At 62.1% G+C, this 251,675-nt stretch overlaps 18 protein-coding genes and 1 non-coding gene across 25 annotated transcripts; 9 read left to right on the forward strand and 10 right to left on the reverse strand.

Annotated features, from left to right (window-relative positions):
• The first annotated feature begins 473 nt into the window (after nt 1–473).
• LOC133749418 (complement C3-like) lies at nt 474–27,771 on the forward strand. Its single transcript, XM_062178565.1, has 41 exons — nt 474–624; nt 715–922; nt 1,359–1,539; nt 1,749–1,819; nt 1,914–2,002; nt 2,095–2,177; nt 2,322–2,409; nt 3,196–3,298; nt 3,391–3,511; nt 3,735–3,850; nt 4,100–4,240; nt 4,328–4,534; nt 4,698–4,907; nt 5,183–5,344; nt 5,591–5,720; nt 6,714–6,791; nt 8,005–8,202; nt 8,312–8,426; nt 8,740–8,825; nt 8,930–9,069; nt 10,839–11,045; nt 12,022–12,073; nt 12,178–12,264; nt 12,418–12,621; nt 14,371–14,446; nt 14,731–14,899; nt 16,755–16,850; nt 17,010–17,196; nt 18,144–18,316; nt 18,465–18,623; nt 21,685–21,744; nt 22,083–22,170; nt 23,772–23,817; nt 25,225–25,312; nt 25,577–25,663; nt 25,906–26,011; nt 26,470–26,559; nt 26,744–26,830; nt 26,915–27,004; nt 27,105–27,240; nt 27,572–27,771. The coding sequence occupies exons 1-41, from the start codon at nt 554–556 to the stop codon at nt 27,678–27,680; spliced, it is 4,995 nt and encodes a 1,664-aa protein (XP_062034549.1). The 5' UTR covers nt 474–553; the 3' UTR covers nt 27,681–27,771.
• A 5,631-nt stretch (nt 27,772–33,402) lies between these two features.
• Nucleotides 33,403–37,061, forward strand: SHFL (shiftless antiviral inhibitor of ribosomal frameshifting). Its single transcript, XM_062178950.1, has 8 exons — nt 33,403–33,505; nt 33,990–34,113; nt 34,211–34,260; nt 35,520–35,558; nt 35,723–35,872; nt 36,216–36,319; nt 36,404–36,558; nt 36,794–37,061. Exons 1-8 carry the CDS (start codon nt 33,485–33,487, stop codon nt 37,024–37,026), a joined length of 876 nt encoding a protein of 291 aa, XP_062034934.1. The 5' UTR covers nt 33,403–33,484; the 3' UTR covers nt 37,027–37,061.
• ANGPTL6 (angiopoietin like 6) lies at nt 37,038–49,820 on the reverse strand. The gene is made up of 7 exons (XM_062178949.1): nt 49,732–49,820; nt 47,497–47,588; nt 44,760–45,348; nt 39,190–39,367; nt 38,422–38,609; nt 38,028–38,298; nt 37,038–37,477 (listed from the first exon to the last, which is right to left on the reverse strand). The coding sequence occupies exons 3-7, from the start codon at nt 45,339–45,341 to the stop codon at nt 37,287–37,289; spliced, it is 1,410 nt and encodes a 469-aa protein (XP_062034933.1). The 5' UTR covers nt 45,342–45,348; nt 47,497–47,588; nt 49,732–49,820; the 3' UTR covers nt 37,038–37,286.
• Nucleotides 49,821–50,648: 828 nt separating this feature from the next.
• PPAN (peter pan homolog) lies at nt 50,649–53,679 on the forward strand. Of its 2 annotated transcripts, none has more exons than XM_062178951.1 (12): nt 50,649–50,720; nt 50,820–50,990; nt 51,103–51,204; nt 51,387–51,437; nt 51,574–51,744; nt 52,056–52,132; nt 52,328–52,435; nt 52,512–52,635; nt 52,714–52,792; nt 52,925–53,054; nt 53,120–53,295; nt 53,371–53,679. In XM_062178951.1, the coding sequence occupies exons 1-12, from the start codon at nt 50,703–50,705 to the stop codon at nt 53,571–53,573; spliced, it is 1,410 nt and encodes a 469-aa protein (XP_062034935.1). In that variant the 5' UTR covers nt 50,649–50,702; the 3' UTR covers nt 53,574–53,679. The 2 variants fall into 2 exon arrangements, with proteins under 2 accessions (XP_062034935.1, XP_062034937.1); XM_062178953.1 differs by having other exon boundaries at nt 51,387–51,428.
• LOC133750125 (small nucleolar RNA SNORD105) lies at nt 51,244–51,328 on the forward strand. Its single transcript, XR_009864646.1, has one exon. It is a non-coding gene; the product is annotated as a small nucleolar RNA SNORD105 (small nucleolar RNA).
• A 781-nt stretch (nt 53,680–54,460) lies between the features above and the next one.
• On the forward strand, nt 54,461–55,801 carry P2RY11 (purinergic receptor P2Y11). The gene is made up of 2 exons (XM_062179429.1): nt 54,461–54,638; nt 54,708–55,801. The coding sequence occupies exons 1-2, from the start codon at nt 54,461–54,463 to the stop codon at nt 55,799–55,801; spliced, it is 1,272 nt and encodes a 423-aa protein (XP_062035413.1).
• Nucleotides 55,802–55,826: 25 nt separating this feature from the next.
• EIF3G (eukaryotic translation initiation factor 3 subunit G) lies at nt 55,827–58,936 on the reverse strand. Its single transcript, XM_062178954.1, has 11 exons — nt 58,852–58,936; nt 58,663–58,709; nt 58,266–58,349; nt 58,082–58,170; nt 57,898–57,957; nt 57,248–57,352; nt 56,966–57,155; nt 56,607–56,714; nt 56,385–56,521; nt 56,098–56,204; nt 55,827–55,936 (listed from the first exon to the last, which is right to left on the reverse strand). Exons 1-11 carry the CDS (start codon nt 58,869–58,871, stop codon nt 55,921–55,923), a joined length of 963 nt encoding a protein of 320 aa, XP_062034938.1. The 5' UTR covers nt 58,872–58,936; the 3' UTR covers nt 55,827–55,920.
• Nucleotides 58,937–60,882: 1,946 nt separating this feature from the next.
• DNMT1 (DNA methyltransferase 1) lies at nt 60,883–104,336 on the reverse strand. 3 transcript variants are annotated; one of them, XM_062179238.1, is made up of 39 exons: nt 104,202–104,336; nt 92,473–92,509; nt 90,483–90,590; nt 90,069–90,288; nt 88,960–89,035; nt 87,688–87,766; nt 86,667–86,701; nt 85,941–86,025; nt 83,407–83,441; nt 82,652–82,739; nt 81,348–81,382; nt 80,674–80,755; nt 78,894–78,928; nt 78,549–78,594; nt 78,371–78,451; nt 78,189–78,298; nt 75,233–75,351; nt 74,636–74,728; nt 74,348–74,499; nt 74,063–74,250; nt 73,798–73,981; nt 72,066–72,163; nt 71,754–71,901; nt 70,241–70,356; nt 69,097–69,301; nt 68,879–69,015; nt 67,635–67,808; nt 66,339–66,560; nt 64,799–64,991; nt 64,425–64,509; nt 64,004–64,132; nt 63,627–63,909; nt 63,398–63,539; nt 63,083–63,249; nt 62,194–62,567; nt 61,934–62,100; nt 61,731–61,847; nt 61,410–61,500; nt 60,883–61,186 (listed from the first exon to the last, which is right to left on the reverse strand). In XM_062179238.1, the coding sequence occupies exons 1-39, from the start codon at nt 104,279–104,281 to the stop codon at nt 61,149–61,151; spliced, it is 4,854 nt and encodes a 1,617-aa protein (XP_062035222.1). In that variant the 5' UTR covers nt 104,282–104,336; the 3' UTR covers nt 60,883–61,148. The 3 variants fall into 3 exon arrangements, with proteins under 3 accessions (XP_062035222.1, XP_062035224.1, XP_062035223.1); XM_062179240.1 differs by lacking the exon at nt 104,202–104,336 and adding an exon at nt 102,763–102,807; XM_062179239.1 differs by lacking the exons at nt 92,473–92,509; nt 104,202–104,336 and having other exon boundaries at nt 90,069–90,248; nt 90,483–90,570.
• Nucleotides 104,337–121,689: 17,353 nt separating this feature from the next.
• On the reverse strand, nt 121,690–128,380 carry S1PR2 (sphingosine-1-phosphate receptor 2). The gene is made up of 2 exons (XM_062178269.1): nt 128,282–128,380; nt 121,690–124,033 (listed from the first exon to the last, which is right to left on the reverse strand). Exon 2 carries the CDS (start codon nt 123,989–123,991, stop codon nt 122,930–122,932), a length of 1,062 nt encoding a protein of 353 aa, XP_062034253.1. The 5' UTR covers nt 123,992–124,033; nt 128,282–128,380; the 3' UTR covers nt 121,690–122,929.
• A 14,337-nt stretch (nt 128,381–142,717) lies between these two features.
• Nucleotides 142,718–146,744, forward strand: MRPL4 (mitochondrial ribosomal protein L4). The gene is made up of 9 exons (XM_062178238.1): nt 142,718–142,832; nt 142,919–142,985; nt 143,077–143,227; nt 144,407–144,458; nt 145,060–145,177; nt 145,805–145,911; nt 146,006–146,115; nt 146,198–146,274; nt 146,524–146,744. Exons 1-9 carry the CDS (start codon nt 142,776–142,778, stop codon nt 146,667–146,669), a joined length of 885 nt encoding a protein of 294 aa, XP_062034222.1. The 5' UTR covers nt 142,718–142,775; the 3' UTR covers nt 146,670–146,744.
• A 4,645-nt stretch (nt 146,745–151,389) lies between these two features.
• Nucleotides 151,390–159,933, forward strand: ICAM1 (intercellular adhesion molecule 1). Its single transcript, XM_062178434.1, has 7 exons — nt 151,390–151,480; nt 152,918–153,175; nt 156,804–157,109; nt 157,392–157,682; nt 157,777–158,031; nt 158,153–158,404; nt 159,049–159,933. Exons 1-7 carry the CDS (start codon nt 151,414–151,416, stop codon nt 159,222–159,224), a joined length of 1,605 nt encoding a protein of 534 aa, XP_062034418.1. The 5' UTR covers nt 151,390–151,413; the 3' UTR covers nt 159,225–159,933.
• Nucleotides 159,934–160,454: 521 nt separating this feature from the next.
• ICAM4 (intercellular adhesion molecule 4 (Landsteiner-Wiener blood group)) lies at nt 160,455–161,547 on the forward strand. The gene is made up of 3 exons (XM_062179430.1): nt 160,455–160,836; nt 160,956–161,261; nt 161,429–161,547. The coding sequence occupies exons 1-3, from the start codon at nt 160,455–160,457 to the stop codon at nt 161,545–161,547; spliced, it is 807 nt and encodes a 268-aa protein (XP_062035414.1).
• A 1,649-nt stretch (nt 161,548–163,196) lies between these two features.
• ICAM5 (intercellular adhesion molecule 5) lies at nt 163,197–169,536 on the forward strand. Its single transcript, XM_062178653.1, has 11 exons — nt 163,197–163,278; nt 164,170–164,439; nt 164,647–164,967; nt 165,152–165,433; nt 165,646–165,900; nt 166,029–166,277; nt 166,515–166,757; nt 166,874–167,152; nt 167,246–167,485; nt 168,107–168,373; nt 169,124–169,536. Exons 1-11 carry the CDS (start codon nt 163,197–163,199, stop codon nt 169,390–169,392), a joined length of 2,757 nt encoding a protein of 918 aa, XP_062034637.1. The 3' UTR covers nt 169,393–169,536.
• A 2,349-nt stretch (nt 169,537–171,885) lies between these two features.
• ZGLP1 (zinc finger GATA like protein 1) lies at nt 171,886–175,004 on the reverse strand. Its single transcript, XM_062178588.1, has 5 exons — nt 174,940–175,004; nt 174,034–174,411; nt 172,698–172,795; nt 172,282–172,375; nt 171,886–172,112 (listed from the first exon to the last, which is right to left on the reverse strand). Exons 1-5 carry the CDS (start codon nt 174,969–174,971, stop codon nt 171,983–171,985), a joined length of 732 nt encoding a protein of 243 aa, XP_062034572.1. The 5' UTR covers nt 174,972–175,004; the 3' UTR covers nt 171,886–171,982.
• Nucleotides 175,005–175,464: 460 nt separating this feature from the next.
• On the reverse strand, nt 175,465–179,005 carry FDX2 (ferredoxin 2). The gene is made up of 5 exons (XM_062178670.1): nt 178,858–179,005; nt 178,725–178,779; nt 178,461–178,567; nt 175,930–176,017; nt 175,465–175,850 (listed from the first exon to the last, which is right to left on the reverse strand). Exons 1-5 carry the CDS (start codon nt 178,994–178,996, stop codon nt 175,694–175,696), a joined length of 546 nt encoding a protein of 181 aa, XP_062034654.1. The 5' UTR covers nt 178,997–179,005; the 3' UTR covers nt 175,465–175,693.
• Nucleotides 179,006–179,203: 198 nt separating this feature from the next.
• Nucleotides 179,204–193,727, reverse strand: RAVER1 (ribonucleoprotein, PTB binding 1). Of its 4 annotated transcripts, none has more exons than XM_062178429.1 (13): nt 193,499–193,727; nt 192,220–192,286; nt 189,327–189,796; nt 185,130–185,321; nt 184,920–185,049; nt 184,743–184,837; nt 183,689–183,761; nt 183,290–183,348; nt 182,837–183,127; nt 181,136–181,210; nt 180,818–180,958; nt 180,550–180,633; nt 179,204–180,460 (listed from the first exon to the last, which is right to left on the reverse strand). In XM_062178429.1, the coding sequence occupies exons 1-13, from the start codon at nt 193,715–193,717 to the stop codon at nt 180,314–180,316; spliced, it is 2,043 nt and encodes a 680-aa protein (XP_062034413.1). In that variant the 5' UTR covers nt 193,718–193,727; the 3' UTR covers nt 179,204–180,313. The 4 variants fall into 4 exon arrangements, with proteins under 4 accessions (XP_062034413.1, XP_062034410.1, XP_062034412.1 ...); XM_062178426.1 differs by having other exon boundaries at nt 181,136–181,312; XM_062178428.1 differs by lacking the exon at nt 180,550–180,633 and having other exon boundaries at nt 181,136–181,312.
• Nucleotides 193,728–194,056: 329 nt separating this feature from the next.
• ICAM3 (intercellular adhesion molecule 3) lies at nt 194,057–199,447 on the reverse strand. Its single transcript, XM_062179431.1, has 8 exons — nt 199,317–199,447; nt 198,578–198,657; nt 197,464–197,730; nt 195,707–196,012; nt 195,159–195,446; nt 194,671–194,925; nt 194,334–194,582; nt 194,057–194,250 (listed from the first exon to the last, which is right to left on the reverse strand). The coding sequence occupies exons 1-8, from the start codon at nt 199,445–199,447 to the stop codon at nt 194,057–194,059; spliced, it is 1,770 nt and encodes a 589-aa protein (XP_062035415.1).
• A 1,818-nt stretch (nt 199,448–201,265) lies between these two features.
• TYK2 (tyrosine kinase 2) lies at nt 201,266–220,327 on the reverse strand. Its single transcript, XM_062178689.1, has 25 exons — nt 220,238–220,327; nt 219,621–219,774; nt 218,908–219,114; nt 213,331–213,454; nt 212,940–213,087; nt 212,456–212,619; nt 211,992–212,358; nt 211,669–211,863; nt 210,891–211,048; nt 209,131–209,239; nt 208,848–209,037; nt 208,644–208,747; nt 208,375–208,545; nt 208,187–208,274; nt 207,428–207,555; nt 205,956–206,091; nt 205,717–205,871; nt 205,263–205,413; nt 204,869–204,966; nt 204,444–204,636; nt 203,764–203,882; nt 203,117–203,289; nt 202,598–202,715; nt 201,894–202,004; nt 201,266–201,810 (listed from the first exon to the last, which is right to left on the reverse strand). The coding sequence occupies exons 3-25, from the start codon at nt 219,101–219,103 to the stop codon at nt 201,676–201,678; spliced, it is 3,531 nt and encodes a 1,176-aa protein (XP_062034673.1). The 5' UTR covers nt 219,104–219,114; nt 219,621–219,774; nt 220,238–220,327; the 3' UTR covers nt 201,266–201,675.
• Nucleotides 220,328–226,183: 5,856 nt separating this feature from the next.
• CDC37 (cell division cycle 37, HSP90 cochaperone) lies at nt 226,184–233,558 on the reverse strand. The gene is made up of 8 exons (XM_062178440.1): nt 233,378–233,558; nt 228,288–228,572; nt 227,923–228,031; nt 227,717–227,832; nt 227,493–227,615; nt 226,980–227,162; nt 226,815–226,886; nt 226,184–226,689 (listed from the first exon to the last, which is right to left on the reverse strand). The coding sequence occupies exons 1-8, from the start codon at nt 233,477–233,479 to the stop codon at nt 226,537–226,539; spliced, it is 1,143 nt and encodes a 380-aa protein (XP_062034424.1). The 5' UTR covers nt 233,480–233,558; the 3' UTR covers nt 226,184–226,536.
• Nucleotides 233,559–251,675: the final 18,117 nt, after the last annotated feature.

Consider the following 251,675-nt stretch of genomic DNA (forward strand, 5'->3'; position numbering starts at 1 on the left):
ACAGCCCCAGCCTCAATCAAGTAATTTTCTTTTTTAAAGGCAACCCCAGAGCCCAGTGAGAGGACTTTGAACCACGGAGCTCTCAGAAGGTCCAGTTAGGATGAGTCCCGGCTTGTCCAGGCTTGGGATTGCGAAATGGGATGAAGTCCCTGGGTGCCTGCACAGCCCTTGTTTGAGGAGCTGCCTCCTAAAACTCTGGCCAGTTTCACAAGAGCGGAGGTGCGGGTCAACTCCCCAGAGCTGGGGCAGGTGCTCCCCCCTGCCCCCCTCCCCGCCAACCCCAAACAAGCCCCAACTCCTAGCTGCAGTGGGGGCTGCAGGATGACACCCCCCACCCAGGCTCCAGGTCCCCAAGGAGGGGACTGGGGCTCCCCTGGCATCTGGGCTAAAAAGTGAGCCCCCTACCCCACCCCCGCTGGGTTTATGGGAATTCCCTCCCACAGCTGTTTAGATATTAACTCAGCCAGAACCAGGGGAAGCAAACAGGCTGGGGCTGGGACGGCCAAGGGACAGACACCTACAGGCTGTGGCCCCACCACACCCTTCCACCGCGATGGCCGAGCCCTGGCCCCTGGCCTTGATGCTGCTCCTGTGTGGGAGCCCCTTGCTCCGCGCTGAGCCTCTGTGAGTCTGGGGGCGGGAGGGCGGGGCTGGGGGGGGGGCTCCTGCAGAGCCGGCGTCTGCACAGGTGCCCTTGCGTTTCTCTGCTGGCAGGTACATCCTGGTCACCCCCCGGGTGCTGCGGCTGGGCAGCCCGGAGAACATCCATGTCCAGGCTCACTCCGAGTCCAAGGAGCGCCTCCAGGGGAGCTTCGAGGTGAACTTGACGGTGTGGGACTTCCCCCTGAGGAAGACACTGTTGGCCAGCAGCCGGGTCGTCCTCTCGGCAACAAATGACTTCATGGAGCAGACGCCCGTGACGGTGAGTGGCAGGCCAGGATGGGCAACCCCGAAGGGAGGCCGCAGATCAGCAGGAGGGAGAAAGGCTGACCCTGGGGAGAGATCCCAGGAAGTACTGCAACTACCGGACAGCAGATAGAGGGCCTGGCTGTACTTGCAGCTCTTCTCCCGTCCTGTGCCTTTGGAAATCCAGTGTTCCCGAAGCCCGGACTCCCAGAAGATCCCACCACTAGCCCATCTGATGCCGCTGTGCAAATGACATAGGATGCCCTCTGCTGGTCTCTTGCAGAACTGCACATGCACTAGCTGTTTGTCCTTGTCTTGGCCGAGTGCCACTGTGCAGTGAGTTATCTGCGCAGCTGCTCCCAGAGGGGCCGTGCTCAGCTACTTCTCCTAAGACCCGGCCCAGGCAGGGAGACCCTGGCTGAGCCTGAGGGCTGTGGGCATCTCTCCCCCAGCTTCCTGAGAGCCTGCTGTTCCCCCGACACAAAAAGCCAGGCCAGCACTACGTCATCATCCGAGCAGACTGGAAGCCCACCTCCGTCTCCTCGTTCATGGAAAAGACGGTGCTGGTGGCTCCCCACGCTGGCTACATCTTCATCCAGACGGACAAGACCGTCTACACCCCCGACCACGTGGGTATGGTCCCAGGGTATCTGGTCTGTGGCGCACGCTGACTTGTAACCCGTCCCGGGTCTCCCCCATGGTCTGGCATGCCAAAAATCTCCCAAGGCCTCCCTCTTCCAAGTCTCCCCACCATCCACCACCCTAAAGGCCCTCACCCTCTCTCCAGACCCCCTCGCCCTCCCTGCCTCTGTCCGATGCCCAGAGCCGCCTGTCTCCCGCAGTTCAGTACCGAGTCTTCGCTGTCAACCACAAGATGGATCCTGTGAACAGAGCCATCATCCTGGACATTAAGGTGGCCTCTACTGCCGGGGGCGTGGCTTCTGGGAGGCTGCACGGCCAGAGCCCTCCCCCAGGGCAGCCACCAGCACCACCCTCTGTCCCTGCAGAACCCAGACGGAGTCACTGTGATCAGCCACAGCCGGCAGGTCATCAATGGTCTTTTTGATAACTCCTTCCACCTCCCGGAGCTCGTCAGGTGCCCGTGACAAACCCGGGAGCAGGCGTCGGGGGTGGGGGTGGGGGCTGTGCCCCGTGCAGCCGCACCTCTCCTAACTTGCAGTGTTTCAGTCTGGGGACCTGGACCATCGAAGCCAGTTACCAAAGCGCAGGCAAGCAGAAGTTCAAGGCCACCTTTGATGTGAAGGAATATGGTGAGGAGCGGTGTGGGTGGTGGGCGCTCACGGGGCCGCGGGGGCTGGCTCAGCAGCAGGGTGGGAGCTGAAGGCTGTGGACAGGGAGGGGCTGAGGGGGACGGGAGGAAGGCTGAGGATGCCCACCGCCTGCTCTCTTCCCAGTGCTGCCATCTTTTGAAGTCCAACTCACCCCCAACAAGACTTTTTTCAGCCTCAGTGATGAGGCTCTGGGCGTCGACATCCAAGCGCGGTAAGTCCCTAACCCCCTCCCCCTCCCGCCCAGGCCCTGCTGGAGGGCCAGTGACACCGAGAACCAGAACGGGTGGAGAGGAGCAGGCCACTTCTGTAGCCCTTTTCTGCTACCTACGAGGCATCCCAGGTCTCCCATGAGGTTGTACAGACCGCGCCCTCCCCCATGAGGTTGTAAAGGCCCTCCCTTCAAGTTGACAAGGCTACCCAGGCCGCCCTGTTTCCCTAACGGAGTTGAACCACGTCTCGTCTCGTCTGGCGCCATGTGATCCAAACCATCAATGAGAGTCCCCGAGGTGGCACAGGCCACCGCTGCCAGTCGGAGGTTGTCCCGGTCATCTCTGTAACCCCATGGGATGGCGAACGCCACATGATGACCACCTCCATGGCTCTGTGCTGTCCACCTGAGGCCACGTGGGCGCTGCCTGCCACCTCTGGGCGCTGCACGGATGGCTCCTGTGGGCCCAGCGGGTGATAGGGGCCACCTTGCCCCTCGCACAAGGTTGTCCCGGCCACCTCTGCCAGCTCGTAGGTGCCTCAGATTCTGAAGTGGCTCCACAGGCCTGCATAAGCTCTTTCTACCACCTTCCGAGGTGGCACGGGCCACACCTGCCAGCCATCAAGGTTGCACGGGACGTAACTTGTCACCTGCCAGGGTTGTGCGGGTCAACAAGGAAACCCCCCCTTCCCCGGCACTCCCAAAGTGGCCCAGCTACTGCTGGAGCCTGTGAGCTCACCCAGGCCATCCCTGGAGCCAGCGAGATGACCCTGCACCCCCCCCACCCAGGTACATATTCAACAAGCCGGTGGACGGACACGCTCTGGCCATCTTTGGGCTGAAGGTGGACAACGTCCGGACCACCATCCAAGGGTCTCTGCGGAGGGTGGAGGTGACTGACTCCCAGCCCCTCCCCGACCCCGGGACCCCCTCCCCCACTCAGTCCCCCAGAAACCATCTTCCCCATCCCCTCTCTAAGAACAGGTCTCCGAAGGGCAGGGCCACGTGTCCCTCCAAAAAGACACGCTGCTGGCCGCGTTCCAAGACCCAGAGGGGAACTTCAGCGGGGCCTCCATCTTTGTCAACGTCACCGTGTTCTCCTCAGGTGCCACCCTCCCCCAGGCCGCTGGCTCAAGTCCCGACACAGTCCCTTATCCCAGCCCCGGGGACTGCCCGTGTGATCCCGGGTCCTAGCCTCAGTGTTTTCTTCAAGGGAAACCCTAGAATGGCGGGTGGGAGGGAGCTGAAATCTCACCCGAGGCTTTCTCTGCCTTCCCCACACATCTGTCGTCACCCACCCACACCCCACGGTCCGCCTGTCTCCGCAGGGGGCGAGATGGTCCAGGCCGAGACCTCGGGGGTGAAGATCACCCGGAAGGCCTACAACATCCAGTTCACCAAGACACCGCAGTATTTCAAGCCGGGGATGCCTTTCCACTTTAGGGTCAGGGCCTGAGCTTGCTCCAGGCAGGGACTCAGAGCCCCGCCCCCAAAACGGACTTCCTGGGAACTAAAAACCCAGGTTGTACAGACCACGCCCTCCCCCATGAGGTCAAGACAGCGCCCCCCTGTGGCGTCGGTGTGTCCCTTGAGCAGCTGTGCCGTCCTACCCAGGGCACCTGCCCCGTTCCCACGTCTCGCGTCAGGCCACGCCCAGGCCTGCCCTTCAGCTCAGCCCAGGTTCCTCCCCCAGGTCTTCGTCTCCAATCCTGACGGGTCCCCAGCCGCCAGAGTCCTTGTCCGCTGCCAGAACCACAAAGTGTACACCTCGGACAACGGGATAGCCGCTCTGGCCATCAACACTGACGCGGCTTCCAGCGAGCTCACCGTCCTGGTACCAACTCGACAGGGAAAGGATGGTGGGACTGGGGGTGTAGGAGTGGGAAGGACTGGGGCTTCCCTGACCGGCCCCCTCCTCCAGGTGGAAACCGAGTCTCCCCACCCAGAGCAGCAGGCTTCTGCCAGGATGACAGCTTGGCCCTACTCAACGCAAGAAAACTCGGGGAACTTCCTGCACATCGAGGTGAACACGATGGGTATGGATGTTGGCAACAGCCTACAGCTAAGCTTCAACACACGGCACGGGAATCCTGCAACCAAGGACGAGATCACTCACTTCACCATCATGGTGAGGGGCTGCGGCTCAGGGCCTGGCTTGCTGGGTGGCGGGAACTGTGAACAAAGCTGTGAAGGTGGCAACTGAACCGGGCGGGCTCTTGCCAAGAGGCTAATGGACCGTGTTCATGGCGCCCCCTTGTGGGCCGACTTCTCATCTTCAACCTCCCTCTTAGGTCCTCAGCAAAGGCCGGGTGGTGAGTGCCAAACAGCAGTTAAAGAGCTCGGGGAGCGTCTACACGTCGGCTATCATCGACGTGACCCCAGAGATGCTGCCCTCCTTCCGCATCGTGGCCTTTTACTTACTGCCCAGAGGAATGAGCCAGAACCCCGAACTGGTAGCTGATTCCATATGGATTGACGTGAATGACAGGTGCATGGGCACGGTGAGCCAAACCCTTTGTCGTTGTACATCATCGTCATCAGAGGGGGTCTGTACAAGTTCAGAAGCCCCTTCTCTGGGAGGGGGCAGGAGAGAGGGAGAGGACGAAATGTGGCCTTAGGAGCTCAACATAGAGCAAATCCATGAACCTGTGCACTAGGGATTGTCCTGGTGGAGTTCCCAGAGGGTTCGCCAGAGAACGAGGGACCACGAACCTGGAAGCAGGGTTGGGTCGCCCACGAGTCCCTTTTCCTGACATATTTCTTCTCTTTGACTCAGCTTAAGGTTGGTTTAAAGCGTGATGAGGTCATCCAGCCCTTGGAGCCCCAGAGCCAAGTGGAGCTGAAAGTGACAGGTGATGCAGAGGCCAGGGTGTGGCTGTTGGCTGTGGACAAAGCTGTGTATGCCTTGAACAGCAAACACAAGCTCACTCAGAAGAAGGTGAGAACGTAGGGGCCGCGGTCCAGGGCGCTAACTGGACCCTCAGCTTCTTAGCTGTACAATGGGCAGCATCCCTGGGTGAGGGGATTCGAGGAGATAATGCAGGAAAGGTGGTAAGGGTTCAGTAAACAGAAGAGGGTGTGAGAATTTTTATATTGTTTGAGCCTGAAATTCTGCTGCACCATTTGCTGCCTCCATGGACAGATGAGACAGGTCCCAGAGCCAGGTCCCTCTCTCAACCTCCAGGTCTGGGATGTGGTGGAAGAACATGACATTGGCTGCACAGCAGGAAGTGGGAAAAATAATTTTGCTGTGTTCAAGGATGCTGGACTGGACTTGAAGATCAGCACGGGAATGGACACCCTGGCAAGCTCAGGTGCTGCAGGAGGAGGGCAGGAATGGGGGCAAGGCTGCCACTGGAGTTTGACATCAGACAGACATGGGCTAAGATCCTACCGTGGCTGGCGCCGTGCCTTAACAGGCCAATCCTCCGCCTTGCGGCGCCGGCACACCGGGTTCTAGTCCTGGTCGGGTCGCCGGATTCTATCCCGGTTGCCCCTCTTCCAGGCCAGCTCTCTGCTATGGCCCGGGAAGGCAGTGGAGGATGGCCCAAGTGCTTGGCCTCTGCACCTGCATGGGAGACCAGGAGAAGCACCTGGCTCCTGGCTTCAGATCAGCGTGGTGCGCTGGCCGCAGCGGCCATTGGAGGGTGAACCAACAGCAAAAAGGAAGACCTTTCTCTCTGTCTCTCTCTCTCTCTCTCTCACTATCCACTCTGCCTGTCAAAAAAAAAAAAAAAGATCCTACCGTGCGCCAGTCTCGTTCTCTCTCAAATCTCAGTCGCCACGACCTCATGCCAGGCAGTAGGGTGGAAGGGAGGACATTTCTTTTGCATCTCATTGGCCAGAACTCAGACAGATAGCCCCATCTAAGTGCAGGGAAGGTTGGGAAATGTAGTCTCTATTCTGAGTGACTTCTTAGTGATGGAGATGTAGTTGTCACAGACAAGGCGAGAATGGATTTTGGAGAATACTAGAAGTGTCTTCTCTCTGTCGTAAGCAGTGATGTTAATGGCTGTTTCTGTCTACCACTTGCTGGACCTGGTGCTAAGTAGTTTTATATGCATGAGCTCATTAATAGAAATAGGATCATGTCCGCGTTATGTCACCAGGGAGATCAATACCCAGAAAGGTTAGATTTGCTGAAGGTCACACAGGCTTCAAGTGTTGAATCTGGAGTATACGAGGCTATGAGCTGACAGGTAAGGCATCTAAAGCACTGGGCATACAGCAAGCACCCAACAAATACCATCAGAGACGTTGACAATGACCTTGACAATGATCCTCGTATTCTCCCCTCTCATCCCCAGACTGGCAGTGCCCCCAGAGCCCCCCTCCCAGCCGCCGCCGCCGCTCCCTGAGGAGGCTGGAAGCAAAAAGGGATGCAGGTCAGAACCCAAGCTGGACGCGCCCCTCCCAGCTCCCCAGACTGCTGCCTCCATCAGGCCTTAGAACAGGAAGCCGAGTCCCTGTAGGTGTTTCAGGCAGGGAGGGTTACTAGCGGGAGACTGGCACTTACACACTCGTTGGAAGGGCTGTGAGGGTGGGAGCTGGCAGGCTGTTGGAGGAGTATAAGGTGCACCCCACTTCAGCTCTCATGGTCAAGACCTTAAAATCCCAGGACAGCTTCTGCCTGTTCTCTCACGTGGCTGGTAGAATTGCACCTGTTCCAAAGACACATAGGCTGGAGCCCACTCATCAGCTGCCATGGATACAGGCAAATGAGTTCAGCTTCCCATCTGCCTTCTGGCTCCTACACAACAGCATCTCAGTGGATCTCCTCCCAGCTAGAACCCTAGCAGCAAGGCAGTCTGGGAAGCGTAGTGCATCCAACCCCAGCTAGAACCCTAGCAGCAAGGCAGTCTGGGAAGCGTAGTGCATCCAATCCCAGCTAGAACCCTAGCAGCAAGGCAGTCTGGGAAGTGTTCATCCAACCCCAGCTAGAACACTAGCAGCAAGGCAGTCTGGGAAATGTAGTGCATCCAACCCCAGCTAGAACCCTAGCAGCAAGGCAGTCTGGGAAGCGTAGTGCATCCAACCCCAGCTAGAACCCTAGCAGCAAGGCAGTCTGGGAAGCGTAGTGCATCCAGTCCCAGCTAGAACCCTAGCAGCAAGGCAGTCTGGGAAGCGTAGTGCATCCAACCCCAGCTAGAACCCTAGCAGCAAAGGATTCTGGGAAATGTAGTTTTTAGATGCCTTGCATCTGAATCAAGAGAGAATGCAGACCAAAGTCAAGTGTGTGAGATGTCTAGCTCATGTGCCGTTCCCAAGGCCAGGGTGCAGACTGGAGGAGGAAGCCCTGAGTGTGGAGACCATGGAAGAGGGGAGGCAGCAGTGTGTGGTGTTAGAAGCATGGATTCTAGTCCCATTCCTGCCACTTGGTAGCTGTGTGACCCTGGGCAAGTGAATTCACTTCCCTGTAGCTCCACTCGCCCCATGGGGTCAATGTGAAGTTACAAAGAAAAGCTACAGGCACGAGGACCAGCCTCTGCCACAGAGTGAGGGCTAAGAGGCGAGGTGTGTCTGGCATTTAAGGTGGCTGGAGTCCTGCCTGCTCAGGCCCGCCCAAACCCTCCTGTCTCCCTCTGCTCCGCTCCACAGTGAACAAGTTCAAGACAGAGCTCGAGCGGAAGTGCTGCGAGGCTGGGCTCAAGGAGAACCCGGCGGGGCTGGCGTGTGAGGAGCGGACACGGCATGTCCTCCACGGCCCCGCGTGCGTGGCCGCTTTCCTGCACTGCTGCCAACTGTCCGAGACCCTGACTCGGGAGGCCAGGGAGGAGAGGCTGCTCCTGGGCACAAGTGAGGGAGGGGGTCAGGGCAGGAGACGTGGGGTGGGGCGGGGACCCCCCTGGAGGGGTCCGAATGGGGGAGACGCGAAGGAGGATCCACCGCAGTCCGCTCCCTGCAGCCGATGACGATGACGAATTCTTGGATGACATCTTCCTGGATGATTTGCCCATCCGGACCCTGTTCCCAGAGAGCTGGCTCTGGAGAATGGCTACTCTGCCAGAGAGTGCATCAGGGTAGGGCCCCCGCAGCCCCGCACGCCAGCGCCTGGCCCCCAGCCCTTTCAGCTTTGCCCGGCTGCTCACCACAGCCAAGGACACCAGCAGTGGCATGAAACCTCAGGGCAGACCCAAGATAGGACCCACGTGGGTGGGGGTAAAGTGGATCCCCCGGACTGGTGTCCCTGCAGGGAAGATGTCCTTAGTGGGGTGACCCAGTGGCATCCCATAATATAACCCTGGACAGGGACCTCCCCCCCCCACAACTTCCCAACCCAGAGGCCTGGCCAAGTAGCACAAAAGGGATGCCCCCACCCCCAACTTCCGGCAGGACCTCCCACCTCCTCACCTTGGTGAGCATGCCGGATTCCATCACCACGTGGGAGTTCGTGGCCGTCAGCCTCAAGGCTGGACGAGGTAAGCACAACCATCCCCATGCCAAGGAGATGGGAGGAGGGTGGCCCTGCCCCGCCCCAGGAGACTGGCCTCTGCCCCAACCCAACGCGCCCTCCTGGCCCCAGGTCTCTGCGTGTCGGACCCCTTTGAGCTGACCGTGATGAAGTCGTTCTTTGTGGACCTGAAGTTGCCCTCGTCCGTGGTCAGGAATGAGCAGATCCAGATCCAGGCCGTGCTGTACAATTTCAGGAGCCGGCAGGTCAAGGTGAAGCCGCCCCTCTCCAACAGAGCCCTGTCTGTGTGTTTTATAAAAGGGTATTTGAAAGGCAGAGTGTCAGGTTTCGGGGGAGGGGGAGGGAAGGGGGAGGGGCTACAAGGTTACAAGGAAGGGGAGGTTATGGGGGAAGGGGAGGGGGAGGTTATGGAGGAGGAAGGGGGGGGAGGAGAGAGAGGGAGAGGGAGGAGAGGGATCTTCCATCTGCCGGTTTACTCCCTAAATGGCCGCAACAGCCATGACTGGGCCAGGCTGAATCGGAAGGCAGGAGCTCCATCCTGGTCTCCCCACGTGGGTGTCAGGGACCCAGGCACTGGAGCTCTCTTCTGCTGCTCTCCCAGGCTTATTGGCAGGAAGCTGCATCAGGAGTGGAGCAGCTGGGACTTGAACCAGGGCTCCATTATGTGATGTTTGCTGCACCACAAAGCCAGCCCCAGTCGCAGCCTTTAGGAAATCTTCTGAAATATTTTCTCATCGAAGCCTCAGGAAACCCTCATCTGAGGATTGTCATAATCCTTGGTTTAGAAGTGAAGAGAGGTAGGCCAGCTCGGCGGCTCAATAGGCTAATCCTCCGCCTTGCGGCGCCGGCACACCGGGTTCTAGTCCCGGTCGGGGTGCCAGATTCTGTCCCGGTTGCCCCTCTTCCAGGCCAGCTCTCTGCTATGGCCCAGGAGGGCAGTGGAGGATGGCCCAAGTGCTTGGGCCCTGCACCCGCATGGGAGACCAGGAGGAGTACCTGGCTCCTGGCTTTGGATCAGCGTGGTGCGCCAGCCGCAGTGGCCACTGGGGGGTGAACCAACGGAAAAGGAAGATCTTTCTCTCTGTCTCTCTCTCTCTCTCACTGTCCACTTTGCCTGTCAAAAAAAATTTAGAAATGAAGAAAATGAAGAGAGGTGGGTATTTGGCAACACCATTCAGACACAACTTAGGGGGCCGGAGCAGTGGTGTAGTAGGTAAAGCCACTGCCTACAGTGCCGGCATCCCATATGGGCGCCGGTTCAAGTCTCGGCTGCTCCACTTCCAACCCAGCTCTCTGCTATGGCCTGGGAAAGCAGTGGAGGATGGCCCAAGACCCAGGATAAGCTCCTGGCTCCTTGCCTTGGATCAGCCCAGCTTCAGCTGTTGCTGCCATCTGGGGAGTGAACCAGCGGATGGAAGACCTCTCTCTCTCTCTCTGTCTCTCCCTCTTTCTGTAACTCTGTAAACAAATAAATATTTAAAAAAAAAAAAAAGCAAAAGACACCCTTTGGGAGGCCAGCATCCCATCTCAGGGGGCCTGGGTTCAAGTCCCTGCCCTGCTTCTGGCTCCAGCCCCTGCGCATGCGCACCCTGGGAGGCGGCAGCGATGGCTCAAGGACTTGGGTCCCTGCCACCCACGAGAGAGACCCAGATGGAGCTCCTGGCTTCAGCCTGACCCAGCCCTGGCTATTGTGGCCATTTGGGGAGTGAGCCAGCAGATGGAAGATATCCTTCCCTCCCCCCGCCACTCTGACTTTCAAATTGATAAAAATTAATCAATAAAAACGTGACAAAGGGAAGGAGGACACTGGGGCTCAGAGAGATTAAAGGGGGTTATCTGAGGTCACACAGTACCTGGTAGCAGAGGGACTTCTGACCCGAGCAAAGTCTTTGCTCTCATCCACTGGCCTGTGCTGTCGCCCACTCGGGCAGCCCAGGGCTGGGTGGAGGGAGGGGTTGTGATCTGAGGGTCCTGGGTCACCCCCTGCATCAGGAACCCCTACCAGCCTGTCCTCTCCTAGGTCCGTGTGGAGTTCCCCTACAAGGAGCCTCTCTGCAGTGCTTCGAAGCCGGGAGCCCCGTCCCGCCAGGTGGTGACTGTGCCCCCCACTTCCTCCAAGATAGTAGCGTTTGTGCTTCTCCCTCTGGAGCTAGGCGAAGTGGAGGTGGAGGTCAAGGCCGTGGGCCCCGAGGCCCGGGACCACGTGAAGAAGACCCTGTTGGTTCGGGTAATGGGAACCTCCACCCCTCACCCCTGGGTCCCAGGCCAGGTGATCATGGGAGGTGCAGGTGAACCCCGGGTGGACAAACAGGCCTCCCAGATGGGAGTGAGGGGCCAGAGAATGGGGTTCAAGGTGCAGTCCATGGACAGGCCTGGGGGAACCCCAGTGCTTCGGAGTCAGGCGTAGGCTCATTCTTGTCTCTGCTGTGTGACTTCAGGCAGCTTATGAGCTGGTCTGGTCTTCCATTCCTCCTCTACCTCACACAGATGACTATCATACCCAGGAATAGTCAGACAGCTGTGAGGACTGCCCACAACTAGCATAGGACCCATCGAGCTAAATTATGTTCCCAGATGATTAAGGATTTTTTTTTTTAGAATTTTTTTTTAAAGAATTTTTTTTTTTTGTACGTAACAAACACAAGGTCAGCCCCTAAGATCTAAGTGTTTTAATATTGGGGCAGGCATCCCAGATCAGAACGCTGGTTTGAGTCCCATCTGCCCCGCTTCTGATCCAGCTCCCTGCTAATGCACCTGGGAAAGCAGCGGAAGATGGCTCAAGTGTCTGGGCACCTGTCACCCATGTGGGAGACCCGGATGGAGTTCCAGGCCCCTGAGTTGGCCTGGCTCAGCCTTGACTGCTGTGGTCGTTTGGGGAGTGAACCAGCAGATGGAAGATCCATTCAATCAGTCAGTCTCTCTCCCTGTTCCCTCTCTTCCCCGCCTTTCAAATACATAAAACCTTTTAAAAATTAAAAACGTTAACTCACTGAGCCCTCAGCACAGCCCTAGGGACTATGATGATCCGCTTTTCACAGACGAAAAAAACTGAGCCCCAGGGAGGGCGAATACTTTGCCCAAGGACACACAGCTAGGAAGAGCTGGGATTCTGTGCTCCGTGAGGCTGCCTCCGCCTGTCCCTAGCGTTGCCGTGACTACCATCACTGTGGTTTTTAACCTTGGTTCCTGGTTTCATCCTCCAGGCAGGAGGTCAAGTACAGAGATTATCGCACAGCTTCCTCCTAAACCCGCAAGGTCGGTGGCATCCACAGGGTGGATCCAGAGTCCTGGGGCCGTGCAAGGGAGGAAAAGAGGGGCTCAGATGAGCCCACTTGTCACCGAGAGCTGTGCCTCCTCAGGTCGGACCCAGATGGAGCTGGTGCCAAGGCGGGAGTTGTTGAACAAGGTGCCCGACACGGAGGCAGAAGTGTTTGTCAGCGTCCAAGGTGCTGGAGGGCACAGGTGCTGGGGGTGGGGTCTGCAGCTGTGGCCCCTCCAGAGCCTACCCGGACAGGAGAGCAGCGAAGGCTGGGGACTCTGCAGGTGGCGATCGGGGAGCCTAGGCCACCTCCGAGGTGACCGACTCCCCCACCTGACAGGCGACATCCTGGGTGAGACGATCGTGGGGAGCCTGACCCCCATAGAAACCCAGAAGCTGCTGAAGGTCCCCACCGGCTGCCCCGAGCAGACGCTGAGCAAGCTGGCGCCCGTGATCATCCTGACCAAGTACCTGGACTCCACGGGCCAGTGGGGCAAGGTCGGGGTGGAGCACAGGGAACAGGTGCTGAAGAACCTCGTCATCGGTGAGACGGGGCTCTGGGGGCCTCTCGCGAGCGACTGGGATAACCCTGGGGGTGGGGAGGGTCCCCATAGGACACCCCCAGGAAAAACACCCAACTCCGATTCCCGACCTGATGCCGCTGCCCCCAGGTGACTCCCAATTCCCCAACAGTGACCTCCGGGTCACTCACTCTGCCCCCTGCTTCCCCCAGACAGCAACCCCCCAATCATTGTCCCAGGTTACACCCCCTCAGGGCCACCCCCAGGTGAACACCCAGAATCACCCCGGGAGTGGCTTCCCTGTTGCATCGGAACACTAACACCTCCCCAGGACACAACCAAACCCAGAAGGAAGCCCCTGGCTACACCCAGACAAAGACCACCTCTGACCACTGAGCCGCCAACACGCCACTGGAGTTCTTTGCAGTAACATCCCAGGAGCGCTCATTTAGCCTGGGGCTATGATGCCCGGGGCCCACATCTGGGCTCGATGCCCGGCTCCAGCCCGGCTCCTGCTGATGTAGGCCCTGGGACACAGCGGTGCTGGCTCGAGTGCTTGAGTTCCTGGCTCCCAGCTTTCGTCCAGCTGCTGTGGGGCTATGAGGGAGTGAACCAGCAGATGAGAGTGTATTCCCCTCCCTCCTCTCCCTCTCTCACTTCTGTGTCTCTCAGCTTTCTTATTCTCAAATTAATTTTAGCAAACAGTAACCCCACCCAGGGACACCTAGACACTGCAACCCCCAATACCACACCCACATAGAAACTCCCCACGGAACTTTTGTGCACCCAAGAGGGGCCACTCCGATATATATATTTTTTAAGATTTATTTATTTATTTGAAAGGCAGAGTTACAGAGAGGCAGAAAGAGAGAGAGAGAGAGAGAGAGGTCTTCCATCTGCTGGTTCATTCCCCAGATGGCCACAATGGCCAGAGCTGGGCCGATCCAAAGTCAGGAGCCAGAAGCTTTTTCTGGCTCTCCCACATGGGTGCAGGGGCCCAAGGACTTGGACCATCCTCTGCTGCTTTCCCAGGAGCATTAGCAGGGCACTGGATTGGAATTGGAGCAGCCAGGACTTGAACCGGTGCCCCTATGGGATGCTGGCACCGCAGAGGGCCGTTTTACCCACTGTGCCACAGGGCCAGCCCCACTCTGATATGACGTCCACATGTGGCTGCCCCTGTGTGACGTGATCATGCTGGCTCCCCAGGTTTACATCTAACTAACACCCCCAAGGAAACTCCCAGGTAGGGCCCCACAGGCTGCCCCCTTCTTCCAGGTGGCACCTGGATAAGAACCCCATGATTGCTCCAGGCAGCAGCTCCCAAGTTACACCCTGGCCCGGGGCCTCCGAGGTGGCCAGGTCCCGGCTTAGTCCTAGGCAGTAGAGCCACCTCCTCAGTGCCCAGCAGCTATACCTGGGCCATCATCCAACAGGTCAGGTGTTGACCCCCTCCCAGGTTACACTCAGACTCCAGCACACCACACGGGGAACAGTAACACAAGAATGGCCACTCAGCCTAGCGATTAACATGCCCACGTCCTACATCGGAGTCCTGGGTTCAATTCCTGGCTCCAGCCCCCTGCTGCCGTGCCCTGTGGGAGGCAGCGGTGATGGCTGGAGTAACTGGGCTCTTGCCACCCATGTGGGGGACCTGGGCTCCCTCCTCAATACACCTGGACGATCAGTTGCCTCCTCTGAGTTATGTGACACACGCCCAAGTCACCCCAACACCCAGTCTCCCCCACAAGCTGTGTTCCATGTCTCCCCAGGTCACACGCAGATGCTAAGGTACCGGAGTGCAGATGGCATCTACCGTCTCACAGAGAACTCTCCAGGAAGCACCTGGTGAGGGCGACCCTGCCCCTTTTGCCATCACCCCCTTTGGAAGCCCCAGGGGGCTGGGATGACCCCCAAGAGTTTCCACACTGTAAGGTCTCGGGTGGGAAGGCGTTTAGCTGACACGAGGGTGGCCTTCCATGCTGGTGGACTTGGGGAGTGGGGAGTGCAGGGGGTCGGTCTGAGCAGGCTGGTCTTCGATGTGGATTCCCATGCAGTGTAGACGCCCCTGTCGCAGAGCCCCCTTCGGCTGCCATTCTCACTGATGCCCGTTCCTCTCTCCTGGCCGGTAGGTTCACGAGCTACATGTTCCGGATCTTCGCCCTGGCCTATCCCATCATGACAGACAAGATGCCCAGGCTGTCGGACCTCTGTGCCATGGCCAACTGGGTCATCACCCAGAGGCAGGCGAAGGACGGGCACTTCCTGGAGAATGGCCCGGTGGTCATGAAGTCCATGCAGGTGCCTGTGGCGCCCTCAGAACAGGAAACCCTTGGGGAGACTCAGAACAGGGAAGAGCTAAGGCTCTGGCTCACGTGCCACACCCTGGGCCTGGACCACTTGCGCTCTGTCACTATGTGGATGCAGCTGGCACTTCCGGGGCCCAGTCTCTGCCTCACCCCCACATCCGTCGGGGGCTAGCCCTGGCCCTCCTCCCTCGGGGCCAAGGTCCTCCCTGTCCCCATCCCTCACCACCAACCCTTCCTCCACACCAGTCCCCAGGAACATTTCTCAAATGCAGCCCAGCAAGTCATTCCCCTCCTCAAACACCTGCTATGGCTCACTCTTGCCTTTATCTATGTCCCACCCCAAGCCCCATGCTCACCTGCTCACTGGTCCCTCAGATCCACCTGCGTGTCTCTGCTTATGCCTGCACTCCCTTCAGTGCATGGAGGATCCTCCCTCCAGCCCTTCCTTTTCCGACACTTGGCCAAATCGCATTTGCTCTTGAGGTTTAGCTCGGATGCCACCTCCTTTCAGGAAGTCTCCCCCTGTGAAGCCCAGCCCTGCGCCTGTCTCTATCATTGTACTTGTCATGTTCTTGACTCATTCATTCATTCATTCATTCAACAAACATTTATCCAGGGACTCCAGTGTACAAGGCTTTGTGCTGGACACTTAGGGAGATGCTAAGGTCAACAAAAGAGTTACAGTCCCGTGGGACCCACAAGCTTGCAGGGGTGAAGGGAGACAGATTGTCACTAGAAAATGTGTAAGTCACAATCGTGCTAAGCTCCCTAGGAGAGAGACGCCAGGAGAGAGTAGTGGGCAGAGGCTATGCTTGGCTATGGGAAGCCTTCAAAAGGAAATGTTCAGGGTGAACGTGAACTTGAACTTGGGGACGCTGCTCAACTCAGTACAGGGGGTGAGGGTGGAAGCTGGGAGGTGAAGGAGAAATTTGAAGCCCCTAGCCAATGGGGTGACATTGCCTCTGATCCTCAGTTTTCTTATCAGTAAAATGGGGCCATCACAAGATGCTCTGAGATGGTACAAGGAGCTTGGAGTCGGGGCTGTTCACTTTAGTTAGTAGGGCAGATGCTACATGTGGCACAGTAGGCCACAGTATTGTGACACCAGCGACTCACATTGGAGCACCAGTTCAAGTCTTGACTGTTCGACTTCTGACCCAGCTCCCTGCTGAAGTGTCTGGGCCCCTGCCACCCATATGGGAGACCTGGATGGAGCTCCAGGCTCCTGGCTTCAGCCTGGCTCAGTGACAGTTGTTGAAGCCATTTGCAGAGAGAACCAGCAGACAGGCCTTAACTACTTTATCTATCTATCTTTATTTATTTTTTATTTTTTGACAGGCAGAGTGGACAGTGAGAGAGACAGAGAGAAAGGTCTTCCTTTTGCCGTTGGTTCACCCTCCAAAGGCCGCTGCGGCCGGCACACTGTGGCCGGCGCACCACGCTGACCCGATGGCAGGAGCCAGGTGCTTCTCCTGGTCTCCCATGCAGGTGCAGGGCCTAAGGACTTGGGCCATCCTCCACTGCACTCCCAGGCCACAGCAGAGAGCTGGACTGGAAGAGGGGCAACCGGGACAGAATCCGGCGCCCCAACTGGGACTAGAACCCAGTGTGCCGGTGCCATAGGCGGAGGATTAGCCTAGTGAGCCACAGCACCAGCCTATCATCTATCTATCTACCTATCATCTGTCTGTCTATCTATCTATCAGCTGTCTGACTTCCTGTCTCTCCTACACCCTACCTTTCAAAGTAAATGAATCTTTTTTAAACAAGCAAAGTCAGGCAGGAAAGGTTGGGGAAGGCATTCTCCAAGATTCTCAGAGGATCGCAGGTGTTGCTGTCACCCACAGGGTGGCTACAAAGGCTCCGAGGCAGACATATCCCTCACAGCCCTCGTCCTGATAGCCCTGCACTCGGGCCAAGAACTGTGCAGTCCAACCATGCAGGTAGGACTCTGGTGGGGGGGGCACGGGGTGTGCAGGAGGCTCCCTGCCCCCAGGGAGCTCTCCCACCCACCCTCCTTTCCCTCTGAAGCCCTCCCTTCTAATGCTCAGAGCTGATTCCTCTGATTATCTCCTTCTGGCCTCCTCCCTCTGACCCTCCAGAATTTGGATGCCAGCATCAAGCGAGCCAGCAACTTCCTGGAGACAAAGCTCCCCACCATCCAGACGACCTTTGCCATAGCCATAGTCTCCTACGCACTGGCCCTGGCCAACAGCCCCAAAGCCAACGACCGCCTGGACAGCTTTGCCAACTACAGTCACTGTGGAGACTGTGGGGAGGGGGCAGCAGGTAAGGGAATGACCTCAAACCCAGCCACCTGCAACTCCTCGCTTATTTCCTGAGTACCCATGAAGGGTGAACCCGTTCTTGAACTCAGATCCTGAGAGGTCATTGTGAGCAAGAATGATGTGGTCCCTGCCCTCCGGGGTCAATAACAGAGTCCAGGTGGGAGGGCTGGGGTGGATGATGAAGACACAGCCGTGTGAAGGACCAAAGCATTTCAGGCAAAGGGAATGATGCAACCAAGCACCTTCCAGTGGAAAAGAATGCTTGGGGATCACAAGCCATGGGTTGCTGAGAGGGACCTACCTCCTGTGGCAAATCCTCTGTCAGCCCCACAGGTCTATATCCTGCCTGCTCCCAAGCCAAGGGGTGTGAAGTTAGAGAAACTTGCTGTAAATGGATTGGAGGAGTTTTTTTTTAAAAAAAGATTTATTGTTTGATTGATTGCTGTTAAAGAAGGGGAGAGACAGGGAGAAATTGTCCATCTGCTGTTTCACTCCACAAATGGCAGCAACGGCCGGGGCTGGGCAGAGAAAGCCAGGAGCTGGGAACTCCATCCGGGTCTCCCACGTGGGTGGCAGAAGCCTGAGCACTTGAGCCGTCCTCTGCTGCTTTCCCAGGTGCCTTAGCAGGAAGCTGGATCAGAAGTGGGGCCACCAGGATTCGAGCCGGTGCTCACATGGCATGCTGGCCGTGCAGGTGGCTGCTTAACCTGCTGTGCCACAGTGCCAGTCCCTGGAAGACCTGCTTTGAACCTCAGTTTCCCCATATCGAAGAAGTTAGAGTCCCATCTCCTAGGTGGTCCTAAAAACCTGACAGCCATTCATTTCCTCGGCAAGTAGGCACTCAACAGAGCAGCAGGCGAGAAAGGAGGGTTCAGATGATGCAAGGAGAAGGCAAAGTGAGGTGGATGGGCCCGGCTCGGGGTGACCAGGTGGGCATCCCACTTCTAGACAAAACCTACTGGCCCGTGGGTGAGCCGGACGAGGACTCCCTGTATACCATTGAGGCCACAGCCTACGCGCTGATGCAGAAGCTGCAGTTGGGTCGGTTCAACGAGACGCACGCCATCGCCAACTGGCTACTGGAGAAGCGGGAGCTAGGAGGAGGCTTCAAGTCCACCCAGGTGATGCGGCCCCCGGGAGGTGGGGGTTGGGGGCGCCCGCAGAGATGCGGGTGCACGGGGAGAACCGGAAGGAGCTGTCCGCGGTGCTGACTGTGGGCTGGGCGCTGTCTATGGTGCTGATCTGTGGCACCGCCATCCCAACACGCAGACGACGGTGGTGGCCATCGAAGCCTTGACCTCCTTCCGCGAAACCGTGCCCTTCGAGGGAGAACAGAATCTGGATGTCCATATCAGTGTCCCCAAGAGAGCTGTGCATGTCAACTGGCTCATCAATCATAACAATGCCTACCAGCAGCGATCGGCAAAGGTAGGGGCAGCTGAGGGGCAGACAGAAAGTCCCTGCAGAGGTGGCACTGAGAGTGAGGCCATGCCCCTGCCAATCTTCCTCCTTAGTTGATCTCATAACCATTGAATATTTGTCTACATTGTCAATGCATTCATTCATCTAAGCATTTCCTAAGCATCTACTATGAGCCAATCAGTCTCTTAAACATTAGTGTACACTATCAAAGACCTATACAACTTAGGAAGAAATTAGGATACTAAATATGCTCTATACATGGGTGGCATCCCTTAGATCCAAAATATGGGTGGCCCATCAGTAAGAGAATCTATTTTCTCAAGTTGTCAAAGGGCCCTGTACTGCCTGCCTCCTCTGCTCCATGGGTCCCTTTGTGAGAGGCTCCTGAGCAGGACAATAAACATATATGACTCCAAATATATACACACATATATATACACTAATTCTAAACATTCTGAACACAGGGAAAGATAAATAAATGTGAAAGGGAAGAATTACTTGGGTCTGGGGAGTGATCTTCCTGACATAACTGTATGGACGAGGTATTATTTAAGCTTTAATCATTTAACACAGAGATTCTGCCTCTATAGAATTCTCTCTCTTTTTTTTTGACAGGCAGAGTTAGTGAGACAGAGAGAGAGACAGATATAAAGGTCTTCCTTCCGTTGGTTCACCCCCAAATGGCCGCTACGGCCGGAGCTATGCCGATCCGAAGCCAGGAGCCAGGTGCTTCTCCTGGTCTCCCATGCGGGTGCAGGGCCCAAGCACTTGGGCCATCCTCCACTGCACTCCCGGGCCATAGCAGAAGGCTGGCCTGGAAGAGGAGCAACTGGGACAGAATCTGGTGCCCCAACTGGGACTAGAACCCAGGGTGCCAGAGCCGCAGGCAGAAGATTAGCCTAGTGAGCCATGGCGCTGGCTATAGAATTCTTTTTTTAAAAGATTTATTTATGTATTTGAAAAGCAAAGTTACAGAGAGGCAGAGCGAGTGAGAGAGAGAGAGAGAGAGAGAGAGGTCTTCCTCTGCTGGTTCACTCCCCAGATGGCCACAATAGCCAGAGCTGTGCTGATCCAAAGCCAGGAGCCAGGAGCTTCCTCCAGGTCTCCCAAGTGAGTGCAGGGGCCCAAGGACTTGGGCCATCACCTGCTGCTTTCTCAGGCCATAGCAGAGAATTGGATCGGGAGTGGAGTAGCAGGGACTCTGACCAGTGCCCATAGGGGATGTTGGCACTGTAAGCAGCGGGTTTCCTCTCTATGCCACTGCACTGGCTCCTAGAATTCTTAAATTTTGTTATTTTACTTCAGCAAACATCCCAACAGTTGATTCACTCCCCCAAATGCCTGCAATGGGCGGGGGTGGGCAAAGCCAGGATCCAGGAACTCAATCCAGGTCCTCCATATGATTGGCAGAAACCCAATTACTTGAGCCATCACTACTGTTTCTTGGGTCTGTATTAGCAGGGAACTGGAGTCAGGACCCAGAGCCAAGAGTTGAACTCAGCGTCTCTGATGTGGGATGCAGGCACCCCAACCAGCAGTTTAACCACTCAGCAAAATTCCTTTCTCTCCAAGTTTACATTTCAGTAGGGGAGACAGAGTGAAGAGACGTGAATAAGAGACCATGTAGTGTGTCAGACTGTGGCATGTGTTGTGGAAAAGTGAGTGCGAGGGGAATTGGGGGCATTGGTGACTTACAATTTTAGACAAAGTAAGCTAGGAAGGTCTCACCAAGGAAGAACCAGCTGAGCAAAGACCTTAAGGCGCCAGGCTTGTGGGAATCCAGGCAGAGGAACCATCAGGGGCAAAGGCCTCGAGGCAGGAGCGTGGCAAGGAGGCCAGGGAGTCTGAAAGGAAAGGGACGAAGGGAGGCGAGGGCAGGGACGCGACGGACGAACTATGTAAGAAGAGGTTTTCTCAGGCTCGGCGGGGATGGTAGCTCTTACCCCAAGCGGAGGGTCTGGCACAGGGAAACATTCACTTATTTCATGTATTCATAATGGTTACAAATGGCACTAGACGTGATTCGTATATATGTTGAACTATTCCTTAAAACGACGCTATGAAGTGGGTGCTGTTACTGACCTGGGTTTACAAATGGGGGAAGGAGAAATGGAGAAGTCAAATACCTTGGCTAACATCACACATGTGTTCATCGAAGAGGAATGGGCGTTTTTGAGATCCCGGGAGCACAGGTAGGGAAAGAGTGTTCCTTGTGTAGGAAAAGGGGTACCGCGGAGACCCCGAGGCAGGCACAGGCATGGTTTGAAGGGAAGATGCCAGGTGAGGGGATGGCATGGCTCAGCAATGAGCACTTGGAGGCCACGGCAAGCGCTCAGGAATTGAGTCCACGGACAGCGGGGTTCAAGCCAGGGTGATCTGGCTGACTGCGACTTTTAAACTCTCACTCTGAGCGATGTAAGGAGCACATAACGAGTAAGGCAAGAGTGGATGCAGGCCGGCGCATGGCTCACTAGGCTAATCCTCCGCCTTGCGGTGCTGGCACACCGGGTTCTAGTCCCGGTCGGGGCACCGATCCTGTCCCAGTTGCCCCTCTTCCAGGCCAGCTCTCTGCTATGGCCCGGGGGTGCACTGGAGGATGGCCCAAGTGCTTGGGCCCTGCACCCCTGGGAGACCAGGAGAAGCACCTGGCTCCTGCCATCGGATTAGCGCGGTGCGGCGGCCATTGGAGGGTGAACCAACAGCAAAAAGGAAGACCTTTCTCTCTGTCTCTCTCTCTCACTGTCCACTCTGCCTGTAAAAAAAAAAAAAAGAGTGGATGCAGAGTCCAAGGGACGCGTCCACAAGCTGGGCAGATTCAAGAGAAGCGTGTGACGCTGCGACTGAGTTCACAGATCTGGTAGATCCGTGGCAGTGTAGGCACCACCAAGACTCAGCGAAGAAGGAAAAGCAGAATCATGCCCCTGGGGAATGAATGACCCACCGGCTCCAAGCTGGGCAAAGAACCGGGCACCGAGCGCTCGGGCGTCCCTGTCTCCCAGCCCACATGGCACCTGACCACCCCTCACTGCTTCCTCCACCCTCAGGCCTTTCTCTCCCTTCCCTGCAGTTCTTCGGCCAGGACGACCTCGTGATCACAGCCAGCGGCCACGGAACAGGCACCGTCTCGGTAGGTCCGGAATCTTCACTCTCTCGGTCCACAACAAAACACCACGTGCTGGGGGACTTAGAACCAACACGCATACATTTCTCACAAAGTTCTGGAGGCTGGGGGAGTCCACGACCCAGGCACCAACAGGTTTGGTGTCTGCTGAGGGCCAGTCTTCACTTCCATCATTGCAGAAGGTTCTGCCCCACACGGCTGGATCCTAGAGACGGTGCTGCCCCCGCCCCTGAGGCACCAAGAGCAGAGCTTGGCAGTAGATCCCCCACATGGCCAGATCTGGGTGGAGGAGGAAAGGAAGGAGGGGGGATGGGCTCTGACACCCCGCTTTCTTGCCCTGTTAGATCCTCACCACGTACTACAAGTCCCCAGAGTCCTGGGAGAGCCCCTGCACCAGGTACCACCTGAACGTGACTCTCCACAGCACCGCAGGTGAGCTCGGACCCACGGTGCACCGTCTCCATATTTTTTGGTCAATGTTGTCACTTATCTTGTTTATTTGAATGGCAGAGAGATCTTGCATCCTCTGGGTCACTCCCCATGTGCCTGCAACAGCCAAGACTGGCGAGACTGAAGCCAGGAGCCAGTAACTCCATCCAGGTCTCCCACATGGGTGGCAGGGACCCAGGTACCTGAGCTGTCACCTGCTGCCTCCCAGGGTCTGCATTAGCAGGGAGCTGGAGTCAGGAGCAGAGCTGAGGGTTTCTTTATTTCATTTAAACAGTCATTCCCTAAACACATTTATTGTATTATTCGGTCAATCAGCATATGTTTAGTTAACATTTACTGCCTGCAAGGCCATTTCTTGGCCTGGGAACACCGGCGTGAACAAAAAATCTATCCTGGGGCCGGCGCTGTGGCGTAGCGGGTAAAGCCTCTGCCTGCAGTGCCAGCATCCCATATGGGCGCTGGCTGCTCCACTTCCCATCCAGCTCTCTGCTGTGGCCTGGGAAAGCAGCAGAGGATGGCCCAAGTGCTTGGACCCCTGCACCTGCGTGGGAGACCTGGAGGAAGCTCCTGGCTCCCGGCTTTGGATCAGCCCAGCTCTGGCCATTCCAGAAATTTGGGGAGTGAACCAGCAGAAGGAAGACCTTTCTCTCTCTCTCTCTCTCTCTCTCTCTCTCTCTCTCTCTCTCTCTCTCTCTCCCTGCCTCTGTCTTTCAAATAAATAAATAAATCTTAAAAAATAAAAATAAAAATAACTATCCCTGCTGCTCCTGGACGTGAGGGGAGGGATCAATGATGTACAAATAACAATATAGGAAGGTGCTTCAGAAAGTTTGTGGAAAATCGAACTAAAGAGACTGGCATGGCGCAGCGGGTTAAGCCGCTTTGTGCAATGCTGGCATCCCATGTCAAAGCGCTGGTTCAAGTCCCAGCTGCTCCACTTCCAATTCAGTTTCTTGTTAATGCCCCTGGAAAGGAAGCAGGTGAGGGCTCAAATACTTAGGTCCCTGACACCCATGTAGGAGACCCAGATGGAGTTCCTGGCTCCTGGCTTTGGCCTGGCCCAGCCCTGGCTGTTGTGGGCATTTGGGGAGTGAACCAGTGGATGGAAGATATTCTCTCTCTCTCTCTCTCTCTCTCTCTGCCTTTCAAGTAAATGAATATTTTTTTTTAAATTTTTGACAGGCAGAGTGGACAGTAAGAGAGAAAGAGACAGAGAGGAAGGTCTTCCTTTTGCCGTTGGTTCACCCTCCAATGGCCGCCGCGGTAGCACGCTGTGGCCGGCGCACCGCGCTGATCCGATGGCAGGAGCCAGGTGCTTCTCCTGGTCTCCCATGGGGTGCAGGGCCCAAGTACCTGGGCCATCCTCCACTGCACTCCCTGGCCACAGCAGAGAGCTGGCCTGGAAGAGGGGCAACCGGGACAGGATCAGTGCCCCGACCGGGACTAGAACCCGGTGTGCCGGCGCCGCAAGGTGGAGGATTAGCCTAGTGAGCCGCGGCACCGGCCGTAAATGAATAATTTTTAAGTCCATGATTGTAACCACCTGGCTGCCCAGCCACTAACCTCCTACTTTTTGTCTACAGCAAATAAAAAGGGAGAGGAGACCTTCCAGCTCCGAATGGAAACAAGGTCAGGGCTGGTGCCCTGGGGGCTGGGTGGGAGGGCGGCCCTACCTCCTGGACCCCAGTTCCGTAGCTGCCCTCCTGTGCACTGCACGGAGAATGGGAACCCGTCAGGCCTGCACCTCCACCCTGCCTCCCCCTGTTTGTCCTCCGTTCTGTCTCCATCCTGCCTTCTCCACGGGCCCCAGGGTGTTGCCAACTTGTCTGGAGGTTCAGAGTTGGAGGGGTCGGGTGGACCCTCCATGGTTTGGCCTCTGGCTGTGGCCTTTTTGCTGGCTGGCAGAGTTCCAGGCTGCCGGACATCATGTGGCAAGAGACGAAAGTGCACCTGCCCGTCTGTCTCCGTTTGAAGCCAGCAGGATTCAAACGTGGGGGCTCCATGCTGAGGATCCAATCCCATCTCCTCACTTCCCCACCTCAAGACACTATAACTGGGTTGAATTTCCACTCTCAGTGCCGACAACATAAAACTTCAGGGTCCAAACTCCTGCTGTGGCATCTGGGCTCTGCCTACCACAGCCAGCCTGCCTGTGCCGTGACCCGGGTGTCCCAAGCTAGTTGTACGCCCTGTACACCACCCAGTTCTCATCTCCTCCACACACCTCAGTCCCCCAACCTCCCTTTCCCAGGTCTGCCCCAGATATAAACTTGTAATGAGCACCTGCTGTGTGCCCAGCTCTGTTGTAGGTGCTCCAGGCACAGCCACAAGCAAGGCAGGCTCCCTGCCCTGGGGAAGCTTGCCGTCTGCTAGGAGAGACAGACAGTAGCCAAGGAACCACTAGACATGAAATGAAATAGCAACTTTCTTTAAAAAAATATTTATTTGAGAGGTAGAGTTACAGACAGAGAGAGGGAGAGACTGAGAGAGTGGTCTCCCATTTGCTTGTTCACTCTCCAAATGGCTGCAAAGGCCAGAGCTGAGCCGATCCAGAGCCAGGAGCCAGGAGCTTCCTCTGGGTCTCCCAAGTGGGTGCAGGGGCCCAAGCACTTGGGCCATCTTCCACTGCTTTCCCAGGCCATGGCAGAGAGCTGGATCAGAAGTGGAGCAGCCAGGACTCGAACTGGTGCCCATATGGGATGCTGGCACTGCAGGTGGCAGCTTTACCAGCTACACCACAGTACCAGCCCCTAAAGTCTTAATTAAAAACAAAAAAATTGAGGAGCATCGCAGGATGGAAAAGGGGAAGCGAGCAGGGAAACAGCATGTGCAAAGGTCCAGTGGCAGGAAAGGGACTGGGGCTTCAGAGCAATCAGATGGAGGTGGGGTGTGAGGGGGGAAGCGGAAGAGGCCCCATACGGTCGGGGGCAGGGCGGAGGCCGGGAGGTCTGGGAGAAGGCCCGACAGGCTGGCAGAGGGGAGCGTGGAGGAAGAGGCGGGCAGTGGGGAGCGAGACTGGTGCCGTGAAATCCCCAGGTACCTGGGCGCTCAAGACGCCACCATGACCATCATGGAGGTGTCCCTGCTCACCGGCTTCTACCCCAACCAGGAAGACCTCCAACAGGTAACACAGGCCCCATCTGCCTGCTGCTGGCTGTGTCTCCCTGTCCCCGCGTGGGTGCAGGGCACCATCCACCCAGCGCTAGCCCCTTGGGGTAATGCCCCGTGCTCCATGGCCGTGGTCACTCCCCAAGGACGCCCTGCACGGTCTGAGGCAGGCTCGGTGGGGCTGATCGGACAGAGGCTGGGAGCTGTAGGAGATGCTGCCCCTGAGGGGCTGGGGGCCTTGGAGGGTCTCCACCAGCCCCAATCGCCCCCTCTGCCCCAGCTGACCAACAACGTGGAGCCGTATGCCTTCCAATACGAGACCAAGACAAGCTCCAGCGACAGCTCCGTTGTCCTGTACCTGGAGAAGGTGAGCGAGGCCCGGCACCCTCTGCTGAAGGCCAGTGGGCAGCCCAGTGGGCGGAGGATCCACTTCCGGCCCCCCGGCCTGCGCTGTGTTTGCACTCTCTGAGGTCGGCTCCTCTGATCTGGATGTGTGTTGTCAATCTCGCCTGGTCAGAGGTCACCACCAGTAGTCTGGGCCAAGGCCCTGTGGCCAGTGCCACGAGGTCAGTGCCCCCGGTCGGCTCAGAGAGAAATCCCCTCCCCCAGCTCTCCCACGAGGAAAACACGGTGCTGGGCTTCCACATCCACCAGATGCTGCAAGCCGACTTCCTGCAGGCCGCCATGGTCACCGTGTACGACTACTACGAGCCCTGTGAGCAGAGGTCTGGGGGGGACGGGTGTCCAGCTAGGGCGGGGGCGGGGCGTGGAAGAGGACTGGGGCGTTGCCAAGAGAGGTCAGCACAAGACTGGCTATACCATTGGAGGGTGAACCAACGGCAAAAAGGAAGCCCTTTCTCTCTGTCTCTCTCTCTCACTGTCCACTCTGCCTGTCAAAAAAAAAAAAAAAGACTGGTTATAAGGGGCGTGGTCAAGACGCTGATTGGACAGAAACGAAAGGGTGGCGGTGGGGGAAGGGGGTAGAGCGAGAAGGGAATGGGGTCAAAGGGGCGGAGCTTTCCCAGAGATTGGCAGCGTGGGGCTTGCAGAGGGCAGGGCCAGGAAGAGGGGCCGGTCTGGAGGGGACGGCCCAATGGGGCGGAGCTTCCAGGGCCAAGGGCAGGGACGGGACCTGGAGTGGGCGGAGACTTCCGGCCAGCCTGGCCCCCGCAGCCCACAGGTGCAGCGCCTTCTACAACCTGCCCACGGAGCGCTCGTCCCTGCGGAAGATCTGCCACAAAGACGTCTGCAGATGTGCCGAGGGTGAGGCCCGGGCCGAGGGCGGCCGGGGTCCAGGCGCCCCCTCCACCTCCTGGCCGCCTTCTGGTCCACACTCAGACCCAGGGCTGCCGGTGGGTGGGTGGGGGGCGCAGGGAAGGCTGCCCCTTCCCCACGAGCAGTCAGAGCAGTGGCCTGCCCCCCATCCCCACCCTCTCCCCCACCCCAGGGCAGTGCGCGGCTCTGAGGACCGACGGCAGCCGGCTGAGCAAGGAAGAGCTACAGGTAGCGGCGTGCGAGCCTGGCGTGGACTTCGGTGAGTGTGGGCGCGCCCGGCAGGAGAGCCCTCCCTGCTGGCCAGGTGCCAACCCCACGCCCTCCTGCCCTCTGCCTTCCGCAGTGTACAAGATAAAGCTGGAAGGCGTGGAGGCCTCGGCCACCACCCCCTACGTGTACTACCACATGCGACTGCAAGCCGTCATCAAGAGTGGTATGTGCCGGGCGACAGGGGGCAGTGTGGGGTCCTGCCCTGGGGGGGGGGGGTCTCGGGCCTGTGCACACCCCCTCACCTGCCCCGGGGTCTCTTCCAGGCACCGACCCTGTCATCCCCAATACCATGAAGAAATTTGTCTCCCACGCCACCTGCCACGACTCCCTGGACTTGCAAGAACAGGAGTCGTACTTGGTCATGGGCCAAACGTCAGATTTATGGAAAGTCAGATCTGAGTGCGTAGCAGGGCTCTGGCCGCCCTGGGGCTCCGACCTGGGTGTCCTCCCCTTCCCCAGCCCAGCCCGCAGCTCTGCTGGACTTGTCAGCAGGGAGTTTCGGGGCTGCCCTGTGTGGAGGTGCAGGTTGTGCACTGCACAACTCCAGGGACTCCTACTGGGAATTTCAGTTTTCCAACAGAGGGGAGTACAGAGCCCGAGGGAGGGCTCTATCCCAGTAGTGCGGGCTGGGGGCTGGAGGACGAGGAGGGCAGAGGGGCAAGGCGGGGAGGTCGCCAAGCTCCCAGGGCCGCCAGGCCCTCCTCACTCTCTCTCTCTCTCCCACGCTCAGTTACACCTACGTCCTGGGCAAGGATACGTTCCTCATGCTTTGGCCGGCAGACGTGGCCGAGCTGGAGGAATTCTCCGAATATTTGACCACCCACGGCTGCCAGTCCTGAGACTGCGAGGCCTCGGCTGTCCTCGGTGACGTGTCTCCATGAAGGTCTGGGCCGCCTGGGCTTAACCCCAAATAAAGGACATGGAATCTCACACCCAAACTCCAGACATTTGTTCCTGCTCCAAGTGTGAGTGGGATCCTCCCCCCACCAGGCTGCCCTAACATGGCTTGAATCTGTTCTTCCTCTCTTCCTGTATCTCAACCACACGGGCCACCTCTGTGTCCTGACAACAGCCATTGCATTGCTGCCTCAGGACCTTTGCACGCACTGTCCCTCTGCCAGTGCACCCTCCCCACCCCCACATCTGCCTGGACTGAGCCCTTCCCTGTGTGGAGTCTGCTGAGAGGTCACCTCTTGCTGGGGGTGGGGGTGGGGCTCTAGTTCGAGTCCCGGCTGCTCCACTTCCAACCCAGCGCCCAGCTAACGCACCTGGGAAAGCACTGGAAGATGGCCCAAGTGCTTGGCCCCCTGCACTCATGTGGGAGACCTGGAAGAAGCTCCTGGCTTTGGACCAGCCCAGTTCCAGCTGTTGCAGCCATTTAGGGAGCAAATGGAAGATTTCTCCCCCCCTTCAAATATTTATTTATATTCATTGATATAATTTGAAAGGCAGAGATACAGAGACAGAGCGAGATCTTCCATCTACTCATTCACTCTCCAAATGGCTACAACGGCCAGAGCTGGGCCAGGCTGAAGCCAGGAGCCAGGAGCTTCTTCCAGGTCTTCCATGTGGATGCAGGGGCCCAAGAACTTGAGGGTTTTTTTGTTTTTGTTTTTTTGGTTTTTTTGTTTTGTTTTGTTTTTTGTTTTTTGCTGCTTTCCCAGGCACATTATCAGGGAGCTGGATTGGAAGTGGAACAGCTGGGACTTGAACCAGCATCCATATAGGATGCCGGCACTGCAGACAGAAGCTTAACCTTCTACGCCACAATGCTGGCCCCAGTAAATAAAATCTTTTAAAAAGGGGCTGGGACAAAGCTATTCAAACCCCGACACTGAGCTGCTCCATCCACAACAGGGACAAAGGACACCTAAGGCCCAGGGCACCAGGGCACACCGCACAGAGAACCTGCACCCAGCGAGTGACCGACCTACCTACTGTACCATCCTGGTATTTATTTCAGCCAACAGGGAATTCCTTACTGGCCAAGTTCACTTGAGCAGAGCCCCCAAACAGGTTACTCAACTTTTGCGCAGAACCCGAGCCTGCACTGGGAGCTGACTTCTCAAACCTGCACAAAAGATTTTCTGGGCTATAACATCCATTCCATAGGCACCACCCACCCCATCAAACCCTGCGTTAATTCTCACCTCCTAGGTGCCGTTGTCAAAGATCTATTTGCAGGGTTTTATACCTGTGATTTTTTTAAAAATAATTGCATTAATCTCTCTGGGTCTGTGTTTTCTGATTGTACAATGGTAGATGCTTATTGCAAAAGCAACTCGGTTGTTCCAGAAATGTGAACTATGGAAAATAACGGTGCTGAGGAGGGACACCTGCCGAAATGCACGCATTTGGGTTCTGTCTGCAGACTTCTTCCTGTGTACGCACCAGGATAAATTCCATCAACAAACAGGCTCCCAAAAGTGCGTGAAGAGCATGGAATTCAAAGATAAGCTTAGCCGGTGCCGCGGCTCACTAGGCTAATCCTCCGCCTTGCGGCGCCGGCACACCAGGTTCTAGCCCTGGTCGGGGCGCCAGATTCTGTCCCAGTTGCCCCTCTTCCAGGCCAGCTCTCTGCTATGGCCCGGGAAGGCAGTGGAGGTTGGCCCAAGTCCTTGGGCCCTGCACCCGCATGGGAGACCAGGAGAAGCACCTGGCTCCTGGCTTCGGATCAGCACGATGTGCTGGCCACAGCGGCCATTGGAGGGTGAACCAATGGCAAAAGGAAGACCTTTCTCTCTGTCTCTCTCTCTCACTGTCCACTCTGCCTGTCAAAAAATAAAAAAATAAAAAATAAAAATAACAAAAAAATAAAAGATAAGTTTAGGGAGTGGACATCTGGTGCAGCGGTTAAGACAACACCTAAGGTGCCTGCGTTCGTTCGGGGCCAGTGTCGTGACACAGCGGGTTAAGCCACCACCTGCAAGGCTGGGATTCCATACCCGAGGGTTGATCTGAGTCCTGGCTGCTCTGCTTCCGAGCCAGCTCCCTGCCAATGCACCTGGGAAGGCAGTGGACAATGGCCCAAGTGCTTGGGCCCCTGCAGCCACCTGAGAGATCTGGAGAGAGCTCCTGGCTTCAGCCTGGTCCAGATCTGGCTGCTGAGGCTATATGGGGCGTGAACCAGCAGATAGAAGGGCTCTTGCTCCCTCCCTCTGTGTGTGTGTGTGTGTAAGTGACTCTGCCTTTCAAATAAAGGTTTAAAAAGAAAAGATGCCTGCACCCCAATCACAGTGCCTGGGTTTCAGCCCCAGCTCCGCTTCCAATCCCAGCTTCTTGCTAACGCACACGTCCTGGGAGGCAGCTCAAGGGCTTGGGTCCCACGTGGGGCTGCGTCGGGCTGATCCACACACAACATGACCTGCACCCATACGGCTTTTTTCCTTTGTCACCTGGGTCACTTCTCTTTATCCTTTGCAGTGACTTGGAGTGGGCTCTTAAACCTCTTTTCCCATTTGCAATATTGCCTCCGGCTTCAGAGACTGGCTGTGAGGATTAAATGAGATACACAGTTAAAGCACCTGTAGCACTTCCAGGTGTTACAGTTGCAGCTCGAGGGCACCTCCTTCAGGAAGCCCTCGGTGATCACCCTTCCCGGGTCACGTCCCCATGTGTGCTGCTTTCTCGTGGATCTCTCAGTTATTTTTTAAAATAATTTGCGATATCACCTCCCTGTTTCTCTTTTCCATCAAGACCGTGAGCTGCAGAAGAGCGGAAATGGTGTCCAATGTGGGGACGCAGCCAGGGCCAGGCCTGGTGTACAGCAGGGACTAGGGGCCTGTCCGACAAATTCATGAATGAACGGCTCTCATGAGCTGCATCTTTGACTCAATTCGGAGAGAGAGAGAGAGAGAGGTCTTCCATCCGCTGGTTCACTCCCCAGATGGCAGCAATGGCTGGAGCTGCACCAATCTGAAGCCAGGAGCCAGGAGCTTCTTCCGGGTCTCCCACGTGGGTGCAGGGGCCCAAGGACTTCGGCCATCTTCCACTGCTTTCCCAGGCCACAGCAGAGAGCTGGATGGGAAGTGGAGCAGCCGGGACTCGAACCAGCGCCCATATGGGATGACAGAATGGCAAGTGGCGACTTTACCCACTATGCCACAGCGCCAGCCCCAGGCTTCCCTTCTTATCACTGTTCTCAGCACATGCGTTTCCTCATTTTCCACAATTTTTTATAAAAATGTGCACGGGCGGGCACTTGGCACAGCATCCAGACACCACATGGGCTGCCTCCTCCTGTATCAGGCATGCGCTCCTGACTCCAGCTTCCTGCGGGTGCACGCCCTGGGAGGCGGCAGTGATGGCCGGAGCCCCTGGGCCCCTGCCACCCACGTGGGAGCCCCGGATGGAGTTCCCGACTCCTGGCTCTGAACTGGCTCAGCCCTGGTTGATGCAGGCATTTGGGGAGTGACCCAGCAAATGGAAGATATCTCTCTCTCCCTCTCTCTCTTTCTCTATTTCTGTCTCTCTGCCTTTCAAATAAGTACAAATTTAAAAATAAGTGGAAATAAAGGATATGATGTGGTGATACGCCACCATGCAAACAAGCCTGGTCTGTCCAGGTGGGGACAACGACAAGAACTCAAGTGGAACTCATAGCGGGGAGGCAGTGCCTCCGCCTGGTGGCCGGGTCGGTTCTGTTTCCGCCCAGCTGCAAGTTTGGAGGAAAAGATTGTATCTGCGTTGAACAAATAAAGGCTTCTTCCTTGTGGGTAGTCTGGTAACAAGACAGTGTAACAACTACAGAGCACTTACATTGTATCAAGTCTTGTAAGTCAGCTAGAGATGGCTTCAACTCTAGGGGAGGATCACCATACCACCCAGAGGAATGCCAAAAAAAAAATTATATTTTTATTTTCATTTTATTTGAAAGCAAGAGGGAGAGAGATCTTCCATCTGCTGAATCACTTCCCAGGTACCTGCAACAGCCAGGGCTGGGCCAGGTGGAAGCCAAGAGCTGGGAACTCCAGCCGGGTCTCCTCCATGGGTGACAGGGGCGTGCCTGTTGTAGGACTGACGAATCCTATGGTAGGTGTATTTTTAACTGAATAATTGATTTTATTTATTTGAAAGACAGAGATCTCCCATGCGCTGGTTCCCTCCCCAAATGCCTACAACATCCAACACTGGGCCAGACCAAAGCCAGGAGCCAAGAGTTCCCTCCAGGTCTCCCCCGGAGGTGGCAGGAGCCCCGGGCACCTGAGCCATCTCCTGGTGCCTCCCAGGGTGCGCATCAGCAGGGCGCTGGAGTCAGGAGCTGGGATTCAAACCCTGGCACTCGAAGATGGGATGCCGGCGTCCCAGGCGGCAGCGAAACCTCTGCGCCCAACACTGCCCTGTGTTTTGAAGTGCCTGAGGAACCTCCACGGTCCCCATGAATGCCGCAGTACTTGTATACAATTTCCAAACGCCTGCCCATCTGGGGATGGCGCCTCCCCATTCGCCCTGACAGGGGTGTAAAATTGAAAAAGTAGGGTTTTTTTTTTTTTTTTTTTGGAATCTTTATTTTGCCTGCCCCTGATTCCAGCGCTTCCAGCAGTATCCGGAGGCCACTTCTGAGGAGGCCACGACTCGGGACGGAGATGCCACTGGCATCTAGGGCACTGGCGCCGGGAACAGATCCCCATGGCAAAGAGCTACTGGCCCAAAGTGTCCGCAGCTCCGTGCAGGGGCCTGAGAAAACGCAGGTGCTTGCTTCTCTCGACTCTGAAAATGCAGATTCCAAGGCAAGCATGTGGCTTGAGAGGGTTAACGGGACACTTGAGAGGCCTGCATGGCCTGAGCTGAACTCCTGGGCTCTGATCCAGAAGCCAGCTTCCTACTATAGCACAGCCCCGGGAGGCAGCAGGTGGCGGCTCAAGTACTTGGGTCCCTGCCACCCACGTGGGAGGCCCAGATTGAGTTGCCTGCTCCTGGCTTCGGCCTGGCCCAGGCATTTAGGGAGTCCACCAGCAAATGGGAATGCACACTCTCTCTCTTTATCTCTGCCATCCAAATAAATACAACTTTTAAAAAATAAAATGCACATTTCTAAAGCGCCCCCAAAAAGCTGGGGCCCATCAGCCTGTGTTTTTCACAAGCACCTATGGATCATTCCCATTTTACAGAGCGATAAACTGAGGATCAGAAACGTCACAGTGGCCGGGTCGGGAACTCAAGAGCAGGGGAGGAGGGACCCCCCTCCACACACACACACCCCAGGTCCTAACAAGCGCCCGGTCCGTGGGAGCGCACGCGGGGAGTGGGGGGCGCGGGGACCCGCCGCTGCCTTCGGAGGCGGCCCCGCCCCCACGGGGGACGTGAAGACGCGGCCCCCGCGCAGCGTGGGGACATGTGACCGACTGCAGAGGCCGCGCCGCCTCCCCCGCCCGAGGTGCGCGCGCTCCGCCGCAGGGCGCAGACCCCGCGCGCCCGCCCGGGTTTGGGGCGCAAGTGCAGAGGCGGAGCCGGGGCGGAGCCAGCGCATCCGTTCCCCACTTCGGAATCGAAAGCGAAAGACCCGGCCCGGGCAGAAGGGCGGAGCCGGCCGCGAGACCCCGCCCCCTGCCCTGCGCGGCGGCCGGACCGACGGGCGCGCCCAGCGAGGAGGGCGGCTGAGCCACGCAGTGCGGACCCTCGCGGGGACCTGCGCGCCACCACCATGTCTCAGGAAGGTGTGGAGGTAGGCGATGGCCACGGCCGCGAGCCGAGGGGCCCGCGGCAGGCGCCGAGGAGGGCCCGGGGGCGCCGAGGGGCTCCGCAGTTCCTGGGGGACCCCCATCCGCATCCCATCCCTTGCTCAGGGCGGGCGCCCGGGGCCCCCCTCGGAGAGGAGCGCGCGGCTCACGTCCCCCGCCTCCGGAGCGAAGCGCGGCCTCCCCCGAGGAAAAGCGGGGGCTGCGGGGTCAGGGGTCAGACCCAGGGCTTACCTGTGCGCCCCACCCGTAGGCTGGGACCCGCGCCCGCCGTCCGCTCCCTCCCCCAGACCCTGTAGGGACTTGGAGATTGTGCAGGAAATGTCGTGGAGAGGTGGTGGGAAGGGGGGAGGGGGCGGAGGCCAAAACCAAGGCTAAAGTTCAGGTCCCCGGAATGGTACCTGGAGCTGGGGGAGGGGCGGCGGCTCGTCCCCCCCCCCCCCACCGGAGCCCACCTGTCCCCCGTCCCAGTTGGAGAAGAGCGTCCGGCGCCTCCGGGAGAAGTTTTATGGGAAGGTGTCGCCCAAGAAGGCCGGGGCTCTGATGAGGAAATTCGGCAGCGACCACACCGGCGTGGGTCGCTCCATCGTGTATGGTGAGCGCGGGGGTCCCCGGGCCGGCGCCGAGGGGGCGTGGCGCGGGAGGGTCTGGGCGGCGCAGGCCGCTCAGGGGCCCTGCTCTTATCCCGCCAGGGGTGAAGCAGAAGGACGGACAGGAGCTCAGTAACGACCTGGACGCGCAGGTAACCTGTCCCCTGGTCTCCAAGGTCGGGGTACCGGGCGGCAGAGCCGGGGGGGGACCCTCTGGAGCTAGCAGGGCCAGCCACACACAGCGCCTTCCTCAGTCATCCACTGGGCCAGGGAGCCTGCAAACAGTAGGCGCTCATTAAGTGCTGATTGTGTTCCACTGAGCGGAGCAGCGGGAGGAGCCGAGATTGACACCACCATCATCACCAGGGAGCCCAGGAAGTCAGGGAAGACTCCCTGGAGGAGGTGACGCAAAGGCTTGACAGGCAGGAGTGAGCCCTGGGATGGAAAAGGAGGGGAGAGGTGACAGGTAGCATAGGCTGGGAGGGGAGAGAGGGAACTGACCCCCAGAAGAGGTGGAAAGGCTAGGTTGGGGGAAGGGAGGTGGGTAGGGCAGCCCTTGTGTTGAGCAAATGAATGAGTGATGACTGGCTTGGTGTGGCAAGGGCTGGACCTCTCCTACCCAGAGAGCGGCCGTGAGCTCATAATAAAGTGCGCATCCGAATCTTTATAGGCATAAAGCGTGTGATAGAAACAATCACAGAGGGTAATCATTGACCCGGCACTTCCCCGAGGGGCCAGGTTCCAGGGACTGACTTGTGTGATCACCGCACGAGCCAGGACCTGCTAGTGATCAGCCACTTTACAGACCAGCACTGAGGCACGCTGGTGAAGTCGTGCCTTCTCCGGGGGCCCTGGGGCAATGAGTGGTCTGCCCACGTTCTCACAGCCGAAAGTGCCAAAGCCAGGACTTGAACCTGTGTCTGTTCAAATCCAGAGCCCCAAGCACTAGCCGAAAGCCACGGGGCCTCAAATAGCTGGCGAGCGAGCGGGTGCGGAATGCCTGGTTGGAGTCCAGCTCCGCCTCTTCCTGTCCGGCTTCTTGCCATGCACACGCTGGGAGGTGGCAGGGATGGTTTGAGAGCTTGGGCCCCCGCCGCCCACGTGGGAGACCCGGATGGAGCTCCAGGCTCCTGGCTTCGGCCTGGCCCAGCCCTGGCTTTTGCGGGCGTTTGGGTGATCTCAGGCAAGCTCTCCCCTGCCTCTGGGCCTCAGTTTCCCCACATGAGCAATGGCGAGAACAGGTGCGCCCACCTGTCGGGGCTAACAGAACGGGTAAGGGAAGCCGTGCACCTGCTCCGAGCTCTGGGCAGCCACCTGGGAGCCCAGAACGGAGGCCCCTCCCCCAGCAAAAACGGGTGAAGGGGAGGCCCGAGTGCCTGCCCCAGTTTCTGCCCCTGGCGTCTCCACGCAGGACCCCCCAGAGGACATGAAGCAGGACCGAGACATCCAGGTGAGCTGGCCGCTGGCCAGGGGGACCCGCGTGGGGGTGGCGGCATGTGGGGACATTAGTTACGGACCAGTCCATCCTTGTACGGGTGGACTAAGACCCTGCAGCGGCAGATGTGTGCAAGGCAAAGAACGGTGGCCCCTGACCCCACCCTGCCCGTCCCGCAGGCCGTGGCCACCTCCCTCCTGCCGCTGACGGAGGCCAACCTACGCATGTTCCAGCGGGCCCAGGATGACCTAATCCCTGCCGTAGACAGGCAGTTCGCCTGCTCCTCCTGCGACCACGTCTGGTGGCGCCGTGTGCCCCAGCGGAAGGAGGTGACCGCCTAAAACTTGACCTTGGTTTCTGTCCTGAACACCCCTCCCGACCCCTGACCTCTGACCTCCGAGCTTGACCCGCATCCCACCCGGTGACCCGGAGCTGCACTTCTGACCTCCGACCCCGCTGGTTGCGAGCCACGGCAGAAATCGAACCTGACTCCAAAGCCACGACCCTAAATGGGGCATCCAGGTCCCCTGGGAGAAAGCAGGGGGGACGGGGAGATGGCGGAAGCTGAGGTTTGTACGCTGGCCGGTGACGGGCCAGGTGTCGGTGGTCGGTGTCAGGCTGCCAAGGTCAAGTCGGCGACCTTGACCCCTGTGTGCACCCCCACCACCACAGGTGTCTCGGTGCCGGAAATGCCGCAGGCGCTACGACCCGGTGCCAGCCGACAAGATGTGGGGCCTGGCTGAGTTCCACTGCCCCAAGTGCCGGCACAACTTCCGGTGAGGGTGCTGACCCCGCCCCGCCCCCCACCCTGCCCCAGCCCGGCCCCACCTCCCATCCTCATAGTCCCTGCCCACCACCAGGGGCTGGGCACAGATGGGGTCCCCCTCGCCCTGCTACGGCTGCGGCTTTCCTGTGTACCCCACACGGATCCTCCCTCCACGCTGGGACCGGGACACGGGCCGACGCAGCACGCACACCCACTCCTGCTCGGCCGCCGACTGCTACAACCGTCGAGGTGAGGCCCTGGGCTCCGGCTCCGGGCGGTGTCTCCAGGCTCCTGTGTGCCCTTAGCCTCTCCTCCTCCCGGGAGTCCGCCGTGACTTCAGCCTCAGGCAACACCCCCGTCCCGCATAGCGGGGTCCCTTTCCCACAGCTCCGGCCCCCTCTCCTGTGGCCTCCCCAGAGCTCCCACGTGGCCCCAGCTCCCTTGTCCCCGGAGCCACACGCCCTCAGCACTGCTCTGTCCCCAGAGCCGCACGTGCCCGAGACGTCCTGTGCCCACCCCAAGAGCCGGAAGCAGAACCATCTACCCCAGGTGCTGCACCCCAGCAACCTGCACGTCAGCAGTGGCTCCACGGTGGCCACGTGCCTGAGCCAGTGTGGCCTCCTGGAAGACCTGGACAACCTCATCCTGGAGGACCTCAAGGAAGAGGAGGAAGAGGAGGAGGAGGAGGAGGAGGAGGAAGGCAGACACAAGGAGTGACTCCTGCCCAGTCCAGATACGAACCAGACCCCTTCCGGGGATGCTTTATGTTGTTACAAAACGCGAGCTCCCACCAAGACCTAAGCGCGCTCGGGGAGCCGTGCGGGTCTGAGATACTGGGGGAAGGGCTCCAGGGTCCTTATCTGGGCGGCCACAGCGGGACAGCCCTCAGCACTGAGCCCCGCAGGAGGTGTGAGCAGGAAACTTGGGCTCCTGCTGAGCAGTGTCCCCTGGGCTCCCGGGGACCGAGGCGCGGGGCGTCACAGCCGCAGGGGCCGGATCAGCATGGCGACCTTCTTGAGAGAGTACGCCCCGCCGCGGAACTCCGCCCAGTAGACGCCGTCCTGGTAGCGGCTCCGATAGTGGCCGCCCCGGTGCCATACGCCGTTGAGGTTGGAGTGGGCACAGGCATGGTACCACCAGCCTCCCCGCTGGTATAGGGCACAGTTACCTGGAGGGGGTGGGGGAGAGAGAGAGACCATGTCCCCTCACCAGAATAAAAGCTTCTACCAGCATCTCACTAGGTCAAGGCTTTTGCCAGGCACCCCCTGGCCCTTCCCAATCTTGTTGACTATAAGCCCTGATCCTCCATCTCCTCACCAAAATAGAAGCCCTGGCTTTCCACTTTCTTCAGCCCAGTAGTCTTAATTTCTTCCCTATCTCCTTACCAAAGTATAAGTCACACCTTTTCTGCAAACTAGGAGACTGCCACCCATTGTCAAATAAATAAAAATTTTATTTCCTTTTAGAATAAGAGTCCTAACTCCCACCGCCTGCTGTTCACCAGAGTGAAACGCCTGAGTCTTTTTGCTTCAGCAGAGATAAATCTAGGCTTCCCATCCCCTCATCAGAATAAAAGTTCTTTGTTTATTCTCTTGCTGGACTAAGAGCTTACTTTGATCTATGCCAGAGGGGACTATTACCCCTGCCTCCCTTCATTCCCTCACCAGAATAAGAGCCCCACACCCCCTACCTCCCACCAGAATAAGAGCTCTCCTTACCAGAATAAGAGTCTCGGTCCCTGTCCACGGTGCTGAAGGGCTTGTCATTGTGCCAGGAGAGAGAGTCCCCAGCATCACCGTGGTACTGGCCGAGCCGCAGGCGGTAGTGGTCGTTCTCGGGCTCCAGGGAGAAGCCGTCGTAGTGGGCGCGGGCCCCACGGCCCCCCCAGTCCTCCAGGAGCACCAGCAGCTCATGGTCCCCGCGGCTGGTGAGCTGGTGCACGGGTTCGAGGCCCAGCCAGTACTCGCCGTCTGGCCGCCCAAAACCCACCTGGAGGTGCACGCGGGAAAGTAAAGAGGTCAGCAGGAGGCCCGCTGCCCGCCCGGCCCCACCACTGCCCGCCCGGCCCCACCGCCGCCCGCCTGCTGCCTGTCTGGCCCCGCCCGCGCCCACCTTGTACTGCTGCCAGGTGGTGAAGAAGTTGACGGAGCCGTCCTGGCGCCGCTGGATCACGGTCCAGCCCCCGCCCTCCAGCCGCTGCTCGCACCACGCTGACACCACGTGCCGGCCCGGGCGCAGCTCGTACACCCCGCTCTGCCGCAGGCCTGCGTGGTAGGCCTCTGCACAATCCCGCCATGGGCCTGTGGGCGAACGGATACCGGGGTGGCATGGCCTGGGCCAACCCATCCTTTGCTGGACTCATAGAGTCCTGATTGTCATTGGTCCCCTCGCCAAAATAAGAGTTCTGCCTCGCGCCAAAGAAGCAGCCCTAACTGCCCCCGCCCACCTTCTTACCAAAATAAGACTCTCTCCTCTCCTATTTCCAGTACTGTCCTAAGAACTTTGGTGTTTTTTATTCATTTATTTGAGAGGCAGAGGGACTGAGACCGGGAACTCTCATTCCAGGTTTTCTCCCCAAATGCCTGCAATGGCCAGGACTGGGCCAGGCCAAAGCCAGGAGCCAGAGACTCGATCCAGGTCATATAGCTGGCAGACGCCCAATCGCTTGAGCGGTCACTGCTTCCTCCCAGGGTCTGTGTGGGTGGGATGCTGAGACAGGGGTCTGAACTGGTGTCCCACCCAGACCTGATGCTTCATTGTATTATCAGAATAAGAGTCCTCCTCCCTGTTCTGTTATCAAAACAAAGGAACCCTCCCTGCTCACTCGCACCGCCCTCCCCGCCCTGGGTTTCCCATGGCTCCCTCTCCCCCTGGTCTTACCTGCTGGCTTCGTGGGGACAGCAGGTGGCCCTGCAGCCACGGGAGAGGCCAAGGGCACCTGCTGTCTCAGGGTCTGGTCTCTCTGGGGCTCTGGGGCTGGGTCCAGCCTCCTGGTGTCATTGATGCCACCACCCACCAGGCTGACGGGGACCACGGGCACCAGGGGTGGCGGCAGGACCTGGCGGAGCCGAGAGAGGCAGTAATCAAGCTAGGGGGCGTCTCAGCCCTTCTCCGCCCAAAGCCTAACTAGAGCCGGACATAAAGTCCCACTCCAGCGCCCCCAGAATTTCCATCTGTGCCTCAGCCTCCTTCTCCATAAAGTTAGGAGAAAGTAGCGTCCACGCAACAGGGAGTATTGAACCCCCTGAGTCCCGCCCCCAGCCCTCCCTGGAAGGGAAGGTTCCAGAATCCACCGGAACGCGGCTGGCTTCGGACCCAGTGAGACGCAGGACGTGCTAGGAGGGTGTCTCGTGGAGCGTGGGTGCTTGGCACAGTGGTTAAGTTGCCCCTTGCGATGCCCAAATGCTATATTGGACTGGATGACCCCGTATGGGACTGACTGAGCCCATATCAGACTGGCTGACCCCATATCGGACCGGCTGAGCCCATATCAGACTGGCTGACCCCATATCGGACTGGCTGACCCCATATCAGACTGGCTGACCCCATATCGGACCGGCTGAGCCCGTATGGGACTGGCTGAGCCCGTATCAGACTGGCTGACCCCATATCGGACTGTCTGAGCCCATATGGGACTGGCTGAACCCATATCAGACTGGCTGACCCCATATCGGACCGGCTGACCCCATATCGGACTGGCTGAACCCATATCAGACTGGCTGACCCCATATCAGACTGGCTGACCCCATATCGGACCGGCTGAGCCCGTATGGGACTGGCTGAGCCCATATCAGACTGGCTGACCCCATATCGGACTGGCTGAGCCCGTATCAGACTGGCTGACCCCATATCGGACCGGCTGAGCCCGTATGGGACTGGCTGACCCCATATCAGACTGGCTGACCCCATATCAGACTGGCTGACCCCATATCGGACTGGCTGAGCCCATATCGGACCGGCTGAGCCCATATGGGACTGGCTGAGCCCGTATCAGACTGGCTGACCCCATATCGGACTGGCTGAGCCCATATCGGACTGGCTGAGCCCATATGGGACTGGCTGAGCCCGTATCAGACTGGCTGACCCCATATCGGACTGGCTGAGCCCATATCGGACCGGCTGAGCCCATATGGGACTGGCTGAGCCCGTATCAGACTGGCTGACCCCATATCGGACTGGCTGAGCCCATATCGGACTGGCTGAGCCCATATGGGACTGGCAGAGCCCGTATCAGACTGGCTGACCCCATATCAGACTGGCTGACCCCATATCGGACCGGCTGAGCCCGTATGGGACTGGCTGAGCCCGTATCAGACTGGCTGACCCCATATCGGACCGGCTGAGCCCGTATGGGACTGGCTGAACCCATATCAGACTGGCTGACCCCATATCGGACTGGCTGAGCCCGTATGGGACTGGCTGACCCCATATCGGACTGGCTGAGCCCGTATGGGACTGGCTGAGCCCATATCAGACTGGCTGACCCCATATCGGACCGGCTGAGCCCGTATGGGACTGGCTGAACCCATATCAGACTGGCTGACCCCATATCAGACTGGCTGACCCCATATCGGACCGGCTGAGCCCATATGGGACTGGCTGAGCCCATATCAGACTGGCTGACCCCATATCGGACCGGCTGAGCCCGTATGGGACTGGCTGAGCCCGTATCAGACTGGCTGACCCCATATCGGACTGGCTGAGCCCATATGGGACTGGCTGACCCCATATCGGACTGGCTGAGCCCGTATGGGACTGGCTGAACCCATATCAGACTGGCTGACCCCATATCGGACTGGCTGAGCCCGTATGGGACTGGCTGACCCCATATCGGACTGGCTGAGCCCGTATGGGACTGGCTGAGCCCATATCAGACTGGCTGACCGACCCCATATCAGACTGGCTGACCCCATATCGGACCGGCTGAGCCCGTATCAGACTGGCTGACCCCATATCAGACTGGCTGACCCCATATCGGACCGGCTGAGCCCGTATGGGACTGGCTGAGCCCATATCAGACTGGCTGACCCCATATCGGACTGGCTGAGCCCATATGGGACTGGCTGACCCCATATCAGACTGGCTGAGCCCGTATGGGACTGGCTGAACCCATATCAGACTGGCTGACCCCATATCGGACCGGCTGACCCCATATCGGACTGGCTGAACCCATATCAGACTGGCTGACCCCATATCAGACTGGCTGACCCCATATCGGACCGGCTGAGCCCGTATGGGACTGGCTGAGCCCATATCAGACTGGCTGACCCCATATCGGACCGGCTGAGCCCGTATGGGACTGGCTGAGCCCATATGGGACTGGCTGACCCCATATCGGACTGGCTGAGCCCGTATGGGACTGGCTGAGCCCATATCAGACTGGCTGACCCCATATCGGACCGGCTGAGCCCATATCAGACTGGCTGACCCCATATCGGACTGGCTGAGCCCGTATGGGACTGGCTGAGCCCATATCAGACTGGCTGACCCCATATCGGACCGGCTGAGCCCATATCAGACTGGCTGACCCCATATCGGACCGGCTGAGCCCGTATGGGACTGGCTGAACCCATATCAGACTGGCTGACCCCATATCGGACTGTCTGAGCCCATATGGGACTGGCTGAACCCATATCAGACTGGCTGAGCCCGTATGGGACTGGCTGAACCCATATCAGACTGGCTGACCCCATATCGGACTGGCTGAGCCCGTATGGGACTGGCTGAGCCCATATCAGACTGGCTGACCCCATATCGGACCGGCTGAGCCCGTATGGGACTGGCTGACCCCATATCGGACTGGCTGAGCCCGTATCAGACTGGCTGACCCCATATCGGACCGGCTGAGCCCATATCAGACTGGCTGACCCCATATCGGACTGGCTGAGCCCGTATGGGACTGGCTGACCCCATATCGGACTGGCTGAGCCCGTATCAGACTGGCTGACCCCATATCGGACCGGCTGAGCCCGTATGGGACTGGCTGAACCCATATCAGACTGGCTGACCCCATATCGGACTGGCTGAGCCCGTATGGGACTGGCTGACCCCATATCGGACCGGCTGAGCCCGTATGGGACTGGCTGAGCCCATATCAGACTGGCTGACCCCATATCGGACCGGCTGAGCCCGTATGGGACTGGCTGAACCCATATCAGACTGGCTGACCCCATATCGGACTGGCTGAGCCCGTATGGGACTGGCTGACCCCATATCGGACTGGCTGAGCCCGTATCAGACTGGCTGACCCCATATCGGACCGGCTGAGCCCGTATGGGACTGGCTGAACCCATATCAGACTGGCTGACCCCATATCGGACTGGCTGAGCCCGTATGGGACTGGCTGACCCCATATCGGACTGGCTGAGCCCGTATGGGACTGGCTGAGCCCATATCAGACTGGCTGACCCCATATCAGACCGGCTGAGCCCGTATGGGACTGGCTGAACCCATATCAGACTGGCTGACCCCATATCAGACTGGCTGACCCCATATCGGACCGGCTGAGCCCGTATGGGACTGGCTGAGCCCATATCAGACTGGCTGACCCCATATCGGACCGGCTGAGCCCGTATGGGACTGGCTGAGCCCGTATCAGACTGGCTGACCCCATATCGGACTGGCTGAGCCCATATGGGACTGGCTGACCCCATATCAGACTGGCTGACCCCATATCGGACCGGCTGAGCCCGTATGGGACTGGCTGAACCCATATCAGACTGGCTGACCCCATATCGGACCGGCTGACCCCATATCGGACCGGCTGAGCCCGTATGGGACTGGCTGAACCCATATCAGACTGGCTGACCCCATATCAGACTGGCTGACCCCATATCGGACCGGCTGAGCCCGTATGGGACTGGCTGAGCCCATATCAGACTGGCTGACCCCATATCGGACCGGCTGAGCCCGTATGGGACTGGCTGAACCCGTATCAGACTGGCTGACCCCATATCGGACTGGCTGAGCCCATATGGGACTGGCTGACCCCATATCAGACTGGCTGACCCCATATCGGACTGGCTGAGCCCGTATGGGACTGGCTGAGCCCATATCAGACTGGCTGACCCCATATCGGACCGGCTGAGCCCGTATGGGACTGGCTGAGCCCGTATCAGACTGGCTGACCCCATATCAGACTGGCTGACCCCATATCGGACTGGCTGAGCCCGTATGGGACTGGCTGAGCCCATATGGGACTGGCTGACCCCATATCGGACTGGCTGAGCCCGTATGGGACTGGCTGAACCCATATCAGACTGGCTGACCGACCCCATATCAGACTGGCTGACCCCATATCGGACCGGCTGAGCCCGTATGGGACTGGCTGAGCCCATATCAGACTGGCTGACCCCATATCGGACCGGCTGAGCCCGTATGGGACTGGCTGAGCCCATATCAGACTGGCTGACCCCATATCGGACCGGCTGAGCCCATATGGGACTGGCTGACCCCATATGGGACTGGCTGGTGGCTACTCTGCGTCCAGCCCAGCTCCCGGCTCCTGAGTGTTCTTGGAGGCACCGGGGGGAGGGGGGGCGGGGGGGCGGGGCTTAAGCACTTGTGCCCCTGCCACCCATGTGGGAGACCCAGGTTGAGTTCCAGCCTCTTGGCTTTGGGACCTGGCCCCCAGCCTTAACTGTTGTAGGCATTTGGGGAGTGAACCAGTGGATGGATGGTCTCTCTCCACCTCTCTCTCTCTCTCCTCCTGCCTTTCAAATAAAATGAATTTGTTTTACAACCGTGCATAGAAAGCTTATTATTTTTTTTAAAATTTATTTGACAGATAGAGTTAGACAGTGAGAGAGAGAGACAGAGAGAAAAGTCTTCCGTCCAATGGTTCACTCCCCAAATGGCCGCTACAGCCAGAGCTACGCCGATCTGAAGCCAGGAGGCAGGAGCTTCTTCCAGGTCTCCCTCGTGGTTGCAGGGCCCAAGCACTTGGGCCATCCTCCACTGCCTTTCCGGCCACAGCAGAGAGCTGGACTGGAAGAGGAGCAACCGGGACTCGAACCGGTGCCCATAAGGATGCTGGTGCTGCAGGCGGAGGATTAACCAAGTGAGCCACGGCTTATTTATGTGCGGGTGGGCTCTCACCCACCAGCCCTCTCCCCAAATGCCTGCAACCCAGGGCCCAAGCAGGCACGGGGAATTTCAACCCCGGCATCGCACCTGGAAGGCACGCAGGCCCTGGAGCCACCGCCTGCTGCCCCCCCAGCAGGAGGCTGGAGTGTGGACCAGGAGGAGGCTTGGAGCCTGGCGCTGGGGTGCGGGACGCAAGGGACCCAATAGCGCCCCCTGGGGGCCCTCGGCAGCGCCCGGCGTCGAACTACCTGCTGGCAGCAGCATCCGGATACTTGCACGTGTAGACAGCTGCCAATCACGTGTGGCCTGGGGCTCAGGGGCCCCGGGGCCGTCCGCGGGGAGGCAGCGGCTGCCTGGGCGCTTACCTGCTGCTGCCCGGCCGCGCCGCCCGGGCACAGGCGCTCCAGGCGCGCGATGAGGCCGCTCTGCTGGCTGACCAGCCGCGCCAGCTCGCGGAACTTGACGTCCAGCTGGTGGAAGCGCGCGGCCGCGTGCTGCGCCTCGGCCGACGCGTTGAGCACGCGCTCGCCCAGCAGGGCCAGGGCGGCGGCAGGCTCCGCCCCCGGCCCCGCCCCCGGCCCCGCCCCCGGCCCCGCCTCGTGCTGCAGCTGCGCGCGCAGCTGGCCCAGGCGCGCGCTCAGGCCGCGGCTCTCCTTGCGCAGCGCGCGCACCTCGCCGGCCACGGCGCCGTCGGCCGCGGCCACGCGCTGCAGCTCGCGCAGCAGCTCCTCGTGGCGGCCCACGCGCGTGCGCAGCGCCGCCAGCTCGCTGGCGTTGGCGGCCTCGGGCGCGGGCCGCGCGGGCGCGGGGCCGCTCCAGCAGACGGCGCCCGTGAACTTCTGCGGGGGCAGCACGAAGGTGTAGGTGCAGCGCGGGGCGGCGGCCCGCGCCCGCCACGCGCCCAGCAGGAGCAGCAGCTGCCACGCGCGCAGCCGGGGAGCGGCCATGGCGGACCTGCAGGCGAGAGAAGAGACGGGCAGGAGGCGGCCCCCGGGCTCTCACGCGGTGCAGCGCGCATGGCTGCACCTGCGTGGCTCCGGGTCCTCAGCCCCCGCCCGGCCCACACCCGCCGGATCCCCTGCGTTGGTTCACCAAGCATTCATGGGCCGCCTGCTGTGTACCGGCGTCCTCTTTAAGACTCCAGGAATACGGATAGGGGAGCAAACCAGACCCCAGACACGGCTGCCCCGGTAGGCGGACAGCGTTAAGAGAGTGTGTTCAGGAATAACAGGAAATCGAGGGAGAGGGAGAGGGGGCGAGCAAGGGCATCTTTGAGGCAAGTGCAGACAGGGAAGGCTTCCTGGAGGAGGTGACGCACAGGGAGGAAACCAGAGGGGTGGCAGGGAGAAGGGCCTCCCCGCTGGGGTGGGGGGATGCATTGAAGGAGGCTTGGGGAAGCTGAGGGAGGGAGGGAGGGAGGGAGGGAGGAGGTGGGGTGGGGCGAGTTGCACGGCCGAGTTTCCCCACCTCTCCAGCCCGCAGGGCGGAAGCCCAGAGCCATCGTGTCTGGTCTTCGCAGCAGAGCTAACCCATCCGCCAGACCGGCCCAGACCGGCCGGCTCCTCTGTTTATACCCTGAATTCCTCCACGCCAAACCCCCACCTCCTGCCCCACTCCTGGCTCAGGACGTCTGGATTTCCTTAGGAGAGCTGCTTCCCTCCCTGGCCGCCAGCCTCAGCTCTGTTCCCCCTGCCCAGAGCCCTCCGTGGCTCCCAAGTCCTCCGGTGTCCGTGCAGCCAGCCTCTGCCTGGTCTTCTCCCTCCCCTCCCTTCCCCTCCTCCCACACCAGCCTCTCAGGGTGGGCGTTTGGCTCCGTGGTTCGGGCGCCCCCTTGGATGCCTGCATCCCGCATCAGAGTTCAAGGTTGAAAGCCCAGCTCCGTGCGCATGCGCACCCTGGGAGCCAGCTGGTGATGGTTCAGGTCCTTGGGTGCCCGACACCCACGGGAGACCCAGGTGGAGCTCCAAGCTTCTCACTCCAGCCTGGCGCAGCCCTGGCTGCTGCAGGCGCTGGGGGAGCGAACCAGCAGGTGGACGATTTCGATCTCTGTGCCTTTCCAATACAATGAAAAATACATTTTTAAAAGATTTATTGGAAAAGGAGATCGACAGAGAGAGGGAGAGACGGAGATCTTCCACCACATCCTGGTCCACTCACCGCATGGCCACAATGACCCGGGCTGGCCCAGGCCAAAGTCAGGAGCCAGGAGCTCCATCCGGGTCTTTCACATGGGTGCGGGGACCCAGATACCTGAGCCATCCCCCGCTGCTTTCCCAGGCACATTAGCAGGGAGCTGGATTGGAAAGGGAGCAGCCGGGACTGGAACCTGCGATCCGATATCAGATGCAGGCATTGCCAGGCGCTTAACCCACTGTGTCAAGGTGCCTGTTACTGTGTATCCATTTTCATGTTCTTCACCCCCTCCCCAGGTGGCCCCATGTGTTTCCCATGTTTATGGCCTGAATCCTCCTACCAAAATACTAGCTCCCTGAATTTCCGTTTGCTGATCAGTCTCCAAAACCTTCATGTCCCCGGGGCGGCCAAGGGGTGTTCTGAGGGCCCAGGCGTCTTCATTTGGGGGCTCATCCCCAGCCCAGCCTTGTGGGGTTCATACACAGCTGACGCCCTGGAGCTCACACACTCACCCCCCTCCCCAAGCAGTGGGGACACAGAAAATCCCAGTCTTCGTGCCACTGGGGCTCCAGCTATGAGAAAACAAACAGCCCACAGCCAGGTCAGGGTGACCGTGCCTAGAAGAATGAGGCTGAGAAGGGGGTGGGGGTCCCGAGTTGGAGGGGGGAGCATTTCGCTAGAGGGGCCCTCCCTGGAAAGGTGACGCTTGAACCAAAGCCTGGGGGGGGGGGGGAGAACATTCCAGACACAGAGGCAGCAAGTGCAAAGGCCCAGTGGTTGATCTTTGCCCCGGGCAGGCCCAAGGAACAGCAGGGAGGCCCATGAGGCTGGAGCTGGATGAGCGAGGTGGGGAACATGTGCAGCCTGGGGGCAGAGGGGGGCAGGGGAACCCTCCCACCCCCACCAAGCGCCAGGCAGAAGCGGGGTCCCCGCACAGATGGAATCCAGCCCGCACTTCCACCCTCTCACCTCTCAGCCAAGAGCCCGAATCCGGTGGGGTCTCGTAGCAGGCACAAGTCCAGGATGAGCCCCAGGGTCCAGGAGGGGCTCTGAGCGGGGAGCTGGGGACAGGGACAGGGACAGGCTGGTGGGAGAGGAGGCTGGGGAGGCAGCCCCGGGAGCCTGGGACTGGAGCCCCAACTATAAATATTTAGCATTTCCCACGTGAGAACTGAAGCAGAATCGCCAGACACCCCCCACCCCGCCTTGCCAGGCCCCCAGAGGCTGATAACACAGGTCAGTGCCCTGGACCGCCCTCCGCTTCCTCCCAGCACAGAGCGTGGGAGGCTGCAGGCGCTGGCCGGCCGGCGGGGCTCCCGCCCCAGACACACACACACACACACACACACGATGATGGCGAGCACCAGCGGGCACCTGCAGGGGGTCAGCTTCACCTCTGAGCTCTGCACCATGTTAATCCTCCTACCCTGAGCTGTTGCCTTATTTCCTAGCCCAGAGAGGGTGAGCCACTCGCCCGCAGTCACACAGCTGGAAGGGGAGGAGCTTGGCTCCCGGACTCACACGCATGGCATGCCGCTTCCACACTGGACACGAACACACCAACGCACACATCCCAAGGCCCAACAAGCGTGCGAACCATCGCACGGGGCACACCGAGGAGCAGGTGGAGCTGCCCTGTACATGCGTGTGTCCAGCAATCATGCCTGGTACACACACGTACCGGGGCCCAGGCGCTTGGCACAGTGGTTAAGACCCTCCTTGGGATACCCGTGTCCCAGATCAGTCCCGGGTCCGGCTCTGCTCCTGTTCCAGCTTCCTGCCAACGTGCAGCTTGGGCGGCGCCGGGTACTCGGGGCCCTCCCACGATCACGTTCCTGACTTCTGGTTTTGACCTGGCCCACCGGGGAGATGAACCAACGGCAGGGAAACCTCTGTTTCTGTCTCTCTGTCTCTCCAAAAAAAATTTTTTTAAGGCCGGCGCCACGGCTCACTAGGCTAATCCTCCGCCTTGCGGCACCGGCACACCGGGTTCTAGTCCCGGTTGGGGCACCGCTCCTGTCCCAGATGCCCCTCTTCCAGGCCAGCTCTCTGCTGTGGCCAGGGAGTGCAGTGGAGGATGGCCCAAGTCCTTGGGCCCTGCACCCGCGTGGGAGACCAGGAGAAGCACCTGGCTCCTGCCATGGGATCAGCGCCGTGTGCCGGCCGCAGCACGCCAACCGCGGCGGCCATTGGAGGGTGAACCAACGGCAAAGGAAGACCTTTCTCTCTGTCTCTCTCTCACACTGTCCACTCTGCCTGTCAAAAAAAAAAAAATTTTTTTTAAAGACATCATATAGATTCAGGCAAGAATTGCACATTTGAAACATGGTTGATGGGGCCGGCACTGCGGCGTAGGGGGTAAAGCCAGCATCCCATGTGGGTGCTGGTTCCAGTCCTGGCTGCTCCACTTCCAACCCAGCTCTCTGCTGAGGCCCGGGAAGGCAGTGGAGGATGGCCCAAGTGCTTGGGCCCCTGCACTCGCGTGGGAGACCCCGAGGGAGCTCCTGGCTCCTGACTTCGGATCAGCACAGCTCTGGCCGTTGCAGCCATCTGGGGAGTGAACCAGTGGATGCAAGACCTCTCTCTCTCTCTGCCTCTCTCTCTGTAACTTTCAAATAAATACATAAATCTTTTTTTAAAAAAATGGTAGCAGGGGCTGGCACTGTGCACTACCGGATAAAGCTGCTGCCAGCAGTGCCAGCATCCCGTTTGGGCGCCAGTTCGAGTCCCGGCTGCTCCATTTCTGATCCAGCTCTCTGCTGTGGCCTGGGAAAGCAGCAGAAGACGGCCTAAGTCCTTGGATCCCTGCACCCGCGTGGGAGACCCAGATGGAGCTCCTGGACTTGGTCTGGCATCCGGAGAGTGAACCAGTGGCTGGAAAATCTCTGTTTCCCTCTCTCTCTAACTCTGCCTTTCAAATAAATAAATCTTAAAAAAAAAAAAAAAAAAAAAAAAAACCTAGTCACAACCACACACACACACATGGGTACCCCACAACTTGAAAAGACCAAGTGTGGACCTGGGGTCACACACACACACTCCCCAGGCACACGTGGCCACACAGGGGCCAGCACAGTGACACACAGACCACACGGTGTGGCACCCCCCCCCACTCGGGGGCACTTGCACCCCACTCAGATCACACAGGGACAGAGAAGGTGCAGGGAGAAGCATGCATTCATGTCTTGGGGTACAGAGACTCACGGAGCCCAGGCCCAGGGTCCCCCGTCTGCAGACAGGCACGGCCAGGGGAACCGTCTCCCTCCCCCGTTTGCACTGTGTTGAGCTCCGGAGTAACCCGAGTGGACTCTGGGGTTGAGAGAGGAAATGGCCGTCCCAGATCTCAGAGAGGCTGCACTCCAGGCCTGGGCGGAGCCCCCCCACCCGCAGAGAGAGAGAGGAGAGACATGGAGGGGGGGGCAGGGGATGAGAGATGCAGAGAGGCGGGGGGTGGGTCGGAGTGAGAGAGAGAGAGATGGACATTGATGGACGATGATGGAGACAAGGACAGAGACGGAGCTGGGGGGGACAGGAAGAGGGGGTGGAGGCTGGTGGGGGCAAGCCGGTGAGGGTTTGGAGAAGGAGCCAAAGGCCCGAGGCCAGGGCTGGGGCTCCCAGCCAGCAATAGGAGGGGGTGGATTATTCGCAAAATGCCCGCCTCGCCCTGAGTTTCCAGGAGGTGATGTGGAGTTTCCATCCCTCAGCCTGTCTGCAGAGAGAGGGTCTCCGCGCGGGAGGACCGATGAGCCCCAAGTGCTGCGGGGTGAAAATAAATATCCCCTGGCTGCTCCCCAGGTGCCTGGCGCCAATGTCCTCTGCCAGCTTGCAGGCCAGCGGGGGACCGGTATCATCCTCGCCTTGAGATCCTGTAGGAACCTGGGAGTGGGGGAAGTAATTATGAAAATCGCCACAGCAGGAGGAGAAAAAAAAAAATGCGTCCTGTGGAGGGATTCGAACTAGCGGACCGAGAAGTCCGAAACCGCAGGCCCCGCCGCGGTTTCCGTAGAAACAGGCACCTGGTGTCTCCATGGCAACTCTGCCAAGGCTCCCGCCCCCTTCTCCGGAGGCCGCTGGGTGCGCCGGCCTGCCCGCTGACGTCACCGGCCCCGCGCCGGAAGTGAGGCCCCAGCGCCGGAAGCGGCCGGTAGAGGCGGCCTCGTGGACAGGACGGCGGCATGGGGCAGTCCGGGAGGGTAAAACGCGGCTGGCGGGGAGGCGGGGGGCGCGGGTGGGGGCCCCGCTGAGGCCGCGGCGCTCACCGTTCGCCCCTCGCTCCCCCCCACGCCCCGCAGTCCCGGCACCAGAAGCGCGCGCGCGCCCAGGCGCAGCTCCGCAACCTCGAGGCCTACGCCGCGCAGCCGCACTCGTTCGTGTTCGCGCGAGGCCGCGCGGGCCGCAGCGTCCGGCAGCTGAGCCTGGACGTGCGGCGGGTCATGGAGCCGCTCACCGCCAGCCGCCTGCAGGTGCGCATCGGCGCGCGGGGGCCCCCGGGGGCGGGGCGTGGGGCAGGGCCCCGCGCGGCTTCCCCACCACGGCCGTCTGTGTTCGTTCCCCTTGGCTGCCGGGAACGCGCAGGTTCGGAAGAAGAACTCGCTGAAGGACTGCGTGGCCGTGGCCGGGCCCCTGGGGGTCACCCACTTCCTGGTCCTGAGCAAGACGGACAGCGCCGTCTACTTGGTGAGTGGCCCCGGCCCGCCGCCCGCGCCCCGCACCCCGCGCCCGCCTCTGCTGATGAACCCCCGTGCCCTGAGCCACCCTGATGCTGGCTTCAAAGTAAACGCTCTGAAGAGGTGGGGCGGGGGTCCCCCTGCCCCGGCCCCCCGCGCCCCCACCCTCACGGGCGCCTTCCTGTCCTGCAGAAGCTGATGCGCCTGCCGGGGGGGCCCACCTTGACCTTCCAGGTCAGCAAGGTGAGTGGGGCGGGGGGCGCGGGGCCGGCTGGGGGCAGGAGGTGGCCACGGGGGTCCAGCGGCGAGGTGGGCGGGGCTCAGAGGCGGGAGGTGGGCGGGGCCGGCGGCGGGGTCACGCCCCCGTCTCCGCCCGCAGTACGCGCTGGTGCGGGACGTGGTCTCCTCGCTGCGCCGGCACCGCATGCACGAGCAGCAGTTCAGCCACCCGCCGCTCCTGGTGCTCAGCGGCTTCGGCCCCCAGGGCATGCACGTGAAGCTCACGGCCACCATGTTCCAGAACCTCCTCCCCTCGCTCAACGTGCACAAGGTGGGCGCGGCGGGGCCTGGGGCTCACTCCGCGCGGCTGGGGCGGGGCGGGGCCTGGGGCTCACTCCGCGCGGCGGGGGCGGGGCGGGGCCTGGGGCTCACTCCGCGCGGCTGGGGCGGGGCGGGGCCTGGGGCTCACTCCGCGCGGCTGGGGACAGGGGCGGGGCCTGGGGCTCACTCCGCGCGGCTGGGGACAGGGGCGGGGCGGGGCCCGCCTGGCTCGCCGGCCCCGGTGTCTGCCCGGTGGGAGGCGCCTGGGTGGCGGGGACCCGTTAGCCGGGCCGGCAGGCTCAGCGGCCGCCCCTCTCGCAGGTGAACCTGAACACCATCAAGCGCTGCCTGCTCATCAGCTACAACGCCGACTCGCAGGAGCTGGACTTCCGGCACTAGTGAGGGCCGGGCAGGGGGCGGGGCGGGGCGGGGCACCCGCCGTGCGCGTGATGACCGCACCGAGCCGAAGACTCTGTCTGTGACTTGCCAGTCTCAAAGTAAACGCGCTGACGCCCGGCGGGGCGGGCAGGGGCGGCGGCCCCCCCACCCCCACTGCCCCTCAACGCTCCCCCGCCCCCTCCGCCCCCCCGCAGCAGCATCAAGGTGGTGCCCGTGGGCGCCAGCCGGGGGATGAAGAAGCTGTTGCAGGAGAAGTTCCCCAACATGAGCCGCCTGCAGGACATCAGTGAGCTGCTGGCCACGTGAGCGGGCTGCGAGGGGTGGGCGGGAAGGCGGGGCCCCTTGGGGGGCTCCCCCGCTGAGCCCGTGTCCGCACAGGGGCGCAGGGCTGTCGGAGAGCGAGGCCGAGCCCGACGGCGAGCACAACATCACCGAGCTGCCCCAGGCTGTGGCCGGGCGCGGCAACATGCGGGCCCAGCAGAGCGCCGTGCGGCTCACGGAGGTGAGGCCGGGGGCGGCGGCGGCCTCCGGGCGGCCCCCAGCCCGGGCCGGGCGCTCACTCTCCCCTCTGCACCCCCAGATCGGCCCTCGGATGACGCTGCGGCTCATCAAGATCCAGGAGGGCGTGGGCGAGGGCAACGTGCTGTTCCACAGCTTCGGTGAGGCCGCGGGGTGCGCGCGCGTGGCTGGGGGGCGCCAGGGGGGTGCGCAGGTGCGGGGCTCCGCCGCCAGGGGGCCTGCAGGTGCCGGCCCGGCCGCCCAGCCAGCCCCGCTCTCCACTCGCCGCCCAGTGCACAAGTCCGAGGAGGAGCTGCAGGCCATCCTGGCGGCCAAGGAGGAGAGGCTGCGGCTCAAGGCGCAGAGGCAGGCCCGGCAGGCCCAGGACGTCCAGCGCAAGCGCGAGCAGCGGGAGGCCCACAGGTCAGTGGCCGCCGGGCGGGCCGGCTGCTCGGGCCCGGGCCGGGCTGACGGCGCCCCCTCTCCAGGAAGAAGAGCCTGAAGGGCATGAAGAGGACCCGGGCCGCGGCCGAGGGGGACAGTGACGCTGAGGACCCCGGCGCGCCCCCCGAGGCTGCGCAGGGCGCCGGCCGCAGGCAGGAGGAGGAGGAGGAGGACGATGCCGAGTACTTCCGCCAGGCCGTGGGCGAGGAACCTGACGCAGGTGAGTGCGGCCCGTGTGGCAGAGCTGGGCCCGGGGCCCCGGCTGCGCCCTGACACCGTCTCCCCCTCTCCACAGACCTGTTCCCCAGAGCCGCCCCACGGAGCCGGCCCCCGGGGCCCCCAGGCAAGAAGCGGCGGCGGACGGAGAAGCCAGCCCGGAGCCGGCGGCCGGACGGGGACCGGAGGCCTCCGAAGCACCAGGGCGGGCCACGGGGAGCCCAGGCCAAGCTGGGGCCCCGAGGGCGCAGCCGGGTGCGGCCGCCAAAGAAGGGGGCCTGAGCCCGGGCCGCCGAGCCGGACTGCCCCAGATTGGGGCCCGGGGGCTCCCAGCAGCCCTCGGTTTCCTTTCATAAAGGAGTCTGCACCCCAATAAACGACCTAAGCTGCTCCTGTGTGTCTGCCTCTGCCTTGCACCACCTCCCCCCCACCCCCGGCCTGCAGACGCCGCGCTCACGGCAGGCGCCGCGCAATGAGGAAGGAAGCTGTGGGCCGCGTGGGCCACCCGACTCGCTCTGCAGGCTCGCTCTGCAGGCTCGCTCTGCAGGCCGAGGTTGGAGCTGCCGGCGAGGGAGGGGCCGGCCCGCCGCCTCTGCCGGCCTCTGCCGCTGTGTGGGCCTGGGAGGGGCTCCACACCAGACGTGCGGGCCTGGAGGCTGCACATAGGCCATGGCAGGTGGCTCGGGTGAGGCAGGGAGCAGGGCCGGGTGGTGAGGGTCGCGACCCAGGGCCTGGTGCTGCAGCTCGGCCCAGGGGTGGAGCGCACACACGGGCACAGGCCTCCCAGCGTGGTCCAGTCACTGGGCTCAGGCTGGGTGGTGCTGGGCCCATTGCGCAGGTTGGGAAGCTGAGGCTTGGGGTGTGGGGGGGTGCATGAGAGGGGCCCAGGCCCTGTGGGCTGGGGTTGCTGGCCTCCTGGTCAGGTGGGGGTGCCAGAGTGTGTGAAGCGGGGGGTGTGTGGGGGGGGGCCTCCTTCATCGTAGGGAGGACTCCAGGGTGTGGGTTTGGGGCGGACCCGGGTGTGTGTGGGGTGGGTGAGGGAACCATAGGACCCGGGTGTGTGTGGATGGGTGGGGGCCGAGGGCACGTAGGCCAGTCCGAGGGCAGCTCGGGCAAAGCTCCTGGGCGGCCATGCTCCGGCGGCCACCAGGAAGCCGGCACAGGCGGAGATGAGTCAGAGCCTGCGCGAGGGCCACTGCCAGCCTCGGTGGGAGGCGCCCTCTGGTGGCTGCAGGGAGCCGGGGCCCTCGCAGAGGCGCTGGGTGGTGCTGGCCACTCCTGGGCTCCTGCTCCTCTGGAGCGGCCACTGCTGGCTTCCGTGTGGCCCTCAGGGCAGTGACCCCGGAGGTAAGGAGTGGGGGGAGCCAGGAGCCAGGCTCATGACGATGGGGCTCAGCTGGCCACACCTGCCCACAGGCACCAGGCTCTGCCCGGCCAACTTCTCCGCGGCCGCCGACCTCGTCCTCAGCGGCTTCCAGGAGGACTTCCTCTGGCCCGTGCTGGTGGCCGCGTTCCTGGTGGCTGTGGCCGGCAACGGCCTGGCCCTGCACCGCTTCCGGACCCGGGAGCCGCGGCCCTGGAACCCGGCCGTGGTCTTCTCGGCACAGCTGGCGGTGAGCGACCTGCTCTACGCCCTGACGCTGCCCCCGCTGGCCGCCTACCTGTACCCGCCCAAGAACTGGCGCTACGGCGCCGCGGCCTGCCTGCTGGAGCGCTTCGCCTTCACCTGCAACCTGCTGGGCAGCGTGGCCTTCATCACCTGCATCAGCCTCACGCGCTACCTGGGCGTCGTGCACCCCTTCTTCACCCGCGCCCGCCTGCGGCCCAGGCACGCCTGGGTGCTCAGCGCCGCCGGCTGGGCCCTGGCCGTGCTGCTGGCCGCGCCCACGCTCGCCTTCTCCCGGCTCAAGGGGCCGCCGGGCGCGCCCCGGTGCAGCAGGGCCCAGCCCGAGGCCTGCACCAAGTGCCTGGGCACGGCGGCCGACGAGCAGCTGGAGGCCTACAGAGCCTACAGCCTGGCGCTGGCGGCCCTGGGCGGTGGCCTGCCCCTGCTGCTCACCCTGCTGGCCTACGGCGCGCTGGCCAGGGCGGTGCTGGGCAGCCCCAGCATGGCGGGCGCCGAGAAGCGGCGCGTGCTGGCGCTGGTGGCCAGTGGCGTGGCCCTGTACGCCGGCTCCTACGTGCCCTACCACATCACCCGCGTGCTCAACGTGGACGCCCGGCGGCGCTGGCTCAGCCGCTGCCCGGACTTTGCCAACGCGACCCAGGCCGTGACAGCGCTGGAGCTGGGCCCTTACCTGGGCTTCCAGGTGATGCAGGCACTCACGCCCCTGGCTGTGTGCGTCCACCCCCTGCTCTACATGGCTGTGGCCCCCAGCCTGCGCTGCTGCCCCCGGCGCCCGAGCCCTGGCCCGGACGTGCCTCTCCAGGCCGCGACCACCCCTCGCACCCCCACGCCCAGCCCCCGGAGCTGTGCCCCTGAAGCGGCCGGGTCCGGCGAGCAGGGGTGACAGTGAGTCCACACACACACGAGGGAGCACTTCGAGCCTCTTTACTGCCCCGAGCCCCCTGACCCCCGGGCTGCCGCTCGTCACGAAGGGCGCAGGTGGCGGCCACGGCAGCAGCCAGCTTAGTTGGTGGACGGCCTGGGGAGAGAGAGAGGGAGGGGGGCTGATGTGGCTGGTGCCTTGGACCTTAGGGTGTCCCTGGGCTCCCCGTGGGACCTGCGCGCGAGGGGAGGGCCCTGCTGCAGGCCAATAAAGAGCTGTCGCTGCACACAGGCTTGGTGGCTGGGGCGGGGTCTTACTTGGCCCACTCGACGTTGAGGATGAGGTGGTCGTAGCCGAAGCCCGACACCCCGGCGATGGCGCGTGCGGCGTCCTCCCGGCGGTGGAAGCTGATGAAGGCAAAGCCCTGGCGAGGCAGAGCCAGGGTCACCGCCCAGGACACAGGTCCTCGCCCACCCGCCCACCTTGGACACCGCACACCCTCGCCCAGGCCCCGCCCACCACCCAGGGCGCATGCCCTCGCCCGGCCCTGCCCACCGTCTGGGACGCCCACCCTCGCCCAGCCCCACACCCGCTGCCCGCCCACCTTGGACTGGCCAGTGGTCTTGTCTTTGGCCAAGTAGATGCGGGAGATGGAGCCGAAGGGCCGGAAGAGCTCCTGCAGGTCCGTCTCGCGCGTGTCCTCCGACAGGTTGGTGACGCGGATGGTGGCGTTGTCGTCGGCTGTGTGGGCGCGGCAGCCGGCTGAGCAGGGCGGCCCCGCCCAGTGCCCAGCCCAGCCCCCCACGTGCCCAGGCGCCCGGCTCACCTCGGCGGTTGGGCTGCATGGACTCCCCGCGGCGGCTGGCGCCGTCGCGCAGACTCGGGGGCACGTACTTCCCCGTCTTGTTCTGGGCGGCCTGCACGGGCTCCAGCTCTGCAGGAGGAAGGCACCGCGTGTCAGGCCCGGCGGGCGGCCCCCAGGGCACGTCCCGGACGCTGGCACCATCTGCACGCGCTGCCAGCAACACAGGCACAGCGAGAACCCACGGGGCGCGTGCAGGCCCGCAGCACACGGGCAGGGCACTGCCAGGGCCACCGCGCACCCCACGCCCAAGTGTGCCCGACACAGAGGCGCGGGCTCCCAGCGGGAAGGGCCCGGAGGGGGGAGCGGGCTCCCGGGCCTACCTCCCGGCAGCTTCTCCTTCTCGCCCGTGGACAGCCCCAGCTGCTCGGCCAGCTCCTTCTGCATGGGCCCCAGCGTGTCCTTGTAGGGGCAGCGGGTGGTCCAGTGGTCGCCCTTGCAGATCCGGCAGGACACGATCTTCTGGCCCTTGAGCTTGTTCATCGGGTCCTCCTCCTCCTGGCAGTTCAGGTCCTGGGGGCGGCGGGGGCTCAGCGGGGAGGCGGGGGCTGGTGGCCCCGCGCTGCACCCCCCGCAGCCCCGCCCCCACCCGCGGCCCTGCCCACCTCTTTGCTGGTGATGAACGTCATGGAGACGTCATCGCTGACCGTGGTGGTGGCCACGTTGGGCCCCGGCGGGTCAAACTCCGAGTTCCCAAACTTCTTCCAGTTCTGGGCTCCGGGGGAGGGGGTCAGGTCGGGGGAGGGGGTCAGGTCAGGGCGGGGGAGTGGGGCAGGGGAGGGGAGGGGGTCAGGTCAGGGCAGGGGAGGGGAGGGGGTCAGGTCAGGGCAGGGGAGGGGAGGGGGGCAGGGCAGGGCAGGGGAGGGGGTCAGGGCAGGGCAGGGGCGGGCAACGGCCCACAGCCTGGGGCACCCACACCCCGACGGCAGCCACCCCGGAACAGTGGCGGCTGTGGCTCCGTGCGCCCGCGTAAGGCCCAGGCTGTGGGGGGCAGGCAGGCGTCCCTCCCTGGCGAAGCGCGCACCACCAAAGCTCCCGGCCTCCCTGGGTCTCTCCGGGTGCCAGGGGCTTGGCACGGGGTCCGCCGCCAGCCGGGGGCACAGCGGGGGAAGGCCCTCTAACCCCAGCCGCACCTGCACCCCCAGCTTCTCAAGGCCCCAAGAGACACACAGACACCGCAGCCTCCAAAGCTCAACTCCCCCCAGAACGGGGGTCCCCAGCTCCTGGGTCAGCCCTGCGGGGGCGGGGGTCTCACCTTCCTCCTCGCGACAGCCTTGGAGGCCTTCCGGGTCTCGATCCTGAAGGTGCGCACGATCTGCGGGTGCGAGGGCAGTGGGTGGGCCCCCTGCACCCCAAGCCCCCGCCCAGGGCCCCAGCATGCCCCGCCCCTAGCCCTCCCTGAACTTCCTGCACCCCAGCACGCCCCGCCCCCAGCCCACCTTGAACTTCTTGCCGTCCTCATCGATCTTGTACTCGGTCACCGTCTTGATGTTCCCGTTGATGACCTCCTTGGGGGGCGGCAGTGGGGCTGCGGAGGGGGGCGGGGAGGGGAGCTGAGCCCCGGGAGAGGCGGGCCAGGCGGGGGTGGGGGTGGCCAGGGCCGCGGCGGACGCGGTCACTCACCCCCGGGCAACAGCTCGGGCTCCGGGCTGGCGTCGCCGGTGGCCAGGGAGATGCCCTTGAGCAGCTCGCTGGTGACACATTTGTCTGCAGGAGGGGGCGGGCGGGGGTGAGCCCCGAGCAGCGGCCGGGGCACGGGGGGCCTTGGCGTGAGGGTGGGGCACGGGCCGTGGGACCACCCGGGCGCCACGCCTGGGCCCGGCTCCAGCCCCGAGCAGGACGGGGGGGTGGGGGTCAGTGGGCTGGCCCCGAGGAGGGTGGCGCGGGGCGGGGGGGAGCCCCAGGCCGGCGGGCCCTGAGCAGTGGCCAGGGCAGGGGCCCGAGACCACCGGGCGCCACGCCTGGCCCCGGCCCCGACGGGGCGGCAGTGCCCCGGGCCGGGGGCCGCGCGGGAACTCACCGTCCTCGCCCTCCTCCTCCACCTGGTCGGCCCAGCTGGGCTTCGAGCTGCGGGGACAAGCGTGCGGGGACAAAGTTGGGGCGGCGAGGCCGGACGGCCGCAGCCCCCCGCGCGACCCCGGCCCCCTGCGAGTCCCCCAGGACCCCCCCAAACTGCCTCCCGAGACTCGCTCCGCCACCCCGGACTCACTCAAAGTCTCCCGTCGGCATTGCGAAGTCTTCTCCACGCAGCCCGAGCCCGGGCCAGAGCGCGGAAGTGGGGGAGGAAAGAGACTTCCGGTTCAGCCGCCGCCGCCTAGAGCGACCCGGCCGAGGATGCTCACAGCGCCCCCGTGCGGACGGGCGTGGAGGCGCCGCCGTGTGCGCCGCCGCCCAAAGCGGGTAGAGGCGGCTAGGCACCTCCCAGGGTTGAGCGTAAAAGCAACACGGACGCCGGATCGAGTCCCGGCTACTCCATTTCGGATCCCGCTCTCTGCTAATGCACCAGGGAAAGCAGCGGAGGATGGCTAAAGGGCTCAGGCCCCTGCACCCACGCGGGAGACCCGGAAGAAGCCCCTGGATCCTGGCGTTGGGCTGGCCCACGACTGCTTGTTGTGAACATCTGGGGAGTGGACCAGCAGATGGAAGATCTAACTGCCTTTCGAATAAATCTTTCTTAAAAAGACTTATTTGATAGAGGGAGAATTTCAACAACCCGATTTTAAACGAGTTTTTATTTCAGAGGCACCCCAATGGGATCACCAATGGGATGTCCTATCCACTGTTTACACCCTAAAATGCCCACAGCAGCACGGCCGGGCCAGGCCGAAGCCAGGAGCCGAGCACTCCATCCAGGTCTCCCACGGGGGTGGTGGGAACCCAGTTCCTTGAGCCATCATCACCTCCTGCCTCCCAGGGTGCTGGGCAGTGGACGCAGGAGCTCCGATGTGGGGCCCCGGGGACAGCCACCAGGCTCAGTACCCGCTCCTGGAGTGGCCACGTCTGCTAACGTCCAGTTACGGACGAGCTGTGGAGGCACAGACAACGTAAGCTCTCTGTGTGGACACGGCAAGTGCTGGGCTGGCTGCTGGAGACCACAGCCCAGGGCAGACACAGCCCGGGCAGCAGGGAGCCGAGAGGCACGCCGCGGGGCTCCACTTCCGATCCGGCTCTGCTGTGCTCTGGGAGACCAGTGGAGGATGGCCCAAGTCCTTGGGCCCCTGCACCCACGTGGGAGCCCCAAAAGCGGCCCCTGGCTCCTGGCTTCGGATCGGCTCAGCTCCGGCCGTGACAGCCACTTAGGGCGTGAACCAGCGAATGGAAGACTCTTCTCTCCCCCTCCGTCAAGTAGACCACACTGGGGCGGGCAGCAGTTCAGCGCCGGCTCTGCCCCAGCTCCGCTTCCATCCCAGCTTCCTGTAACACCGCGGCCCCGGAGCCTCCCGTCCAGGCATCTCCCCTAAGGGGAGCAGCGCCGAGTGCGCACGGACGCTCAGGGCCCTGCGGTCAAGGGGCAGAAGTCACGGGTTTTGTAAACCTGGCGTTCCCCTGGGTGAGGCTGCCGCGCAAGCGCCACCACGTGGCCGCTTAGGGAAGTGCAGGTAGCGTTGGTCCACACAGCAGTGACCCCCGTCCCCAGGCCGCTGGGACTCAGGTTCAAGACCCGGCTCCTCCGCTTCCAAGCCAGTTTCCTGCTACTGCATCTGGAAAGCACGGCACGGCTCAGGCTCAGCGAGCAGCGTGGAGCTCCAGGCTCCTGGCTTCCGCCTGGCCCGGCCCTGGCTGCTGTGGGCATTTGGGGAGAGAACCAGCGGGTGGAGGACCTCTCTGCCTCTCCTGACAAGTAAAGGAAAGAATCCAAGAGGCCTGAGCCGGGCTGATGCTGCACAAAGTCCAGCTAACAAACTCGGGCAGGTGAGGGGTTTTGTTTGGGGGTGGGCGGGACGGGGGTCAGAGGGCAGCTCAGGGACAACCCTGTCTCTTGCTGCACTACCCACTGCTTCGGTCGTTAGGTCCTCAAGCTCACAGAATGGCTGCTGCATAACCAAGCCTCGCAGCCCACTCCAGACCCAAAGGGCTAACAAGGCCGTGGAGAAGCCACACCACTGAGTTCCACTTGATGTCACTGACCAAGACTGAGTCGCGAGGTGAGCCCCTTCCCCCAGATACAGACAGCAGGGATCTGGGTGCAGCACGAAGCCCCCACCCCCTGCGTCAGTCACGAGTCGGCACCCAGGGAGGTTTATAGGAGAGATTTATTTGAGGAAATATTACAACATATAAAAACTACATAAAGTCTTAATTTCCACCTGGACAGTGGTCATTTGATATAATGCGTAATAAAAAACTTTTAAAATCCGGAGCGCACGGAGAACTGCACGGAGCGCCTGCCGACGCCGGCAGCCGGGACGCACACCTCGCGACAGCCCCTCGGCGGCCGGGGCCACGCACAGCGCACGGCCCGGACTGGGCACGCGGCTCGAGGACGGCGCGAGCTGGCGGGCGGGGCTAGTCCTGGGCGGCCTGGTCCTCCTGCTTCACCTTGGCTGAAGGGGGAGGGGGGGAGCGAAGTCAGGCGGGGAGCACGGCCCACGTGTGGCCCAGCGCGCCCTGCGGGAAGCTTCTGGAACCAGGCACCTGGGGCAGCACCCGGGGCAGGAGCACCCAGTAGGCAGCCCGGCTGCACACCTACTGCGTGCCAGGGCTCCCGGCAGGGGGAGGGGCAGGCGGCCCACCCGAGTCCCAGAGCACACGGAGGGGGCTGCCTACCTGAGGCGCTCTCGCGCGCTCTGGCCAGCATACACAGCTTGATCTCCAAGCCGATGGCCTTGGCCAGGGGAGGCGGCACGGCGTTGCCCACCTGCGGGAGCGGAGCAGGGCGACACCTGACGGCACAGCCGGGTCGCCGGCCGCCGGGGCAGGCCCAGGGCTCTTCCTGCCCGACGGCCCCATCCCCACGTGTCACTAGCACACAGGGGCCTCCAGCCCGAGGCTCGGGGAGAAGGTGCCGAGCCCGCCGAGACGCGCTACCCCCCCTCCCCGCCGTCCCCGGGGCAGTGGGCGCACGCGGCCGGAGCACGCGCCACCCACCTGCCGGTGCTTGTCCAGGATGTTGCCGAAGAGCCGGTAGGTGTCGGGGAAGCCCTGGGAGCGGGCGCACTCCCGCACGCTCACCACGCGGTGCTGCTCGGGGTGCAGCACGCGGCCCTGCGGGGAGAGGACGGGGGGGGGGCGCTGTGCAGAGGCCCGGGCCGACCGCGCCCCGCCCCACCCCCGCGCAGGCGCAGACCCACCTGCTTGCCCATGGGCTCGGGGTTGGTGACGGTGGTGCTGAAGAAGCCGTCCCACTCGAGCCGCCCGTAGAGGCCGGCCCAGTGGTTGTGCCTGTTGCCCGTGTGGGGCAGGCACCAGGGGATGAGGGTGTTGAACTGCCTGGCCATGGGGTCGCACGCCTTGCCCGCTGCAAGAGAGGGGCGCGGCTGCTGCGGTCAGGGGACGGCCGCCGGCGGCGGGACCCCCTCCCCCCAGCTCCGTGCTCCCGCCGCGAGCCCACCTTCCACGCAGGAGCAGACCCCGCGGAGGGCGCCCGAGATGCTGCGGCCGTTCTTGCGGTCGTGGTGGGTGTAGCGCAGCTTCTTGGCCAGGGTGCCGTCCGACAGGCGCACCTCGATGTTGGGCAGGTCCCGCCAGTCGGAGCCGGGGGCCAGCGGGATGTGGCGCATGCGGGCGGCCACCAGCGCGCTCATGTCCTTGCAGATGTGGTCCCTGAGGATGGGCTGGTACTGCGCGCCCCGCAGCTGCCGCTGGAACCAGGACTGCGGCTCCCCGTTGTAGGAGATCTCGGGCGCCGAGGCGCCGTTCCGGATCTCAGGCAGGTCGGACATGGTGTCCCGCACGGTGATGGTTCGGAACGGCCCGGAGCTCAACCTGCGGCAGAGGGCGCGTCGGCGCCTCTGGGGATGCTCGCCGCCCCGCCCCCCTTCCGGTGGCCATGGCCCACTCGGAGGCCAAGGCCCTGAGGCCGCGTGGGCGGCCTTGTGTGGACTCCCTCTGGCTCTGCCGGGCCTGCAGCCGGACATGTGGCCACGCCCTGTCCAGGAACGAACTCCCGACATGCAGGGGCTGTGGCAGCGAGGGCCCTGCCGGCAGCACCCGCACCCACATGATACGGCTCCCTCTACGCCTGGGAACGCAGGGGGAGACGGCCCAAGTGCTCGGGCCCCTGCGCCCCCGGGGGAGACCCGGATGGAGCTCCAGGCTCCTGGCTTTGGACTGGCACAGCCCTGGCAGTTGCGGCCATCTGGGGAGTGAACCAGTAGGGGAGAATTCTGTGTCACACTTCTAAAGGCTTGAGAGGCAGAGTTAAACAAAAACAACCAGACGACACAGGGTCAGGCCCCGAGACTGGGGGAGACGGAGGGCCCCAGGGGCGGATCCCCCACCTGGTGATGTTGCTGACGAACTTCTTGTCATCCACCACGACGCTCAGCTGGCAGGCCCGGGGCGCAAACACGTGCAGCGGCTCGGGGAACAGGGGCAGCTTCTCGCCGGGCGCCGCGGCCAGGATGATGGCCCGCCTGCGCGTCTGCGCCACGCCGTACTGACCGGCCTAGGGGTCGGCCACGCGGTCAGCCGGGCCCAGGCCGGGAGGGGCCGGCAGGGGCGAGGCTCACGGAGAATCAACCCCCAGCTGACCAGCGAGTGCCGGCCGAGGAAGGGGCCCGCCCACCCCTCCGTGCCCACCCCTCCGTGCCCACCTGCAGCACGCCGAAGGTGCACTGGTAGCCCATGCGGACCAGGCAGCGCAGGGTGAGCTTCAGGACCATGGAGCGCTTGAAGGACACGAAGTTGCGCACGTTCTCCAGCAGGAAGAAGCGCGGCCGGTAGTAGTCGCAGTAGCTGCGGGGCGGGGCACCGGGCGGTCACTCCCGGCCCGGGCTGCTGGCCCGCCCCCTGCCCCCCACCCCGGGGCTGCCCCCCGCCCACCTGAGGAAGGAGACCACCAGGGAGTTCTTGAACTTGGAGTAGGTGCGCGAGTTGAAGCGGTTCATGCCGCTGAAGCCCTGGCACGGTGGCCCGCCGCACAGCATCTCCACGTCGCCCTTCTGCGGCAGCCGCTGGCCCAGGGAGTTGGTCTTCTCGCCGGCCATGACCAGCTTCAGCAGCACGTTGCAGTCCTCCGTGAACACCGTGGAGCCGGGGTTGTTGAGCCGGAACGCCTGGGCCGCCGGCTCCCACATCTCGATGGCCCACAGCGTCTCCGAGATGCCTGGCGGGGTTAAGGAGACCAACACGCGCCCTGAGCCTGGAGCCTCGGGCCTCGGCGGGAGCTCAGCCCGGGGCGGGGCGGTGGGGGGACTCACCCGCCTGATGGAAGCCCTCCGACAGCCCCCCGCAGCCCGAGAAGACGTCCAGCGTCCGTAGCTTGGGCAGCTTGATGTCCAGCTCCGGCTCGCTCGGCTCACTCGTCGGGGACCTGGTCTTGCTTTTCCCTGCAGGAGACGCCGTGGGTTAGACCGAGAGTGGGGGCCTTCCCCCCCAGCTTCTCTCCCAGGAGGGCCTCAGCGGGGCCGGGCGCCCCCCCTCCACGCCTCTCCCAGGAGGGCCTCAGCGGGGCCGGGCGCCCCCCCTCCACGCCTCTCCCAGGAGGGTCTCAGCAGGGCCGGGTGCTCCCAAGGCCTCTTATCCCAGGAGGGCCTCGGCGCCCCCGGGCACCCCCCACGCCTCTCCCTCTCTCCCAGGAGGGCCTCGGCGCCCCCAGGCACCACCCCCCCAAGCACTCACCTTTCCCTTTGCCCTTGCCCTTGTTCCCAGGGCTGCGGGCATGATTCGGGGGGTCCTCGAAGCTCTTGCTCTTGGCATTGTAGGCCTGCAAGGGAGGGAGGCCTACGGTCTGGGAGGGAAACGCACGGGGCCCCTCCCTGCCGCCGCCCACAGAGGGCGCTCGTTCCACACGCGGCCACTCGCTCTGGCCCAGGGTCTCAGCGCGCTAGGCAGAAGTTACAGCTTTCCCAATTTTTTTAAAGCCAGAAACGTTAGACCCCAGAACACTGTGGATGCCGACGCAGGCCGACCGTGTCCTAGGGGCACCGGAGCCCCACTGCCCAGGCCCACTCCGCGGCCGTGGCCGCCCTCCCTGCGGGCGGCAGGGGCAGCACCTCGAGGAAGTAGAAGCGGTCAGGGCCGCCGTCCGAGTAGTCCTGCAGGCACTCGGGCAGGTCCTCCCCGTACTCCACGGTGCAGCGGCCCTGCACGGCCTTGAAGTCCACCACGGCCTCCTCGTTGCTCCAGTACAGCAGGTTGATGTCTGCGTGGTAGCTCGCGGGCGTGGACCTGTGCGTGTTCTCTGGCCTGCGGGCGGGAGGAGGAGAGGCCGCGTTGGGAGCAGCCACAGCCCGAGCGGCCCGGGTTCGAGAGGCCGGGACCGCGGCTATTTCAGACTGGTTCTGGGATACCTGTGTGTGCGGGGCGAGCCGTCTCGGGGCTGACAGCCCAGGCTAGAGGCGAAGCCACGCACACCTCGCACACGCAGCCAGAACAAACCTGCGCCTGGCTGCGACCCGCGACTGAGGTTGAGGGTGCAGTTCTCTACTTGCCCTGCAGGTGGCACAGGAGGTTTGCTTTGGGGCCGGCACGGGAGCAGCAGGTGAAGTCCGGGCTCCCGCGTCTGGGATCAAGGCCCGCCTCTACTTCTGACCCAGTTTCCTGCTAGCACAGCCTGGGAGGCAGCGATCTCACCGAGTCCCCGCCCTGCACCCACGCAGGAGACCCGGATGGAGCTCCAGGCCCTGGCCGTTGGAGCCATGCAGGGAGTGTGAACCAGTGGATGGAAGTTCTCTCCTTCCCCGCTCTGCCCCTGTCACTCTTTCAAGGGAGGTTTCAGGTTCTGAAGCATTTCAGTTTTGGATGAGGGATGTTCAGCCTGTCAACACTGTCACATTCCCGGGGTGCTCTGAGCCCCCTCCCCCAGTCAGTCAGCTCCATCACTGATCCTGGCAGACAGGAACGGGATGGGAATCCCAGCCCAGAACACGGCCCACGGTTCCATGTTCCTTGCCACCCCAGCCCAGCCCAGTCCTGCAGAGCAGGCCTGGCTTGGGACCGCGGTGCCCACCTGCTCCCTTGTGTACCAGGCACATGGGGCCCTTGTTCCCTCCCACCACATCTGGGGACCACAAGGACTTTGAGTCCGCAGTACCCGTCAACCAAGAGCTGGCACGAGGGAACCCCGTTCTGTGTGGGTTCACTTCCTGTTAGCTCCTCATCACCACTAGCTAGGAGGGTCCCCAACAAGGGCTGGGTGAAGCCAAGAGCTTGGGCAAGACAGAGGAGCCCCAGATCCAGGAAGGAGGGGTCAGCATTGGGACCCGGGCAGGGAGGCGGCGGAGCCCGCACAGGTCTATGGGACTTGGACGGTTTGGGGTGGCAGGGGAAGGCGCAGGCAGAGCCTAGTACTCATGTCCCTGCCTGGGTCACTCAGGCATTTACACTGAAGGGCTCCTGCAGATGTAAGGCCTAAGGGCCTAGAAGCCAGGGCTGTAAGACGCACCCCCAGGAGTGCGCAGGAACACGGCCACCTCGGCCCGACTCTAGAACGCGGCAGGGTGGCGGGGCCCGAGGCGCCGTCTGTGTGGGTGCACCTGTGCACGCCACCATCCCCCCCCCCCCCCCCGCAGATCCTTCCGCGGCCCCGCCGACCTGTAGAACTTGTTGACCCGGATCTTGATGTCGGTCTCGTTGGGCCGGCCGTTGCTCTTCTTGGCACAGAAGATCTCCTTTATGCGGCCGATGCGGTAGGGCTCGGGCGCGTCCAGGTTGCTGCCCTTGATGTAGTCCGAGTACTTCCGGTAGTGTTCCGGGTACAGGTCCTCGTCCACGGGCTCCTTCCGCGGCCGCTTCACGGGACTGGACAGCTTGATGCTGCGGGGAAGCGGGCGGGGGGGCCCCCAAGATGGCTGCTCCCGCGAGTCGGACCCAACAACCTCCACCCTCTCATAAGCAGCTTATCAACGACCTCAACACTGCCCCGTGCAGGAAGACGGCTCCGCGTCAGGTTGCTTCCAGGGTGGTGGCCAGCTCTCTGCCTCCCAGCCACACTGCACGGCTGGCTCTGGACACCGAGCATGAGAAGTGACGTGGGCGTGCCCGGCCTGCTCTCGCCACGGGCCGAGGCCACTGCTCCCGAGGTCAGGTCTTTTGAGGGGCATAAGCAGACCAAGCCCTCCCGCTGAGCCGCAGTGGGCGCTACTCTCAAGCCAAGAGAAATTCTGGGGTCTTCAGTTACTGTGACTTGTGGGTGTCACCATGGCGTGTCCAGGGCACTGGATGTGACACAAGAGGAGCCACAGGGCAGGGGACAAGGTGTCTGGGGGACCCAAGTTTGGTCCGAGTGCTGTGGGCAAGCCAGCTGCCTAGCACGCTTCCAGGACGCCAGCTGCCCCCCCTGGCCACCAGACTCCCCAGCAGGCGCTCCAGGCCAAGGACAACGGGGCCAGAGGGGACATGGTCTGGAAGGGCCCCACTTGCCCTTTCAACAGAAATGCAACCGAGCCCAGGGAACGGGTTCCCACCGGGACTCCAGGGAAGCGCAATTCCAGGTCTGGAAACGAAACCGAGCTCGGCAAACGTGGGCTGCGAGTCTCAGCACTCGCTGGGTGAGACTGCAGAATGGCTCGAGCGACAGCGATCTGCTGCTGCGACCGACCCCAGAGAGCCTCAGCCCTGACGGGCAGCGGGCCCGACCCAGAAAGCACCCCATCCCACGTTCCACCGGGCACCGCATCAGGCACCTCACCTCTCCCTTTGCACCGCCGAGCGCCCCCTGCTGTCGAACTGGGAGGCCCCACCCTCAGCCCCCTGGCTGCTCAGAGGCAGGCGGGGAGGGGCCCCATCGACCCCTGCGCCCTCTGGATTCACAGCTGCGCTCTACCGCAGAGCTAGGCAGAGCTAGGCAGAGCCAGCTCAGACACTGCTGGGAGGGGCCGGGGCACTCACTTGAACGTGAAGGCCTCAGGGGGCAGGTACACGCCGTCGCCCACACGGTACAGGACGCCGTTCTTGGTGGCGGAGCTGTAGAGCACCCGGGTGTCCAGGTCTTCGAGCTGCTCCAGGACCCTGGGGATTTCTTTCTGCCGCATTTCGGCCAGGCGGGCACAGCTGGCGCAGAACCTGCGGGAGGGGACAGGGAGTGACCCCGGCGGCAGAGACCAGCGCTCCGCACTTCGTGTTCACTCGTGGAAGGCCCTTGCTTGGACCAAGCCCACAGAGGGCACACAGCACAAGAAAATGACAATGACAGGTCTATGGGGAGCCAGCAAGAGCGGGGTCCCAACACAGGGTCCCAACACGGGGTCCCAACACGGGGTCCCACTAGGAGCAAGAAGGCGAAGAGTGGCTCCAGGAGGGACCCGAGTCCAGGCACTCTGATGTGGGACGCCGGTGTCCCAAGCAGCGGCTTCATGGTGGCACCGAGGCCGCGCTTCACGGAGCGCTCTGAGCACATCTAAGGCAGGCTGAGCGAGGACCATCAGCAGGTTTTCCCCTGAGCATACTTTCAGCCTACGAGGGGTTTCTGGGGAAGCCGCAGGTGCACCTCACTGCACTGCTCTGGAGGTGCTGGCCTGGCCTCCTCCCAACAAGTGAGAGGCAGAGGTCGGCAACAGGCACGGGGGCTAACCAACAAGGGCATCAACAAGGGGTCTGGTTGGAAGAACACGAGGGCAGAGAAGGGACTGGCACTGGCGCAGCGGGTAAAGCTGCTATCTACAGTGCCGGCATCCCGCCGGTTCTAGTCTCGGCTGCTCCACTTCTGATCCAGCTCTCTGCTGTGGCCTGGGAAAGCAGAAGATGGCCCAAGTGCTTGGGCCCCTGCACTGCATGGGAGACCCAGATGGAGCTCCTAGCTCCTGATCGGCTCAGCTCCGGCCATTGCTGCCATCTGGGGATAGAAGACCTTTCTCTGCCTCTGCCTTTCAAATAGATCTTTAACAATTTGCAAAGTTCAGAGGGCAGAGGTGGTCTCGGTCCCAGAGGACGGCGACACCAGGCGCGGCTGCACAAGGGACACGTCCTGAAGGGTGGCGCCTTCCTTACAGCTTGCAGGGGTCTGCCCGTACTTCAGGGGGTTCCCATGGGGTCCAGCTGCTCTGGGGAGGGGGCGGCTGTGCGCCTGCGTGCAGACCCACCCGCACGAAGCACCTGGAAGGCTCCCAGGGCCGGGCCCTCACGCTTGTACTCACTTGTACTTGTTGTCCTCCGTGGGCTGGGTCTTGGGGGGAGACTCGAACCTCGCGTAGTCCTGGTCGTACCACAGCTGGTAGAAGTAGGTCTTGCCGTCGTCATCCCCTGCCAGCATGGACTCGGGGTCCATGCCTCCCTGCGGGGACAAGAGCCGCGTCAGCCGGCCACAGCCGTGCGAAGCGCGGGTGGGCAGGGGCGCGGGGCGGGGGGTGCTCACCTCCATGGCCCAGTTCTCCGAGGGCGCCTTGTAGACCACCTTCACCTTGCTGTGGATGTACGACAGCTGCATGTCCTCACACTCGTCCACCAGGAACAGCTCCCGGGGGTCCGACGTGGCCCCCAGGACCGTGTCGGTGCCGGCGCAGAACCAGTGGGCGTGGAACATCTGCCCGTTGCTGCTGTCCTCCCACAGGGCTGTCACTCTGCAGGCGGACACGGGACCGGGGAAGAGAGCTGGCACCTTGGCCGGCGGACAGGGGCCTGAGCCCTCCTTGGGGCGTTGGGGGGGGGTGCTCGTACGATGCTCCTTCAGTCATGGAGGAGGTTCGAAGATGACCTCGCTTTGTGCAAGAAACTGACAGCCATGCATCGCTTTTCATTCTCTACAGGTTTTTGAGGACTCCCTGTATATGTGAATTTCAAAGTTCTTGCTGGGGCCAGTGCTGTGGTGCAGTGGGTTAATGCCCTGGCCTGAAGCGCCAGTTCGAGACCCAGCTGCTCCGCTTCCGATCCAGCTCTCTGCTATGGCCTGGGAAAGCAGAAGATGGCCCAAGTGCTTGGGCCCCTGCACCGTGTGAGAGACCCGGAAGAAGCTTCTGCTTCCTGGCTTCGGATCAGCGCAGCTCCAGCCGTTGTGGCCATTTGGGGAGTGAACCAACAGACGAAAGACCTGTCTCTGCCTCTCCTCTCTGTGTAACTGACTTTCAAATCAATAAATCAGAAGATTCTTGCACCGGCATCAACCTTGAAGATTTTTATTATTTGAGAGACAGATGAGAGCTCCCTCTGCTGGTTCACTCCTTGAATGCCCACACGGCCGGGGCTGGAGCCAGGAACTCAATCCGGGTCTCACACACATGGGTGCCAGGGGTCCAAGCAGTTGAGCCATCACCTGCTGCCTCCCAGGGTGTGCATTAGCAGGAAACTGAACTCAGGAGCCGGAGCCAGGGATCGAACCCGGGTCCCCGGACGTGGGATGTAAGGCCTCTTGACTACTTGGCTAGAGGCCTGCGGTAGACTTCTCTTTCAGCTCCGTTTCGAGTCTTTGAAGCATGCCGTGAACACTTCGGCTTTGTTCTGGCCAGAAGGGACCCCGCCTCACTCATGAGGAAGCGCCCCGAGGTCAAGGGGGACACACGAACCTGGCCAAGTACAGGGGCTTGGAGGAGTCATCCGGGATCACAGAGACGCAGTCCCCCACCTCCAGGGTCTCCGCGTCGATGCACACCTTCTCGTAGTAACTCTTCTTCCCGTCGACCTGTAAACCAGGTGGCGTTCCAGGGGAGGGCACTGTGACGGCCCTGCCAGGCTGCCCCGAGGGACCCCGCCACTGTCGAGAAAACTAGACTCATCTAGTCCCTTCGGAAGTCAGCCCAGGCGGCGCCCCCACCCCGGCTCTGCACGCCAGCGCCAGCAGCCACCTGGGCTCCAGTATTCGGTTTTTACAGCACCACACCCCGCCCGTCACCGAGGTCCACGGCCACCTTCGGACCCAACTCCTCCTGCCCGCCAGCCCCCTCGCCCCACCTGCTCCAGTCACACACGAGGAGAGCTGGTGGCCACTACAAGGCCATTCTTCCCCAGCTCTTCCTCTGCTGGCTCCCATGAGCCTCCTGGGTCTCAACTCCAAGGTCACCTCGCGGCCCAGCCCCTGGCAGCTGCACCCCAGCCCCCACCCCCACGGCACTCCCACCGCCTGGCAGCACCCATCTGTCCTCCCGCAGGGGCTTGCCACATCTGGGGCCTAGAACAGCAAGGGCTGGGCCCCCATCCTGACCACACCTGTAGTTTGTGGACATCAGTAAGAATGATGGGACACCTGTTCACCCGAGCTTTGGTAAAGGCATTGGCCCTCTGGCTGATGGCCACCAGCACCATAGGCTAGGCTCCCAGCACCTGAACACCCATTCCCTCTAGATGGGGCTGTGACGGCGCTCAAAGGCTAAACTGCCCAACGCCCCACCATGTAGGTCAAAGGCCTCTCCCTGTAAACAGTCACATGAGAGGCGGAGGGGCCAGCACTGTGGTACGCTAGGTTAAGCCACTACCTAGGACACTGGCATCCCATCTGAGGGCCAGTTCCAGTCCTGGCTGCTCTACTTCCGATCCAGCTCCCTGCTAATGCAGCTGGGAAAGCAACAGAAGATGGCCCGAGTCCTTGGGCCCCTGCACCCACATGGGAGACCCGGATGGAGCTCCTGGCTCCGGTCCAGCTGTTGTGGCTGTTTGGGAAGTGAACTAGTGATTCTCAGTAACTTTCAAATAAATAAGTCTTTAAAAAAGAAAAGGCAAAGAGAATTCCCTGCAACAGCTAGGAGCTAGGAACTCCATCCGGGTCTCCACACGGGTGGCAGGGACCCACTTCTGAGCCATCGCTGCTGCCTCCTGGGGTCCGCACTAACAGGAAGCTCGAGTCAGGAGTCGGAGCTGGGACTCACATTCAAGGCCCCAAGGTGGGAAGTGGGCATCCGAGCCACTCGGATACACGCAAATCCCCACTCCTTGGACAATCAGGAAGAGGGAATCACAAACAGGAGCTTCTTGGGCGCGTGGCCCTGCTGCCCCCAGCGGCCGACGGGCAGGTTTCTTGGGGGGCCTGGCTGGCGGGAGGTGGGGCGAGGACTTCCTTGCCCCCAGGAGCGCTCCGAGGCTCACCTTGACCGCGTCCCCACTCCAGGAGATGCGGCTCTTGTTCTGCTTCTTCTTCTTGCCCTGGTGCATCTTCCTGGGGGAGGGCATCTCTGGGATGTTGTCGTCCACCTCCTCGTCGTCATCGGCCTCCTTCATGGCCATGTTCGGGCACCTGCAGAGTCGCCCGTTACAGCTCAGGCCCCTCTGGAGGACGGAGCCAGCTGGGGCTGCTGTGGTCAGGCCTCGGCAGGGCCCCCGCCGGCTCTGCAAGGGAGCGTCCCCCACACCCCGGGCCCCCGGGCCCCGGCGCCCTGACCGCCAGCTGGCTCGACTCACCGCCTCTCCTGGCAGGCCTGCTTGCTCCGGCCACTGCCCCCGAACTTCACCATGTCCTTGCACGCCTTGCACTTCCCACACTCGGGCTGCTGGCAAACCTGGAACAGAGCATTGCACGGGCCAGTCAGCCAGCCACTCCTAACGGAGCCTGTCACTCCTGGGCAAGTGTAGGTTCTTTAAAACTTATCTGAAAGTCAGTTAAAGAGAAAGAGACAGAGAGGTCTTGCAGCTGCTGGTTCATTCCCCAGACGGCTCTAACAGGGCTGCCCAGGAGCTCCATCAGAGTCTCACACGCGGGTGGCAGGGGTCCAAACGTGTGGGCTATCATTTGCAGCGTCTCCTAGGCCATCAGCAGGGAGCTGGATCGGAAGTGGAGCAGCCAGGATAGGAGCAGCTGTCACGGGGGCAGCTTTACCTGCCATGCCACAGTGCTGGCCCCGAATTGTAGTTTTTTGAAGTGTGCACGTTCCACCTCACGAGAAGCATCGTCAGGAAATCCGAAACAAGACCACCACCCCCAGGACAGCAAAGGGAAGAGGCCAGCCAGGCGAAGTGGGGAAGTGAGGAGTGATGCGGCTAGGACGGGGTGGTGAACGCGCAGCGGAGAGCCGCGTCCCGACTCGAGTCAGGTACACCCAGCCGCACCCCAGCCACTCTAAGTGGAGACGCGCATGAGCGGCTTGGCTCGCGATGCTGCCCCATTACTCATCACGCCGAGAAGCTGCCTCCCACGGAGGAGTCGGGTTAGTCACACGGCGAGATCCGGCCAGCGCTGCACCTGCAGCTCCCACAGCCAGCAGCACAGCCAGCCCGGGTCGAGAACGCCAAGAGAAGGCTGCCGAGGACGTGCCGCGAGTCTAGTCACGGCGCACTGCCGGCACCAGGAGAGCTCTGGGGCCCCGGGGGGGGGGTCTGTTCTGTGCCAGCACTGCACCGCTTTAGAGGAGGGACTGGAGCATCGTGGATTTTGGTGTTGGGGGGGGGGGGGCCTGGGCCGAATCCCCTGCAGATGGGGTGCCGCTCACTAGGCCAGTCAAGAGGAGTCGCCTCAACCTGGCCCATCAACACACCACAGGACATCCGTTACAGACAACGGAAACGGGAAGTGAGGACCGTCAGTACATTTGCACCACGTGAGAACACTGAACACCAGGCAGGAATGGCGGGGACACACAGACCCGCAACAGGCACAACGGAGAGCGGGAGGGCAGGCTCTGGGGCAGCGGCTGCGTGTCTGTGTTTGAGCGGCCACCCGAAGTCAGCTCACCTAGCGGAGAACCAGAATCGACCTGACCCCTTGGTCATACGGCTGAGGATTAATTCCTCCAGAGTAGGACACGGACGGACACACGGACGGACACACGGACGGACACACGGACGGACACACGGACGGACACACGGACGGACACACGGACGGACACACGGACGGACACACGGACGGACACACGGAATTCACAAAGGGAAGCTTTCAAAGGCCTCAGCTCCAAGTCCAGCAAACTCCCCCGCAGTCCCGAGGCAGCAGGGAGCTGCCCGCTGGGGGGCGGTCACTCCCGCACACTCCCCCTGGGCAAAGCCAACGCCCCATGGGAGCCAGGCCGTTCGGTGGTGACAGCAGCATTGACAGCGTCCTCCGCGCTTCCGGCTGACGTCCCTCTGTGCCCCAGGGCCTGCGCTCCGAGCGCGAGTACCAGCTCTCCCTCCCCGCTCCCGCTGCCAGGGTCCCGGGCAGTACCTCGCAGACACCACAGCGCCGGCGTTTGAAGGCGTTCTCCTTGTCCTCTCGGTCATCCTTCTCGATCTGCTCAGCAAAGAAGGTGTCGAAGATCTGGTACACCAGCTTCGTGGTGGTGGCCTTCGTGGGCCCCTTGTCCTTCTCCTTGGCGGAGTGCCTGATGGTCTGCCGCCGCTCCGCCCGCCTGTGGGGACAGGGGGCCCGTCTCAGCAGACCAGGAGGCGGCGCAGGCTGCCGGAGCGGCGCGGTTCCTGCCGGGCCTCACCTTTGCCCCAGGGTGACCCCGGCCAGCTTGATCAGGTCTCGCATGCAGGGGGTCAGGAAGATGGGCTGCTCGTCGCTGTCCTTGGCCTCGTCGTAGCTCTCCACCTGTCCCACCACGAACTGGGCATGGCGAAGCAGAGAATCCTCCGTGAAGCGGTTCAGGTTCAGCGAGGAAGGGGGAACGGTGGTCTGGAAGGAAGGACAGACAGCGCAGGTTTCCCGACTGCCTAGGCCAGGCTGTGCCGCGGCGGCGAGGCTGCGCGTCCGGGGGCCCCGAGCCCCACACCTCGATCTTGTTGATGAGGTCCTCGTAGGTGGAGTCGGGATTGCTCTGCAGGAACTCGACCACGATCTTGCTGATGTAGATCTTCTCCTGCATCAGCCCGAAGATGGGCGCGTAGTCGGGGCTGGGGTCCATGAGGATGTACTCGGCGAACGCTGCAGGGAGGCACCAGCTCGTGTTCCACGTGGGCGAGGGTCCCACCACCGTGGCGAGTGTTTCCGTCCACCGTGACGCTCACGGTTGCAGAGAGCACTCTGAACCCAGCCCCGCCCACGGCGGCCATACACTTACAGGTGCTGAAGCCGATGAGGGCCTTCTCCCCGCCGTCGAAGCCCGTGATCCACCACTCATTGATGGGGCCAAGGTTCTTGCCATTGACACCGCCTAGGAGAAGCGGAAAGGTTTCCCAGAAGGCCATGAATTAAGTGCCACAAGGGAGCGGGCGCTTGGGCGCTGGGCCTAGTGGCCGAGACACTGCTCAGGGTGACCACACGTGCATCAGGGTGTCTGGCCCCATTCCCAGCTCCGGCTCGACTCCAGCTTCCTGTCAATGCAGACCCTGTAGGGCAGCAGGTGATGGCTCAGGCCACTGGGCCGCTGCCTCCCATGGCGCAGGCTGGCACTGAGTTCAACTCCTGCTTCAGCCCCCTGGACTGAGGGTACTGGGGAATGCGCTAGTGGTTGGGAGATCTGTCCACCTCTTCAACACACTAAACAAAACCAAACCCAGGAGGCAGTATGCACAGCTCCCTTGACATTTCTTCTGAGTGACTTTACAAACAGCTGCTCATGGCACAGCCTCCAGCCCGACTTCTAAAGGGCACGGCTTTTCTCGTATCGCTTCTTGTCAAAGCGCCTGCCCCAAACCGCCCCGGAACGTCCCCGCACCTTCCTGCGACGGGTTGTCCTCGTAGATCGGCTTCGCGGACCCCGAGAAGCACAGCTCCACGTTCTTCTCGATGAGGCCGGTGTCGATGGGGCACAGGTGGCCGTGCTTACAGTACACGCTAGGGGGGACGAGAGCGCGCTCAGCGGCCAGCGGGGTGGGCGGGCGCAGGGAGCAGGTGCGAGTCTGAGACCCCGCTACCCTTCAGGCTGTGGGGTACCAGGTTAACTCTGGGTCCTGCCACTCGCTCAGTCTCTACCTGGCCTCCCTCCTGCACACCCAGAGTACGCGGGAACCTCACAGCTGGGCGTTCGGTGCAGGGCTTGGGATGCCCACACTGGAGAGCCTGGGATTCCAGCTTCCCCTACGCACCCCCTGGGAGCCAAAGGTGATAGGCCCAGTACTCGGGGCCCAGACACCCACGCAGGAAACGTGGATCAAGTTCTGGGCTCCTGGCTCTAGCCTGACCCAGCCCTTGGCTGTCGTGAACAGTTGGGGAGTGGACAAGTGGATTGAAGAACTGTCTTTGTCCCGATTAAGTACAATGAGAAACTTAGAACAAGATGTGCGTCTGAAGGGGACACTGAGGGACCAGTGACAAGCAGCTGCTTCCAGAGTGGCTCTCTCCATTCTGCGGCCCTCGCCTCTCCCCAGCTCTAGACGGCATCGCCCAAATTAAGCCCCAAAGCCCATCACCCAGGCACCCCTCACCACTCAGCCCCCACCCACCTTCCCACTCATGAATCTGCCTGGCCAGGACACTTCAGATCGGAGTGGCACCTCGTAAAATGTTAATGTGACGCCCCTAGAGCAGACTGCAGGACAGCTTGCAGAGATGTGGGGGCACAGGAAGGAGGGGTTTCTACCTCATTTTCAGGCACGGCCTCCCAAGTTAGGGGACCCCAGTGTCACAGCTCTGATGCTCTAACACGTGGGAGCAGATTCTTTATCAAGAACAGAAGCCCAAGCAGACCAGGCACCTGGGCAGGGGGACTCCGCTCAGGCCAGCCTCAAGGGCTACTCTTGTCCAGAGGTGCCCAGCTACCCCTCGAGTCCCCACATAGGGCCTGGGCAGGTCTCGAGAGGGTACCCCTGACTCGCACAGCACAGCCCCCAAGCCCACAGTGTTCACCCTCAAAGGTCACCAAGTTTCTCAAAATGCATGCCTCGCACCGAGCTCCCCTTGTACGTATTGGGGGGCACAGACAGGTCGCAGGCCGGCCCTCAGGAGGTAGGGTCCAGTGGGAAAGACGGACAGACAGCCTGCGCTGGGGGAGGCCTGGAGAGGAGGTGTCAGGCTCTGAGGGAGCGACATGGGAGAAGCTCCAAGTCACCACAGGCCACACCCCACGTGCTGCCACCAGCCATCAGGGCCAAGCGCAGAGGTACCCGGAGACCCTAGGCAACACAGCGGTCTGGCTCCCGAGCCTCAGGCTTCAGGGCCTGGGACGCCCCGCCCTGCGGGAACGCACCCACAGCACACCCTGGTTCACGAAGAACCGAGGCACCGCACCAGGTGCGGCCCTGGCCCCACTCCTGCTCCGAGCCTGCTGTCCCGAGGATGCTGCAGGGAGGATGCGGGCCCGGCCATCTGCTCTGTGCACCACAGGGTGGCTCACCCGGGCCAGGGGTCAGAGGTCCATGGCCCTGCATGGGGATGGCTGTGGACATGAGTAGACCTGACACCAGTGGTGGCTGTGGGATAGGACAGACACACAACCAACCACCCAGAGATGTGCAGGGTGCAGCACATGGAACCCCCAGCTTGGGTGAGGCATGGTGTCAGAGGCGACCCAGGAGTGCTGCCAACAGGTGCACCTGGGGGAACCCCAGCTCTGTCCTCTCCCCAGGACAGTGAGGCAGGGCTGCTCCCGCCCCTAAGCAGCAGAGGGAGCCTGGGAAGCAAGCAGACCTGGGGACATGGGAGAGCCCGGGGCCTCAGCCCATGCAAGGGGCTCCGCCCACGAGCAGGAGCAAGGGTGCAGCCTGGACACTACAGGCCAGCCCTCAAACGCCAGTCAGTGTGCCTTAGCCTAAGGCCGTGTGACCCAGGCCCGCCCATCCCACCTGGGCTGGAATGTTCCTACCACACCCCTCAGCACAGGCCCACCCTGAGCCCCTGCACCTGCTGTCCCAGCCACCGTGGGGGGCCCTGGCCACGGTGACACCTACATCACTGAGCCTCCGCTTGCCAGGCCTGGGAGACCTGTGGCAGCCGCCCAGCCTGAGCTGCAGGGACCTGGAACCTGAACCGCTCCAAAGTGCAACACTTGGAGCCACAAGTGGAAAACTCTGTACCATGAAACTTCAGCACAAAGTTATCAAAATACTGTGTTCTAATGCTACAGATGTTAACAAATGGTTTGGGGGGATTTGATTTCTAGAACTTGTTTCTAATAAGTCAGGCATGGTACAATAGACGCCAGCTGTGGCATAGCTGGTCGAGCCAGTCTGCAGCACCTGCATCCCATAGGGGCGCAGGTTCGAGTCCCTGGTGCTCCACTTCCCATCCGGTTCCTGGCTAGTGCGCCCGGGAAAGCAGTGGAAGATGGCCCAGGTGCTTGGGCCGCTACACCCACATGAGTAAGAAGCTCCTGGCTTCGGATCAGCCCAGCTCTGGCTGCTGTGGCCACGTGGGGAGTGAAGACCTTTTTCTTGGCCTCTCCTTCTGTAACTCTGCCTCCTCTAAGAGGAGGCCAGAAACATGTCTAGTCCCAAGCGCTTCGGAGAAGGGACACTAGCTGGCCACCTGACAAGGCCACTTGTATGTCTCCAACGAGGCGGGGGCCCGAGACGCTGCATCCACGGCACCCACAGGGCTTCCGGATGGGGACCGGCAGGATTTAACCAGCAGTTTTCACTGCCAAAACACAGGCACAACCGCCAAGGGCAGCTCCGCCAGGGCAGTGCACCCGGCAGCGACACAGGCAGACACGCACGCACACCCATGGCCCTCACCTGAAGCAGGTCAGTTTGTGCTGGGGGAGGGCCTCATAACTCTCAAAGCCAGACTCGTTGGCATCGAAGATGGACAGCTTCTCATTCGTCAGCATCTGCGGCTCCTCCAGCTGCAGGACACGGGACGTCACGCTGGGTCCCACCCCGCAGGAGGGAGAAGGCCGCGGGGAGCGGGAACTTACCGCATCCGGGGGGTGCTGCTCGTACTTGAGATCCGGGTCGTCCAGGTACTGCCCACACTGGACGCACTTGGGAGGCTGGGACTGAGGGAGGGAGCAGGGAGGCGCTCGGACAGGCTGCTCGAGCGGCCCCCACTCGGGGCTGCCCCTCCCGCCTCATTCCCAGAGGCCGGCTCCTTACCTTGGAGCTCACCGCGACTTTGGTTCGAGCCACTTTTTTCTCAGTTCTAGGGGAAAAAAGCACACGAGTGCTTGTTCTTTGATCACTGCAGGATGAGGATCAGCCCTGTCAGGACACCTGGCCCACCCGACAGGAGCACCAGTCGCCACGGGAGGGACACGAGTGGGTCTTTAGCACCCAGAGGATCCTGCCCGACACGGCAGAAGTGGGGCTTCTGGGTCCTGTGCCCGCCCACCCCCATCCAGGAGGCAGCCGCGGCTGCTGCAGCAGTTCCCTTCGTCTTTGATTCTAGAACAATCAGTGCGGTATTATGAAGCTTTCTCCAAGTACAAAAAATGGACTTACGGTTCTTTGGGCGTAGTTTTGCGTCTCTTCTCCTCCTAGGTGGAGAGAAAGAGGAGCACTGGTAAGTATTTTACACGTGCACAGAGCTTCAGAATTAAGAACTCTGCACGTGGGACTGCCACAAAACACAGCAGGGCTCATGGGCGAGAGACCCGATTCACTTAGGATTTTTTGATTCTAAGATTTCAGATACTAACACCATCGACTTCCATAAGAGATTCATGAGAGGCCAATATGAAAGACATGAAACACGATAGCTCCGGTGGCACAGGGGGTTAAGCCGCCACTTGCGATGCCAGCCAGTTCAAGTCCCAGCTGCTCCACTTCCGATCCAGCTTCCTGCCAATGGGCAGCCTGGGAGACAGCAGGTGATGGCGCAAGGGCTTAGGTCCCCAACTCCCTTGGGAAGATGGATGGTGTGCCAGCCTCTAGCCTGGCCCAGCCTAGTGGCTATAGGCTTTTGGGGAGTGAACCAGGAAATCAAAAGCACACTTTCTCTGTACTCCCCTTCCCCTGCATTGCCTTTCAAGTGTATGAAAATAAATTCTCAAAACACATACATACACACACACACACGCAGGGCCAGTACTGTGGCATAGCAGGTTAAGCCTCTGCCTGCAGCACGGGCATCCCATATGGGTGCCAGTTGGAATCCAGGCTGCTCTACTTCCAGTCCAGCTGTCTAATGTACCTGGGAAGGCAGTGGAAGATGGCCCAAGCGCATGGAAGAAGCTCCTGGCTTCAGATCAGCTCAGCTCCAGCCGTTGGAGCCATTTGGGGAGTAAATTAGGGGATAGTAAACCTGTCTCTCCCTAATTCTGCCTCTCAAATCTTAAGAACTTCCAGCGAACAGGGGAAAGACAGACCTAAACTATGCCCGGTCTGCCAACTCCCAGGGAAACACTGGATTTAGGAAGTAACGTCCAAACCAAGGCGAGAGCGCAGGAGGGCTTTGTAACAGACGCAGCGGGCGGCCAGCACCTGAGCCCAGGTCCAGCGCCAACACTGCCCTGTGACTGCCCCTTCCTGGGTGCCCCTAGCAGGAGCCCCGGCACACCCCACAGCTTCTCTAGGACAGTTAGAAGCCCTCTGTCAGGGAGTCTGCGGGAGACAGGCTGGGAGGCAGACTCGACTGGCAAAGATCAAAACCACACCCGCCTCCTACAGCTTCCACTTAAGAGCAGGAAAACCAGAGAACTTGGGACAAGTCAAACGCGAGTAGTCTCACGCACACCACACACGGCAGGCCCGAAGACGCCCCGCCTGGCAACGCCGTCGCTGTCTTAGCTCCTGGCGCAGGCCCATGCCGCCATGTTTACCCAGGGACAAGACTGTGTGACAACACACAACCCAGCCAGCCTCCTCGTCATTTAAGCAATGCCTGACTGATACGGGGACCCTGTATCGGTCCCGACGGCGGTGAGGAACACGTGGCCACAGCCCAGCCTCGTGCCGCCACCATGTCACGCCTGCTCTTGGTGCCGTGGTTTACTGCCAGTCCTTTCCTTTAAGGGCCAGTTCTTCTCTCAATATTCCAGTAACGTCTGGGTTTGTGCAATGGCAGGGTGGGGCGAGGAGGATGGGTAGGGTTTCGCTAGGACAGGCCCGGCCACGAGCTGGTAACTGCGGGGGGATGAGTGCCGGCAGGGTCCAGACCCTACCCTTTGTGCCGCATTTCAGGACCTGTGTAAGTGTCCGTTTTTCCGAGATCACTCGAGTGTGTGCTGGCCGAGGGGCCACTGGAGATAAAGCCAGACTGAACAGGGCCCCAGGCTCTCACCTTCTCATCCTCATCCCGTTCGTCAGAGGTTTGTGGGTTCGCCCGCTCAGGTTCTTTCTCCTCCGGTCTCCGTTTGGCGGCTCTGTTGGGTGAATAGATACAGTAGCTATTCACCCAGAGAAGCCAACTCTGTTGCCAACTCACACCGAAAATGACAAACCGGGGCTGGTGCTGTGGCAGCGGGTTAGACCACTGCAACACCGGCATCCAGACGGGAGTGCCAGTTGAAATCCCAGCTGCTCCACTTCCGATCCAGTTCCCTGCTGATGCGCCTGGGAGGCAGCAGGTGATGTTAAGTGCTTGGGCTCCTGCCACCCACCTGGGAGACCTCGATGGGACTCCCGATTCCAGCCTGGTCCAGCCCAGGTCATCGTGACCATTTGGGGAGTGAACCAGTGAGTGGGAAACCTCACTTCCTTTCAAATAAAATCGTTTGGGGACAGAGGAGAGACAAGCTATACCTACCACAGGGCAGACCATTCCAGGGGCTGTAAAGGAGGGGCACTAACGGGAGGGGCCAAGGGCGGAGCTGGTGTCGGCCCTGCCCTGAGCCATCCAGGTTCCCGGCAGCACCAGCCAGCCCGGGCACTTCTGGGTCACCCCAGCCCCCTCCAACAGGGGCGTGGGCACTTTGGGGACAAGCAGCACGCGACATACATGCGTTGAACACTCACAGATCTTTGGGTTGACTTCTGGGCCTCCTTTCGTCCTGAGGGGAGAGGGAGGGAGGGGAGGAGTCAGCTCCTGGGACAGAGCAACACAGACACCAACACCGAAGCACTGGGACCCCGACGACAGACAGGGGGCCCGGGGCCCAGCCCTGGGTAGGATGAGGCTTCCGACTTTCCCTTCCTTAGGTCCCTGCCCACGAGAGGGTGCTGAAGGGTCCCCAACCAACGGCCTGCCAAGTGTTCCTGCGAAGGGCCAGGCCCCCAGCGCTCACGTCTGTCACCACGGCTCGCCTCTGCCAGCCAGACAGCGGCTCTGTCCCCATAAGGCTTTACTGATAAGCCAGGCAGGAGGCTGGATGTGGCCTTCGGGCAAAGTCGCTGCCCTGCCCTCGAGCAGCTCCCCGGAGCAGGGAATATTTCCCGGACGCTTTTGCGGCTGGAGGCAGGAGGGATTCAACCGAGGACACTGGCAGGGGTCACCAAAAAACGTAGGAACCCCCAAGAACCTGGCAATCTACACGGTTCGTTTGCATGAAGCAACATCTAAGACTGAAGACAGAAATCGGCAACACCAGAAGCCGAATGCTTGGTCCTCAGAGCCCTTCCCGCTGCGGGGCCACAGTGCCGGCTGGGAGGCGAGATCTCTGTAGCCCGAGGGGACCTGGCTAGATGTCTGGACAGGAAAGGCGACAGACAGCACCAGCTGGTTCCTCCGCTGTCAGGATGACAGCCCCTCGCCAACCAAGGCGGAAGGGAGCCGGCGCCCGACCCAGCAGGTCATGACCTGGGGCTCCGAGCTGCGTGTCGGCATCCTGCCATCTCCCTAGCACAGCCTCTCAGCCGGACAGCGGGGAGCTCGTGCCCCTCCCTGGGGTGCAGGACCCTGGCCGGCCTCGCCTCTCCCAGGGCCCCGCCCCCGCCGCAGGTGGTCGGCCCTCCAGCGTCTACATCTGCTGACTCCGCCAATCCCAGACTGAAAACATGTGGAAAACGCATCCATAGTCAACTTTTTCCTTGTCATTATTTCCCCAACAACACAGCGTGACACTGAGGTAGCTCGGACACCACATCCGGTGTTGCAAGTTACCCCGGGGTGACAGTCTACAGGCTGTGCGCGGGTTCCAGAGACAGCACGTCCTTTACAGCAGGGACTCGGGCACCCGCGGATTCCGGTAGCCCAGAGGGGTTCTGGGACCCACGTCCTGTCGGCACGTGGGGCTGGCTCGAACCTGAACTGCACCCCGTGCCATCTCTCCCAGCCCAAGGCGACCAGCAATAAGGGAGAGAGAACAAGGATTCTGCTTTACTTTCTCATCGTCGTCTTCCTCCATCTCGGCCTGAGCTTCTGGTCCGGCTTCCTGGTCCGGCTCCTCCTCGGGTTTCGGTTTGGGTGTCCTGCCACAGGCAAGCACACACGTGCCGGTCAGCCCGGGAGCCGATGCCACCCCTTCCCAGTCCTTCGCAGGGGGCCCAAAGGCACATGTGACGTCCTGCTCTTCAGGAAGACCCTTGACACCGCATGTGACCAGCGGGCACAGATGCCAGGGCTGAACACGAGCCAGGCCACAGGACTGCGCCCATCTGAGCCTGTGTGTGACCACGAGTGCTCCCTGTCACCCACTGCAAAGCCTCCACCTCCCCAGCCCGCGCCCTGCCACTCGGGGCAGGCACTCCGCCCTGCTCGCGACTCGGGCCTGGCCTCAACGTGTCTGGCGGCTGCCCTCGCCAGGGTCGCCAGGGGACGCTGCAGAGTCCCCACCAGCAAGCAGGCCCTCACCGGAGGCACTGTTCAACCCTGGACCGCCCAGGCTCCGCATGCATGAGCTGAGAAAACCTTCTTTGCGAGCTGGGCTGTGGCGTTTGGGACTTCCAGCACCTTCCCTGTCACGTGGCCGTGATGGAGGGTCTGGGGCAAGCTGCACCGTGGCAGTCTGGGCTCCCACAGGCAGCGCTGACCACGTACTCCGAGCGTAGCTAACATGAGGGCTCTGCACCCACCCACTGTTCTCCCAGTCCTGCCGCCATCAAGCCCCCCAGCAGCAAGCGCGCCAGGAATACTCACAGGTCTTTGGCCTGACTCCTGAGCCGCTTTTCTTCCTAGGTAAGGAAACACGAGACGGGTTAGTTCTTTCCCACTTGGCCCTGATCTACTGACAATGTTTTGTGGAAGTGCGATTAACTGGTCCTACAGTCTGGTGGTAGGAATGAAGACCGTCTTCCCAATGGCCCAGGTGCTCGGGCCCCTGCCACGCACACGGAGACCTGGATGGAGTTCCAGGATGCTGGCTCAGCCAGGCCCAGCCCTGGCCATAGCAGCCATCTGGGGAGTAAACCAGCGGGAGAAGGATCTCTCCCCCTTTCTCTAGTTACTCTGCTTTTCAAATAAATAAATCTTTGAGATTTGAGACAGCAACTTTTGCTGTCTGATTAACTTGAAGACATACAGGTGCATATTCCCAAACACGTAGCCATTAGTACTAGAGGACAATCATTTATTTTGGTTGAGTAAGCAGACACAAAGTGAAGGAAAGTCTTACAAAACAGATCTCACAACAGAGGCTCAAGTGCCCTTACAGCAATGTTCCTCTGTCACCCGTGCTGACAACCACACGGAAACATCACCTCTCAAATGAGGACTAAGCAGCAGCTCTGTCTCCAACACGGCCAGCAGCACCCACAGCCTGGGCTTAAAGGGCCACGCACACGGGGCTGGTGTTGCGACACAGCCGGCTGAGCTGCTGCCTGCAACCCCAGCATCCAACACATCCAATATCAGAGCACCATTCAAGTCCTGGCTGCTCCACTTGTGACCCAAGTCTCTGCTACTGTGCCTGGGAAAAGGGCCAAGTACTTGGGCCCTTGCCATCTTCCTGGGAGACCAGGAGCGAGTCCCAGGCTCCCGACTCAGGCCTGCATCACCGCAGCCATCCGGGGAGCGAACCAGCAGATAGACGGAGCTCTCCATCACTCTGCTTTTCCAGGAAAACAAGCACAAACAAACCGAAAACCAGACATACCTCACCTCACGAGACAGTGACTCAGCAAATTTAACCTCAGAAATTGCACACAAGGGAGTTGGTCAAGAGCAGAAAGGCTGGTGGTGCTCGGAGACGAGTGCAGCTTCCTACCGCAAGAGATCCCGAGAGCGGGACCAGGGGAAGCCAAACTAACCCGCCGGAGCCGCCTGCACCGAGATGGCCACAGGCCGTGTAGCTGCAGGGACAGAGGACGAGCCTCCGGCGGCAGCAGGTCCAGGAGCCCCTGCACAGCCTGCTCAGTCCCCCGCGGGGCGCAGCACAGCACGGAGCTCTGCCCTCCCCCAGGTCTCCAGGACCCTGGCTCCACGTGGCACAGGACCTCCAGGGCCGGCTTCACGGCCAGGCCAGAGTTCTGGGGAAACAGCGGGTCTGATCTCAGACAAGAACGCAGCTCTATGTCCAGACCATGCTGCGGGATCTGGCGCCTCCCAGGAGCCCTTTGTGGGGCTCGTGTTGCACACAAGAGTTAAAATGCTGCCTGAGGGCCCGGCGCCGTGGCTCACTTGGTTAATCCTCCGCCTGCGGCACCGGCATCCCATATGGGCGCCTGGTTATAGTCCCGGCTGTTCCTCTTCCAGGCCAGCTCTCTGCTATGGCCCGGGAAGGCAGTGGAGGATGGCCCAAGTGCTTGGGCCCCTGCACCCACATGGGAGACCAGGAGGAAGCACCCGGCTCCTGGCTTCGGATCGGCTCAGCACTGGCCGTAGCAGCTGTTTTAGGGGTGAACCAACAGAAGGAAGACCTGTCTCTAACTCTGTCAAATTAAAAAAAAAAAAGAAAAAAGAAAAGACGCTGCCTGGGAGGTCTGCCTCCCACAGCCAAGCACCTGGGCTGGAGTCCCAGCTCTGCTTCCAATTCCACCTTCCTGCCGATGCACACCCCGGGAGGCAGCAGGCGAGGACAGCTCAAGTACTCTGGACCCTGCCACCCAGTCGGAGACCGGCTCTTGGCTCTGGCCTGGCCTAGACCTGGCTTCTGCAGCCATGCGGGGAATGAGCCAGGAAGTAGGAGCTCTGTCCGTCTATTTCTAGAGAAACTTGAGAATTCTCACGAAGACCTTGTCAGTGACTAAGTAACAGGCCTGCTTGATGCCCACGCCTGCCCCTGAGGTTCTGACCGCCACCACCACCACCACCGAATCTACTTCCTACGTGGAGAATCAGAACAAGGCTGACAAGCTGCAGGTTAGGCCACTGCCTGCACTGCTGGCATCCTACATCAGCACGCCGGCTTGAGCCCCTGCTGCCCCGCTTCCAATTCAGCTCCCTGTTAACGTGCCTGGGGAAGCAGCCGACGTCAGCCCAAGTTCCAGGCTCCCGTCTTCCACCTGGCCCAGCCCTGGTCCTGGTCGCTATTTGGGGAGTGAACCAGCGGACAGAAGAACGTTCTAACTGCCTTTTAAATAAGGCAGTCTTAGAAGCAAACAGTTGTTTTGTTTAAGCTAACTCAGGCCGCTTTGATGATCAGTCATTCTGCTCCTACATATTCTACAGCCCTGCCCCCGTCCCTGGACCCCAACGGGCACTCTGAGATTAAGCGGAAGTTGCCAAGGACTTACTTGTTCATTCCTCTCTCCTTCCTTTACGGCGAGGGCTCCTGGGGTCGTCTTGTCCGGTTCTTCTGCAGGAAGAGGTTCGGTGGCTCTGTTGGACAAAGTGACACAGCCAGGGTGACTGACGGGGGCTCCTTCTCTGGAATCCGTTTTCTCCAACAGTCTCCCTCCCAGCCCAAACACCGTCCCCATCTCCAGAGGCCTCGCTGGACATCCAGGACCGAGCGTGACCTCTGCACCTGCTGCTGGCCACACGGGCCGCTGGTCCGAGTCACTTCTGTCACTTGGCACAAGCCCTGGATCGGAAGGGTCACACTGGGGACAGGCGTCCTCCTGGGACACCGACGTCCCCCACTGGAGTGCCTGGGTTCCAGCTCCCAGCTAACCCACACCCTGGGAAGCAGCATGTGACGGCAGAACTACTCAGGCCCCTCATTCCCACGCGGGAGACCAGTTCAGCTGCGGGCTCCTGGCGTGGGCCCGGCCCAGCCCTGGATGCTGCAGCCATTTCTGTGAAGTGAACCACCCGATGGAAGGTGTCCGTTTCTGCCTCTCTGCCTCCCCAAAAAAATGCAGACTGAAGTTCACAGTCTGACCCCAAACTCAGCATCCTCACGGCAGGGCTGTGGCTCCCACGGAGCACCACAAAGCTCTCGTCTCTGAACCTTGCAGCAAAGGACCTTCCGAAACGAAGTCTGATGCGAACAGAAAGGGCGTGGTAACTGCTCTTACCGTTCTTTGGATCTGACTCTCCGTCTCTTCTCATCCTGTGTGGGGTTGGGAAGAACAAACACCAGATATTGGCTTCCCAGGAAGATACCACCACAGGCGTGAGTCAAGGTAAACACACAGGAAAACAAGGCAGGGAGGAGGGGCAGGGCTGGGGATTTGCAGACCGCTCTGGGCAATGGCCCGCCCACCTTTGATGCGCCGCCACCCCCTAGACCAGGTGAGGCCCAGGAGGGGCCAGCAAGCCTCTGCCCCCTGGAGACTGCCCAGGGACCCAGTGGCAAGAACTAGGCCCCCCGTCTCATGTCAGGAGTTCTAGAACCTCACAGCATCCCAGGTGGCCGTGGGGTGTCCCACCAGGCAGCGACAGCGACAACCCCAACGGGCACTGGCTTTCTCAGCTGAGCATCCCACCCAGCCCACTGCTGTTCAAGCTCACGAGGCTCCCCGGCTAGCTCAGGGGTTCTAGGATGAAAACATTGTGGGCAAACAGACCTGCACCTGCTGACATGGAGGCTACAAGAGCCTGCACACACCTACCTGGGATAGCACCGCAGAGGAACACACACACCCACCCACATACACACACACGCACGTACACATGCACGCCCTGTGAGTAGTCTACAGACTGCACCCGGGTCTGCTGCCGTGTTGCAGTCCCCAGAATGTCACCACTGGGGAGAGCAGGCCAACGGTGCACGGGACCTCTTGTACCAGGCGACACGGAGCCCCTAACAGCTGAGCGCAAATACGAGTACGTGGGACCCAAGACTCCGCGCCTAGATGGGCGTGAGCTGCAGCAGCTGTTCTTCCTGGGGCCCAAGTCCCGGCCCGCCCTGCAGGGTTCAAACTTGCCACGCTCCCCATGCTGCGTGCTGATGCCTTCAAGTCAGGCCCTCTAGAGAAATCCTGCGTTCACACTCCTCCCACTGGCTGTCCCTACAGGTTCCTGGCCACACGACGCTTGCACGTTAGGGCATGGGCAGTGAATCCAGCCCTGCAAGTGGAGCCGAGGCTACCCTACCTGGTCCTTTTCCTCTTCATCAATGGACTCATCCGACTTGGCTTTTTCCGACTCCTCCTCGGGTTTCCGTTTAGCAGGGCTGTCACACACAGAGAGGCCGGCTTAGCTCAGAGACCCCAGACCCCCGGGGGCCCCGTCTGACTTACACTCTTCCTTCAACACTGACTCAGGACCTAGATGGAGGGAGGCCAGTTCCCTCCCAGGGCCTCCCGAGGCCAGGAAGCCCAGAGGCTTCTGCTCGACTTGGGTGTCGCCATCGAGCCAGCCCCGAGCAGTCACGGTGGCTGCTGGTGTCAGGGAAAGGGACCCACAGGCCTGACAGCCACCTAGGAGGAAGTCAGCCTCGCCCAACAGACCCGAGTCCAACCAGGCCTCCAGCCCCAGCTGCCTGTCTGCTACGTGGCTTGCTTATCACAAATGGGTCAATAGGAACGTGAATTATGTATCTCATAGTAAGAAGTCCTTACGTTTTACCTGGTACAAGAAGTGTTAACATTCTCTAACTCTGCCTTTAAAAAAGAAAGACATTTTCCACCTGCTGGTTCACTCCCCAGATGGCCACAACAGCCGGAGCTGGGCCAATCTGAAGCCAGGAGCTCCCTCCAGCTCTCCTGCTCTCCCACATGGGTGCGGGGACCCAAAGTTGGGTCATCTCAGCTGCCCTCCCAGGTGTGCTTAGCCAGAAGCCAGATCGGAAGTGGAGCAGCCGGGGAGCAAACCCGTTCCTTTATGGGATGTACTGGCGCCACAGGTGGTGGCCTTACCTGCTATTCCACAACACTGGGCCCTCTGTTCTGCACTTTATGGGAGAGCCTGCTAAGGGACAGCTATTTGGTACAGCAGTAGAGCCACGTGAGATACTAGCATCCCGTATCAGAGGGCCTGGTTTGAGTCCTGGCGTGTGGCTTCCTGCTCACACACACCCTGGGAGGCAGCAGGGGAGGGCACAAGTACTTGGGTTCCTGCCACTCAGGTGGGGGACTTAAAGTTCCAAGCTCCTGGCTTTGACCTGGTCAGCCCCAGCTGTAGTGAGCCTTTAGGAAAGGAACCAGCAAGCGGAATCTGTCTCTCTGCCAAGTCATTAGAGAGAAGCCATGATCTTTAGGGTAAAGACAAGGGAATAGAGGACGTCTTCAGAAGTGCTACTCACGGATGTCTCGTCAAAGCCTGGTAAAAACCCATGTGGTATAGGAGTCCCGACTGCCAAGTCACACCCCACCAACTCCATCCCACTCGACCAAAAGGCAGCTGGCCCATCCGCTACATACTGACCCCTTGGCAAAGTGAGACGTGATGGTGGTCTGCCTGGTGATCCTCCTTGTCACCATGGGGCCCGGTAAGTCTTCCACTGTTTCAGGGGAAAGAGAAAGCCGTCATGAGCAGCCGGGCCCGGAGCCGGCGTGCAGTCCTTCAGTGCTACCCAGGTGCCGCGGGGAGCCAGCAGCTGTAGGCCAGAGCCCTTCAGTTTCTGTCCCAGCCAGTAGCCAGCCTGCCGGCACCAGCATCGGCACCGGCGGCTCGCTGAGCCGTTTCCCGCGAGTTCTAGGAGGCACCTGAGCCAGACAAAGAAACAGAACATCCCCTCTGCCATCACGGGATGAAGTGCTGAGAACCAGACCCGAGCCAGTCCTAGGCCCCTCCGCCTGCCTGCCTCATGTGCTTGGCACACTTAAGTAAGCCTACAGCTGGAAAACAGGCTTTGTGCCAGGTGACTGGTGAACAAGCGTGGACTATCTCACATGATACTGAACGCTGAGGGGCCAGCACCGGGGCACCGCGGGTTACGCTGCTGCTGGGACCCCGGCGTCCCTGTCAGCACGGCTTCGAGTCTCGGCTGCTCTCTCCTGTGCAGCTGCCGGGGGAAGCAGCAGGTCATGGTCCAAGGGCTCGGGTCCCTGCCACCTACATGAAGACCGGGATGAAGTCCCTGGCTTCTGGCTTTGGCCTGACCCAACCCTGCCTATTGCAGCCACTTGGGATGCACCGTTAGCTAGAAGCGCTCGCTCTCTAACCCCCTCTAGGACACTCTGCCTTTGGAATGAGTAAGCAAATCTTGAAAAGGAAACACACTGAGTACATGGCACTGTCCGTTTACCCTAGTGATCGTGGGGCTGACCAGGAGCCACGACCGCCGCCACAGCATCGTGCCGGCTGTCACCAGCCCAAGGAGAAACCGAAATGCCCAGTGTGCTTTCTCCCAAGAGCCTATCACTTCCATACCACCCAAAAGCAAAAATGAGACTAAAGTTACCTAGCCACCCCGCCCCAAAAAGAAAAACCTGAACTGGGGACCACCCACACAGGCCTAGGTTAGAAGTCTACATGAATCCTGCCCCGGGGCACGACTGGGTGCAGGTCGGCCACAAGCCCAGGGTCCTTACGCTTGGGCTCGCCGTCGGCCTTGCTTCTCCTGGGCGTGCGAGCCTTGGCGCTGGCTCTGGGGGGGCTGCTGGGTTCCGCCATGCCCGCTCTCCGCTCTTCGCCGCTTGCCTGGCTCCCGTTTCCCACACAGCCGTTGGCGTCTCGGCTCAAGGCGTGAGCTCCGTTCTCCAAGGACAAATCTTTATTTAAAAGGGATTTGACTTTAGCCAGGTAGCCCTCCTACAGCAGGAAAGGATAATTTAGGTAGCAGTGAATGTAAACAAGTGGCAGCGAGAGAACAGGGAAACGCACGTTTCCCTCACAATCATCAGGCAACAAGCAGAGCTGGGGGTTCCGCTCCCCTGGGCAGCCGGGGCACCGGGGAGGGGGAGCGGACGTCCTTCTAGAAGCCCAGGTGCCGAGCACCGACTTACCTCGGAGAGCTCTTCCTTATGCAACTTGGTTTCCAAGTCACACAACTGATTCTTTATTTCCGTTTGCAGAAATTCATGCAAGAGATTCAACTTCTCCCTCACGCACTCCTAAGGGGAGGGACACAGCGTTAGTCCCCAACCCGCCACGCTGCTAACTCCCGGGTGAGGGCACACGGCGCACGAAGCTGCCTGGTCATGTCTCAGCGACGGAACGGCAGGCAGTGCCGTCTCGGTCCCAGAAACTCAACATTTTGTACAACAGGGCTTAGTGACGTTTCTGTTGAGGTCACATCACTCCCATCTCCAAAGTGGAGAAAACAGGAAGATTAGAAGGGCTGGGCCGGTGCTGTGGCACAATGGGTAAAGCTACTCCCTGTGACGCCAGCATCCATGTGGAGAGCCAGTGGGAGTCCCAGCGGCTCCGCTTCTGATCCAGCTCCGTGCCAAGGTTCCTGGGAATGCAGCAAGAGATGCCCCAAAACCCTGGGGCCCTGCATCCGCATGGGAGACCCGGAAGAAGCTTCTGGCTTCAATCTGGCCCAGCCATGGCAGTTGCAACCATCTGGGCTGTGAACCAGAGGGTGCAAGATTTCTCCATTTTTCCTTCTCTTTATATGTAAACTCTGCCTTTCAAATAAAATGAATCTTAAAAAAAAAAAAAGCCAGATGAGAGTCAGCTTTGTGGTGCAGTGGGTTAGACAGCTGCCTGCAAGTCCAGCATCCCATATGGCACTGCCCCAAGACCCGGCTGCTCCACTTGAGATGGTGTGCCTGGGAAAGCAGAAGATGGTCCAGGTCCATGGGCCCCTGTCACCCACATGGGAGAGCCAGATGAAGATCCTGGCTCCTGGTTCCAGTGTGGTCCAGCACTGGCTACCGGGGCCATTAGGGAGTGAACTGGCAGAATCTGTCACTCTGCCTTTCAAACAAGATAAATAAAGGGGTGGGGGGCAAGATGGAGGGTCAGTGCTGTGGTACAGCAGATTAAGCACGGCACAGACGTGAGCCCCGGCTGCCATGCCGTGCTTCCGATCCAGCTCCCTGCTGATGCTCCTGGGAGGGCAGCGGGTGATGGTCCAAGTGCTTGGGCCCCTGCACCCACATGGGAGACCCCAATGGAGTTCCTGGCTCCAGCCTGGCCCAGACCAGGTTGTTGTGGCCATCTGGGCAGTGAAACAGGGGACAGAAGATTGTCATTCTGCCTTTGAAATGACTAAATCTAAAAAGCAAGATGGAGACAGACACAGGTTGAGCATGCGTAACCCAAGAATCTGAAGTGCTCAGCAATCCGGCACCGGGTGCTAGCATGCCCACGCAGGCGGGAAGCTGCACCCTGACCTCGTGGTGCGTCAGTCGGAGTCCACATGTACTGACGTTGTGGAAGACTACCTTTAGGCCATGTGTAGAAGGTACATGGAACAAAGCTTCTACAAACAGCCCAAAACACTAAACAGCACACTTGCGGCCCCAGGCATTCTGGGTAAGAAACTCCATCTGTCCCAGCGTGGATCAGAATAGAAGTGTGCCTTTGAAGACTGTTACCCAGACAGGCTGGTCCATCTGCAGCACAGCGTGTAGACACTGGACAAGACCTTCCATCTTCCAAACCTCACGGGAGAGGCCAGCGTCGTGGCACCGCAGGTTAAGCTGCCCCCCTCCCCCCGCAACGCTGGCCTCCCACATGAGCACTGGTTGGAGCCCCAACTGGTCAGCTTTCCACCCAGCTGCCTGCTACTGTGCCTGGGACAACAGAGGATGGCTGGAGTGCTTGGGCCCCTGCACCCACGACCTGGCCCAGCCCTGGCTGTTGTGACCATTTGGGCAGTGAACCCACACATGAAGACCTCCTGTCTCTGTAACTCCACCTCTGAGATTTTAAGAGGAACTATTGGAAAAGGAGCCAGTTCCACTTGGGCAAGTTTCTTCAGGAGCTACAACACCTGGGAACAGTCACCTCAGGAGTGAGCAAGTATTTGAAGGCAGGCATTACCTTCTCTGTCAAGCTGTCTCTTTCCAAATCTTTGAGCCTGGAACAAGAACAGAACAAAGACAAGGCTTGTTAACCAACTTTGTTCACCTCAGAGTCATTGCCACAGTTTAAGAATTGTAAGAGATGCGTTTCACACATAGTTACCAAAAAGTGGCTTTTTTTCTCCCCTGATGTCTAGAATGTTCCACACGAATGCCCACATGTTAAAGTCATTTGCGGGGCCAGCTACTCTCCAACACCAGAATCCCATATGAGCAAAGGTTTGAGTCCCAGCTGCTCTACTTCCCATCCAGCTCCCTGCTGGTGTGTCTGGAAAGGTAATAGGGAAATGGCCCCAGCACCCAGGTGGGAGACCTGGAATGGAGCTCTTGGCTCCCGGCTTTGGCCTGGCCCAGTTCCAGTCATTACGGCCATTAGGGGAATGAACCAGTGGATGGAAGATTGTTTTTCCTCTATCGCCCCCACCCCCCATGACTGCCTTGAGTAAATTTCAACAAAAAGTCATCTGTGATCCAGACAAGGTGCCCTTTCGGGGGTCACTTTTCTGATGGCAAGAGGCTACGGTGCTTCCTGGTAGAATAAGCACTGTTTCTAAAGATCCCGGGAGGGAGCAGCAGGTCAGCTTGGGGCTTTCTGTAAATTAGAGACCTTCAGCTGGTCTCTCTCCAGCCAGGGCTGACAGGGGCCTGTGGCCGTGTCAGGAGCCCGGGACCAGGGCCATGCTGTGGGGCCCAGCCAGCACCTGTTCCCAGAGATGTGCGGGGGCACTAGAGAGGGCGAGAAGAGCCGGCTGCACCTCGGAGCCCCGAGACCTCATCCTCTGGGACGCGTGTCCCTAGTCGCTCTCGGGGCGGGTCTGGCTGGAAGACCAGGCCCCATTTGATGACCGAGAATTAGCAACTCCCTCTCCGGAGGCACAGGGTGGGAGACGAAAAGACACCAGAGAAAGAGGCGATTGGCCAGGCGGCCGTTCCTGGCCTGGGGTCGACTACTGGCTGCAGGGCGACAACAGCTCCCACAGCGGAGGCGCGTCCGTCTGTGCTGTGAGGATGCTCTGGGCAGGGACCAGGAGGCCCCATCATCTCCAGAAGCTCCCATCGGACACCTGATCTGTGCGTGCCGGAAGGGCAGGAGGAACTCGCCCCGCTGGCCTTCAGGGGCCACGCGCTAGCAGCAAGGCCGGGGATGGGAGTGGTGGGCTTTGCCAGACCCAACGTCACACCCCCAAGTGCTGCAGGGGAGCCTGGTCCCTAGTTCCTACTTCCAACACCACTCTCAACTGCGGGCATGTACTGTGCGCCAGGCCACAGGAGCTGGGTGACCAGACGTGGGCGCCACCAGGCAGGCAGTGGCAGGCAAGGCCTTTCTGAACAAAGGACACTTGGCAGATAGCATCGTGACAGTGCATGTCACAGCTGTAACGAGGAGCTTCAAGATCAAGACTTCCAGAACGAAGCAAAGCCCCTCCCAAGCCAGTCATGCCACCCTGGCAGTGACAGGTCCCTTGGTGGTCACAGTGGCACAGCAGGCACTTCCAGCCAGAGGCACACATGCCACTGCCACAGTGGTACCTCCCGCCCCTTGGTCATCCCTCAAACCTGTGGCCAGGACACAGTTCCTCCCTCCCCCAGCTGCACAGTCCCGATTCTAGGCTACCCCAGGGCTCCTCCCGCATTGGGGCTCGGGACACACCCGCGGGTGTGAGTGCTTCCAACCCAGCCCAGCGAGGACCGAAACAAAGGGAGCTTCAAGAGACATCGAATGCCTGCCCGGGAAGACTGGATTTAACCTGCCTGGCCTCAGAACCGAGGTGGGGAAGCCGGGCGGGCACGAGGAGCTCCGTGGGCCTGCCCTCCCCGCCTGCTGGAGGGAGCTTGAATCCAGCCTTTCCCCGGAACACTGGGCACGCCGCCGCCTACCTGCGAGAGGACTGGACGTGGACGGCAGGGACCCAGCAGAGGCCTCGGAGGACACACGCTCGGCTCCCTGCCAGCCCCGATCCCGTGACTCACTCCTCGTTGCTTCCCTCAGAGATTAGTCATGGATTTACAGGAGGGCACTTCACAAAGTGCGTGGAAACGCTGAATGGGAGTTCGCTGGAGCGCGAGGAGACAGACCCACGCATTTCCCTCGAACTCTGGGATGTGTCCTCGTACAGGTAGCGCACGGCAGAGACCAGGAGGTCCGGGCTGAGCAGGCCCTGAACCAGGCAGAGGAAGAGCTCAGAGCAGCCAACTACGAAGGCCGCCCCACAAGTCGGTCGGGGGCTGGCGTCTGGGCGAGCCGTGGAGACGCCCGCACCCTACATCAGGGCGCCTGGGTTCCTGGCTCCTGCTTCCGCCTGGCCCAGCCCTGACTGTTTAGGGAGTGAGCCACAATGGACTCTATCTCCAGGGCAGGTGCGGAAGGACCACCCAAGATGCTATCTGAGGACAATAGAAGACAATAGATCCAAGATGTCACACCTGACACCTGCCGGCCCTCTCTAAGAAGCCTGGGCAGATGTGATCAAGGTTATAGCCATTGAGATGGGGAGATTATCCGGATGATCCCTGGAGGCCCAGCCTAATCACTGGAGTCCTTAAGAGCACAGAACCTTTCCAGCTGCCCTTCTAGGGAGGTGCAAGGACTCAGCATACGGCCTTGGGCTTTGAAGCCGGAGCAGGGAGGCCAGGATCCAAGGACGGGGCAGCCTCGTGGGAACCTGGGACGCCTGGGAATGGCCCTCAGCTTACAACCAGCAAGAACGCGGGCAAGAGGGGCAGCGGGTCAAGCAACTGCTTTGGATGCCTGCATCCCCCGTCAGGGCGCCAGCTCAAGTCCCAGCTGCTGTTTCCAATCCAGCGCCCTGACGCACCAGGGAGGGCAGCACGTGGTGGGCCCCTGCCACCCACGAGGGAGACCCAGAGGAAGTTCTGGGATCCTGGTTTCAGCCAGACTCAGCCCTAGTTAGCACAGGCATTGGGGAGAGAACCAGCAGATCGAAGATTTCTCCCCATTACTCTTCCACAAAATAAAAACTTTAAGAAAATGGAGACCTCTTTGTTATTCTGCCTTTCAGATGAAGCCAAATTAAAAAAAAAAAACAAAAAAACCCAGGATTCGAATAGCAGTTACGATGCCACTGGGGACACCCACCCAGCTCCACTTCTATTTGTAATGACTCATTGATTTCTCTGAAAGGCAGAGTCAGAGTGCGAGGTCTTCCATCCACCTGCTCACTCCCCAGATGGCTGCGGAAGGCTGCAACTCCATCAGGGTCTCCCGCACGGGGGGCAGGAGTACAAGCATTCGGGCTGCTTTTCCAGGCATGGGCCACGTTCCTGGAGGACGCCGGCATCGCTGACAACAGCTTAACCTGCCTGCAGCGCCACGATGCCGGCTCCCTAGCTCCACGTCTGGCTCTAGCTTCCTGCTGAGCAGCACCCTGGGAAGCAGCATGGGCTCAAGGAGTTGGGTCCCTGCCACTCCCATAGGAGACTCAGTAGGTTCTGGGCTCCTGGCTTCCACTTGGCCCCGTCTACGCTATTACAGGCATTTAGGAAGTGAATCAGCATATGGAAGATCTCTCCTTCTCTGTCTTAAAGCAAGATGAAAATAAGCTAAGAGTGGGACCCAAGTCTGACAACCACAGGAAACCGATTCCTGCTCACACCCTGGAAGAACAGGAAACGGATGCCACTAGAAACCTCCAGAACGGAGTGGCGCCTGCAGATACTTCCATTTGTCTGGGGAGACCCTACCAGGCTCCTGACCCACAGGACCCTAAGATAGCAAACACGTGCTACTGACCTAAGCCACGGAGTCCATGCAGCCTCAAACCCCTAACGTCTGGGTGGGAAGGAAGGAGACAAGACAGCCCTTGAGTTTTAGGGGCAAAAAGCCAGTACCTCGATGGTTATTCAGCAGCTAGAAATTAGAACTGGCGGGAGAGGCCTCTAAATCGCAGAGAAGGGCTGGTGTCACGGCACAGGATCAGCCACTGCCTGGGAGGCCAGCGTCGCACACTGGAGCCCCAGTTTGAGTCCAGGCTACCCCGCTGCCGACTCCGCTCCCCAAGACAGGTGACGGCCCAAGTGCTTGGGTCCCTGCCACCCATGTGGGACTATGGAATCCTAGGCTCCTTGTTTTGAACTGGCCCCGTTCTGATCATCCGGGGAGTGAACAAGCAGATAAAGATCTGTCTCTCCTCTCTGTCCCTCTGCCTTTCAAATAAGTAAACTTTTAAAGAGAAAAAATAAGAAACCGCAGGGAACCCTCTCCCAACACCCCGATCACTGAGCGCAAGTTCTCGGACTGGAGGAGATGAGAGCCAGGAGCACAAGAGGAGGAGGTTCAGGACGTCAGGGAAGAAAGAGGCCTCCTGAGAGTACACAGCTCACGAAAACCAAGCATGCGCAGAGCGACGAAGCGTGACGAGACCAAGGGGACGGGTCGTGCTACCAGAAGGCAGCTGGAGGGCAAGGCTGGGAAGAGCAGCAAACCCACACCTCGTCCGCACAGGGATGAGTCACCACGTCAGCATCTGCCCGGTGCCAGAGTCGCGCCCTCGGAGGTTAAGTCACGTACTCCCAACAGGATGCGCTACGAGGGCACTGCCAAAGGTTCGCGCAAGCAGCCGGCATAGTGCTGCAGGTGGAGCTGCCACCTGCACGGCTGGCATCCCGTTCGAGTCTCGGCTGCTCTACCTCCCAACCAGCTCCTTGCCGATGTGCCTGCGAAAAAGGCAGTAGATGGCCTGATGGCTTGGTCCCTGCCACCCACGTGGGAGACCAGGCTTCCGGCTTAACCTGGCCCAGCCTCAGCAGTTGAAGCCATTTGAGGGAGTGAATCAGACGTTGGAAGCTCTCTCCTTCTGTCTCTGCCATCACTAACTCTGCCTTTCAAGTAAATAGATCTTTTAATGAAAACGTTCATGAGAAACAGGATTAAACGTTCTAGGGGCTGGCACGGTGGCCCTGCAGGTTCAGCTGTGGCCTGCAATGCTGGCATCCCATGTGAGCACCAGTTTGAGCCCTGGCGGCTCCACTTCTGATCCAGCTTCCTGCTAGTGCTCCTAGGAAAGCACTGCAAGATGGGCCGCGTCCTCGGGCCCCTGCCGCCCACGTGGCGGCCCCGGATGGGGGCTCAAGCTCCTGGCTCTGGCCTGGGCTGTGGCCATTTGGAGAGTGAACAGTGACGGAGGATCTGTCTCTTCCCTTCTCCCTGTAACTCTGCCTTTCAAACAAACCTTTAAGTATATATGTATGTTCATTTTGGTGCAAAAAAAGTATCATACTATGTACATGTCATCTAAGTACAGAAAATTTCTTATGAACTATGGATTTCAAAAATTCCTGTATTAAAGTAAACGTACCCTTTAAAAGATTTACTTGAAAGGCAGAGAGTGAAAGACCTTCCACCCGCTAGTTCACTGCTCAAATGGTCTCAGTCAGGTCTGGACCAGGAACTCCACCCTGGTCTCCCACAGGGGTGGCAGGGACCCAAGTACTTGGGCCATCCCCTGCTGCCTCCCAGGCCCATTAGTAGGAAGTGGATTGGAAGCAGAGCAGCCAGGACTCCAACTGGTGCTCCGATTTGGGACCCAGGCATTGCCAGCAGCAGCTTAGCTCGACTTGCTGGACCACAATGCTCGCCCCACCCTCCTTTTAAGATCTGAAAGGAAGAGTCCCAGAGAGGAGAGAGAGATCTTCCATCCACTGGTTCACTCCCCAAATGGCCACAGTAGTGGAGATGGGCCAGTCCAAAGCCGGCAGCTTCCTCCAGGTCTCCCATGTGGGTGCAGGGACCCAAGCACTTGGATCACCTTCCGGTGCTTTCCCAAGGGCATTAGCCGGGAGCTGGCCCAGAAATGGAGTAGCTGGGACTTGAACCAGTGCCCATATGGGATGGTGTTGCAGGCGGCAGTTTTACCTGCTGCGCTACAACACCGGCCCCTCGTTCCTTTCAATTCCATCCCCCACCCCCGCCCCCGCCAGCCCAGAACATTAAAGTATCCCGGTGCACTGCTCCACCAACAGCTCCCTTGGTGTCAGAGCCGCACACTGTTCACGCGTGAACCAGTGAAGACCTCTGGAAACACACCTGACATACGCACTCAGACGCGCTCAGGCAGTCCCCGTAACGCCCCCGTAGCCCCATCCCCGCTTCACGGATGAAGCGCCGAGGCGCCAAGAGCTTAGAGAAGTTAGCTACAAGGCCAGCTGGGGCAGCATCTGACCGCCGTGGTCCACACCCCTAGGACCCCACAGCAGGAGAACAGGAAAGGCCAGGCTAGCTTCATCCCATTCAAGGCAGCGGCAGAATCAGACTTAGGGCCCCGCGGTGCAGTGTAATCTTATCACAGAAGGGCTGGCGGATAACCAAGCGATGATAATTACAAAGGCTAATCAGCTGTAGGAGGCAGGCTGCCGCAATCCGTGTGCAAACCCAGGCTTCTTTACAAGGCAAAAGTCCGGCCTGCAAACATCTCAAAGTCTACCGGGCATCAGCCACAGCCCGAGATCAGCACCAGCTTGCACGCCGCAAAGGCATAGATGGGGTGCGCTGAGGAGACCCACCCCCTTCTCATGCAGGTCCGAGTACGGGCTGAGGACCCGCGGCCAGCAGCCTGCCGGGGGCAGAACAGAGAAGCCAGCCTCATGCGGGTTTGCTCCGCGTGCTCTGGAAGATGGCCTCCACCGCTGTGAGCAGAGTGCAGGCTGGGGCTGTGGATGGGAATTCTGTCCCCAGGCTCCGTGCACCACGCAGAGCCTGTGGCAGGAAGCCACCAGCCCCCACTCGCGTTTTAAAGCGATTACACTTCCACTTCAGAGATCTGAGCGGCAGCAAGGAGACAAAGGAGGAAGACACTTTCACCGTGCAAATGGCGGCAGCTTGAACAAAACAAGCTGAGAAACGGGCTTGCTGGGGCCGGCCGCGTGGCGCAGCAGGTCAAGTCACCGCTTGCAACACCAGCATCCCATCCCAGACGGCCAGTACGAGTCCCCGCTCCTCTGCTTCCGACGTCGTTCCCTGCCAATGCACCCGAGAAGGCAGAAGACGGCCTGAAGTGCTTGGGGCCCTGCCACCCACATAGGAGACCCCGATGGAGCTTCTGGCTCCTGGATTCAGCCTGCCCCAGCCCCAGCTGCTGTGGCCACTTAGGGAGCAAATCAGCAGTTAGAAAATCTGTCAGTCTTTCAAGTAAGATTAAAAAAAAAAAAAAAAGGACCAGCACTGTAGGCTACGCCTCCGCCCACGGCACCAGCATGCTATATGGACCCGCCTCATGTCCCGGCTGCTCCTCTTCAGATCCAGCTCTCAGCTACGGCCTGGGAAAGCAGTGGAAGACGGCCCAAACGCCTGGGCCCCTGCACTCACATGGGAGACCTGGAAGAAGCTCCTGGCTCCGGATCAGCCCAGCTCTGGCCATTGGGCATTTGGGGAGTGAACCAGTGGATTGAAAACTTTCTCTGCCTCTGAAGTAAATAAAATCTTAGAGAAACAAAAACAAAAAACAAAGAACAGGCTTGCCTATAAAGGCACGAAATATAAAAGACTTGAGGTATATTTTACTTAAAATTACAAGACTTAGAAATCCAGGTGTTGAAAATACTTTCTAGTAACCTTATCCATCTGATAGAACTACAAGGGAACTTCAGAACGTTTATAGAAAACGGAATTAAGATTTTGGTAGATACAAAATCTGAAACCCATATTTGTAATACACCAGAGCTTTGAGAAGCCGGGGGCCGGCGCTGCGGCATAGCGGGTGGGGCCGCCGCCTGACCCCGGCCTCCCTGCTCACACGGACTCCGGGAAGCAGAGGCGATGGCTCCAGGCACCGGGTTCCTGCCACGCACCCAGGAGACCTGGATGGAGTCCCCAGCTTCCTGCTTCTGCTGGGCCCAGGCTAGCATTTCAAGCATCAGGGAGTGAACCAGCCGATAGGTGCCGTCTCCCACATACAAAAGAAGCTGCCGTAGAGATACAAGTTAAGAGAGGTCACCGAAGCTGTCCGAGGGAGGACCGGGTCTAACCCAGCTCCTAGCTTATTTATTCAACCGGATAGTAGAACCTCTTGGATTACACTTACTTCTAGCTTTCCCTCCACCAAGAAAAGTTATACCTTTACTTACAAACCTAGGTTTCAGGGACTATCGGATGCACCTTTGTGTATGTACTTTTTAATCCAATGAAACATTTCAAAGCACAAAACAATCAGTTGAGAGGCTCAAACAGAACGACTAAAGCCTGTGGTACAAGGGGGCTAAGCAGCCACTAAGGATGCCCACACCCCATGTCGCAGAGCCGGCTCCCGTCCTGGCTACTCGGCACTTCCTGCCCACCTTCTTGCATCAAGAGGCACCTGGGAGGCAGCGCACGACAGCCCAAGTACTTGGGGTCCTGACTCCTGGCCACCTGGCCTAGGCCTGGCTGCTGCGGCCATCTGGGGAATGAGCCAGCAGGTAGAAGCTCACTTTCTCCTTGTCTCTCTCCCGCACTCTGCCTTCAAATAAGTCTTCAAGAAAGTAAAACAGGCCGACCGAGGGTCAAACACATACCAAACAAGGGAATATGGGCTGATGCTCGGCACGGCAGTTAAGACGTGGCTTGGGGTGCTAACTAGCGTCCTGTACCCGAGTGTCCGAGTTCCGATTCCAGCTTCTTGCTAACGCACACCCTGGGAAGTTGGGTTCCTGCCACTCACGTGGCAGAGCGGAACTCAATTCCACACTTGGACGAATCCCAGTTGTTGCTGGCATTGGAGTACTGACCGAGTAGATGGAATCTCTACCTTTCCAACAAGGATTTAAAAAACTTTAGGAAGAGAACCTAGGATGAACTGAGAATTCTAAGACTCACCTAAAGGTATTCAAATGCAGCCAAGAAACTTACCCGCCCAGTAGAGCCCCTGGGCCCGTGGCCTAGTCACAGCCCCCAACTGAAGGGACCTTCTCAGGACTCCCTGCCTCCCAGCCTCTAACTCCTGCTACTCCCAAGCTTAAGAATCCTTGAGGATTCAAGGAGATCATTCGAAGCATTTCCCATGGGGCAGCTTCGCGCAGCGGGTAAAGCCACCACCTACGACGCCAGCATCTCACGTGGGAGCCAGCTCCTTCCTGCTGCTCCACTTCCGATCCGGCTCCCTGCTAATGCCCTGGGAAAGCAGTAGAGGACAGCCCAAGTTCTTGGGCTCCTGCTACCCTCGTGGGAGACCTGGAGGAAGCTCCTGGCTTAGGCCTGGCCCAGCCCCCAGCTGTTGAGACCATCCAGAGAATGGACCAGCAGACATAAGAACTCTGTCTTCCTTTCTTCCACTCGTTCAAGTAAAAGAATGCTAAAAAAAAATAAACTCAGGTTAAGTTTAAAAAAACAACATCAAGGTACTTCGCAGTTAGTGGCCGATAAGTGGACCTGGAAAAGCCAAAACAGCTGTCGGCAATGCTAGGTGAGCCTCTGTACCAAGCGTATTCTCAGTGAACCCGATACAAGTTCAACGCCTGGATCATGCGTCTTCAGATGGCGCGATAGCATACGCTTGTCCAAGGTCACCGAGCTGGTGAACGTAGAAGTCTGACAAAACTGGGTCCAAACTTCCAATTAGGCCACGACACCCAGTACTTGTATAATCCTGCTTCCGCCTCAAGTCAGCTTAGGGGCAGGCATTCGGCGCGGCAGCTAGATTGCTGCCTGGGACGTCGGCATCCTATATCGGAGTGCCAGGGTTCGAGACCCAAATCCTCCGCTTCTGATCCAGCTCCCTGCTAACCCACACCCTGGGAGGCAGTGGGTGACGGCTTAAGTACTTGGGCCCCTGCCACCCAGAGGGGATATACCCAGGTGAGTTCAGGGTTCCTGGCTTCAACGTGGCCCAGCCAACACCTGGGGAGTAAGACAGTAGATGAAAAAACCTCACTGCTTTTCAGACAGAATTGAGGGGGTGCGGATCATGGTAAAAATGATTCAACGGGGCCGGTGCTACAGCACAGGTTAATCCTCTGCCTGCAGCGCCGGCATCCCATACGGGTGCCGGTTCTAGTCCCAGCTGCTCTTCTTCCAACCCAGCTCGCTGCTATGGCTCGAGAAGACAGAAGCTGGCCCAAACGCTTGGGCCCCTGCACCCACGTGTGAGACCTGGAAGACGCTCCTGGCTCCGGATCGGCTCAGCTCCGCTGCAGCCATTGCAGCCGCTTAGGGAGTGAACCAGCAGACTGAAGACCCCTCTCTCCTTCTCACTATCTAACTCTACTTCTCAAATACATAAGTAAAAACCTTTGAAGAAAAAGTTATTCAAGACACACTTACCCACTCGTCACTGTGGTGAAGTAACTTGAGGGCCCGGGGTGGTGGCACAGTGGGTTAGGACAACACCTGCGACACCAGGTGCTGGCTGAAGTCCAGAGTGCGCTACCTGCCGTCCAGCTCGCTCTTTATGTACCCGGGAAGGCAGCGGGAGACCGCCCAAATGCCTGGGCCCCTGCACCCGCATCAGAGCCCCCGATGGAATCCTAGGCTCCTGCTTTCCGTTTCCTTGCGCAATTTGTGGAATGAATCAGTTGATGGGAGCTCTCTATCTTGTCTCTATCTCTATGTCTTTGAGACAAACATGTCCACCGAAAACAAAAGACTCCCACCCGCATCTTACGCCACCTCCGAATGCCTGGCATGACTCTCCAGCCCCCCCCCACCGCCCCCCGGAGCGGGGTGAATTCTGGAGTAGCGGCCATGAGAGGGTACACAGATCCGGCTAGAAGCGCCCAGGCCTGGCCAGGCTTCGCGTGACTAACGCGCACCTCCCTCGGAGCAAGCTCTCAGGAATGAGTCGATGCCCTCCAGGAGCCAAAGACCAGGGCCCACGTTCCCGCCCAACGCTGCGCGCCGAAGCCACGACGGAGTCATCGATTACTGCGGCCGGGGGCCCACGACATCGGCCACCGGCCCCCTACACACACACACACACACGCACACGCGCGCGCTGCAAAACTCAGCGTCTTTGGTGCCCACAGCGCCCAGGCGCGCATTTGCTAGAAAAGACCATTCAGTAGCCTGCAGGCTGCTAGGATCCGGGCCCTGGCTCTAACCCCTACGTGCACGGAACACGCCTTGCCCGGCGGAGCGAGGAAGACCCCTGCAGTTCCCAGGCGACCCAAGGGGGGAGGAGGAGAGCCCCCCACGGAAACCCAGGCTCGCCACCGTGGGCCCTGCGCGCGGGGGGGGGGTGGTCCATCCCTGGAGGCCGTGATCGGGACACGCAGCTCGGGGGCTACCCGGCAGCCCCCTGAAGCGCCCCCAGAGGATCGGGCCGGGCACCGGAAGTGGAAGCCCGAGTGTCGGGGCCGGGGGCTGTCCGGAGGCCCCGGGCTGCCCACTTCCTGCGCGACCAGGCTGGCGGCAGGAGCCCGGCCCACGGCCGCTCGCAAAGATGGGGGCTGCCAAGTCGTGTTCAGGGCAGGGTGCGGGGGAGAGGACCCGATGAGACCCCACCCCCAGGTTTCTAGTCACCAAGGGGCTACGAGGGGGCCTCGGCCCGTTTTGGCGCCAAATGCCCAGGGACGCGCGCGACCGGAAGTGCCACCCGGCCCGCGCCAACCGCCGCCGCGCGCCCCACTGCCCGGCGCATGCGCGCCCGGCTGTCAGCAGCCACCACGGGCCACCCCCGGGGAAGCCACCCCCCACCCCAGCGCCCTGCCTCCCACCCCCCACCCCACCCCCGAGCCCAGGGCCCCACCCCGCGCAGCACCTACCGCCTACGGACATCGTCGGGCAGCGAGATGGCCGGGGCGGCCAGAGCAGGCACACGGGCTGGGGCGGTGCGGGCCGGCATCGCGGACGCTGCAGCAGGAGCGGCAGCAGCAGCAGCGCAGGCAGCCCCGGCTTTTCGCGCGGAAACCAACGGGGAGGGGCAGCGAGCAGAGGCGGTGTCTACCACCCCGGCCCTGGCGCAGGGGAAGGCGGGACGTACCACGCAGAGGCGGCCGTACCATGTGCGGGCGGGCGGACGGAGCGGGGCGCGCATGCGCGAGGTGGGCACGCTCCCCCGTGCTGGGCAATGGGCTCGTCCGAGCGCCTGCGTGCGCTCCGGAGCCGAGCTCGGGCGCTGTGCCCGGGGCGAGTCATTCGTTCATTCATTCTCTAGCGTGCTAGGGATCCAGCAGCGAGTAGCCGCGGGGGGTTAGGAGCGTGCGAGCGCTCGAGTGAGGGTCCTCGGTTCCCGGCCAGCCTCCATCCGTGTGCGCGCCCCGTGACCTTGCACGGGTCACCGGGGCTCATCCGCGAGCCCAGACTAATTGGGGGGGTGCACGGGGATCTGTAGCGAGCACCGAGGGTCTCGCGTTACCCGGGGGCCGGGGACACAGGGGGAGGACAGCGTCCGCAGTAACTAATGCCGGGAGATTTGGGTAACCTCATGCAACGGAGCAGAGCCCAACCCTTACCCTTCACCATATATAAAAACTCCAAATGGAATAGAGGGGCCGGCATCGTGGCGCCGCGGGATAAGCTGCAGCTTGGGAGGCCAGCGGACGGCACCAGAGCGCTGCATGCAGTCCCAGCCCCTAGGCTTCTCGTCCAGCTCCCTGCTAGTGCGCTTGGGAGAGCCCGGGAAGATGGCCCGAGTGCTGGGTTCCCTCCACTACACGGGAGGCCCAGATGGAGCTGCAGGCTCCTGCTTTCGGGCCGTTCCGGGTTTGGAGGGCCAACCAGGAAATGCAAAGTTCTAATTCTTAAAAAAAAAAAAAAAAAAAAATGCCTTAAGACCTAGATGTGAGACCTGCAACTATAGGGAACACACATGGAGAAAGCTCCAGGATACCAATTTGGCAATGGTTAGGCTCCAATTTGGCTCCTTGGTTAGGACAAAAGCAGACAAAGGGGACAAAGGGGACTCTATCAAGCTTAGAGACAGATGCACAGCAAAGCAAACAGAGTGAAAAGGCAACACATGGAATGGGAGAATATTTTAACCATCTGATGAGGATACCCAGAGTAATTCTTACAACTCCACAGAAAACAAGTAACTCCATGTAGAAGCGAGCCAAGGATTTAAATAGACAGTCACCCAAAGATGTACAAGCTGTGAAAGTGTGCCGATCACCCGGCATCAGGAAAATGCAAATCTAAGCCACTGAAGTTCTCACCCCACGCCTATTAAGGGGGCCACTACTGGGGCAGGCTACAAAGTCAGCATCCCATATTAGAGCGCTGGTTCTAGACCAGACTGCTCCACTTCGGGTCCTGCTCCCCGCTAATGCTCCCAGGAAGCCCTTGTGACCCATGTGGGAGACCTAGACGGAGTTCTGGGCTCCTGGCCGCTGTGGCCATTTGGGGAGTAAACCAGCAGGTGGGAAGGTCTCCCCACCCCCCACCCCATACACACACCTCATTCTGCCTTTCAAAAAAACAAAGAAATCTGAAAGCACACACAAAAAGACAGTCACTATCCATTTTAAACGTTAGTGACAACATGGAGACATTGGAACCCTTGCTCTGCTGGCAATGAGAAAATGGTGTAGCCATCTAGGAGAACAGTGGGGGAAGTTCCTTAAAAAATTATAAATAGAATTAACACATGATCCGGCCATCCCACTTCTGGGTATACATTCAAAAGAGTTGAAAACAGGATGTTCGAGGTATTTGCATAGTCTTCATTACAGCATTCTCCACAGTAGCCCAGGGTAGAAGCAATCCAAATGTTCTACAGATAAATGGGAGAAACGTGGGGGCCCGGCGCTGTGGTGCAGCAGGTTAAAGCCACAGCCTGCAGCACCGGATTTCTATACGGGTGCCAGTTAGAGATCCGACTGTTGCACTTCCCATCCAGCTCCCTGCTAATGTGCCTGGGAAAGCAGCTGAAGAGGGCCCAAGTGCTTGGGTCCCTGCCACCCACATAGGAGACCTAGATGGAGTTCCTGGCTCCTAGCAGCAGCCTGGCCCGGCCCTGGCTAGTACAGCCATTTGAGGAATGAGCCAGTGAACAGAAGGTCTGTGTGTCAGATCCAACTCCTTGCTTACACACCCGGGAAGGCAGCGAGTGATGCCCAAGTACCTGGGCCCCTGCCACCCACGTGGGAGACTCGGATGGAGCTCCAGGCTCCTGGCTTTGGCCTGGCCTAGACCTGACTATTGCGGTCATTTGGGGAGTGAACAGTAGGTGAAAAATCTGTTCTCCCCCTCTTGTCACTGTCTTTCAAATCTTAACAGAGAAAGAGGGAAGGAGGAAGGGAGACAGAGATTGAGATCTAAACCGGTCAAGAATCTAAGAAACCGAAAGTAGATTGCTGGTTATCAGGGACTGGAGGGAATGAGGAAAGGGAAATTATCCAAGGGGGAGTTTCACTTTTACAGGGAAGAACAATTCCAGAAATATCTGTTGCACAATAGTGTGCACATAGTTAATACTACTGTACATTTAGAAGTGATTTAAGTGGTAAGTTTTACATGGTTCAATAAAAATGAATTGTTAAAAAAAAAACTCATTCCTGTATTAGTAGACTTTTTCTTTTTTCTGTTTGAGACAGAGAAAGGACTCCCATCTACTGGTTCACTCCCTACATGCCACTCATCGGGGCCGAGTTAGCTCCAAGCCAGAGTCCAGGAACTCAGCCCCGGGCTCTCACATGGGTGGCAGGGAGCCACTACTGCTACCTCCCAGGGTGCACCTTGGCAGGAAGCTGCAGTCAGGAGTCAGCCACAGAGCAGTCTCAGGCACTCCGAAGTGGACACGGGCACCTTAGCCACCAGGCCAGAGGCTCACACCAGCCCTCTCAGAAGAGAGCTTGGGGCCGGCGCTGTTGCATCGTGGGTAAACCCACCACCTGTGACGCCAGCATCCCATATGGGTGCTGGTTCACATCCCAGATGCTCTACTTCCAACTTCCTGCTAGTGGCCTGGGAAAAGCAGTGGAAGATGGGCCCAGTGCTTTGCCACTCACGTGGCAGGAGACGCGAATGAAGATCCTGGCTTCAGCCTGGCCCAGTGCTGGTGGTTGTGACCAGTAGCAGAGTAAACCAGTGGAGGGAATCTGTCTCTCCTGACTTTCAAGTAAGTAAATCTTAAAAAAAAAAAAAAACTTAGCCCCCAACAAAAATTAAAACCCTAATAGAACTAAAATCTATTTAACATTTTTGTAGTAAAATATTTGTGTTATAAAATTTATGATTTTTGAAGACTTATTTATGAGACAGACAGAGACACACACACAGAGACACACACACAGAGACACACACACAGAGACACACACACAGAGACACACACACAGAGACACACACACAGAGACAGACAGAGACAGACAGAGACAGACAGAGACAGACAGAGACAGACAGAGACAGACAGAGACAGACAGAGACAGACAGAGACAGACAGAGACAGACAGAGACAGACAGAGACAGACAGAGACAGACAGAGACAGACAGAGACAGACAGAGAGACCTTCCACCTGCTAGTTCACTCCCCACATGGCTGCAATGGCCAGGGCTGGGCCAAGCAGAAGCCAGAAGCTTCATCCTGGTCTGACATGATGGCAGGGGCTCAAGTACTTCAGTCATCACCCGCTCTTCTTCCCAGGCCATTAGCCAGGAGCTGGATCGGAAGCAGAGCAGTCAAGGCAAAAACGGACATCCATATGGGATGCCGGCTTCACAGGCAGCAACTTTACCTGCTTTGCCACCATGGCGGCCCCATATTCATTTACTTCAAAGGCAAAGTGACAGGGGGAGAGGAGAGCGCTCTTCCTGTGCTAGTTCATTCCCTAAGTGGCCACGACAGCCATGGCCGGGCCAGGAACTCCACGTGGGTCTCACAGGGGTGGCAGAGACTCGAGGACTTGCACCATCACTGCCGCCGTCCTAGGCACAGTAGCAGAAGGCTAGCTGTTCCAGGACTCGAGCCAGCACTCGGATATGGGATACTCTCGTCCCAAGCAGTGGCTTACCCCACTACGCCACAACGAGGGATTTACTGCACTGTACACACACTCTCATGTGTGGATTCCCCCTGCAGCTGGTGAAGGGTCCGACCTCACTTTCTGGTTGCCGAGTTACACATCAGCGTTTGAGAAGCCTGAAAAATGCCATAAATAAGACCCAAAGTGACAGCTACTAGTGTAATACTTGGCACTTAGGAACTGTACTGAACCCTTTAGCAAACTTATTTAATTCAATTGCTAACAACCACAGAGGGAAATACAAGCGGAGTATGCCCGACCCAAAATGCTTTGAACCAGAGGCCTGTCTAGTTCTGTAGATTTTGATTTTTTGAGTATTTGCCTATGTGTAGCAAGAGGAGGCAGGGACCCACATCTGAACACAGAGCTCACCGTTTCTTACGCATCTTCTACGCCCAGCCCGAAGGTAGTTTTCTACACTATCTTTAATATTTCTGTGCGTGAGGGGCCAGTGTTAAGGTTAAGCCTCTGCCTACAATGCCGGCATCCTCTAAGCAGAGTTCCCATCCGAGTCCCAGGTTTTCTGCTTCTGATTCAGCTCCCTGATGCACCTGAGGAAACAGGTGATGGTCCAAGGACTTGGGCCCTGGCTGCCCACCTGGGCGGCCCGGATGCAGTTCCTGGCCCGGCCCTGGGGCTTGCAGGCATTTGAGGAATGAGCCAGCAGATAGAAGATCTTTGCCCTTTCTCTCCCCTTCCTTACCCACGTCACTCTGCCTTTCAAACAAACAAAATTTCTTCAAAACAGAAAAGGGAAAACTTCATGGACTTCAAGAAATGCTTGCACAAATAACCCTATCTTTCCATTCTATCATCTGAGGAACTTTTTGAAGTCCCCTCGTATGAGCAACTTCCTTTGATTTTTTCCCCTCTGAAATGCAACCCAAGCTTTCCTCCTCATCTACCCTGCTGCCAGCCCAGCACACTGGCCCCATCATTTGCTGGAATATTCTAGCAGCTTCCTCTCTGGTCTCCCAGCTTCCCCAGACAGTCCCTTCTGTACACTGCAACAAAAGCTAGCTTTTAAAAAAAAAATGAAGTTATAGCATTTTCTTCTTCCTCCTTTGAATCTTTCAAAGCTTCCCACTACTCTTGAAATAAAACCTTAGCACTTTATTCCATTTATAGCATCCTGCCTGGATGCATCTCGTTCCCCTCACTAAGCTCTGGCTTTCTTGACCCACTTTTATGCTTTCAAGTGTCAACCATGCCCCCAGGGCCTTGGCTTCTGCCGTCACTTCTGACCAGACTCCCCTTCGGGGAGACTCACACAGCTCCCAGTTTGCCTCCACACCGAGGGCTGCCCAGATCACCTGGAAGCAAATCCTCACCCCCTGCTCACATTATCCTAGCACAGGTCAAGCATCCCGAATCCAAAACACAGAGCCCAAGGTTTTCTGAGCACGGACACAGCACCAGAAGTGGACAATTCTTCACCCGACCTCAGGAGAGGAGTCTCAGCCTAAACGCAGGTGTGCTGGGGCTAGGGTCGTGGCACGGTGGAGGAAACCGTTGCCTGCAATGCCAGCGGCCTATACCAGAGCACCGAGCACAGGTTCGAGTCCCAGCTGCTCTACTTCTAATCTCCCTGCCAGCGCACCTGGCAGAGTGCTTGGGCCCCCATCACCCTGAAAGGCCATTTGGAGAGTGAACTAGCAGATGGAAGGTCTCCTTCTCCCTCTTGGTCACTCTGCCTCTCAAGTAAATAAAACCAGTGTGTAAAGTCACCATCAGGCTATATATAGAAGATGCACTGGAAACCAATGGACTTTGTGTTGAGACTTGGGTCCCCTACCCAAGATGTCTCATTATGAATATACGGATATTCCAAAGCTAAAACTCCAAAGTCTAACACTTCAGGTCCCAAGCATTTTAGATAAGGGAGATTCAGCTTGTACCCTGTTTCTTAGTATTTACCACAGTCAGATTCCTTACACATTTGAGAGAGTTACAGGGAGGGAGGGAGGGAGGGAGGGAGAGAGATCTTCCATCTACTGGTTCACTCCCCAAATGGTCACAACAGCCAGGATTGGTCCAAGCCGAACCCAGGAACCTGGAACTCCATCCGGGTCTCCCAGGCAGGTTCAGAGGTCCAAGTACTTGGGCTGTCTTCTGCTACCCTCTCAGGCATATTAGCGGGGTCTGCGTCAGAAGACCAGTCAGGACTTGATCCAGTGCCCACGTGGGATGCCAGGGTTGTAGGCAGCGGCTCAACCCACTGTGCCAGAGCGGCAGCCCCAGAGATTCTGTTGTGGTGTCTATGGTGCTCTGTCTGGCCCACGAGAGCCCAGAAGATGAACAAACCTCTGTGGAGAACCAGACAGGGACCAGAGTTGCAGTGCTTCTAACACCTGCATCCCAGCCACTCTGCTTCCAATCCAGCTTCTCGCCAACGCACCCGGTAAGGCAGCAGGTGACGGCCCCTGCCACCCAAACGGCGACCAGGATGGAGTTCCTGGCTCCTGGCTTCAACCTGGCCCGGCCCCGGCTTCTGCAGCTGCTTGGGGAGTGACCCAGCAGATACAAGTTCTCTGCTACCACTCTGCCTTTCAACAAATAAAACTTAACACAAAAAGAATCAGAACTAATTTTAGCTTGTATAAGCCAGCATTATCCACTGCAATATTATGTCACTGCAGTACGAAGGCATCCACAGACAACATGTCAAAGGATGGCTGTGTTTTGATAAAACTTTATTAACACACAGAGGCTGGGCCAGACTTGGGCCTCAGTATACTGGCCCCTTCACAGACTTCAGAGGAATAGAAATACCAAGGGTACTTCCAGAAGTTCAGAACTCAAACTTTGGTCTATGCAGGGGAAAAAAAAAAAAAAATCCATGCGTCATTTCTTCCTAATACCATTTTCCACGCACTTTGTGAAGCCCCCCCACCCCGTCTACTGCTTCCACGTATGTACAGGGCCTGGGAGGCGCCTGGCGCAGAGTCAGAGGCGGCTCCAAGGCCTCTTTGTCCCCCACAGCGATGGCATTTCCATCCTGCAAGGAAAGCAGGCCCCAGCCCCGGAGCAGGTCAGGTTGCAAAGCCAGGTGTGACGCCCGCCCGCCGGGCCCGCATTGCGTGCTTTCCTCTGACCACTGCAGATGTCAGATAAAGCCCGGGAGGGTGGGGTGGGGGCAGGATGCCGAAGCTTCTGGGATCCTCTGTAGTGGCCGCCTGGGCCACCAGCTTCGCCACTCCCTCCCGCGGCCTGGAAACTGGCCGCACCCGAGCCTGCAGGGGAGCAGCTTCCGGATGGCCTTCCCTCTGCCTCAACTTCTCCATCTTTGTCTCCAGAGTGGTGCTCACAAACCACCCCCCCCCCCAACACGGCTCGTCAGGGAATTGGCACTGGGGTGCAGCAGGTTAAGCCGCACCAGGGCCACCTGCATCCCATATCAAAGTAATTGGGATCGCATCCTGCCTGTTTCCCATTCAACTTCCTGCTAATTCACACGCTGGGAGGTAGCAGGTGATGGCTCTAGTCCCCGGCCTCCGGCTACCTGTGTGGGAGATCAGGATTGAGTTTCTGGCTCCTGGTTTTGATCCGGCCCAGCCCCCGGCTCCTGTAAGCCTTTGGAAAGTGAACCACCAGGTGGAGGATTTTTTCCTCCCTCCAGTTCTGCCTTTCTAGTACATATTTAAATAACTTGAAGAACTAAGACAAAGAGGCCCTTGGGCTTGAGCCACCTGCCTTCTCAGGCCACATTCCAGCCTCCCCTGGAGGGCCACTCTCCGCTGAGACCAGGAAAGGCCCGGGTGTCAGCCCGGCCCCGGGGACAGCCAGCCAGCCCAAAGAACAAAGGCCACGAGCGCCAGAGGGATGGCCGCATGTCCTGAGCCCAGAAAGCTGAGTCACCGCCAATCACCAGCCCCGAGCCTGTGTCGGCACCAGGCCCCTTGGAGGCAGCACGTAGGAGTTCAGCAGGGACATTTGTCACTGTCACGTTGCATGGGCTTCAGACTGTCTGGGAGCAAGCGACTTGCCCAAAGCAGGCGTCAGATCTGGGGACGCCCCGGTCCTCCGGAATGTGCCGGGCAGGGCCGCCTGCCTCCGCGGGGGCCCTGGATCAGGTGCAGCTTCTCCTTGGGATCACAGGGGCCTGGCTGCCAAGCCTTTTTGGATCTTCCCTCCAAGAGCACTGGAGTCAGGCCCCTGAGCTGCCCTTCTAGGGCCCCTCAGCTTTCTCCTACCCAGGCTGCCCCTCGGCCCTCTCCCCAATCTATCCTCCACGCGGCAGGCCAAGCAAACTTCCCGTAACTCAAGTGCGAGTGTCACTTCCTCTCTACCTCACTGGGTGCACCTGAACAGCTTCCCAGCCCGCTCAAGGTCAGCCCAGCCCCCTAGCCCAGCCTACCAAGGCCCCAACGATGCGCTCCCAGAACTCAAGTTCAAGTTCATAAAAGACAGGCCACCCCGTTCTGAGGACGCAGACAAAAGAGGATTTCCACACAGCCTGGCTCTTGCAGGCGTCGCTTCAAGTTCGTTATTAGTCATCGGGAATGCAAAACAAAAGCTCACAGCAATGTCACGGATGAGCCGGGACGGCTCCACAGAACAAAGACCAGAACTCCTCTTGGTTGCTTGTGGGGGTGGGGTGGGGTCCCAGACAGCACAGCCACCCTGCGAAGTCCCTCGGCGGTGGCTACTCAAGCTCCAAGTCCTCTCGCCCTCACACTCCACCACCCCATTCCTGGAACCTTTGCTTATATTCTCACAAGAGCACGAACAAAAATATTTATAGTCGCTCACCCACAACATCACCAACAATACAACAGACAGTTACCCATTCACACAATGCAACGCTATACCCAGGGGTCACAATTTCTTTTTCGGTAGGAGCCAGTGTTGTGGTGCAGAGGGGTAGTGCACCGCCTGCCATCCCCTATAAGTAGCAGTTCGAGTCCCAGCTGCTCCACTTCTGCTCCAGCTCCCCGCTAATGCAACTGAAAAAGCAGCAGAAGGTGGCCCAAGGCGCTTGAGCCCCTGCACCCACGTGGGAGACCCAGATGGAGTTTCTGGATCCTGGTTTCAGCCTGGTCCAAGCCTGGCTGTTGGGGCCATTTGGGGAAGGAGTTGCAGAGAGAGGTAGAGACAGAGAGAAGTCTTCCATCCGTCGCTTTTCTCCCCAAATAGTAATGGCTGGGGCTTAGTCAATCTGAAGCCTGGAGAAGAAGCTTCTTCCAGGTCCCCTGTGGGTGTGCAGGAACCCAAGCACCTGGGCCATCCCCAACTGCTTTCCCGGGAGCATTAGCAGGGATCAGAAGGGGAGCAGCTGGGACTCAAACAGGCGCCCATCTGGGATGCTGAAGGGGCTTTAACCTGCTGTGCCACACCACCAGCCCCTGATAGTAAATATCTTAATATTTGTAGACCATGTAGTCTGTTATGACTGCTCCAGACAGGGTAGGTGCTGTGGCACGGTGGGTACAACTACCGCCTGCGAAGCCCGCATGCCATGTGGACACTGGTTGGAGTCCCGGCTGCTGCACTTCTGATCCAGCTCCCTGCTGGTGCACTTAGGCAAAGCAGCGGAAGATTGCCTAGCTGTTTTGGCTCCTGTACCCATGTGGGAGACTCGGATGAGGCTGCGGACTCCTGGCTCCTGGCTTTGACCTGTTCCAGCCCCAGCTGTTGCAGCCACTTGGGGAGTGAGCCAGCAGATGGAAGATATCTCTCTCTCTCCCTCTCCCTCTCTGTCACTCTGCCTTTCAAATAAATAAAATAAATCTTAAAAAAAAAAAAAAAAAGAACTATGGGCCAAGACTAAATGCTCCGTGGGGCTGTGCGCCACTAAAACTTGATTCACAGACCCCCCCCAAAACGACGAAGCTTCATACCTTTTCCGCGTGTCACAAACGAGTATTCTTCTTTGGACGAGTTTCCTGTAACCACTTAAAAACTAGCTAGACTGTTCTCAGCACTCGGTCCCCATGAAAACAGACGGTGGAGTACACCGGGACCGAGGACTGGCGTGGAGGAACGCTGATAGACAGCGTGGAGAACCAGCACACGAACTCCGTGCAAAGACCCAGGCAAGCCGCCACAGCATCACACCCGCAGACCCCATAGCGCCCACCGCGGAATCCTGATTAGACGAGCCCCCAGGACACCTCTGCCCACCTCCCTTCCTCTCAGGCCCTCACACCCTGCCTTGCTTCCCCTTGGTTCTCTGCAGCCTTCTCCCACCTCCCCGGGGCCCACGGTCACAACCCAAGACAGCCAGCAGACCGCAGGGAAAAAGAGCAGTCGGAACTCACAGAATCGCGCGCCGCCTGGAGAACGTCGTAACAGGCGCAGCATCCGCTCCTGAGCTGCAAACAAGTGCTTGGGTGCCCAGCCTGGTGGGGCTGCATATAAGGACCTGGCCGGCCTTGGCCGTGAAGCCAGAGGGTTTCCACGTGAGGAGCCCCTCCCCCGAAAGGACGGCCAATTAACCGACCGCAGCTGATTCTGCATCACTCACAGCACCTGGCCGAGAGAGGGGGCGCGAGAATCTCCAATCAGGTCCTCAGAGACATCGCTAGAAGCTCCCAGCTGCTCTCCTAGTCTCGGTTGAAGAACCTGAACCACTTAAGCACCTAGAGAGAACCTGGAAGGCGCCCACTTCATTGAGCGGAGAGTTTATCAGCCTGCGCACGGCCGACATGTGAGGACTGAATGACCCCGTGTCACAGGCAGCTGTCCTGCGCATGCAGGGTGTTGTGCCACATCCCTCTCCTCCCTCCAGGCCAGACAGCCAAAAATGTCCCCAGGCATCGCCAGTTGTCCCCTTGGGGACAGAATCACGTTGTAGGGGAACCACTGATTGCAGCACATGGAAATGCCATTCTGTCAAGCACCCAAGTCTTACCCTAACCACAGTGGTCTGGGGTGCTTCCCTTGCAAGCTAAAAACAACCCCAAAACATGGGGCCCGCATTGTGGTACAGCGGGTAAAGCCACTGCCTGCGACGCCAGCATCCCATATCGGAGCACCAGTTCAAGACCCGGCTACTCTACTTCCAATCCAGATCCCTGCTAATATGCCTGGAAAAGTAGTGGAAGGTGGACCAAGTGCTTGGACCCCTGCAACCCACATGGGAGACCTCGATGGAGCGCCTGGTCCAGACCTGGCTGTTGGGCCCATTTGGGAAGTGAACCAGTGGGTAGAAGAGTCCCTCTCTCCCTCTCTCCCTCTCTCTCTCTCAATCTGGCACTCTTTCAAATAAATAAATAAACCTTTAAGTAAATACAAAATTTTTAAAAGGTCAATGCCAGTCATGGATGCATTCCATGAGCAGCAGTGTGGAGGGAAAACAGCCTTGGGTCCTGGATTCAAATTCTCTGGGCCCTGGCAGGGGCCCCCTGGAAGCTGTATTTTTCCCACAGCTCCCTACTTGTGTGTGTGTGTGTGTTTTAAAAAAATTATTTATTTTACTTGAAATTCATAGTTACATAGAGAAAGGAGAGAGAGAGAGAGAGAGAGGTCTTCCATCCGCTGGTTCACTCCTCAATTGGCCACGATGGCCGGAGCTGTGCTGACCCGAAGCCAGGAGCCAGGAGCTTCCTCTGGGTCTTCCCACACAGGTGCAGGGGCCCAAGGACGTGGGCCATCTTCTACTGCTTTCCCAGGCCACAGCAGAGAGCTGGATGGGAAGAGGAGCAGCCAGGACTTGAACCAGCGCCCATACGGGATGCCGGCATTGCAGGTGGCGGCTCTACCTGCTACGCCACAGCGCTGGCCCCTTGTGTGTGTTTAAGAAGCTTTTTTTTTCTTCTTAAGCTTTTGATTTCCCTTTGACTTTTAGTATGAGGAAGTTCAAATAAAGATTACGGTTTGTTGCAGTATTCGTTTGTTTTCATTGCTGAACAGGATGCCACTGTCAGAATAAGAGACATTTTGTTTATGTGAAAGAATTAGAGAGAGAGAGAGAGAGAGAGATCAATCTTGCATATCTCTCATCCTCTGGTTAGCTCCCCAGATGGCCTCAACAGGCTAAACCCAGGAGCCAGGAGCTTCTTCCAGGTCTCCCACAATGGGTGCAGGGGCCCAAGGACCCAGGCCATCTTCCGTTGCTTTCCCAGGCCACAGCAGAGAGCTGGATGGGAAGAGGAGCAGCCAAGACTCGAATCCCATCCATCCCGTATCAGAGCGCCGCTTCGAGTCCTGGCTGCTCTGCTTCTGCTCCAACTCTCCGCTGATGCGCCTGGGAAGGCAGCGGGTGATGGCTCAAGAACCCGAGTCCTTGCCAGGCATGTGGGAGACCCCGAGGGGTCCCTGGCTCCTGGCTTTGGTTTGGCCCAAATCCAGCAGCTGCAGCCATTTGTGGAGTGAGCCAACAGGTAGAAGATCCCTTTTTCTCTCTTGTTGCCTCTCTGTCACTCTGCCTTTCAAACAGATGAATAAATACATCTTTTTTTAAAAAAAGAAATTGGGGCCGGCATTGTGGCATAGTGGATGGGGGTGTTGCCTGCGAATCCAGGAGCCAGGAGCGTCTTCCAGGTCTGCCCCGTGGATGCAGGGGCCCAAGCACTTCTACTGCTTTCCCAGGCCCAGCGGCAGGGAGCTGGATCGGAAGTGGAGCAGCTCGGACTGGAACCAGAGCCGCAACGTGGGATGCTGGCGCCACAGTTGGTGGCTTAACTGCTGTACCAAACACGCACACCTTCCACAAACTTCGAAGACTCCCTTGTGTGTCTTCATTTCTCGTAGGCCAATACCTGGAATTAAATTGCTGCCCTTCTGCAAGTTCACGTTTGCCTTTGGGGAAACTGCCCCTTTTCCCAAGTTGCTTTCCCACATTGCCTCAAGGGCTACGATGATTAACAGACCCATTTTACAGACGGCAAAACTGAGAGATGTCAGGCAGCCTGCCCAAGGGCACTTCGGTTGTCATGAATTGGATTTGAGATTCAAATCTGGCTTTTCTAGCATCACAGAACACACCCTTCACACCACAGTCGCCCCAAGATGAATCACGTCTGGCCAGCTTCATTTCCCTTTTCTGTCAGATGGAACTATCCCTTGACAAAATACTCCGGGAAAGATGGTGGACATTGGATGTTTGAATTTTGGGAAAGTACAGGGGGTTTTCAAAGTTCATGAGCAACAGGTGTTCGGCCCAGCAGTTAAGACACCTCTTCGGGACGCCCACATGGAGCACCTGGTTCAAGTCTTTCCATGCTTCCGATCCAGCTCCCTGCTAATGTGTCCAGCACGTGATGGCCCACCCCCATGAGAGACCAGGGTTCCTGGCTTTGGCCTGGCCCAGCCCTGGCTGTTGTAGGCAGATGGCAACTCCCAGGCCCGTTAGCAGTGAGCTGGATAGGAAGCAAAGCAGCTGGGACTCGAACCCATGTTTCAGTGTGGGACGGCAGCATTGGGAGTGGCAGCTTAACCAGCCACGCCACGCTGGCTGTGACAGGTCACTTCCGGGGTGTTCCAGCCAAAACGCCACAGCCTGAAACCCCTAAGAAGGAAGCATCAGACAGACCCAAGTGGAGAGACATGCTGCCGCATACCCACTTGTATTTCTCAAAAAAGTATCAAAGTCACAAAAACCAAAGATGGGCTCAGAAAACGTTCTGGGTCAAAGAGACTAAGCCGACAACCGCTTGTCACCCGTGAGCTGGGATGTCCTTCTGCCGTTCAGGTCCGCGGTGGGATAACTGGAGAAATCTGGTTAAGGTCTGTGGGTTCCTTGCTTCCGAAAATTTTACTGGGACCAGCGTCATGGTTAACAGCAGGTTAAGCTGCCGCCTGCGATGCAGCATCCTGTATCAGAGTGCCAGTTCGAGCCCCAGCTGCTTTGCTTCTGATCCAGTTCCCTGCTAATGCACCTGGGAAGGCAGCCCAAATCCTTGGGCCCCTGCACCCACATGGGAGACCCAGCTGGGCTTCCTGGCTCTTGGCTTCTGCCTGGCCCAGTCTTGGCCATTGCGGCCCTTTGGGAAGTGAATCAGCAAACGGAAGACCTCTTTCTCTCTGTGTCTCTCTCTGCCTTTCAAGTAAATAAATAAATAATTTTTTTTCCTTTTAAAAGGTTTTATTTGTTTACTTGAAAGTCAGAATTACAGAGAGGCAGAGAGAGAGAAAGAGAGAGAGAGAGAGGGGTCCTCCATCCGATGGTTTACTCCCCAAATGGCCGCAACGCCGGAGCTGTGCCAATCCAAAGCCAGGAGCCAGGAGCATCCTCTGGGTCTCCCATGCAGGTGCAGGGACCCAAGGACCCCAGTCCATCCTCCACTGCTTTCCCAGGCCACAGCTGAGAGCTGGATCGGAAGTGAAGCAGCCGGGACTCAAACCGGTGCCCATATGCGATACCGGCACTGCAGGTGGCGGCTTTACCCACTACGCCACAGCGCTGACCCCCATAAATCTTTTTAAAACGTAAGATTTCACTGAGGTCATGTAACAGAATGATGTGTTCTTAGGAAACTCCGTGGAGTATGTTCTTTCGTCTTTTAAACTATTTACTTTCATTTTATTTCAAAGAGAGAGAGAGAGGTCTTCCACCCACTGGTTCACTTCCCAGTCTCCTGCAACAGCTGGGCCTGGGCCAGGTGGAATGAAGCCAGGGGCCAGGAACCCCATCTGCGTCTCCCACGTGGGTGGCGGAGACCCAAGTACCTGAGCCATCACTGCTGCTCCCAGGGACACATCAGCGGGAAGCTGGAATCCGAAGCAGAGGAGCCGAGTTCAGACCAGGCTCTCCGGCACGGCACGTGGCAGCCCGCGGCGTCACACACGCATCCCGTAGGCACCCGGGTTTCAGAGCTATCAGCCAATCCGATTCTCAAACTGGGCTGCGGAGGAGAAACTGAGGTGGTTACCGTCTTCAAGGACTGCCTGAGTTCAAGTGCCGGTCCCTCTGCTCACCTAGCGCTCAGAGAGGTTTTCCACCTGCTGGTTCACTCCCCAATTGGCCACAATGGCTGGAGCTGTGCCAATCAGAAGCCAGGAGCTTCTTCCAGGTCTCCCACGCGGGTGCAGGGGCCCAAGGACTTGGACCATCCTCCACTGCTTTCCCAGACCACAGCAGAGAGCTGGATTGGAAGTGGAGCAGCTGGGACTCCAACCCGTGCCCCTATGGGATGCCAGCACTGCAGGTGGTGGCTTAACCCTCCACACCGCAGCGCCAGCCCCTCACCTAGTTCTTGCCCTTGCGTGGGCTACCCGATCTACCTGGGCCTCGCCTTCCTAACCTGTCAGAGGAGAGGAGGGATGATAGTGCCCACTGCCTGGGCTGGTGTGAGCACACCAGGAGCTCTCCCAGGTGTAAAGTGCTCCCATCACTACCCAGGCCTCCCGTGGTCATGTGTGCAATTACTCACAGCTCCAAGACGGTCTCCAAAGAATGCAGGATATGACTTACTAGGTTGTTTTTAAAAGATTTATTTATTTGAAAGTGAAAGGCACAGTGACAGAGAGGGAGAGAGAGAGAGAGACAGAAAGATCTCAAGTGCCCACAGTGGCTGGAGCTGTGCCAAGCCAAAGCCAGGAACCAAGAACTCCATCCAGGTCTCCCACATGGGTGACAGAGACCCAGTCACTGGAGCCATCACCTGCCACACACCCCCAAGGTGTGCAAAGCAAGAAGCCAAATCTTGTGCAAGACTTGAAGCCAGGGCTTGCGACACAGGAAGTAGGTGTCGCGGGCAGCGTCTCTCCATGGCTGCACCAACCACCCGCCGTGCCACATTTTCACGTTTAACATTCGGTGTGACGGCCGTCACCTGCGTCCAGGCTTCACCGAGCACCCACTGTGTGTGGGCAGTCCAAGCAGGGCGACTGGCAGGTGTGCAGGTGCTGAGGACGGCGCACGCCAGGGGCCGTTTTGCTGCCGGGTGAATGTCTTATTGATGAGTAAGACAGCCAGAGTCCTGTCTTCAAGGCGTTCATATCTTACTGTAGGGAGATGGATAGATCAACGTGGACTATGCTGCCCGGTGATACAACAGGCAAGGGGCTAGAGGGAAGGGAGTGGTCAGGGAGGGCTTCTCCGAGGAGGCGGATGGCATTTGAGCAGAGGCCTGAAGCAGCAGATACAGGAAGCTTGCGGGTATTTGGGAAATGTTTACCTATCCTGGCGTGGTCAGTGCCTCCTCCCCATCCCTCTCCTCAGCCCTCAACCCCCGGTGGGGCTCCAGCCACCGAAACTCCAGGCCTCGGAGCCAGCACTGCGGCACAGCGGGTCACGCCACCGCCTGTGACGCCAGCATCCCGTGTGGGCACTAACCAGTTCCAAGTCCCAGCTGCTCCCTTCCGATCCAGCTCCCTGCTGATGGCCTGGGAGAGCAGCAGCAAACAGCCCAAGTGCTTGGGCCCCTGCACCCGCATGGGAGACCCGGATGGAGCTCCAGGCACCCGGCTTGCAGACATCTGAGGTATGAACCAGCAGATGGAAGATTGTTTTCTCTGTGTGTCTCTTGCCTCTCCCTAACTGTGCCTTTGAAACAAATATGTCTTTAAGAAACAGAAAACAACTCCAGGCCTGTCTTTAAGTTTGCTGCTGAGCCTGTGCCTCCAGGGGAAGGGGATTCGTCACCTACCCGCAGCTGCTTCTTATCTGGGCTCCTCCTGGTCCTGGGTGAGGTTTTGGTCCCTCCCTTCTACAGCCCAGAGAGGAACGAGGGGCCTCTCTCCAGCCAGCCGGCTGGACAGGAATCTAGATGGGCAGGTGCGGCCGCGGTTGGCGTTGCGTGACCCTGAGTGGGGTTGCTTAACCTCTCTGAACCCACATCTTCATTAGAGCGTGCTTTTTTTTAAGGTTTTCATTTATTTGAAAGGCAGAGTGACAGAGAGGTCTCCCATCCACTGGCTCAGTCCCCGAATGACCACAACAGCTGGAGCTGGCCACCACGCCAAAGCCAAGAGCCTGGAACTCCATCTGGGTCTCCCATGAGGGTGGCAGGAACTCAAGCACTTGGGCCCACTTGCTGCCTCCCAGGTGCTTTGGGGAACCTGCACCCCAGGAGGCATCCAGGCCCACGGGAGCCCCCCTCCCCAAACACCCCTCCAGCTCCCTGGGAGACAGACATAACTGGGAGGGAGAAGGGGCCTCAGGTCTAATTAGTCCCTGGGAAGGGCTGGCCAAGGCCGACAGCTGCCCCAGGGGCAGGGTCACCATCCACCCTGGTGATCCTGGCTCAAGAAGGGCTGGACGCGGGTGGCAGGGACACAGGATAGAAAGGCTGGCAAAGGATGCCGGGGCAGCCACCACCCTCCCCTGCCCCATCCCGCCCAGCCTCAGGCCGCTCCCACGAGCACAGGGGCCTCCATCCCACAAAGACACCATCACCACAGCAGAGAAACCAAACTGTTTATTGGCCCGAGTCTGGGTCTCAGGGCATGGGGGGAGTCTGGGGAGCTGTCTGGGGCGGGGTAAGTCTCCCCCAGTTGGCTCTTTGCCCCCCCCCACCCCGCATCCCCTCCCACACGCAGCCTTTGCATTCTGGAGGTTCGAGTCGAGCAGCCGCGAGGCCGGCTCTCAAGAGGGGAGATAAACCGGCAGTTCCCCGAGAGGCTGGGCAGGGCCAGACCCCTTGCTTTGGCCGCTATATCAGGGACATGGACACGGAGGGGAGACGGGACAGCATCCATGCTGCAGGGACACATGGCGGGGCGAGGTCACAGATGCTATGCACGGGCACACGCACTCGCGTGTGTACACACACACGCACACACACAGACACACACACGGACGCACATAAATATATTTGTACCGCAACATCCCTTCCATCCATCCACAGGATTTAGCCAAGTCCTGCCGGGGCAGGTGAGGGGAACAGCGTCCCCAGGAGACATCCTTGGCCGTGACCCCACCCCCTTGTAAGGAGGCACAGCGGGCTCAAGGCTGCCCTGCCTTTGGGGGATCTGGTACCTGGGTTGGGTAGAAGGTGTGGAGGCGGGCACCTCCGGGGGTGGGGGGATGGCTGTTTGGGGGTGAGGGTCCTGTACAAACATCTCTCCCACCCCCATTCTTCTCAAGTTCCACCCTACCCCGCCCAGAGGCCCGAAGCCCTCCAAAGCCTCTTCAAACTGGTTTTTCCAGCCCTTGGTAATTCTTCTGCACCCCAGATAGTGCAAATGAACCAATGAGGTCCGAGAACAGGGAATGAGGCATAGCCCCGGTCCCCTCCCCGCCAACTCCACATAGCCAGTGGCATCGGAGGGGAAAGGGGAGAAGTGGCAGCTAGTGACATCTAGGGAGCTCCCGCGCATCCTGGGGACAGCGGCTGCAAAGGAGTGGCAGGAGGGGGAAATCCAGACAGGGGAGCTGCTGCACAGGTGGCCGCTCCGACGGTTGGGAAATGTTGAAATCCTCCGTACCGAGTGGTGAACCGTGCGCCCGCCTGCTGTCACCCTGGCCCTGTATGGGTCCTTCTCCCACCCTGGGGTCACACTCCAGGACCCCACCTGCAGAGCCGCCACCTGCCAAGTGCTGTGCGGGAGTCTGCAACGTGGGAGGGAGGGGGCGCATGGGGCATGGCTTATCTGGCAGCCCCCCCTCGCCCCGTTTCTGTCTGAGGTCACCCAGGGCGGCCCCCTCAGACCACCGTGTTGCCCTCCAAATACGTGGGCGACGTGGGCATGTGCACGCCCCTCTCCAGGGAGCTGGAGCTGCGGAGCGGCAGGAGGTGGTGGCCCGGGGTCCCGCTCCGCCGCCGGCCCGGCCCCCCGGCCGCCCGCCGCCAGCATCGCAGTGGCCGCAGCACCTCCCGCCGCAGGTCCCGGCTGCGCCACGTGTAGATGACGGGGTTGAGTAGCGAGTTGAGGGTGGCGAAGGCGAAGAAGTACTGGGCCTTGTAGAGGACGGGACAGGCCCGGACGGGACAGGCGTAGTCCAGGAGGAGGATGCTAAAGGCCGGCAGCCAGCACACGATGAAGACGCCCAAGACGATGGTGACAGTCTTGAGCAAGGCCAGCGTCTGCGGGCCGGCCACGTCGGCGTGGCTGGAGCGGACCACGCAGTAGATGCGCACATACAGCGCCACAATGGCCAGCAGGATGACCGAGAAGATGGTCACGACGCAGAGGACGTAGGCTTTGGCGTAGAGCGGCAGGACGGTGGAGCAGGTCTCCAGCTGGCCCAGACAGTTCCAGCCGAGGATGGGCAGGCCGCCGAGGACCAGCGAGATGAACCACGAGGCCCCGATGAGCAGCAGCATGCGGCAGCTCTTGTCGCTGCCGTAGAGCTTGACCTTGGCGATGGCCACCTGCCGCTCAATGGCGATGGCCAGGAGGCTGAAGACGGAGGCAGAGAGAGTGATGAAGGCGGAGCCCTCGCGCGCGAACCACTGCACGGGCGTCAGCCCCAGCGTGACGGAGCCGGACAGCAAGGTGTTGGCCACGAAGGCCACGCCGGCCAGGAGGTCGGAGGCAGCCAGGTTGCCCAGGAACAGGTACATGGCCGAGTGGAACTTGCTGTTGCGAGCCACGGCGATGAGCACCAGCAGGTTCTCCAGGACGATGGCGCAGCACAGGAGGACGATGAACGCCGAGGCCACCTGGCGTGAGGGCGTCTCCTGCGTGTCCAGCGTCTCCTTGGTGTAGTTGTAGTGCTCCAGGACCTTGCTGGGATTCAGGTACTCAGAGTACAAGTTGCCCATGGTGGGGCTCAGCGGCCGGCCGAGCCCATGAGGCTCACACAGCTGCAGAAGACAGAGAGAGAGAGACCGACAGGTCAGAGCCCTGGCGGCCGCCGCGTGGAGGGCTCAAGTTCAAGTTCCGGCTCCGCCACGCCGCGCAGAGTCTCGGGCTGGTCACCACCCTTCCCCAGAGTCTCAAGCTACCCCCACCCCCAGGCATGGGACAGGCTGGTGGGAGCGGGGACTCCTGCATAAGGAGCGCACGGCGCCAGGCGAGCTCCCCCAAGTGGCGCAGAAGGTACAAGGTGGCCTTCCAGAGCCTCGGCCGGCTCCCAACCATTGTTTCTCTTCCCCAGCACGCACTGCAGCCTTGGGCCCAGTGCTGCCTCTGCTGACCCAGGTCAGCGAGATCCGGGCTGCCGATAGCACCGCCACTGCCTGGGGACTGCAGGCTGAGTCGAAGCCTTGAGGCTGTGTGCGCTCCCCAGATAAGGTCTTGGGGAGACACAGGGCGGCCCGAGACTCCAGCATCACCGAGGTCACATCATCTTGGAGGCCACGGACCTCGGAGGCCACGCAATTCACTCCGGCCTCTGCCCCCGACAGCCTCATCTGTGCAGCAATGGGAGAAGAAAGCCCATTTCTCAGGACTTAGAGGAAAATGACAAAGGAGACACCCTGGGCGCCTCCTAAGTGCTCAGCAAGTATTAGCTGACGTCATTGGCTTTCCTCTTCCCATTGAGCACTGGGTGTCCCTCACCCAGTCTCTACGGATGGGGTGCTGACGAGGCCAACCACAGCCCCAGCAGTGAGTTCTCACCAGCACCATCCGGCTCTGCCCAGGGACCAGAGGGCCCCAGGAAGGGCGGGCAGGGCGTTGGCACCCCCTCCCCACCAGGATGAAATCCAGATGTGAGGCCCCTGGAACAAACAGGGTGGAGTTCTCAGCTCCCAAGTCACATCCGGTGTGGGAAAGGCTTGGGGGGGGGGTGGAGTTGGATGGGGCAGGGGGGCGCCACCAGAGACCGGTCTGGGAGGTCCTGGACCAGGCGAGATGCGGCAGCTGCTGCTGTGGTCATGTGAGCCGTGAGGGGGCGTGCAGCCCCGCGGGGAGGGGGCCAGGCATTTGTTTCCACGAAACACTGAGTCACTCCCCCCCCCACCTTCAAGGAAAACTGAAAGGTGGGGGGAGGGAGCGGGAAGAGGCAGACCCCGCGGCCAGCTTGGGGCGGGGGAGGGCGCAGGGGTGTCGGAGGAGCCCCCCCCAGGAGGAAGCTCCAGGCCTTAGCTGAGGAAGGAGGGGGGCCGGCGGCAGGGAAGAGCCCTTCCCATCCCTGGAACCCGGCCTGGGAGGACCACGTGCGAGCTAGAAGCACTGTTCCAGAAAAGGCTGGTTCGGCCGGTTCCCAGAGAGCCCGGGAGTGATGGGGGGCTTCCGGGGTCGCCCCGCCGTCCCTGTCCCCGGCCACCCCCTCCGAGGGGCGTCCTGGCCCCCGGCCCCAGGGAGGCATCTGCCCCCCTAAGGCGGAGGGACATCCGCCCTAGTTTGGGAACAGAGAAGGGCTTGTGCACTTCCTCGGGGACAGCTGCCCCGCCCTGATCGCCAACAGAGGCCCCCTTGTTTCCTGGCCGGACAGGGCCCCGAGCTGCCCTGATGCCCTCTGCCCGCTGCAGCCGGCCCTGGGGCTGGCTTGGCCCAGGCTGCCCCGCGCGTGGGCCGCCGCCGTCGGACCGGAAACAGCCTGCACCTTGATTGGCTCATTTTCAATCCCAGGGCACTGAGCGACATGCCTATTGGCCTGAGTTTTCCATCCGTGGCCTCTGATTGGCCTAACGGGGAGTGCCTTAGGGATCGGGTCAGTTAGGGCCAATAGGAGCTTGGTCTTCTCTTAGGGGCCAAGTCAGAGCTGTGTGGGTGTCCCTGGTGGGGAGGGGAGTAGGGTTTGAACTGCAGCCTGGCAGCTGGGTCACCTCCATCAGCCGTCCCTAGGCTGCCCTGGACTGCTGGGCCCCTCCTGGGGTTCCTAATTGAGGATCCAGGTCCTGGGGCGGGCCTGCAAAGCACACTGGCCGGTGGGCCAGAGGCCCAGGATGTGTCCACGGCTGCCCCCTCCCCAGCCTGGCTTAGTGGCCGAGAGAGATTCACTGCCACTTTCTGGACAAATCAGAAATGGGTTCTACTCTGGGACCCTAAGGACTGGCACACACACACATACCGCTCACCCCCCAAAAAATTCCACGTCCTTGGGGTGCTGCAGTCCTACCATCTTCCCCTCCCCCCGGGGGGGGGGCGGTGTGCAGGTCTCACCCTCCCCGCTGAGCCTTTGCTGAGGAGGGGATGGGGGCTTCTGGGGAAGAGAAAGCTGGCGGTGAGAGGCCTGCCTCGCCGGCTTCCCCGGCTCCCCCACCGCGGAGCCTGTCCCTTCTCCACTTTCACCCAAGCCGTCTGGATGCTCCCTCTGGGAGGCCTGGGAAGAGGCCAGTGGACTCAGAACGGGGAGACGGATGGGGGTGGGATGGGTTGGGGGGGGGGGCTGGAGGAAGGCTCGGTGGCTTCCAGGTTCCTCTCTAGCCCCTCCTGGTGCCAAAGAGAACCTGTGCTTATACTTCCTGCTGGTCACCCACATTCTCCCTGATCTCATACCCCGAGCCGGGGTGGGGGCAGCCCTGGACCCTGTCTTGCTCCTGGCTTCGCTCTCTGGCTGTCACGTGCCAGGCTCCATCCCCAAGCAGCCAGGGAGAGCTTCCAAGTTAGAGCTCGCATGGCTCCCTATGGCCCCAACAGCGCAGCCGCTGCCTCCCCCTGACTCCTCTCTCGCTGGACGCTCTGCCCAACCTCCCCCGCTCCCAGGCCTCCTACTCCGGTTTCCACCCCGACCTCTGAGCCTTCGCCCCCCTGTTCCTCTGACACACTCTTCCCCCATATGCCTGAATCACTGGTCTGCCCCACGTCTGTCAGGTTGCACGTTGAAGGCCACTTGCACGGAGGGGCCTCCCGTGTCACTCATAGCGTCTTGCCTTATTATCTTCACAGCCCGACCACAATCGGAAATCATCGTGTTTTCGGTACGGTTCCTGTCTGGCCTCCACGTCCCTCTGCAGGCCCTCCAGCGACCATGCGGTGCGCGCGGATGGCTGGATCCATGGATGCACGCACCAAGTGGTAGTGCAGACTGGAGAGGCCTCTGGGAACCCCCACCCGCGAAGCCCCGCGCGTCTCCGTGGAGACGGCCACAGCCACAGGGCCCGCCCCCTGCGCCGCACTCTCCGTCGCTGCCGCCTTATCTGGCCGAGGAATGTGCGGTATCCACACTGGCTCACGCGCGCGGGGGGGGGGGGGGGGCGTGCCTCCTCGCTCCCGAGAGGCGGGCGCGCGCGCGGGACCCCTCACTCCTCCAAGTCGGGGAGGACGACTCCCCCTGGATTCCGCTAGGGGGCGTGGTTCGAGATTGCCCGGACCTCTGGGGAGGGGGCGATCCCAGCGGCAGCCGCGCCACGAGCGCCTCGCCCGCGTCACGCCTCGCGGGGGGCCGTGGGCTCAGCGCGTGGCGCCCCGAGCGTGTGACAAGGGCAGAGACGGAGGAGCGGGTGGAAATCCCCGAGTGAGTCAACTCGTGCCGACGGAGGGGGGCGAGGGCCAGACGTTCTGCGGGGCTCGGGACCACGCGGGGGTCTGCGCCACGCGCATCTCTCCCCAAGCCCCATCCCCAGGCCCCAAGGGAAACAAGCAGGCGGCCGGGCCACGGAGTAACCATCTCTTCCCTTCCAGAGCAAAGCCACGCCCCCGCGGGAGGGGGAGGGGGCCCACCACGAGGGGAAACTGAGGCACGCAGTCGGAGGTGCAGGCGTTGAGCGGCTCTGCCTTTCCCGGGGGCCCGCCCCTTGGTCTGAAGGCTCCACGGCGCGCTGAGCCTCGCACTCCCGCTCTGCCCCGGCTAGCCTGCAGGGGTGCCGCGCACCTCCCCCAGACACAGTCCCCACCCCGCCCCCCGAACTCTGGGCACACGGTCCAGCCTCCCGAAGTCTCCAGCCGAAAGCGCTCGGATTCCGCCTTCTCGGCGCCAACTTCCTGCCCCGGGGGGGAGGCGGCGGGGAGCGCAGTCTGGGGGTTCGCGGCCGAGTCCGTGGAAGCCGCCCCGAGCCGTGGAGAGGGCGCGCGGCGCCCGGCCGGTGCGTGCAGCTGGGACACGGGCGGCGCGTGCGCGCCCTGATGCGCCGGGGACCCCTAGCCCGGCCTCCCAGCTCCGATCCCGCGACCTCAGGGGCCCGGGGCCCGCCCTTTCGGCCTCTCCCTCGCCGAGCGCCGCTCACCTGGCTAGGCCGGCCCGGGTGCCTACCCTGGCCGGAGAGGCCTTGGCATCTGCGTGCCCGGGGCGGCCGCGTCTGGAGCCGAGGCTGCCGGCCGGGTTCGGCGGCGTCCCGGGGCTGGGGACTGGGACCCGAAGGGGGCGGGGAAGAGCCGCCGCCTCGGCCCCCAGCTCGCCCCGCCCTGCGCTCCTCCCCTTTCCGGCGGCGGCTGCAATGAATTCCAGATGTGGCCGGCCGGCCGGGGCGCGCGCGGGGGCCGGCAGGGGCGGTTCGCAAGGGTCCCTTTGTCCGCACCCCCCACCTCTCGCCCTCCCGCTCCCAGCCCCCACCCGTGAGAACCGGCCGGCGCGTGACGTCATGCAGTCCCGTGATGTCACGGTAGTCCTGACCAGGTAGGTGGCCTCAACCTCAAACTGTCTTCAGTGTCATATATGCCCTTGGCCTCGGACTGGAGGCGGGCACCGCCAGATCCCCTGATCTTTCTTTACCCAACCAGGAGCCGCGAAGCACCCACTCTGTGTTAAAGCAGTATCCACACAGCAGTGCCTACTGTGTGCCACACCCTGTCCCTAAGACAGGATTGGCCTCTGCTCTGAAAAGACCCAGAAATCGGGCGCTGGTGTCTGTGTGTGCACTCAGTTTGCGTGTGTATTTACCATGGATGACAGGGCCCCAACAGCTTCGTGGAAAATGCATATTATGGGGGAAAAAAATTATGCAAGGATTTCAACTTTTTTTTGCATCAAAATACTTTTCGTGGCCGGTGCCATCCTCCGCCTTGCTGCGCCGGCACACCGGGTTCTAGTCCCGGTCGGAGCACCGGATTCTATCCCAGTTGCCCCTCTTCCAGCCCAGCTCTCTGCTATGGCCCGGGAGGGCAGTGGAGGATGGCCCAAGTGCTTGGGCCCTGCACCCCATGGGAGACCAGGAGAAGCACCTGGCTCCTGCCATGGGATCAGCGCGGTGCGCCGGCCGCAGCGGCCATTGGAGGGTGAACCAACGGCAAAAAGGAAGACCTTTCTCTCTATCTCTCTCTCTCACTGTCCACTCTGCCTGTCAAAAAGAAAAGAAGAGAAAAGAAAACTTTTCGTTTATTTTCATTTGTTCACAAACTTAAAACATTTTATTTATTTGTTTTCCTTTCATTTGGAAGGGGGAGGGAGAGACAGGCAGAGAGATGGTCTATCTGCTGGTTTACCCACCAAATGCCAGCCACAACCAGGGCTGGACCAGCTTGAAGCTGGGAACCTGGAATTCAATCCGGGTCTTCCATCCGCTGGTTCACTCCCCAGATGGCCACAATGGCAGGAGCTGGGCCAGGCTGAAGCCAGGAGCCAGGAGCTTCTTCTGGGTCTCCTACATGGATGCAAGGGCCCAAGGACTTGGCCATCTTCCACTGCTTTCCCAGGCCATAGCAGGGAGCTGGATCGGAAGTGGAGCAGCTGGGACTCGAACCGGTGTCCATATGGGATGCTGGTGTTCTGCTTGAGCCATCACCTGCTGCCTCCCAGGATGCACATTCGCAGGAAGCCAGAGCAGAAGTGGAGCAGCCGGGACTTGAACCAGGTACCCCAATACAGGATGCCAGCATCCCCACGGTGGCTGAACTGCTGTGTCGAATGCACACCCATCGGTGAACTGTTGGAAGTACGCTTGAGTGGTAAGCAAGCTACTCTGTGTTCTGCAACATTCTAAAGGCTGGGGATGGATCAGTGAAGAAAACAGACACAACTCCCTGGCCAGGGCATGTGTGTGTGTGCATGTATATGTACATGTATGTATATGTGTATGTATGTGTGTATATGTGTGTTGTGCATATATGTGTGTGCATGTATGTGTTTGCATGTGTGCGTGTGTGATATTCTGCACACGTAAGAACATCAGAACACGGCCACAAACAGAAGCTGGTGAATTTCCTGAGAGATGGGAGACAGGCTGGGAGGAAGGCGTCTTCCACTCCCTCCGCGAACACTGTGTGCTTTTCAATTTTCCCAACACGTGATTAGCTCTACTATTCTCCCAATGAATCCAATTTTAAAAATGAAGGCTGCTTGATACTGAGTGCGATTGACAAAAAAAAAGGAGAGTGGTTAGTTTTACTTTGCTGTCTGTGCAAGGGTGCAAAAGTTTGCAGAAACCGGAGTCAGAAGCTAAGATTAGAGGCAGGCACTTGGCCTGGGGTTGAAGATGGTGAGCGTCCCAGCTCTGCTTCGGATCCAGCCTCCTGCGCGTGTGCAGCCTGGGAGGCAGCAGGTGGTGGCTCGAGTGCTTGGGTCTGCTCCATCCACGTGGGAGACCCGGATGGGGTTCTGGGCTCCCGGCTTCGGTCTGGCTGTGGTGGGTATTTCGGGGGTGAACCAGTTGATGGAAGATATCTCTGTGTCTGTCTGTCTCTGCCTTCCAAATTAATAAGCAAAATAAAATAAGTTTATTTTGGTGCAAAAAAACATACTCTGAAATCCATGCACATGTGGGGTCTTCAAAAAGTTCGTGGAAATGCATAGCATGAGAAATATGGATGGATGTCAAACATTTTTGTCCAGAATAAATTATCTTGTAGTTTCATTCTCAAGTAACTCTTTAGGGGCCAGCGTGGTGGTGCCACCTGCCTGCGGCACCAGCATCCCGTGTGAGAGCAGGTTCAAGTCTCGACGGCTGCATTTCAGTCAGATCCAGCTCTCTGCCCTTCAAATAGATAAATCTTTAAAATAAAAAACAAAGAACCTCTTAAAGCACCCTCATATATCAGTAAAGAGTGTCTGAAAAGCAAAATAGAACAAAAAGAGGGGCTGGTGCTATGGCACAGCGGGTAAAGCTACCACCTACAGTGCTGGCATCCCATATGGGCACCAGTTCGAGTCCCGGCTGCTCCACTTCTGATCCAGCTCTCTGCTGTGGCCTGGGAAAGCAGCAGAGGATGGCCCAAGTCCTTGGGTCCCTGCACCCACGTGGGAGACCCGGAAGAAGCTCCTGGCTCCTGGCTTCAGCCTGGCCCAGCTCCGGCCATTGTGGCCATTTGGGAAGTGAATAAGCGGATGGAAGACCTCTCTCTCTCTCTCTCTCTCTCTCTCTCTGCCTCTCTGTAATAAATAAATAAATAAATCTTTAAAAAGAGATGTGATTGATCCCTGGATGTCAACGAGGAGACACAAACGGAGCAGTCCCAGTGGAGCACGGCGCACGGCTTGTTTGCGTGTCTGAGTGTATTTATAAAGGCCACACAAATACACTCACATTTGCCTGGGGTCGCACGGGTCGGCTCCAGGTGCAGGCACGAGACACTGGTCACAGCCATTGCCCTCAGACAGGGGAAGTGAGGACAGGGAAAGTAGGTGAGAAGGGGCCCCTTGCCACGGTGTACCCTGGGGAACCATTTCAAGTTTTGAGTTGGCGTGACCAATTCAAGAAATTTACAAAGAGATGGAAAATAGAGTCTCTGGGGTAGGTGTTGTGGCACAGCTGGTGAAAGCGCTACTTGGGACACCCTTGCTCCACTCCAGAGCCCCTGGTTCAAATCCTGACTGCTCCACTTCCCATCCAGCTCTTTGGGAATGCACCCTGGGAGGAAGCAGGTGAGGGCCCAAGTGCTTGGGTCCCTGACACCCACGTGGGAGACCCAGATGGAGTTCCTGGCTCCTGGCTCCAGCCTGGCCCAGCCCCAGCTATTGCAAGCATTTGAAGGATGGAAGATCCAGCCAGGGGATGGAAGATCTCTCGTTCTGCCTCTCCTGTTGCTCTACCTTTTGAATAACTTTTTAAAAAGTAACAAGTGGGGCTGGCACTGTGGTGTAGCAGGTAAAACCGCCACTTGCAGTGCCTGCATCCCATAAGGGCGCTGGTTCTAGTCCCTGCTGCTCCACTTCCAATCCAGCTCTCCGCTGTGGCCTGGGAAGGCAGTGGAGGATGGCCCAAGTGCTTGGGCCCTGCACCTGCATGGGAGACCAGGAGAAGCACCTGGCTCCTGGCTTCGGATCAGCGCGATGCACCGGCCGCAGTGGCCATTGGAGGGTGAACCAACGGCAAAAAGGAAGACCTTTCTCTCTGTCTCTCTCTCTCACTATCCACTCTGCCTGTCAAAAAAAAAAAAATCAATAATAAACATTGTTAATAAACATATCAATGTTTGATATTAAATTGACACTGATAAGCATATTGAATTATTAACACATGAATATTAAGAATCAACATATTGGGGTGGTCGCTTGGTACAGCAGTTAAGACCCTCACTAGGTCACCATGCCCATGTCTGGGGATCTGGGTTCAAGTCCAGGCTCCACTTTTGAGTCCAGCTCCCTGCTAACACACAGCCTGGGAGGCAGCAGGTGATGGTTCAAGTACCCAGGTTCCCGCCACTCAGGTGGGAAACTTGAGCTGTGCTCCTGGCTCCTGGCTTTGGCCTGACCCCGCCCAGCTGTTGTGGGCATTTGGGGAGTGAGGGAGTGGATGGAAGATTTCCTTTCTCTCTCTCTCTCTCTCTCTCTCTCTGTATCTCTGCTTTTCAAATAAAATAAGAATAATCTTTAAAAATTTACTCAACATATTCATGCTATGAATTTGCATACAACATTACGCATATGATTACACATGAGGAGTCTTCAAAAAGTTCATGGGAAATTCGGATTATGAAAAACTATGGGCCGGCGCCGCGGCTCACTAGGCTAATCCTCCGCCTCGCGGCGCCGGCACCCCGGGTTCTATTCCCGGTCGGGGCACCGATCCTGTCCCGGTTGCCCCTCTTCCAGGCCAGCTCTCTGCTGTGGCCAGGGAGTGCAGTGGAGGATGGCCCGAGTGCTTGGGCCCTGCACCCCATGGGAGACCAGGATAGGCACCTGGCTCCTGCCATCGGATCAGCGCGGTGTGCCGGCCGCGGCGACCATTGGAGGGTGAACCAACGGCAAAAAGGAAGACCTTTCTCTCTGTCTCTCTCTCTCACTGTCCACTCTGCCTGTCAAAAAAAAAAAAAATTTAAAAAAAATTTAAAAAAAAAACAAAAACAAAAACAAACTATGCATGGCTCTCAACATGTTTTTGGTACCGAACTCCACATACAATTCCATCTTCCCAGGAACTTGCTGAAGTCCTCCTGGACGGGGAACTGCGCCAGGCCCTGGTGGCGCCCCCTTGGTTGCTGCCATGCAAAGCTGACAGTCCGATGGAGGAGGCAGAGAAGAAAGCAGCTGGTTCTCATGCGGAGTCCCGGGGCTTGCACGAGCGGCTAAGGAAAGTCAGAGAGGAGAGGTTCGCTCTGGACTCTGCTCCTTTTCCTGGGCTAGATCTCCTGGGGCTCCTTGGTTCCAGACCTCACTGCACACACCCGCCCCCCCCCGCCAGGTGAGGTGGTTGCCAAGGCAACGTCTAGGCAGCAGGTGTTCAACCCACAGCGGAGGAGGCACAAAGAAAACTGGGTGCTTGGCTCCCGCGCGCGCAGGAGCTATCGAGCGGAAATCACAACCCTTTGTGGGGACCTGAAGGCTGGGGAGGAAGTGCCCCCCCCTCCCGCTTGCCTGGGCTGGCTCAGCAATTTGCCATCTCCCCAGGGACCTGGGGGTGGGGGTGATGTCAAGGCCACAGACGTATCCGGCCGTCTGGGGTGTGGGGGGGGAGGCGAGGCTCTCAGACAAAGGTGATGTCCCCAGAGACGGCTCGGACACACGGCCAGGCAACTTCCCCCTCCCTCTCGCTGCTGGGGCACCGTGAGGTCTCGGCTGGGTTGTCTGGAAGACACAGGGGAACTGGACGTCCCAGTGGCCTGGGGGTGGGCGCCCGGGCGCCTCCCGAGCGAGGTAACAGTGGGGGAGGAAGGAAGCAGGCCCTTTTCTGGGACAGCTTCCAGGCAGGGCAAATAAAGGAGAAGGAAGAGGCTCCGAGGCGCGTCCAGTAATTACAGGGGCGTATGGTCACGGGCTACAGGCTAGATGTCCTGCATCCTCAGAACCCACGGAGGCTGCCACTGTGCCCGTCATCACGGTGTTGCACTTCATTTAGCCACAGATGGACGGACGGAGCGACCCATCACTCTCATCTAGCAGTTCTCTCCCCACATACCTGCTGCACCGGCTGGGGCTGAGCTAGACCAAGCCAGGAGCCTGGAGCTCCATCCGGGGCTCCCATGCTGGTGGCAGGGACCCAAGGACTTGAGCCATCACCTGCTGCCTCCCACAGTGCCCATTAGCAGGCAGCTGGGGTCAGGAGTAGAGCCGGGGCTGGAACCCAGGTGTTTGGATACACGACGCAGGTGCCCCGAGTGCTGGGCTAACAGCCAGGCCAACCACCGATTTTGTTTGCTTGATTTATTTTTTTTTAAGTGGTTATTTTTGTTCTCCAAAGATTTATTTATTTATTTGAAAGGCTTAGCGAGAGAGAGAGAGGGAGAGATGAGAAAGAGCTTAAGTAGCCAAGTTTGGGCCAGACCAAAGCCAGGAGCCAGGAACTCCATCCGGGTCTCCCACGTGAGTGGCAGGGGCCCAAGCACTTGGGCCATTATTTTGCTGCTTTCCCAAGCCGGGACTCGAACCTGTACTCTGATAGGGGATGCCGGCGTCATCAAGTGGCAGCTTGACCAGCCGGACTACAACGCCAGTCCCTCCCTCCATCAGCCCTTTTTTTTTTTTTTTATGTTTTTGTTTTTGTTTTTGTTTTGACAGGCAGAGTGGACAGTGAGAGAGAGAGACAGAGAGAAAGGTCTTCCTTTTTGCCGTTGGTTCACCCTCCAATGGTCGCCACGGTAGGTGCGCTGCGGCCAGCGCACCGCGCTGATCCGATGGCAGGAGCCAGGTGCTTCTCCTGGTCTCCCATGGGGTGCAGGGCCCAAGCACTTGGGCCATCCTCCACTGCACTCCCTGGCCACAGCAGAGAGCTGGCCTGGAAAAGGGGCAACCGGGACAGGATCGGTGCCCCGACCGGGACTAGAACCTGGTGTGCCGGCGCCGCAAGGCGGAGGATTAGCCTAGTGAGCCGCGGCGCCGGCCCATCAGCCCATTTTAAAGATGAGGCAAGTCGAGGCACACGGGTGTGGTGGGTTTTGAAGCCTGGCTCCTCTCAGCCCAGCGGCCCTGGCTCTCTGTCCTCCGTTCCATCCAGGGCCATCTGTGTCCCAGCAGGTCGGCCCAGGTGGACGCTGGCTATGGCCGAGGACCAGGGACATTCCTCACAACCCACAGTCCGGGTCAAGGGGACCCTGGGCCTCCAGCGCCTCCCCACCCCAGCTCTCAATTTCTGGCAGCCGGGGCCGTGCAGGGAGAAGTGTCGGAGATGGATTCTGACTTTCTCATCATCGCCCCGGCGCTGGGGGAGGGGCCCCAGGCTGCAGAGAGACTTTCCAGATGTTGCGCTTGGCAGCCGCCGCCTCCCAACCATCCGTGGGCCTGGGGCCTGCTTTCGGCTGCAGGGGTGGGGTGGGGAGGCTCCGGCGCAGGCCGCCCTCTGCCACGTCTGTAGCAGACGCAACCCCAGCCCTCGGAGCCTGGGAGCGGTGGGCTCTCTCTCCTGCCTGAGGGAGGCCTGCAGAACGGCGGGGGTGGGGGGCAGGAAAATCAAAGCGGCCCCACTTCTCGGCCAGGCTCCCTGCCGCCCCCCCCCCCCCACACACAATGGTAACAGCTGGGGCACGCACTGGGCACAGCGGTTAAGACACCACTTCAGACGCCTGCGTCCCATATCCGGGCACCTGGGGTTCAGTCTCGGCTCCACTTCCGATTCCAGATTCCTGCTAAGGCACCTTGGGGGGCAGCAGGTCAAGGCTCAAGTGTGGGAGACCCGGATGGAGTTCCCGTCTCCTGGCTTCAGCCTGGCCCAGCCTCTAGCTGTCCCAAGGGCATGTGACAGTGAACCAGTATTTGGGAGACCCATGTATGTCCGGTTCTTGCTCTTTACTTATTTATTTGAAAGGCAGAGTGACAGAAAGAGATGGATGAGAGGGAGAGGGAGAGAGAGAGGCAGAGAGAGAGAGAGAGATCTTCCAGCCACTGGTTCACTTCCCAAATGAATGCAACAACTGGGAATGGGCCAGACCAAAGCCAGAAGCCAGGAGCTCCATCCGGGTCTCCCACGTGGCTGCAGGGGCCCAAGCACTTGGGGCATCACCTGCTGCTTCCCCAGGCGCATTAGCAGGGAGCTGGGTCAGAAGTGGAGCAGCCGGGTTTCAAATTGGCACTCATGTGGGATGCTGGCCTCGCAGGCAGCAGCTTAACCCACTGTGCCACAGGGCTGACCCCTACATAAATAATTTTTAAACACAGATTTCTGTTTTGGTGTAAAGAAAACTTGTGAAATCCATTCGTTTCTTTCATTATATGCATTTTTCATGAGCTTCTTGAAGACCCTCTGATATGGAAAAAGTTTTTTCTTTCTTTCTTCTTCTTCTTCTTTTTTTTTTTTTTTTTTTGCACCACATAAGCTCCACTCTGCCTGCCTGCCTTTCTGAAGTCCCCTGGTGTAGACCCTCTCGGCATCAGGGCTGATGACAGGGTTGGCCTCGGCCACACCAGTGCCACCAAGCGCCTGGATTCAGTCCCAGCTCCGCTCCCAAGGCCAGCTTCCTGCGCATGCGCTCCCTGGAGGCAGCAGTGATGGCTTGAGACCCGGATGGAGCTCTGGGCTCCTGCCTTTGCCCTGGCTATTAGGGGCATTTGAGGAGTGAACCAGGGATGGAATCTCTCTCTCTGTCTCTCTCTCTCTCTCTCTCTCTCTCTGTCTCTTGATCTCTCTGTGTGTGTCTGCCTTTGAAAAAAAAATTAAGAAATTTTATTTTACTCTTTAAAAAAGTGGCATTCCACACTTTTTAAGATTTATGTATTTGAAAGGCAGAGTTAAAGACAGACAGAGAGAGAGAGAGATCTTCCGCCTCCTGTTTCACTCCCCAAATGGTAGCAACATCAGGACTGGATGAGGTGGAAGCCAGGAGCCCGGAGCTCCATCCAGGTCTCCCCCGTGGGTGGCAAGGGCCCAAGTCCTGGGGCTGTCACCCGCTGCTTCCCCAAGCACATTAGCTGGGAGCTGGATGGGAAGTGGAGCAGCCAGGTGCCGAGACGTGGGATGGCAGAGCCGCATGAACCAGCGTTCTAAGGGATCCTGGGTCGTGGGTGGTGGCTTAACCTGCTGCGCCACAACGCCGGCCCCAGAAATTGTATCTGCAAAGAACTTAGCATATAGGGAGGCCACGTTCAACGGGAGAAACCCCTTGGGTTCTCCCGACCCCCCGCCCTCCCATGGGCTATGGGGACCTCAGGTGCCAGCCTCAGCCCCCAGCCTCGCAGGTGGGCCAGGGCATGAGATGAGATGCGGGCTCCGGAGGGAAGGGGGCAGTGACAGCCCATTTCACAGACCAGAGAACTGAGGCTTGCACAGCCCCTGTGACCTGCCCTGGGCTCCAAGCCTCATGGGGTGGGGGGGTCAGGCTCTGCCCACACCTGGCTCCAGGGCCTCTCTGGCCCTTTCTCTGTTCCCCCCAAACCACCCCCACCCCCACCATTGTGGTTTCTCAGGGAACTGAAGGCAATGGAACTGTTTATGCAAATCAGCCCCCTCCCCAGGGGCTGGAGGGGGGCCTTGCGGGAGACAGCTCCCCCTCCCTCTCCCCCTCCCTCTCTTCCTCCTCCTCCCCCTCCTCCCAGGGCTTGCCAGTTGCCGCAAACTGAGCAAAAACCAAACACACAGCAGATGTGGGGGCAGGCCGTGGGGGAGGGGTGCTGGAGGCAGCCAGGAACCCCCCCTCCTGCCCAGAGCTCCCCCCTCCACCCATGACCCCTGGCCTTTCAGAAAACCTTTGTGCAATGACGCAGGGGGAGTTAGGAAAGGCCAGACGTGGAGGGGCGGGGGGTGGGGCTCCAGCTTCGGACATGTGTCCCCCGACACCACTGTGGTACCCACGGCTGGCAAAGACCATCTCTAGGCTGCCACGCAGCCACCTCACCCACCCCCGTGTCGGGGGCAGAGGTCACCTGCCGCGGAGCCTCTGATCGCCTGCAGAGGGTTGGCATCTTCCACCTTTGACCTCCAACCCAGACTGGGCCAAATGGAGAACCTTTGAGCTCCGGCGGTTAGAGGTCCCAGTGTCATTCCCCGCTCTCATAGAGACCTGCGATCAATGCCCGCAAGCTGCTGTCTACGCCCACGGTGTTTGGCCACTGCGCGTTAAGGGCCTGCTGGCTGCCTGGCACCCTTCTTGGCAAGGGAGCCCAGTCGTGAGAGAGACAGGGCCCTGGCCCGAAGGAGCTAACATTCTTTTCTTTCTTAAGATTTATTTATTTAGGGGCCAGTGCTGTGCGTAGTAAGCTAAGCCTGCACCTATGGTGCCAGCATCCCATAGGGGCGCTGGTTCCAGTCCTGGCTGCTCCACTTCCGGTCCAGCTCTCTGCTATGGCCTGGGAAAGCAGTAGAAGATGGCCCAAGTGCTTGGGCCCCTGCACCATGTGGGAGACCTGGAGGAAGCTCCTGGCTCCTGGCTTCAGCCTGGCCCAGCTCTGGCTGTTGTGGCCATTTGGGGAGTGAAACAGTGGATGGAAAACCTCTCTCTCTCTCTCTCTCTCTCTCTCTCTCTCTCCCTCTAACTCTGCCTCTCAAATAAATACATAAATCTTAAAAAAAAAAAAAAAAGCTTTGTGTATTAATTTGTTTGAAAGGCACAGTTGAGAGAGAGAGAGAGAGAGAGAGAGAGAGAGAGAGAGAGAATCTTCCATCTGCTGGTTCCATCCGCTGTCTCATTCCCCAAAAAGGCTGCAACGGCCAGGGCTGGGCGAGGCTGAAGCCCAGAGCCTGGGAATTCCATCTGGGCCTCCCCCAGGGATGGCCGGGGTCCAGGCACTTGGGCTGTCACCTGCTGCCTCCCAGGTGCATCGGCAGGGGGCTGGAGTGGAAGCAGAGCCGTGCAGTGTGGGAAGCTGGCCCCACAGGTGGCAGGTGGCAGGTGGCTACTTCTCCCGCCGCGCCACAACCTCAGCCCCGGGATCTAACAGACTAAGGGGGGAGACAGGCAAGGCCTGGGGTGCGCGAGCACATGGTAGCATCTGTCAGAATGTTCCAGCAAAGGCAGACAGGCGTGCAGGGTGGACCTGTGGGCTCTGATAAGGGCCTGGGCGTTCTGAACGGGGGAGGAATCACTGACTTGGGTGTTCACAGGTCCCTGGGGCCGGGGGACTACGGGGAGGTGGCGAGGAGTGGGGGGGAGCAGAAATCTGATTTCCAGCACAGGTCAGAAGGCAGGGGTTGGGGCCAGCGCTGTGGCGCCTCAGGGTAAGCCACTGCTTGCAGCCATGGTGTCAATGCCGGCATCCCATGTCAGAGCGTCAGTTCGAGTCCCGGCTGCTCTGCTTCTGATCCAGCTCCCTGCTTGTGCACCGAGGGAAGCAGCAGGGATGGCCCAAGAGCTTGGGCCCCTGCACCCACGCGGGAGACCACGATGGAGCTGCAGGTCCTGGTATTGGCCTGGCCAAAAAGACCATAACAGCTGGGACCAGGAGCCAGGAGCCAGAAGCTCCATCCAGGTCTCCCACATGGGGGCGGGGGCCCAAGCGCTTGGGCCATTCCTGCTGCTTTCCCAGGTGCACTAGCAGGGAGCTGGGTTGGAAGCCGAGCAGCCGGGACTGGCATTGGCGCTCTGATATGGGTGGGGGCATTGTAGGAGGCTGTGTAGCTCCCTGCTGCACAACACCAGCCCCTGGAACGCACCGTGTGTGTGTGTGTGTGTGTGTGATATTTTATTACTATAAAGAGATCAGACTCCCTGTATTTCACAGGTACATCTCTAAGAACACAATCAAACTTCCCTCCTCCGCCCTCGCTCCCCGAACCCCCTCTTTCCTTCTCTTTTTTTTTTTCCTTAATTTTTACAAAGACATGTACTTCCAACGCACTCTAGGATCGCAGGCTTCATGCACCCCACGCACACTAGCAGGGAGAGGCGGGGGCCCACAGCTCCAGGGGAGTGTACACAGGGGCTCCATCCACCGTTCCGATCTACCGCCCGCTCTGTAACGCCCCGCGGTGCGCGGCAGGTACCTACCTAATAAGTCAGCAAGCCACCACGTGCTGCTCCAGCATCTGCCCCGTTCTCTGGGCCATGGGGCACACCTGCTAATCGGCCTGTAAAACCGCAGACTGGGAGAAGCTGGTCCTGATGGATGCTTCTGGAAGGGAAACTGGAGGGTGGAGGCGGGGCATGAGCTGGAGGAGATGGACCTCCCGGTTGTCCCGCGGTAGCTTCTGAAATGTGGCTTCTACCAAACGCGCGTGTTGCCTCTGAAAATGGAAAATCAACCAGTAAATATGCTCTCAGGGTGGAAAGCCAATGGCCCAGGGGCACACACACAAAAACAAACAAACAAAAAAAACCCGCTCACCATCACGAGTCACTGAGAGAAATGCAAATCCAAGCCCCACAGCGCTGTCGCCTCACTCCACCCCCCAACGGCTGAGGTTCCCCCAAACCTTCACGAATCCCGGGGAGGGGGCAGAGAAAGGGGAACTGGCCACACGCTGCAGGTGGGATGCAAATCAGGACAGGTGTGATGTCAGCAGCGTGAAGCCCCCCCCCCCCCACCGTGGGGAAAACAGGGGCAAGCAACCGGCTGGCAGGGAGGCCACCTGGGCCCCACGCTGGCCTGCCGGGTGCTTTTGTTTTTTTAAGATTTATTTTATTTATTTGAAAGGCAGAGTGACAGAGAGGAGGAGCTGCACAGAGAGGGCTTCCCTTCCGCTGGTTCACGCCCCAGATGGCTGCAACGGCCAGGGCTGGGCCAGGCTCAAGCCAGGAGCCGGGAGCTCCATCCGGGCCCCCCGCATGGGTGCAGGGGCCCCAGCCCTTGGACCGTCTTCCGCTGGGGTCCTGGGTGGCGCATCTGCGTTTGATTCCCAGCTCCTGACTCCGGCTTCTTGCTGGTGCACACCCTGGGAGGCATCGGTGACGGCTCAAGTGCTTGGGTTCCAGCTGCCCGCGTGGGAGACCCGGATGGAGTGCCTGGCTCCCAATGTCACTGCTGCAGGTGGAAGCTCTCTCTTCCCTCTCTCCCTCTGCCTCTCAAATACATTAATAAAAAATATTTATAAAACAACTAAAAATAGGAACACCATATAATCCAGCAATCTCACTCCTGGACATATCAAAGGAAATGAAGTCAGTGTACCAGAGAGGTACCTGCAGGGGCCAGCGCTGGGGTGCAGTGGGCTTAGCCTCCACCTGTGACACTGGCATCCCACATGGGCGCCAGTTCGAGTCCCAGTTGCTCCACTTCCCATCCAGCTCCCTGCTAACGTGCCTGGGAAAGCAGTGGAAGATGGCCCAAGTATCTGGGCCCCTGCACCGACGTGGGAGACCCGGATGGAGCTCCAGGCTCCTGGCTCAGGCCAGTTGTGGGCATTTGGGGCGTGAACCAGCGAACGGAAGCTCTCTTTTCTTTCAAATCATTTAAACAAGTCAAGAAGTCTTAAAAAATGCTATTTGAGTGTTTGCCTCGCTGCCAGGCCTGGCTTGCTTTGCCTCCATTATTCATCGAATTTCCCACCCGAAGGCACTGGCTGTGGCCAGCAGACCAAGTCGCCGTTTGCAGAGCTGGGTGCAGAGACCTCGCTCTCCAGGTGGCCAGCGCCGGGCCGGGAGGGGAGGCGGCTGCGGGTTCGCGGCGCCCCCTGACGGCCACGCGGGGACCTCGCGGAGGAGCTGACCCGGGGCGTTTGGAGTTCGGCCGTCCACGCTCTTCGCGCTGACCTTGGAAAGCCGGACTAGGAGAGGGCACAGGCCTCGGCCGAGGCGGGTGGGCACACAGAGAGCTAAGCTGAGGGGCTGCAGGGGGACACAGCCCCATCCTGGGGCACCCACGCGGGAGGACCCGGTCAGCACATCCAAGTCCTCAGGGCTTTCCGTGGGCGTTAACTCCGTGGGAGTTTAAGTTTTTAAATTTTTAAAAATTTTCCCCCGATTTGCTTGAAAGGCAGAGAGGCAGGCGCATCCCGCACCCGCTGGTTCACGCCCCAGATGGCCACCTGGGGCCCCGCACTTAAACCACCTCCACCACCACTGGGTCCAGAGAAGCCGCCGTCAGCCGCCGCCTCCAGCATTGAAAGCTACGAGAGGGGCGTGGCCTACAAAGCTGGACAGTTATTGGCTGTGCTCCCTTGAGTGCCCGCCCCAGAACCGCCCAGCTATGGGCGGGCCATTCTTCCAGACTTCACGCTCATTGGCTGGATCAGCAGCGGGCTCTTTGAGCCGGGGGAGCCTCATTGGCTGGATTCCTAGGCGCCGGACCCAAGGCGGGTCCAGGCCTATGGGGGGTGGGGCTTCTTGTTGAGGGGTCGCGTTCCCCAATGTAGAAAAGGGTCTTTAAACCAGAAGTGAAAAATGGAACCCAGCAGTTAGTCCTGACACGGACGTCGGGCGGGGGCGTGTCCGCGCTCTGCTCCACCCACTCCTCGTTCCAGCGCCGTCGCGCACGTGACGTCATCAGGAGGCGTCGCGCCCGTCCCCCGGGAGCCTTGACCTCCCCGTGGCGTGGGGAGCCGCGCCGCGATGCTGCGGTTGGTGCTGGCCGGAGCACGGGCCTGGCTTCGGCCCGCCGGCTGCCGGGTGAGGCCGGAGACTGGGGCCAGGCACAGAGGACCGAGGCTGGGGGGCCCCGGGGGTCGTCGCTCACTCTCGCCCACCGCTTGCAGGGCCTGCACTCGCTGGCAGGAGAGGCAGCGCGGACCGCGGAGAAGCCGCAGCCGGCAGCGAGCTCAGGTGAGCGGCCAGGGGTCGCCCGGCGCGGGGCTGGCGACGGGGGACCCCTGCCCCTTGATCCTGACCCCTTGATGGCCCCCGATCGCCCTAGGTCTCCATCAGCCCGTGCTGCGCAAATGCGAGCCCCCGGTCTCCGCGCCCCGGCGGCCGGTGCAGGCCTGGGTCGAGTCCCTGCGAGGCTACGAGCAGGAGCGCGTGGGCCTGGCCGAGCTGCACCCCGACGTTTTCGCCGCGGCGCCCAGGTGAGCGGCGCGGGGGTGGGGGTCCGTGAGGGGGCGGGGCTGAGGGCCCCAGCCTCCCCGCCTGTCAACGAGGGATGCTGGTTGTCCCTGCTGCCGGCTTGGGCCAGGGTCAGGGCTGAGAGGTGACAGAACGCTGTGGAGCACGACTGGATTCCAACCCTGCCTTCCCCTGGTGCGCCTCAGTCTCCCCATTGTGCCAGACCTCCGGAGGTTGCTGGGTGACTGAATGACTCCCCTCAAGTGGCTGCAGCTGGGCCCGGGCACTTGGGCAGGGAGCTGGATCCGAAGTGGAGCAGCCGGGACTCGAACCGGCGCCTATACGGGGGATGCCGGCCACCTGCTTGACCTGCGAGGCCTCAGTGTCAGCCCGTAATTACCATTATAAAGACTTTAGGTGGGGGCCGGCTCGGTGGCACAGCACGTGAAGCTGTCACCGGAGACACCAGCTTCCCATATCTGAGCGCTGGTTCAAATCCCAGCTGCTCTGCTTCTGATCCGGGTCCCTGCTGATGCGCCTGGGAAAGCAGCGGAAGACGGCCCGTGCGCTCAGGCCCCTGTACCCACGTGGGAGACCCGGATGGAGCTCCTGGCTTCAGCCTGGGCATTGTGGCCATCTGGGGAGTAAACCAGCGGATGGAAGACCTCTCTCTCTGTCTCTCCTCCTCCTCCTCTCTGTAACTCTGCCTTTCAAATAAATAAAAAATAAATCTTTTTTTAAAAAGGCCCTCTGTGGCTCGCACGGTGATGACTCCACCCAGCGATGCACTTCTCACAGCCGGTCCCCGTCACGCAGCAACATGGGAAAGCCTTGTATGGCCGGCTGTCATTTCCACACATGGTACTGGCCACACGTCGCGTGTATAGAGGCCACGTGTGACCAGCGTCTGTGGTGTGGGACCCCCGGCCATACAGTGGGTGGCAGAGACAGGCGAGCTCCTGTCTCTGACTGTTGGAGCTGACCCCCGCAGGCTGTGAAGGAAGCAGCCCGGGGAGAGTATTTCAGGCAGCGGGAACAGCAGGTGCAAAGGCCCTGGGGCCGGCCTGCGCCTCACAGAGAGGCCAGCTCGGCGGCTGCTGGTGAGAGATGGAGTCAGAGAGGGCCGGGGAGGTCAAAGGGAGGACCCGGGGGTTTTGCCTTAGCGGGACGAGGAGGTCTCAGGTCTACCCCCTCCCCCACAGGCTGGACGTCCTGCACCAGGTAGCCGTCTGGCAGAAGAACTTCAAGAGAATTGTGAGTGCCCCCTCAGGTGGAGCGAGGTGGGGGGAGGAGGGCCTCTCTCTCCTAAAGCCCATCCCCATGGGCACACCCGGTGGGCACACACCCACCCCGTGGGCCTCAAGCTAGCCCAGAGCCCACTGTCTCAGGGGAGAGATAAACGGGTAGTGGCCCCTGTCCATTGGTGACCGTGGGCAGTCGTCCTAGAGAAAGGGACACTTAACGTCAGGTCTGCCACGGACGTAACCACATCCAGGGCGCCCTGGGGAGGGTGGGGACGACAGGAGCGGGATGTGCAAAGGCCCTGTGGCAGGCACCGCGAGGAGCCCTGAGGAGGACGTGGCATCCGTCCAGCCAGAGCCTCTGCCTCTGCCCCGGCTGCCTCCGGCCGCCCAGCTTCTCCCCCTGCCCCGTACCTCCCGGCACCCCAATGCCCTCAGAGGAAAGGCCCAGCCTGGTGCGCATGGCCCTCAGGACCCCCGGCCAGAGGTTCCCGAGCGCCCGCCTCTGTCCTCCCCGTCCTGCCCCCAGCGCGCCGCGCCCGGTCCCTGCGCCCCCTGGGTGGCGGTCCCCCGGGGCCGCGGGGACCCGAGCCCTGCTCCCCTCGCACCCACAGAGCTACGCCAAGACCAAGACGAGGGCGGAGGTGCGGGGCGGCGGCCGGAAGCCGTGGCAGCAGAAGGGCAGCGGACGGGCCCGGCACGGCAGCATCCGCTCCCCGATCTGGCGCGGAGGTGAGTGGCCAGGGGTGGGGCGGCGCCGGAAGCGGGGCGGGGCTTGACCCCGTGGGGGCGGGCAACGCTGGGACTCAGGGACTCAGCCCTGTCCACCTGCAGGACCCCCGGCCACAGGGACCACATGGGGCAGAGAGCCATTCTCTCCCGGCCTCCACTGCCCCCTGTGCTGTCCTGATCCCGCCCCCGTCAGCTCCCGGCCAGCGTGGAAGGCACGTTGGGAGAGGGCCCCTACCCCCATGTTCACCCTGACCACCGGTGCCCCCAGCCATGCTCTGCCCGCTCCCATGCCGCCAGGCCGGGGCGCTGGGGGTGCACCCGATCGGTGCCGCTCCATAGTGAACGCGGTGACGGCCCCAGATGCCCTGACCCAGGTGCTGGGGCCCCTGCCACCCCTGGCGGGGACGCAGATGGAGCTCCAGGCGCCTGCCTTTGGCCTGGCCCAGCCCCGGCTGCTGCGGACGTCTCAGGGGGTGACCCAGCGGACGCCAGGGCTCTGCCCCTGGCACTCATTCGAACGAATAAATAAGACTTAGAGAAACAGGCGCGGGGTGACTCCGCTTCCGGGCGCCCGCTGCATCGGCCCCGGGGGCCGGTCTCTGCCCTCACAGGCCTGTGTCCCCGCAGGAGGCATCGCGCACGGCCCCCGCGGCCCCACGAGTTACTACTACATGCTGCCCATGAAGGTGCGCGCGCTGGGCCTGAAGGTGGCGCTGAGCGTCAAGTTGGCCCAGGTACGCCCCCCGGCCCCACGCCACGCCGCGCGGGACCCTGGGGGCTGGAGTGGGCTCGCCGCGCGGGGCCCAGCACCGCCTTTCTCCCCGCCAGGATGACCTACACATCGTGGACTCCCTGGAGCTGCCCACCGCGGACCCCCAGTACCTGACCGAGCTGGCCCGCTACCGCAGCTGGGGACCCTCGGTGCTCCTCGTGGACTTGTGAGGGCGCAGGGCAGCGCGGGCGGGGGCGGGGACCCGCACACCCACCTCTGCGGCGCTCACCTCCCGGCCCGCGTTGCAGGACACACGAAGGGATGCCCCAGAACGTCGTGGAGGCCACGGCGGGGCTCAAGACATTCAACCTGCTGCCAGCTGTCGGTGAGCCGAGGGCCCCGTCCGCTCCCCAAGCCCCCAGGGCACCCGGCTGCTAGGCTGCTAGGTCCTCGCCCCCGCCCAAGTCCTGCACCTGCCACCCACCCGGTCCCGACCTCAGCTTTCCCCCAAAGCATGCTGCGCGGCCGCGGTCGGCAGAGGGCGCCTGTGAGCCGAGTCCCGCGCCGCGCGCGGTAGGGGAGGGGGCGCGGCGGCCCCGCCCGACCGTCCCCGCCTGTCCCCGCCTGTCCCCAGGCCTGAACGTGCACAGCATGCTGAAGCACCAGAGCCTGGTGCTCACGCTGCCCGCCGTCGCCTTCCTGGAGGAGAAGCTGCTGTGGCAGGACTCGCGCTACGGACCCCTGTACCCCTTCCGCCTGCCCTACCGCGACTTCCCCTGAGCCCCGGGGCTCCGTGTCGCCTCTCTTTTTTTAAATAAATAATAAAGCTTATTTTTTACCCCGAGAGAGTAAGCAGGACAGCTCAGCCGCTGCGGGTTGGAACAACTCCTTGGGGGCGTGCCGGGCGTGCGGCTTACAGACATTGCCGGAAGGCACTTGTCCCCGTGAGTCAGCCCGGAGCTGGCTGAGAGCGGCCCGCCCCGGGCACTGTCGCGCCGCCCGCCCGTCCCCGAGGGTGTCTGCCCCGTGGGCGATCAGCAGGGCCTCCGGGCCCTGGGCCTGGCGGGCGCCCTGTGCAGACCTGGGCGTCCATCAGAACATTGTCCGCTAAGCCCACGCAGGGGGAGGGGCGCGCGCGTGGCCCAGCAAGGCCGGGTGAAGCTGCCCACTGCGATGCCCGAATCCCCTCTGGGCACTTGCTCAAGTCCCGGCTTCCCATGCAGCTCCCTGCTAGCCCACCAGGGGAAGCAGTGGAAGATGGCCCAAGTCCCTGGGCCCCTGCACCGGCGTGGGAGACCCGGAAGAAGCTCCTGGCTCCTGGCTTCAGCCTGGCCCAGCTCTGGCTGTTACGGCTGTTTGGGGAGTGAACCGGCGGATGGAAGATTCTCTAATTGTGCCTCTCAAATAAAGACAGAGTTAGAGAGAGAGAGAGGTCTTCCATCCGCCGGTTCACTCCCCAATTGGCCGCAATGGCCGGAGCTGTGCTGATCCGAAGCCAGGAGCTTCTTCCGGGTCTCCCACACGGGTGCAGGGGCCCAGGGATTTGGGCCATCCTCCACTGCTTTCCCAGGCCAGAGCAGAGAGCTGGATCAAAAGTGGAGCAGCCAGGATTCGAATCAGCACCCATATGGGATGCCGGCGCTGCAGAGGGCAGCTTAACCCACTACACCACAGCACTGGCCCCTTAAATAAACTAATCTGGGGAAAAAAAAAGAAAAAGACCCAGCCTGGGGCACTGTGTCCCTATTGGAGTGCCTGGGTCGAGTCCCTGCCCGGCTTCCAAGGCCCCTTCCCTGCGCATGCTCGCTCCGGGAGGCAGCCTTGACGGCTCAGGAGCCTGGGCCCCCGCCGCCCACGGGGGGGGGGGGGGACTGGGATGGAGTGCATTCCAGCTCGGGGGGGGGGGGGGGGGCTGTGTGGGCCCAGCTGTGGCTGGCGTTTGGGGCGTGAACCAGCAGGTGAGAGAGTTCTGCCTCTCAAATCAAGAAAGGTTTAAAAATAAAACAATTAAAAGCAGACGGCCGTGCCATCAATGAGCAGATAAAGCCCGAGCCAGTGTGCAGGCTGCTGGTGTGTCCGGGCCACGCTGACCATTCTTAAACCCCTGCCAGAAGGTAAAACAACGTGGGTGGTTTATTTAACGTCGCCAGCTCCGCCCCCTGCGTGGGCGGGGGGGGGGGGCTCTCAGCTGGGCTGCCCTGCAGCTGAAAACATTCCTGGAATGTCTCTGGGGATGGCGTCTGAACTCCCAGCACAGCCAAAGTCTGCCTGTGTGTGTGTGTGTGTCTCCAGTTCACTGGCAGGACATCTTCCCACCCGCTGGGTCACTCCCCCGGACACAACAGCTGGAGCTGGGCCAGGCTGCAGCCAGGAGCCAGGAGCTCCATCCGCGTCTCCCACGTGGGTGGCAGGGGCCCAAGGACTAAAGCCATCAGTCACCTGCCACCCACCTCCCAGGGAGCTGCATCGGAGGAGCCAGAGTACTGAACCAGCTCTCTGGCGTGGGATGCTGCGCCAAACACCCTCCCCCTTGGAGCTGGCTGTTAATAAAAGGACCCCCGGGGCTGGGGCTGGGGTGCAGCGGGTCCGCCGCTGGCAGTGCCGCCGGCACAGGTGCACGTCTCAGCTGCTCCACTTCTGACCCAGCCCCCTGCTGACGCGCCTGGGAATGGGGGGGTGGCCCCAGCCCCTGAGTCCCTGCCAGAGACCCAGATGGAGCTCCAGGTTCCTGGATTCTGCCTGGCCCAGCCCCGGCTGTTGCAGCCATCTGGGGAGTGAACCTACGGGAGGGGGTGTGGCTAGGGGATGCTGTAACTCGGACCAGGGTTTGCTGGGTTAAACTGTTACCCGCCTATCAGCTGCGCCTTTCACTAGTGCTGGGGGTGGAGCACCGGATCGGAGCCGGGGTTGGGGGAGGAAGGTGGAGCGGGCTCCTGGCCACACCCAGCCTGGCCAGCGATGGAGGTGCAGGCCATCAAGGAGCAGCCACAGGGACCCTGCTCACTTGCGTTTTCTCTCCTAAGAAATCCTGCCTCGGGGCCGGTGTTACGGCACAGCCTGCTAAGCCACCACTGGGAACACCGGCACCCGTGTCGGACAGAGTGCTGGTTCGAGTCCCGGCTGCTCCACTTGGAATTCAGCTTCCGGGCCGGGCACGTGGGGAGGCATAGGGATGGCCCAGGTGCTACCCACGGAGGGGACCCCGGGGGGCTCCTGGCTTCAGCCTGACCTAGTGCTGGCTGTTGCAGTCATTTGGGGAGTGACTTGCAAATAAATAAATACATCTTTAAAAAGAGAGAGAGAGAGAGAGACCGTGAGAGCGAGGAGGAGGGTGCGGCCCCAGGCAGAGCCGGGACAGAGCCCAGAACACTCGGGAAAACTTTCAGGCTACGAGAAGGAAGGGAGGAGTCGGCCACACTGGGGATGACGGGAGGGACATCAGGGCTGAGGGAACTGCAGGGCGCTCAGAGCATGAGCGGCGATGCCCACGCTGGGGCCAGGCCTTGGCCGCCCCAGCTCTGGGTCCAAAGCCCCCCGGCCGGCCCCAGGCATGCTCCCTGGCCGGCCTGAGCCCGCCTGGCAGCCAACAGGAAGCCATGCCCTTCCCGCAAATGGTGGCGAAGCACTGGCAACGGCTGCTTCTCTTTGCAGGGAACCGGTGCCGAGGGGGCCCAGGACCAGGAGGCGCGCGCCCCTGGGCCCCCTGCCCGCCGTGACCCTGTGCCCCTCACGCCCAGGCCCCAGCCTGGCTCCCCTGGACCAGAGCAGCCACTGCCCCACCAGTCACTAAGCGTAAGAGCAAAGTCCTGCTGCAGTGATGACCTTAGGCCCTTTGCACGTCCCCCTTGTCCCCTGGTGCCTTTCTGGGCTTTGTCACCTCCTAGGTCTTTCCCAAAATATTCTGCTTCAGGCTGATCAGCTGGGGCTGGCAGTTGGAATGTAGCGGGTTGAGCCGCCACCTGTAGCACCGGCATCCCATATGGGCGCTGGTTCAAGTCCTGGCTGCTCCACTTCCCATCCAGCTCTCTGCTATGGCCTGGGAAAGCAGCAGCAGATGGCCCAAGTGCTTGGGCCGCTGCACCCACACGTGGGAGACCCGGATGGAGCTCCTGGCTTTGGCCTGGGGGCAGTCATTCCCTTTGGGAGAATTTTGGAGAATGAACCAACAGATGGGTGCTCTTGCTCTCTCATATAAGTTTTAAAAACTTAAATAAAAGTTCATCTGAAACCCTAACATTTCATATTCCCTCCCCAGGCCACGCCCCCCCCAGCAACAAACACCTGACGCATAGTAAGTACTTAAACCCCCACACCACAAGCTGAGACGGCCAAGCCACCCGAGCGCGCTGCAAGCGGACTCTGCGCCGCTAGGGGGCGCGCGCCGCCCGCGCACCTGTTGGCAAGGGGGCCGTGCGCGCCCCAGAAAAATCCGGTTGAAAATAACCCGCCGCGTAGGATTTTCCCAGACCCTCGAAGGCACACACACGTCCTCGGTCCCACTCTGGTTCTGCCCAGGCCGCCCCGGGGCGGGGATTCAGGACCCCCGAGCCACCCCCTCCCCCAAGAACACAAAGATCCCCGTGGAAATTCCTTAGAAACAGCCGGGGCGCGGGGAGGGACCCCTCCCTTCCCCTTCTGCGCGACCTCCCTGGCCCCTTGCAGGTCTCCATGGCGACCCCAAGCGCGTCCAACAACAGGAAGCTTAAGGCGGCCAGGCTCGGTGCCCGGGTCCCCGGCCTCTCCAGCCTGGATGCTGGCTCCAGCCGCGCCTGCTCAGCGCACGCGCCCCGGCTCCCCGGTGAGCCGCTGCCTCAGTTTCCCCCGCGGAGCCTGAGAGAGCAGCGGGGGCGCCGGCGGCGTCAGGACCACGAGGCTTCCTTCCTGATTCTGGGAGCTGCGAGAACCGCCCCCGCAGCCCAGGCCAAAAGGGGAAGCGAGGCCGCGGGGGTGGAAGCATCCGAGGTTCACGCGCGCACCCTGAGGTTCCGGGGCCCGCGGGTGCGCCTCGGGAGGAGTCCTGGACTCCCAGCAAGCCCACCCTAGCAAGGGGGGTGGTCCGCTCGGTTAAGGAGCGCCGTGCGCGCTGGGGAGTCAGTTTACCCCCTCTGTGAAATGGGCACAATCCCCCAGGGAAGCCAGTAGGCGTCACTAAAGCGCCTAACGCAGTGCAAACAGCGAATCCAGGTTAGCCCGGCCCGGGATGGGGAGGGGACCGGCGGTGCGGTCCGCAGCCCAGCAGCCCCGCCACCCCGGGGTCGCCGCCGCCGCCGCGCCCTCCTTGCTTCAGTTTGGAAACCCCAGCGCGGGAGCCGCCAGCGAGGGAGGAGCCCCCTTCTCGGGCCGGGCACCGTCTCAGCCCGGAAATGCCTAAGCCCTTGTTCCGGAGGGGAAGGCTCGAGGTTTCCGGGAAAGCAGCACCGCCCCCCCCCCCCCGGGCCCCCCGTGGCCGGCGGCTATAAGAGGACCCGCGCGCCGCTCACTGCCCCAGTGCGCGCCCCGCGCCCGGCTCCGCGTCCTGCCCGCTATGGCTCCCGACCGCGTCCGGCGCGCGCTGCCCGCGCTCCTGGCCCTGCTCGCGACTCTGCTGCCAGGTGAGTCCCGGGGCGCACACGGCTGCGCGCCCTGGGCGCAGGTGTGCAAGGATCGAGACCATCCTCCGCCCCCTCGGGAGAAGGGGGCGGCGGGGCCGCTGCGGAGTCGGCAGCCGTGGGCTCCAAGCTACATCCCGCGGGGGCCACCGGGATGGCGCCTCCCTGACTCAGTTTCTCGGGTGTGGGGGAGGGTCGTGGCGCCGCTCCCCTTGCGGGATTCGCGTGGCCGCCCCGCCCCGCCCGGCGCCTGGCCCCGGGACAGCCTGGTCACGCGCTGGAAGGGAGTTAGGCCCCGCGCCAAGCTCATTAATCTTGGGGACCCCTCTGCCCCCCTGCCCAAGACACATTCTCTTCCTCCTCTTCTCACCCCTGGGGAAGTCCAGGGCTCGGGGGAATTCCAGGGCTCGCTTCTCTCGGGGTCAGGAGCTGAGCAGTGGGACGCCGCAGCGCGCGCCCCGCGCCCCCTGGAAACCCCGGCCCCCTCGAGGGGGGAGGACCGGCCCAGGGGCTGCAGGGCGACCCCGCCCCCCACAGCGGAGAGAGACCCACACCTCGGTGCCTTCTCATCTCGGCTCCCTGGCACCCGTGTGTAGCTCGGGAACCTCTCCTTCCTCCGGGCCTCTACCTTGCCCTCCGAGAAATGGGAGTGAGTCCCCTTGCCCCTCTGGGAGATCCTTTGCCGCTGCGGTTCTCCCAGCCTCCCCCACCCCCACCCCCCATCCCATCCCATCCTGCCCAGATAAAGCAAAGCAGAACAGGAATCTTTGGGCCCCTGGCGGGAGGGGGGGGGAGTGGGAAGGGGCGGCTTCCACGGGATTTTCCGGGGGCAGAGTGTGAGGAATGGCTTGGAAAACGGCCCCCTTGCTACTTCCCCTTCGCTGGCTACGCTGCTGGCCTGGCTTGGGTGGGGTGACTCCAATGCACCCGCATTACAGATGGGAAAATCGAGGCCCGGACAGGGGGAACGACTTGTCCCAGGGGGTGAGGAGCCTGATTCGGGGGGAGCTGGCCTCCTGGTGGGGGTGGGGAGATCGGCAGGTGGCTTTAAAGTCGGCCTCTGCCTCCAGCCGCCCTGGGTCGAAGGACACGACTTCAGCGCGGAGGCCGCTGGAGCCCCCCACCCTCGTCACCATGGTTCACTGGGCCCCGGCCGCCCTGCACCTGCACCTGCCGGTTCCTGTGGCCTGAAATCGCTTTCCCTTTTCGCCGGGTGGCCCACACGGTCTCAGTCTGTCGCGGGGAGCGGCGGCTGCCCCTTCCTCCAGCCTGTTTGTTCTCCAAGCTCTGGTTTCGGAACATCGGTTCCTAGTTATCTGTTGTTTGCTCATGAGCCCTCCCGGGGCTCCCACAGGGAGCCCTGGCTTGTGCCAGGCGGCGCGTATGCTGCACGTGTGCGGGGTTGGTCATGCGCGCTCCTTCCGCCCCGCCCCACCCCAGGCCCCGGGGGCGCGCAGACCTCCGTGTTCCCCTCCGAAGTCACGCTGCCCCGTGGCGGCTCCACGCGGGTCAACTGCAGCGCCGCCTGCGCCCAGCCGTCGAGGCTCGGCCTGGAGACGCAGCTGAGCAAGGAGGAGGTGGCCCGCGGGGACAACTGGAAGGAGTTCGAGCTGAGCGACGTGCAGGAAGACAGCACCGTCATCTGCTTCTCCGACTGCCAGAGCCAGTCCATGGCCTCTGCCAGGCTCACGGTGTACGGTGAGTGGCTGGGCCGGGGAGGGGCTCCCCCGGGGGCGCATGGCACTGGCCCCTGCTAATGTGCCTGGGAAGGCAGCGGGGGGGTGGCCCAAGGGCTTGGGTCCCTGTCGCCTGCGTGGGAGACCCGGAGGGAGCTCCTGGCTTCAGCCTGGCCTGGTGCTGGCTGCTGTGGGCATTTAGGGAGCGAACCAGCAGAGGGAAGTCCTGTCTGTCTGTCTCTTTCTCTCTCTGTTGCTCTGCCTTTCTAATAAATAAATAAGGCAAAATACACAGGCTGGGGCGGGTTAAACCCTGCTTGGAGCTCGCCCTGGGTGCCTGGGTTCAACTCCACTTCCAGTTCCGGCTCCCGGCTAATGAGCACCCAGACGATGCCCGGTTTCGGCACAGCGGCAGCCGTAGGAGGATTGTGCGGGCGGGGCTGCACGGCCTGGCGGTGGGGAATTGGGTGTCAGTCCTGCGCACCAGCCCCTGCCAGGGGCACGGGGGCATTTGCCGAAGCTATGCTCGAAGGGCAGAGGCACGCAGAGGCCTGGAAAGGCAAGAAGTGGTTTGGGTGTGCAACGGAATAGTATGCAGCTGTGTAAAAGAAAGAGGAGGCTCTTCCAGGCCAGCTCTCTGCTGTGGCCGGGAGTGCAGTGGAGGATGGCCCAAGTGCTTGGGCCCTGCACCCGCATGGGAGACCAGGAGAAGCACCTGGCTCCTGGCTTCAGATCAGCGAGATGCGCCAGACGCAGCGGCCATTGGAGGGTGAACCAACGGCAAAGGAAGACCTTTCTCTCTGTCTCTCTCTCTCTCTCACTGTCCAGTCTGCCTGTCAAAAAAAAAAAAAAAGAAAGAAAGAAAGAAAGAGGGGGCTCCTTGGAGACTGGAAGGAAGGCACCCCGGGGTGCGCTGTGAGGTTGCAAGGGCCTGGCCCCCACCCCCCACTGGTGGGGTGGAGCCTGTGTGCCGTGCACCCCCCAGGAGCACCTTGGGCAGAGCTGCTCTTGGAGTCGGCGCTGGTGCTGGTTGGGAGGGGTTGTTTGCTCTGTGTGTCTGTGTGCCCTCAGGGGTTCTGAGCTGTGAGAATGGGTCACCAAAGCAAGAATGAACACGCACAATGTGTGTGTGTGTGTGTGTGTGATTCAAAACGAATCAAAACAAGGAAGAAAAACAGAGAAGCGGATTTAAAAAAAAAAAAAAAGCAATTGTTTATCTGAAAGGCACATTTGGGGGAGGGGAGGAGGGAGAGACAGAGAGAGGTCTTCCATCTGCTGGTTCACTGTCCAGATGGCCACAACAGCCGGAGCTGGGCCGATCAGGAGCTCCATCAGGGTCTCCCATGTGGCTGCAGGGTCCCAAGCACTTGGGCCATCTTCTACTGCTTTCCCAGACCACCAGCAGGGAGCTGGACCGGAAATGGAGCAGCCGGGACTCTAACCAGCACCAGTATGGGATGCTGGCGTCGCAGGCTTAGCCCACTGTGCTGCCGCGCCGGCCCCAGGGAATGGCTTTGGAATTACTCACACTTGGGTCCCAGCCCCACTGTGGCTCTTATAGGCCAGGGACCTTGGTGGGCGACCTTGGGGCTGCAGCCCGTGAGCACAGACTGCTCCTGGCACGGCCACAGCCCGGACGCCCTGGGCCCTCGGCGGCCTTGTCTCTGCTGACTGAGCAAGTGTGGCCCCGCCCCCCGGGATAGGGAAAGCCCTAAACATTCCCAGTAGCCCCTGAAACCCCCCCGGAAACCTGTGCTAGAGGCCTGGTGCCTTTCTGCCTGACACTTGAGATCCCAGGCTCTGGGCTGGAGTCCTGGCTCCGCCCCATCTCCCTTGCTGGGCCTTCGGGTGTTGTGCTGCCTTAGCTTCCACACCTGTGAAATGGGTGAAATGGAACACTCCATTCCAAGGGGAGGGGAGACTCGAGCCTGGCCTTCCCCCCCTCTACTCCCCCCCACTGGTGTGGGTGACATCCCTTCTCCACAGAGGTTAGACATGGAATTCCTAGGCGGTGGGCTTTGAGGGATGTGTAGGAGTTTGTTGAAACAGGAAGCGCCTAGACAGAGGTGTGGAACAAGGAGCGTCCCAACGTCAGGCAGGAGAAGTTGCTGACCGATCAGTTAGTGAGGCGGCTGGTGAGCGTGGTCGGACCTGGACGCCTCTCATCGGCGGGGTGTTGGGGAGCGGTGGGGGATGAGTGAGCAGAGGGCTGGACTCAGGAAACAGGGGCAGCCCAGCCATGGGCTTTGTCTGTTCTCCCCGTGGTCTGGGCCCTGGCAGTGCTCAATAGGGAAAGGCCTGACAAATAATTTGAAGAATGAAGTAGGCTGATGTGGAGAGGCCCTGGAGTTCAAGTTCGAGGTCAAGGGGAGGTCCGGGCAGGGCAGACTTGCTCCCAGAGCCGGCCGGGCCAGGCCTGGCTGAGGCTGGCTGGGCTCCTTGCTGGGGGAGGGGCTGAGGTTTCGGGGTGGGGGGGGGAGCCTCAGATGCCGCAGGCTGCAGGAGGTGGCTGGAGACCAGAGCCTGGCCCCTGAGGTCTCTCTTGACCTTTTTCTTTACTGTTTTTTTTTTTTTTTTCACGGCTTTTTTGAGGCAGAATTTACACACCACACAATCCACATGCATTCTTGGTATATTAATAACCTCGTGTGACCGTCACCACCATGTTCATTGCACGGCATTTCCATCCCCCTGAAAAGGAAACCGGCTCACTCTGTCACCCTCTTCAATGGCTAGCCGTGCTCCCGTCTCCAACACCCCCATTCTACAGCTCGGGAAGAGCTGAGGCAAAGCCACAGCCAGGCTGGGAGTCCAACCGAGGCCTTGCTGGCTCCTGGTCGTTCAGTGACACCGCTGTGCCCATGTCCAGGCCTCGGGAGCAGGGGCTGGGGAGGCGCAGACGCCGAGACCCTCCTGGGGGACGCTGCTCTAAGCCACTCCCCGTCAGGTCTGGTCCGGCCCTTGGGCCGAATGTGATCCCTGGCCCAGAGTCCCAGCCTGTGTGCTGTGTGTATGCAAGGAATATTCATTTTGAGCATCTATGAGTACTTTTTTTTTTTTTTTTAAATTGTATTTGAAAGGCAGAGTTATAGACAGAGAGGTCTACCATCCGCTGGTTCACTCCCCAAATGGCTGCAACAGCCAGAGCTGTGCCGATCTGAAGCCAGGAGCCAGGAGCTTCGTTCGGGTCTCCCACATGGGTGCAGGGGCCCAAGCATGTGGGCCATCTTTCACTGCTTTCCCAGGTGCATTAGCAGGGAGCTGGATGGGAAGTGGAGCAGCCGGGACTCGAACTGGCACCCATGTGGGATGCCGGCGGTGGCGGCTTTACCCGCTGTGCCACGGTACCCAGTCCCCAAAAATATTTGCTCCAAAACACATGCAACTTTCTGCTCTCCCCCCACACACACACTTCTTGCAGCCCACGGTGCTGAGGGGAGCAGGCCCCTTGGTGCTACCTACACCTGCTGGTCCCGCCCAGGGCTCACCTAACCACTCAAGAATTTCTGACCGCTTTCCCAAACACTCCGGGCCTTGTCTCCAAAGCTCTCGGCGTTCCTGGCTGCTGAGCTGGCACGGCTGGTGGAGTGTGGCTGCCAGGACGGGTGCGGCCACCGGCTCAAGGGACTTTCCCCCTTGTGCCCCCACAGCACCCCCGGACAGCGTGGAGCTGGCGCCCCTGCCCCCCTGGCAGCCCGTCGGGGAGGACCTCACCCTGCGCTGCCGGGTGGTGGGCGGGCAGCCCCGGGCCCGGCTCTCGGTGCTGCTGCTCCGCGGGGAGGAGGAGCTGAGCCGGCAGCCGGCGCTGGGGGAGCCCGCGGAGGTCACGGCCACGGTGCGGGCCGACAGAAGCGACCACGGCGCCAATTTCTCCTGCGTCACGGAGCTGGACCTGCAGCCCCTGGGCTTGGGGCTGTTCAAGAACGTCTCGGCCCCCAGGCAGCTGCGAACATTCGGTGAGGCTTTGTGTGTGTGTGTGTGTGGGGGGGGCAAACAGCTGCCTTCCCATGCGAGGTGTGGGGGTTCCTGGGATGGCCAAGGCCCCTAGCCCTGGGGGTACCAGACTGCATGGTTCCAGGAGGAGGGTGGCCGGTGATCTGGGATGGGGTGTGGGCATGCCCACAGCCCCTGGATCCCCTGACCCCAGCCGAGGGGTGCAAGGAGACAGGATGAAGAATTCTGGGCGTCCCACCCTCCATCCTGCTCACACCTGCCCTGTCCCCCTCCCCCACCCCCAGAGCTGCCAGTGACTCGGCCACGCCTGGCCGCCACCCCCGCGGTCGTTGAGGTGGGCGCTCAGTGCCACGTGTTCTGCTCCCTGGATGGGCTCTTCCCTGCCCCGGAGGCGCGGGTCCAGCTGGAACTGGGGGACCGGAAGCTGGACGCCACCGTCACACACGCCAAGGACACGGTCAGGGCCATGGCCTCCGTGCGGGGGACAGCGGAGGAGGAAGGCGCCCAGCAGCTGGTGTGTGCGGTGCTGCTGGGGAACCAGCGGGTGGAGGCGACAGCCAACGTGACTGTGTACAGTAAGAGGGGGCCATGGTGGAGGCGGGGCTTTCCCCGGAGGGGGCGTGGCAGGACACAGAGGGGGCGTGGCTCACTGTATGCCCCGCCTCCCAGGCTTCCCAGCTCCCAACCTGACCCTGAGCGAGCCGGAGGTCTCCGAGGGCACCGAGGTGGTTGTGGAGTGTGAGGGCCACAACGGAATCAGGGTGACTCTGGACGGTACCCCAGCCTGGCCACCGTCCTCGCGGGCCCAGCTGCGGCTGAACGCCAGCGCCGAGGACAACGGGCGCCACTTCTCCTGCTCTGCCACCCTGGACGTGGCCGGGCAGGTGCTACGCAAAAACCAGACCCGGGAGCTGCACGTGCTGTGTGAGTGGCGTGGCTTGGCCCATGACCGCCCAGCCCGGGTCCCACCGCTAGGGGGCTCCCCCATCCCCCTGGTCCCCAAGCTCCGCCCCTTGCACGCCTCCCCCTTGCTGTGTTTGTCCAGATGGCCCGAGACTGGACGAGAAGGACTGCCTGGGAAACTGGACGTGGCAGGAGGGCAGCCAGCAGACTCTGAGATGCGAGGCCTGGGGGAACCCGCCCCCGGAGCTCAGCTGCCGCCGCGAGGGGACCGGGGCTCCGCTGCCCATCGGCGAGCTGCGGCCTGTCCAGCGCCAGTTCGCGGGGACCTACCTCTGCCGGGCCGTGAGCTCTCGCGGGGAGGTCACCCGCAAGGTCTTCATCCACGTGTTGCCCTGTGAGTGCGCCCTGGGGCCGGGCGGGGCGGGGCCGGGCCAGGGAGCCGGCTCAGTCCTCACCATCCAGGGCTGAGACACCTGCAGCCCGTATTGGAACGCCTGGCTCCGGCTTCCTGCCTATGCACACCCTGGGAGGCAGCAGTGATGGCTCAAGTTAACTGGGGCCTTGGCGCCCCCGTGGGAGACCCGGATGGAGCTCCGGGCTCCTGGCTTCAGCCTGGTGCAGCCCTGGCTGTTGCAGGCATTTGGGGGGTGACCAGTGGATGGAAGATCTGTCTCTCTCCTTCTCTCTCTCTGCCCTTGAAATAAATAATGGACCGGGGCCAGCACTGTGGCGCACGGGTTAAAGCCCTGGCTTGAAGCGCCGGCATCCCATATGGGTACCACTTCCGATCCAGCTCTCTGCTGTGGCCTGGGAAAGCAGTAGAAGATGGCCCAAGTCCCTGGGCCCCTGCACCCACGTGGGAGACCCGGAAGGGGCTCCTGGCTTCGGGTCAGCGCAGCTCCGGCCATTGCGACCAACTGGGGAGTGAACCACCTAATGGAAGTCTCCTCTCTCTCTGCCTCTCTCTACAACTCTGTCTTTCAAATAAATAAAAGCAAATCTTAAATAACTCAACCCTGGGCCGTGTTTCCCCCGCAGACAAGCACAGTAACGTGGTGATCATCATCGTGGTGGCGGCCGTGGTCCTCCTGGGCACCTGGGGCACCGCTGCCTACGTCTACAACCGTCAGAGGAAGATCAGAAAGTACAAGCTGCAGAAGGCGCAGGAGGCGGCCGCCGTGAAGCTGAACACGCCACAGGCCTCGCCGTCCTGAGCCCCGGCCCCCCATGCGCCGGCCACGCTGAGCAGAGCGGTGGACCCAGACCACGGAGCTGCAGCCACGTCCCCCGGCCACGGTGGGGGGAGGGGCGGCAGGACACAGACAGCATTTTGGGGTCACGGTACCTGCACAGCCAGGACTGCCCCAGGCCTCAGGCCTGACCCGTAGCCAAAGGACTGGACCAGGAGGAGGGAATTTATCCAGGAGTCTGGCCTGGCCAGAGAGAGATTGAGAGAGAGTGGACACACGACCCGGCCGTGGGAACGGGCACTCCCTCTCGGCACGAAGGAAGACGTGACTGCCCACACAGACACTTGGAGCGTGGAAACACAGCCCTTAACTCTTGACTTGGGTGTATTTATTCATTGGTTATTTCGCCAGCTATTTATTGATTATTTGCCTTTTACGCAGGCTGGAGTGGTGGACAGGGCAAGTAGAGTAGGTTCCTGCCCCCCCCCCCCCCCGTGGAGCTCTGGGTCTCATCTCATTCAGGGTGGCCAGGTGCAGCTGTACTGGCTGTGCATGGCACAAACGCGCCTGGTGAAACTAAAACAAGCAGGGCCAGAATTTCTCATACCATCGGCCGGCCAAGCTGCTTTTCCCCTCAAAAAACAACGGGGGGGTGCTTTTGCTGTCTTGCACGAAGACGTCGTATGGACTAGCCATGGTTACAAGCTCAAGGGCCACCCCCGGAGGTCCATCCCATACTCCCAGTACTGGTGCTGCTGGTTACCCACTTCCAACCCACGTGCAACTCTGCCAATGTTCCCCGTGACACGAGGTGGCCAGGCCTCAACATGGGTGCCCACTCTCCAGCAGCTACACCACGGAGTCCCAAGAGACTGTGCCCCCTCCCCATGTGCCCCCGCCATCGCCTCCCTGTTCCTTCCCGGGCACTGTGCAGGGGCAGGACCCCCGGCTCGGGACACCTTGCCCCAGTGCCCGGGTCTGGCGTTTCTCAACTCCAGCTGCAAGCCCTGGGTGTGCAGCTTTGAGGCCCCCACCCTCACCCTGCCCCCCCCCGGGGGGGGCTCGCAGCCAAAGCTGGGCTCTGTTAATGACTTTTGGGAATTCTAGTGACCCTATGGACCCTTCTGCAGGAAAATAAATAAAAATAAAACCCGCAATGACTTCTTGGAGTTTGGAATTCCGGGGGGCCCCCAGGGCGGAGCCTCGAGCCTCCTTATCTCCCCAGCCAGCCGCCCTGAGCGCCCTTAGTTGGCCATGGGGTCTCTCTGTCTCCTGTCGCTGCCGCTCGTGCTGGGGGCCGTGGGCCGGGGAGGCGGGAGCGCGACAGAGCGGGCGCCAGGCCCTCAGGGCGGCTCCCCCGCACCCTCCGGCACCGCGGCGCCTTTCTGGGTGCGGATCAGCCCCGAGTTTGCGGCTGTGCCGCCCGGGCGCTCCCTGTGGCTCAACTGCAGCACGAGCTGCCCCCTAGCGGGGGTTCCCCGCCTGCGCACCCAGCTGCGGCGCGGCCTGACGCGCAGCGGCCCGGGGTGGGCGTCTCAGCAGCTGCTGGACGTGAGAGCCTGGAACTCCAGCGTGACCTGCTTGGTCACCTGCGCCGGGGAGACGCGCGAGGCCACGGCCAGGATCACCGCCTACAGTGAGGCTCGGGGGCTCGGGTGCGGCTGGGGCGGCGAGGGGAGGGAGGCGGAGGAAGGGGGGCGCACGCCGGCCTGACTCGGGGGGCTGGGGCCGGCGATCCCCTCTCTCTCGCCATAGAACAGCCGCGCAGCGTGGTCCTGGACCCTCCGGTCTTGGTGGGCAGCAAGTACACGCTGCGCTGCCACGTGACGCACGTGTTCCCCGTGGGCTTCATGGTGGTGACCCTGAGGCGCGGCGGCCGGGTCATCTACTCCGAGAGCCTGGCGCACTTCACCCGCCCGGATCTGGCCAACGTGACGCTGACCTACCAGCTGCGCGCTGGGCCGCGGGACCTCTGGCAGCCCGTGACCTGCCACGCGCGCCTCCACCTCGGCGGCCTGGTGGTCCGCAGCAGCTCGGCGCCCGTGGCGCTCGAAGTTCTCGGTGAGGCGCCCCGGTCGCCTTGGGCACCGTGGTGAGGGGGTTGGGATGGATGGGGTCAAGGGTTAGGAGCCCAGCAGGAGGGCGCACAGGCCGAGCCCGGAGCTGCACGCGGGTGGGCAGACTTCCGTGGCCCTCGCTTCTAATTCTCCCCTCGCTCCTGCTCCCAGCTTGGAGCTCCGAGTCCAAGGCGCTGGCCTCCGCCTCCATCGCGGCCCTGCTGGGGATCCTGCTGGTCGTGGCAGGTGCCTACCTGCGCAGGTGCCTGGCGCTGAAAGCCCAGGTGTAGAAGGGGGTGTTGGACGGCGGCCGAGCGGGAAGACAAAGGGAATCTGGAACAGTCTGGGGAACCCGGGCCGGATCCATAAAGCCTCAGCCAGCCTCGTTCGTGTAGCCCCTCCAAGGGCAGGGTCTCGCCGCAAATTGCTTTCTCCACGTCTCTCACCTCCCCCCACCCCCGAGGGCGACATCTGAGGTTTTTCTCGCTCGGGGTCTCTCACCTGGCCTCCTAATGCTTCCACCTTCCCAGCCGGTATAGTTAAAAAAAATAACAATAAATAAATAAACCCCCTCTTCTGGCTGGCTTTATCGAAGCGGTACAGACGCTTGCGAAGCCGGGGGCCCTGGGAGGGCCCTGGGCGGGGGGCGGGGCGGGGCGCGCCGTGGCACGGCTCGTGCTGATTGGCTCCGCCTCTCTCACGCAGCGGCTCTGATTGGATGTTAAGTTTCCTTTCCCACCCCCGGACCGTGCGCCCTCGCCGAGGCCCACGGTGGAGCGAGGACTCGCTCCCCACCGCGCGTCACGAGCGCCGGGGCTGAGCCCGCAGATGGGCGGGGTGGCATGGGCATATGGGGGGGCCACGGGTGGTTAGACGAGGTACCCCGGTAGTGACAGCGGGAAGGGCTCACCAAGAGGAGCCACGTGAGATGCCTTGGCAACGTCCAGGTGGTGGCCGGCAGGCCAGGTGGGCGCATGGCAGGGGTTGGGTCGGAGGTGGCAACGCCTGGGCCCGGATGTGGCAAGGTCAAAAGCATCTCCGAGGGTCTGTCGCGCGCGCGCGCTCGCGGATGCCGGGGTCCGGGGCCCCGCCCGCCGCTCCGAGGGTGGGCGCTCCACGGCGGCTCGCGCTCTCGGCAGCCGAGCAGACACATGCCCGCTGCACGCTGGGTAAATACAGCCCCGGAGCCGAGCCGACTCTCATTTAGACGCCCGCGAACGCTGCGCGCACGCACACGTGTCTGCGACTCGCTGGCACTTTGGTCCCCGCCCCCTCCGTCGCGTGCCGGAGCCGAGCGGGAGGGGGGATTAGGGGTGTGGCTGTAACCCCGAGCTCGCCGTGGGAGCAGGGAAATGGCTGGGGCGGGAGGCAACCCAGCACCCTCTCCCCCCCACCCCGCCTAGAACTGCCCTTTCCCGAGGCGGCGCTCCCCAAACCTCTCCAAGCCCCCAAATCCATCCGCGCGCCCTAAGGGGGGCGCCGGTGGGTGGAGCTAAGCATAGAGGCGGAGCCGAGAGTCCGGTTGGTTATCCGAGCATCCAAGGCAGGGGTTTGGGAAGGGCAATCCAGCATCCCCCTCCCCGCCCCCGCCTCCTCCCCGACCTCCGCGCCGCAGCCCGCGATGACGCGGGAGAGCGCCGTCGCCCCCACACGGCTCCCGGCTACCGGGCGGGCCTGCACGCAGACCCCCGGGGGTCGCTCGCTCCCGCCAGCTCGCCTGCTCCAAGGCCCGGAGCCCCGCGCACGCTCGCCGCCCGCCCCCCGCCGCCTCTGCCGCCGCCCCCTCCTTGGAAACCAAGTTACCAACGTTAAACCAATCCCTGAGCGCAACTCTGCCTCCCCCACACTGCGCCCGCCGCGCCGCGCCGCGCCGCGCCGTCCTCTGGCTCAACTCGCCACTCGCGCTCCCCTCGCCTCCTGCGCTTCCCCCGCGGCGGCGATGCCAGGGCCTTCGCCAGGGCTGCGCCGGGCGCTACTCGGCCTCTGGGTAGCCTTGGGCCTGGGGATCCTCCGCCTGTCAGGTAAGAACCCGCCCCGGCTCGGGGTGGACAGGGCCGGGGGCGGAGTTCCCAGACCCCTCCCGGCTCCGCCCTCGCCTTGCTCCCACGCTCCCGCCCTCTGCCCTGAGCCCCGATCTCCTCGCCTCTCCCCTTCCCCCCCTACTCCGCGCTCACCCGAGTCTCCACCCGAACCCCTCCTTCGAGCTCCGGGGTGCTCATCTGCACCCAACCCTGCGCCCCGGAGACCCCAGGGTCTCTGCGGTTCCCCCCGCCTCGGGTGGCTCTTCCCGCTTGGCTGCACACCGTGGTCCACCGACTGGCATCTCCCCCACTCGCGATCCGCAAAGACCCCCAGCTCCCCAACCTTCGTGACTCAGAAGCGCTGTTCTCCCTCCATCCGGAGCCCTGGCAACCGCGTTCCTCCTTCCTCCCGCGAGCCTAGCCGCGCGCCCTCTTCCCGCGTTCCTCACCCAGGTCTGGGGTCTTCCTTTATTTCCGACCCAGCCTCATCTGGGATTTGCCTTTGCCCCCAGCCTCAGACTCCCTCTCTCTTGGAAGTCGGCCAAGACCCCGAGAACTGGTTGACTCCCCAGTCCCTCGCCCGGGGTCCCTTCCAGCGTTGCTGTGTGCTTGAAGGACCCCATCTTTCCTCTCGCCTCCCCCCACCCCACCTCGCCATGCTTTCTCACGGCTGCATGGGCGTCTGGGAGACCAGGGGTCTCCTCCGCCATATCTCAGAGAGTCCCTCCCGGAGCGCACCTGCACCCCCGAGGCCTGGGCAGGGCACGGCACTCCCGGGTTCATTCCTGGATGTGGTCTCTGCTTGGCCCCCAGGACCCCTTGACTCGGGGTAGGGGCACTAAGATCTCAGGGCGTTGGCGCCCCAGGCTGAACCCGCGTTTCCTCGGGCAGCGGTCGCTCAGGAGCCCTTCTGGGCGGACCTGCAGCCCCGCGTAGCGCTCGTGGAGCGCGGGGGCTCGCTGTGGCTGAATTGCAGCACCAACTGCCCTCGGCCGGAGCGCGGCGGCCTGGAGACCTCGCTGCGCCGGAACGGGACCCAGAGGGGGCTGCGCTGGCTGGCGCGGCAGCTGGTGGACATCCGCGAGCCGGAGACCCAGCCCGTCTGCTTCTTCCGCTGCGCGCGGCGCACGCTACAGGCGCGTGGGCTCATTCGCACTTTCCGTGAGTTCTGGGTGGCCACGCTCCTACTCCACTACTTTCGCTCCCTCTCCGGCCCCGCCCCCTGGGTCCCGGGGGCCGCCCCCTTCAGACCCCGCCCTCTGGGTCCCCGCGCCCTGCCCCTCTCGGGCCCCGGATCCCCCTGGGCTCCACACCAAACCCCTGGAAGCCCAGGCGTTTGCAAGAGCCGCGGTTCCCCCCACCTTGCAGAGCGGCCGGATCGCGTAGAGCTGGTGCCGCTGCCTCCCTGGCAGCCGGTGGGCGAGAACTTCACCCTGAGCTGTAGGGTCCCGGGCGCCGGGCCCCGTGGGAGCCTCACATTGACCCTGCTTCGGGGCGCCCAGGAGCTGATCCGCCGCAGTTTTGCGGGAGAACCGGCCCGAGCGCGGGGCGCGGTGCTCACGGCCACGGTGCTGGCGCGGAGGGAAGACCATGGAGCCAATTTCTCCTGCCGCGCGGAGCTGGACCTGCGGCCGCAGGGCCTGGCGCTGTTTGAAAACAGCTCGGCTCCTAGACAGCTCCGGACATACAGTAAGTGGGGGTGCGGAGGGGGAGGGGACCCGGCCAAAATGCCGACTTGGACACCGGTTCCCGCTGTGCCTGTGAGATGGCACCGCGGGCTAAGTGCTTAGTACATCCTGAGCGCTCACTCCACTCCGTCTGTATCCAAAGTCCAGCTGGTCTTTGACCACCACTTCCCCACCCCCACCCCCAGCCCTGCCCCTGGACTCGCCGCGTCTCCTGGCCCCCCGGGTCCTGGAAGTGGACTCGCAAAGCCTCGTGAGCTGCACCCTGGACGGACTGTTCCCAGCCTCGGAGGCTGGGGTCCACCTCGCGCTGGGCGACAAGAGGCTGAATCCAGAGGTCACCCTCGAGGGGGACGCAGTCGTGGCCACTGCCACCGCCACGGCAGAGGAAGAGGGCATCAAGCAGTTGGTCTGCGCCGTCACCCTGGGGGGCGAGCGGCGGGAGGGCCGCGAGAACGTGACCGTCTATAGTAAGAGGGAACCAGCCGGGACCTCGAGGGCGCGGCCGGAGGGACGCGAGGGCGGGGCGACGGGTGGGCCTCGGGACCGGAACAGGCGGGGCCTGATCCCCCGACGGGGGGAGGGGACGGATGGGGGTTGAAGAGGCAGGACCCCGCAGCAGGTGGGTTCCTGCATATAGGGGGGCGGGCCTTGACGGGTGGGACGGACATTCCGCCCCCAGGTTTCCCGGCGCCCCTCTTGACCCTGAGCGAACCCAGCGCCCCCGAGGGGAAGTTGGTGACAGTAACCTGCACAGCCGGGGCCCGAGCCCTGGTCACCTTAGAGGGAGTTCCCGCTGCAGCCCCGGGGCAGCCCGCCCAGCTCCAGTTTAATGCTACCGAGAGCGACGACGGACGTAACTTTTTTTGCGACGCCACTCTCGAGTTGGACGGGGAGACCCTGAGCAAGAACGGGAGCGCAGAGCTTCGTGTCTTATGTGAGTTGTTAGCCGCCCCTCCCCCCTCCTCCACGTCCTGGCGACGCCCGAGGACCCGCCCGGTCCCAAGGCACGGCCATTGCTGTGGATGCACGCGCAGCCTGTGTGTCCCGCGCCCTTGCCCGCAGACGCCCCCCGGCTGGACGATGCGGGCTGTCCCAGGAGCTGGACATGGCCAGAGGGCCCAGAGCAGACGCTGCGCTGCGAGGCTCGCGGAAACCCAGCGCCCGCAGTGCACTGCGCGCGGTCCGACGGCGGCGCGGTGCTGGCGCTGGGCTTGCTGGGCCCGGTCACTCGCGCGCTCGCCGGCACTTACCGCTGCACCGCGGCCAACGTCCAGGGCGAAGCGGTCAAGGACGTGACGCTGACCGTAGAGTGTGAGTCGGGGTGCGCAGGGCGCAGCTCTGACACCTGTGGGGTCTGAAAGTGCGCCCTGGGCCAGGCTGGCGAGCGAGAGTGCGCAAAGGTGTTGGAGAGGGCTGGAGGGGCGTGGCTCTGGGCGGAGCTTTGCCCAGGTGGGCGGTCGAGGCAGGCTGAAGTTTTTCAAGCTGCCCTGGTTTGGGGGGGAGGGGTGTAGGGCCGATAGGCTGAGCCACGCACGCTCCCCTGTGCAGACGCACCGGCGCTGGACAGCGTGGGCTGCCCGGAACGCGTGACGTGGCTGGAAGGAACAGAAGCGTCGCTGAGCTGTGTGGCACACGGGGTCCCGCCGCCCAGCGTGAGCTGCGTGCGCTCCGGGCAGGCCGACGTCATCGAAGGGCTGCTGCTGGTGGCCCGGGAGCACGCGGGCACTTACCGCTGCGAGGCCATCAACGCTCGGGGCTCTGCGGCCAAAAACGTAGCGGTCACGGTGGAGTGTGAGTCTTGGGCAGCGAGTGGGCGGCCGGGCGGGGGCTGTCGGGACGGCTCCGACTGGACCTCGTGCCCGCTGTGCGAACCCCGGCTCCGCTGCGCCTCTGGCCCCCACCCCCAGATGGTCCCAGTTTTGCGGAGCGGAGCTGCCCCAGCAACTGGACGTGGGTGGAAGGATCGGAACAGCTGTTTTCCTGCGAGGTGGAAGGGAAGCCGCAGCCAAGCGTGCAGTGCGTGGGCTCCGAGGGCGCCAGCGAGGGGCTGCTGCTGCCGCTGGCGCCCCTAAACCCTAGTGCCAGCGTCCCCAGCGTCCCCAGAGACCTGGCACCCGGGATCTACGTCTGCAACGCCACCAACCCGCACGGCTCCGCGGTCAAAACAGTCGTCGTGAGCGCGGAGTGTGAGCGGGGCCCGGGCGGGCGGGGAAGCAGGCGGAGCCCCGGGGCCCCGGCCCCGCCCTGACGCGCCCCTCCCTCCCCCACCCCTACGGCAGCGCCGCCGCAGATGGACGACTCCACGTGTCCGAGCGACCAGACGTGGCTGGAAGGGGCCGAGGCTGCGGCCCTGGCCTGCGCCGCCCGGGGCCGGCCCTCCCCACGAGTGCGCTGCTCCCGGGAGGGCGCGCCCCGACCTGAGCGGCCGCGCGTGTCGCGGGAGGACGCGGGCACTTATCTCTGTGTGGCCACCAACGCGCACGGCTCGGACTCCCGGACCGTCACTGTGGGTGTGGAATGTGAGTGGGCGGCCGAGGAGGAGGGGACTCCACGCGAGTTCCATTGTCTGGGAGGGGGCAAAAACCTGGAGGGTACGAAAATCCTAGGCGGGGGGGGGGGGCACAGCCCCTTCCGGTTCTGGGTCAGAAGGACCCTCCCTCCTCCCACTCACTGAAGCAGGGTGCCGAATTTTAGTCCCTAACGCAGCCCAATATAATTTTTAGTTTTCATTTTATTTGAAAGGCAGAGAGAGATGTTCCACTCACTGGTTCACCCCCTACCCCCAAATGCCCGAAAAAGCTGGCGATGGGCCAGGCCTACAGCCCAGGGACCTAGAGCTCCATCCAGGTCCCCCACGTGGGTGGCAGGGGCCCAAGTACTTGTGCCATCATCGGCTGCCTCCCAGGGCGCGCCTTCTCAGCAGGAAGCTGGATGGGAGGTGGAGTAGCCAGACGCGAACCGGGCGCTCCAGTTAGGGATGTGAGCGCTCCAAACAGCCCTGCTCTGAGGGTCCAGGGCGCTGATCCGAGGGAGGAGCCTCGCCTGCCCTGCCCACGAGGGGGTGGCTGAACGGGAGGGGGGACCCGCTCAGCGGCGGGGCCTGCGCTCAGCGCTCCCCTCGCTCCCGTGTCCCCCTGCAGACCGGCCCGTAGTGGCCGAGCTGGCGGCCTCACCCGCGGGAGGCGTGCGCCCGGGCGGGAACTTCACGCTGACTTGCCGCGCGGAGGCGTGGCCCCCAGCTCAGATCAGCTGGCGCGCGCCCCCCGGGGCCCCCAACATCGGCCTGTCGAGCAACAACAGCACGCTCAGCGTGGCCGGCGCCATGGGCAGCCACGGCGGCGAGTACGAGTGCGAGGCCACCAACGCGCACGGCCGCCACGCGCGGCGCATCACGGTGCGCGTGGCAGGTGAGCGGCGGGGACGGGCTTGGGGGCGGGCCCTGGTCGCCCGGCCGCGTCTCGGCCTCCCTCGGGGTCCCCACGGACGAGAGCTGGGTGGACCTGAACGGGAGTCAGGGGCCGCCAGCTAATGGCCGGTTATGGATGGGAGGCGCAGCGGGACAGGGCGCGCTGGGCTGGAAGGCAATTCCAAAAGTTCGTGGAAAAACGCATTGAAAAGATGACCTGATTTTGGTGCAAAACTCGAACTCCATACGCAGTTTTTCCTAAGGAGGCATTGCCCATGAACTTAGTACAGACCCCTCCCCCCCATTAACTTGGGGTGGGTTCCTGCGTGGGGGAGGGGATCCAATTCACTCTCCGCTGTGTCACTGTGGGGAAAGGGGATTGGACGGGGATCAGGAACAAAAGATCCGGAGGCCCAGCTAGGTCCCCTCCCCCACTTTGTGCAGTTCCTGGGGCTGGGGTCTTCCTGGGCTGGAGGCCACGCTGGCGGGCTGATCCGACCTGTTGGGGGATGGGCGGAGCTGACTCATCGGGGAGGGGCTTGAGCACAAAATGGGCCTTCGTCGCCACGGGCTGGAGAGGCTTGTAAACTGGGTCTGGGGTCGCACTAGCACACGGGGTGGGGGGCGGGGGGCGGGCTGCCCGGCACAGGAGGACGGACCTGCTGCTCCTGGGGAGGCGACAGGGGTGGCTCGGGGTTGGGGGAGCCCCGAGCCTGCGCATTCTCCGTGAGGGTCTCCCCAACCCGCACAGGTCCGTGGCTGTGGATCGCCGTGGGCGGCGCGGTGGGGGGCGCGGTGCTGTTGGCCGCGGGCGCCGGCCTGGCCTTCTACGTGCAATCGACGGCGTGCAAGAAGGGCGAATACAACGTGCAGGAAGCCGAGAGCTCGGGCGAGGCCGTGTGTCTCAACGGCGCGGGCGGTGGCGCTGGCTCGGGCGCGGAGGGCGGCCCGGAGGCGGAGGACTCGGCCGAGTCGCCCGCGGGGGGCGAGGTCTTCGCCATCCAGCTGACGTCAGCCTGAGCCTGCTCCCCTCTCCCCGCGGGCCGGGGGACGCCCCCCAGATGCACACGAGGGGGGCTTCTTTACCGTTCTATTTATTATTTATTCAGCTCAAGGGGCGCTACCCCCATTTTCTACCCACTTTCCCCAGTAAAGTTTATAAAAAACGACTCAGCCCCGATTGCTCTCTGCGATGGGACTCAGGTCCGAGTTCGAATCAGTCTTGCGGGCAGAAGTGTCTTGGCGGGCACAGCCTACTAGGGGGCAGGCCCCCTCCGAACCTTTTTTCCAGGAGTGCCAGGGAGCTTGGGCGGGCCCCTGCTCCTTCCTCCTCCTCCCCCCTGCCTTATCTCTTCCGCCCAGTGCTGCCCTCTGACCCCATCTGGGGAGGTGGCCCGCGGTGCTGTCCCCAGGCCTGGTTACTGGCACGGTCAGGCCCCTCTGCCGGGATGGGCGGAACCCCTTTGGGAGGGGAGGAGTCACAGTGGCGGCTGTGGTGGGCTCAGCCCTTGCACAGGACACCCCTACCCAACGCTCCGTGCCTCAGTTTACCCGCTCTGATGCCGAGCAGACGCACACGAGGTGTCAGCTCCAACCCCCATCGCACAGCATCCTGCAGCCCAGCCCAGCACAAGGAGAACAGCTGGGCCTCCTCCTGCTCCCCCCACCCCCAAGCAGGGAGCCTTGGCTGCTCCACGTGATTCGTGAGCAAAGATGAGCTCAGGGAACAGGACAGAAGGGTGCTGGGTGCTGGGTGCCAGGTACAGAAGACGAGGCACAGCCCCCCTCCAACCCCCGCCTCTTGGCGAATCCCCAGGGCCTTGCCCAGGCTGTTCCTCATCTCAGAGACCCACGGCGGGCTCCTGGTCCACGTGGGCCCCGTGGCTAAGGCACCCCCCCAACACACCTTCGTTGCTTTCATTTTTCTTCCAAGGCCAACTCTCCACTTATTCTATTGTTTGCTGCCCAAATGCCCACAGTGGCCCCTGCCTGGGGTCAAGCAGGGAGTGGGCAGGACCAACGACTGTGGCCCTCTCCTGTTCACTGCCCAGACAGCGAATTGGCAGGAAGCCGGGACCTGGAGTGGAGCCAGGCCTCGAACCCAGGCACTCGGATGTGGGACGCGCGCGAGCAGCGTCTTCAACACGCAGCCAATGCTCACCCCCTATTAGACAGCTGGGTAGGTCTTGTCTTCTAGAACATTCCAGAATCATCCAGATTTCTCTCTCCTGCACTATGTTGTTCTCTTTGCCCTACTGGTACTCAGTACTTCAATAAACTTGTCTGTGTGTGTGTGTCAGGCTGACAGCAGCCAGCCTGCTGGGCAGGCCCGCGGGCCCTATCCTGAGGGCCTGGGAATGAGCCCAAATGACTGAGTCCCTGCCACTCCATGGGAGACCCCTTGAGACCCCAGCTCTTGGCTATTCCTGCAGGAGCCACTGCTGGCATTTGGGGACAGAATGAGTGGATGGGACCTCAGTTTCTTTGCTTCTAAAGAGGATTTTTTTTTTTTAAATAAAAGATTTATTTTATTAATTTGAAAGACAAGAGTTACAGAGAGAGGTCTTCCATCTGCTGGTTCACTCCCCAAATGGCCACAATGGCCAGAGCTGGGCCTATCCAAAGCCAGGAGCCAGGAGCTCCATTTGGGTCTCCCAGGCAGGTGCAGGGGCCCAAGGACTTGGGCCATCTTCCACTGCTTTCCCAGGCCATAGCAGAGAGCTGGATCAGAAGTGGAACAGCAGGGACTCGAACCAGCGCCCATAAGAGATCCTGGTGCCACAAACGGAGGCTTAGCCCACTACACCACAGCACTATCCCTTTAAACAATTTTCAGAAATGTTAAGTTGGTGCTGGCGTTGTGGTGCAGGGAGACAGTTGCTGCCAGCGACACCGGTACCCCACATGGGTGCCAGTTCCAGTCCCAGCTGCTCCACTTCCGATCCAGCTCCCTGCTAAGGTGCCTGGGAAAGCAGCAGAAGGTGCCCCAAGTGCTTGGGCCCTTGCTGCCTCGGGAGAGACCCGGATGGAGCTCCTGGCTTCATCCTGGCCCAGCCCCAGCCACTGTGGCCATCTGGGGAGTGAACCAGCAGATGGAAGACCTCTCTCTCCCTCTCTCTAACTCTGCCTTTCCAATAAATAAATAAGTCAATTCACCCCCCAAATGGCCTCAGTCGCCGGAGGCCAGCCAGGCTGAAGCCAGGCCCGTGAGCTGGCACAGCCGCCTGCCAGGGAGCAGGTGAGCGAGCAGCTGGCGGCCAGCGTGGGACCCTGCTCTCGCGCGTGGGGCGCAGGCGGCAGCTGCTCGGCCCAATGCCCACCTGACGAAGCCCCTCGGGTGCGCCCCAGGCGTGGCCCCCCACGTCCATGAGTCCCGGCTGCCCCTCCTGCACGGGCGCGGCCCCCACAGCACATGGCTCTTCCCCGGGAATGGCTCTGTCTGCACTTTATTGTCGCTGCTCAGTACAACACGAGCGCCGCGGCCCACGGCGGCTCCTGAGGGGCCCGCAGCGCCCAGCCGGGACCCCTGAAGGGGACCTGCCAGGCATGAGGTGGGCAGGTGCTCTCCTCACTCCCCCCGCCCCAGAGGCTCCACGGGGAGAGGGCTGGCCTATGCGTCCTGAGCAGGGCCCTGGCGGGACCCCTGGGACACCCCACACCTGCCACACAGCCTTCGGGGTTGCACGCTTTTCCTGGGCACCAGCCAGCAGCGGGAGCAGCGGGTGCCGTATTTCTTGTACCTGGGGTGGGGGTACGAGAAACTGCCATTCAGGATGTAGCAGGGGAGCCCAGACACCACCGTTTTCCCCCAGAAGGGGACGTCCCCCCTCCTGCAGGCCCTACCCTGGCTCAGCTCGCAGGTCAGGTCTGGGGGCCCCCACCCCACGCCCTCCCATCCGGGCTGAGGACCTGATACCACAGGCATTGCAGAGCGGGGTGCCATCCTCCGCGTCTCTCCAGAGCGGGGTCCTCTGGGTCCGACAGGAAGCACAGCGCCGAGGCCCTGAGGGTCAGAGGTCAAGGGGCAGGGGTCAGAGGCCCAGCCGCCGAGCTCAGGAGCCCATCCGTGTGACACATGTGTGTGTGTGGGGGGTCTCGGAAGGCCCCACCTGGCTCTGGGCCCGGCCTGCGTGCACACTACCAGATGGGAGACAGATGGCGCAGCTCCCAGGGGAGGAAGCCGGGGGTGGGGGTGACTCAGCCGGCGGGGAGGGGGTGCTACCACTCCCCTTGGGCTGCTCTAAATGGGGAAGCGGAAGGCAGGGTGGGGAGAAAGACGACGAGCGCAGGACACAGGCCCCAGTTACCAAGCGCTCAGCACTCACCCAGCATCTCACTGCCTCCCGGGGGGTTGGCTTCAGGACCCCCGGCGGGGCCTGGAGGGGGCTCCTGGGTGCGGCGGCGGCTGCTGCTGTGGGCCGGGCTGGAGGGAGACGAGGTGTCAGCGCTGGGGGAGCAGTGAGCCAGTCGCCGACAGCCCCCCAAACGCAGGCTCACGATCAAGGTATCAGGCAACCCCTGTGGCCGGCGCCCTGGGCAGCAGGTGAGCCCCTGGCCTGCGGCACCACCATCCCACATGTGGCTGCTCCACCCCTGGTCTGGCTCCCTGTGTTGTGCCTGAAAAAGCAGTGCAAAGCTCCCTCCGGGTCTCCCACGCAGGTGCAGGGGCCCAAGGACTTGGACCATCTTCCGCTGCTTTCCCAGGCCATAGTAGAGAGCTGGATGGGAAGTGGAGCAGCCGGGACTCGAACCGGCACCCTTCAGGGATGCCGGCACCGTGATATGGGATGGAGGGCACCCAGGTGGTGTGTGAGCCCCCTAAAATCTGTATTGTTTAAGAGGACGGCCCTCTAGGCTCAAGGCCCAGTTATCTAACTCTGTCCTCGCTGTGTGGCCTTGGAGAAGCCAGCTCAACGTCTCCATCTGTAAAATGGACTTTCCCCAAAGCATCTGTGAGCCACAGGCCCCCAGGGCCGCCCGCCGCCACTCACTGCCGGCAGTACTGCCGCATGTGGCTGCCATTCGTGTCCAGGAAAACAGCAGTGACCCCTGGGAGGGGCAGGCCGGCTCTCTGCCGGGGAGGGGCCAGCTCGGTGGGCGGCGCCAGGGCCGGGTTGGCCTCCAGCCGCAGGCTTCCATCACGGACCCGGCTCGCGGCCAGGCGAGGCCCGCGCGGGCGCCTATATGCACAGGTCCTGCACCCGCAGAGCCACCCAACCTCAGATGGAAAACGCTCCAAGGAAAACAGGGTACTGGGGCCTGCGTGGTGGCACAGCGGGTGGAGGAGTCTCCCCCGTGACACCTCATCCCATGGGAGTCCTGGCTGCTCCACTTCCCATCCCGCTCCCTGGGAAAGCAGCAGCAGACGGCCCACGTGCCTGGGCCCCTGCCACCCCCACGGGAGACCCGGATGGAGTTGGCTTCTGCCTGCCCCAGTTCTGGCCATTGCGGCCATTTAGGGAGTGAACCAAGAGATGGGTGGACATGGACGGACACACGTGGACACGGACACAGACACAGACAGACACACACACACGGTCTTGGGGTAGGTGTTGTAAGTCCTCCAGGGTGAACCCCCTGGAGCTGGCCTTGATCCACACCCGCGGGCCGCCGAGGGGTGACTGCGGGAGACGGCCCCCGCCTGGCCAGCCCCGTCCCTACCTGTAGCTGGGCGTGATCTGCAGGCTGGCATCTGGCTTTATCTCAAAGTTCAAGGTCACCCCTTGGAACTGAGGGTCCAGTTTCTCCATGCCCCGCCGGGGCTCTGGCTGCTTCCGGGGCCTCCTCCGGGGCGGGGCAGGGGGCGCCCTTGGGGGCTCCAGGCTGAGGCACTTCTGTCTGCCCGCGGATGCGCTGCCCTGGAGTGCCTCGGCCGCCCTGGCCAGAGGCAGGGGGTCCTCTGTCCCCAGGGCCATTGGCTCCCAGCCGGGCCCAAGGGCCTGCGCGTGCCCGCCAGGAGCCCGGGGGAGCCTCGGTGGTCTCTCGTGGAGGACGCGCAGGGCGCTGACCGGGTCTTTGCAAACGCGCCAGAAGTGTAACCTGGGGACAAGCAGCCGAGCGCGGTCACCCCTACCTGGCTGACTCCGGGCTTGGGGATCCCCACCAGGGCCTGCGCCCCGCGAGCTCCCTGCCCTTGGGCAAGCCACATGTCCCCACCCCACCCCCCTGCCTAGGGCTCCAAAGCGCTCCCGAGTCCCAGCCTGAGCCGGGTGTAAAAGTTACAAAGTAATCGTGCACACAGCCGCTGCCACAGGCAGCCCCCACTGTCCCCACCTGGGAGTCGCTGGCTCACCCCGGGCAGGGACCACCCTCGGGGGCCAGGGCCGTGGCGCGGGCTCTGCCGGCTGCGATTTCGCCGATTACCAGGCTGGCCCCGCTGACCTCATGCAATCGCTGGCGTCAAAATCGCACCCTGCGGGGCTCCGAGTGCGCCGGGGACCCCGAACCGCCCCCTGGTAAGTCTCAGCAACCCCCACGGTGACCCCTGGGTAACCCCAGGGGCCGGAGGTCAAGACCCCTGGGCCCGGCGCGGCCCGGGAGAGGCGGGAGGGCGTGCGCCTTAAGTACCTGCTCCTGGGTCCGAGGCATGCGGGCGTCATCGGCTCGTGCCGCGCGGGGGGTCCTGGGGTGGGCTTGGGGTCCAGACAGCCCGGCGCCAGCAGCTCCCGCAGCACGAAGCCCGTGGCTGGCTTGGCCTCCATGGCGCCCCAGCCCCGCTCAGCCCAGCCCCCCTCCTCCTCGACGGCGCCGTGCCCCGCCCCGCCCCCGGGCCGGCTCCAGGAGGATGGGCCGCACCTGGGAGCGCGGGGCGCGCTCCTAGCGGGAGGCCTCACCCGGCTCGGGGCTGTGTAGGGTGGCATGGGGCGCCCCTCGCCCCCGGCTCTGCCCCCTCGCAGCTCCCTTCACCGGCACGGCTCGGGGCCAAGGGCGACCCCGACCCCTCCAAATCCCTCCGCGGCCGCGGGGGCGGGGCCTGGCCACGCCGGCCTCCGCCCCCAGGAAGAGGGGGCCCCCATCGCTGCTGCTGGGGGGCGGGGAGCTGGGGCCCACGCTGCCCCTCCCCCCAAGGACACTCAGCTGCCACGGGTCCGCGTTGACATTTTATTACAGCTCCAGTTCTCAGGGGTTCTGGGGCGATCGCGCCGGGAAGGGCGCGGTTCCCTCGGCGGCCTGCGCCCGGGCTGGCCCAGGAGCGCCTCCTCTCGCTCCCTCGCTCGCTCTCCCCCTCTCTCGGGCCTGTCCGTGCTCGGGGCTGGGCCTCAGGGCCGGCCCCGCGGCCATGGCGGCCCCGGCGCGGTCCTGCGCGGTGCGGCCGCGCGCGTCAGTGCGGCTTGGGCACGTGGCCGTCCACGTAGAAGTTCCTGGTGACCCTGGGCAGCGTGAACTCGGCGCCCTCCAGCTCCGGGGTGAGCACGAGCTGGCAGCCCAGCCGCGAGTTCTCCTGCAGCAGCGGCGCCATGTCCAGCAGGTCGTCCTCCCTGGGGCGGCGGGGGCGGCGTTAGCGGGCCGGCGGCGGCGGCGGGGTCCCACGCGCGGCACTCCGAGCGCCCCACTCACCTCTCCTCCGGGGCAGGCAGCAGATCCAGGTGGGCCTCACTCACGTACACGTGGCAGGTGGAGCAGGCCAGCGAGGCTTCGCAGGCCCCTGCGGGCAGGAAGCACAGGGCCCGGGTGAGCAGGGTGAGCAGGTGCCGCTCGGGTGAGCAGGTGCCGCTCAGCCAAGGGTGGCAGGGAGGGGCCCCTGGTTTCCCTCCAGGGTCTGCGCGCCCGTGGGGTGCGCCCACCACCCCGTCCTAGCTCTAGCTCTGATGGCCGGGGGGAAAACCGCACATCAACCAGCGAGAAGAGGCCACGCGTCTCTGGTCCCACCTCCCTGCCGCTGCTCCTGGGGGAGGGGCCAGCTCGCTCTGTGTGGGGCTGCACTGGAAGGGGCCCCCACCCCCCATGAGGACTGAAATAGACAGAAGCTGGGGTTTCCTGCTGACCACCTGCACCTGGACATGCTCCGGGAACACTCTGACCGAACAGGCTGTGCTTGGGGAGCGTCCCTCGTCACCTAAAACCTGCCACAGGGTTTTCACACCCAGAACAGAATCCAGAATTTCCCGGCCGGCGCTGCGGCTCACTAGGCTAATCCTCCGCCTTGCGGCGCCGGCACACCAGGTTCTAGTCCCGGTCGGGGCACCGATCCTGTCCCGGTTGCCCCTCTTCCAGGCCAGCTCTCTGCTGTGGCCAGGGAGTGCAGTGGAGGATGGCCCAAGTCCTTGGGCCCTGCACCCCATGGGAGACCAGGTTAAGCACCTGGCTCCTGCCATCGGATCAGCGCGGTGCGCCGGCCGCAGCGCGCTACCGCGGCGGCCATTGGAGGGTGAACCAACGGCAAAAGGAAGACCTTTCTCTCTGTCTCTCTCACTGTCCACTCTGCCTGTCAGGAAAAAAAAAAAAAAAAAAGAATCCAGAATTTCCCCACTCAGGCTTGGAGACCCCCCCCCCATTACCCTCAATGCAATGCGAACACAGCAAGCCCATCCTACCACAGGGCCTTTGCACCTGCTACACTCATGACCGGGGGTGCTCTTCTCATCACTGGCTCCTTCTTGTCCTTGGGGGTTCAACCCCAGTGGTCCCTCGAGTTCCCCACATCCTATTTCTTGTCTTTCTCCCCCTTGATCACCTCCCCCCACTTTAATTCTGAAGAGTGTTTGCCAACCAAAATAAGGGCGTTAACCTCTGGGTTTACCCGTCCCTCCTCTCCTCTCTACAGGCGGAGGACAGAGACAGACGGACCCGCCCCCCTGCTGCTCCCTGCACAGATGCCTGGGAACCGGAAACTCTGCCAGTCTCCCCTAGTGGGCAGCAGGGAGCCAGCTACAGCGGCGGCCACCTGGGGCTTCCCAGGAGGCGGAGCCGGTGCCAACCCTGAGTCCCCCCTCTGCCCCACTTTCTTGAGCATGGCCCATGCCTGTTTAGCCTGGGGCTGGTTCCTCATCTAGAAAATGCAGCGGGTCTCCTCCAGTGCATAAGGTTGCCATGGAAATGCAGGCAGGGGCTGGCACCTGTGACACCAGGGTCCCACAGGAGCACGGGTTCGAGCCCCAGCTGCCCCACTTCCAATCCTGCTCCTTGCTAATGCACTTGGGAAAGCAGCGCAGGACGGCCAAGGGTTTGCGCCCCTGCCATCCATGGGAGAGACCCGGATGGAGCTCCTGGCTCCTGGCTCTGGCCTGGCCCAGCCCTGGCTGTTGTGGGTATTTGGGGAGTGACCCAGCAGATGGAAGACCTCCCCCCCCTCCCTCTCTCTCTCTCCCTCTCTCTCTAACTCTGCCTTTCAAATCAATCAATAATTTTTAAAAGTCAATCAGTTAATATGTTAACATACTTAATTTCTTTCCTTTTTCTTTTTAAGACTGATTTATTTATTTGAAAGGCAGAGCTACAGAGAGGAGAGAGAGAATCTTCCATCAGCTGATTCACTCCCTGAATGGCTGCCACAGCCACGGCTGGGCTGGTGGAAGCCAGGAGCCTCTTCCGGGGCTCCCACGCCGGCGGCAGGGGCCCAGACACGTGGGCCATCCTCCGGAGCAGGATCAGAAGTGGAGCAGCCGGGACTTGAACTGGCGCCCAGTGGGATGCCGGCACTGCAGGCGGAGGCTTAGCCTTCGACGCCACAGCGCCAGCCCCGGTGTTAGGTAATTTCTGCTCTTTAACACTTGCTACATTTAAGGGCTGAGATGGGCAGGGGGTGGGTAAGAATGAGGCCCACAGGGCCTCTGCTCTCAGTGGGACAGATGACAAAGACAGAACAGGGAGACAAACACATTGGTAGGACAGTGACGGGGCCGTGGGGACTTCAGCTGGGATGAGGGAGACAGGGCTGCCCAGAGCTAACAGGTGGGACGAGAGGGAGCCAGAGCAGCCTGGGAAGGCGCATCTGACGGCGGGAACAGCAGGTGCAAAGGTCCTGGGGCAGGGGCGCTGGGACTGCAGCTCCTCCGTGGCGGGGGAGCCCTTGGGGAGAGCCACTTCTGACGGGTGGGGTTTTTCTGGGCGAGCGGATAAAGGCCTCCCCAGATTGCCCGGCCGACTACCTTCCAGGTCCAACCCATGGCGCTGGGCCAGGTGCAGCACATTGTCCCCGACTCTGCCGCTCACTGGGATCCGCTGGCCGGACCGGTCTACGAACACCACGTTGACTCTGGGGACAAAGGGGGGGCGTGGACGCCGGGATCGCCCCCCACCCCCCACCCAGAACCCAGGTTTAGGGGCTGAGGAGGGCGAGGCGAACAAAGGCCCGGAGGCGGCCGCGGGCCGCGGCGAGGGCTGAGGAAGAGGGGCGAGGCCCCGGCACTCACACGTCCCCGGGCCGCTCGGGGCCGCCGTTCTCCTCCTCTCCCGCCGGCCGCGCGCCTGGAAAACACGGTTGGGTGAGCGGCTGTGCCCGGCCCCGCCGGCATGCGACGGGTTAACGCTGCCCGCGCCCGGTACCTGTCGCCCAGAACTTCCTGATCGCCGCCGGCGCCTCGCCGGACCCTGAACAGCTCCCGGGTCTGCTCCGCCAGGAGGTCCTCGCCGCCCGCAGCAGGCCCCTAGCGTTCACGCCGCCCCGGGCCACGGAGGCGGCCATGACAGGCACCACGTGACCCGGCAACCGAGCATGCGCAGGCCGCACCCGCGAACCACGGGCCCGTAATTCTCCCAATACAAGCGCCACGGCGCTTCAGGGCGGTCCACCAGGGCTGCAGGCGGGGCAGGATGGGGCGCGCGGGTCTGCGGGGCCATCCGAGTCCCCACCCAGGCCCACTGCTTGTCCCCAAGAACCAGCCAGCTCTGATTTCTTTAAAACCGTTTACTTACAAACTTTAATTCAGCAAAGGTCTGTGTGGGAAGGTAGGGGAGAGGACATCGTTGGGGGGGTCCCCCAGAGGGAAGCTGGCGGCCCAGCAGGCCAGGGGCAGGCCCCGGGGTCACTCAGGTGGGACAGGTCCTGCTGGTGCGCAGGTGCAGGGCCCGTCGGCGCGGCGTTCGTTGGCTTCCGGCACTGGGCCAAAAGGAGGCCAGCTCCGGGCTCCAGCCTGGGGATCCAGATGGGCTTGTCTTCCACAAGGGGGGATGGCGGCGGCTCAGTGAGGCGGGCACGGAGGGGGGGGGGGGGCCAGCTTCCACACACAGCAGGGGGACTGCACCCGGGCCTGGGTGGGAGGGGAGGTGGGGGTGCTTTGCCAAGACCAAAGCTTTGGCCTTCTCCTGTCCCCAGGGTGGAGCCCGCGAGTCCAGGGGGCCCATCCCCAGGCCAGAGCTGTTTGGTCCTGAGTCAAGAGGCTCTGGCCGCCGGCCTGCGGCCCGGCGTTAAGGCATCAGAAGGCGCGGGGACTTGTGGTGCGGACGGGGACGGGAGAGGGGCACAGGCCAGAGCGGGCAGGCAAGGGCCAGGAGACAGCCGTGCCCACAGTGGACGTGGGGAAGAGGGCAGGGCCGAGCGGTTTCAAACTGCAACGTGTGGAATGGAGGCCCAGACGGGCCGGACCTAGAAGGATCAGAGCTGGGGGGTGGGGTGGGGTGGGGGGCGCCCTGGATGGTTTAAAAAATAATAAAAATCAGAAAAGGAAACCGAAGTCAATTGTCGGAGTTAAGAAGGGGGGTGAGGGGACAGTCTGCTCCTCACGGGAGGCCGGGACCTCCAAGGCACTGGAAAGGCCCGATCAGGGGGGAGGGCGGGGGGCCCCTCTCTCTTAAGGCTGCGGGGTTTCAGCGCGGGGAGCAGGCCCCGGGCGCCCCCATGCCCCCTGGGCTCCGGCCAGCTGCTCAGCAGTCTTTCCGAGATTTCTCTATTACCGAAAGAAAGAAAATTCCAAAGGAAAAAAAAAAAAAAACACAAAACGAAACACCAGAAAACCCAAAAGTGATTTGGTGCGGGCCCTGCGGCTCGTCCGGTGCCAGCCCCCTAGAAAATCCGCTTCCGCTTCAGGTAGGAGTCCGCGTAGTGGCCGCCGAGGCCCTGGGAGTGCTGGCCCACGTAGCTCCCCTCCGGGCTGGGCTCGGGCGAGGGCAGCAGGTGGGCAAAGCTGCGTTTCTGGCCGCCCAGTGGGGTCTGCAGACAGAGGGCAGGGGGAGCCGGGTCAGGGGCCGCCCCAGCGCCGGGGCTCCCCAGCCCCGAGGGGCCCCACCCCCCGCCCGTACCTTCAGCAGGTGGCTGTGACCATTGGGCCCAGGGCCGAGGCCCAGGAGCCCCTCACTGGAGCCCAGTGGGGAGGAGCCGACCGCCTGGGAGAAGTGGGAGAGAGGGGCATGGGTCAGTCCCCGGGGGCTTCCACCTGCGGCCTGGCCCTGGCCCACGTTAGCGCCGGGACCTGGGCACACAGCTCTGGCTGCGAGTGCCAGCTGCCTCATGGGGGCCAGTGGGAAGTGTGGGGGTGACACGGGACCTCCCCGGCCCCGCCCTCCTCACCTTGCTGAGGTGGCTCTGCTTGAGGCCGGCCTGCAGGCCGCTGGTGAAGTAGGACGTGGGTGACCCGGAGTAGAAGTGAGACAGAGGCCCCCCGCCGCCCCCGCCACTCCGCTCGCTGAAGCCCCCGGGCGGGGGCGACATCTGCAGAGAGGGGGCAGCTGAGTGAGGCTGGGGTGGGGGGCGGGCATTGTCCCCTTCCCCACGAGGCCCCACGTGGAGGCGCCCAGCCATGCAAGGAAGGGCACCGCACGTCCGTCGCTCTCAGCGCCCCTGGCCGGGGAGCCGATGGCTTCACTGCGAGGCATGGGCAGCGCTCACCTTGTGGCGGCTGGGTCTGTGTTGGCCGAAGCCTGGTTCTCGTGGGTGGCTGAAGAGCCGCCGAGGCCCCCCGTCCTGAATCAAAGCGGGAGAAGCACGTCGGGGTGGGGTCCGCGCCAAACTGCTCTGGGCTGAACTCCACCGCCGCGCTGGCCTCCAGGAGTCCGGGCCCTCCACCTGCGCCCACAGGGCAGGGGGCAGCTGGAGTGAGACTGCTGTGCAGCCGGGCCCTGTGACAGCCGCTGGGCGGGAGGGAGCCCGGTGAGGCCGGGCGTGGCGCTGCCGGGGCCGCCGGGGGGGTGCTTCCCCAGGCACTGGCTTCGCTCACTGACTTAAGCCCAGTGGGGACACATCCGACCCAGGGCTCCCCAGGGACCAGATCTCCAGGCAGAGACAGAGCCCAAGGTCAAGACAGGGGCAGACAGGGAGCCGGGCCTCCCAGGAGAGACAGACAGACAGACAGGAAGCCGGGCCTCCCAGGAGAGACAGACAGACAGACGGAGAAGAAGCCGGGCCTCCCAGGAGAGACAGACAGACAGACGGAGAGGAAGCTGAGCCTCCCAGGAGAGACAGACAGACAGATGGACAGGAAGCCGAGCCTCCCAGGAGAGACAGACAGACAGATGGAGAGGAAGCTGAGCCTCCCAGGAGAGACAGACAGACAGACAGATGGACAGGAAGCCGAGCCTCCCAGGAGAGACAGACAGACAGACAGGAAGCCGAGCCTCCCAGGAGAGAAAGACAGACAGACGGAGAGGAAGCCGAGCCTCCCAGGAGAGACAGACAGACAGACAGACAGGAAGCTGAGCCTCCCAGGAGAGACAGACAGACAGACAGGAAGCCGGGCCTCCCAGGAGAGACAGACAGACAGACAGGAAGCCGGGCCTCCCAGGAGAGACAGACAGACAGATGGAGAGGAAGCTGAGCCTCCCAGGAGAGACAGACAGACAGACAGGGAGCCGGGCCTCCCAGGAGAGAAAGACAGACAGATGGAGAGGAAGCTGAGCCTCCCAGGAGAGACAGACAGACAGACAGATGGACAGGAAGCCGAGCCTCCCAGGAGAGACAGACAGACAGATGGAGAGGAAGCCGAGCCTCCCAGGAAAGACAGACAGACAGATGGACAGGAAGCCGAGCCTCCCAGGAGAGACAGACAGACAGAATGACGGACAGGAAGCTGAGCCTCCCAAGAGAGAGACACAGACAGGAAGCTGAGCCTCCTAGGAGATGGAAGGAGACATACAGACACGAAGCCGGGCCTCCAAGGAGACAGACAGACGGACAGAAGCTGAGCATCCCAGGAGAGAGACAGACTGACGGACAGGAAGCTGGGCCTCCCAGGAGAGATGTGACAGATGCAGGGTAGGGGGCCCAGGTGCAGGGAATGGACAGACAGGAGCAGGTCTGATGGGCAAACAGGGGACTTCCGGGCCCCACAGGGCCAGTCCTGGGGAGCCACAGGGGAGGGAGCCCTTATCCGACACTTGGGGGAAGCAGTGACGTGGGGTGCTAGTGGCGGGATGGGGCCCCATTCTGAACAGGAAGCCCGCTGCCCACGGCCGGAGGCCATCGCCCACAGCACTGGCAGTGCCCCTGCGTGTGCCCCCAGGGGCGGGACTCTGGCGCCCTCGGGAGTCAGATCTGGGGTGGGGAGCTCAGCCCGTCCCGGAGGGAGGGGCGCTGGCCCTCAGGGCTACTCACCGAGGGGTAGTCAAAGCCATAGCTGTCAGGCAGTCCGGGTTCAGGGGGCAGGCGGGCGCTGGCGAGGGGGCTGAGCAGGCGGGACTTGAGCTGGAAGGCTTTGCCGCCCCCGCCTCTGGGGGCCGGGGGGTTAGGCGGGGGGCCCTCAGCTGGATGGCGGCCTCTTCCGGCGCCTCCCCAGCCGCGGGCCTCCTTACCCGCCAGGCTGCTGGCTGGGAGCACGCTGTGCAGATTCAGGTAGGGGTTCAGGGGGATCCGGTAGTCTTTCGGGGGCTCCCCCAGCAGCGAGGCCTGCGGCAGGAGGGCGGCGTTGGTGAGGGTCTCGGGCAGAGGCTGGGCGGGGCTGGGCACTGGGCGGGGCCGGGCAGAGGCTGGGCGGGGCCAGGCGCTGGGCGGGGCCGGGCAGAGGCTGGGTGGGGCCGGACAGAGGCTAGGCGCTGGGCGGGGCCTTACCCCAGTATTCGGTGGCCCCCCATCTTTCTGCAGGCCTCTGAGGCTATTGCTGCGGAGCCCTGCAGGGGCAGAGGGTGGCGTGAGCTGGGCTGCCGGGGCCCCAGGCCCATGGCCTCCCGGTCACCCCCGGAGGGACCCAGCAGGGGTGGCATCTCGGGGCAGGGCCCCTCCTACAGAGGAGCATCAGGCCCAGCCCCGCAGGACCCTTCTTCCTGGCGGCCCTGGAGTGGCCACTGCACACTGCCAGCTACGGCATCCACTCCCAGCATGCTCTGGGCCGCTCCGGCAGGCTGAGCACCAATCACAGGCCAGGACACTGAGCCCCAGAGGCCACCCAGCTGGAGACTGACCACTCCCAGGGAAGAGAGGGCTGGGGCAGGGGAAGCAGGCCTGCGTTACCTGTAGACACCTCCCCGAGGAGGGGGTTGGCTGGCTGTGCCCCGAGGGGCGAGTCTCCCAGGATTCCAGGCTTCTAAGGACAGAGCAGAGCCAGGTGAGGGGAGGCCAGGGTGGCCCCACACCCACACTCCGACCCAGTGTGACCCCATCTGGCCGGCAGGGGGTGATGGAGGGCCTCCACTGTGTCTGTGCCCTGCAGCATCACGGGGCACACTCAGGGCTGTCACCGCGCATGTCCTACGCTCAGCCCCCTGGCCAAGCACACAGGGTTTCATCGTCACAGGGCAGAACCGTGAGGGGACACACCCACGTCCCTGCCCAGGGCCCCTCGGGCCACACAGCAGCGCACAGGGGACTCTGTAACAGAGTGCTCCAGAAGTTCACGAAAAATGGGACAGGCAGGAGAGAGCGCGTGCTTCCACCTGCTGGTTCACTCCCCAGATGCCTACAAGAGCCAGGACTGGGCCAGGCCACAGCCAGGAGCCCAGGACTCCATCCAGGCCCCCCAAAAGGGTAACAGTCCTGAGCCATCAACCGCTGCCTTCCAACGTGCGCGCTAGCAGGAAGCTGGGTTGAAAGCAGAGCTGGGATGGGGCCGGCACTGTGGCGCAGCAGGTTAAGCCACCATCTGCAGTGCCGGTTCAGGACCCGGCTGCTCCACTTCCGATCCAGCTCTCTGCTATGGCCTGGGAAAGCAGTGGAGGATGGCCCAGGTCCTTGGGCCCCTGCACCACATGAGAGACCTGGGAGAAACTGGCAAGCTGTGTGTGTGTGTGTGTGTAGGGGGTGGGGCCTGGCCTTTCCTCCCCAGGAGCTGCGGGGCAGCCTCCGTCCACAAACTGCTCCCGGGCAGCGGCTCTCCCGGGCCACACCCGGCCTCTGGCTGTAATGGGTGTGTCCCGGTCCTCTGACCCCCGTGTGGCCGACGCCAGGTGCTCTCTGCAGACCGCCATGAGGGGCGCCCTGCACCCTGGCCAGTGAACCGCTGGCAGCCCGACAGGGTCTGAAAGGGAAGGGCATGGGGGGGCCTGGCGGGCCGGGGGGCAGCCCTTACCTTCTGGCCCTGGTTCTGCAGGGCGAGCTGCAGCAGCGCGGTGGACAGGGCAGGCCCATTGAGCAGCGGCATGGCTGGAGGGGCGCCCAGGAGGCCTGGGAAGAGGCGGGAGGTGGGCCGGGGCCTGGCTGGCAGCGCCCCGCCCCGCCGGCAGCCCCGCCCCACCCCGCCCCTTACCCTGCTTGCCGCTGGCGTGGCCCTGCAGCAGCGGGTTGAGCAGCAGCTGGAGGGAGGCGGACGGGCCCAGGTTGCCGAGCAGCTGCAGGAGGCTGGGCTCGGGCAGGAGCCCCTTGCCCCGGTGGAGGGCCTGCGCGGAGGGACGAGGGCGGCTCAGGGCGCTGCTGGGCCTCCCAGGTCCCGGGGCGCCCCTGGCCCGCGCACACTCACCGTGGCCTGGGCGGCGATGAGCGCAGCCAGCATGCTGCGGCCAGGGGGGCCCGGGGCGCAGAAGGACACGCGCAGGTGGCTGCCCCCCAGGGCCAGCCCGTCGGCCTGCTGCTGCGCCTCCTCCGCCATCTCGGCCGTCTCGTACTCCAGCACCGCAAAGCCCTTCAGCTGCCCGTCCTGGCCGCACGCCAGCTGTGGGGGGAGGCGGCCATGAGTGACAGCGGCGCTGCGCGACGGCGACCCACCCGCTCCTGCACCAGGGTCTGCCCCATGGCCCCAAGAGGCCACACTGGACCCATTTTCCAGAAGCAGCAACTGAGGCTCTGAGAGGTCAGCCCAGCCCTGACCACAGCTGACGGCCAGGCCACAGAGAAGGGGCTTAGCCTGGGATGCACAAGGTGGCTCTGGATCACTGCTCGCTACAAGCCCGGGCTGGGGGCACTGCAGCGGGGCTGGGAAGGGGGCAGCCTGTGGGCGGGGCGAGCGGCCTCCCAGCTGGGGTTCAAGGCCAACAGCACAGGGCAGGCTGGTGGGAGGCCGTGAACAGCCAGCGCGGAGGTCCGGTCACGGCCGGGCCAGCGAAGTCTTCAGAGCCACAGCTCTTTCAGGAACCCGGGGCCAGACGTGTGCCAGGACTGAGGATTGTGGGAGACAAGAAGGGAAGCCGCACCTGCTGTGTGTCGCCCACAGATCGCCTGGCAGCAAGACACACAAAAACAGTCCCAAACGTCCCATTCCGGACAGGTCCGCCTCTGGCACCAAGTGGGCGAGCCACCGGCTGGGGAACGAGCCTGCTGCTTCCCAGGGCATGCTGGGTGCTGCAACTGTGGGCGGGGACCGTCCCACGGGGAGCAGGTGCTGGGTCCCTGCCTGGCCTCAAGGGACGGCCCTGCACGCCCACGGGCCGGGTGCCATGAGCGGCACGGCCCCGTCCACAGCCCCTATTCCCCCTGCTCAGAGACGGGCTGTCCCTCGTGCAGGCCACAGAGCAGGCTGTCCGCCTGATGGGACCTGCCCCCTCAGGGTGGCAGAAGCTGTCTCAAACGATGCTGTCCCTCCAGGTCCCAAGAGATGTACAGATGGCTGGGTCGTGGTTTGGGACAATGCAAGGTCCTAGTGCAGGGCCCATAGAGGGGAGAGCTTGGAGCCCAACACAGACACTGCAGAGCAGGTGGAAAAACAAAACCCAGCCAGGCCCGCCAAGGCCAAGGCCACGGGAACAGGAAGTGGCAATATCTATGAGGACACTTGAAAAAGTTCATGTTGGGGCCAGGGCTGTCACACAGGGGTCAGCAGCCCACAAGAGCTCTAGTTCGAGGTTCAAGTCCCAGCTGCTCCACTTCCCATCCAGCTCCCTGCTCATGTGCCTGGGAAAGCAGCAGGGGATGGCCCAAGTGCTTGGGCCCCTCTAGATGAGGCTCCTGGCTCCTGGCTTCAACCTGGCCCAGGCCCAGCCATTACAGCCATTTGGAAAGTGAACCAATGGATGGACGGTCTGTCTTTCGGTCTCTGTCACTCCCTCTCTTCTATCTCTAACTGACCTTCAAATCCAAAAATACATTTTAAAAAATATATGTAAAAAAAAAAAATTTCATGCAAAAAGGAATTCAAAGTTTATTTTGTTGCCAAACCTGGAGGCGGGTATTGTGGCCCAGCAGATTAATCCACTGTTTGAGATGCCAGCGTCCTGTGTGGAGGAGGCACTGTCCCACTCCCAGCCCCCCACTTATCCAGCTCCCCGCCCGCTAATGCACCCAGGAAGCAGGGGAGGATGGCCCGAGGGGCCCCGGCACCCACATGTGAGACCCGGATGGAGCTCCAGGCTCCCGGCTTTGGCTGCTGCAGCCATATGGGCAGTGGACTAGCAGATGGAATCTCTCTCTCTCTCTCTCTGCTATTCTGCCTTTCAATACAGAAATCTTTTTAAAAAATGTTTTGAGGCCGGCGCCGTGGCTTAACAGGCTAATCCTCTGCCTTGCAGCGCCGGCACACCGGGTTCTAGTCCCGGTTGGGGCACCGGATTCTATCCCGGTTGCCCCTCTTCCAGGCCAGCTCTCTGCTGTGGCCCGGGAAGGCAGTGGAGGATGGCCCAAGTCCTTGGGCCCTGCGCCTGCATGGGAGACCAGGAGAAGCACCTGGCTCCTGCCATGGGATCAGCGCGGTGCGCCAGCCGCAGCGGCCATTGGAGGGTGAACCAACAGCAAAAAGGAAGACCTTTCTCTCTGTCTCTCTCTCTCTCACTATCCACTCTGCCTGTCAAAATAAATAAATAAAATAAATAAATAAATAAATAATGTTTTTAAACCCATACATACGGGGAGTCTTCAAACAGTCTGTGAAGGAAGAGCGTTATGAAGACACTATGCATGGGGCTCAAACTTTTTTAGCACCAAAATAAACCAACCTTTTTGTTTGTTTTAAGGATTTACTTATTTATTTATTTATTTGAGAGGCGGAGTTACAGACAGCAGGAGAGAGAGGTCTTCCATCCACTGGTTCACTCCTCAAATGGCTACAAAGGCCGGAGCTGGGCTGATCCGGAGCCAGGAGCCAGGAGCTTCTTCCAGGTCTCCCACATGGGTGCAGGGGCCCAAGCACTTGGGCCATCTTCCGCTGCTTTCCCAGGCCACAGCAGAGAGCTGGATAGGAAGTGGAGCAGCTGGGACTAGAACTGGCGCCCCTGTGGGATGCTGGTGCTGCAGGCGGAGGCTTTACCTGCTGCGCCACAGCGCCGGCCCCTAAGTCTCCTTTCCATTTCATTTTCCCAAGGACGTTCTGTAGCAGCCTCGCAGATTCTGAACTGTGTGCTACAGCCTGAGCAGCTCTAATCCCAAACCCAGAATCTCAAGGCTCCAAAAGCCAGGGCTTTTCCCACATCCTGTCCGTACTCAGAAAACGTCAGGTTTCCAGGCACTTGGGCTTTCAGGTTTTGGATGAAGGATGCTGGACCAGTACAATCCCAACGGAAGGAGGTACCAACTGGGCGGGCGGGGCCGGGCGGGGGCCGGGCGGGGCCTTTATCACGGACAGCACAGACTGGAGCACGCGAGGTCTCGAGGTCGCGGGATGCCTGCTTTGTGTAGCAGCTGGTGTCCTAGGTGGGCAGGGAGCGCCCGATTAAGAGCATGGCTCCCAAGGTCAGCTGCCCGACCTTGAACCCCAGCCTACATCTCGCCGGCCAGTCATGGCCAATGGCTGCACAAAATCTCCGTCCCTATTTTCTCACCAGTGAAATGAGGCCGGCACTGGGCCCACCACATGGGGTTTTTATGAGGATTAAGATGCTCGGGGCGGGGGCTGGCGCTGTGGCATAGCGGGTAAAGCCGCTGCCTGTGGCACCCGCATCCCATATGGGCACCGGTTCAGGACCCGGCTGCTCCACTTCCCATCCAGCTCTCTGCTATGCTCTGGGAAAGCAGTAGAAGATGGCCCAAGTCCTTGGGCTCCTGCACCCCCATGGGAGACCCGGAAGAGGCTCCTGGCTTTGGATCGGCGCAGCTCCAGCTGTTGCGGCCATTTGGGGAATGAACCAGCGGATGGAAGACCTCTGTCTCTCCCTCTCACTGTAACTCTCTCTCAAATAAATAAAATTTTTTATAAAAAAAAAAAATGCTGGGGGCAGGGGAGGGGGCGGAGAGAGACAAAGCTGCCACCTGTGGCGCACGCATCCCCTGTGTGTCCCAGCTGCTCCGCTCTGACCCAGCTCTCTGCTATGGCCTGGGAAATGGCCCAAGTGCCTGGGGCCCCGGAGCTCGTGGGGGGCTGCTGGATGCAGGATGAGAGCACCCACAGGCGTGCCTGGCACGGGTGCCTCGAGTGAACACGGGCCTGGCCTGCCGAGAAGCGAGCGTGAGGTTCGGAGCGGCGGCTCGCTGTGCTGCCGGCCCAGCACACAGCAGGGCTGGGTCTGGCCAAGCCGGACTGAAACAGACGGAGGCTCCCCCCAGGCAGCCTCCCCCAGGCCTGCTCCGGGGCGGAGACCCTGCGAGTTCTCCCGAACAGCCCTCCCGAGCGCGCCGGCGACAACGGGCTGACCAGGCCTCATGGCTCCGGACGTGGGGTGCCCGAGCCACGCCGAAGCCTGCGGTCGCACTGCATTCAGGCTGGCCCACACGGGCTCCCGCCTCCCACGGCCCGGGGGCCCCCTCCAGACTCACATCGCAGCCGAGGTGCCCTGGGCCCGGCGGCAGAGCTCACCTGGCAGAAGGTGGGCGTGTGGACGGCCGACAGCGCCTGGCGCAGGGCGTCCACGTCGCTGAAGCCGGGGGGCAGGCGGTCCACGCAGAGGCAGCGGGAGTGCAGCAGCGCCGGCGTCAGGTGCCCGGCGTCTGTCCAGTGCACGTAGAGGGTGCGCGAGCCCAGCGGCTTGCCCAGCAGGTCCGACTTGGCGCGCGCGGCCGAGTCCTTCTTCATGTACTCGGCGAAGCCGTAGCCCTTGGAGTGGCCGCTGCACTTGCTGTAAACCAGGAAGCAGCGCTCCAGGCTCCCGAAGGGCCGCACCAGCTCCTCGAACTGCGCCTGCGTGAGGCTGGGGGGCAGGTTGGCCACGCACAGCAGGGCGTCGGTGGGCTGCAGCTGCACCGACAGCTCGCGCTCCCGCAGGCGGCTGTGGTGGAACGCGGTGATGGCTGCTTCTGCCTGCTCCCCATTCAGCAAGGTCACGAAGGCTGTGGGGGCAGGAGGCGACACAGGGTCAGTCCCCTCACCCCGCGGCCGCCCAGCCCACCACCCCATCAACCTAGGGTGGTCCCCAAAGGCAGAGCCCCCAGGACCTTGCGGGCATGGTTGCCGGCCCCGGGCAAGTCTCCCGAGGCTAGTGGCCAAGCCGAGGGCGCTGACGCCAGGACCCTCGGTGGGCTTGGGCCTCAGCTGCTCCTCTGCCTCATGGCCTTTCCGGGCCACCCACGTCCCTTGGCCCTCACAAGCCCCCCAGCAGGTGCAACAAGCTTTGTTCCAAAGGGCAATCAGACAACGCCACACCGGCGGCTTCTCCACGCAGGGCCGGGCCTCGTGGCCTCCCTCACCTCCTCTCCATCTCTGCCGGCCGCTTCCTGGACACCAGGCACGCTCGGCCTTTGCAGCGCTGGTCTCCCCGAGCGTGGGCCACTGAGCCCTACCCCTGCATCTGGGCAACTCCCACCCTCACGCGGCCCAAGAAGCCTGCCGTCCCGCTCAGATCCCAGCCCTCGGCCCCCACGGTGCCAGCCCAAGGCCACTTCACCTCCATGTTTGGAACCGCTGGACTAACACCCTCCTCCCCAGCCTGGCCCAGCCGTGTGGGTCACACGTGTGGCCCTGGCACCCAGCACTTGACAGATCTGTGTGAATGACAAGGGTCACTCAGCACCTGGATCCCCGGCCCTGGCACGTACAGGCGGCCCTCCACAGTCGCAGGTTCTGAATCCATGGATTCAACCCACCAGATCGAAGACTCCTTGCGGACGGTTGTGTGCCTGGCCTGTGGTCCAGACGCCAAGGTGGGCACCCGTGTCCCCTATCAGAGCGCCTGGTTGGAGTGTGGGCTCCGCTCCCCATCCCAGCTTCCTGCTAATGAGGACCCTGGGAGGCACCAAGTGACAGCTCGAGTAACCAGGTCCTGGGAGACCGGCTCCCGGCTTTGGCCTCCGGCCCAGGTCACTGCGAACATTTGGGAAACGAAATAGCAGACGGGAGCTTTCGATCTGCTTCTCAGAAAAAGAATTTCAAGATTTATGTATTTGAAAGAGTTATAGACAAAGAGAGATCTTCTAGCCATGGCTTCATTCTCCAACGGCCACAACAACTTGGGCCGGGCCAGGCCAAAGCCAGGAGCCTGGAACCCCATCCAGGTCTCCCACGTGCATACGCGGGCCCAAGCGCTTGGATCCTCTGCTGCTGCTCTCCTGGGAGCATTAGCAGGGAATCGGACTGGAAGTGGAGCAGCCTGGACTCCAAGAAGCACCCATACGGGATGCCGGCAGTGCAGGCAGTGGCTTACCTCACTGTGCCACAGCGCCAGCCCCATCAAACAAATCCTCTTAAAAGGTACTGCACGCGGACTGTCCCCTAAGCAACACACCATGCGGACATTCGTATCCAGTACTACCAGTCATCTAGAGACGATGTAAAACATGGAAGATACACACAGGTGTACTGGTTTAGAGAGGGGACGTTGAGATCTTTGGGGTGGTGGGTGTTTCTGGAACTAACGCCCCTCAGATGCGAGGACAAATGTACTCAGTACTCAGGAGCCAGCTGACCTGTGGACCCTGCCACCGTCTAGCACACACCTACTGTGTGCCCGGCGCTCACAGCCTGGCGAGCACGTTCATGTTTGGGGTTCTACGGCCAACCCAAGCAGGGGCAGTGACTGTGCGGGTCATGTTCAATTCCCAGGGAAGAAAACCAAGCCTGTGGCCACGGGGAGGAAGCAGGGTCTGAACCCCAGGCCTGCTGTCTCCAGGTCCACTCACTGACCTGGCCCACCAGGCTGGTCTCCAAGGGACACCTGGCCTCAGCTCCTTCCCGTCCAAGGTACAGAGAGCAACCGAAGGCCCTGGAAGGTCTAGCGGCTGGCACAGCCTGGCAGGCAGACACCCACTGATCTGTCCCCAGGCGCACAGAGCTGGGCTTTCAGGGCAGGGGCAGCCGGGAGCCAGCAACGACAGCCCATAGTGCCTGGGTCTGGGACGAGGACCTGCACGACCCCTCTGGGGAACAGGGCTAGCATGGCAGTAGCGATGGCTAAGGCCAGTGGTAGAAGGAAGAGCCCAGGAGGCTAAGGCTGAGGCTTAGCATCAGGTTTGCCGTGGAACTGGAGCTGGCTTCATGCAGGTCGGCGAGCGGCAAGGGGAAATCCCGGGGGGAGAGAGCCTGGAGGGAGGCGGCCTTCAGGAGAGACGGAGAGGACACGGACCAGGCGGAAGCCCGGGACAGCCGGGCACGGGTCGTGCTAGCAGGCCTGGAGGGGACACCCAGCATGCCCAAAGACGGCCACTGGTGACAAGGGACAGCCTGGGGGCACCTGCAGCCCTGGCGTGGGCCGTGGTCTCGGCCTGACACCCAGCCTTCCAGCTGCCCCTGCCCTGGCCCGCCCCGCGGCCCCACAAACCTGTCCCTTTGTATTTGTCCACAAAACAGTACTTGAGCTCATAGTCGCTGAGAAGGTCGTGCACTTCCTGTAGAGAGGGAAGCGGAGAGACAGCGGTCACCACGGACGGCAGGGGCCAGCACGCGGCCCCCTGCCAGCAGTCCCCACCCCTGCACACAGGTGAGCAAAGCAGAGGTCAGGGTGGTGACTGGCCCCAGAGCTGGCACTCGCGGCCTGCCCACGGAGCGACACCTGCCAGTCAGCTGGGCGCGCACTGTCCAGCTCACGTACTTCACACACCCCCGGGCACACAGCCTCCTGCAAGCCAGCGTGGGGGGCGAGGCGCTGGGGTGCGCCTGTGCCACACACACAGCACGCTGCGCACCAGGGCCAGCACGCCCGGCTGGGAACACAGGCCCCAGCAGCCTCCAGAAACCAGTGCCTGCTTGCCAGCCCCTGCCCCCGGCTGTCCCCCAAGTCACTCCTGGGGCACCCCCTACTCGCTATGTGCCCATCGGCGGGCAGGGCCGGTCAGTGGCAGGTGCACTGGTGGGCAAGGCGGCAGCGAGGCAGGACCGATCCCGGCCGCTGCAGGCCAGGGTGGTGTAGACGCTGTTTTCCTGGGTCCAAAGAGCACCGGGAAGCTATGCCCCAACCAGGCCCTGAGAGAAGGGCACGCCAGGCAGGATGACCAGCCACAGGAGGCCCCTCCGGACAATGGCGCGTTCTACCCAGCCCTCCACCCCCCGATTTCCTACAGGTCTGTGGGATGCGGGTGGGAGACCTCACTCTTCCAAAGTAATCCTGGGTCTCCCGGGGAACTACGACCCGTACAACTTCCGTGTCTCTCTCCAAGACGGAATAAATGCCTGACAGGGCAGGGGCTGTTCTAACCAACCTGAAACTTCTGGGCATGAGGTCCCGCCCCACCCACCTTCCCCGCGGTAGAGGGGGTGGGGGAAAAAGCACAGTCGAAGCCGGGGACAGCTGGTGTCCCTGTGTCCACACGTCCCAAACACAATTCTAACGAGGCCACAGCTCCCCGCCCCCCTCGAGCACTTGGTCTCGCCCAAGCCTGTGGTCGCCCCTAGCAACGCCCTCCCTCAGGCCCAAGTTGGTTTCTCCCTTCATCACGGTCCCCCCCAACATCCCGTTCTTGGTCTCTCCCGACCCCGCGTGGATCCCACGGCCCTGCCGACGCCCCCCCACGCACGCCGGCGGTGGAGCCTACCGGCTGCCCCCCCGGCGCACGCGCACGGTGGTATTTCCCGCCACGCTCCCACACCAAACCCCCCCATACCTGGTTGGTCACGTCCCCAGGGAGGCCCCGGATCAGTATCTTGCGGCGGTTACGGAACTGGCGCTCGGTGTGTTCCAGACGTCTCCGGATCTCTTCGGGATCCAGGGGCGGCAACTCTTCTTCGGGTGCCCGGCGCTCCGCGGCATCGCCGACTTCCACCTCGGCCCCAGCCTCCGGGCTCAGCGGGGGCCGGTGAGTAACGGACACGTCGGCCGCCATCTTGGGAAACCCGGCGCCTTCTGGGACCAGCGAGCCGGGGCGGAGCGGCATAGAGCGGCAACGGGGGCGCACCCGCCGATTGGCTGAAGGAAGCCCCGCCTCCCTCCCGAGTCCCTCAGCCCATTGGCTAAGGGCCCAACCCGCCCCCCCTGTGCGTTCAAGCAGCGTCTGGGGCCCACAGGCTCCGCCCCTTTCCCCCCTCCCTCCCCGCGAGGCCCGTCAGGGCATGCGCAGAGCGGTGTCCGAACTCTGAAGCCACGGACCGCGGGGTTTAGAAGCTTTATTGGTACGGGACCCGGGGGTAGACTGCCGAAGGCCCCGCCGACTTCTGCCCGCGGCTCAGGACGGCTGTCCGCCATCCCCTTCCTCGGGCTGCATGGCCTGGAGGGGCAGCGAGGGGCCCGGCTGCTTCACCGGGTAGCTTCCGCTCCGTTTCTGCACCCCGAAGACGTGCAGGGAGGCCGCTGCGACCGTCACGAGGCCCAGGGTGGCCAGCACTCCTAGGACGATGCTGACGGTCGAGGAGTTCATACCTGCGCGGGGAGGCGCTGGGTGAAGACCTGGGCTCGCCCGTCCGCACCCTGTGGGCACCCCCCACCCCACCCTCGGTGGTCACCTTGAACGTCCACCACCACGACCAGGGTGTCCGTGCCCCGCGGGCTGGCCGCCTGGCAGCGATACGTGCCACTGTAGTTTAACTGGACGAAGAACGGGACCCCGACCGGCACCTCGCGCCTGGAGCCCTCTTGCAAACACCGCAGCTGGGGGGCCGGGTTGCCGCGAGCCTCGCAATGCAGGACGTGGGTCGTCCTTTCTCTCCACGCCACGTGCTGGGGACACGTGGCCCGGTCAATCGTGGGGCCGTCTGTGGGGACCGTCGTGGGATCAGACACGCGACACTCGGGGGTGGGGTGGGGGAGGCTAAGGGTTGGAGAGCCCAGTGACCGACTCACACAGGACACGCAGGCGGGCGCTCCTGTTGCGGCGCACAACGTGGCCGTCCACCCGGAGGCTGGCGCCGCACAAGAAGCTGCGCCCGTCGTCGCGCTCGGTGGCATTTAGCTGCAAGTGGACGGGCTGCCCCGGAGCCGCGGCCCGAACCCCGTCCAGCACGAGCTGGACCCGGGCCCCGGCCGCGCAAGTCACCGTCACGCTGGACCCCTCGGTGGCGTTGGGCTCGCTCAGGTTCAGAACTGGCCCTAGGAAGCCTAGGAGGCGGGGCGTGGCCCTGGCGCTTACAGTCCATCGCGGCCCCGGGGGGTGGGGGTTCACGCCGCCGCGCCCCCTGCCACAGCCCCCCACCCCCGTCTCCGGGAGGCCGGGCCACGCCCCGCGGCGGTCCAAGCCCCGCCCACCTCGCCGTCCTTATTGGAGCCGCTGAGGTCCCGCCCCTCCGCATGCTCGCCGGCCCCGCCCCGGCTGCCTTGGCCCCGCCCCTTACTATAGACGGTCACGTTCTTCCGGGCCTCGCGACTCCGGCCGGCCAGGGTCACGCTGCAGACCGCCTCGCGCGCTCCCTCGTGGCCTGACCGCTCTGTGACCGTGGCCGTCGCGTTGAGCGCGTCCCCGTCCCTCGTGACTTGGGGATTCAGCATCTGGTCTCCCAGCGCCAGCCGGACCTGGGCCGCGGAGGCCGGGAACAGGCCGGACAGGTGGCAGACCACCGGCCACGAAGTTCCCACCTCCAAGAGCGGGAAGACGGCGAGGCTCGGAGGAGTGAGGGGCAGCACTGGGGTCAGGGGAGGGGGGGTGGGCGTCAACAGGAGGCCTCCCACACGCCCCCTGCGGACGCTGTCTGTCCGGGACACCCCCCACGCCCTCTCCCCCTGCCGCCTGTCTCGCCACGGCTCAGGCCTCCCTCTTGGGATCCCCCTACCCAGTGGCCCAGGGCGTGGCGTACCAGAACCCCTACTCTCAGGATCCCCACGTCCAGGGCGCCCCCTGTTCTGGCTCAGCTCGGCACCCACCACCTGCAGCCCCTCCCCTCACCGAACGTTTGCAGCTGCCTGGGGGCCGAGACGTTCTTGAGCAGCCCCAAGCGCAGGGGCCGCAGGTCCAGCTCCGTGACGCAGGAGAAATTGGCGCCGTGGTCGCTTCTGTCGGCCCGCACCGTGGCCGTTACCTCCGCGGGCTCCCCCAGCGCCGGCTGCCGGCTCAGCTCCTCCTCCCCGCGGAGCAGTAGCACCGAGAGCCGGGCCCGGGGCTGCCCGCCCACCACCCGGCAGCGCAGGGTGAGGTCCTCCCCGACGGGCTGCCAGAGGGGCAGGGGCGCCAGCTCCACGCTGTCCGGGAACCCTGGGGGAGGAGGGGGAGGGGACGGCCCTGGTCAGCGGGGCGGGAAGCCCCAGCTCAGAGATTGGGAAGGGGCAGGGCAGCTTCCTCCTGCCCCACGTGGAGTTCATCAGTGCGGAATGCAATGCACGGGGTGGGGGGCAGTCTAGGTGGGTGCTACTGGCCTTGCCAGTGTGGGGGCTCAGAAACCCCGAGCCCAGAGACTAAGGCCGGAGCAGGTGCACAGCGGCCTGCGAGCTGCCCTGGGCCTCCAGCTAACACAGACTGCCCCCTCCACGGAGCCTTCCTTACCCCAACTCCTGCTGCCCCAAGACTGGCGGTGGAGACGTCCCCACAGATTTTGCCCACACCCCTATTCCAGGCCCTCGGAGACTTCCTCCCAAAACATCTCAAAACCAAGACGTGATCCAAACCCGCAGAGTTCCCCCGCCCCCTTCTCTAAAGATGTATTGACTTGAAAGGCAGGTGACAGAGACAGAGAGGTCTTCCGTCCGCTGGTTCACTTCCCAAATGGCCACAATGGCCACAGCTGGACAGGCTGAAACCAGGAGCCAGGAGGTCCATCTGGGTCTCCCGCAAGGGTGCAGGTGCCCCATCCTCCGGGGCTTTCCCAGGCGCATTGGCAGGAAGCTGGATGGGAAGTGGAGCAGCCGGGACTTGAAGTTGCCTGGCTGCGGCTTAACCTGCTGAGCCACGACACAGGAGCCAAGTCCTCTCTTAAAGTGACCTGCACCCCCCATGGTGGGTCCTCCCTACAGAGGAGTCATTTTGTGATGGGGGGGGGGATGGGGGCTGACACTCCTGTGAGGTTTCCCCTCCAGCTGTGATATTTCTCCATTTGCGCATTAAATAGAATCTCTCTGCCTTTTCCCCTTTAAATCTTTGTCAGTTCCTTCCAGTGAACCTCCAGAGGGTGGAGGGCGTTTTCCTCACCCTTGCACCCAGCATCGAAATAAAAGCCAGGGGGTCGGCACTGTGGCGCAGCGGGTTAAAACCCCCAGCATCCCATATGGGCGCCGGTTCGAGTCCCGGCTGCTCCACTTCCGATCCAGCTCCCTGCTGATGGGCCTCGGAAGGCAGCAGACGATGGCCACAGTTCTCAGGCTCCTGCCCCTGACTCGGGCGACCCAGATGGAGCTCCTGACTCCTGGCTTCTGCCTGGGCCAGCCCCAGCCATCGAAGCCATTTGAAGAATGAACCAGAAGATGGAAGACCTCTCTCTCTCCCTCCCTCCCTCCCTCCCTCCTTCCCTGTAACTCTGCCTTTCAAATGAATAAATAAATCTATAAAAATCTTACAAAATCGGCTTCACACCTGCTGCCCTGGTAGACTGCTCTTTCTGTCTGTCTGTCTCCCGTAGCCAAGTCCCAGCGCCGGGGCTGCACCTTGGCCCATTGCGCACTCGTGTGCAGCACCGCCCGGGGCCAGTCCCACCGCCGGCCGCGTCTACTCACCGTACACGGTGATATGAGAGGTGCTGGTCACCTGGGAGCCATTGCAGTAGCCGGAGCACAGGATCTGGCTGTTGCCCGACACCCCGCTGAGCAGGAAGGCCACCCAGCCCTGGCCCTGGCCCACCAGCTTCTTGGAGAGCAGGGTCTCCAGCGTGATGAAGTCCGAGTCGGGGCAGTCGGTGCTGCAGTTGACCAGCAGGGACTCTCCGGCACGCAGCACCGGGTCCTGGGGCTCCACCCGCAGCGGGAACTCCTGCCCCTGGACACCTGGAGGAACACGGGCGGGCCCTGCTGGTCATTCCCCCCAACTCACCCATCAGCAGCCCCGCCCTGCCCTAGGGGGGGCCCAATCCAGTGGGGGGGGGCAGAGGATCACTCGGGAGAGGTGAGGGGAGCTCTGATTCCAAGTATAGGAGAAAATGAATCGAGGAAGGCTTCCTGGAGGAAGGGGTGGGGTAAAGCCCAGCTAGTTTTAAAGATCAAGTAGGAATCAGCCACGGGAAAAAGAGTGATCCTGGTAGAAGGAACAGAGGCAATGTTGGGGATCTAAATGGTGCTCAGGGGAGACTCTGATTAAGCTTCTAGAAGGCAGTGAGTCAGGGAAGGCTTCCAGGAGGAGGGGGCAACAACAGCCAGCTTTGAGGAATTGGACAAGTGAAAAAGAAGGGTGATTCTGGGGGCCCAGCGTTGTGGAATAGCAGGTAAAACCTCCTCCCGTGACGCCCCGGCATCCCATACGGGCGCTGGTTCGAGTTCAGGCCGCTCCACTTCCGATCCAGCTCCCTGCTAGTGCATGGGAGACCCGGATGGAGCTCCAGGCTCCTGGCTTTGGCCTGGCCCAGCCCTGGCTGTTGCAGGCGTTTGGGGAGTGAACCAGTAGATGGGAGATTGATCTCTGTCTCTCCTTCTCAAACAAATAAATCTTTAAAGAAATTTAAAAAAAAAAAAAAAGCTGTGTCAAGGAGCCAGGACGTTCTCGCGAGGACTCTGGGGAGCTGGGTGCGCTGGGGCCAGGGCGGCAGGCGGGCAGGATGTGGGGGAACTTGGCATCCTGTGGTCCCCAAAACCCCTACCCCACCCGAGCCCCCGCCAGCTTGACCGAAACCCGCCTCACCTGGGGGCAGCAGGCAGCCACACAGTAGCAGAATCCAGCAGGCCCCGGGCAGCAGCCGGGAGGGCGCCATGGGGGCCAGGCTGAGGGAGGGGTGTGCGCTCAGGATGTGCCCGCCGCCGCGCGAGGAGGGAGGGGCGGAAGCCAGCGGTTAGAATTGCAGAAGCCCGGGCGCGCGTTGCACCTGACCCAGGCTTGGGGAGGGGGCTGGAGGGGGTGGGTCTAAAGTGGGTGACACCCCCACCCCCACTGTGGGGCCCAGCGAGGTGGGCTGCGGGTGCACTGGGCGGTCTCCAACAAGGACAGGGCAGGGCTCCCCTGAAGGAGCCCACAGAAAACTCGAGCAGTCACTTCCTGTGCGCTCACCACTGGGAAGCCCTGGGGGAGTAGGGGGGGGGGGGGAGAGAGATGCCGTCTTCCGGGTCAATGCAGGTGCAGGGCCAGCAACTTTATTTTGTTTGAAAGGCAGAGAGACACAGACACACAGAGACGGAGAGAGAGATCCGCTTCCACCTGCTGGCTCACTCCCCAGAGGCCCTCCCAGGGCTGGACCAGGCTGAAGCCAGGAGGCTGGAACTCCGTCTGGGTCTCCCACATGGGCGCTCGAGCCTCCCACGGCCTGCGTCAGCGGGAAGCCGGGTCTTAAGTGGAGCTGAGCACCCTGGGCCCTCGGGAAGGGAGCCGGGCATCCCAAGCAGCGTCCCCACTGCTGTGCCAAGCCCTCAACGCCAGTGCCCCCAACCCGTGCACTTGAAGATGCTTCCCGTGATCTGATTCGTAGTAAAAACACAAGGTGGGCTGATGGTGGGCAGCGGAATCATAGCAGATACATTTAATAAAACCAGTAATAGTGACAGGGAGGGTGAGCACCATGGCTCGAGGGGTTCAGTTGCCCCTTGGTGTGCCCGCATCCCACATCTGAGCGCCAGTCACGAGTCCTGGTTACACCAGCTTCCTGCCACCCACGTGGGAGACCGGGATGAAGCTCCTGGCTCCTGGCTTCAGCCTGGCCCAGCCAGGCCGGTATCTGGGGAGTGAGCCAGCTGATGGAAGCTCTGTCTCTCTCTGTCACTCTGCCTTTCAAATACATAAAAATGAAAATTTAAAAACGAGAGCATCAGGGGAAGAACCCAGGCGTGTTTCCTGTGTAATTCTTCCAACTTTTCTGGACGGCTAAAATTTTTCGGAATAAAAACTCTGTCTCCCCGAGGGATCTGGGCTGGTGGGGTGGAGCCAGCGAGAAGAGACCACACTCGTGTGTGCCCCCCACGAGAGCACCCGGCCTCCTTCGAAGGGATCTGGCCTAGAAAGCAAACGTGAATCGAGTGGTTTGCAGTCAAGTTCAGCGGACAGAGGAGGGCATGACATCAGACTGGGGAAGCTACAGGAGTAAAGTCCCAGAGGGCAGGGGCGGGGCCAGCGCTGTGGCACTGCGGTGTGTGTGGGGGGGTGTTACGCCGCCCCCTGAGGTGCCAGCATCCCTAATGAGTCCCAGCTGTTCCACTTCCGATCCAGCTCCCTGCTGATGCGCCTGGAGAAGCAGCAGCAGATGGCCCAAGTCCTTGGGTCCCTGCATCCACGTGGGAGACCCGAATGGAGCTCCTGGCTCCTGGCTTCAGATTGGCGCAGCTCCAGCCATTGTGGCCATTTGGGGGGTGGGCCCACAGATGGAAGACCTCTCTCTCTCTCTGCCTCTCCTCTAACTCTTTCAAATAAATAAATGTAAAAGAAAGAAACCGCTCTGGACTAAAGGCAAATGTGGACTTGTTTAGTTTTTCTTTAGTTTTTGATATTTGTGTTTATTTATCTTCACTTTATTTGAAAGGCAGAGAGAGGGAGAGACAGAGAGATCTCCATCCACTGGTTCACTCCCCAGATGCCCACAACAGCCAGGGCTGGGCCAGGCCAAAGCCAGGAGCCTGGAGCTCCATCCGGGTCCCCCACATCCTCCCAGGGTGCACTCTGCTGGGAAGCCGGATTCTGGAAGCACAGGGCTCAGAACCAGGCGCCCTGACACGGGCCGTGGGCATCAGAAGCAGCAACTTTACCGCTGTGCCCAACACCCAAGCCTGGAGTCTTATCTGAACCAACTGTAAGCAAATCTATGAGTCAGTGGGCACATGGGGACACAAGCCACAGGGTGACAGCCAGGAGTTATCCCGGGTTTCTTTCCGGTGGACTTGCTCTCTGCGGCTCCGACCGTCTGAGATACACACCCCCACTGCTGGCCACAAAACAATGTAACAACTGGGATTCGCCTCAAAATGGTCCCCCGCCCAGGGGCCACAGGGAAGGCAGATGTGAAACAGAGCTGCCCATGGGGGTTGCAAACTTGGAGCAGGCTTGATGGTTAAGTGCAGCCTCAGGGCCAGCACTGTGGCATAGTAGGCTAAGCCTCCGCCTGCAGCACCAGCGTCCCATGTGAGCACCGGTTCGAGCCCCGGCTGCTCCATTTCCAGTCCAGCTCCCTGCTATGGCCTGGGAAAGGCAGAAGATGGCCCAAGTGCTTGGGCCCCTGCACCCACGTGGGAGACCCGGATGGAGCTCCTGGCTTCGCCCATGGCCGTTGTAGCCACCTGGGGAGTGAACCAGCAAATGGACAATCTCTCTCTCTCTCTATAACTCTGCCTTTCAAATAAATAAAATAAACCCTTTTATTCTAAAGAAAAAGGCGAACACCAGAATACCAATAATATCAAACGTTTACTAAGCACTTGTCGGCGGCGCGTCCGCCCGCTAGGCACTTTGTACACGACGCCTCACGAGCGCCTCCAAGAGGTAGCATCCAGAACTGAGGCCCAGAGAGGCTAAGCCGTGGTCTGCGGCCGCACGGGACCGGAGGGGGGGCAACTGGCAGAGTCCTGTCTACCCGGCCCACCGGAAACTGCACCCACAGCAAGTAGTTAGCGAGCGCCCTCGGTGTACCCGGCACGGGTCCAGGGCTGAGCCAAGGTTTGCTGGGCGGTTCCAGCGCTGGCCCCAGGCCCCAGGCGCGCAGACCCCGGCCGACCCAAGCCCCAGGCGCGCAGAGCCCGGCCGACCCGCTTTGCTGGGCAGCCAGGGCCGCGGGGTCAGGCACGGAGCGAGGGGCGCGGGCGGCATCAGCACACGCTGAACACCGAGGGCGCCTGGCCTCGGTACTGCTCGTGCAGGGCCTTGAGGACGGGGACGAGGTTCTGGAAGGTGGGGCGGAACGAGGCCTCCGCCTCCCAGCAGTTCTTCATGAGAAGGTAGATCTGCGGAAGGAGCAGGGGGCTGAGGCCGCGCCGCGGGCCGGGGGCGGCGGTGGGCGCGGCGGGGCGGCAGCTGCGCGTCTCACCTCGCCGGGGCACCTGTCCGGCCGCGGCAGCCTCTCCCCGCGGTCCAGCAGCTCCGTCAGCCTCAGCACCGCCATCTGGCCCTGGGTGAGGCCGATGAGCTCAAGGAATTTCTAGGGGGTAACCGAGACAGGCCACGGGGGCGGTGAGCCCCGCGCCCGGCTCTCAGCCCTCCTCTACGCCTGCTCCGCTGTGCGGCGTCGATCTAGCATCTCCGCGGCCCTGAAGACGAGCTCACGGTCTCCATCAGGGCTTTGCTGTCATTAGCCACCAGGCAAGTCACTCCGACGGCCGACGAAGCTAACTGGCTCACACCCTTGGCTCCTCCCCCCAGCCAGGCCAATCACTGAGGCTACGACGTAGCCACGTGACCCCAGCTGGGCCAATCGGAGGAAGCTCTGAGAATTTTGAAGGCACAGCAGCCTCTCTTTCCTCAGCGCGCACCTCCCTGGGCCGGGGGCGCGGTCCCCACGACAGAGGGGGGTCCTGCCCACGAGATGCCCCCCACAGACACCAGTGGAGGCAGGCCACGCGGAGAGGGCTCGGATTAAGCCGTGCCCAGGCAGCTTGCTAACCGCAGAGCGAGCCGTTTTGTCCATCTGTGGCTCCTGTCAATCAAGCCCCCACGCCCCGCCCTGGGAGGGGCCCCACGGCTGGGGGCGGGGCTCCGGGCTGGCGAGGCTGGGGGCGCGGGCCTGGCGCTCACCGAGGGGGGGCTCTGGCTGGCGTCACAGTGCGTCAGCAGTTCATAGAGCGTGACGCCGAAGGACCAGACGTCGGACGCGTAGTAAAACTTGGAGTCCTTGAGGCACTCGGGGGCGTACCTGGAGGCAAGGGGTCCTCACACCGCGGGGCATGGCCAGAGCGGGCGCTGACCCCGCCCTCAGGAGCGCGGCCCGCCAGGGGCGAGTTCCGATTGGCCTACCCGTGAAGGTTCCGCCCACCATGCTGCGCTCTAGCCCCGCCCATCACGCAACGCTCTAGTCCCGCCCCTCGCACGGTGAGGCCCCCACCCACCACGCTGCACTACAAACCCGCCCCTCACGTAGTGAAGCCCCGCCCACCACGCTGTGCTCTGGCCCGCCCCTCACATCCCTAGGCCACGCCCCCGCGCCGCTCTCTAGCCCTCGGAGCACTGACCTTGCAACCGAAGGCCTAGCGTCCACCCACCTCCTCCGCCCAGCCTGACCCTGCCCCGCCCTCGCGCGCGCCCCCGCCTGGTCACCAGAACACGGGGCTGTCCCCATCCTCGCGCACGCAGTAGTACTCGCGGCCCTCGGGCACGGCCTTGGCAAGGCCAAAGTCGCCGATCTTGACCAGCCTGTCGTGGTCCAGGAGCACGTTGCGTGCAGCCAGGTCCCGGTGGATGTAGTGCTGCCCGTGCAGGTAGGCCATGCCCTGGGGGTGGGGCAGGGGCCGGCCCCGGGGTGTGGTCAGTGCCAGGACACGGCGGAGGGGCGGGACCACGAGGAGTGGTCAGTGCCGGGGAGGACACGGACACGGCGGAGGGGCGGGCCCGGGGTGTGGTCAATGCCTGGACACAGCGGAGGGGTGGGGCAGGGGTCATTGGCGGGGGCGGGCCCTGGGGTGTGGTCAATGCCTGGACACAGCGGAGGGGCGGGACCACGAGGAGTGGTCAGTGCAGGGGAGGACACGAACACGGCGGAGGGGCAGGCCAGGGGTCAGCGGGCGGTCATGGGCCCCCGGGGTGTGGTCAGTGCCAGGACACGGTGGAGGGGTGGGACCACGAGGAGTGGTCAGTGCCGGGGAGGACACGGACACGGCGGAGGGGCGGGGCAGGGGTCATCGGCGGGGGCGGGCCCGGGGTGTGGTCAGTGCCGGGGGCACAGCAGAGGGGCGGGGCTGGCCCACCTCGCAGATCTGCTGGGCGAAGAGCAGCAGCTGGGCCAGCCCGACGCTGTGCCGGGGCAGGTAGTCCCGAAGGCTGCCCAGGGGCACGTACTCCATGACAAGCTGCACCGACTTCTCACCTGCAGAGGGGCAGGATGCACTGGGGGTGGGGGCAGAAGCGGGGCAGGGCCTCCCCTCTGTCCCGAGCCCCCAGTGCAGGCCAGGGGCTCTCGCGGGGCAGCGCCAGTCTACCCCGTGACCCACGCTGGAGAGCTGGGGCAGCTCTCGCCCATCCTGGTCCTGGCAGACAGCGCCCCCTGGCGCCTACATCCGCTTCTACCCCGCGGCTGAGGCTCCAATTGGCTAGCTCGGGCCGCTTCCGCCCATCCGAGACCCCGCCCCTCACCCCAGCCCCGCCCCCAACCCGCCCCTCACGTTCTTAAAGGCCCCTTGCTCCGGCCCCGCCTCCCAGCCCCGCCTCCTCGCGCTCCTACAGGCCCCACGCTCCGGCCCCGCCTCCCAGCCCCGCCTCCTCGCGCTCCTACAGGCCCCACGCTCCGGCCCCGCCTCCCAGCCCCGCCTCCTCGCGCTCCTACAGGCCCCACGCTCCGGCCCCGCCTCCCAGCCCTGCCTCCTCCCGCTCCTACAGGCCCCACGCTCCGGCCCCGCCCCGGCCCCGCCCCCGCTGCAGCCCCGCCCACCTTGGTCCTCGCAGCAGCCCTTGTACTTGACGATGTGCTGGTGGTAGAGCGTGCGCAGGATGTCAATCTCCCGCCTCCAGCCCGAGCGCAGCTGGGGGCCGCAGCCGGCCTTGAGGGCCTTCACGGCCACCATCTCGCCGGTGCCGTCGTTGTTGGGGTCGTAGCAGTACAAGCTGACCTTGCCGAAGTGACCCTGGCCGCAGCAGTAGCGCAGGGCAGTCAGCCCCACCCCGCACCCCGGGGGCTCCCAGGCCACGCTTCCACGCCCCCAGCTCGGTGTTGGAGGGGCTCCCCGAGGCCTGGGCGCCTTGGCAAGGCCCCAGGGTCTTCCTCCGAGCTGAGGCTCCTCCCGCCCAGTCGCCCTGCACTCCCCACCCGATGGGCTTCCCTGCAGCTGGAGCCGCGGCCCCGTGAGCCGCCCTCACCTCGCCCAGATCCCGGATCTTTTTCAAGTAGCGCTTGTGGAAAACCGTGGGGTCAGACGCAGGCGAGTCTGGGCTCACGGCCACCACGTCCACCAGATCTGCAAGGGCCACGGTGGGTGAGGCGCACCCCCGCCCCTGCCCTGCTCCCCAGCAGGCCCAATCCCAGAGGTAAAAGGGGAAAAAAAATTGCTTTTTGGCAACAGCTGGAGAACTCCCCCGCCCTGTCCAAAATGCAGCAGAGTCGCCTGCAGCACCGCGGGCACGCGGCTTGCTCTGAGACCAGGCAGAGGGCTCTTCCGGCCGACGTCAGGGGAACCAGCCCCGGCCCGTGCACAGAGACGGTCGCGCACAGCACTGGCGTCGGCGCCCTCCCCCCCCCCGCGGCGGGGCTCACCCTGGGGCTGCAGCCGGGTGAGGTCGCGCAGGACGGTGCGGAAGGAGGGGCGCTGGGCCGGCTCGTAGTTGAGGCACTGGCTGGTGAGCGTGGCCAGCTCGGGGCACGAGGGCTGGGGCAGCCTGTGCTGCCTCTGGTAGAAGCGCTCTTTCTGCGGGGCGGGGGCACCGGGCCGGGAGTCAGCACCTCCCTCCCACCTTCCCCTCCCCGACCCCACAGCAAGGCTACACCCTCCCGGGGTAGCTACACAAGGACCCAGAGCCAGGCACAGCTGAGCCTGCTGACCCGGCCAAGCTCCCACTCAGAGCTTCCTGCCCCCCCCCCTCCCCGCAGACTGCACCTCCCCCAGTGCCCCAGGCCCTTTGCACAGACCATGCCCACTCCTGGGCACAACTGTGATAGATAAAGCCTCCCCCAGGAAGCCCGATGAAGGAATGAGCCCCCTTGGATGAACCTCGGAGGGGCTGTGGCCCTGCAGCGGGGCCTCGCCGTCAAAGCAGATCTCAAGCAGCGTGGCGCCGAAGCCCCACTTGTCGGCCGCAGGGCTCAGGTTGCTGCTCCCCGCGGGCAGGCACTCGGGGGCCGTCCAGGGGATCCGCTCCACCCGCTCTGCGGACAAGGGTCGGAGGTCACGGAGGGTGGAGGGAGCGAGGGGAAGCCTCTCGCCCTGTGCAGCCCCACTCAGGGCCTCACCTTCCCTGGAGAGGACGGCCAGGCCCACGCCGGGGTCGCTGAGTTTGATGAAGGGACTGGTGCCCTCGGCCAGCCCCAGCCGGGCCAGCAGGATGTTCCGGCCGCACACGTTACCGTGGGCCAGGTTCTTGTCCTCCTGGGGAGGGAGACGAGGGGAGGGGGTGAGGCCCTGGAGAGGGGCACAGGCCCTGTCCCCACCCTATGGGGACAGCGCATGTGGTCTCAATGCAATGCCCGCACCTCGTCACTGGGACCAGGCAGCACTGCGGGCCCACGGGGGCCTGCTTGCTCCTCCCTGAGCTGGTGGCCAAGCCTCTTGGCCAGGGACAGAAGGCCAGAGAACTCCAAGGCTGTCCTCAAACGAATGCCAGGCGCACTCCTGCCCCAGGGCCTTTGCACTGGCTCCCCCCCCACCACCACCACCGTAGTTGCTACTTCTTGCTAGCACATTATGTCACAGACTTCATCACTGTCAGCCCTTGGCGTCTGGTGCGGTGGTTAAGGCGCTGCCGCTCGGGACCCCTGCGCTGGAGCGCCTGGCTGTGAGGCCCAGCTCCACTTCCCTGCTCATGCACCCTGGGGGAGGCAGGAGTGATGGCTCGACTACTGGGGTCCCTGCCACTCACATGGGACAGCCAGACTGCGTTCTAGGCCTCTGGCTGTGGCCTGGCCCAGCCATGTTTCAGGCATTTGGGGAATGAACCAGTGGATGGGAGATCTCTCTGTCTGCCTTTGAAATAAATGAAAAATACACCTTAAAAAATACAGTTAGGGGGCTGGCGCTGTGGCGTAGCAGGTTAAGCCTCTGCCTGCAGTGCCGGCATCCCATACGGGCGCCGTTTCTAGTCCCTGCTGCTCCACTTCCCATCCAGCTCTCTGCTATGGCCTGGGAAAGCAGTAGAAGATGGCGCAAGTGCTTGGGCCCCTGCACCCACATGGGAGACCCCAAAGAAGCTCCTGGCTCCTGGCTTCGGATCTGTCCAGCTCTGGCCACTGCAACCATTTGGCGAGTGAACCAACGGATGGAAGGCCTCTCTCGCTATGTCTCTCCCTCTGTCTCTCTGTAAACTCTGCCTTTCAAATAAATAAGTCTGCCAGCACCACAGGTTGCGGCTTTACCGGCTGTGCCACACGCTGGCCCCATGCCCCTGGCTCTCTGTCAAATGAGAATTAGACTCTCCCCGAGGGTGTGCGCTCAGGGATTTGTGTTTCGTCCTCTGCTGTGTCCTAGGGGAGGGGTCTAAGACACAGCCCAGTCCAAAGAGGAGGTCCAGCACACCCCACATGTCAGGGTAAAGGGGAGCCTGAGAAACTGGGGTGCCCCCACCAGGAGGGGTGCAGGGTGATGTCAGATGGCAGCATGGGGGCAGGTAAGGTCCCAGCAAGAGCCCCCCAGGGCCTGCATGGGAACTGTGGGCTGTGTGCAGGCCATCCCCTCCCCAACACCCAGGCTGCACCCACAGCCTACGCACCAGGTAGCTGAGGGCGCTGGCCAGCTGCTGGGCCACCGCCACCTTCCAGGCCATGGGCACCCGGCCCCTCTCCCGCCGCAGCCACACATCCAGGGGCCCGTGCTCCACGTACTCGGTCACCATGATGTCTGCAAGGACCCAGCCACACTCAGGGGCCACCCGGCCCCTCCCCCCTGCCCTGTCCACCTCCCCGAGGCCAGGGGGCTGAGGCTGGGGCTGGCATGGGAGCAGAGGGGTCGGGCCTGGTTTGGGAGTGAAGTGGGGGGCACCAGAAGTACAGGCTGAGGCAGGGGTGGACGGGGGCACCCGGTCCGGGGCGGGCAGGGGAGGATGGCCGCGTGCCGGGGACACTGAGATACGAGTGGGCGGGGCTCCAAGCTGGGAGGAGAGGCTGTGACACTGGGGGGTCTGAGGCTACCCCGGGCAAGGAGCCTGGAGGCCCACAGAAAGGGGCAGAGGTGGGCGGAGGCATGGGGGCCCCCGGAGGAGGATGGGGGCCTGCCCACGAGATCAGAGGGCGGCCAGTCGCTGGGGCCGGGAACTGGGGAGCGAGGTGGAATCAGGATGCAGGGGGCAGTCAGGGCGCGGGTGAGGGTCAAAGCGGACCCAGGGGTTGACGGTTAGGACAGCCAGGGGGCGGGGCTGAGGTCGAAGGTGAAGATAAGGCCCAGGGCCAGGGTGCAGGTGAGAAGTGGGAAGAAGGGGGGAGCGGGGTCCAGAAGCCCGGGGTGGGGGCTGGGTGGGGTGGGGTCGACTCACTCTCCGAGCCACGCACACACACGCCGTGCACAAAAGCCAGATGCATGTGGGACACCTGGCTCATGAGGCTGGCGGTCTCATAGAAGGCCTGTGGGGACCACAGCAGGTCAGGTGCCCGCAAACCTGCCCCTCCACCTTCCCCTGCCCCCCCCCTGCCCCCTGCAGACTCCCCGGGCCGGCCCACTCACCAGGGCGACGTCATGGTGACTGGCGTCCAGTACCTTAAGCACCACTCGAAGCTCCTGGCCTCCACCAGGGGTCAGGGGCTCCCCAATGTCCACCTGGGCCTCCTCAGGGCCCCCCACTCGCAGCAAGCCCTCATACACATTGGTCCTTGTGCCCTGGCCCAAGTGTGACAGCTGTGGAAACAGGTCACGGGACGCTGCAGGTCGCCGCCAGCTGGCCTCTGGCCTCCCCAGGGGCCCCCTGCCCACTGCCCCTGCACCCACACACCCACCTGCCGGAGGTCATCCTGCCGGACCTGGTGGAAGCTGAGCTGGCTGAGGTTGGGCGGCCTGGAGCTGGCCCGGGGTCCCCGCGTCACAATGAGGTTTGAGATTTCTGGGGGTTGGGAGGGGACGAGCAACAGGCGTGATGCCACCCGGCCCTCCCGCGGCGGCCCCCACCGGGCACGGACGGACGACTGGACAACTGGACGTACCTCCAGGCTTCGGCAGGCAGCAGCGGCCTAGCAAGAAGCAGTCCTCCCCCGCCCGCAGCGAGCAGCCCTGCAGGGCGGCCCGCAGCTCACGCACGCTGGCGAAGGAGCGACCCCAGCCCTCCAGCACGAAGGCCCCGTCCCGGAGCTCGATGGGGAACCTGCGCAGACGCAGGCTCTGCAGGCCGGGGCCCTGGGGGGAGAGCGGTGGGCACCGGGGCAGTGAGCAGGGGTCCAGGCAGGCAGCAGTGCCAGCCCCAGCCCGGGACCCCTCACCCCTGCCCACCGGGTCGTGCTGGGCCACGGTGAGGATGAGGCGGTGGAAGTGGCTGGTGCTCCAGTGGATGAGGTAGAGGCCGTCTGCGGGCCGCAGCTTGGCCTGCACGAATGGCTCCCTGGAGGGGACAAGGGGGCAGCGTCAGGCCGCCCGGGGCCACTCCAGATACAGCCTGGACACGCACACAGCGCCACGCTCATGCATAACATCGGGGGGGGGGGCTGCCTTTGACGCAGCTGTTGGGACGCCTGCATCCCATGTTGGAGAGCCTGGGTTCGAGCCCTGGCTACTCCGCTTCTGATGCAGCTCCCTACTAATGAGCCAGGGAGGCAGCAGGTGATAGCTCAGACACCTGGGCCACTGCCACCCCCGTGGGAGACCCGGATGGAGCTCCTGGTTTCGACCTGGCCCAGCCCCAGCTGTTGCGGCCATCTGGGGAGTGAACCAGCGGATGGAAGATTTCTCTGCCTGTCCTCTTTCTCTAACTCTTTCAAATAAATAATAAATAAATCTTTAAAGTTAAGGAAATAAATATTGGGCCCTGCACCCACATGGGAGACCAGGAGAAGCACCTGGCTCCTGGCTTCAGATCAGCGCGGTGTGCTGGCTGCAGAGGCCATTGGGGGGTGAACCAACGGCAAAGGAAGACCTTTCTCTCTGTCTCTCTCTCACACTGTCCACTCTGCCTGTCAAAAAAAAAAAAAGAGCCCCTGTGAGGTGTCACAGCCACACACACAGCGGCTGACAGATTCCGGTCCTGCTGCAGGCACCCACACCCGGCTGGGGCAGCAGGGGCGGCCACAGCCCTCAGGTCACTCGGCACTCCACCCTACACAGGCGATCAGACCAAGCTCAGAGGGTCTGACCTCCATCAGGCGCTGACTCCCAGCGTCACAGGTGAGACAAGTGACAGCCGACAACCACAGACCTATGACCCGGCAGCAAACCGGACGGCCACATGTGCACCTGCAGCTGGTACCTGCGTGTCACAGAATCCTTAGGGCCCACAAAGCAGGTCCCCCAACATGCCCCACACGAACACAGAACCCCAGGAAATTCACCAGTTCTGTGTGATGAAACCTTTTTCTTTGAAAGATTTCTTCAAAGGATTTATTTATTTATAGGAAAGACAATGACAGTGAGGGAGAGACACAGAGAAAGAGATCTTTCGTGCACTGGTTCACTCCCCAAATGCCCATAACAGCTGGGCCAGGCCAAAGCCGGGAGCCAGGATCTCCACCCGGGTCTCCCCTGTGGGTGGCAGGGACCCAAGCGCTTGAGCGTGCGCAGGAGCTGGGATGTAGGCGGTGGAGCCAGCCGTCCTCACAGGGGATGCAGGCATCCTACGCAGTCTTACCCCACGGTGACAACGCTAAATGCTGTCATTGGAGCAGCGACGCAATCGCAGGACCAACAGGTCGTGACATCTCCCGGCCCACACAGGGCCAGTCCCAAGACGATACCCTGCCCACGCCCTCCCAGGCTCCCCCTCTCGTCCCATCACCGTTGGGGGTACACACGTATGTGTTCAAATACACACACATGCACGAGCCTACACGCACACGTGCACTTAGAAGCACACACACAGGGGTGGACACGCGCATGCACACCGTGCTCACACGCTGAGACACACACCCATCCACACAGTGAGGCACGGGCACACACACCCATAATAACCACGCCCCTGGCCACGGAGCCCACAGTCTCACCGGCGGCTGCGGCCATCCATGGCCGTCCGTCCCACCCGCCCGCCCCACGTGGGCACTCACAGCAGGGGTCCGTGGACCCCGTCCTGGATGCTCATCACCAGCCGTGGGGGGGCCACCTCGTGGCACAGGTAGTGGCTGGAGTCCGCGGTCAGGCGGAAGTAGCCATCCACCAGCGCAGCGAAGGACAAGGCGGAGGCCCGGGAAGGCAGGCTCAGCTCCTGCAAGCCAAGAGGGCGCCACGCAGGCGTCAGGGGCCGGAGCTGCCCTCCACCCCCAGACCCGCCCCCACCTCCCGGCCCAGCCCTTCCAGCCCCTGGCCCTGCCCCCGCCCGGCCCCCACCTGCAGGCCCCGCCCCTCCCACTCCCCACCTGCAGGCCCCGCCCCTCCCACTCCCCACCTCCAGGCTCCGCCCCTCCTAGCCCCCACCTCCAGGCCAGCCCCCCACTCGGCCTGGCCCCGCCCCCACCTCCAGACCTGGCCCCCACCTCCAGGCCCCTCCCCTCCTAGCCCCCACCTGCAGGCCCTGGCCCCACCCCCACCCGGCCCCCACCTGCAGGCCCCGCCCCCGCCCAGCCCCCACCTGCAGGCCCCGCCCCTCCTAGCCCCCACCTGCAGGCCCTGGCCCCACCCCCACCCGGCCCCCACCTGCATGCCACGCTCCTCCCACTCCCCACTCGCAGGCCCCAGCCCCGCCCCTAGCCCGGCCCCCACTTGCAGGCTGCATTCCCACCTCCAGGCTCCGCCCCTCCTAGCCCCCGACTTGGCCTGGTCCCGCCCCCACCTGCATGCCGCGCCCCCACCTCCAGGCCCCGGCCCCGCCCCCGGCCCGGCCCCCACCAGGCACTGGTTGTCCTGCCGGTGGATTCGGACGTGGCGCTCCGTCAGCACCATGTGGGTGATGTCCTGGAAGTCGCAGAAGTAGGCCCAGGGCGGCTCGCGCGGCCTGTCCCCTGCTGGGTCGCCCACCGCGTGGGCCTCGCCTTGCTTCCTCGACAGCTTGGCCCGGCCACTGCCTCTGCCGCCACCGGGACCCTGGAAACCCAGCAGGAGAGGGAGAGGGGCAGGGGCGTGGAGCAGCCAAGGCCTGCTGGCCCCTCCCCAGGGGAGGCACCTGCTGCAGCAGGGTCAAGGCCAAGGAGGAAAAGGCGCCCCGCCCTCACCTCGGCCGGGACCGGCCGCCACTGGATGCCACCCGTGCCTGTCACCAGCACCTCGTGGGTGGGGGGTCCCGGCGCGGCCTCGGGGCCGGGGTCTGCGGGGGCCGGCCTGTGGTCCCGGATGTAGCAGGGCTCCCCGTCGGCCTGGGCCAGCAGCCGCAGGCAGCACACGGGCGTGCGCTCCGAGCCGAAGCGGGGCGCCAGGCGCTCCAGCGTGGCCAGGTACTTCACCATGACCGCCTGCTGCGAGAGGCGGCCGGGCTGGAAGGCGCGCAGGAACCTGCGGAAGACGCTGCGCAGGCGCAGCCGGGTCAGCGCGTTGTGCTGGTGGATGTGCTGGCGGAAGGAGCGCGGGATGCAGTCCTTGAAGCTGCAGGGTGGGGGTGGGGGGACACGGAGGGGCGGGTCAGGGGCCGCCTGGGCCAGAGAACACGCGGCCAGGCGTCCAGCGCCCCCCTCCCCGGCACCTGGTCTTCCTGGCCACCTCCTCCAGCGGGACGCCGCGGCACAGAGCCAGGTGGCACAGGTGCAGGAAGGCCATGCCCAGGCTCTCGTTCTTAAAGCGGTGCGTCTCCTCCTCACTGGACAGCTCCCACAGCGAGGCCACGTCATTCACAAACTCGTGTTTGCCCTGGGGGTGCAGGACGGGAGGCATGGGAAAGTGCGCTCCAGGCAGAGGGAGCCCTGGCATCCCCTGGGTCTAGCCACCTGGGGGAAGGAAGCCGTCACCATTTTCTGGAAAAGCCAAATGTACAGCAAACACGCCTCCTGTGCCCCTGCCTGGGCCTGTGACAGACATCGCTAATCAATCTCAGACTCTTTCCCAGTCAACCAAAAGATCCCAGACAGCATGAGTTGACACCCATTACCCATACTGTATTGGGGAGGGAAGTGGGGCCTCTGTAGCTGCCTCTAAGCTCCCCCCCAAACAGTCCTCGGGCACGCACAAACCTGCTCGAAAAGGTACTCAAACGAGGCCGGGTCCAGGAGTTGGACCCCCTGCTCTGGCCGTTCTGAGGGAGCCTCGGTCCCAGGGGGCCCACAGCGGTACACAGCCGGCTCCTGAGGATTCATGCCGTGCCAGTTCCGGAAGTAAAACCTGCATGCAGAGGAGGGAGCCTGGTGCAGCCGGGGAGCTGCTGCCCGAGAGGCCACATCCGTGTCAGAGCGCCCGGGATCAAGCCCCGGCTCCACCGTGACCCCGGCTCCCTGTGCACGCGCACCCTGGGAGCAGCAGTGACGGCCCCAGTGCTGGGGTCCCTGCCCGCACCCCCCGGAGACCTGGATGGAGCTCCTGGCCCCTGGCTTCAGCCTGGCCCAGCACTCGGCTCACTTCACCCACCTCATCCGGAAATACAGGGTCAGAGTCTCGTCCCTGGACACCTCCAGGACATGGTTTGGGGGCAGCCAGACTTGGGCCTGGACATCGAAGAGGGCAAAGAGGTTGAAGCAGGGTGGAGTGATGCCTGGAACAGGGGCACAATGGGTCAGGGGTCATGGGGTCTGCAGCCATCAGTCCCCAGGGCCTGCAGACCCCCCAGCCCCCTGCACACACCCTCCCTGGGGCTCCTCCTCCCTGCCTGCAGCTTCAGGCTCAGGCTGCTCATGTGCAAGATGTTGACCACGCTGTGGCCTCCCAAGAGGACTACATTTCCCAGCATCCCTTGTGGCTAGGAAGCTGACACTGGACAGGTTTCTAGCAATGGGACGCTGGAGGCTCTCTGTGCCAAAGGTGAACCATCTGACCTGCGTTCAATTTTCCACAGACCAGGAGGGCTCAAGGGGGTTCCTTGTCACTACAGCAAAACCCACCCTAGCCTCACAGCTCTACAAACTGCTGGGGTCAGCGGGTGGGTGTTGGGCTCAGCAGTTAAGAAACAGTTCAGGGGCTCAGCACAGTGGCATAGTGGGTAAAGCTGCCGCCTGCAGTGCCGGCATCCCGTATGGGCGCCGGTTCAAGTCCTGGCTGCTCCACTTCTGATCCAGGTCTCCGCTATGGCCTGGGAAAGCAGTGGAAGATGGCTCAAGTGCTTGGGCACCTGCACCCGCATGGGTGACCCGGATGGAGCTCCTGGCTCCTGGCTTCGGATCAACTCTGCCCCCCTCCACTGCAGCCATTTGGGGGTGGAACAGCGGATGGAAGATCTCTCTCTCTCTCTGCCTCTGCCTCTCTGTAACTCTGCCCCTCAAATAAATAAAATACATCGTGAAAGAGAGGAAGAGGGAGCTCAGCACCCCACATCGGACTGCCTGGCTTCAGATCCTCTCTGCTTCTGATCCCAGCTTCCTGCTCACGTGTGGGTGATGTCTTAGCTCCCTGCCATCCACGTGGGAGACCTGGATGGAATTCTGAGCTCCTGGCTCCGGCCTGGCCTACCCTCGGCTGTTGCAAACATTTGTGAGTGAACCAGTGGACGGAAGCTCTCTCTGCCTTTCAAATAAATAAAATGTGTGTGTGCACGCGCGCATTAAGACTTATTTATTTATTTGAAACTCAGAGAGAGGGAAAGACACAGAGAGAAAGAGAGAGAGAGAGAAATCTTCCATCCACTGGTTCACTCCCCGGATGGCCACATCAGGCAGGGCTTGGCCAGGCTGAAGCCAGGAGCTTCCTCTAGGTCTCCCATGCAGGTGCAGGGGCCCAAGCACTTGGGCCATCTTCTACTGCTTTCCCAGGCCATAGCAGAGATCGGATCGGAAGTGGAGCAGCTGGGTCTCGAACTGGTGCCCGTATGGGATGCCGGTACTGCAGGCGGCGGCTTTACCCGCCACGCCACAGCGCCAGCCCCTGCCCAGTTCTTTAAGCCAAAAACTTGGTCCTGCGCTGTGACTTCTCCCACCCCCTCAGCATCAGATCACTCTGGTCCCCACCCTTCCTACATCCTCAGCTCCTTGGGATGAGCCCGCCCCCATTAGACCCAAAGTCCAGTCCTTGCCCTGCCTCCAACCAGGCCCCAGGCCCACCCCGGCCACCCGCGTCGTACAGCAGACACTGGACCTGCTGGTTCAGGCGCCTGCCTCTCGGCTCCACTCCTGACTCCGGCTCCCTGCTGACGCACACCCTGGGAGGCGGCAGAGCCAGGCTCAGGTGCTCGGGTCCCAGTGCCCAGCATCGGCTGCCCAGTCACCCCAGGCATCTGGGCAACAAACCAGCACGTGGGAACTCTTTATGTCTGTCTCTCTGCCTTTCTAAAGAAATGAACCACAACCTTTAAAAGTGTACCCCAAATAGTGTTTGCTAATAACGTATGATCACCGGGGCTGGTGCTGTGGCGCAGCAGGTTAAAGCCACATGGCATCCCACATGGGCGCCGGTTCTAGTCCCGGCTGCTCCTCTTCCGATCCAGCTCTCTGCTGTGGCCTGGGAAAGCAGTAGAAGATGGCCCAAGTGCTTGGGCCCCTGCACCCATGTGGGAGACCCAGAAGAAGCTCCTGGCTTCTGGCTTCAATCGGCACAGCTCCGGCCGTTGCGGCCAATTGGGGAGTGAACCAGCAGATGGAAGACCTCTCTCTCTCCCTCTCTCCCTCTCTCTCTTTCTCCCTCTCTCTCTCTGCCTCTCCTTTCACTGTGTAACTCTGACTTTCAAGTAAAATAAATAAATCTTAAAAAAAAAAAAAGTGGAGCATCTGGGACTCAAACCAGCACCCACATGTGATGTCAGTGCCACAGGTGGGGGCTTAGCCCACGACGCCACAGCGCCGGCCCCAGTGAGCGCCAGTTTAATGCTGAGCTCTAACTCCTGCGTGCAGCTTCCTCCTAACGCAGACCCTGGAAGCAGCGGTGAGGGGTCATATAATTAAGTCCCTGCCCCCTTATGGGTGACCTGGATTAAGTCCCCAGCTCCTGGCTGGCTTCATTTAGATTTATTTCTTTGAAAAGCAGGGTTAGAGGGAGTGAGGGAGAGACAGAGGTCTTCCATCCTCTGGCTCACTCCACAAATGGCTGCACTGGCCTGGGCTGGACCAGGCTGCAATCAGGAGTCAGGAGCTCCCTCCAGGGTTCCCGTGTGGGCGCAGGCTGCCTTTCCGTGTGCACTGGCAGCAAGCTGGGTCGGAAGTGAAACAGGGCTGGCCCTGCGGCGTCCTAGGCTAAGCCTCCGCCGGTGGTGCTGGCATCCCATCTGAGTGCTGGTTCGAGTCCCGGCTGCTCCACTTCCCATCCAGCTCTCTGCTGTGGCCTGGGAAAGCAGGAGAGGATGGTCCATGTCCTTGGGTCCCTGCACCCGTGTGGGAGACCCGGAAGAAGCTCCTGGCTCCTGCCTTCGGATCAGCGCAGCTCCAGCCCTTGTGGCCAATTGGGGGGGTGAACCAGTGGATGGAAGACCTCTCTCTCTCTCTCTCTCTCTCTCTCTACCTCTCTGTAACTGCCTTTCAAATAAATAAAGTAAATCTTAAAAAAAAATAAAATATAAAAAGCAGCTGTGGTAGAGGATGTCACGTGGCTCCCCAAGGTCAACGCCGTGGGCTGGACCGAGAAAACCCAGCTCCCTGTGCCCCGGCCTGGGCTGCTGCCTGCGGGCCCTGGCTCCTCCTCACTTCCCCTTTCACACTCTGCAAGTTGACACCCCAGCCAGCCCACAGCCCCACCTGCGGCTCCTTCCGCCTCCGGGCAGGGTCCAGGGCACCCAAGGGGTGGCTGCAGCCCGTTTGCAGGAGCTGGGAGGGGGCGCAGCTACTCAGACAAGGGCGGAGCCACAGGGAGCAGGGGGGGAACCAAGCCGCAGCCGCCCAGCCAATCAGAGCAGCCACGCCAGTTGGCAGCCAATGAGCAGCCAGACCCCGCCCACACCCCCAGTGGGCACGCACTCCCCACACTCAGATGCACTCCGATGTGGAGCGCAGGTGGGGTCACGGGGGTGGCGCCGCCCGCGCAGGCGTCAGCAGCTTCTTTTTAAGTTCAAATATTTTTATTTATCTGGAAGGGAGAGCAACACAGAGAGAGAGACCTTCCATTTGGTGGTTCATTCTCCAAATGTCCACAGCCGGGAGCCAGGAGCTCCACCCGTGTCTCCCACGTGGGTGCAGGGGCCCAGGTTCAAGGGCGCAGCAGCAGGAAGCTGGGGCTGGACCCCATCCCAGGCACTGGGGTATGGGATGTGGAAGTCTTGAGCCGCGGCACAGCCCCCTGCACCACCACACCTGCTCCGGCACTGGGAGCTTTCAGGGTTACTTCTTTATTTTACAAATTCTTCCCTTTTAAAAAATATGTGTTTCTTTGAAAGGCAGAGTTACAGACAGAGAGATCTTCCACCCACTGGTTCACTCCCCAGAGGGCTGCAATCAATGGCCGGGCTGAAGCCAGGAGCCTGGGGCTCCACTTGGGTCTCCCACGTGGGTGCAGGGGCCCAAGCACTGGGGCCATCGCCCGCTGCTTTCCCAGGTGCGCTAGCAGGGAGCTGCGTCAGAAGTGGAGCAGCCAGGACTGGAGCCGGTGCCCATACGGAATGCCGGCATCACAGGCAGTGGCTTTACCTGCTACACCACAACACCGGCCCCTACTAGTAGCTTTTAAGAAGAAGCGAGACTGGCATCCCATATGGGCGCTGGTTTGAGTCCTGGCTGCTCCACTTCTGATCCAGCTCTCTGCTGTGGTCCGGGAAGGCAGTGGAAGATGGGCCAAGTCCTTGGACCCCTGCCTGCACCCCGCCATGGGAGAGCCGGAAGAGGCTCCTGGCTCCTGCCTTTGGATCAGCGCAGCTCCGGCTGTTGTGGTCATTTGGGGAGTGAACCAGCGGATGGAAGACCTCTCTCTCTCTGTCTCTCTGGCTCTACCTCTCTCTGAAACTGCCTTTCAAATAAATAAATAAATCTTTAAAAAAAAAAAAGAGAGAGAGAGAGAGAGAGAAGTGAGAACTGGGGCTGGATCTGGGGAAGACATCAAGTGCTCACCCTTGGGCAGTGGAGGATGGCCCGAGTGCTTGGGCCCCTGTCACACACTTGGGAGGCCCAGATGGAGCTCAGGCTGCTGGGTTCAGCCTGGCCCAGCCCCAGCTGTTGTGGCTATTTCAGGAGTAAACCAGCAGCCGGAAGACCTCTCTCCCCCTCTCTAACTCTGCCTTTCAGATTAAAAAAAAAAAGAAAAGAAAAGAAAAAAGAGCCTGCTTGGGGTGTCTGCCTCCCATCTCAGAGCACCCTGGGTTTGAGTCCTGGCTCTACGCCCAACTCCAGCTCCCTGCTAATGCAGACCCCGGGAAGCAGCAGGCAATGCTCAAGCCAATGGGTCCCTGTACCCACAAAAGGGGCTGACATGGAGTCTCCAGCCCTGGCTCCAGCCTGGCTCAGCCCTGGCTGTGGAAGGCATTTGGGGAGCGAACCAGCAGACTGGAGATCTCTCGCTGGCTGTCTCCTCTCTCGCTGCCTTCCAAATAAATACACATCTTAAATAAAGCGTGCACAAAATAAGCACCACCCTCCTGCATACAGGATGCTGTGAGATCTGGCCCTGTTCTGGTCGCCTGCCTTTGCCCCTCCACGGCCTATTCCACATACGGCCACCAGAGGGCGCCGTGCAGCGCCAGTCTCCGCTCACAGCCCTTCCAGGGCCCCCATCCCAGTGAATTCCAAAGCCCTTGTCAACAAAGCCAGCAAGGGCCTGCAGGGTCAGCCTTGTTGCCTCCTTGTCCTCCTCTCCTTTGCTCGCTCTGCTCCGGCCACGCCTGGCTCCCGCCAAGGTCCGACCTCTGGGCCCTGGCACCTGCTGGAACCAACCCATTTCTCCCCACCGCCAGCCCTCCACAGCTCTCCTCATTGCCTGCGTTTCTGGCCGTCTTCCCACTTGAACTCCACCCTGCCAGCAGCCGTGGTTTGGGACCGGCAGATGGACAGATGGAGGCAGGGAGGGGCGGGTCCACCTCTGCCTGCACCCCCCCAGCCCCACCCAGCCCTGGCCCCACACCCGCACCCAGCGCCCCAGGCTCACCGATCCTGTGTGCGACGCGGACACAGATCTCCTCAGCAGTCAGCGAAACCTCTCCAAACATGACCCAGGGCTCGCCGCCGCCGGGGCCAGCCCAGTGCAGAAGCACCCGCAGGCCTCCCCCGGCAGCCAGGGGCTGAGCGGCAGCCGCGCCCGCCAGGCTGCCCCTGGAGCCGGCTCTTCTCTGGCACAGAAACATGGTCTTGACAGCTGGCGAGGGAGACATTGTCAGCCCCAGGGTCACCTGGAGGCCCCTGTGTCCCCCCCTTTTTTTAAAGACTTATTTATTTGGGAAGCAGAGTTACACAGAGAGAGGAGAGAGACAGAGATCTTCCATCCGCTGGTTCACTCCCCAAATGGCTGCAATGGCCAGAGCTGGGCCGATCCGAAGCCAGGAGCCAGGAGCTCCATCTGGGTCTCCCATGCAGGTGCAGGGGCCCAAGGACTTGGCCCATCTTCCACTGTCTTCCCAGGCCACAGCAGAGAGCTGGATGGGAAGTGGAGTGGCCGGGACTCGAACCTACACTTTGGGCTTTGGCCCGGCCCAACCCTGGCTGTTGTGGCCACTGGCAGAGGGAATCAGAGGATGGGAGGTTTCTCTGTCACTCTGCCTCTCAAAGAAATAAGTCATTCAAAAAAAAAAAAAAAAATTAACTGTGAACCCACCCCCCACCCCCGAAATACCCAAGCAGGCAGGGCAGTGGAGTTAAACAGACCTGGGTAGGGGTGCGGGTGGGGGAGGGGGTCCTGCTCTCCCCCGCGTCAGCTCGGCCGCTCGCGGGCTCAGTCTGCCCATCTGGAGAATGGCGCTGGGGACAGTGAGGGCTGCGGCGTGTCCTCGAGGTTCTGCATGTCACTGACCCCGCGGGCCTTGTCCCAGGCAAGAGAGGGGCACAGATAGGACCCAGGTGAGGACAGAGGCGGGGCTGCTGCTGTTTCTCAGCCGTGACGCCCGGGGTCAGTGACCCCAGCCCCCGCGGACGCCCCCGAGTCCAGCTCGGACCACCCGCCCCCCCCCCCACTTTCCTAAGATCTCCAGGATCAGAGCTGAGTGACAGGTGCTGTGACCTGTCCTGGAAGGCCTGGGTCCAGCTCCCTGCGCACGCGGACCCTGGGGTCCCTGCCGCCCACGTTGGGGGCCCGGATGGAGCGGGTCGGGGTGAGGGCTCCACCAGGGCAGGTCCTCAAACCACCCGCCCCGGATCCCAGCAGGCAGGGTCAGGAGCCGCGACGGGCACCCACTGGAGACACGTCTGGTCCACCTCCAACCAAGCGCAGTCTGCCCCCGCGCCTCCTCCCTGAGACCCTCCCGGGCGCGCCCCCCAAGACGCACCCTTCTCCCGGGACTCCGGCTCGAACCCGGGACCCCGCCCGGCCCCCGCGGAGGAGCTGCTGCCAGTACGCCGCCGAGACGCCGTCTCCCTTTGGCCGCCTGAAACACGCATGCCTATTGGCCACTGTCTCGGTTTTTTGTTTTTTTTTTTCCCGTCGCACGTAGACTTCGGGAGGGACCCAATGACAGCGACGCTCCGATTGGTCTTCGGCCCCGCTGGAGGCTCTGTCCCGATTGGCTGGGTCTGCCCACATGCGCTGCGGCATCTGCGATTGGCTGGTACGGGGTGGGCGGAAGAAGGCGGCGGCAAGTGCGGGCGGAAGAGCGTGTTTTGGAGGCCGCGCAGGACCTGCGTGGAGTGCAGGCTCCCGAGGCTGCCGCGGCCCCGTGCCACGGAGCTCCGCAGTGGATTCCTTCCGTGCCCCGCCCGGCCCCCTCCGCGCCAACCCTCCTTCCCCTTCGGGTCACCTGCGTGCAGCCCTGCCCTCCGAGGCCCCCGTGCCGTCCCTCCACATCTGAGTTCCGGTCTCCTTTGCGGAGCAGACTACGTGCTGCGGGCGCTTCTTATCCGGTCCGGGCGGCAGCCCTGGAGAGGCCTCTTGTCCCCATTTCCCAGAGCAGGAAACAGGCCCGGAGCGGCCTCTTGACCAAGGCCTCTTCGCGGCGAGGCCCTCAGCGGGCCTCAGCCTTGGCCCTGGCAAGACCCCACGCTCCGGCCCCCCTGCTCTTTGCCTCGCCATCCCTCGCTGTCCTCGGTTCTCTCTCCCCAGTGGCCGTAACCCTGGGTCCCGGAGGCCGTGTGCAGCCGTGGTTAGGGGCACCTGCACAGATCCGGTGAGGACGCCCCCACGGGGAACCCAGGGAGATGTGGCTAGGGGCCCGGCGCTGTGGTGCAGCGGGTCAAGCCGCTGTCTGCACCTGGCATCCCATACCTCAGCACCCAGCACCCGGCTGATGCGCCTGGGAAAGCAGTGGGCGATGGCCGAGGGCCTGGGAGACAGACCTGACTTTGGCCTGGCCCCAGACCCCACCGCCCTGGCCCAGGGCACGGAAGTCGCTTTCTTCCTCTCTAACTCTGCCTTTCTTTCTTTTTTTATTTTATTTTATTTTTTATTTTTTTTGACAGGCAGAGTGGATAGTGAGAGAGAGAGAGAGACAGAGAGAAAGGTCTTCTTTTTTGCCATTGGTTCACCCTCCAATGGCCGCTGCGGCCGGCGCATCGCGCTGATCCGAAGCCAGGAGCCAGGTGCTTCTCCTGGTCTCCCATGCTGGTGCAGGGCCCAAGGACTTGGGCCATCCTCCACTGCCCTCCCGGGCCATAGCAGAGAGCTGGCCTGGAAGAGGGCAACCGGGATAGAATCCGGCGCCCCAACCGGGACTAGAACCCGGTGTGCCGGCGCCGCAAGGCGGAGGATTAGCCTGTTAAGCCACAGCGCCGGCCTCTGCCTTTCTTTTTTCTTTTTTTCGACAGGCAGAGGGGATAGTGAGAGAGAGAGAGACAGAGAGAAAGGTCTTCTTTTTTGCCATTGGTTCACCCTCCAATGGCTGCTGTGGCCGGCGCACCGCGCTGATCCGAAGCCAGGAGCCAGGTGCTTCTCCTGGTCTCCCATGCGGGTGCAGGGCCCAAGGACTTGGGCCATCCTCCACTGCCTTCCCGGGCCACAGCAGAGAGCTGGCCTGGAAGAGGGGCAACCGGGACAGGATCCGGCTCCCAACCGGGACTAGAACCCGGTGTGCCGGTGCCGCAAGGCAGAGGATTAGCCTGTTAAGCCATGGCGCCATCACGGCTGCCTCCCAAGTCCGCGTTGGCAGCAAGTGGCAGCCAGAGACAGCGCTGGACGCAAGTGCCCCGAGCCAGGAAGATGGCCCAAGTGCCGGGTGGAGCTCCTGGCCCCTGGCGTTCACCTGGCCCCGCCTTGGCTGCTGTGGGCATTTGGGTATCAAATTCAACAGTGGACGATCTCCCTCCCTCTCTCTCTCTGGCTCTGTCTTTTAAATAAATAAATACATCTTAAAAAAAAAAAAAGGAAAAGAAACCAGCGGCGGTGGGGGGTGGGGTGGCCCGGGAGCCGTGGGTCCCAGGCCGAGTTCCCGGGCTGCGGAAGGGCTGGCCGCGGCCTCCCACCCCGAACTTCCTCTCTGCCGCCGCGGCCAGAGCAGAAGCAGGAAGCGGAGGACGCTAGATTCTTCCAGACCAGCTCGCCAGGGCGCGGCCCGGAGCCTGCACCGCCCGAGCTGCTGCGGAGGGGACCCGCAGGAAGTGTAATACGAACAATGATGGTCATAGACCCAGCAATAATAATAAATTACAATGGTGTGTATTTCCCCAGCCTGCAGGCCGGCCGAGGGCTGTGGGCTCAGTTTTCCCTGGGCCTTCCCCGGGTTTTTTTTTTTTAAGAAATCAGTGGTGTCTTTTTTTTTTTTTTTTTTTTAATATTTTAAGTTTTTATTTATTTGGAATTCACAGCTACACACAGAGAGGAGAGAGAGAGAGAGGTCTTCCATCCACTGGTTCACTCCCCAGATGGCCGCAATGGCCGGAGCTGTGCTGATCTGAAGCCAGGAGCCAGGAGCTCCATCTGTGTCTTCCACGTGGGTGCAGGGCCCCAAGGACTTGGGCCATCTTCCCCTGCTTTCCCAGGCCATAGCAGAGAGCTGGACCGGAAGTGGAGCAGCCGCGAATGAAACCAGCACCCATTTTGGATGCCGGCACTGCAGGTGACAGCTTTACTCGCTACACCACAGTGCCAGCCCCTTTTTAAAATTTTTTAGTTTTAACAGATTCAATATAGTTTGTAGAGGCCGGCGCCGTGGCTCACTAGGCGGCACCCCGGGTTCTAGTCCTGGTTGGGTCACCGGTTCTGTCCCGGTTGCCCCTCTTCCAGGCCAGCTCTCTGCTGTGGCCAGGGAGTGCAGTGGAGGATGGCCCAAGTGCTTGGGCCCTGCACCCCATGGGAGACCAGGAGAAGCACCTGGCTCCTGGCTTCGGATCGGCGCAGCACGCCGGCTGTAGTGGCCATTTGGGGGGGTGAACCAACAGAAGGAAGACCTTTCTCTCTGTCTCTGTCACTCTCTCTAATTCTGCCTGTCCAAAAATATATATATATATACATATACATATATATAGTTTGTAGGTGTAATTCTAGGACTATAATGACACTGCCTTCGTCCCTCCTCAGTGATGTCTTTTTAAAAAAAGAAATATTTTTATTTGAAAGGCGGAGAGACATAAGTAGAGCGAGATCCCAGGTCCAGTCGGGGATACAGGTGTCAACACCGGCCCCGCCGCACCCATGCGCTTGACAAAGCGGCGCAGCGCCCCCGTGTGGGGATGGAGGAGAAGCGCCCAGGGAGGCGACTCCACCCCCACCCCGGCCCTTCCTGATGGAAATTCCATGTCGCAGGGGCAGCCGGCAGTCTCCCGGCCCCAGGAGTGACCACCAGGCTGGGTTTGCCCAGCGCAGAGGGGGTTCCCCGACGAGGGGCTTTCCACGCGAAAACAGGGACAGTCCTGGGCCATCTGGGCCACGTGGCTGCTCTGCCCCACTGAGAACGGGGGAACCCCCGGGCCCCCCCAGGGAGGCCTGGAGGAGGGGCCTGCCCAGCGCTGTCCCCCCGCCGGGCTGGGAAAAGCCACGCGTTGAGGAATAGAAGGCAAAAATCCCACGGCGCTCTTGTCCATGGGAGAGTTCAGGGAGCGGGCAGCTCCCGCCCCAGCGGTTCAGCCAGGTGCGTTCCCGGAGGCGCTTTCCAAGAATTCCAGACCTTGCTGGGCCACGTGGGAAGCTGCGTTCCCCAGGAAACCCACAGCCCGCAGCCAGCAGTCCCCAGCTCGAGGCCTGTCGGGGACATCAAATGGGTTAACACAGTAAGGACCGTACAACAGGAGCTCCATCCGGGTCTCCCACGTGGGCAGCAGGGGCCCAAGCACTTGGCCATCATCCCAGGCGCATTAGCAGGGCGCTGGGTCACAAGTGGAGCAGCCGGGACTCGAACAGGCGCGCCGACAGGGGAGGCCGGAGCGGCGGGCTGTGGCTTAACCCGCTGCGCCACCTGATGCCCTGAGCCCTGGGGCCAGGCACAGACAAGGGCAGCCGCAAACTCAGCCGGCAGGATCCGGGGTCTAACGCGGTCTTGCAAGGCGGACATCGCCGAGGAACCCAGGGTGGAAATTCCCGCTCAGAGCAGCAGTGCGCCGAGACAAAGAAGCCGGCGACTTGCTTCGGGTTTTCACGGCAGAGGACGAAGAGGAAGCAGCGCTCTGGTTGTCAGGCGAGGTTTTCTCGGAGTTCAGGGGCTGCCGGCACCTGCCAGTCCCAGCCGCCCGCACAGCTCCAGGGACACTCGGCTTGCGGCTCACCACTGCCCCCTGGTGGCGACCGCCCCGGTACAACACCCACCCAGGGCCCTTTCGTACAAGGCCTGGGCAAAGGCGGGTCGAGACTGTGCCCTGATGGTCCCCACCCTACAGAGGTTGGACAAGCGGGGTGCTTGGGGCCGCCTTGGCAGAGGGTTCTGCTCGATTGGAAATGGATGGCGGCGGGGTGTGTGTGTTTCTTCAACACACTCACGGTAGGGGCGGGGCAGCACCATGGCACAGCAGGACACTGGTTTGAGTCCCAGCTGCTCCACACCTGGGGAAGCAGTGAGGACGGCCCAAGGGCTTGCAGCCCCGCTGTGACGTGGGGGACCCAGACGGAGCTCCTGGCTTCAGCCTGGCCCAACACTGGCTATTGTGACCACTTTGTGAGCCCCTGACGTGAGACTGACCACACTCAATTAAATCAAGAACTCCTTCAAAAAGGGAAAATGTATTATCTGATTGATTGACTTTTTATTTGAAAAGCAAGTTAGATAGAGGGAAAGAGAGAGGTTGCTCAACGGCCCCAACAGCCAGGGCTGGGCCAGGCTGAAGCCAGGAGCTAGGAGCTTCCTATGGGTCTCCCACATGGGTGGCAGAGGTCCAAGGACTTGGGCCATCTTCCACTGAGTTCCCAGGTGCACTAGCAGGGAGCCGGATCAGAAGTGGAGCAGCCTGGACTGCAACCGGTGCCCACACGGGATGTGGGCTACAATGTAGCAGCTTACCCTGCTGGGCCAGCGCTGCTTGGGAGTTTTTTTTTTTTTTTTAAAGATTTATTTATTTACTTGAAAGTCAGGATTACACAGAGAGAGAGAGAAAGTCTTCCATCATTGGTTCATTCCCCCGTTGGCTGCAACAGCCGGAGCCGTGCTGATCCAAAGCCAGGAGCCTGGAGCTTCTTTTGGGTCTTTCACGTGCGTGCAGGGGCCCAAGGACTTGGACCATCTTCCACTGCTTTCCCAGGCCATAGCAGAGAGCTGGATCGGAAGTGGAGCAGCCGGGACTCGAACCAGCGCCCATATGAGATGCCGGCTTTAGCCACTGCACCACAGCACTGGCTCTTTTTTTAGTACTTGGGGACACGCCCCGACTTCTGAAGGGTCCCCTCATTCCTTTGCGGAGTGTCCCAGAAGAAGCGCCGGGGGCTGCCCCTGCCAGGTGCTACCTCACCCAATCGTCCCTGGTCACTGTGGCCTGAGGAAGGCACTGACCGACCCTCCCGGGGCCACCCTGAAGGTCAAGTGCCATGGGGAAGGGCTGTGAGCAGATGCACCGGGGTCACTCGGCGGCTCACAGGCGCCCTCTGGCGGCCTGTAGGGGCCCTGCAGGGGGCCGGGACTTAGGGCCCTCGGGAGCGGTGCTGCCGGATGGGGGGCTGTGGGTGATTGGCCCCAGAGAGGCCAGGGGCGGGAGAGAACTGAGGGCGGAGGATTCTGGCTCTGGAGCACGACGTGTGAGATGCAGCGGTTCCAATCAGTGGGCAAACAAAACCCTGGGTGTCTCCCGCTGGGCCGCCAACATCACCCAGGCCTCTCCCCCACCCCAGCAGAGGGCTCCGCCCACGGCCCCATCTGTGGCCCGGCGAGCATCTGAAATCCTTTATTGGAAGATCACTGCTGTTTTCCAAACAGAAGATTCGACAGCCAACAGAGAAAACAGAGCCCGCGGCCCTGGGCTGGGGACCCTTCCCCTGCCCAGCAGACCAGTGTGGCGACCCCTGCCCCTCCCCGGACCCCGGGGCCTTTGGCATAGCGCTGACGGGGAGGGGGCAGCCGGGGAAGCCCCTTGGGTTGAAGCAGAGTGAGATGAGCGGTGGGGGGTGCGGGGGACGGGAGGGGAGGGCGGCCCCCCCGGGGCTGGGGGCAGCAGCGGACACGGAAGCCGGGAGCTGGGAAGAGGGTATCTATTGTGTTTTCCGGGCGGCGGCGGTGGCAAGTCAGGCGCTGGTGTCCTCCTCACCGGCCTTGGGGGCGGCATCCAGCAGTGGGTCCCCGGGGCCCGCCCCCGCCCCCTCCTTGGTCTCGCTGGACTTGGAGTTGGGGACCCAGAGGCCAGAGTCGATGCAGCGCTGCATGTGGTACTTGGCGTCCTGTGGGGAGGAGGGCGGCCAGGTAAGGCGGCGCTGTCCCGGGCCCGGCCCCCCACCCGCACCCGGCATCGGAGCGCCTGGGCTCCAGGCCCGCGTGGGAGACGCGAGGGAGCCCGGGCACTCACGGCGGGGTCCATCTTGCTGATGGCGTCCTGCAGCATCTGCACGTCCTTCACGTCGAAGCACTTCTGCAGCTCCTGGGGCAGGAACGGGGCGGGGTCAGGGCCGGGGCGGGGTCAGAGCCGCCCCGCCCGCCCCCGGCCCCGCCCCCGGGAAGCCCCGCCCCGCACCTCAGGCAGGGACTCGTAGACCTCCACCGGGTCCAGGCCGCCGGGGCCCAGGCGCTTTCTGCGCTCCTCCTCCTCGTACTCCTTCATGGCTTTCTCGATGCGCAGCTTGGCGCGGCCCCGCACGCGCTCCTTAAAGGCTTCCAGCTCGTCGTTGAAGCCCTCCATGTACTGCCGGTCGGCCGTCTAGGAGCCAGCGGGCCGTGACCCCGGGCCACCCCGCCCAGGGCGCCCTCCCTCCATCCTGTCCCTCGGCCTGGCCTGCCCATCCCACCTCCTGGCCTCCACCCGGGCCCCCAACCCGGCCTGCCCGCCCCACCCTGGACCCCGGGCGAGCCCGAGCCCACCTCCTGGTCCTCCACCTGGGCCCCCAACCCGGCCTGCCCGCCCCACCCTGGACCCGGGCGAGCCCGAGCCCACCTCCTGGTCCTCCACCCAGGCCCCCAACCCGGCCTGCCAGCCCCACCCTGGACCCGGCCTGCCCGCCCCCGCTCCGGGCCTCCCCCGGGCCCCCACCTTGATCTTGGTGAAGAACTGCCGGAAGCAGGCCCGGGGGTCCACCTTGAGGCTCTTGGCGAGCTCCAGGATAAACTGCATGACGATGGTCTGGTGGGCCACCTGCTCCATGAGCGCGCATTTCTGCGGAGGAGGACCAGGACCGGCGCGGCGCGTCACCAGGGGGCGCTCGCGGGCCCGGCGCGCCCCGGCCCCGGCCCCGGCCCCGGCCCCCGCTCGCTCACCTCCTCCACTTCCAGGTCGATGCACCAGATGACCAGGTAGTTGGCGGTCTCCTCGCACACCAGGTGCACGTTGTCCGCCAGGTACTTCTGGCTGTCGTCCCAGCGCCGGAGCATGCCTGCGGGGAGGCGGTCGCGGGTGCTGGCGAGGCCTTGGGGGCGCCGCGCCCTGCCCGCCCCGGGGGCCCGCCCCCACGCCCCCCACTCACCGAAGTGCTTGATCTGCTTCTCGTACTTCTCCACAAAGGTTTTGTGTTTCTGCTCCTTCACCTCCTCCGAGTCCTCCTCCGCCTTCTCGGGCTTGGTGTTCACCATGCTCTGCGGGTGGGTGAGAAGGGGAGTGGGCTGGGGGCGCCCAGCCAAGCGCGGAGGCCGTGGCCGCCGCGCCCAGCCCGTCCACGTCGGCGGCGCCATGAGCAGCAAGGGGGCCTTCGGGCAGATCAGAGGGGGCGCCGGTGGGGTGCGTCCTCCGCGCCCGCGGCCCGCCCCTGTGCACACGCCCCGCCCCGCGGCCCGCCCCCTGTGCACACGCCCCGCCCCCGGCGGCCGCCCCGCCCCGGCCCGCGCACCGCACCTTGCTGAAGCCGTCCTTGCTGAGCGTGTCCACGTTCCAGGGCAGGCTCTTCTCCTTCTTGCGCATCTCCTCCAGCTTCTGCTCCCAGCCGCGCTCCTCCTTGCGCAGCTGCTGCGCCTCAGCCTGCAGCCGCTCCAGCTCGGCCTGGCCGGCCTGGCCGCCCTCGGCCACCTCCAGCTGCTTCAGCTTGCGCTGGCACTCGGCCACCTTGCGCTTGCACTCGCGGCAGCCGCGGTCCAGCTCCTCCTTCTCCTTCTGGAACTGCTCCATGCGCTCCACCCGGGCCTGCGGGCGGCACCGGCAGCGGCTCGTCCCGGCCCCCCGGCCCCTGGCCCCCCAGCGCCCCGGGAAGGGTCCGCGCGGCCTCTGCGCACGCCCTGGTCTCCCAGCTTCCAGGCTCACCTACGGAGGGCACAGCCCCGCCCGGCCCGCCCCATCCCCTCCAGCCCTCTCCGCTCCCCACCGGGGCTCGGCGGTACCCACTCCAGCCAGAGCTGCTAACGCGCCTCCTTCGGTCACCGGCCCCGTCCAATCCAGGCTCAGAGGTTGCCGAACTCTGCCCACGGCCCCCTCTTGGAAAGTCTGGGTTCAGGTGGACCCCTGAGCCCCTCGCTGGGCCCCACCTCCCCTCCCAGCTCTCTGTGGTTTCCCTAGGCGCCCCCAGGTTGCTCCGCATGCGGCCCCTGGTGCCTCGGGGCCCAGCAGGCTACCGTGGGCATTAGAGGAGCGAACCAGCCGGTGTGCAAGCTCGCTCTCTCTGCCTTTCGCATGACCCCATTTTTTAAAAATGCACTTAATACACCTGGCCAGCCAAACAGCATGGCTTAGCCTAGCCTACCTTCAAAACCAAACAAAAACCATTTATTTGAGAGAGAAAGAGAGAGATCTTCTGTCTGTCTGCTGGTTCACTCCCCAGATGCCCACAGCAGCCAGGGCTGAGCCAGGCCTAAGCGGGGAGCCCAGGGCTCCGTCCAGGTCTCCCACGTGGCTGGCAGGCACCTGAGTACTGGGGCCACCAGCTGCTGCCTCCCCAGCCCCAGGGTCTCCGCCGTGCGCTGCAGGTCACTACTGCGGCCCACACCTGCCTGCCCAGCCCACCTCAAACACGCTCTGGACACCTGCCACTCCTGGGCGTCCTTCCTGGAGGCGCAAGGGGACCAGCTCGCTCTCGCCCAATCTCGCTCTCTGGGGCTTACAGAAGGGACCGTCCCCTGGGTTTCCACCTGGAGACTGGGGGTGCCTGCTGCTGCCTCACCACAGCACCCAGCTCCACCCCCTGCCTCTTGGCTGGGCGACTTTGGCCGGGCCCCTCGACCCTGGGCCTTGGTCATCCCCTCTGTGACACGGGGCACCACGGGGCCACTGAGAGCCCGGAGGGCGGGGCACTCGGCCAACGCGGCCCCGTCCCATTGTTATCACGGCTGTCTCTGTCCACCAGGATGAGCGGCTGACTCTGCTGGCCTGTGTCCCCACCCCACCCCCACTTCCGGAAGAGGGCAGGCACTCAGCGGTGAGGACCCGGAGGCCTGCACCCTATTCTGATGCCCAACCAGATGGCTCAGCGAACCTCCAGGGGTCAAGGGTCAAGACGGCCCAGGCCGCAGGTGTCTCAAGAGAAAGCTGCCTGGCCTCTGCCCCTCTTCCCCCGCTCCGGGCCCAGACCCCGGGCCCCAGGCTCCGTCCTGCCACCTCCCAGGGACTCTGGCTGGCTCTGGGTGGCAACAGGAACCTGTCTCCTCCTGGCTTCTGTGTGCCCTCTGAGTGGCCGCCAGGGAGGCGGAGGCTAAAAATGGCTTTCAGGAGGCGGTGACGGTGGGGCGGCAGCCGGCCCGGCCTGGGCTTTGTGCCTCTCCGCCGGGAGGGGCCGCGGCGGACAGAGTACTCGGAAGCCAGGGCGGCCAGAGGGGTCCGCTCATGTCCATGACCCTGTGCCCTGCAGATGGGGTGACCAAGGCTCGTGGGCGCTCAGGGCGTGCAGCCCCCGGGAAGGCACCACTGAGGGCAGCTCTCTCTGGGCAAGGGGGTCGGGGAGCGGGGGCACTCGCCCGCTCCCGAAATCCGTGCCGTCTTTTCTGACCATAGCGAGAATTACCTATGTGGCGATACAGGCAGACGCTCCTGCCCAGAGCATTATGGACTGTATGAATTACAATGTAAATAAATACACAGAGCACGAGAGACTCAATAAATATGGTGGGGGCTGGCGTTGTGGGGCGGCAGGTAAAGCCACTGCCTGCAGTGCAGGCATCCCATATCAGAGCACGGGTTCGAGTCCTGGCTGCTCCACTTCCCATCCAGCTCCCTGTGGATGTGCCTGGGAAAGCAGCGGAACACGGTCCAAATTCTTTTTTTTTTTTTTTTGACAGGCAGAGTGGATAGTGAGAGAAAGAAAGGTCTTCCTTTTGCTGTTGGTTCACTCCCCAATGGCCGCACTGATCCGAAGCCAGGAGCCAGGTGCTTCTCCTGGTCTCCCATGCGGGTGCAGGGCCCAAGGACTTGGGCCATCCTCCACTGCCTTCCCGGGCCATAGCAGAGGGCTGGCCTGGAAGAGGGGCAACCGGGATAGAATCCGGCGCCCCGACCGGGACTAGAACCCGGTGTGCCGGCGCCGCTAGGCAGAGGATTAGCCTAGTGAGCCATGGCGCCGGCGGCGCAGATTCTTAGAGACCATGAAGAAACTCCTGGCTCTGGCCTGGCCCAGCCCCGGCTGTTGCGGCCATTTGGAGAGTGAATCAGTGAATGGGAGACCTTCCTCCTCTTTCTCTCTCTCTCACTGTAACTCTTTCAAATAAATAAATCTTAAAAATAAAAACTCCCAGCTGTTCCGCTCCTGATCCAGCTCCCTGCTGATTCACCTGGGAAAGCACCAGACGAGAGCCCAAGGATGTGAGCTCTGGCCGCGCTTAAGGAAACCCAGAGGGCGGAGCTGGACCAGCGCTGGCTGTCACAGCCAGCTAGGGAAGGGACCAGCACATGGAATCTCTCCTTCTCAGTGAACTCTGCCTTTCCAATAAACGCATCTTGAAAAATCAATAAATCAGGAAACCTTGGCAGCGACCCCCACGGGTTGGGTCCCGGGCATACGCTCGGATCTAGAGCTAACGAGCGGCTGGCTGGCGTGCCAATAATCCAGGAGCTGTGACTCCAACCCAACTGGCCACGCCTGGAATGCTGCTTCAAAGATTCATGGAGGATAGCCCAGGTGCTTGGGCCCTGCACCCATGGGAGACCAGGAGGGGGCAACTGGCTCCTGGCTTCGGATCAGCGAGATGCGCGGCCGCGGCGGCCATTGGAGGGTGAACCAACGGCAAAAGGGAAGACCTTTCTCTCTGTCTCTCTCTCACTATCCACTCTGCCTGTCAAAAACAAAACAAACAAAAAACAAACAAAAAAACAAACAAACAACAGTGCCTTGAAAGGACTATTCCCGGGTTACAAATTTTTGGCAACAAAATAAACTTAGCAATATCACTTATCCATTTTTTTTTTTAACAGGCAGAGTAGACAGTGAGTTGGTTCACCCTCCAGTGGCCGCTGCGGCCAGCACACTGCGCAGATCCGAAGCTTGGAGCCAGGTGCTTCCTCCTGGTCTCCCATGCGGGCGCAGGGCCCAAGCACTTGGGCCATCCTCCACTGCCCTCCCGGGCCACAGCAGAGAGCTGGACTGGAAGAGGAGCAACTGGGACAGAATCCGGCGCCCTGACCGGGACTAGAACCCGGGGTACCGGCGCTGCAGGCAGAGGAATAGCCTAGTGAGCTGCGGCGCCGGCCTCTATCTTCTAAAGTTTAGAGGCAGAAACAGAGTTCCCAGCTGTTAGTCCATCATCACGTCAAATGCCCACAAGGGCTGGGGCTGGGCCAGGCTGAAGCCGGGAGCCAGGAACTTAAACCAGGTCTGCCACATGGGTGGTGGGGGCCCAGGGACCTGAGGCGTCCCTGCTGCCTCCCGGGGCAGTGGGTGCGGAGCCCAGGGCGGCGGGCAAACACCCACCCCTCCAGGAACCCAGTGTGGCAGCCACCAGGCCACCTCTAACTTTTCCATCCCTGTCTCTGTGCCAGGATCTTTCCAGAAGCGGGCGCCGCGTTAGCCCAGCTGTGCACCGGCTCAGAGAGATCACAAACCTCCCCCCACCTCACAAAGTGGTCTGGGGGCTGGGCACCCCGCCCCTCCTCCACAGCAGCGGGGCAGGAAATGGGGCGGCCCCCACCCCGCTCTCCACGCTGTAGTAAAGATTAACCTCTTTACGCGACAGAAATAGTCTGGGGAGCTTTGCAGAGGTCTTAAATATTTCATAATAAATAGAACTAGAAGTGCTGGAACTTTCTTCCCACACTCCCGCACAGCAGGTGCACGCCCCAGGAGTCGGCCGCTTTAAGGAGAGGTGTGGGGGTGGGCCCGGGAGGCAGAAGCAGGCCCCAGGCCACATCCCGGAAGGATGGGGCAGGGCCCTTCTAGGGCTTTCTGGATACAGGTCTGGGAGCTGCCAGAAGGGAGGCCGGGGACGGGAATTCCTACTGGAAGCTTCTGGGCGGTGCGCGCTCCGCGCGAGCTGCGGGGTGAGCACCTCCGGGCGGGAGGGTGGGTGGGAAGCCAGGGGCCGCTCAGGTCTAGGATTCTGGGGTCTGGCTCTGGGGGCTCGCTGTGTCGTGGGCAAATACGTCAAAGAGGGGGTGGTGGCCGTGGGGTCCCTGAGCTGCCAGCAGGGAGCACCTGCCCGTCCCAGGGTCGATGAGGCTGGGGGCAGGGGTGAGGCCGGGTGGCCTCGGATGCCGGCAGAGGTTCCTACAGGCGAGGGACACCCCCCCCCCGCTGGCCCTGGGAATACAGACCGAGGACGTCTCAAGGGTTAACAAAGAGACCCGAGCAGCATCCGAAGGCGGCCCCAGGGGTCGCGCGCAGGGACTGGGTGGTGGGGGCGGGGGTCCCGGCGCTCCCCGAGCCCCGGCGTGGAATCGAGGGGCGGGAAAGTCCACACCGTGAGGTTGGAACCCCGGGCGTCAACAACCGCGGGGTCCCCTGGGCGGTACCCGCGCTCAGAACTCTGCAGCGGCCCCGGGAAGGGGGCAGGGGCCGGGCACGCGCGCTCTACCTGGTGCCTCCAGCGGAAGAGGCTGGCCGTGTCGATGTTGGGGTGCGTCTCGTCCTCATCGTCGGACACTTCGATGTGGTCCCACACGCTGTAGTCCACCATCTTGCCTCCACGGCCCAGCCCGCGCCCGCTCCAGCGGCGGCGGCGGCGGCGGCGGCAGCAGTGCTGGACACTCGGCCCGCGGAGCCCCGCCCCTTCCGCTTCCGCCCGCGCTCGCAGCCCCCGCCCGCGCGTGACGTCACATCCCTAGTAACGGCGGCGGCGGCCCTGGCGACCAAGCCCGCCTTAAAGGGACCTGCGCACGTGTTAAGGGCCTGGGAGTTCCCGCCAAGACCCCGCCTCGTTGGGCAGGGAGGCTCCGCCGGGCACCTCCTGGGGGGCCTACAGGGCAGCGCGGCAGCCTGGAGCGCCTCTCATCTCCTGCCGCCCCCTCCCCGGGGGGCGTTTGCGCTGGGGCAGTTGACGAGACTGAGGGGCTGGATTGTCCCCTAGGCCACGCCGCAGTGACATCAGCCCGAGGCCACCGCAGGGGCGGGGCCTCGACTAGACGACCCACCCCTCCCCCCACCCAGCTCCCACCCAGTCCCCCTGGGGGACTGGATCCCGGGCTAGGGAGGGGCACGAGATCCGAGGGGACTCCCCAGTTCGAGTGGGGGGGGTCGAGACCCTGCCGTGGGGGAGGGGTCTAAGCAAGCGGCGCTAAGGTCCTGTCCTAGGTGGCGGGGAGGGGAGGGGGTCGACGGTAGGGCGGGGTTTCCCGCGCTCGGACCACACACAGCACCCGATCCCAGCGCGTACACACCCCCCTCTGGAATCACCCAAAAGGTTTTCGGGCGCCCTGCGTGGCGTCCCCACGCACGGCCGCTGGGTGTCGCCAAGTGTCCAGCTAGCGGCCAGTGCTGCTGGCCTCCGGCCCAGTAGGGGACTGGGGAGAGCGGAAGGGGCTTTTCTCGTCGTCCCGGTCTGGGGCTGCTCGTCGCCCCTCCCCGTTCGGCTGGGACCCCTCCCCTCGGCCAGAGGCTTCAGGCTCCCACTGCCCAGAGCTCGGGGCAGCTGGGCCGCGCGCCGCTCCACGGCTCCACCCACTCTCGGATGCAGGGATAAAAGGCCGTGTTGCAGCCTCGGGCCAGGATTATCTCAGATTAAGGGGTGCTCCGCGAGGGTCAAGTGGAGTGGGGGGAGCTCCGGCCACCTGTGTCTGGGACGCCTCTCCCCAGTTCCTCGCAGAGCCTCTCTGGATAGTGGGGGGTCCCTGGAGAGAATAAACATCGCTCCATGGGGGTGGGAGGTGGGGAGGGATTCCCCGGCCCGTTGGGGCGGGGGAGTGGCCATCGGGACCAAAAGCGCCCTCCCTCCGCCGCCCCTCCCCCTCGCTCTTCATTCAAACCCGCGAGTGGGCGGGCGGGGGCGGGGGAGTCCCCGTCGCTTCCCCCTCCCCCCCTCCAGCCGCCGGTCCAGCTCCTCCGTGGCCGTCACGGCCCGAGCACGCGCGCGCACGGACTCACACCCCGGCGGGTGTCACCGCCGCGCGCACACACTCACACTCACACTCACACACCAGCAAACAAAGGGTCTGGACACCCCAGTCCCTTCCCGCCCCCTCCCCCCGGCGGAGAGGGCGGGGCGTCCCCTCCCCAGCCCCCCTCCAAGGTAAGCTCTGGGCTGCGAGCTGCGGTGGGCAGGGGGTGGGCCCGGCGCCCGGGAGGGGAGGGGTCTAGGACGGTGAGGGGGACCTCCCTGGAGCCCCCAGGAAGACCACCCCCTTCCCCGAAGCCCTGCCGCCAGACCCCGGGGGTATGTGAGGAAGGACCCCCGATGCCCGGGATTCCCAGGTAGGCTCAAAGGGTCTCTCTCTGCCCAGCCCCAGCGGAACGGGGTGCCAGGAGCCCCAGCTCCCAGAACCGGGGACCCGGCGCCGGAAGCTCCCCTTGCAGCGCCAAACATTTTCTGATGTGGCAGCATCTCCAGCCGCGGGGACTGAGAACCAGAGAGAGACCCGAGGTGCTTTCCAGCATCCGTGGGCCTCCCAGCCCCGGGACCCCCCATCGGCGCTTGCCTCCCAGCCCCGGGCACCCCCCATCAGCGCTTCCCTCCCAGCCCCCCGCACCCCCATCAGCGCTTCCCTCCCAGCCCCCCGGGACCCCCCATCAGCGCTTCCCTCCCAGCCCCCGGGATCCCCCAGCCCCCCGCACCCCCATCAGCGCTGCCTCCCAGCCCCCCGCCCCGCACCCCCATCAGTGCTGCCTCCCAGCCCCGGGCACCCCCCCATCAGCGCTGCCTCCCAGCCCCCCACCCGGCATCCCCCAGCCCCCCGGCACCCCCCATCAGCGCTGCCCTCCCAGCCCCCGGGATCCCCCAGCCCCCCGCCCCGCACCCCCATCAGTGCTGCCTCCCAGCCCCCGGCACCCCCCATCAGCGCTGCCCTCCCAGCCCCCCGAGACCCCCCAGCCCCCCGCACCCCCATCAGCACTGCCCTCTCATTCTTGTGTGATGGGAGCAGAGAGGACTGGGGGTGCTTTCGTGGCTACCCTTGCTGCCGCCGCCGCACCCCACACTCACCCCTCCTCCAGCCCTTTGCCTTCCGACCCTTAGTCTCCTAACCTGCAAGGTGGGGACCGGCACACCTTGGGGGTCTGGCCGCGCTACCTGCTACCTGGCTGCCCGTGCGCCAGCTTTGCATTTCCCCGGTCACTGCCTGCTGATTAGCTGCCTACTGTGTGCCGGGCTGAGGCGCTGACCAGTAGGGGGCGCTGCTCCCGGCTGGTGAGGCTGCGAGATCCCTGACGATGAGGGAGGGGGATTAAATGCCACTTCTGCCTCCGGTCTGCCCGCTTCCTCCGCTGACCCCTGCCGGGTCAGGTCTAGAACAGCGCCGGGCACGCGGTAGGTGGTCCCTGAATGCTGAAGGCGTCCCTTGGGATTAAATCGGGACTGGATTCTCAGGGTTTCAGAGCAGGCTTAGCTGGAACCCATCCAACCCCGGAGGCAGGGGAGAGCCCGCAACCGCCTCCGGCCCTCCCCCCATGTCATCGCTCCTATAAAAGCCAGTGTGGCCGAAGGCATGCCGGGAAAGGAAGGGCAGAGATGGGAACCGGCACAGGGCCTTCCAGGAGCTCTGGACTTCGGCCAGTGCACACACACACACACCCCACCAGGCACCAGGCCCACCGGCTCTGCAGGCACCCACTAAACAAGTAGCCGGGACTTCCAAAAGTTCAGGTGAGATTAGATTCCCAGATGAGCCTCTGGCCGGGCCTCTGAGGGGCCCCCAGCCCGCAGAGGAGAGCCTGGGTTCTGTGTCCGGCTCTGCTTGCTAATAAAGCAGACGCTGGGAGGCAGCAGTGACAGCTCAAGTGCTGGGGCTCCTCCCGCCTACTTGAGGGACCTGCGTTGAGTTCCTAGGGCTTGGCCCTGGCCAGGCTATTATGGGTTTTTGGGGAGGGAGGAGCCAGCAGATGGAAACTGGCTCTGTCTCTCAAAAGTGTTTTAAATCCTTGCACAATTTTTTTTTTTGACAGGCAGAGTTAGACAGTGAGAGAGAGAGAGACAGAGAGAAAGGTCTTCCTTCTGTTGGTTCACTCCCCAAATGGCCGCCACGGCCGGTGCACTGCGCCAATCCGAAGCCAGGAGCCAGGTGCTTCCTCCTGGTCTCCTATGCAGGTGCAGGGCCCAAGCACTTGGGCCATCCTCCATTGCCCTCCCGGGCCACAGCAGAGAGTTGGACTGGAAGAGGAGCAACTGGGACAGAACCAGCGCCCCAACCGGGACTAGAACCCGGGGTGCCGGCGCTGCAGGCAGAGGATTAGCCTAGTGAGCCACGGCGCCGGCCAATGCACAAATTTTATATATATATATAATATGTGTGTTTCATGAATTTCTTTAAAGACCCCTGGTATTTATTTTGTGTCTACAATACGCTAGGTGCAAAAAATCCTTGCTCCATGGAGCTAATATGTGCTGGGGAAAACAGCAAAGAAATAGCATAGGCAAACAAATTAATCTATAACAACAAATTGTCAGTAGCACTGTAAGGGGTGTGGAGGTCTTATGACGAGAGAGGGAATAGCAGGAGAGGAGTCAGCTGGGTGCACAGAGATGTCCCGGTGGAATTGAATTCTTCTTGGAACACACACACATACACCCTCAGTCCCACACAAGGCAAATCTTGCTGCTAGACGCGACAGCCTAAAGGCCACACGGACAGCCAAGATTTGTGCTCACCCTGCATCCCCCCGCCCCTTCTTTCCCCTCTATGATCAGAGACAGAAATCCCACCCACTGGCTCATTCCCCAAAGACCCATGATGGCAGGGGCTGCACAGTGTCCCTCTGGGAACCAGGGCCCCCTAGAGTCTCCATTAGCAGGACGCTGGATTTGGGAGCTGGAGCCAGGACCGACCGACGTGCGGTCTTACCCACCTTCCCTCCCCGGGGAAGTCTCACCAAGGCTGACTCCCTCCTGCCCCACAGATGTCTGCGGCTGCCACTCCCCTGTCTTTCGCTCCTGCACATAGGGCCTGGTCTCAACCACACCGTGGCCAGACTTCTAGAAAGTTCCACCTGGCCAGTTGCACATGCACGGCCATGTGTGAGGGCTCCCACATGTGTGTGCCAGTGTATGCCGCGTGCCTGGAACCCCTCAGAATTTTCTCTTACTCTGCTTCAGCTCTGGGCATGGGCACCACCTCCCCCGTCCCTGGTTTGCTCCCCGTCCCCATAGAGCAGCACCGGGAGCTCCAGGCTGAGCTGGTGGCCGAGGGCCCTGGCCGGCGGAGTGGCAGATGAGGCGTCTCTCCCAGCCGGAGCCTGTGCCATCTGGACACCCAGAGCCGCCTCCCCAGGCGGCTTAGAGGCACCCCATCCCGCTTCCTGTCGTCGTCACCCCCCCCCCCCGCCTGAGTCTTTGCTAAGGTTGACTTCTGCAAAGTTGCACGTTTCTCCAGACAGTGAGGGGGGTGGGGCGGGAGTCTCCGCCTCTCCCTCCCCACCCCCCCACCCCGGGAGGCCCCTCTCATGTCCACACCCTCCCTCATTTCATCCCATACATCCTGAGTACCTTCCGTGGGCTGTTCTGGACACTTGGGATATCACCAGGACCCGATACAGGACTTACAGGGTCTGTAAGGGAATGTAAGTGAAAAATCCCCGTTCAAACACCTTCAACAAGGGGCCGTGCCCTGGCACAGCGGGTGCGTCAGCAACCCATGTGGGCTCTGGTTCGAGTCCCGGCTGCACCACTTCCCATCCAGCTCCCTGCTATTGCACCTGGGAAAGCAGCCAAAGCTGGCCCAAGTGCTTGGGTCCCTGACACCCACGTGGGAGACCCAGATGGAGCTCCTGGCTCCTGGGTTGGGCATAGCCAAAGAAGGCAGACAGAGAGAGAGAGAGAGAGGTCTTCCATCCTCTGGTCCACTCCCCCAAATGGCCACAACAGCCGGAGCTGTGCCGATCCAAAGCCAGGAGCCAGGAGCTCCTTCCGGGTCTCCCACGTGGATGCAGGGGCCCAAGCACTTGGGCCATCCTCCACTGCTTTCCCAGGCCATAGCAGAGAGCTGGATTGGAAGAGGAGCAGCCAGGACTTGAACCGGCGCCCATAGGGAATGCTGGCACTGCAGGCGGAGGCTTTACCTGCTATGCCACAGCACCGGCCCCTAAACAAACAATTTTTTTTTAATTTTTTAAAAAAATTTTTTGACAGGCAGAGTGGACAGTGAGAGAGAGACAGAGAGAAAGGTCTTCCTTTTTCCGCTGGTTCACTCCCCAATGGCCGCTGCGGCCAGTGCGCTGCAGCCACCGCGCTGATCCAAAGCCAGGTGCTTCTCCTGGTCTCCCATGGGGTGCAGGGCCCAAGCACTTGGGCCATCCTCCACTGCACTCCTGGGCCACAGCAGAGAGCTGGCCTGGAAGAGGGGCAACCAGGACAGAATCCAGCGCCCGGTCCGGGACTAGAACCTGGTGTGCCGGTGCCACAGGCGGAGGATTAGCCTAGTGAGCCGCGGCGCCGGCCCAAACTTTTTTTTTTTAAAGAAAGAAGTGGCAAAGTAGGGGCAAAGCTAGTTCTGCTAAGGAACATTATAGATAGGCTTAGGGGTCCTTGAAAATCACTCGCAGACATTGAAAAAATATTTATTAAGAATCTGGGATGCACGTTCCAGGCTGCACGCTGGGCACTGACATGAGGGCGTGGAACGAAAGACAAAACATTCATGCACTCCTGCGGGTGATAATCTACTGCGGGGAGAAGCCACGCATGCCCCAAAAGGTGAGATAGATGCGGAGACCCGAAGGAGGTGAGAGACCTGTGGATATTTGGGCAAAGACTTCCAGGTGGCAGGCGCAGCATGTGCAAAGGCCCTGGGGTGCAGCACGCTGCACGTGTCCAGTGCAGCTGGGGCTGAGGGCGGGGAGGTGCCTGGGCGGGCTCTGCAGGGCTGTGTTTGAGGGCTGGCTTTTCCTGCGAGCCATGTGAGGGCAGCGAGAGGACGAGACCCGTCCTGGGTTCTCAGAGGCTCCCACGGGCGCATTTCGCGAGTGCTCACAGAGCGCCCCCGACGCCCGCCGTTCCCGTTCAGCACGGTGCAAGCTCGTGTCATTGTCACCTGGCCAGCCCCCCCCCCCCCCGTAGCCATCCCCACAGCGGCGGAGGCTCAGAGAGAACAGGACCCTGACTCACGGCCACGCGCGGGGGGTCCCGGCGAGGCCGCGGCACGCGCACCGGGCTCGGAGGCGGCCGCCGAGCGCACCCCTCGCCGCCAGCCGCGTCTGCTCCAGCTTCCAGGCGGCGCGGCCTGTCTGCGCGGCCCCCATCTGCGCCCCAGCCGCCGCCGTCTCTCCGCGCCCGGCCCCCGCACAGCGCGGCTATTTCGGGCGCAGGCATAACAGCCGGGAGGAGACGCTTCCTCCGGCCCCCGGCTCGGACCGCGCGCCGCGCGCTTCTCCGCCGTGGGATTCCCAAGCCAGGGGAACCCCCCCCTCCGCGGGAAGAGGCGAGTGGGGGGGCTCTAGGGAGACCCCGGCTCCCCCCCCCCCCCCCCCACAGCGGCCATCCCGAGCTTGGACGCGGTCTGCAGCTCTGCCGTGCGTCAGCTGTCGTCTGGGCAACCGGCGGGCGACGTCACCCGCAGGCAGTGCGTCAGCCGGCCGCTGACGTCATGCCCCGGGAGAGGCACTAGGCGAGGGGCGGGTTCCAGGCGCGGCCGGCAGGGGGCGCCCCGGGGCGCTAATGGCGGGTGCCTTCGCTTGGTCCTGCAGGAGGCCCTGTCCCGGGCCGGCATGGGCTCCGCAGCCGCCACGGCGCGCTAGGCCGGCGGGATGAAGAGGAGCCGCAGCTCTCTGGCGGTGACCGCGAGCGGGGACGAGGTGCGAGGGGCGGGGCTCCGGGGAGGGGCACGGGCGCCCCCTGGCGTCCGCGGCCGTTTCCGCCCCCCCCCCCGTGCCTCAGTTTCTTGACTTGGCTGAGTCCACTGCGCCCCAGGGGCAGGAGGCGGGGTCTCCCATGGGATTTCTCAAGTGCCCAGAGGATGTTGGTGAAGAGGTAGCGGGGCTCTGGGGGTGAGGCTTTGAAAAGGGTCTCGGGTGTGTGGGGAGGGGGCGGTGGGGACCCCTGACATTTAAGCCGAGAGGGGGGCTCTCAAAGCGTGGAGGGTGGGAAGAGACCCTGAGTTGGGTGATGTCTAGAAGGGGTCTCAAGACGGAAGGGCGGAGGGCCCCGGGCTGGGACAAGAGGAGGGCCCTGTCACAGTTATGGGGGCGAAAAGGCACCCTCAGCCAGGGAGGGTCCGGCGAGTGGCTCGGACGGGAGGGGCACGGACGGCCACTGTCGGGGTGGGTAGGTGGTTCTGGGGGGAGGGGCTTAGAGCGCTCCGACCAGGCCACGCCCCCATCCCCGTCCCTGTCGCTCCTCAGAGGCCCCGGGAGACCCCCGAGCCTGGCCGTGCCAACATGCTGGGGGCCGACCTCCGCCGCCCTCGCCGCCGCCTCTCGTCCGGTCCCGGCCTGGGCTGGACGCAGCCTGAGCGCTCGGACCCCGGGGTCCCTCTGCCGCCACGGCCCACCACGCTGCCGCTGCTCATCCCGCCGCGGATCTACATCACCAGGGCGGAGGTCAGCAGGTAGGCTGGCCGGGGGGTGTTGGGGGAGTGGACTTCGGGGGGTGCAGGCTGGGAGGTGGTCTGGGCACAGGGCCAGCCAGTCCCTCCGGAGCTCCAGGTTGCCTGCATGTTTGCAGAAGTCCCTGGAACTGTTGCTGGAGCCTGGCCGGCCGGGCAGCCACAACTCTGCCCGATGAGCAGGGGCTGGGCAGGGTTTCAGCCTAACCCTCCCTTTACCCTGCGAATTCTCGGAGCTGGGGCAGGCTGCGGACGGAGCCAGTCTCTGACCTCACCTGCTTCCGCTTCCCCTGCTGGGAGGGTTGGGTTGCTCCTAGGCGTTCGTGGGCATGGTGGGATCCTGGCGGTCTGCACTGGCTTCCCCCCCACCCCCCATCTCCCGATGAGGTCTAAGATTTACCCAGCTACAGCCTGCACTTCCTTGGTGTTTCTCATCTGGGGTCCCCCCAGGGCACCCCAACACGCGTCTTGGCGCAAGGATGATTGGAAAGCTAGACAGCTGAGCTGGCCCTGGCTGCTGGCTGCCATCTCTCTCTCTCTCTCTCTCTCTCTCTCTCTCTCTCTCTCTCTCTCTCTCTCTCTCTCTCGGCAGCCCCCTCCCAGTCCACTCAACTGGAGGGCTCCAGGATTTCTGCTTGGGTCGTCACGATGCAGTAGCTCATTTCCAGAGAGAGGAAGTGACTGTCATTTCTCCCCCAAGGTGCACCCGCAGGCCTCCGCTTTGGTTCGGGTGCGGGGGCTTCAGCCATAGCCCCAACTAGCAGCCCTGGCATTGGCCTGACACTGGACCTCCCGGGTACCCAGGCCCCCCGGGCAGGTGCACTGCCCAAAGCTACAAATCCAAGGAGGACCCGTAGCCCTAGCAGATTTCCTAGAAGCCGCTTTGAGTGTGAACTTGGTGGGGGAGGGGAGCTCCTGAGCGAGGTAGGGGACGGAGGTCTGGCCTGTGGGACGCCCCTTGGCTGCGGGGGGGGGGGGGGGGCTGGCACTTGCTCAGCGTTCGCCCACGCCTGGAGCCCCCTCTGGCGGGGAGAAAAGGGCCGTGAGGATTGGAGAGTGGCACATATTATTTTAAAAAATCCAGAAGAGCGCGGACAGGGAGGGCGGTGGCAGACGGGGGGAGCCCAAGAGAGGGGACGCACGCAGCGCGGGGTGGGGGGAGCGGTCGTCAGAATGGGCACGGAACCGCTTGGCTTCCGAGCACGGATGCGCTTGGGGAGTGGCACACTGGCTCCGGTGCGCTCCCCCACCCGGCCCCGCAGCCGCCGCCGGGGCTCGGCCGGAGCGCGGGGAGGCGGGGGGCGCGCGCTCTCGGATCCCGCTCGCTCTTTTGCTCGCTTGCTCGGCGCGGCGCTGGGGGAGGCGGGAGCGTGAGTCACGCCGACTCCCGATTTAGGTGCCCGAAGGGGGGCTCTGGCGGCGGGGGCCGTGGGGAGGAGGCTCGGCTGTTTACGCGCCTGAAAAGGGCACGGGGGGCGGGGGGGTCCTGCCTCAGTTTACCTCCCGCAGAAGCGCTTTGGGAGAGGCAGCGATACCTAGAGGAGTGGGCGGGCTGCAGGGGGTGTTGGCGGCCACAGGGTGTCCTCCTGGAGCCACACACACTCAGGGCAACCAAATGGACACACCCCAGAAACATCCCAGAGGCCTCAGGCTACACCATACACCCCAACACACAGAGGCGCCCCCCAGCACCTGTCCGACGACGGAGGCCAAATCGCTCTCACAACTCGGCGAGCGCGCGCCGACCACAACACACGAGTGGGAAATACAGACACAGCGCCCAGGCCACCGGGACGGACCCTGGAGAGGCGCACACCCTCCAAACAGGCGGCCCACGTGCGCACGCATCCCTCACCCACAGACACGCACGGATCCACAGCGAGATCCAGAGGAACAGGCAGGCGGCAGCAGCCAACCACGTGCGCACACACACTTCCAGCCGACACTGAAAACAGACAACCCTCGGAGAGGACCACGTGCCCGCACACAGCGCCCCAGGCGCGCGCCATCCCCACGCCCCGGCCCACAGGCAGGAGGTGTCCCCCGCACGCCGCTGCTGCCCGCTGCACGCACCGCGCCCCTGGCACCCGGACCACTCCCCAAAACCTCCCACCGACCCGGGGTAGCGGCGAGGACACGCCAGCGCCGGGCTCCGCCCCCGCCGTGATGGACGGACTGAGTGACACACCGGCAACCAGTCGGGTGTCTTCTTTCCGATCGGATTAACCGTTTAACTCCTTAGCGTCCGTGCGCGCCGCTGCTAGGCAGAGCGCTCCGGAGAGAGCCGAGTTCCGGCGCCCCCTCCCCGCCGGGAGCGGGGCTGTGCGTGGGCGGGGAGGGCCCCCTCCTCGGGTGGCTGCCCCCCACTGGCCCGGACGGAGGAGGAGGGGGGCGGCGCTGACAGCCGCGGCGGGCGGGGGGCAGGGAGGGGCGGGACGGGGCGGGGGAGCCGGGGCTGGCGCCGAGCGGGGCGCCGAGCGCGGAGAGCGCAGCCGGGCTCGGAGCCGAGCGCCAGGAGCCGACAGGAAGCTGCGGCGCCCGGCCCGGGGGCGATCGGCCCGCAGCGCCCCCGGGTCTGTCCCCGGGGCGCCATGGCCCCACTGAGGCCGGGCGCACCGGCCGGACCCGGGGCGGGTGGACTCACGCGCAGCTGAGCGGGGTGCAGCTCGGAAAAGGCCGGGCCGCCCCCCCACACACACCCCAACGCGGGGCGCAGGTGGGGGCCGGCGCCATGGAGCCCCCGGCCGCCCCCTCGGAGAGGAGCCTGTCCCTGTCTCTGCCCGGGCCCCGGGAGGGCCAGGCCACCCTGAAGCCGCCTCCGCAGCACCTGTGGAGGCAGCCGCGGACCCCCATCCGAATCCAGCAGCGCGGCTACTCGGACAGCGCGGAGCGCGCCGAGCCGGAGCGGACGCCGCACCGGCCCATCGAGCGCGCCGATGCCGTGGACACCGGCGACCGGCCCGGCCTGCGCTCCACTCGCATGTCCTGGCCCTCGTCCTTCCACGGCACGGGCACGGGCGGCGGCGGCGCGGGCGGAGGCAGCTGCAGGCGGTAAGACTCGGGGTCGGCGGACGCGCGCCGAGCGGCTAGGCGCGCAGCGAGGACGCCGCTCGTCCCGCCGACCGCAGGGGGCGCTGTGCGCGGCGGGGGTCTGTGTGGCTGGCGGGGGCGGCGGGGGCAGTCCTCGGCGGGGGGCGTTCTGGCCCCGGGCCCCTGCTCGTGCGTGGCACAGGAGGCTTCCTACCTGAGCTTGGCCATGGCTCGAAGCCTACATCGATGTCAACACACGATGCTACGTGTGGCCTTAACCAGCAAAACAGTGGCTAAAGGGGGGAACGTCTTGGAAGGACTTTCCTGGAGCCACGGGGCTGGGAGCTAGATGCGCTGTGTATGGGGTATCCTGGGGGCACTGTGTTTCGGGGCCTCTTGGGGGACCACACTTTCTGGGAGGCATTCGTAGACTCCTCTTGTAGCAGCTGGCGGGCAGGGGTCCCGAGATCTTCTTGGGGAGCATTGTTTCGGGGGGCCCTGTGTATTGGGCTGGAGCCCCCATGGGGCTGGAGAGTTGGGGTGCAGTGTGTTGAGGGGATGTCTGATGATCTCTGGCTGTGGCGGGACCAGTGGCGGGTGCCCGGCTGGGTGCTCAGCCTGGGCGTCTGGGGTCCGTGATGGTGACGCCATGATCCGGTGTCTCCAGGACCTGGTGGTGGGGACGTGGTACTCCGAGGTCGGTCACTGTGTGCTTCTGGGACAGTGATGGTGACAGCATGACTGTGCCTGCCGTGGGGGTGCTGTGACTCCACGACTCGGCGTCCCCATGGGACACAGTGATGGTGACACAGTGGCTGTGTCTGCCCCCAGGGCGGCGTGGTCGTGACATGGACAGCGTGTGACGGTGCGTGCGTCCGGGATGCTGGGACTCTGTGACAGGGTGACCCAGGGATGGTGACACAGTGTCTGCTCCCCAGGGGACAGTGGCTGGGAGACAGGGTCTGTGCCCCAGGGGCACGCTGGGATGTGTTTACGCCAGGAACCGTGGGGCTGTCCCTGGGACACCTTGGAGGTGGTCTTGTCTGAGAGCCCGTGCTGGGGTTTGGGGCCCGTGTTTCGTGGCCTGGAATCACCTGGTGTCCTTAACGATTCTGCCTGTTTGGGTGGTACTGACTGATGGCTCGGGCCGCCTGCTGGGCCCGACTCTTGGGGCTGGTGAGGGCCAGACTTCTCATGGCTGTGGAGTTCCGAAGGAGGCTGAACCCCTGTTCTCTGTAGGTGCTCTCCGGGGACCCTCTGCAGAACTGCCCAGGTCACCCCCACCTTTGATGCACACCCCCCCCCCCGGCCCCATCACCCTTGCTCGGGCCATGAGGCCAGTGTCTGTTGCGAGGTGGGGGTGTGGGGGAGCCTGAATTTCCCCAAAAGGAACTGGAAAGAAGTTGAAGGAAAACAAAGCTGGAATCAACAGGAAATGCCAAGACCAGAGGCTTCGAGGAAAGGAGGGGCTGGTGTGTGTGTGTAGGAGTAGGTCCTGTTCCTTCTAAGGAGCCCCCCGACACACACACTGCCCACCTGCGCCAGATCCCTGTAGGACAGGGAGGCCCACAGAGCAGGAAGAAAGTTCCCGAGGGTCTGTGTACACACCCAGCGAACAGCTGGAATCCAAGGCAGGTCTGCCCCGAGCCTGTGTGTCTTTGTGTAAGTGTCTGGCCCTCGCTGACGCCTCTCTGAGCTCTGGGCTCCGAGTGACTGCCCAGAAAATGGTCCTGGGGTGGGGGGAGAGCCAACACCGGGAGGGGACAACCAAAAAAACACCACATTCCCCCCCCCCCCCGCCATGGGCTCAGGTGTCTGTTTCTCTCTGGGTCTCTGTGCTGTGGGCTGAGGGAGGCCATTGGTGCCAGCAACCTCCCCCCACTCGCTGGAGGAGGAGGAGGGAAGGGGGCCCTGTCTGTTGAGCACTGGCTGGTGTTTCTCCAGGGAGGGGCGCTGCCAGTGCACACAGGGGTGGGCGCAAGTTCCGGCACCCCACGTTGGAGTTCATCCAGTGAGCTCCCCCCCCAACTTGAGTCACAGCCATCCCCAGAGAGAGAGAGAGAGAGAGAGGGCACTGCCCCCCCATGCAAGGTGGCACCCACACCCGGGCCCCTCCAGACCTGGGGATGCATGAGAAGGCGCTGTTGGCGCCCCGCGGGGCTGAGTCACGCACTGCCACGATCTGTCAAGAGGCAGATGGAGCGGGAGGAAGAGGAGGACTTGTTGGGGGGGGATGTGGGTGCCTGATTTGGGGGCTGGGCCAATGCACCGATCTGCCCTCTTCCTTGGGACCCTAAATTCTCCCCCTATGGAAGCGAGTTGCGCTGCGTGGTCCCAGGAGAGGGTGGAGGCAACCGGGTGCAGGCCTCGGGCTGGTCGGTGATCTCTGACTTCTCTTAGGTCCGCGCCTGCCTTGGTGCCTTGGCGCCCGGTCCCTGTCTGTGTGTTGGGAGCAAGGCGGGGGTCCCTCCGCGCGCCCTCTGCTGGGCGACGAGAAAAGCGCAGTCCTGGGTGTGCGCTCCGCGCCGGGGGCCGCCTCCGGGACGCGAGTCCCCGAGCGAGCCAAGCCGCCGCCGCCACGGCCCCTGCCGCCGCGCCCCGGATTTTTATTTCATGCATATTGAGCGCTTTGGGGGGAGCGGGCGCCAGGACGGCCGACCGCAGGCTGCGGGGTGGGCTTGGGACCGGTCCCTGGCTCCCATCCACCACGCACCCCTAGCCCAGCGCAGCGGCGACCTGGGCGGGAAAGTTGCGGACGCGGAGAGTTCTCGTCCCGTCTCCGCGCGCTTGGTCCCGGTGCGGACGCCAGGGGCCTCCCAGGACCCGGGATCTGTGCTTCCTCCTACCAAGGAAACCGAGACGAGATGACTGGCCCGCCCGCTGACGCACAGTGTGGCCTGGGCGCAGCGCTTGTGCGTCCCCGAGGCTGGGCTGAGAAATGGGAACTGGCCCCCGCCCCCTCGTCCCGGGCTGCGGCGGGGCCGGGCAGCCCGGAGCTGCTGTTTGGAGCAAACACTTCCTCAGATGACGTCAGCAGAGAGAAAGGGGGCGTCCCCCAGACCGCAAACCCAGCCCATCTGGCGCTGGTAACGGATCCCCTGCAGAAAACTGGGGCTTTGGACCCTGGGGAGCATGGAGTTTGCGCGCACGGTTTTTCCTCGTGAGACGCAAAGAGTTCAAGTTCAGGTTTCCCCAGGTGCGCGCCAGTTTCTTCAACCGCTGCACCTGCAGGGGCCCCGGCTCAGCCCGGCTGGGGGACCATCCAGACGCTGCTGTGTGCGGCTCTCAGGCCAGGGTGTGATGCAGAATAGCGAGTGGAGCCAGGAGATAATTTTAGACGGTGACACGTGGTGGGGATGAAGAAAAGACGGGCCCTGAGGTCAGGGAAGTCCTTTCCAAGAGGATGACATTTGAGCGGAGATCTAAATAAACCCGGGGAGGATGCTGTGAGTCTGATGCGAGAGGGTGCCAGCCGGCGGGAACAGGCTGTGCAAAGGTACTGGGGCAGGGTAGGGGGGGGCGGTGAATGGGAGGAGATGAGGCAGGGAGGTTTGGGGCAGCTTTTGTAGGGCTTCCCAAGAAGGGTCAAAGGTCACCGATGGAGAGAAACTGACCGCTGGAAAGGCTAGTGTAGCCTAGTAGCTACATTCGCAGTCTCTGGAGCCAGACCCACCCCCCCCCCCGGGGCCCCTAACCCAGTTCTGCTCCTGGCGGGCTGGGTGACTTTGGCCAGGCCACTTCCCGTCTCTGGGGACAAGAACCCACTCTCAAGGGTTCGTCTGGGAATGAGCAGGCACAACAGCCCAGGACGTCTGAGTGGCCGAGGAAGGATGCCCGCCTTCCCTCGCTCCCCATCTGTGCCTCCTCTGTGGGGCCCTGGATCTTCCTGGGCCTGGGGCCGGCGTTCTGACCCGCGGACCTGTAGCCACAGCCGCAGACATTTTAGTCCACCTAAGCCAAGGGGCGTTACTGACCCCTAGCGGCTAAAGGCCGCGTGCGCCGCACCTGCTCTATGTGGCAGCCCCAGCGCTGCACCCCACACCCCACACCCCATGTCTATAGCGCCGAGGCTGAGAAACCTCAGGCTCTGAACCAGGCGCTGTCACCTCCACGGGTGATAATTGGTTCTTGCTGGGCACAGGAGCGGTGATAAAAACCTCCCGTTAAGGGCATGTATACAGGGGTCCCCGAGTCCCGTGTATAAAATGGCACAGCGTTTGCATAGAAATTCTTTGCCCCTTCCTGTATACTTTGGGTCCCCTCTGGCTGACTTGCAATACCTCCTACGAGATAAATGCTGCCTAAGTAGCTTTTAGGCTATATTGCTTAGGGAATAATGACAAGAAAAAATTTTAAAGGCTTATTTTCTTTGAAAGGCAGAGTGAGAGAGATCTTCCATCTGGGGGTTCACTCCTCAAATGGCCTCAATGGCCAGGGCTGGGCCAGGCCAAAGCCAGGAGCCTGGAACTCTATCTGGGTCTCCCACGTGGGTGCAGGGGCCCAAGCACTTGGGCCATCTTCCGCTGCCCTCCCAGGCGCATTAGCGGGGAGCTGGGTGGGAAGTGGAGCAGCTGGGACTTGAACCGGTGCCCTTATGGGATGCCGGCATCACAGGTGGAGGCTTACCCTGCTGTACCACACAGCGCCAGCCCCCAGACGGAAAGTTTTCCTGAATGCTTTGCCATCTGAGGTTGGTCGGATCGGAATGCAGAATCACAGAGAGAGAGGTGACTGTACACACAGTAGGTGTTAACAGTTGATGGGCGCGGCACCTTTGTAAGGGAAAAACACCTCCTGGGGCAACCCCAGAGGCAGTAATGAAGTAAAATGTACAAACAGACCTAGCACCTGGCCCAACCAATGGCTGCGTGTGTGACCTTGAAACAACCTTGACTTCTTTTTTTCTCTCCAAGGCTCAGTTTTCCCGTCTATAAAATGGAGACCATGGTAGCACCCCATGGGTGTTTGGGGATGGTTAAATGAGATACTAGCGAGCGGTTCAGACTGTCCAGGAAACCCTTTCAAGGTTAGCTGCCATCATTATATCATCATGGTCTTCATCATCGTCGTCTTTGCTCTCGGTCTCCTCGGGTTAGTGCAGTACCTTGCAAATTACCTTTCGGTAAATGTCTTCTCAGGGGTGGGGGTCTGGAGCAGCAGTTAAAGTGTTAGGACACACAGGGGCCCGGAGCTGTGCTGTAGCGGATAAAGCTGCTGCCTGCAGTGCCGGCATCCCATATGGGCACCGGTTCGAGTCCTGGCTCCTCCACTTCCGATCCGGCTCTCTGGTATGGCCTGGGAAAGCAGTGGAAGATGGCCCAAGTCCTTGGTTCCCTGCACCCGCGTGGGAGACCTGGAAGAAGCTCCCGGCTCCTGGCTTCGGATCGGTGCAGCTCCAGCTGTTGCAGCCATCTGGGGAGTGAACCAGCGGATGGAAGACCTCTCCTCTCTCTGTCTCCCTGCTTTAATAACTTAAAATAAACACAGTTTAAAAATAAACTTTTTATAATGCTAGCATTACTATCATTTAGTGAGCACTTACTATGCCCAGATACTTACCCTGTGCATGCAGGAGGTGGATATGATTATTGCTTCCATTTTACAGCTGGGAAGACTGAGGGTCAGTGAAGTGATGTGCCCACCATTGAATGGCTAAGAAATGCCGGCGGTCAGGCTCAAGCTTAGGCCGCCTGACCCTGGGCCCAGTGGTGTGAGAGCTGACAGGTGCCAAAGCGGGGAGGTATTTCAGAGTGGCAGGACTGTACCTAAATAGATTCACCCGAGGGGCAGGCGCTGTGCATAGTGGGTAGAGCCACCACCTGCAATGCTGGCATCCCATATGGGTGCCGGTTCTAGTCCCGGCTGCTCCACTTCCGATCCAGCTCTCTGCTGCGGCCTGGGAAAGCAGTGGAAGATGGGCCAAGTCCTTGGGCCCCTGCACCCGCGTGGGAGACCCGGAAGCAGCTCCTGGCTCCTGGCTTCTGATCAGCACAGCTCCAACTGTTGCAGCCATCTGGGGAGTGAACCAGCGGATGGAAGACCTTTCTCTCTCTCTGCTTCTTTTTCTCTCTGTGTGTAACTCTGACTTTGAAATAAATGAATAAATGTTTTAAAAAAAATAGATTCAGTCCCTTCTTAAAGTTAAACTTTGCCTCCTGTGCACTTATCACTGGCTTTATTCAAGAGGCTTTGTTTATTTTTATTTGAAAGGCAGAGAGAAAGACAGAGGACACCCCCCCCCCCCACCTCCACGGGTTCACTCCTCAAATGCCTGCAGCAGCCAGGGCTGGACCAGGCTCAAGCCAGGAGCTGGAGCTCCATCCAGGTCTCCCACGGGGGTGACAAGGACCCAAGTACCGGAGTCATCGCCTGCTGCCTCCCAGAGCGCATTAACAGGAAGTTGGGATTGGATGGGACCGGAGCTGGGATTCGAACCCAGGTGCTCCAGTACAGGATGCTGGTATCCCGAGCGGCTCAACCTACGCCATCAGGAACGTCTCGGACCTGTCCCCAAGGACTGTGGCCTGATAGCTGAGGCTGTCTTGGGAGCCATGGAGGAATCTAGTTTGCGCCCTAGAGGTTCACGGGGCACTGCAGAATTTCGGTGGCACCTACGTGGTGACAGGGGGGTCCCCTGAGTCTGTAGCACTCCTGAGGTTGTGTTGGGGTCTTATCCCAGGGATGAAGGGACTTCACAGGGACTGTGGGGACCTCTGGGATTTTGGGGGTTCACATGTGATCTGGGAGATGGCTCTGTGGGCCTGGGGGGATGATGGGGTACCCTAAGGGGCCTCTGGCATGCCAGGGGTCCTGGGACCGGAAGGACTTTCTCCTGGCACTTGAGGCACTACTGGGGTCTGCAGGAGCATCCTGGGATTCTTGGGGTGCCCCTGGGGTTTGTAGGAGAGGCTCCGGAGCAGCCTGGTAGATTTGTGGGGAGATCTGGAGAGCTACCACAGTGCACCTGCGCCCTAGGGGGCCTCGCACTCAGAGCACTTGTGGGTTTGTGCGGGATCCCAGGGATTTGGGGGTACCCTTGGGCTCTGAGGGGGGAGGTTTCGGGTACTGTGAGGGTGCTGCGGGCATTGTGTGTGAGGGGCTGTGCGGCCCCAACACCACTGGGGCGTTTGTGGGTCACCCCAGAAAGCTCTGGAGGGCACT

The sequence above is a fragment of the Lepus europaeus genome, chromosome 20 (genome assembly GCF_033115175.1).
Source record: "Lepus europaeus isolate LE1 chromosome 20, mLepTim1.pri, whole genome shotgun sequence".
Classification (NCBI taxonomy): Eukaryota; Metazoa; Chordata; class Mammalia; order Lagomorpha; family Leporidae; genus Lepus; species Lepus europaeus.

Coding starts and splice junctions, on each gene's coding strand:
- LOC133749418 (XM_062178565.1), top strand. CDS start 554: ATGGCCGAGCCCTGGCCCCTGGCCTTGATGCTGCTCCTGTGTGGGAGC. Junction 26,831..26,914: donor CGAGCCTGGCGTGGACTTCG/GTGAGTGTGGGC, acceptor TGCCTTCCGCAG/TGTACAAGATAAAGCTGGAA. Junction 27,241..27,571: donor TTATGGAAAGTCAGATCTGA/GTGCGTAGCAGG, acceptor TCCCACGCTCAG/TTACACCTACGTCCTGGGCA.
- SHFL (XM_062178950.1), top strand. CDS start 33,485: ATGTCTCAGGAAGGTGTGGAG. Junction 33,506..33,989: donor TGTCTCAGGAAGGTGTGGAG/GTAGGCGATGGC, acceptor CCCCCGTCCCAG/TTGGAGAAGAGCGTCCGGCG. Junction 36,320..36,403: donor AAGTGCCGGCACAACTTCCG/GTGAGGGTGCTG, acceptor GCCCACCACCAG/GGGCTGGGCACAGATGGGGT.
- ANGPTL6 (XM_062178949.1), bottom strand. CDS start 45,341: ATGGCCGCTCCCCGGCTGCGCGCGTGGCAGCTGCTGCTCCTGCTGGGC. Junction 39,368..44,759: donor GCGCGGCCGGGCAGCAGCAG/GTAAGCGCCCAG, acceptor CGGCTCCGCCAG/GTCCTGCCGCCACCCCTGGT. Junction 38,610..39,189: donor TGTCCCCACGAAGCCAGCAG/GTAAGACCAGGG, acceptor GTTCGCCCACAG/GCCCATGGCGGGATTGTGCA.
- PPAN (XM_062178951.1), top strand. Junction 52,793..52,924: donor CGTGCTGTTCCACAGCTTCG/GTGAGGCCGCGG, acceptor CTCGCCGCCCAG/TGCACAAGTCCGAGGAGGAG. Junction 53,296..53,370: donor GGGCGAGGAACCTGACGCAG/GTGAGTGCGGCC, acceptor CCCTCTCCACAG/ACCTGTTCCCCAGAGCCGCC.
- P2RY11 (XM_062179429.1), top strand. CDS start 54,461: ATGAGTCAGAGCCTGCGCGAGGGCCACTGCCAGCCTCGGTGGGAGGCG. Junction 54,639..54,707: donor TCAGGGCAGTGACCCCGGAG/GTAAGGAGTGGG, acceptor ACCTGCCCACAG/GCACCAGGCTCTGCCCGGCC.
- EIF3G (XM_062178954.1), bottom strand. CDS start 58,871: ATGCCGACGGGAGACTTTGA. Junction 58,350..58,662: donor GGAGGAGGAGGGCGAGGACG/GTGAGTTCCCGC, acceptor CCCCTCCTGCAG/ACAAATGTGTCACCAGCGAG. Junction 57,958..58,081: donor AGGACGGCAAGAAGTTCAAG/GTGGGCTGGGGG, acceptor TCGCACCCGCAG/ATCGTGCGCACCTTCAGGAT.
- DNMT1 (XM_062179238.1), bottom strand. CDS start 104,281: ATGCCGGCCCGCACCGCCCCAGCCCGTGTGCCTGCTCTGGCCGCCCCG. Junction 62,101..62,193: donor GGTCTGCTCCTGCGTGGAAG/GTGGGCTCGCGG, acceptor CCTCTCTTGCAG/CGGGCAAGGCGTGCGACCCC. Junction 61,848..61,933: donor CCGAGCCCATGGGCAAGCAG/GTGGGTCTGCGC, acceptor CTCTCCCCGCAG/GGCCGCGTGCTGCACCCCGA.
- S1PR2 (XM_062178269.1), bottom strand. CDS start 123,991: ATGGGCAACTTGTACTCTGAGTACCTGAATCCCAGCAAGGTCCTGGAG.
- MRPL4 (XM_062178238.1), top strand. CDS start 142,776: ATGCTGCGGTTGGTGCTGGCCGGAGCACGGGCCTGGCTTCGGCCCGCC. Junction 142,833..142,918: donor TTCGGCCCGCCGGCTGCCGG/GTGAGGCCGGAG, acceptor CACCGCTTGCAG/GGCCTGCACTCGCTGGCAGG. Junction 145,912..146,005: donor TGAGCGTCAAGTTGGCCCAG/GTACGCCCCCCG, acceptor TCTCCCCGCCAG/GATGACCTACACATCGTGGA.
- ICAM1 (XM_062178434.1), top strand. CDS start 151,414: ATGGCTCCCGACCGCGTCCGGCGCGCGCTGCCCGCGCTCCTGGCCCTG. Junction 153,176..156,803: donor TGCCAGGCTCACGGTGTACG/GTGAGTGGCTGG, acceptor GTGCCCCCACAG/CACCCCCGGACAGCGTGGAG. Junction 157,110..157,391: donor CAGGCAGCTGCGAACATTCG/GTGAGGCTTTGT, acceptor CCCCACCCCCAG/AGCTGCCAGTGACTCGGCCA.
- ICAM4 (XM_062179430.1), top strand. CDS start 160,455: ATGGGGTCTCTCTGTCTCCTGTCGCTGCCGCTCGTGCTGGGGGCCGTG. Junction 160,837..160,955: donor GGCCAGGATCACCGCCTACA/GTGAGGCTCGGG, acceptor CTCTCGCCATAG/AACAGCCGCGCAGCGTGGTC. Junction 161,262..161,428: donor CGTGGCGCTCGAAGTTCTCG/GTGAGGCGCCCC, acceptor TCCTGCTCCCAG/CTTGGAGCTCCGAGTCCAAG.
- ICAM5 (XM_062178653.1), top strand. CDS start 163,197: ATGCCAGGGCCTTCGCCAGGGCTGCGCCGGGCGCTACTCGGCCTCTGG. Junction 163,279..164,169: donor GGGGATCCTCCGCCTGTCAG/GTAAGAACCCGC, acceptor TTCCTCGGGCAG/CGGTCGCTCAGGAGCCCTTC. Junction 167,153..167,245: donor AGTCGTCGTGAGCGCGGAGT/GTGAGCGGGGCC, acceptor CCCCTACGGCAG/CGCCGCCGCAGATGGACGAC.
- ZGLP1 (XM_062178588.1), bottom strand. CDS start 174,971: ATGACGCCCGCATGCCTCGGACCCAGGAGCAG. Junction 172,796..174,033: donor CAGATCACGCCCAGCTACAG/GTAGGGACGGGG, acceptor GTCTCCCTCCAG/CCCGGCCCACAGCAGCAGCC. Junction 172,376..172,697: donor GGGAGGCAGTGAGATGCTGG/GTGAGTGCTGAG, acceptor TCTGACCCTCAG/GGCCTCGGCGCTGTGCTTCC.
- FDX2 (XM_062178670.1), bottom strand. CDS start 178,996: ATGGCCGCCTCCGTGGCCCGGGGCGGCGTGAACGCTAGGGGCCTGCTG. Junction 178,780..178,857: donor CAGGAAGTTCTGGGCGACAG/GTACCGGGCGCG, acceptor CGTGTTTTCCAG/GCGCGCGGCCGGCGGGAGAG. Junction 178,568..178,724: donor CCCGAGCGGCCCGGGGACGT/GTGAGTGCCGGG, acceptor CTTTGTCCCCAG/AGTCAACGTGGTGTTCGTAG.
- RAVER1 (XM_062178426.1), bottom strand. CDS start 193,717: ATGGCGGCCGACGTGTCCGTTACTCACCGGCCCCCGCTGAGCCCGGAG. Junction 189,797..192,219: donor GGACAAATACAAAGGGACAG/GTTTGTGGGGCC, acceptor CTGCCCCCACAG/CCTTCGTGACCTTGCTGAAT. Junction 180,959..181,135: donor ACAGACCCAGCCGCCACAAG/GTGAGCGCTGCC, acceptor CCCTCTCTGCAG/ATGTCGCCCCCGCCCGGGGG.
- ICAM3 (XM_062179431.1), bottom strand. CDS start 199,447: ATGGTGCTCACCCTCCCTGTCACTATTACTGGTTTTATTAAATGTATC. Junction 196,013..197,463: donor CTCTCATATCACCGTGTACG/GTGAGTAGACGC, acceptor CTCCTCCCCCAG/GGTTCCCGGACAGCGTGGAG. Junction 194,926..195,158: donor GAAGAACGTGACCGTCTATA/GTAAGGGGCGGG, acceptor CCCGCCTCCTAG/GCTTCCTAGGGCCAGTTCTG.
- TYK2 (XM_062178689.1), bottom strand. CDS start 219,103: ATGTTTCTGTGCCAGAGAAGAGCCGGCTCCAGGGGCAGCCTGGCGGGC. Junction 211,864..211,991: donor GGCGGCCGGTCCCGGCCGAG/GTGAGGGCGGGG, acceptor CTGGGTTTCCAG/GGTCCCGGTGGCGGCAGAGG. Junction 202,716..203,116: donor GGGGACAGCCCCGTGTTCTG/GTGACCAGGCGG, acceptor CCTTGCCTCCAG/GTACGCCCCCGAGTGCCTCA.
- CDC37 (XM_062178440.1), bottom strand. CDS start 233,479: ATGGTGGACTACAGCGTGTGGGACCACATCGAAGTGTCCGACGATGAG. Junction 227,616..227,716: donor TCGACCTGGAAGTGGAGGAG/GTGAGCGAGCGG, acceptor CCTCCTCCGCAG/AAATGCGCGCTCATGGAGCA. Junction 226,690..226,814: donor TCAGCAAGATGGACCCCGCC/GTGAGTGCCCGG, acceptor TCCTCCCCACAG/GACGCCAAGTACCACATGCA.